Source organism: Megascapheus bottae, chromosome 13 (genome assembly GCF_031878675.1).
Source record: "Megascapheus bottae isolate mThoBot1 chromosome 13, mThoBot2.hap1, whole genome shotgun sequence".
Classification (NCBI taxonomy): domain Eukaryota; kingdom Metazoa; phylum Chordata; class Mammalia; order Rodentia; family Geomyidae; genus Megascapheus; species Megascapheus bottae.
In genome coordinates this window covers 17,651,059-17,939,416 of record NC_143521.1, presented here as the reverse complement: position 1 = coordinate 17,939,416, position 288,358 = coordinate 17,651,059, and the positions used below count along the sequence as shown (strand labels likewise).

The following is a 288,358-nucleotide window of genomic DNA, read 5'->3' as shown; positions in this document are numbered from 1 at the left end:
ATTACCCAGGAAACCTTTGCTGGTTTATCCAACAAGCCAAGCAGAATGACACTACAGAGGGTGGTAGCTGCCTGCCTGCCTGTCTTGTTTGTGTGATTCCAATTCTGTTCTCTACACTTATAGGACAGATTTCAGGAGGCAATAAGGAGGCCAAAGACAGGAGAGCTACTTCACCTAGATAGGGGCAAAACTGGCCTGGCCTGCCTCCCTCCCCCACCCTGTGTCTCATCTTGGTGCAAAGTTGTCTGGAAGATCAGGCCCACTGACTTCTGCATGTTTCCATCTAAAAGCCACCACCTAGCTGAGTGACCCAGTTCCATCTGGCCATTTTATCAGGGTGTGTAAGTACCGCCTATAGATTAGTATTAGTGATCAGTTGATCTTTGAGAATTATAAAGGACCCATGGGTAAATTAATTAGGAAGTCTTTCGATAACACCATCATGTCCGTGTGAATGTTACAAAGAAGAAAAGCACATTGGGAAGCAAAGTAAAAGGAGAACAACAGTCAATTGTCTTAAAATTTACCTACCTTTTTGATACTGGAATTTGGACTTAGTTTTGCACTTAGGACACAAATGTTGTTCCTCTGGAGCCACACCCCACTATCCTTTTTTGCTTTTGTTATATGATTCAGATAGTGCCTGCAGGATATTTTTTGTCCTAGGACCATCTTTGGATAGAGACTCTCCTCTATATACCTCCCATCTACCTAGAAGTCCGGGCGTGAAATATTACATTTGTTTTGTTTATTCATATGAACTGTCAATATTTTGCCCGGGCTTGACTTGAACTGCAATCCACCTGACCTCCACCTCCCAAGTAGCTAAAATTACAGGCATGAGGCATTGTATTTGACTAGTTTTAAAATTTAAATATTGAGTAAGATCACAGCGTTGTTACTCAACTTCAATTAAAATTTAGTTGGTTCTTGGCCAGGAGTTTGGCCTAGTGGTAGAGTGCTTGCCTAGCATGGCACGAAGACCTGGGTTCAATTCCTCAGTGCCACTTACACAATAAAAGCCAGAAGTGGGGCTGTGGCTCAAGTGGTAGAGCTCTAGCCCTGAGAAAGCTCAAGGATAGTGCTCAGGCCCTGAGTTCAAGCCCCAGAACTGGCAAAACAAATGATTTGGTTCTTAGGAGGCTCAGAAAGGAGATCTAAAGGCATGTATCACTTCGTTAATAGTTCATTTTCAGTTTTAACTATTTGATATTAAGGAGAGCCTCAAAGTTATCCGAAGATTTAATGAAACTGTGATATTCATTGGAACAGGATAGCACACGAAAGCCAACTTGCCACCCGGTGCTTGTGGCCCATGACTGTAATTCTAGCTGCTCAAGAGGCTGAGGTTCAGGATTCGAAGCCAGCCCAGGCAGAAGAGCCTGTGAGGATGGGCAAAAAAAAGAGAGCAGAAAACAAACATGCAAAACAGACTTGTCAGCAAAGGCTATTAGATTCAAAAAACCCAATTATATGAAGACTGGTGCAATGTACTAGGGTTAAGACAACAACGGAGACAGAGAAAAAGAAGTCATGTTAGTTTGAGAGTCATTTGTTTATTGGCCAGTATGCAAGATATATTGAGAAGGCAATTGTCAAAAGCGGGGCATATTTGAGGTTTTTTTCCTTTCTTCATGTCTTTGCCTCTAAATTCCAGATCATTTCATGTATATTGATTAGGTACCTTGTCTTCAACTCTTAGGTTAGAAAACTCTACTCAAATGTGGCATCTTTCATGCAACTATAGACACATTAATTCTGGATGGAGTGACTGTAATACAGGAGGAATTTCTTCCATTTAGGACTAAGTGAACTAGTTAACTCTCCAGTGCTACAATAAAATACCAGAGGCAGTTAATTTATTAAGACTCACAGTTCTGGAAGTCCCAGTTCAAGACTGAGTGGCCCTGTCACTTTAGGAGCCTGGTAATGGAGTATGCTGAGGAGCAAACCACTCACCTTATGACCAAAGAAGGAGACAAAGAATCCAGGATCCGACAACCCTCCCAAGGACATGTTCCTAAAAACCTAAAGACCTTCCATTAGGCTTTACCTCCCACCACTTTCTAGAAGCAATACCATGGGAAACAAACCTCTAATGTAGTGGCCATCAGAGACACCCATTCAAACTACAGTAAAGACTGTCTCACTGTTAGACAACACAATAAATAGTCAGTGATATGGTATAGCAAGAACCACTCTAAAGCAGTATATGGATGTATACATATACACACATATATACACATGCTTTTAAATGCACATCTAGTATATGGACTAATGTTATTCTCATTTTACAATGATACTACTAAATCACAGAAGTTGAACAATGCGTGTGCATGTGCAAGATCACATGGCTAACGTGGTAGTGCCATGCTATTCATACTCATCCCATATCAAATTCTGAACCCTTACTACCTGCTGCACAGCCAAACACCTATGCGGGAAAATCACTGATTCTCATTTTGACTAACTCAGAATGAGGCAGGGAGAGTTCAGTTGCTTTTACTGTGGATTATTATTATTATTATTATTATTATTATTATTATTATTATTGCCAAGGAGAATTAAAGGAGAAGGAAAAGTACTTAAGGAGGTATGAAAACCCAAGATAGGTATAGAGATTTTAGGAGAATTCCCAATACCCTTGATGAATTCAAGTCTTACTTTCATGGCAATTGCAATGAGTTGCCATGGAGAAAAGTAATCTGTCAGTCACCTACATGAAATTAATTCTAACTATCAAAGATGAGGAGGTATAATTTTCAAAACATGTACTTTGCAAATGGGAAGTTGCTAAATTTACACGGACTTTAGAAAGTTCTTTTCTCTTTTCAGAAGTAAGAATGCTTTCTGAGTTGTTTAGTCTTAAGCAGACAAGACCAGGCAAGGAGGGAGAATGGAAAGTGGCTGGCATGACAAAGGTCTTTGAATGTTTGAAGGCTTGTCACATGAAAATGAATTACATTCATGCCCCTCTGTTCCTGTGGCTGCAACAAGAATATAAAGATTAAAGGCAGGAGAAACTTGACTCAGCATTTTAAAGGTATGTCCAAAATGCTAATGAGTGACTAGAATTTGATTTCTTTGGGAAGTAATACATTGCCTGGCATTGGAGATATGCATGCTACGTATTGTAATGGAAATTTAAATAATTTTATCTTCCCACTCATCTAAAGATTCCCAAATTCCAACACTAGATGATAATTAATGGCCCTTTTCAGCCCCCAAATGCTAAATACAGCATATCAAACTTTCTTCCTCCCATGTAGTTTTAAAGTGATCAGATGGTCACCAAGAACTCATTTTACTTTAATATGCCATAAAATCAGACATTAAAAATAATTTAAAAGAACTAATTAACTTAAAAAGAAATGGCCGAGAATCCCCATCCTCAAATTGCAACTTATTTAATGCTAGCACTTTCCTTTATGGTCCATAATATTTACAGGCTCACATTCTCATAGAAATACAAAATGCTGAAGTGGATTTATGATGCTTTATTTATTACACATCATCAGGCTCCATTGATCTCATAAATGACACAATATAACTTAACAAGTTGCACATTCTTCTATCAACAAATACAAACTAACGTCAATTACCAAATCATTTAAATGCGAATTACATAAGGTTAAATTTTGACACAGCCCAAAAAATATCTTCAGGCTATCTATAATTTATATATTTACATGCATGCTTGAAAGTATAAAATGGAGATTCGACATAGTGATATAAAGATGGGATTGTTCTTCTGTAAATATTCCCAGAGAAAAGAACTCTCTGGAAGTATTCTTTTCAAGTAGAGGGGATACCTTAGGATCATGAATATAGTCTGATCAGAAATATAGTCTGTTGTTGAATGAAATTTCTAGCAATAATGACAAAGGATATTTATAAATTTTAATAACTTTTAAGTACTCCTTTCTTTGGACAAGCTAGCAAAATGAGAGGCTCAGTAGTGCTTTTATTACTTATTAGCCTTTAAATGTTCATCAACAGAGATTTTAGTTTTCTTGATTTTTTTTCTCAATTTTGAATTTTCACCCTCAAAAGGTGCTGTATTTGTTTGATAGAGAAGGCTGGAATAAGTTTTCAAGTCTCAGCCTCAGCAGGTTTCATTCCAATCCGTCACTAGAGCCCTTAGTGATCACTGTGAAGCCACTTCTACACCACTGAGGACGAGCAGATGTGTCTCTGAGTTTAATATGTAACCTACTGCACTATGTTCTTCTCCACCTAAATACTTATAACTTTATTACTAAAACCATTTGGGCAATCCAAACCTAGAAACTGTCATTGTGTCATATCAGTGATGAGAACGAAACTAGCCTCTTCTTTCAAAGGGACATAGCTTGATAAAAATGCATGGTATTCATAAACTGAATTGTCAAATGGTAACTCCTTTGTACAAATACTTAGACAATAAAAATATATTCTTAAAAAAATTTACTAAGTGGGAAGTAATATAGCAAAGAAACCAAAACATTTATTATAAAAACCTTCCCTCAACCTTCTCAATTTTAACACCTTCCCGAATTAAGGATATATTTGCACTGCTGTCATTAAAAACTATCTCATTTATTAACATCTAAACAGAAAGATAGCTTTGCCAACAACCAATATCTTTCTAGAGTTTACAGAGAAAATAAGAAGTCCTCTGCAATCCATGCCTGTCCCCCTGACCTTACCTCCACCACACACCTGCTGTTTATTTAATTTTAGCCCCCACACCTCTTCAGAAGCCATACCGACCAAGTCTTCTCCCACCGTAGGGCCTTTGAACCTTCAGGACCTTCTTCTAGTGACATCTGCTCCCTTCTCTACAATCTGTCTTCTTTACTCCATTTCTTTCATATCCCAGACAACTCCACTTCCCATGTGCATCGAGTTATTTGAACTGTTGGTACATTCCTGGCCATGGAGTTCAATATAGCTATTAAGCCAATACCAGTACCCTCTTACCTGCCTAGTGAATACCTCTCCATTTTCCTGATGTCACATCAATTGAAGCTTTCTTTCCATTTCTAATTTCTAGTAGAAAGTACTCATCTATTCTTTGTTGCCCCAGCTATCTTTGGAAGAGCTACCTAGCTCAGTAGTAAAATGGCTGTATGGAGTCCATTTATTTCCATGCCCATCTCTGTTACCACTTTGTGGTGGAGGGAGAAAATGGAGGAGGAGGAGGAGAGGAAGGAGGAGGAGGAGGGGGAAGAAGAAGACAGAAGGAGGGACAGGGGAAAAAGAAGAAGGGAATGGGAGAAGGAAAAAAGGAAATAGATTCTTCCACCCGAACTGCCCTTGAAATACTCTGGCTGGCTGTCAATAACCCACACTTCTGCTCATGTTGTTTCCATGAGCCAGCTCCTGAATACTGGTCTGTTTAGATGCCTTTTTCCATCCCTGCCCTTTTAGCATGGATTTAAGAATCCTCCCTCTCAGTGATCATGAACTCTCTTGTTGGTTCAAGCATTTCCCCCTTGTTTTGTTATCTCTTCCTCACACCAGGGTCACACAACATGCTGAATAAGGTTAATCGCTTCACTAATTCGCCGTTTTCCTGATACTCAGCATCACTTTTATCACCTTCTATTCAATGATGAGTTGAATTCATTACCAAGAGTTTCTGCATGAAGGTCAGTTCAACTTCAAATTGTATGCTAAGACAAAAAAGAAAAAGAAAAGGATAATCCCACATTACCACGGTGCTGAAATGTTTCTCAAAAATGTGGTCTGGCTGTACATTCTGTTTATCTCACTTAATATATTGTAACCTATCTTGAATACAACTCTGCTGCCTCTATCCTGACACTTCCAGCAAAGTACATGTCTGCTCTGAGCAGATGCAACCAGGGAAAATATCCACAGTGTTCTAGGGCCATTACAAGGCTATGAGCCCATCCATTAAATAAAACCAATGTCCACTCTCAGAATATTCAGTATGATTGAAGACAGAAAAAAAATCAAAGCTTTTGGTAAATGTAATGGAACAATAGTAATATGAACAAGAATAACAAGGATAGCTGAAATTTGGTAGAGTCTCAGTGTGTGCAGCCAAAGTACTTTGTCTGAACTAATTCAAACTCTGACTTGAACCCAAACTGTCTTGATTTGAGACTCTCAAATCAAATGGAGTGACCCTCAAATCCCATTCCTTATCTATCCCTGGATTCATTTGTCTACCTGGCACTCCACGTTCCTGACTTGTTGGCAGGCACTCTTGGTGAATACACTGATACTCTGTGACAGACACAGTATACCCAGACCCACAGTTTCCATGGTCTAGAGAGTAATATAAAGGACTCCTTCTGAAATTGTCTATGAAGAAAGGTATAGATAAGATAGGGGGGAGGCAGAGCAAAGAAACAGGCATATCATCCATGATGAACATGGCAGAAGACACTATTTGGAAGTCATTTGCCCAGTCACGAATGGGAGGGACTTCAGGAAAGGCTGTCCCTGGAAAGGAAAATATAATTCTCATCACTTTTCTTCAGGCAATTGTTTTTTCCTCCAAAACCATCCTTAAAATTCCTCAAGAAGTCACCCCTTTGTGACACTGATCAAAATACATTATACTCATGAATTTATATGATGGGCAGAAACCTCTTTGTACATCTATTTAAAGAGAAGTTAAAAATTAAAATAAATAATTTATGTTTCTCTAACCTATGTAATGGCTAATCTTATATATCAATCTTATATATCATGTGATCAACTGGATCACATGCTATCTGGACATTTGGTCAAGTATTATTCTGGAATTGTCTGTGAAGTGTTTCTTGATTAGAGAAACATTTGAATCAGAAGGGCTTATGAAAGCAAACTGCCCTCCTCAATGTGGAGCTTGTGGGGGGGTGGAGTGGAGAGCACTGAATCAATGGCTAATCTCAAACAGAACAAAAGACAAGGGAAGAGAGAACTTGCTCCCTCTGTCTGTATTTATTTGCCATTATCTTGAAGTAGTTGTAGAAAGAGGTTTCCATTCATGTACCCATTTTTAAGTACAATTCATCTTGATTACTGTTCGTTTTTGAACTGACACATTGTACTAGAACTTTCTTGCTTTTCGGGCCTTTAGACTCAGACTAAATTATACTACTGGCCTTCCTGATCTCTAGTGTACAGATGCAGATTGGACATTTCTCTGTCTTCCTCATTGCATTAGCAAATTCCTTATGGTCTTCCTTTATTTGTTTCCATTTATATGCTTTTTCTTGTGTAAATGTATATGACCCCCTATAAGTTCTGTTTCCCCTGTGAACTCTAATTAATATCACCTTATTCTCATCACCTTTTCTGCATTTTCTCAGAATAAGTACATCCTTCATTAGTGCATCCCAAATACAGATCCGAGGATATGGCTGTATCTCCATAGCAACAGGGTAAATCCTCACAGGGAGAAATCATACAACTCAGTACTCTCCCCCACTTCATTACATCAAATAACCACTGAATAGGTATGACTGATTGGCAACCTGATCTAGGATTTCCCAGCACTTGACAGGAGCAGAAAGGAGTCTTTTGTTCCTATGGCTATGTGTCCTCTCTGACAGCATGGGAAAGAGCTAGTACCCTGCCAGAGAGGTTTAGAGGCCGGTCAGATTCCACAGACTGAGCCTGGTGAAACCACAGACAGAAGAGTTTCCTATCACAAACAGCCCACTGAGTGTAGCTGATGACTGAATCATACTCTCATTACAAGCACTAATTCTTGAGCCAACTACAAAGAAGTTTTGTCTCCCTCATGAGTCTGATTCCACTTCATTCCTAAATATTTATAGATAAAACCCTTAAAAAAAACCCTTTCATTTAATCATAAAAAAACAGTTAAGAAAGCATTCATTACAGTGAAATCTATCTAATTAGGACTTATGGAAAGCAAATCTTCTGCCCTAGTGGGAATTCTCCATTTCAGAATATAATTGAGACTTGCATCCATCTATTTCACATGTGTGCCTAAGCAAGCATCATTCTAATCACATGAGGATACAATACTATAAGCGTGACAAAATCCTTGTCTCCTAAGACTAAAAAGGAAATAAGAAAACAAAGTTGATCCAATGCATACAATCTTTGCTAAGTGTCACAAAGCAGTTAAAAGCAGCATTGAATAACAGAAGTTGAAATCAGTTTGTCATTTCTGTGTGCGCTCATGTGTTTGGCTATTTTAAGTAGTTCAGGTAAGGCCTCTCCATGATGGTGAAATATGGAATGTAAATTAAGAAATAATCTAAGAAAAGGTGATATCAGGTACTTAGATGGCAAGAAGAAAGGCACCAAACAGGCATAAACTTGTTGTATTTGAGTGACAAGAAAGTTAATATGGAACAGTGAGCTTTAGAGAGAATAGTCACAAGACAAAGGCAAGAAATAGCCAAGGGACGAATCATGTAGTTTTGTAAAGCTTAATAAAGAATTTGAAAGAAATCCATCAGCGGCAGGAAATGATCATCTGTGCTGGCTACAGAATGCTCACGAAAGGACAAAAGTGGACCCCTCATGACATGGTAAAATGATCACATAAACAAGGTGAGTAAATAGAAAGTCTAAACTTTGCATGTTATGATGTAAGGGTTTTAGAATACATTCTACAGGAGAGCCTGACAGGACTTGCTGAAGTTTTGGATGGGTGACGGAGAGAAAAACTTGTTTCTAGAGAAATACAGGAAAATGAAAAAGCTCCAGTTTCAAGGACACTCATTTGAAGGAAATTTTCTAAATTTTTTCTGGCAACCTTGTTCTTAGAATTCTTTAATCCTCTTCTTTAAAAGAGCCTTTGAGATTTCAGTTTTTATCAAACTAAGGCTGTTAGTAGTTCCAGAGTTTCCTTTTGAAAAAAACAAATATAAAGAACAGCACTGACAATGAAGAACATGACTAAATCTACAATCAAGAACACTTCATACCTGTAATTACAAAGCAACTTTATTTTTGTTACTTACTGTCCTTGGTTGCTGTGTTTATATTGTTTTTTTATTTGCCTTACTTTTTTATTAGAGAATTTATTAATGTTGATTTTTACATCATTTTTTAAATGACAAGTTTAACATACAAGTATTCAAGGAGGGAATCTCTATTTACAATCACTGGGACTTAGTATTTAGAACTTCATTACAATTAGGCTAAGGGTTTGTATGTCGTAGAAACATATTAATTTAAGAAATAAAACATTATGTCTTTAGAGTCATAGGTTTTTATGTCTATATAGTTATGTTTATATTTCCATTACCATGTCCATAGCTTTGGGTATGCAGTTATTGAGTCCTCGCTCTTGTACTCTTTGGATTTGCCTTACTTTTGAATAAAATTCCTTCATATCCCTTAAATTACTTTAAATAATTTGAAGTACAATGATTGCCTAAAATTGCAAGGCAAAGCCTCAACTTAAAAACAGGGTATGTGCCAGACGACACTGGCCCATGCCCATATTCCTAGTTACTCAAAAGGCTGCGATTTGAGGAGGTCAGTTCAAGGTCACCTAGAGGAAGGAAAGTCTGAGACTTTCATCTCTAATTAACCTGTTGTGGCTCAAGTAGTGGAGTACTAACATTGAACAAAAAGGAAAAAGACGCTCAGGTGTTAATCTTTAATAAGGGAACCAAAAATGTAGGATGGAAAAAAGACAGCCTCATCAACAAGTGGTGCTGGCAGAGCTGCTTAAGCACCTGCAGAAAACTAAAATGGGATCCTTCTATGTCACCCTGCACCAGAATTAATGGATCAAAGATCTTGAGGTAAAAGCAGATACCCTGAAACTTTACAAGAAGGAATAAAGAATACATTAGATCTCCTTGGCACAGGTCGGAACTTTCTTAATAAAGATCCAGAAACACAACAAATTAAAGAAAGTTTGGACAAATGGGACTGCAGTAAATTGCAGAGCTTCTGTATGGCAAAGGATATAGTTATCAAGTTAAATAGAAAGCCCACAGACTGGGAGAAGATCTTTACTAGCCATACAATAGACAAAGGCCTCATATCTAAAATATATCTATAGCTCAAAAAAATGAATCTCTCCAAAACAAATACTCAAAGAAACAACCACCCCATTAAAAGATGGGCCAAAGACTTAAAGAGAGACTTTTCTGAAGAAGAAATCATGGCCTATAGACACATGAAGAAATTCTCAACATCTCTGGCCATAAAAGAAATGCAAATCAAAACAACTTTGAGATTCTACCTCACTCCAGTTAGAATGGCCAGGATCAAGAAATCTAATAACAACAGATGCTGAAGGGGATGTGGACAGGAGGGATCACTACTACACTGTTGGTGGGAGTGCAAACTCGTTCAACCACTATGGAAAGCAGTGTGGCAGTGCCTCAAAAGACTAAAGATAGAGCTCCCCTATGACCCAGCAATTCCACTACTTGGCATTTACCCAATCATCCAGAAACAAGGACATACTAAATCCACCAGCACAACAATGTTCATTGCAGCACTATTTACCATAGCAAAGATATGGAACCAACCTAGATGTCCGTCAGTTGATGAGTGGATCCACAAGATGTGGTATTTGTACACACTGGAATTCTTTGTTGCTGTCAGAAAGAATGACATCGCCCCATTTGTAAGGAAATGGAAAGACTTGGGAAAAAATCATATTAAGTAAATAAGTCAGACCCAAAGGAACATAGGCACAATGGTTTCCCTCAGTTGTAATAATTAGTACATATCTAAGACTCTTCTAGCAGAGGATTACAATAGCTCAAAACTTAGGTACATAAGGTCATACAGAATGAGACTAAATGAAAGGAACTCTAGGATATGGAAACAAGAGCTTTATCTTGTGTGACCGTTGTTCTTAGTGTACTATATTATTTCTCTTCTCTTTTTCTGCCCTTTGGTTAATTTCATATTGTTACTGTATCTGACTTTGTTACCTGGCATATTGTATATGCATTTATTTGTTTACTTGAAATAGGGAAAGGAAGGGGGGAAACAAGATGATTGGGAGGGGCTGAGGGAAGGAAATGGGGATAAAAACACGAGAAGTGTATCATCAGTATCAATGTGTGAGAAATAATGTAGCTACTACCTGACATGTGTAACTGTAACCCCTCTATACATTATCCCAACAATAAAAAAAAGCTCAGTGTAATACTAAACCCTGAGGAAAAGCTCTATGACCAGTACACACGAGACAGACAGACAGACAGACAGACGGACAGAACAATATTTGGTTCAGGGATGCACAGATACACATGCCTGTAATCCTAGCTACTCAGGAAGCTGAGATCTAAGGAACACAGTTCAACATCATTCCAGGAAGAAAAGTCCATGAGACTCTTAGCTGCAACAAACTACTCAGAAAAAGCTAGACGTGGCATTGTGGCTTAAGTGGTAGAACACTAGGCTTGAGCAGAGCTCAGAGATAGCACTCAGTCACTGAGCTCAAGCTCCAGGACGAGTATACACACACACACACACACACACACACACACACACACACACACACACACACACCCCTTCAGAGACAGTTCCTATGCCCTGAGTTCAAGACTGCAGAGAGAGAGAGAGAGAGAGAGAGAGAGAGAGAGAGAGAGAGAGAGAGAGAGAGAGAGAGAGAGAGAGAGAGAGAGAGATTCTACCTTGCCTTTTTCCAGGGGTGAAGCTCATTTTCTCCCTTCATAGCCAGTTTCGATTTCTGATGTTTCTGGAGTTGTGGATAATGGCATGGAACTAAAGGGAAGAGAATTAAATGGAAAAAGCAAACCACTCCCCTGACTGACATAGCCAGCTTGGACTTTTAGCCTGACAGGTCATTAGAATAGGCTTCTTCTTTCTCCATGTAATGGACATACTCACCAAATATTAAGATATCCATCCATTGCTAAGGCAGGACCCCTGGAGGGAATGTATCTATACTCCAAGTACTCATGAAAATCATCCTAAGCTTCTTTACTTAGGCCAACTAAGAGCTCTTCTAGACCTATGACAAGTCTCATTCACCTTTGTGGACAGTGGACACTGAGAAAGGAAATCTCACAGACATAACCGCCCACAACAGGATGGATACAGGTGAATTCCACACCAGTGTCACGCATCTGGCGCAGGTAAGCTGTTTTTCACTCTGGCTTCTGACAGGATCCCAACCAGTTGCTTAGAACCTTTCAAACTGCAAGCAACTTACAATAATCTCAATGAACTCTCAATGTTCTTCTCTGGGCATTTATCTTTATCTGTGTGTACTACAGTACCAAAACACCATTAGCTTCAGTAATTTATAAACAACAGAATCTCCTATCTCTAAAGGCTAGACAGTCCAAGACTGAGGCACCAACAGATTTCATGTCTGGAAAAGGACTGCTTTCCTATAGATGGTCATCTATGCATTGAAGCTTCACATGGCAAAAGGCCAGTGCATCACTCCCAGGCTCCTTTCATAAGACATCAGCCGTATCCTGAGAGCTCTATACCCATGAACCATTGCTACCGAAGGCTCCATCTCCTAATGCCATTGCTACCAAAGGCTCCATCTCCTAATGCCATTGCTTTGGGGATTAGAAACTCAATACATGAATATTCAACACATAAATGAGCTTATTACAGCACTTCTGGTTTCATTTCCCTTTTGTATATTAATGGGATTCCTACTGCATAAACAATTCTCTTCAATATGCCCTTTACCCCTAAGTTCCCTTTTCGGGAGTTAGAAGTCAGCCACTTCTTAGTAATTATATTTTTCAAATTCAAATCAACATTCTCTCATAACTTAGTTATCTGACACTCCTATTTTAATACTCTCTTATGCAACCATTAGTCAGTAGACTCAGCGTTAATGAATAGCTGGGCTGAGTTTGGTCTTAATGAGTCGATAAAATAACTGCAGTTGCCTGATCTAAACATCACACATTCTGATAATGGCATTTGTACAAAACATTTTATCATGCCTTACTTATATCCATTCCTCTTCCATGTTTATGACCTTCATAAATTCCTGTATTTGGTCATTCTCCACAGTAGATCGTTTGGTGTTCACAGAGATGCCTACACAGTGTCAGTTAGCTCACTCAGTAGACACATTTCTGTTTCACAGAGTTTCTGAATTCCTCCTGCAATCTTTCAGTGCTGTTTCATTTCTCACTAGTCATCACACAAGTCAGGAGAATAGGTAATAAAATTATTTATGTTCTGGGCCAGGTGTGTGTGGCCTAGTGGTAGAGTGCTTGCCTAGCATGCACAAAGCCTGGAGAGGGTCCGTTGGGGGGGGTGATATGTTTGATTCCTCAGCACCACAAAAACAAACCAGAAGTTGTAGTACGGCTCCAGTGGTAGAGCATAGCCTTGAGAATGCTCAAGAACAGTGCCCAGGCACTGAGTTCAAGCCCCAGGACTGGCAGGAAAAGAAAAAGAAAAAGAAAAATTACTGAAGCTGGTAAGTATCAAGCTTCATATTTACAGTGAAGCTCCTGGAAAATGTATCTAAACCGCCTATTCTCAACTGCTGTGGCTTCAGAGGTCTCAGGTGGAGTCCAGGACTCATTGTGATGAGCAACCAGTGATGCAGAAACAGGCCTCTCCATCTCTCATCACACCAAGACTGAAGACCCTCACATAGTTTCCCTTTCCCAGGCAGGAAGTGCAGACATAGGATTATGTTTGAAACTGAAACATCCTGTTATACTGGCCTCAGGTCATCTACCTTAAACAGACCAGTCCTAGTTTTCTCCTCATTCTCATTTTAGAGACACACCACTAGAGTGAAAACATAATGAAGACACCACAGTCTTGTATTTTTGATCTTGTTTCTATTATTGCCCTAGACAATTTCCGAAAGCCTTCCTTTGTGAGTTCTCATTCTTTCCACTCAGGATGCAGACAGATAAGTCAGGGACTAGAGCCATTAAAAAGACTGTATAAAGAGATTCTTTCATGTTTAACTGCCTTAGTTCTACCAAGGCTTTTCTGAAGACCAAAGCGGTTGCCCACACCTCTCTGCTACCTTGTTATTACCAAAAGTCTTTTGAAAGGATATTTGAACTTGTGAGTTATTCTCGTTAATTGATTGAGAGGTTTCCACCTCTTTGGGAAATATAGCTTAGAATGAGGCAGGGGAGAAAAACCAAAGGGGGTCAAGGTTTCACAGAACAGTTATACTCTTAATGAACCAACTGGTCTTTGGCTAAAATATAAAGAGAAATCTTGATTTATCCATTAAGCTTACTTGGTTCACATTTGCCCTTTTAGTATTATAACTCCTGACTCTGAAAATCTGCAGTTTTCCAAGTGAGCTTCCTATAACTGCTGATGTCTAAATTGCTGCCACTTTTATTATTATCCTCTGGGTTAGTCCCTTTACTGTCACTGTGACAAAACACTTAAACAACACCTAAGGGAGGGGATGGAGGGAAGGTGGGAGGCAGGAGCTGGGAATCTGATGTCCTCTTTACATATCTGTTCAGAGTGACCCATCTTCTTCCTACTAGTGAATTATTTCTTAAAGGTTCCAGCACCTTCAAATACTGCCACGGACTAGAAGCCAAACTTAAACATGTGGTTCTAAAGACCATTCAATATCCATTATAACACTCTCAGAACCGAGTGCTTACTGGGTCCTACTATGCCCTCTGCCTTTATTTCTAGAATTTTGCCAGCTTCCATTATGAAGTGAAATTGAGTTAGGAATTCACTACTTCCTGCCCAGCAGGCTCACCATGGTCCATGCAAGGGGCACTGGACTACGCCTGAATTATTCATGAGAAAGTCACACTAACATCCTATTTCAGATGCTGAGGAGCTGTGTGCAATTACCTTTGGATGAGGACAGATGAACAAGAAAGTTCAGATTCCAGTCTCTTGACAGACTTCTTTCTCCCCAGTGCCCCTATGAAGTCTGTGCACCCAGTGGAAAGTGCAAAGTCAATAGTCTCAGATGCTTCTTCAAAGGGAAGACTGAATGTTCATGTTCAAAAAAAATAATAGGTTGAAAGCCCTGTCTCCCCAGTATAATAGTATTTAGAGATCTCACACTGACAAAGGGTCAAATAAAGACATGATAATGAGGCTCTAGTGACAGTATTAGCTCCAGTATAAGAGGAAACACTGAATTGAACTCTCAAGTATCTCTCTCTCTCCTCTTTCTCGCTCTCCTCTCTCTCTCTCTCTCTCTCTCTCTCTCTCTCTCTCTCTCTCTCTCTCTCTCTCTCTCTCTCTCTCTCTCTCTCTCTCTCTCTCTCTCTCTCACATGCACACGTGCAAGCACAATATTTAAGCTGAGAAGAGAGTCTTTCTTAAACATTGACCTTGACGGACCTTGACTAACTCCTGTTCTAACTCCAGAAGTGTAAGAAAATAAGTTTCTGTTGTTTAGACCACCACTTGCCCTCTGGTATTTTGCCATGGCAGACTCAGCAGACTCTAAAATAATAATGACTAATTATATATTAATATACTAATTTTATTGTCATGATAAATAATCCTATATGTCACTAATGATAACACAATCATTAACAATAGAAAAGCAACGTATGGCCACAATAACACAAGGTTCCTGAGCATATCGAAATCTTCCTTTGATTAAAAAATGTGATTTTTCACTAGTGATGCATTGCTTGTGATTGTTTACGCTTGCCCATTCTGTCTTTTTTTCTGAGTTATAATAAAATACCAGTATGGATGAAAAAAATGTGATTTTTAAGTAATAATGTGGGAATATCATTCATTCTCCTATACATAGAAAGCTTTATTTGGAGTATTGGTGGCAGTTTTGTGAACAGCCTGGTTTTAGCAAGTTCAACTTTCCTTTAAGAGCACATGAGCTATGTCTCATCTTTCCACTGGTGCTTAGGTTAACTTTCCTTGTCTGGATTTTCTAAACTCTAAAACTAAAATAATGGTTTTTAATCTGGAAAGCTGAGAAAAGAAGCAGAGATAATCTGGGTAACACAGTAAGTACCGTACTTGGCATATAGTGAGTACAGAATGCCTGATGTCTCTCAACTGGCTGTGAGACTAAGTACTGAACCATAGTACAGAGTCCATGCAGCATTCCCTGTGTCAGAAAGTCCTCAGTACAAAAATGCTTGTAGAATAAATACAGCAATGAATCAATCTATCAATAAAAGGATATGGGAGCTGAAGTCATTGCTCTGGTAAGTAAACTTAAAAGTCTGTTAGCTATATGCCCTAGCCAAGTCCACCAAAAGCATCCATGTAACTGAATCAAATGGACTAATCCCTACTCTCTCTGTGGGCAGTTTAGGAAACGGAGGAGAAGACTGATAGGAGGTGGGCTTTCTTAGGCCACTTTAGAAGAAAGTTTACATAAACAGAGCACTGACTTGAATTGGATGTTATCAGAAAGTGAGTATAAGTCTATGCTTATCTTAATAAATTTTACCTACACTAAGAAACTACTAGCACTGTCATTGGTAAAGAAGAAGTAGCACTCACTCGTGGGGAGAAGGAAGAAGAAAATCCAGAAGGCTCACTGTTTACTCTAGAAAGGACTGTAAGTTTTGGATCTCTGGGTTGCAGAGGAGACACACTAAATATTGAAAATGCAGGTTTACTGGAAGGCTGGAGGAAGACAATGCCTTTGAAAGACAAAGAGGGAAAAAGCAGGATGGGCAGAAACAGGATGAGGCCAGTAGAACTTCAAGATGGCACTGAACATATGACAGGACTCTGCTGTCCCAGAGAGCCATTCAGAATCATTGGCTGGCATTCTATATGGCCTCACTGTCTTCCTAGGAATTCTCCAGAAAGATTTTAGCATCCGTGTAAAAGCTTTGAGTCCTGAGAGTTGTTCAGTGGCAGATCATCATCAGTGAACTGCCTTCCCTGAGAAACCAAATTCTTTCATGATAAAAGATCCAAGTGGCTCATTGCATGGCTCTCAGAGGTGTATTCTCTGAGGAATAAGGACTCTTTCCCAGGAGTGACTGTAGCCACAGTGAAGGTCTCCTCATCTTAATCAATCATCACTTAGATGAAGCAGCTTGTTTAGAAATGTTTTGCTGAAACAAAATGCGTGAAGCTAGATATTTTATATAAAGAAAAGAGGTTTACTTAGCTCATAGTTCAAGATGCTAGGAGTCCAAGATTGAGCAGCCTCATCCATCTGACCTGTGATGAAAGCACCTTGTCTGCATCACAATGTGGCAGAGAAATGGAAAGGGAAATGGCCACTGGCAGAATTGGACAAATGTATGGGGAAGCGTCACTCTTTGAAATACCTCACTCTAGTAAGAATAAAGTGAGTTTATGAGACATGCAAGAATCCCTTCCCCATGACCTAGTTACTCACACTAGGTCCCATCTCTTAAAATTCTCCAACCTCAATACCACCATGCAGGGGACCAAACCTCACAGAGCATAACTTTTGGCAATACATTGAAATCATACCAAAACTTAGCAAGAATATACCACAATAATGAAAAAAGAAATATTTGCAAAAGCTAAATTGAACTGTAGTAACTACTATTAACTAAGAAGATTACCTGTGGAAATGAACAAATACATAGTCACAGCAATATGTCCACTGGTTTATTTCTTTATTTTCTAGGTAAGAAGACCAATCCACAGTGAGATAAATTCACTTGTCTACAAACACAGGATGATAGAACAAGGTAGAAGCTAGGCCATTCTATCCATTCACTGTTGGTTAAGAATCATCAATTCACAATAGAACTATTGTATTTTCATCAAATCACCATTCTGTTTCCAAAGCATGAAATGCTAAGTGCCTGTAACACTGCTAAGTACCGTTAATCATACCAGTACTTAACAACTTGGGATATGTTTTCAAAAAGAGTCATATAGCACCTTGTATTATGGCAGGCATTTTTAATTGCTTTGGATTTTCAATCCATTAAATGTTGCTTCCGCTAAAACAGATCCATATGTGCCAAGTGGGAAGGTTCCTTTGGCTGAATTTCCTAGCTTGCATAAAATAGCCTGCATGTTTATAAAATCAGTAGAAAACTTAATACTCCAAGTGGAATGTTGGTTCTTGCATATCTTAGCATCTGTCTTCATTTTGGGATCATAGCCAGAGGTGTTACATATTTTATATAAAAACCCACAAATTATGCACAAAGGCAATGGTGGAATGCTCTATTTCCTAGAAATACCTAAATGACAGGACAGATTTTAGGAGAGTAGTAATATAGTTTTGTCATATTGCAGAGTATAAAATTATGGTTAGTAAATATTAAGGCTTTGAAATGATTGTGCCCTCAACAATTTCTAAACAGTTTTCTATGTTTATGAGACTCAGGAGTCAGACAAAAGAGGGACCATCTCTTTTTTTATAATTACCATTGTTTTCCTTTTTTTATTTATTTTTTATTGTAATTAGTAAAAGGGGTTACATGATATTTGCCAGATAGAAGGTGCATTAATTCACATACATTGATACCCTTTCACATGTCTTGGTACCCATCTCTTTTAAATAGTATTTCTACTGTTATTCCCTCCTAGCTAAATTCAAAGAATAAGCATGCAATTTTGCACTATTGGGAAAACAATAGACAGACATCTAGATATGTAATAAGGTGCAAGAAACTCACCTAACCAGGGACATCTCAGACTTAAATATCTGACAGCACTGCTGGAATCGGTTGACATCCTGAGGCCATTTCTTAGGTCACTGAAGAAGGGGTGGACAGCTTCTTTCCTCTCTCACGAATGTCTGTACTTCACATCCTTTTGCCATAGCTCTTATCACAATTTTAATTCTCCCTTATTTCAACATTTGTCAGATGTCTGTCTCACCTCAGGTCTATCAGCAGCTTGAAAGCAGGGGCTAAATTTCCCTTGTTTTCAACATTCCAGGGACTGAGGTTCATAGGATATCAATAAATGCAGTTTTCTTTCTTCAGACTCAATATTGGGTCAATCTTTTCCTTCTATTAGTAGACAATCAATAATGGTCCATACCAGGCCTAATTGTAGCTCATCTTATTCAGATTTCCTACTCACAGTTTTCTTGTCCATTCATTCACCTCACTATCCACTACCTAACTTTGTATATAACTACTACCAATTATCATGGGAAATTATCAATATTCTTAAATTCTTTTGTCACACAATGGTTATGTAGATCAATTACTAGAACATTCTTTTGTGTGTATTCATTTCTAATATGTTTATTCAAGTATAACATAACACTGAAAAGCATGCAAATAAATCATAGCTATAAAACTTGACAAATTCTATGTAATATGCAACTAACATAACCAGAAACAGCATTACCAAATACTACCACCAGGCTCCCCCAGTTCTTCTTGAGACACTCTCTTCCCAAGCATGTGCAAAACTGTCTGGAGCTGTAATTAATTTTTCTGGGGATGGTCTTTTAAAATGTACTCACATAGCATGTACTTTCAAGCCTACTCTCTTTCTTTGAACGTGTTTGTGAGATCATCTTTACTCCTGAGCAATCCATGAATTTGATATCTCTCTCTCTCTCTCTCTCTCTATATATATATATATATATATATATATGTGTGTGTGTGTGTGTGTGTGTGTGTGTATATATATACATACACACACACACGCACACACACACACACACACGCACACACACACACACACACACACACACACACACACACACACAACTTATTTCCTAAGAACTTTTTAAGGAGTATTTAAAATTAGTAACAAGTTGTTTTCAAAATTTACTATTACACTTGAGAGCAGCACAAAGACCTAATCTTCTTTTTTCTTTGTCACATGAACATAATAATGTACTTGTAGCTTTGTAAAAGAACATAGATTTGGTGGGTAGGATAAAACCATGTGCTACAAAGTTATGGAGTCTGACAGGAGTCAAATTCCAGATTGTACAAATGCTTTCATCTCTTATATCTTTGTTCCCTAACCTCTAAAGTGGAAACAACACTGGTTTGTAAATGAGATTATGGAGAAAATGTCTGATGTGTGATAGATAGTTCATAAACATCACTGAGGGATTTTTCTCATTGCTGAGGGAATCAATCCTACATAACCAATTTAAATCTTCTATTCTCAAGCATCTTTGATAAGCCTTATCTTCAACACCTCACCCCCACTGCACCCTCGGCAGTCAGGTCTCACAGGTTCTGTTTTGTTTTGTTGTCAGTTGTTGGGTTTGGACTCAGGATCTGAATGCTATTCTTGAGCTCTTTTGCTCAAGACCAACACTTTGCCACTTTGAGCCACAGTACCACTTCTGGCTTCTGAGAGATTAATTGGAGATAGCCGTCTCACTGGGACTTTTCTGACCAGGCTGGCTTCAAATAAGAATTGAGGCAATTTAGCCTCCTGAGTTGCTAGGATTTCAGGAATGAGCCATCAATGCCTGGCAGGTCTCATGGTTTATGTATTTCCTTTCTTTTTTTTAATTTATTTTTTATTTTTTCATATATTTTTATTGTAATTAATAGAAGGTTACATTATATTTGCCAGATAGAAGGTGCATTAATTCACATACATTGATACCCTTTCTCATGTCTTGGTCCCCATTTCCCTCCCCCCTACCCCTCCCCTCATCTTGTATTTCCTTTCTTATAGGGGAAGAAAACAAAGTTCATCTAATTTTAAGAGAAGGCACAAATTGATGCTTACCTGTCTTCACCTTGCTATGTCATTCAAATACCGAATCATCAGACCTTGAACACAGTTGAGCCTGACTTCAGCTAGGCATGTTTCTCTTCTAATGTATAGGTACAAAAGTCCTTTTCCTCTCCATCCCAGAGAGGTGTCTATAGAGGTATCTAAAAACACATTCGCCACCAAATGTGTTCTTACATTGAATACATCATATGCACTTAAGCAGTCTTCTAGTTTATTCTTTATCACCTAATGCTTACTTGTATTTTTTTTAGTTGCTCTGATACATTCAAGTGAGTCTGCGTAGTTAGCTTTGTCTTCCACCTGATTGTAAGCTCATGAAACTAGGGACTCTCTAATTGTCTTGCTCATGGTACACCCTGTATTCAATAAATAGAGAGTGAATGAATCAATTTTTGACCAACTGAATTCTGAATCTGAGGAGCAATTTATTTTAAACCAGGTAATTTTGTAGACTTCATAAGTCAACACACATTTCTCAGTGTCAATCTACTAAATCAGATTTTATATTTTTGCAAAGTATTAGAGATTTCTAAATTATGAAGTTAATGAGTAAACATCAAGTATCACATCTTTTTTCATATATTTTATTGTAATTAATAGAAGGGTTACATTATATTCACCAAAAGTATCACATATTTAAATGGAATTATTCTCTCCTCCCATTCCATTTCTTCATTAAAAAATAAAGTACAATTCTATACACAGAGTAAGAATTCAATAACTTGCTGAATGGACCAATTACATTATTATTAAAATATAAACACTAAAGTTGAGAATATTGTAAAGAATTAATGAAAAAAGCACAGAAAATAAGACAGAAAACTTTGGAGTTCTGACGATTCATTAGATGTCAAGGAAATTTTATTGTTTGGGGAAATGAGATGGATGCAAGAGTTGTGTACTGCCTTGTACTGCCTAGTAAGACATTAACACAAATGCTGTCATGTTTCCATAACATGTACACACACACACACACACACACACACACACACACACACACACAGTGCATATGGTCATGCACAAAATTACTCCATTAACATTTGTATTGTTCATGCACATGGGTACCAAGGAACTGGATTTTTAGGGGTTTTAATTGGTACAACTCGTATTTGAAAGCTTGTGGATGCCAGGTTACAGAGGCCTGGTACAAGGAATTGCAATCCTCTCCAGGGAGTCTCTAAATTCCCACACCCTCTGAGGTATGGAGATCACCATGGCAACGTCTGTGTGTATCGCTGCTCCTATGCAGATAGGCCACAGCTGCTAGACCCTACCAGGGATCCAGCACACCCTGTCTGGCTACAAATTAAGCCACAATTTCATTCCAAGTTTTCTGAGGATCTCTGAGCCTTTGAGCTCATCCCAGGAGAAATAATTAAAGCCACACTGACTCGGGTAGCATATGGGACAGCAATATGTCATGGGCTATTTTATGGTTCAAGAGTAACAGACATTTGAAAAGACAGCAACTGCACCTGGGAGGTGTGGCCTCTCTGAATGCCCCAAAGGAAAATCTACTTGGCAACCAAGTCCAAGACTGAGTGATCCCTGCCCAGGAGGCTGGGCAAAGCCCCATCGTGCCAAGGTATTAACCATATCCTGGGGGAGAAGGGGTTACTAGCCTTTTCGATTGCTGAGAATTAAGTTCTGAAATGAAGGCTATTATGGAGGTATGTGAATAACATCTCTGCAGCTAACCAGTGTTGAAGATGGCTGAACAACATTGGAAAGCAAAGCAGTGCAGGACTCGCATAGACTTTCCAAGGGCTGCCAGTCAATCCCCCAGTCTCATCACTGACCAGATGCAAACATAAAGGCTCTCTCCTTTAAACTCCTATTTAGATAGGTTAAAAATCCAGCCACCACTTCCACTGTACAGAGTCACTACGCAAGCTCACAATAGCACAAGCATGTCACATCTATGGAGGCACCATGCATTTCCTGGACACGACGTGATCACTTACGAGCACCTGGCCCAATACAAAGATCCACTGTATCTCTCAAGGTGTGGACCAGCATCAAGACCCACCCCACTATGTAAACCCACACTGTATATACATCCATGCACACATATGGGGAAGTATGCCTGTACACTCAGTAAGTGGGCACTTTGAATATGCACTATCATGAGCTCTGAGTGTTTCTAGCAGTCACATCTCTTGCCCTTCTTTCCCTCTCTGCTGGGTCCTCACTCCCTATCTCACTTCATATCAACCTGATCCATTCATTTCATCTATGGTGCAGAAGTGTGCAAGCTTCTGGTTCCTCATGTGTGACAGTGGACACGAGCCATCCATTGAGTTGGACAGGTGCCTATGTAGCCAGGACTTCAGCCTCTTGGGTCTAAAAGATGATAGTGAAGCAGTCAAATCTGTTCATTGGGAAAAAAATCAGTTATTCTGAAGTATAGCACCAGGGAGCTCTGTAACATTGACATTCTGTGAACCTATCACAATGGATCCTTATGATGAAAGTCAACCCAGGTATCTTTAGCAATATGTCAGAAGCCTGTATTTCATGGTCTGAGGTATGTGGCTTCAGGCTGAATGTGAGACAATAAGAAGCACTTTAAACAACAGAGTCAGGAAGGCAAGTTGAGACATGTGGGATTCCAGAAAGAGAACCAGGAAGGAATGAGCTATGGAGGAGAATGAATGCTAAATTACTTCTCTAACTTCACCTAGACACAAATGTAGAGCCAGGATTTGAATCCTTGTCCTTGCCACATTGTTATCCTCATGTTCAATCCATCAAGTCCTCCTACTGGTGTTACCTTTGCTCTTGACCAGGCTCTTCTTACCATAATTACAAGGTCTCCTGCTTAATCTCTCCTGAAATCTACCCCTACAAATCACCTAGACCACAGTATTCTTCAAAAAATCTGATCAGGTCATTATTTCTTTATGCCAGTCATGGGGCTTGAACTCAGGGCCTAGGCACTGAGTTGAGCTTTCTTAGGGTTAACCCTTTAACATATGACTCACAGAACCCCTTCTGGCTCTTTCTGTGCTATGTGGTACTGAGGACTTGAACCCAGGGCTTTGTGCATGCTGGGCAAGCACCTTACCACTAGACCATGCTCCAGGCTCTGATGAGGTCATTATTCTCCCCTCCCCAAAAAAACTCCTTCTAAGGCGTTTTTACTCACACTGAATGGCACCGGTGGCTCTCCTTTATTTAAGTCTTCATCTCCTAATTCTCCTCTCCCAACATTCAGCAGATGCCAATGCTGAACATCTAAAATGTCTTCCAACTCCTCCACATTGCCTCGCCTGGCCTTTGCTTAATGCCCCCCCCCAACCTTCCAGCATGATATCCTTCAGAATTTAATGTAAATTTTCCCCCTCAACCCACAGTACTTTTCTGATTTCTCTTAGCCTGGAGGAGTCTTCTGATGTGAGTTCCACAATGTCTTATATCACTCACCGCACTTCAATAATTCTGAATCTTCTTTGGCTACCGGTGGGCTCTTTTCCATTGCTGTATTTTAAGCTTGTAGAACATGTATAGAAACACACTGGCTACTCAAGAAATATTTGTCAAATTTTATACTGTATCAAATATAAACTTCCCAATTGACCAATCTGTTATTTGGCCACCTAAATACAACCCAAATTCTTCCCCTTTCTGTGGGATGCACCTTCAGCTCTAGGTTCATTTTCTCTTCCTTTCCTGTCCATACCTCTTCATTCATATGGTCTCCTTTCCCTGACGTATCTAATGAAGGGAATAGAGAGTCTTTCTTTTCTACCTTTGTCTGGTCTCCCTTTGCCAAGCAACCACTGATGAGCTGGTTTACTTTATTCTTCGCCATATAATAGACCCTTTAAGTTCAAGATAGAGCTGAAGCTCGTGGTACATGGACCAGGTTTCATGACTATTTTGTGGCACCACAGGACAATCACAGTCACCCCTAAGGATCAATATCATTTTCTCTGACAAAGAAGTTCCTTTCAGGCACTAATCTTTCAGTCCTCTTTCTTAAGATAGACATCTGGCTTCAGGTTTGGAAAACAGGGAAAGATGGTCAGACACTCATTTAAATTTTCATCTTCACACCAGAAGTTAGATGTAAGCAATGTCCTTAGGTCCTCCCTGTAATAATTGCTGTAGGAAGTAATCATAATTTCCTTTGGAGGTAACAAGGAACTCAAGAAATCAGTCTCCCTGCCTTAAGCCCCATTGCTTGCCATAAAAATTTTGGCTTAAAAAAAGAGAAGGTATTTTCTCCCAATTCTGGGTGGTAAAAAATCAAGATCACCTGGCAGTAGGTTGTTCAGAGAGAGATGTCTGTGTCTCCTCACAGATAGACTTTAGCTTGTGCACTTTGGATGCTTTGTTCTCTTCTTATAAAGATACCAGTCCTGTTGATTTAAGGCTTACTCATATGATTTCAGTTAACTTTGGTTAGCATATTAAAGTCTCTATCTCTAAATGCAGATGTATTTAGTTATATTCAAACCATGCTTATGCTAGAAGTCTCAACAGAACACAAATCGGTCAGTCATGTGGAGGCCAGAAAATAATATAGCCAATATTATTTTTACCTTTAGTGTAAAATAATAGAGATGCATATGTATATGCATCTATGTACACACATATAGTATATATGCATGTATATATTACATGAGTCTCTTTTACTTAGGAGTGGATGTTTAATTTTGCAAATGACTTTACGAATTATTATGTTTATGATATAATATACTGAATACTATTTGTCCTAAAATTAAAACATTTTAACAATATATTTTAGTCATTAAGTAGTTGTACAAATATAACCTGTCATTTTCTAAATACAATGCATCTTGATCAGTCTCATTATACCTTGCGTCATTGTCCCCCATATCTATCCTGATCCTGTCTCTTCAAGTTTCCTACTTCTCTTTTCATTGCTTATGCTGGGAATTCTCTACTTCCTTATTACAAATTGGTCCAGCATATTTTTAATCAAGATTAAATTGTTATGCCTGTCTACACAGGACCCTTCTTACTTGCAGTCAAGAATTATAAGATACTTTTACGGCCTTCTATCTAAAGTATACTTATTGCTCAACAATTAAACCCCCTAAAAATAAACCCTCAAAGAAACAACAATTCAGTTAATAAATGGGCCAAGACTTAAAGAAAGACTGCTCAGAAAAAGTAAGAATGGGCAATAGACACAAGAAGAAGTGTTCAACATCTCTGGCCATAAAAGAAGTGCAAATCATGCAATAGAGCAAAATCTTGATACATAAGGCCATATAATGTGAAGCTAATTGAAAGGACCTCCAGGATATTGAAACAAAAGCCATAGAATGAATGATTGTTGTCCTTAATGTACTATGTTGTCTCTCATCTCCTTTGCTGTCCCTTGGTTATCTCATGTTGGTATAGTATCTCACTTTGTTATCTGATATATCGAATTTATTTGTATTTGGATATTTGAAATTTGATAGGGAAGGGGGGGAAACCAAGACGGGTGGGGGGTGTGGGGGGGGAGGGAAATGGGTACCAAGACATGTGAAAGGGTATCAATGTATGTGAATTAATGCACCTTCTATCTGGCAAATATCATGTAACCCTTTTACTAATTACAATAAAAAAAATGAAAGAAAAAAAAGAAGTGCAAATCAAAACAAAAATGAGATATTACCTCACCCCAGTGAGAATGGCCATTATTAAAAAAACTAATAATAACAGATGTTGGTGGGGATGTAGCCAAAAAGGAATGTTACTTTATGCTTGGTTGGTATGTAAACTTGTTTAGTCACTCTGGAAAACAGAATGGAGATTCCTCAAAAGACTAAACACAGAGCCTCCCTATGACCCAGCAATTCTACTTCTGGGCATTTATCCAACAGCCCACAAACAAAGCCACAGTAAAGCTACCAGCACAACTACATTCATTGCAGCATTGTTTATGATGGAATCAATCCAGATGCTCTTCGGTGGATGAATGGATCAAGAAAATGTGGTATCTATACACAATGGAATTCTTCTTATCCATCAGAAATAACGATTTTGTAAAAATCATAAAGAAAAGATTTGGGAAGATCATACATATTAATCAAAGTGTATATATATGTATATATACACACACATATATATTCAGCTTTGCTTAAATCTATAATACCTCCCTCTTTTGGTAGTGAGGTTGCCCTACTGCCTTTTATTCTCTGACTGTGAGACTGCAGCTTTGTTGTGATGACAAGGCTCAAGATCACTGATGTGACCTGCTTGTTTCACTCATGGAACTAGCCTCAGACAGAAGTACCAAATACACAGGCCTGACTCCTAATTCAGGACCTTCTCTATCTCAAGGTGACTACTCCAGCCTCTGTCTTTCCAAATGGAAGCAAACTATGATCTTTTACACATTCCAGCATATGCCTAAGCTACGCTTAACATCTTTGTTCAAAAGCTGATGGGAATAACTCAGTAAACCTGAGCCAAGAAATGTGACCACTGTGGGGAGAAATTGTCCCTTTGGAGTTCTATATATATTGTTAAGTCTCTAATCTGTCCGCTGCTGCAATGCTGGTCACCAACACATCAGTGCTTTCCTACTCAGCAGCAACAATATCATGAGAAATAACCACTAACCCTTTGGAACACTTACCTCTGGCCCAGAAACATTTGTTAATTTCAATGCACTCATTTATTTAAACTATTCCAAAGGAGAAAAAAAGATATTTGGAGGTTTTCTTTTATAGGAAGCAGAGAGAGACTGAGCACATTAATAAGGCACATTTCATGACCCAATTCGTTTGTGGTTATTGACGCAGGCTTTTAAAGCTTGTAATTTATGACTCTAGGATGCCACTGTAAATTAAAACAGGGTGGATGTCTAATATAGCTCATAGGAATGACGGTCTGCCCAGGCACCATAAATGCTCACAGGTGGCAAGCAGCCAGCATGACATGTAAGACCTTCTGTATGATAACTTCTTGTGCTCCTTGGCCTGCAGCAGATGGATTTCACAACAGACACCTCCCCCACCCTCGCCAGGGACTGAGTCACTCTCCTCTGCTGTGAGCACCAACATTTCATCAACATCACACACCTGGGACAGAGATGCTGGCTGTACAGGGAGACCACCATGGAAAAGTGTGATTGGCTCACTTATTGAGAGAGAGAGAGAGAGAGAGAGAGAGAGAGAGAGAGAGAGAGAGAGAGAGAGAGAGAGAGAGAGAGAGAGAGAGATCAAAAGTTTATTTCAAACAATAAATGTAGAACTTTCCACTTTAATGCATGAAGCCCAATATTATTCTAATGACATTAAAGTAAGCATTCAAGGTCCCAAATGTAGGATACTTCAAAGATTCTCCAGCCTTATACTTCAGTCAAGTCAAACTACAATCTCTTTTCATTATGGCCATGGTTTCCAGACCTTGTCTTTTACACAAGCTAGTTTCTGATCTAAATCTCCTTTCCTCTATCTCAATATCTCAAACAGTGGTTCTCCATTTCACTCATGCAGACACAGGATAGACTTGGACATGCTCAGCACAGGCAATCAATGGTGGTGCATATCCATCCTCTCGGGTGAAGGAGGCATGTCTCTAAAGGATTCCATGGCATTTGAAAAAAGGACTTGGAGAACTGGTAAGTCATCTCACTGCTTCTTAGCTCTTGCCCACTGATAACCCAGAAAGTTGAAAAGCAATCTGGCACTGAGCCCAACCTTAGCTCCATGGAACCAGCTTGAAGTGTGTGAGAATCACTGCTTTGCCCTATTTCTCCCCAAGACCTCAGTTTTCTTAAACTTCCAGATGTAGCATCAGTAACTACCACTGTGCAGCATCTTCTCTGAAGTTGTGGAGTCAGATATGTTTCCAAACTTAAGAATTATTTTATAGATTCTGTGCATGTGTGAGTGTGTGTATGTGTCTGTGTGTGTTAATACATGCAACACAGTCAGAAGAGCATAGGAAGGTACATCATAAGCAAGCACCCTAACAAACATTCTTACTAAGGGTATAAATAAAGACTATAACTAGGCTTATCTTGGCTAAGGTCAAGTTCTGTTTGCAAATCAGCTAAAGAACTATTTTCTATTTTTAGAGGTTGTAATTGTAAATAATAAATCTCAGACCTGGGTCAGTAAGAGTGGCTCTCTTGCTGAAAGTTCATATGCTGTCACACAATGCAGACACAAATTCCTTTCTGGACTTGCTTAGACTAAACAGAGAATAAGGTAAGAGTTATTGAGACAGCTATGCATAGTCAAGTTGTCCTCAAAGCAGACCACACAATTCTTCTCAACCCTGGCTGCATAAAAACATCAACCAGGAGCAAAGCTACAAGTGTTATATTGCATAGGGAAATGTATATATGGAAGAAAAAAGTAGATTGCTATTCTAGTATTGAACACAAATTAAATTGGTTTTGAAATCTTTATTCTTTGGTTTTGGGATAAGTGAGAAGAGACTTGGGATTGAAGGAGAAAATTATTGAGAAACTAGCACAGTGGTGTAATATTAAAGTAGAATTTGCTACAAAGAAAGAGAGAAATAGAGAGAAATCGAAAGGAAGGAAGGAAGGAAGGAAGGAAGGAAGGAAGGAAGGAAGGAAGGAAGGAAGGACAAAGAAAGGAAAAGAGAAAGAAAGACAGAGAAAGAGAGAAAATGAGTAAAAAAAGGAGGAAGGGAGGAAGGGAGAGAAGGAAGGAAAGGAGAAAGAAAAAAGAAAAAGTGCCAGAGATAGGGAGAAAGAGAGAAAAGAAAAAAAAGGAAGGAAGAGAGGAAAGGATAGAGGGAGGGAGAGGGAGAGGGAAAGGAAAGGAAAGGAAAAGAAAAATAGACAGGGAGAAAGAGAGCAAAGAAAGAAGAAAGGGAGGAAGGGAAGAAGTAGGAAGGAAGGAAGGAAATTCTTGTGTGCTTTTCTTCTAACCTGTGCTTCACAATTAGCTGCTTATTGCCCTGTGTCAGTCCTGTCCTCCAGATCCCACCCCAATACCAGCTGATCATAACTTTCCAAATCTTCTGCCGTAATTGGGCAATCCATCACCGGATTCCATGACATTTGTTCACTTGAACTCTGTCTTTCGTTATGAATTGGACTTACTTCTTCCCTTCCTCCCTTTCTGTCTTTCCTTTCCTTTTGTCCTTTCCCTCTCCCTTCCTCCATCCCTTCCTCCCTCTCTTCCTTCTTCCCTGTGGCTAACAGCCACGGCAATCAGGCCACAGACCTATTTACAGATCTGGAATGTGCAACAGGTAGCAAAGTGCTAATCATTTTATATACATATTTGAGCTCATCTTTATAACATTCCAGTGAGGTAATCAATATCTCTGTCTTACTAATGAAGAGAAGCACTTAGTAACAAGACCTATGTGATTGTATAGCTCACTGGTAAGTACCTTCCTCTGCCTCTCCAGGATGATAGCCCATACAACTTCTAACAGATTGCTGGTCTAAGTGATTTATGGCATTATAGTTATGTAATCTCAGAGGTCCTAGAAGCAGGAGACTATTTTCTGCAGAAGAAAAGCAAGCATCCGTAAGATTGAAATAGGAGCAGCCAGGAGTTTGACCTAGTGGTAGAGTGCTTGCCTGGCATGCATGAAGCCCTGGGTTCAATTCCTCAGTAACACACACACACACACACACACACACACACACACACACACACACACACACACACACATAGAGAGAGAGAAAAAGCTGGAAGTGGTACTGTAGTTCAAGTGGCAGAGAATTAGCCTTGAGCAAAATGCTCAAGGACAGTGCCAGGCCCTGACTGAGTTCAAGCCTAAGGATTGGTGGAAGGAAGGAAGGAAGGAAGGAAGGAAGGAAGGAAGGAAGGAAGGAAGGAAGGAAGGAAGGAAGGAAGGAAGGCAGGCGCAAGAAGAGGAGAAATGATATCAGTGCCACGAGCTACATCTTTATGTCGACTAAATGTAGAGTTTAAAAAAGTGAAAGGATCTCTAGGATATGGAAACAAGATGTTTATCTCATGTGATTGTTATTCTTAATGTACTATGTTATTTCTGTTCTCTTTTGCTGCCCTTTGGTTAATCTCATATTGTTACTGTATCTGACTTTGTTACCTAGTATAGTGTATATACATTTATTTGATTATTGGAAATAGGAAAGGGAAGAGAGGGGAAACAAGATGATTGGGAGGGGTTGGGGGAGGGATATGGGAACAAAAACATGAGGAGGAGTAATGTGTGAGAAGTAATGCACCTACTGTCTGGTGAATGTAACTGTAACCCCTCTATATATTACAATAAAAAATAGGTTATACAAACAACAAAAAGTGAGACTATGCGTGGACAGACCAGCAGCCAACTTCACTGTTTACTCTTCTCTCATGACAAGGAACTGTCTCACACTCTGGATTCTGTTCGGCATTTTAGACTACTCTTGGCTTTGACTATGAAACCTAACATTTCTGGCTCGTTCCTTCTTGTTTATTCCATGAACTTGAACACTTGTCTTCCATCACTAAAAATTCTTCTGAAGAACCACACACAAGGTGTTACATCTTTGCATGCAAGGATCCCAATCTTGGATCTGGTCCTTGCAACATCATGACAGAAACATTGATAAGGAGCAACAGGGAATGCCAAAAGCAAAACAGTGTTCATTTTATATTTTTATTTTTTAAATACTATTGGAAAGTTAATTTTAGACATTCTATTTCCATGTCGGAACACCAGATCTAGCTTCAAATCTGTTTTGTATTTTGCTTCCATTACATCAGTCATCCTGTGAAAATCTTATTCTGCACTGGTGTATTAAAATAAGGATAAAAACGTAAAACTGCAGTTTCCCAATCTTTAGATAATCTTACATTTGGCCATTGGAAAACATCTTGAAAAATCACACTTTTCCATTTTTAACAAGCAAGAAGATATCATTATTCAAAGCCTTTTAGGGATACTGTTTTGTTTTCTTTGTTTTGGTTGGTTGTGAGGCTTGAACTCAGAGTCTGGGCTCTTGAGCTCTTTGCTCAAGGCTAGTGCTCTACCATTTTGAGACACAGCACCACTTCCGGTTTTTGAGTGGTTCCTTGGAGATAAGTCTCACAGGGATTTTTCTGCCTGGGATAGCTTTGAACTGTGATCCTCAGATTTCAGCCTCCTGAATAACCAAGATTATACATGTTAGCTACCAGTGCCCGCTAATTTATTTATTTTAATAAGACTGGATGCTCTTTAGAGATTTTTCAGATAAAAGTATGTAAGATATCTACTTGTTAGATGGAGTATTTAACTTGCTTTACTGTGATCAGATGTCCTGTGTGTTGCAAGGTAGCAATGTAAGTGGCTTGCCAAATTCATTTGAGATGCATTACAGGTACTCACAGGTACATTGAAGATACAGGTACATTGCAGGTACTCACAGCATCCATTTAGCACCCCATTGCATTGATTTCCCTTCATGCAGCTTCTTAGAACTTTTGGCACACTTAAAGCAAGTTATTTCAAAATAGTAGCAGTTAAGAAAATACAGTCAATTTCCTTCTACAGGTATTTCAAATACATTTTAGAAAAAATATATTTCTAAAGCTCTTTGCCTCCTTTCCACCCTAACTGTGCAAATTAGAATGTCCCAGAGAGTGCAGGAACTCTGGGCTAAACAACCTGAGAAATGTTATGCTGAAGTATTCTCCTTAAACATTAAAATGTGTGCATTTGAAAGTCTTGAATAAAAACTTATTGCTCAGAATGCTAAGCACAAAAGGTCATCAGAGATGTTCACTTACCTTCTGGTGTTTAACAGTTTACTGCCTTGTTGCTTGGCTACCAAAGATCAGAAGTCCAGCTACTGGCTAAACCAACTGATAGAGTATAAGGATTTAGATAGCCCTGCCACCTTTCCCACCATAAGTTGCCTCTTTGCTTATCATCCTGTCTAAAGCACATACAATACTGACATTCTCACACATGTGAAATAAGGAATTTCGATACCTGCTACATACCAATTTTCATTCTGAATCAGAAAGCCGTAGTTGTGTGAAAGGCAGAGCAGATATCTCAGACAGATATCTTGAAAGATATATACAGAGATAAATATAGAGAGATTAAGAATATTTTTATCTATGTATACATATAGATCAAAAGATAGCTACACTCTAGTGAGAAGGCAAGAAATTAACAAAGAAACAAAAAAGAACATTTCAGCTTATATTAAATATCATGAAGGTTACAAAGCAGTTAATATCCTCAGCTATAACATTTTTATCATTGTTACAAGTTTTGCTGGTTATTCTGCTAATTACATCAACAAAGGATAGTTTAGGACAAGGGATCAGCTCTGGTGTTATCAATGGATATAGACAGTTTTTCAACACAGAAAACTATAGTAGATACCTGATACATAGACACTATTAGGTTACCATACAAATCTATATTTTTTCAATTTTGATCTTTTACTTATAAGCCCCCTGAGGGAACAGACTCAGTTAAATGTGATATTTTACTTTCAGCTCATAGACTCATATCTGAAATTCTAGCTTAATAAATTAGGTTTAAGATACTCAAGAAATTATTTGTTCTTCATTGATTCCTTGATCTACAACAAAAGGAAAATATTCTTCAAAGTTTTGATGAGTGCTAAGCCTCAAAAGGCTATAACATACATTAAGCTGAAAGGATGACGGGAGCAATTTATTAAAGGTCAAAAAAAATTTTTTTTGCCAGTCCTGGGCTTGAGCACTGTCCTTGAACTTTCTCAAGGCTAGCACTCTACCACTTGAGCCTCAGCACCACTTCCAGCTTTTTGTTAGGTATGTGGGGTACCAAGGAATCGGACCCGGGTCTTCATGCATGCTAGGCAAGCACTCTACCACTAGGCCAAACTCCCAGCCCCCTAAAGGTCAAAATTTTATTCCCAGTTAAAATAAATAAAGCTTAAAGAGAATCTAAATTTGAAAAATATAATTTTCTGTCCTTGTTTTTCTGGAACACTAGCAGTGGTGTATTCTTTCCCCACTGCCCTGTGCTCCCCATGACAACTACACAACCTGACCTCCAAAAGAAGACTATGTAGAAAATGGATATTTGTGTATTCAATCATATATCCCAGGGAGTGTTACTTTGGAAATAGGTTTGACTCAAAGGAAGTATCGCTGACATGTGAAAATAGTCAATGAGTATTTGTTGGATTCCTCCAAACCAACTTCTATAACTAGATTTTAATATAATCTACAACTCATGTTCAGCTGAAGAGTCGTGTCAGCTAATAGTTACACAAATGATTGAACTATTTACATTTATTTAAGAAGTTCATACAGGGGCTGGGAAGGTGGCTTAGTGGTAAAGTGTTTGTCTAGCATACATGAAGCCCTGGGTTTGATTCCTCATCACCATCTAAACAGAAAAAGCCGGAAGTGGTGCTGAGGAAGTGGTACAGCCCTAGCCATGGACAAAAGAAGCTCAGGGACAGTGCCCAGGCCCTGAGTTCAAGCACCGGGACTCACAAAAAAAAAAGGAAAGAAAGAAAGAAAGAGAAAAAAAGAAAGAAAGAAAGAAAGAAAGAAAGAAAGAAAGAAAGAAAAGAAAAGAAAAGAAAAAAGGCCAGCCAGATTTCATTTCTACTTCTTTTAAAATAAGTAACACTATTGATGATGCTGTCACTGAGAATTTAGCAGAATTATCTCAGTGAAAGACTCACGGGGTAACATATCTTCAAGCAGGAACTGGAAATACCTGACTGTCAAGCGAATAGCAACAGTGTTAATATCCATGTGAAAAATCCATAGACTACCCCTGACCAAATAGTTCAATAAAAAAAAACAAGCTAACTACTTCATTCAAAGAATGAAAAGGTGCTGGTTGGTCCATGAGAGAGCTCTGGAAATGATTTCCCCTTTCTTGGAGCTGCAACCTACTATTCCTAGGATAGGGAAGAGTGATAGGTTTACCACATACGTGGAAAAGGGTTGAAATGAGCAAGCATAGCAGGTAAAGCACCATTGCAGGACTACCTTCTTGATATGTCTCCCAAGCACATCTGCTGCCAGGCCAGGACCCATGGACTTCTGCACCCAGATCTTCAAAGAAAACCTATAAGACACTCTTGGACCTTCTCTTTCCAGGCTAATCACTCGCGAAGCAGGCAATGCAGTCTGTTAATATACAGACTGCTCTGCTTTGAGAAACAGAGTGTGTCCAATTATTATAAAATAGAGCTGCTCATTCTGTACGGTGTTCAAGTTGCCTCTTCCACTTTCCTACCAACAGCACTGGGAAGGAAAGCTAAGCCAAAAGAATGCAACAAGGTGATGAGTCTTAAGAGTCATGAAACGAACAATGTGCTTTCTGAGTTGGCCATCAGACCCTTAGTGGTAATCTGAAGGGCATCCTGTGCTTCAGCTTCCTAGATTGTTTCTGATCCTCAGAACAGCAAAGCAATTGTTCATGACCTTTTGCACCAATATTCTACAGGAGAGTGTTTATTTGGCAAAGTGTCGGGAGGGCTATCTTAAAGGATTTGTTACTTTGAGAAAGGTCAGTAGTGATTCGCTATTATTTGGGTCAATGAACATAGGAAGTATCTATGGTGTGAATGCCTTTGAAGGAGAAATATACAGAAAGACCAGGAGGGAAGTTGACTTTTCATTGTTTTGTTCACTTGATAACACACACATTTCCTGCACTGTTCCATGTTGGTGGAACAGACGAATGAACAGTGTTCTGGAACATTCATTTTAGCCATCCCTATTTTTGACATTTGGGAGATTTCCACATTTGCTGTTATAAATAACACTTGAGAAATAGACATAAACCTATCTGCATATGTTTCTTTGATACACATTTAGAAAAGTGGAAGCATTCAGTCCAAATATTTTAAATATTTTTTTGAGATTTTTTTTGGTAACTATGGTTATTCTGACAGCCATTCTGATTTAAAACCAACCAAATAAGAAATAAATGATGAAGCTGTTTAGCGTAGTGCAGGAATTAAACACAAAATGGCCAAAGCTCAGTTTTTATAGAAGGGCAGTGGTTCATGCCACATGACCAGCAGATGTCAGTCTAAAACAGGGCAAATGAGCCAGACCAGCTAGGAAGAAAAGAGAGACACTCACCATAGACTTGATCACTCTAGCCTTTCCTTACACTGGTGGAGAATTGAGGCGTTATCAAATGAACAATAACAAAATAAATGCCATTCATTAGGCCAAGTAGAAAGAGGTTGGAGAACCTGATTGTGTTTCATGGGACCTAGAGTTAAAACCAACTAATTCATTTTGTTCTCCATCTTTCTAAAATCCTCTTCACCTACTGACACCTGAGTTTTTCTCTGAGTAGGTACTGGTTTCCTTGGAAACAGCCAAACATTAGCCAACCTATATTGGTTCAGGAGTTCATGATGAGGCGATGCATCAGTAGGGGGAAAGCAAAATGTTTTAATTAGATGTGCTTGAACTCTAACATTTGACAGCTAAATGAGGACCTACCAAGTAAATAGAATCACTGTGAGGCATTTCTCCTCTTTGGCCCTGGACAGTCAACGTGATTTCTTCTGACTTGAGCATTTCCTTTAGTTATTCTTTGTCTCTGAGGAAAGATACTACATGGTCTGCTGCATTTGCTCACCAAGCTTCGTACCTGCAAGAAAGATTCACTATAGACCCTACCAGAAATGCAGGGACACCTCCATTCAGGGTACAGGTGCAGCTACCCAAGCCAAAGAATGGTTACCAGTGAGAAAAATGCCAGGGCCCCTCACATTATAAGATTGAACTGAGACTTTAGTCTCAACAATCAAACACTTGCTTATGAATATTTGTACTCGTCATGAAAACTGAATGTGTATGATAATATAAACAAATATTGCACCGTCCACTGTTTGGAGATAAGGAGAATCATATCTATAGATTCAAAAACTCTTAAACAGAACAGAAGTAACCAATAAGGGTCACAGAAAAAAGACCAGGCCTACATTTAAAAATTAAATCATAAAAAATGAAATGTGCATGAAATCAAATAATTCAGATGACTTTAAATTCTCCCACATAAGCAATTGGAACGTACAGCTAACAGGAAAAAAAATCAGTGGATTATGTCTACTTAGCCTAGATTCATAGACTCCCTGGGAATTTCCAGTTACGGGAAAGGAGCTCGCAGATCAGAGCATCATGCTTAGTTCAGAGAGCAACGAAATGCTAGACTCCATCTAGAGTGGAGAGAGTATCGAAGTCCTGTCCTTCTGACAATGACGGCTTCATTGAAGAGGTGATTTAGGTTACAATGGGATAGCTCTCTTTGAACACTAAATAATTGTTACATACGAAAGAAGTAGCATCTGTCTATCTATATGTCACAGAATTAGAATCACTGGCAATGGATTTGGAGACAAAGCCATCACTCACTCCCAGCTCTGCAGAGCTGTCTGTACAATGTAATCACTCAGACTACCTTCATTTTTTTCCAAAACATGTCAGCGATGCAATGCTCCAGATCAATAATACAAATTAGTACAACAAGAGACACTATAGTGAAATTACCTCACATGTGTACTTCTGGCTTCCAAAGCCATGCACAATCCTGGATGGAGCCAATAATTCTAATTCCCACAAAGGTCCACTGTGGGGCACTCAAAGATATGTTCAAATGTCACCATGAGATCCAATGAAGGCACTAAAACAATTGCCTAAAATACAATAAGCTCTTAATAGTCTTAGGAAGCTTAAATTATCATTTTGGCAAGAATATTTTAAAGAAGCACTCTTACTCCAGGAATAAAATGACTCATAAAGGTCCATCAGATTGGAGGGAAATGGGGACAAAAACATGAGAAGGGGTATCAATGTGTGAGAAGTAATGCACCTGCTATCTGGCGAATGTAACTGTAACCCCTTTATAAATTACAATAGAAAACATAAACTACCCAGGAATGATAGATATAAGCTATCATATCCAAATAAAAAATTTTAATGAAATTATAAGGAAATAGCTGTAGGAAAAAATTATTCTTGAATGGATATGGATAACAAATGCTAAGAAACTGATATGGTGGCTCATGTCTATAATTCCAGCTTCTTGAGAGGTGGATATGGAGAGATCATGGTTTAAGGTCAAACCTGGGGCTGGGGTAAGCCTGAGATTTTACATGAAAAACAAAAGTACTAGGAACATGGCTTAGGCTTAGCAGATACAAAGTCCTGAGTTCTAAACTAAGTACAAGCCAAAAATAAAAGTGAAAAACTAGTTCCTCAAGTTTTTAATTAAAACCTAGTTCCTCAAGTTTTTAATTTTGGAAGTAGAATGGTAAAAGTTCTGATGAAAATTATTATTTGACAATCTTAAGCAAAAAGGCCATGCTGAAACCATAAAGATTCAGGGTATTTTATTATTTGTTTGTTTCTTTGTTTGTTTTTGCCAGTTCCCTTGACCCACAGCACCACTTCCAGTCTTTTCTGTGTATATGGTACTGAGGAATAAAACCCAAGGCTTCGTGCATTCTAGGCAAGCATTCTACCACTAGGTCACACTCCCAGCCCTTTAGAATCAGGTTTTAAGACTAAGTATGAACAATACAAAACCATCTTTATAATGTAATTTAGGAAACACTGACAAAAACCAACAGAATATTTATTATCTCGATTATAATAATCTCAGACTTTATAAAAAATACTCCTATCCTTCACTTTTCATTTCTCTTTCAAGATAATGCACTTCCCAGTTCTCTGATACGTATTCTCTCTTTCTCTTTCTCTCCCTCTCTCTCTCTCCTCCCCTACCCCAAGGCTCCTCTGTTTCTCATCATACCCTAAAAGTTGCTATCCCACTAGGTTCCATCTTTCGACTTTGGTTCTTCCTCCTCTGGTTGAACAAAAGCAAATAGAAAAAGAAAACCTCTGCTCTTAAGGATTACAATATTTTAATGATATGAGCTTGAAAAATTTCAATCTCCAGACATGTAAGATGACCTATAAGCCCTCCAAAAGCCAACATGTCCCTAAGCCAACAGTGTCCTCCCTCGGGTGTCATCATCAGATCTGCTCTTTCTGCAGTGAAAGGTTGTAAAAGTTAACCATTTTCTCAAATCAGAAACCCACACATGTTCTCCCTCCCCATCACCTTTCTCCAATTTGAGTGATTCCACTCCCTAGATGTACCAAGTTGATCCTTCCCTTCTCACTTGAATATTACTTCCACTTGGCTAGCTTAGGCATCATTGATTTAGCAACTGCAACCTGTTGGTTCTGATTTAAAAAATGTATCACGCTCTATGCTGCCCAATTTCATTGCTTTCAGAGCAGTCAAGACTTCACAAGTCACTTGTAACGAATGTTAAAGAGGGCAAGTGTGAAAGTGTGACTGGGTTGTTAACGCAGCATTACTCTCCTAGATTTCTGACTTGAATGTCAGTTGCTATGTTCTGAAAGCCACTGGCCTCTGAAGAACAGGATGCAAGGCCCCCTGAGCCCTTCTGCCCTAAAGTTTCAGGTGCACAAAGCCCCAATCTGAATCTGAATTGTAACCTCAGAAGAAATCCTGAACTAGGCACACCCCCCCTACACTGCTCTTGCATATCTGACCACAGAAACTATGAGATGAAAACTGTTGTCATTATGTCTAGAACCAATTTTCACAATGAATATATAATGAATAGTACCTAACTAATATATAATCTTACTATACAACTCAGCTCTATTTCTTTCGCTTAGTCCCTCACCAAATCATAACCATCACCAACCCAGCAGCAAGCCCTCAACTGGTCTCCACACATCAAATGTTTCTTCCTCCTTCTAATCTACTAAAGCCTGAGTAATCATTTTCAAGCCAAAATCTGATTCCACCTCCTCCTTATCTAATGCCCAATGGTTTCTTCTTGTTAACCAAGTTTCCTTCGTGGATCCATATGACTTAACATCCTTCTTCACCCTCTCTATTGGCTACTTTCCAATCACACAAGATCTCAGGTGTCTTCTGCTTCACAACTGTTATTAGTTTATTAATGCTGATGTAATAAAATACAACCTCAATATATGAGACAACTAAAATTTATTTGCTTACTGTTCTGAAGGACAGAAGTCCAAATTAAGGTGTTGGTAGACTTTGTCTCTCCTTATACTTGTTGGCTTTCAAATGGCTATGTCCTCCTCACATGATAGTTTCTCTGTGTAGGTACAGGCCTGGTGTCTCTTCATTTCCAGATTTCCTCTTCATATAAAGATATCAGTCAGATTTAGGTAGGGCTCACCCTTGCATCCCAATTTTATTTTATTTTGTGATGGTACTCAAGGTCTGGGAATTGCCCTTTAGCTTTTTCTGCTCAAGGCTGCTGCTCTACCTCTTTTTTTCTTTTTTTGCCAGTCTTGGGCTTGAGCTCAAGGCCTAAGCACTATCCTTGGACTTTCTCAAGGCTAGAACTCTGCCACCTGAGCCTCAGCACCACTTCTGGCTTTTTTCTATGAATGTGGTACTGAGGAATAGAACCCGGGTCTTCATACATGCTAGGCAAGCACTCTACCATTAGGCCAAACTCCCGGTCCCTGCTCTACCTCTTGAGCCAAAACTCCACTTCTGGCATTTTGACAGTTAGAGATAAGAGCCTCGTGGACTTTCTCTGCCTGGACTGGATTCAAACTGTGATTCTCAGATCTCAGCCTCCTGAGTAGCTAGGAGTACAGGTGTGAGCCACTGATGTCACCTCATCTTCATTTTAATCCAGTCACCTCTTTGAAGACCTTATCTGCCATTATGCCATAAGAGGTACTTAGGGACAAAGTTTCAAAAGAATTCCCATTCTCCCCTCTGCTGGAAAAAAAAGGCTTTGCTAATGAGAGCAGGACACTTGGTGAGGGAGAGGGTGTGATTGGGGCAGACTAGGGAGAAACACTAATAGGTAAAAGAATAACACATAAAATGAAAAACACATAAGATGAAACATTTCAACACAAAACAAAACAACCCTGGAATAACTTCTACTGAGAAGGTGCTATAGCACAGAAGCCAGAATGTTAACTATGGGACCTCAGGCCTGTAAGTTTTGCTTTTGCAAAACGCCCCACAGAATACAAAAATGTATACTGTCATGCTCAGGATTCAAGCATTTTCCAGGTTGGCTTTGATGAAATATAGCTGCTCAAAGGAATTAAAGTGAAAGGAAAAACTTTACAGAAAGAGAATCTAAATGTAAATAAGTGCTTTAGAAGTAGTCTCAACTCTTAAATTACTGGCATGGGGGGAAGGGGAAAACTAATCAAATATACCTGTTTTCTCAGACATAAATGGAAAGCAAGTCCTGAGTTATGCATCTTGAGTTACAAACACCACTCAGTTAATAAAAAGAAATGCAAGTCATGATTCCCTCCTGTCACAAATGCACTTTAGTGTTCCAAATTTACTCAACAGTGCTCTTATTTTTGTCACCCTTTGCCAATGTGAAATCATTGATCACAGAAATGATAGCATCTGACATTTGAATACACGTTAACAGTTTCCTGGGTGAATGAATGTAATCTCTTCTTTTTCTCTCTGTCTGTCTCCCTCCCTCCTTCCTATTGTTTCTTCTTCCTCTCCCTGCCTCCAGTGGACTCTTGTCCCCTTCTCAAATAGTCTCCTTCCTATGTTCATATATTTTGTTTAGTTGGAGGTTTTGCAATTGCTCTATTTCAGGTTTAGAAATTCTCCATATGTGGGAAACACAAAAATTGTCTTTCTGAATCTAAGTTATTTTGCTTAACTTGATGACTTCCTGTTCCATCCATTATCTTGCAACTGAAATACCTCTTTCTTCTTTATGGCTGAATAGATCTCCATTCCATAAAAGGACCACATTTTCTTTGTCAGCTCTAGTCTGATTCAGTAATTGACTATTATGAATAGTACCATGATACCAATGGACAGGAATCTCTAGTTTTGCTCAAGGCTAGAGCTCTAGCACTTTTTTTGCCAGTCCTGGGGCTTGAACCGGGGCCTAGGCACTGTCCTTGAGCTTTCTCAAGGCTCTACCACTTGAGCCACAGCACCACTTCTGGCTTTTTCTGTGTATGTGGTACCAAGGAATCAAAAACCCAGGGCTTCAAATATGCTAGGCAAACACTCTACCACTAGACAACACTCCAGACCAGGTATCTCTATTTTTATTGCTATTATATGAGTGATGTACAGAGATTATAGTTATATAAGTCAGGTAAAGAGTACATTTCTTTTCAGAGATACCTTCCCTCAGGTATCTCTATTTATGCTGACTTTGAATTTTCTTAAACCTTATTTAATAAAAGGTTTAAAGATACAGAAGAACATTCAAAAGTAAATAAGTTACATAGGTACATAACAATCACATCAGCAAGATTCACTTTAGTGTATGAATTTTTTATAAAAAGCACACAACAAAGTAAAATCTTCAGTCGGGTCTATCACAACTGTACATAAGAGTAATATTTATATATGTACACTTTTAATATGCAACAGTCTCTTTTTTTAAAAGGGGGGGGTGCCACAGGCAGCAAACACACAAAAAGCACTTTTTTCAGATATATATGCAGGAGTGGCAATAGATTATCACATAGTACTTGCTAAAGTTGTTTAGAGAAGGCACAGATAAACAGAAGGCATATATAAAGTTTTGTTAAATGGCAAAAACCCCACTTCAATACATACCCTAAATATTAAGAAAACTGAAGGAATTGGTAGGTTGAGAGGGATGGGTGAAAATATTGAAAGAGGTAAGATAAATTATGATACAGGGTCAGGAGTTTGGCCTAGTGGTAGAGTGCTTGCCTAGCATCCACAAAGGCCCGGGTTTGATTCCTCAATACCACATACATAGAAAAAGCCAGAAATGGTGTTGTGGCCCAAGTGGTAGAATGCTAGCCTTGAGAAAGTCCAAGGACAGTGCCCAGGCCTTGAGTCCAAGCACCAGGACTTGCAAAAAAGATGTCCTACTGCAGATGAATGGAAACAAAAAATGTGGTACATACATACAATGGAATTCTACATAGCCACCAGACAAGATAAAATAATGGCATTCACTGAGAAGTGGATGAAACTAGAGTGAATCATGTTGAGTGAGACAAGTCAAGACCAAAGAAACAAAAGGTGTATGGTCTCCTTAATATGTGGATATTAGATCCAAAAAGTACAAGAGCGAGGACTCAATATTTGGATACCCAAGGTTATAGACACGGTCTTGGAGATATAAATACAACTACATAGACATAAAAATCTATGATGGGATATATACTCTATAGACATAAAGTTTTATTACACAGATTAATATGTATCTGTGACATACAAAGTCTCAGCTTAATTTTAATTATGTTCTAAAATTTTAATTATGTTCTAAAATCTATGTGCCAGTGATTGCATATAGAGATTCCGTTCTTGAATACATGTTTGTTAAATGCAGCATTTCAAAAGTGATGTAAAAATCAGCGTTAATAAAATCTTAAAAAAAAAACCTAAGGAACAAGAGTGAGCAGACTTGATAAGGAAGGTAATATATCGAATGCTCGGAGCCCCAGGAGAATAAAGAATTTTGCTTACAATTGGCTTAGAAAGACTGGTGACACCTGCTAATGGGACTCAAACACCATCACCAGGCTGTATGGTAAATAAACTATGAGAAATAGAGACCATTCAAGCTCAGAGAAGCTACCGGTGAAAGGTGACCTTGAACTTGGATCTTGCATATATTTGAACTGCTGTCACTTGAATTATTCCAATAATCGATGAAAGCAAATTTCAAAGCTAAATTCATCTGAAAGACTTGCAACTTCAGGAAGGACATTATTGCTATTTACTTCAATATTATTATGGGACAAGGGTATTCAACTACAGGTTTCACTTCAAGTTAAAGTTTTGTTGCAGGTCAAAAAGTTTTTTTGATTATGTGACTTGATGTAAGAGAATAGAATGAGGGAGTAGTTGCTGACATGTTGCTTCATGTATGTGGATTTAGTAAATTGTTTTTTAACACAACCAACTTAAATTACTGGGTTTCTGATTCCAGGACAAAAGAATATCTCCCCCCCATAAAAGGAACTTTGGTTACAATAAACTGTATAAAAAATACCTCAGGAAGTAGGTCAGAGTATTGAGAATAAACATTTCACTATGAACGAAAGACAGTAATTAACTATTTACTACATGTCATTTCACTACTTTACTTCTAATTTTTTTGTTGTTGTTCTTTAAGATGAAAGGGAAGCAAACATTGTACCTTTAAAATGAGGCATAATCCTTTAGTATGCTCTCTGGCCTTTTAAAACTCTATCACACCTGAAACTATACAAGTAATAACATCCCTTTGTATAGAGGAAAACTACTGAATTAGAACTAAGTGACAGAACATTGCATTGCTCTCCCACCCCCACCACCTCATCCTTCTTCCGTTAGAAACAAGTAGGGAAAAGAAAACCTCCAAGCAAAATTATCTGAAAAGTGCTCACTGCTAGAAGAAGCTTCTGTGGATTTGGCAATTTGTCACTCTGACATTTACTCTCCAGTTTGCTATATTTTCTGAACAGCTAGACCCAACGTGACAGATTCTGGCTATTAGTTGAAGAGCTCATAAACCCAGATGTTCATTTAGATTGACTTTTTGAGAATAAAAAAATACAGTGCTGATTAAGTATTGCAAATGATGTGCTTGAAAGGCATACCTGAGGCTACAAGTGCCTCATTTTTCAAATTATTATTAAATGGGAAATTGAGCACCATGTTATAACTGAGTTTGAACAGCTCCTGTGACTCCCCTTGAAGCACATGTCACTGTGATCAGGGATATCGTATTTTTCTGAGACAAAGAAAAATCTGATTGTTCAAAGGCAGCACTTTTTTTTCCAGAAACACGTGATTCCTAAGTGACTAATGCAATTGACATATACAAAGCAGTAAAACTTCCTTAACTCTACTTTATCTGGTTTATCATATCTAATTGTCACTGCAAACCACTTCAAGGTAAGTTGTTATTGCTGTTGTTGTTATCTTTAAGCAATTATATAAAGGTATTTCAATCCAACAAGTTAGATTTGTGAATACAAAACATCTTACTACCAATGGCACCCCTTCTGTCCACATAATTATTTTATCTAAATTTTATTTATTTTTACTGTAAAGGTGATATACAGAGAGGTTGTGATAAGTCAGGTAATGAATACATTTCTTTTTGAACAGTGTCACCTCTTCTCTCATTTTCTCCCAGTGTTTTCCCTCCTAACCCTAACCCTCCTCCCCACAATTTGTATGATTTATTTTCAACATAGTGTCTAGTGGGTTTCACTGCTGAATTAGAGGACCCTTTGTCCCACCATTTCTGTACTTCCCCTCCCCTCCCCAAAGCAGACAACCTCATATACAAGACAAAAAGTACAGAAATCCAAAGAGTGACAAAGGGAGAAAATACAAAACACACACACACACACACACACACACACACACACACGTAAAAGGTAAAATTTTAAAAAAAGGAAAAAAGGAATTTAGCCTAGTGGTAGAGTGCCTGCTTAGCATGCACGAAGACCCAGGTTCGAGCCCTCAGAACCACATGAACAGAAAAAAGCCGGAAGTGGTGCTGTGGCTCAAGTGGTACAAAGCTCAGGGATCAGTGCTCAGGCCCTGAGTTCAAGCCCCAAGGCTGACAAAAAAAAATGAAAGAAACTGACCACTTGTATAGAGAGAAAAAAGAATGTGGACTGCAGGAAAGAATCTTGTTTTCTACATTTTTTTTTTCAATCAACAGCATCACCATCTGAATGGGTAGATGATGTACATACGAAGGATTGTTCTGAATTAAATTCTGCTGCTTTTTTTAAGTCTAAAAATATCTGTGCTACTTAATTCTGAAACCAGAAAGAAGTTTCTTGGAGCATTTTTTATATAATTTCAGCATGTCATCTGGGAAGGATGAATAGAACTCTTAAAAAGAAAAATATTTAGTAAAACCACTGAAGAATCTGAGCTTTGTCTTAGTTCTTTATCTTAGTTCAGTGGATGATCTTGTACAAATTATTTTACGTCTTTCCCACTTGGCTGTTCCATCTGCCAAACAGTATAAAGATGTGAATATGTGATGACTCCATTACTGGAAGCTAGGCTTCCTGGCTTTAATATGAAGACCTGTTTGAGCATGTTTGGCCAAATTCTGTGTCAGTCAGCCTGTTGGCATAGCAGAAAGACACAGATGCTTCTGAAAAAAAAATAAAGGAAGCTTGACTCACGATTATGACAGGGCAACAAAACCTCTGTTAACACAAAGATCTAATGATCTTGTGTTTGACTATTTAGCAGAGTTTTGGATCCTTATTCACCTGCTAACTTCAAATCAAATTTCAATGGATAACAAAGTGGTTAATAAAACATGAAAGATTGGATGCACTAAAACCTCTTAAAATTATGGAGCAGAACAATATTTTTGTGGCCCTTCTAATAAGCTTGGACACAAAAGGAAAGTGATCCTTTCTTCACTTGATCACATTTATATCAGCATTCTAGCACTGAGCATCTTCCAGTGCCATGATACTGAAGGTTTGCAAGGGCACAGTTAGCCAGAGATTGAGATGCCCACAGAACTAGTTATATCAGGTTCGCTAAGGCAATGTCTAGCACATGGCCACAAGGACTTGGCAATCTCTAGCTTGTGCAATGGAGTTCACAAGTTTTTCAGCGATGACTCCAAGGACTTTCATCTATCTCTGAAAGACTTTGACAAAGGTTGGAGGATATGAGTACAATGAGCAGTCTACCACTTGAAGTTTCATTGAACTTTTTCCCTTCTTTTAGTAATAAACTCCTCATATTTCTTCAGGAAGAAGACTTTTGAGCTTTGAAGGTTGGATATAAGCAGCCCTGACTCTAGGAAAGGCACAGTCCCAGGAAAGGCCATTTGATATGTTTTATTCTCTTCTGACCACTGTCTTTATGATGAACTGGAAGTCAGAGCATGATACCAAAGTAAAGGACTTCACAGAAATTGGGGAAAAGAAATAGTATCTTTCTACTGAGAGTGCTAATGATAAGGAAAATGGAAGCCCAGAGCAGCTACAGAATCGGACAGTACAATACCTCCCTAAGAATTTAGTTAGGAGGTAAAAAAAAAAAGGTCCACTGTGAAAGTATGGAAAAACATGGATAGAAGGAAAGTTAGATAGCACATCTTTCTTTCAATATCAATTAGGGTAAAGGCCATCAAGGACTATCCAAGAAAACAAATAAGGTATTTATTGGCTTTTCACTGTTGGTTGATGGTCTAGAAGTTAGAAGGTGTCAGGTTAACCTGTAGCAGTTTTTCTTGGAGAAAGCAAATATTTTAATGTCTGTTCAGTGGGAAACATAATCTTAAAGTTTAAAGTTTATAAACTTCTTAAACAGTAACCCATTTTTATATCCAACTACAAATCTTACTTTAGTATCCCTTTGTTAAATTTGTCTTTATAAGTATGTCAAATAATTTTTGAAAGAGTAATATTGTATTTATTATATTCTCATTAGGGAATGAATTAAATAGTTAAATCTTTGAAATAGGCTCTTATTTGCCTAAGAATCATGATTCTTTTTAATTATACATTAAAGAAACAGAAAAAAAGAAGCAAATGGAGAATAGTCCTGACTGTTTCACTTCAGGACATGGAACCTTCCAGCACTGTGCGACTATATCATCTTCTGTTCAGCAAGACAATGTGGACTGTTTCTATGTCTTACATTTACAGTCATGGTGATAAATAGTAGTAATCTCTTCATCCAGGAAAAGGTACTTTTTTCCAATCTGAACATATTGTCAGATGAACCAATGAAACAGAATTGCACAATGATACAAGGATTTGTGGTCTAAACTTTAGTTAAGTTTAGTTAAGTTCTCCCCAAATCATAAGTGTTCTGCCACACTATTCCTGCCACAATAAAAAATAGTGTGCAATTCTATTTACAATAGAAAACCCAGATGCCCCTCAGTTGATTAGTGGATCAACAAAATGTGGTATTTATGCACATTGGAATTCTATGCTGCTGTCAGAAAAAATTACATCGCCCCATTTGTAAGGAAATGGAAAGACTTAGAAAAAAATCATATTAAGTAAAGTAAGCCAGACTCAAAGGAACATAGGCTCAATGGTTTACCTCATTTGTCATAATCAGTAGAAACCTTGGGCTCTTCTAGCAGAGATTTACAGTAGAGCAAAACCTAGATACATAAGGCCATATAGTATGACACTAAAAGAAAGGACCTCCAGGATATAGAAACAAAAGCCATATAATGAGTGATTGTTGTCCTAAATGTACTATGTTATCTCTTATCTCTTTTGCTGTCCCTTGGTTATCTCATATTGTTACAGTATCTTACCTTGTTATCTGATATATTGAATATATGGGTATTTGGTTATTTGAAATAGGATAGGAAAGGGGAAAAACAAGATGAGGGGCAGAGATAGGAAGAGGGAAATGGGGACCAAGACATGAGAAAGGGTATCAATGTTTGTGAAGTAATGCACCTTCTATAATGTAACCCTTCTATTAATTACAATAAAAGTATATGAAAAATAGTGTGCAATTTTGTAAGTTTATTTAAGAAAACTATCTGTATGTCTATGGGTAAGGGAAGAAAACACCCCATTCAGATGAAATAGCAATGTTCCTTTCTGCCAATGGATTCTTGCTGGATCACATAATTTTTCCATCTCTTCAATTAATTCAAATATAGTAAGTCCTTAACTGGGTGCATTTGGGGAAAATAATGGGGTAAAGAGAAAGTTCATGGACCTTGGTTTAATATGTATTCAAACAGATGGGAAAGATCTAGCCCTACAATCTTCAAAATAGACTTGAACAAATGCCTTAGCAGGTAAGTCCATTTATTTCTTAATCACAACCCACAAATTGGTCAAGATCCATTATACATATGCGAGGTCTTTTTATTTCCTTGATTAATGAAGTATTTTCTTTGTTAGTTCACTGTTTCTGAAGTCAGGATATATCTTGTGGTCAATATGTATATATAACATGAGCAGTGTGATAGAGAATATAAGAAGCTGATAGAGAATAAACGAACCGATGGCTCATGCCTATATTCCTAGCTACTCAGAAGGCTGAAATCTGAGGATGGAGGTACTGTGAAACTCTTATCTCCAATGAACCACCAGAAAATTGGAAGTGGAGCTGCTGCTCAAAATGGTAGAGCAGTAGCCTTGAGCTGAAGGGCTCAGGGACGGCACTGAGGCCCAGAGTTCAAACCCCATGACCTACAAAAAGAAGAAGAAGAAGGAGGAGGAGGAGGAGGAGGAGGAGGAAGAGGAGGAGAAGAGGAAGAGAGGAGGAGGAAGAGGGAGGCAGCATTGCACAAAGAAGAGGAGGAGGAGGAGGAGGAGAAGGAGGAAGAAGAGGAGGAGGAAGAGGAGGTGGCGGCAGCATTGCACAGATCACCTTTTTTTTATAATGAAATCTGAGAGCCTCACTAGGAAGCAGCAACACGTGTATTTCTGAACTCTCAGTGGTTTTGTTAGCAGAGGAGAAGCCAAGCTTGTGACTGAACAAGCTGTCCACTACAAAAGGGCTAGGCAGCCTGGCACCCTCCTTGAACCGCATCACTGATTTTGGCAGCTTTACTGTCATATAAATCCAAATATCACCACCAGCCTAGTGTCTTCAAGCTCAGGGAACAGAACAGGGCAGCAGTAGAGGCTATCCAGACCATGGAATTTTCTTGGAGGCAAATGTATAGATTGACAGCAGCAGATGGCCTGAAATCTACCTGAACAGAACAAATCAGTTTTATTAGACTGAAATTCATTTTAGAGCTATTTGTATTTTTTCAAAAAAATAAAAAAACTAAACATCTTAAGTGTCTTGCCCTATGCCTACCCTGTAACTGGTTTCTCTACCCTCCTAAATTGGGCTTCCCAGAGAAATTGAAAAGCCAAAAGCCAGTCTCTCCACCCTATCTCAGCTTGCTTGATTGCCTCTCTCTGCTACTAAGCCAGGGTCAGAAACATTGTTTCCTCCTGACAAATATCTAACTTGGAGTTCAGAGTGAAAGAATTAAAACCAGCCCTTTTTTCTGTAATGTTACCTTTTGGATCCTCTTCTAAATTTGCCAGCGCCATGGACCTTATGAATTCGAATGAACGGGAACAAACTATCCCTACAGCTTTGAAAGTACATTTGAATGAATTACATAAAAGGCAAATCTTCCATATATCAACAGCATTTTAGATAACAGAGAAAATACTTGGAATTTATTATACCAATATGGATTTTGTTCTCCCATGAAATATATGTTATGGTACCATTCTGGAGAAGAGTTGAAAGAGTATACTGTGCTTTGAAATTAAACATAATGCACAATGACAATAAAATGCATAACGACAATAAAAGAAAAGAAAAGAAACAATGCAGTAAAAAGGAAAATTCTCTAGGTATAAATATAAACATAGGTAGGGTATAAAAGGAAGCCAGTCCAGGGACATGGGACAAACCTGGGACACAGGGAGTCAGGCTTGCATCTTTTGTGATAGCTGCTTCCCCCCAAGAAAGAAAGAGGGCTGTGAAAGTTCATAACTTAACACAAAAAGTGAGACTTAAATAACTCATGATATATTCCACTGAGAATTATGGATGAGGCCAAAGCACATAGGAACAGTAACACCATACTAATTTCTATTAGAGGAAAAATGATAGCATAGTATAATAAAAAGAAAAAAATGAGAAGCCAGCATATTATGTGTCAAAGACAACATGCTCTACCAAATTGCATGGTTTAGTCTCAGGGTCACGGATCAATTTAGGTACAACATCCCTAGAAAGCAGTCACACTAACCTTTCTGATCTGGCTTTCCTTCTTTGCCTAATTCATTGGTCCTCCACAGTTGTCATTTGAGATAGAAGGCAGATAAATCACAGGATTTATTCCCGCTAATGGAAGATAGTGCTATTAGTAATTATCATGACATTACTTTCATTTCTGTTGTCATGACAGGCTCTCCTGTAGCTCCTGTTTCCTCAGGGAAACAAGAAACTGCAAGATTTCTAGATATCTGTGATTTCATAAAAAGGAACAAATAAGAATTTAAAATTCATTATGGAGGCAAAATATACAGCTCCATGGTAGCACATTTGCCAAGCATGCAAGAGCCTTGAGTTATTCCTTAATACTGCAACAAAACAAAAAATAGAGTTCAGGATAAGATTTAGGCACTTGCTTTGAAGGGTTAGCTCTCATTCCTTCTGATCCAACATAAGAAAGAAAGAATTGCCTACCTGAATGATAGAGTAAGAATATTTATAACTCTATTTTGCATTTATTAGGGGGAAATTGAGTTCTTCTTAACCCAAAATCCTGCCATAACTAAATATACTGTTATTATTGTTGTTAGTCATAGTAGTGGCAATAGTTTTATTGGTCAGTAAGTGCTCATAAGGATGATCTTTTGATGGTCATTAACCAAAGAAGGAAGAGCAGTTATGGAAAAAGAAGGAGAGATTATGATTTGTATTGAGTTTGAAGTTCATCCTTTTCTCAATTTGAGGTCTGAAGTTCATGAAGGAGGTGAGAGCTAGAAAAGCCAAAGAGTAAAAAAAATTATCTATACTGAAACTAAGGGAGACTAGCCTTCAAAACGAGTAAAACAAAAAGATAATCTACTGGGACACTTTCATTTTAGAAGCAAATAGCATCAAATATGAAAAAGAATGGTCAGTGAGATGACAATCCCCCAACTCCCAGCCTGTAGAAACCAATAGAGAAGATAACCATTGTTCTATGAAAGCAGGAAATGGAAACCGTGGCACTGTCTTATGTAGCTAACTTCCTACATATACAGGGAAGAAGAGATGAAATTGAGCCACTAGCTGAAACTGAGAGGTCTAGTGTTTGAGGGAGGAAGTTTATAAAGAATATTAGATGGCAAGTCTACAACGTCTGGGCACTGGAGAAAATGCTGTAGAAGTTATGACTTAGCTGCAGGAGGTTAGATGAGAATGGTTCTAAAAGCAGCCTAGGGAAAAGTGTTTTTCAGACAGAGCTAAGCTTATAGACCTACCTAGGAAATGAAGAAGAACACAAGGCACAGAGTATGTGCCTTGGAAGGGAGGAGTCAGAGATGTATGTTAAAAGGATTTAGGATCTGACTGGATGGGTTTCAAGCAGGTCCTGCGAAGCAGGAAACTGGTTATTGGGCAGAGCTGTGGTGTAACATAACAGCTTGGATTGTGCTGCATAGTAAGGGAAGGAAGGGTCTAGAAGAAAGTCTTGGTGATCAAAGCTATCAGAGTAGTTATTTTGAGGTTTATTTCTGAGAAGTAAGTATTTCTTTGAACAAGAAGGTATCTTAGCCAGGCGTGATAGCTCGTATCTATATTTCATTGTCTTATGTTTCTTTTAGGGAAATCAAGAGAAGGAGGCTCAAGTCCATATCTGGATCCGAGCAGAGAAGGAAATAAACTAGCCATGGGAGGTGGGACACAAGTAAAATCAAAGTATTTGAATCAGCAGGCTATGAGCTTGAGACTATAAACCAACAAGATCGAAGGCAATAATAATAAAGCCTCAAAAAAAGTTAACAGGTTCTATCTGGACAATTTTTCTTAAAAGAAGGTCTTAGCTGCAATCTGGATTATATAAATCAACCTCTCCTGGTGACCATGATCATGTATGCCTACAGGGAGAAAACACATCTTAAACAACTCTTAAGTGGCTCATACCTATAATTCTAACTATTGAAAGATACAAATTAGGAGCCTTATAGCTAGTGGACAACATGCGGTTGGGTTAGCATGAGTAGTTAGGTAGAACTCATTTCAACCAATAAACTGAGCGTGGTGGTCCGAGTCCCAATCACAGGTTCTATCAGGACAATTTTTCTTAAAAGCTTAAAGAAAGACAGGCAATGCAATACTCATCAAATATGAAAGCTTAGAGGAGAGAAACTCAAGTTAAAATGATCTATAACATCTAGGAAGTGGGGGAAGGAACCAAAGCCCAGCATCCAGTTCCAACATTAACAATAAAGAAATCCAGGCCTCTATGGAAAACCCACTCTTGAAAATAAAAAGATGCTATCTGGGTGTCAGTGGCTCATGCCTGAAATCTTAGCTATTCAGGAGGCTGAGATCTAAGGATCGCAGTTCAAAGCCAGGCCAGGCATGAAAGTCCATGAGACTCATCTTCAATTAACCACCAGAAAACCAGAAGTGTCTCTGAGACTCAAGCTGAAGAGCTCAGGAACAATGCCCAGGCCCAGATTTCAAGCCCCATGACTGACAATAAATAAATAAATACTCTTCTAGAATTCCTGAATTTACAAAGCCTTCTTGGCATTTTATTCCAGTAGCCAGCCCTTTGCCAAACAAACAAAAAAGCCACATGATCTATTGGTAGATGGTAGATTCAAGAAATAGACGGTATTGTATGTAGAGGTGGAGAATAGAATTACACCTATTCATAAATCATTCCATGTGAATATATAACTTAGTGCCAGCTTTCTTTGCATGGTAGGGAAATGCAAACTAAATTAAGTGGATTTTCTATTGCTAGGAGTTGACATGGCATGAATAATATATGTAAACCTATCATTTTACTACCATATGATTAAACCAGAACAATAATTAGAATATTTAATAAGAAAGTTCAATTTTTTTATTCTGGTCTTCAGGAAAAATGAGTAGTGCTCTTCATTCTATTTTTGTAAAAGGATCTATAAACCTTGACACCAGATGCTTTTTGCAGAATGCCTTTAGAATCTAGGTAAAAAAATTGCTCTTGAATATAAAGCACTAAAACCTTTTTTTCCCTTTCTTTTCTTACAGTAAAAAAAAACTTTCTCCCATCAGTGAAGTCATTTTACAAAGTTAAACCAATCACTTACTTTCTTCCCTTCCATAATTTCCAGGAGACTTAGGATGGATTTTTTTTAGAAACTACTTTTCCCTCATTTTAACAACAACAAAAATATTTCCTTGAGTTACCTTTCATATCTGAGTCTGGCTTTATAATTTCACTAACCTGGGGCTGAGTGGTAGAGTGCTTGCTTTGCAGTCATAAAGTCCTTGGCACCATGTACACAGAAAAAGCTAGAAGTGGTATTGTGGCTCAAGAGGCAGAACACTAGCCTTGAACAAAAGTGCTCAAGGACAGTTCCCAGACTCAGAGTTTAAGCCTCAGGACTGACAAAAATAATAGGAATTATTATTAATTATTATTACTATTTCACAAACCTTTGTGTCCATTGTTATCAATACCCTAAAACAAAGCTGACTCACTAATTAGCAAGTTTGGAAATAAATGGAGCCTCTTTCAAGGAAGACACACTACTTCTTTCCTTTAGCAAGAAAGTCAGACACCATCACTTACATTTAGCAGAGATTCAGCTAGGATGTGAGTGGAAGTTATTAGCACTGAAGCTGAAGGAAGAATAACTAAAAAAGCACTTTATCATATATAACTGGTTTTCAGAACACATTTGACTTTCTCTGGTTTGTCCCTGAGTTTGAAGACAAAGGGTAAAAGCAATACAACTGGCAGTTACTGACCGTGCCTTAACAATTGTGGGACAATTGCTGTAGCAGTTGTGGCTTGATACCTAGGGTATTTACAGAAACAGTAATTCCACTGTTTTGTGGTTGGACTATCATCTGGGAGTTTCTTGGTCTCCACCTTTGCTAATATGTAAATGGTGGGCTTATTCGTTGTTCTGGTATTGTTTCTCCACCTCCTGATGGATTGCATTCAAGACTGTCTCAATCTTTTCATCATGTCATCATATCAGTTTGACAATGTACTTGAGTAACGACCACTGTGACAAAAACAAGGATGTATGGAACCAGACATTCCAGTTGCCCAAACCAAGGCTATCCAGGCCCAGAACAAATAGCACAGAGAAGAAAATAGCTTGTCCATTATGGCGTTGTATTTCCTGTTTACCTTGACAATTTCATTGACAGAAGCAGAGCAAAAATGATCAGTGGTGCCAGAGCCATGACTGACTCGGCAACAAGAAATCCAGCAAAGTTTGTCCATCAATATTCTAAAGCAGAGGTTATGTTATTTAATAATGTCTGACAAAGATCCTGGTAAGTTTCTCATGATCCCTTCTTACTTATATGATTCCCACAGGTAATAATAGTAGTCAGACTACTTAAACAATGAGTCAGACATTTCCCCAGGCATAGTACTGAATAATCAAAGATAGTATTGTTGGGAACTTATACCTTAATCAGAATTTTTGGTCTTGATGATTTATAGAATTATAGTCTCTGTGCACAGACAGGTCTCACGATACTATTTCTAAACTATATAAAAGCTTAAAACAAAGAAGACAGTGTCTGAATTAAACAGGTATCCTGGTTACAATGATAGTGCCGAAACATGAATAACAAAAAGGGAAGAATTCCTTCATTTATAGCATGAAGTTAGAACCAAGATCTTAGAACAGCTGATAAATTAAAATTTAAGAATAACTTAAACTCATACCACTGTGTCATCTTTTTTTCTGGATGAGAAGGACATGACCAAGTCACGAAAATTTGCTTCGGGTCATTTGTCCCCATAGATACACCAGAGGAAACATAGTCAGTGATAGTTCTCTACGATCCCTTTTGATGAAACTACAAATTAACCTGATTCTCATCAGGGAATCCAGTGGTATGTGGGTTGCCCAGAAGTAACTAACACTGAAGGCAGTGATTGCTTTTGTGACATTTACATGACTCCATTAGAAGAAAAGGGAAGAAAAGAGGGAAAAGGATATAATGAGTGAATGAAAATCAGGCGTGTATAGAAAATGAGAAGGATGAGACAAGCAAGAAATGTAAAACAAATCAAAAATTACTAAGGGACTATGGTCCAAGATACTGGGTTGCATTTGTCTGAAGTCATCAACTTATTACAAATGTCTTGGGCCAGAAGTCTGATTTTTAGAGATTCTCTTTTGAAAATCCTCATTTTCCCATCTTTTGTTGGAATACCCTTCCAATCATGAGGGATTCCTGTCTAGTATTTAGTTATAAAGTATTTTATTTGTTGTTGAAAATAACTGCGATGGTTCCGTTCAGATTCAAGAACATTTTTCTAATGTCTTTTTTCAGCAGAAAAAGTCAATTGGTTGAAGGCCAAAAAGAGATTGGTTGGGCAAAAGTTGTGGGAAGATAACATATTGGTTGAATATGTAAATTAACCTGTTGGTGTAAATATAAGTTGCATACAATATTTTACAATGTCTTTGTGAAGTAGGAGGAAGCCTCTTTGGGGAAACAAAATTCTCAAATGTCTAGGTCTTAAGCTATCAGTTCATAGAGGGATCATCTATGTGTCCCCAAAGGAGTAAATGGCTTTAACGACACCTAGAAATACTGTGGTCATGTGATTAATTCATCAGCAGCTCTCATTCCTTCATTATTTCCAGAGTATTTTGAAGTATAACAGCAGTCACTTCTGTAATTTTTAAGTAAGGGACAATGTTTTATTGAATTTTTTCATAATAGTTCCCATAAAGTAGGTAGTTTTGTTACTTGATGTAAAAGCTGGTTTCTCCAAGTTAGAAACAAAATCCAGAAGCTTTATAGCAACTGCAGTGTTAGAATACATTGGACAGAAAATGCTGTCTCAACCCTTCACCTCCCAATAGCATATAATAACCATAATTTATTCCAATCCTAACAAGGATAGGGGTTGGATAAAATCCATTTGATGGGTTCAAAGGGCCCACATTTACAGTTTTCTCAGGGATATGGCATTGTCAGATGGCAATGACCTTCAGCTCTATTTTTTTAATATTTCCTACTTTTGTTGATTTAAGATAAGTGGAAGCAATTTTTTGGTACCAGGATGAGTATGTACCAAGTAACATGGAAAAACTGAACTTGTAACTATGTGAAATCATTTGGTGTTGCCAAGCAGCTGACTTGATTAGAGTGAAGAATAAAACCAGGCCTTCTCTAATCCATCTTTTCCAACCTACGAGCTGTCCAGTGATATTTTATGATGGTCCCTTTGATATTTTCCTCTGGAATTTTAGTTAAGATCATAATCTCATAAACTCATGAATGAGTTTAAGATTGCTCATTTGCAGTGAGACCACAGGAAGACATTCTTAGGAGAGGATCACAAAGGCTCAAATAGCTATATGCATGTGATCCTATAAAACGACAGTTGTCGAAATGAACTCCAAGAAATGGAAACAAGAGGGTTTTATGGTTTTATTTTCTCCTTCTGGCTGTTTTGTTTTCTTAACCTTTTGTCTGTATGTAAGTTTAACTGTTTGGGGGAAGGTAAAGAGGGAGCACAGAAATGGTGGGACAAATGTAGCAGTGGTACTCACTAAACACTACATGGAAAATAAACTTTAAGACATGGAGGGAGAACTCAGCCCTGGGTGAGGAGGAGCGTGAGAGGGAGTGGGGAATGTTGTTCAAAAAAATATATCATTACCTGACATATCAGTGTAACCCATCTATCACCTTTACAATACCAATTTTAGAAAAAGAAAGAAAATGAAAAAAATAATTTGTTCATTTGTTGTAGCATTTCCTTTAGATTTTCCAGCATTTCATTTCCCTTGGGCCTCAACCCTTATAATAACTACCTCTCTTAAGAAGCAGAAGTGCATGTAAAATCCCTTAGCTCCATATCCATCTCTGATGAAGGGTACCAGTGGTGAGAAATGATCTTTGTTCTCAAAGCATCTTAAATTACATACTACTTCAACAACATACCTCCTATCTATACAAGTGTTAGTGTCCCCTCCTCAAAGATCTGTGTGTTAAAGCTTGGCCTCTAGAACAGTAGTAATGAAAGAATTGAAAAGTTAAAACCTAATGATAGGTCTTTAGGTTGTTGTGGCATGACGTTGAAGGGCTAGTACTGGCTCTTCCCCTCTTTTCCTCTCATTTCTTGGCTAGGAGGTTAAAGATGTTTCTCGATGAAGAAACCATGAAGCATTGCTTCCCCACAGACACCAAATCAAAGGGGCCTAGCTGAGTCAGTCACAGAATAACATCTCCAGAACTGTGAGACAAATTCAACCATTTTTTTGCAATTAATTAATTACATATTATAGTTTGGGAACTGATGAAGAAATATTCATACACATTGTTAACTTCCCATGCTTTGGCGAGTTGACAAACACATAAATACAAGAAGTTCTTCCACCTGATCTAAGTTTACTCTAAGGTCTTTCATCTAAAGAAGAACTTCAAGTAATCAAGCATAGCCTGCTTGAGAACCTCAAGTTTGGGTTAGTATTTGGGGATAGGATCTATCCATAGGTATTGGATCATGGCTCTCAGTGGGAGGTTGTAATAAATCAGCGATGTCCAGAAACTTTACAATCTGTGAGTAAACAGTAATGAGTTCACTCCTCTTCTGGCAGAGAGTACTATCTCTGCAGCAGGACTGAGAGTGACATCACAGTGTACTGTAATGGGAGCGGGTGAAAGTAGCATGTTTTGCCTGTGAGGAATGAAGAGAGGAGCTTAGGTCTAGTTCAGCAGAGTCATCAACAAACTTACAGTGGCAGCAGTGGCTTTAACACAAAAAGGCTTTGCAGTCAGGTCAAGACTGATATCACCTTTATAATAAAATGAAATTAATAAAAGATCCAGTACTGGTTTGGATGGTTCCCATGCCTTTGAGTTGAAACCAATAGAATTAATTCATTCTGCTCAGTTATGAACAGAGAGAGGCTTCTAACAGTTAGGAAGACTGTTATGTGTTAAGTTATATGCTTTTCTCAGAAAAAAATAAATATGCCAAAATATTAGCCACCACCATCACAATATTTCAGAATGTGATCAAGTGTGATCAAGTAAATTAAGATGAGTTCCTACTAGAAAAGCTTTGGCTCTAAGGCCAATGTAAGTAATGTGCCTTGTAAAGAAGAGACAAAGTGCTATATGGGTACATAGCAAACATACAACAGAGACAGAGAAAAGCTGATGCATATATAAGCCAAGGACACGGACCATTGGGAAATACTGGAGCCTAGAGTAAAGCAAGAAATGGCTCTTTCCTGCAGTTTTTCTGTTGAGAATGCCCCTAATACCACTTTGGTTTTACACATTTTAACCTTCACAACTTGTGAAATAATACATTCCTCTTGTTTTAAGACTCCCAATACACTTTGTTGTTTTGTACTAGGGAGAGCGTGGGAAACAACTCAGACACCTAGAGAAAGGGTTATTAAACAGATCAGCTCAGGTTTAGATTTCCAGAGGATCCCTTACTAAGGACTCAGTCCATTCATAAAAATTGTCACCATGACAAGCATGGTGGAGCATGCTTGAAATTTGGCTCATGACAGGCTGAGGTAAGATTATTATGAGATTGAAAGCCAGCTTGAGCTACATAAAGAGACCCTATCTCAAAAAAAGGGTGTCACAACCTCAGAAACAGTTACTATCTATTTCCTTCAAGATCTAGTTAAACTTAAAAATCCTTCATTTGTCCTTTTGTGGCATATCTAGTGCTGTGCAGCACTAGAGGATAATGATTAGCTGTTTATTTCAAAATAATTAATGGAGAATATTTGAATGTCATTTATGCAAAGAAATTATAAGTATATGAAGTTATAGATATGCTAATTACCTTGACCTGAACATTACATATTGTAAACATGTATTGAAATATCACACTGTATTCTGTAAATACGTAACATTATTAACTGAGCATGGTGATTCATTTACATAATGCTAACTCTGAGGAAGGTAGAGATCAGGAGGTCTATAGTTCAAGGCCAGAGCATGGTGATTTATATCTGTCATCCCTGTAAACAGGATGTGTAAAGAGAGGGATCTTAATTCAGGCTGGTCTGAACAAAACAAATGGCCCTATATGACAAATAACTAAAGCATAAAGGGCTGGCCGTGTAGGTCAAGTGTGAGAGCATCAACAAGTACAAGGCCCTGAGTTCAATCCCTAGTGCTACCAATAAACAAACAAACAAAAAATCCCCACACAATTGCTGGTGTAGGTATTTTTAAATAAGGAATGTCAGTGGCAAATCACCATTCTGCAAAGGTTATTTTGTACCAGATTCCATTCCAAGCACTTAAAAATGTGAATCTCCTTAATGAGTATTTGCTATGTGCTGGGTCCACTTAAAATGATCACCTCTTTCATCCTCAAATCTTCAAAACAATTTGACAAATGAGATACTATCATGGTCTTTTTTAAAATAAATTACCCATGAAATTCCGGAATGATTAAGCTCTTTTCCTGCAAGCTCAGTCTCTATTTTCACCAGCCTGGTCTTGCCTCCTAGGAGCTCTGACAAGTCCAGGAGAGGGCCAGAGTTGGACTGCTTGATAGCTGGTGAACAAGAGATTTGGCAATAACCTAGGGCTGAATGAAGTCAGACCTGGAGTCTTGTCTCCAAGTTCTAAGGTAAAACCAGGCCATGTGAGCTGCAAGTGGAGAAGCCAAATCAATCATGTCATGGTTTTCGAGCCAAGAAGCTCAGGTGGAGACCAGCTTTCCAGATCCCTGTAGGAGACAAATTGAAGAAATTTGGCCATAGCATCGAGCAAAGGAGTTAAATAAAGAACTAACTCCCACCTGGAAAGTGACCAGCTACCTTTGTTCACACCAGTTCTTCCAGTTCTGGACAAAAAGGAACTAAACTAAGTCGCAAACTTAACAGAGGTCCAGGCAGGGTGCAAAGCCCTTGGCAAGATAGCAGTTTTAGGAAGCAGCATAGCTGACACAGAGAGCTAGGGCTAGGAATGGTCTGAGATGGCTGCCTCTGGGGAAAGCCATGTAAACTTAAGGAGAATTAGTTTCTTCATCCATGAAATAGGTATAAAGCCAAATAGGTATTCCTTTAATCTAATAAAAATAATACTCACACTAACTTGATCCAAGCACTATTCTTGATCCATGCTGCCTCAAAATGGTTGGTGGTTAAACAACTGTTTTGCTGGAGAAAATAAATGCAGTAGGATCTGATAGGAGAATGCTATTAATGAAAACTAATAGACATGAATCATAGATACATTATTATGCATCAATTAAAGTGATAAAGCAGTTATTTTTTTATTGTTATCCACAAGAACCAGAGAGATTATTTAAACAAAAAGCTGGCAACTAGGTAATTCTGATTTAGACTCACAGGTATTTAGTTTCTCCTGATTTTAAGAAAATCTAATCTGGTCTAAAAAATATTATCATCTTAGCTCTCTTTCAAGAAAAACTTTTCTAAATGGCAACTCATTTGTACAATTACTTAAAGATGCTAATAAAAAGAAAAAAATTGAAGTGAGAAATCATTCAACTATTGTGTATTTCTATAAATTTCAAAACTTTAGTATAATTGTGCACAGGTATTTTCCAGATTGTCCTCTTCCCTCTTGGTCCAATCACTGATTTTTATACAGGAGGAAAGAAATGCTCAGGACAGGGTATGGATTTGATTAGAGAGATGGAGTAAGAAAATTAAGGAAAAGAATCTCTCCTGAAATAGCATTTTAATAAGATAAATAGTTCTAGAACAAGGTTGTCCAAAGCTTTAGTTAGTAAGTGAAATCAAAGCTTCATGGGTTTATTCTTAACTGCCTTTTGTTTTTCATTATTTCTATTAGATATACATTATAGTATATATCTCAGAATAGTCTTTGCTTATACTTATTTGTACCCAAAGAAAGATACAACTGCCTTTAGAAGAAGAAAATGGGAGAAGAAAAGAGTAAGGGAATCGAAAGAGGAAGAAGAAAGTAACCAATGTGATCAATTTTGATTGGGTCATTCATTTGGAAAATAATGGGACAAATTATTTAAAATAGATACTGCTGTAGCAGAAATGTATCATCATCACACCAATAAAGGACAGCTGCTGAAAGGCTGTTCATAATTAGCTGCCTTGTTCCTAGCCTTACGAAGCAATAGGACAGCTTACAAAAGAAAGACACAGCTAATCAGACCATCCTCCCTGCTCTCATTAGCTAACATTCCAGATTGCACTGAAACCAATGTCTGACTTGAAAGAGCCATTATGCTAGCCACCTATGAGCATGCTAGTGCCTTAATTTGCTTGTCTATGAAAGAATGCGCTGAATGAAATAATGCATTAGCCATTAGCCATTATCTTCTTTTGGTTGCTGAATACCAAAGGCTTTTACATTTACTGTTGCTATTGCTTTCTTGGCTCCTCACTTCTGCTCCCAGCATTCAGTTCTCAGCCTTGGTCTGGCTCACTTCTACCCAAACCTAATTTCTTTTTGAGTTTTGCGGGTTTTTTGTTTTGTTTTTTATGATATTGCACAAGGTATTTATTGCCTGACAAACTGCTTTAAGAAGTACAATAAAAGTACAATATACCATCCAGTCATTAGGTTAGTACAAAATGATACATATTCATAACATATTCTAAATCTTCCACCTTGAACACTAATTTCTTAAACTTCCTTCCTTCCCCCTTTTTCTCTCCTCTTTCTTTCTTTTTTTCTTTCTTTCTTCCTCTTTCCCAAACCTAATTTCAATGTAAGGGTTACTTTCAGAGAAAGGAAGAAGTTCCTGAGCTTCTCATCCTCATTATCACATTATAATATTCTTTTCCCCATCATCTTCTCCCGATTCATCCAAAGAATCCACCCCTTCCATTTCAAATAGTAAAAAACCCTCCTCATCTTTTCCTCAGGATATGTCTAGCACAATATCTGGAAGATTATAAACACTCAAAATATATATATGTTGAGTGAAGAGATTGATAGAGAAATTGATCAATTTAAATACTGATTAAAGAAGAAAATCATGGAAGTATTCTTTTAAACACATTGTGTAATCTGAGTACCATTTGTTTTAATAATAAAACTCAAAATCTTACTAGCTTAACACACAGGACACAAGTCATTTGTTCTTATTAAGATTTCTTACAGGTGCTCTTACCTAGGGAAGAGGGGTCTCTTCCCTCCACAGAGCATCCAGGGTCCTTTTGTGTTGAGGATAGGAGAATGGAAGGCATCTTACCAGAGCAACCTGGAATAGGCTCAAATTCCTTATGCCAGTCTAGTTGTTACAAACACATTTGCCACTTATAGGAGCCAGGAAAAAATGGCATGGAATAGCACATGTAAAAGGAAGAGTTGAGATTTTTTTTTAGACAGCTTATATAACTAATCACAACACACAATAATGCAGACACATAGGTTAAATCAACCTCCTCAATTCAATTCATCAGTCTGTACGGGGTCTGTTAGTTATACACATTTTTGCTTTGCGTTATGTCTGAAATAATGGCCCTGTAATAAGGATGATTTGAATTATTAAGAGAAGAGTCCACCCACCTCATTTTTAACACCTCATTTCTGATGTCATTATATAGCTTACTAAATAATATATACAAAATTTATTTAAAGCAAAATAACCAAAGTCTTGTCACTGTAACTTTACTAAAGATATTCTCTAGTCATCAAGCTTACCCTTATCTAATATATATATGATATATAAGTAATCTAATATAGATGAATATATACCCACAAATATCCTTAGAATAACACTTAGAAATTTAAATAATTTAAACTAGAGCAGCACCATAGCTCGGTCTTTTCTTGTTAGCATAGAAAAGAAGAAATAATTTAAAGATATCTTATTTATTTCAATGACTCCTTCTACATCTAAAACCAAGGACAACTAACTAATCTCTTCTAATGTTTTATAATAAAATATTACCTAAATAATAGTACATATACACCCAAATGACAAATGAAATTAGCAGGAAAATATTGCATGTAATTATCAAAACAAATACATTGCTGGGAATTGGTGGCTGGCATTGTAATCCTAGCTACATAGGATCCTGAAACCTGAGGATTGAGGATTGGTTGTTTAAAACAAACCAAGGCAGTTTTCTGTTCAAGACACTCTTATCTCCAATTACCACCAAAAAGACAGAAGTGGAACTATTGTTCAAACAGGAGAACAGCAGCATTGAGTGAAAAATTCTAAGGGAGAGAGCCCTGACTTCAAGTCCTGAAGCACGGTTTCCCTTGAATATACTAAGGGATGTGGATGGATATAAGCAGTTCCTATTTTAAAGCAAAAGTTAATTCTCTTTCCACAAGTAGGGGACCATTGATTATTTTTCTTACCCAGAGATCTTTTTCTGAAGATAATAACATTAAAATCTTTACATATTGGGATTGGGCTAATCAGACTGTGGACGCTCATCGATTATCCAGGTGGGCACATCTCCACTGACTTGAAGAAAATGGAGTTATTCAAACAATGTTTACCCTCAGAAGACTCTGCAGTCACTCTCTGCAGTCACTCTCTGTAGTCAGGCTCCTTAGTGGTATCTGTGTTCCATGGAGGATCTCCTGAGCTAAAGACGTGGCATTTAGTGATTGAATCACTCCAAAATGAATCTCCAAAGAAACAATCATCCCATTAAAAGATGGGCCAAAGACTTAAAAAGAGTCTTCTCTGAAGAAGAAATAAGAATACCCTATAGACATACGAAGAAATGCTCGACATCTCTGGCCATAAAAGAAATGCAAATCAAAACAACTCTAAGATTCCACTGCACTCCAGTTAGAATGGCCATGATCAAGAAATCTAATAGCAACAGATGCTGGAGGGGATGTGGCCAGGAGGGATCACTACTACATTGTTGGAGGGAGTGCAAACTTGTTCAACCACTATGGAAAGCAGTATGGTTTTTCCTCAAAAGACTAAACATAGAGCTCCCCTATGACCCAGCAATTCCACTAGTTGGCATTTACCCAATTGTCCAGAAACAAGGACATACTAAATCCACTAGCACAACCATGTTCACTGTAGCACTGTTTACCATAGCAAAGATATGGAAGCAACCCAGATGTCCCTCAGTTGATGAGTGGATCAACACAATGGAATTCTATGCTGCTGTCAGAAAGAACAACATCGCCCCATTTGTAAGGAAATGGAAAGACTTGGAAAAAATCATATTAAGCCAGACTCACAGGAATATAGGCTCAATAGTCTCCCTCGTTTGTGATAATCAGTGGGCTCTCCTAGCAGAGATTTACATAGAGCAAAATCTAGATACATAAGGCCATATAGTATGACACTAAAAGAAAGGACCTCCAGGATATAGAAACAAAAGCCATATAATGAGTGACTGTTATTTTTAATATAATATGTTATCTCTCATCTTTTTTGCTGTCCCTTGGTTATCTCATATTGTTACAGTATTTTACTTTGTTGTCTGATATGTTGTATATATGCTTATTTGGTTATTTGAAATAGGATAGGGAAGAGAGGAAAACAAGATGAGGGGCAGGGGTTGGGGGAAGGAAATGGGACCGAGACATGAGAAAGGGTAACAATGTTTGTGAAGTAATGCACCTTCTAGCTGGTAAATATAATGTAACCCTTCTATTGATTACAATAAAAAATATATGTAAAAATGAACTGTATGGGCTAGGAGTATAGCCTAATGGTAGAATGCTCACCTAGCATGCACAAAGCCCTGGATTCAGTTCCTCAGTACCACATACTCAGAAAAAGCCATAGGTAGCTCTGTGGCTCAAGTGGCAGAGCACTGGCCTTGAGCAAAAAGTGTTCAAGGACTGTGGCCAGGCCCTGAGTTCAGCCCCATGACAGACCAATAAATAAATAATTAGAAGCATTTTCATTATAATACTAAGATGTTACTTAACTTTTTCATATTAGTTTTCACTGATGTTGCAAAAGCTGCTGTAGATAAAGCTTCTGGTTTTATGAAGGCAGTGGAACAAACTATTAATAATCCCTGGATAATTTGCCATGGGGTGTGTCCAATTTAACAAGGGTAAAAAGGAAGTTTCATTTATTAATGTTTATAATTAAGCAGTACAGCTCATTAACTTTATTTAATCTTGATCTGAAACACACATCTTTTTATAGCCTATGTAAATAAATGAAAAATGTGCATAAAATATGTTTGTGTTCAGCATACCAAAATCCAACAGTTATCTGAGGACATGCACTTATGTGATCATATGAAATACAAACAAAAGTAGTCACACATTTCATGAAAAACATATGTTTTACTTTTAAGAATGACTGACAGCCAAGCAATCATTAACTAGTCTTCAGTGTTTGTGAGACTTTCTCCATGAAGTAAGTTTCTCACAGGAAAAAAAATTGATAGTATGAGGTATAAAAGACAAAACTGAGGATTTCAGAAGGAAATTAGAATTGGAGAAACTTTTATCCCTCACCATTAGGTTCATAGCTTCCCAATACTTAAAGATCTTTCCGATGATAAAGATAAAATTATTAACAGATAGGATATTTTAATATTGTATAATGAAATGGGTTAAAATTCAGATAAGCTGCTTAACTCAGTGATTCAGTCTTTTCGACAAGGTACATATATGGATAAAATTTTTATTCAAAGTAATAGGTCAGAATATGAAAATTATATTGGTATACTTTTTGGGGCTCTACATTACAACTAACATTTAGGAAACTGATGCTTGTTGAATAATGTTGCAGTATCAAATAAGAAAAGCCACAATTACCTGAAGGAATGCTTCAGCTATATAAATAAATATTTTGACCAATTCTTAATAAATTTCAGGAGTAAAAGGGGAACGTAGCACTTGTCAGGGACAAGTGACAATGTCCCTGTTGGGACAGTAGGAAATCTTATTGTTCTAAATATTACAAGGATACTTTGTGTGATTTTACTATCATAATTTGTATTACCATCATAAGTCTTTTTTTCTTTTTTTTTTTTTCATTTTGTTAGTTGTGGGTCTTGAACTCTGGGCCTGGGTGTTGTCCCTGAGCTCTTCAGCTCAAGGCTATCACCTTACACGTTGAGCCAGAGCACCACTTCCGGTTTTCTGATGGCTAATTGGATATAAGATTCTCATGGTCTTCAGTGCCCAGGCTGGCTTTGAATCATAATCCTTAGCCTCTTGAGTAGCTAGGATTACAGGCATGAGCCGCCATACCAGGCCATCATAATTATTTCTAACAGAAAAATATTTGTTGAAAATCTGCTTTGGAAAAAATTTCCCACACGTTTAATTCTTATATCAACCCTTTGAAGAAAGATACCATTCCCATTGTGTAGTCAGGAAAGTCTCATTCACAAAGCTACTTACTCCTACTGAACAAACACATCCAGAAGCCAGGCAGGAACCTGAGCCATTGTTTTATGGCTGCACTGCTCATTGTCTTTACGCTCTAACCATTGTCTTACACCTCAACACCTGAAATGGGGCTAGTGGGAATGATAAGTATATCATTTAAATGATTAGGTTAATTCTACTTGTTTCTTTTTCCTGCATAAAAATGTAGTAGGTGCTAGGTGCCAGTTGGTTCATGCATATAATCTTAGCTTCCCTGAAGATTGAGAATGAGAGGGTCAAGGTCAGTCCGGGAAGAAGAAGGGAGTTTGAAAGGAATGAAGAGAGAAAGTGGAGGGGAGAGAACATAGTCATAAAACTTCATGCACACTCTGACAAAATTAAGAAAACTGAAGGAAAGGGGTGGCGCCGAGAAGGAATGAGAGAATGAAAGAGATAATATCGATCAAGATTTGCTGGTTTACAAACTGCTTTGTTGAATGACAACTCCTTTGTACAACTATTCAACGTAATTATTTTTAAGTGACAAACAACTTACAAAGAATGTTTTGTAGGGCTGGGAGTGTTGCCTAGTGGTAGAGTACTTGCCCAGCATGCATGAAGCCCTGGGTTCAACTCCCAGTACCACATACACATAACAAGTTGGAAGTGGTGCTGTGGTGGTTCAAATCATGGAATGTTAGCCTTGAGAATGCCCAAGGACAGAGCCCAGGCCCTGAATGCAAGCCCCAGGACTGGCCAAAAATTAAAAAAAAATTGTGTTCCTCAAATCGCTGGATGCAGTGTCATGCACCTGTCATCTCAACCTACATAAGAGGCTGAAAAACTGAAGCTGTAGGGCAGGCTGAGAAGAAAATCATGAAAGATTCCATCTCAGCAGGAAGAAGAAGGGCATTGTGGCATTTGTCTGTCATACAAACTGTAGTTAAAGAGCCTGAATTTGGGCCGGAGTGTGGCCTAGTGGTAGAATGCTTGCCTATCACGCATGAAGACCCAGATTCGATTCCTCGGTACCACATACAAAGAAAAAGCCAGAAGTGTTGCTGTGGCTCCAGTGGCAGAGCACTAGCCTTGAGAAAGCCCAAGGACAGTGCTCAAGCCCTGAGTTCAAGGCCCAGGACTGGAAAAAAAAAAAAAGCCTGAATTTGACAGATTATAGTTCAGGCATGCATTAGGGGAGGAAGTGAGGCCCAGTGTCAAAAATAATCAGTGGAGGTATGTCCCAGTGGAGCAATGCCTGCCTAGCAAGTATGAGGTCCTGACATTAAACCCCAGTAATGGAGAAAAGTGTGGCAGGGACTGGGAATGTAACTCAGTAGCATAATAAGTGATAAGGATGTATAAGGCCCCGGGCTCAAAGCCCACCATGATCTAATTAATTAAGTAATTTAATAAAAAATATGGTTACAAACCTTTTTATAAATTGGCCTGTATTTTGTGGCTGTTAGATAGCTTGGGCCCAACAGTAGTTACTCAAGTTAATTTTGCACAAGTTCAAACAAGTGACTTCATTATGTGCTTCACCTTCAATAAACCAGTTTCTTCCTTTCTGAAATAGTTAAGGGGCTTTGATCCTTAATTAAAAATTACTGACACATATTTTATTGTCCTCAAAGAGCTCATGTAGTTTCAAATGGTGGTATTTAACTCAGGGAACAATCATGTTTCATCATGCCCTTTTAAAACTGTCCTGTTTACATACTTCTCTCTGAACTCACTCCCAAATATGTACTTTCACATGTTTTTTTATAACCACTTTTAATCTTCTTTTCCATTAATATCAAAAATAAGAGACTGAGAAGAGAAGAGCCAAGTAATAGGGACAAGTAAGACAGGCCTGAAGGAGGTATTTGCGTAGCACCCAGGCCTTAGGATTGTGCATTGCTGCCTCTGGGGAGGAGAGGCAGATGGGAAGGAGGCAGGACCTTGAGACCTTCCCACCATGGTTCATCTGTAGAAAGAGCAGGATTACTAAGGACAGAGAACAAGTCACATGATTACATGGGTCAATAATCACAGTCACGGTAGCAGGATACAACGTCAGTAAGCCAACAGCAGTAGCGTTTCTTTTTACTAATAATGAAAGAAATAACTAATCTCATGCACAATGACTCAAGGGGAAAAAAAAGTAGGAATAGACTTAACTATGGATACAATAGATCCCTACAATGAAATCATAAAACACTAAAGACATAAACTGGAGAAGATACTGGACAATGGAAAGGCTTGCCATCTTAAATCAGCAGCATTAACATTGTGAAAATGGTGGCACAATCAAAGTGATCTAGAGTCAATGCATGCCTCATCAAAATTCCAATCATATTCTATAAAAATAGAAAAGCCAAGTCTAAAATTTATATTGGCACCCAAAAGACACCAACTAGTCAAAGATATCCTGAGCAAAAGCAGGATTGCTGACGATACCATAATATCTGGCTTAAAACCATACTATAGAGCCACAGTAACAAAAACAGCATGACACAAAAGCAGATGTATAGGTGAGTGAACTAGAAGACTCTTAAACCCAACATCTACAATCTGATTTTCGACAAATATATATGTTGAAGAAAAAAATATATGTGTATATGTATTGAGGAAAAGTCAGACTCCTCAGAAAGTAGTGTTGGTGAATTAAATAACTAAATGTTTAAAGAAAGAAAAGAAAAGGAAGAGAAAAGGAAACTAGATCCCTGTCTCTCACCTGTACCCAAATCAATTCAATGGATGGATTAAAAACCTTAATAAATGACCTGAAATTCGAAAACAACCATAATGAAACATTTGAAGATGTAGTCATAATAACAACTTTATGAATAGGATTCTGATATCTCATGAAATAATGCAAGGACTGGCAAATGGGATTGTATTCAATTAAAAAGCTCATGCACAGGAAAGGAATGGCAATTACCAGAATGAGGAAATGGCCTATAAAAGAGGGAAATCATTGCCAGTAGTTTATGTGACAGGAGATTGATATCCAGAGTTTATAATGAGTTTAAAAGGTTAAACATGAAAGAACAAGCAATCCAATTAGTAAAATCAAATGAATTGAAACGACAGTTCTCAAAGGAAGTCAGGCCTACCTATGACCCCGGCAGCACCAGAAGTACTGTGGGTGGACTAAAGCCAGCACTGGACCAAAGTGAGACTACTTATCTGAAAAATAACTAAAGGAAAAATGAATTGGTAGTGTGACTTGAATAGGAGAGTGCCTGCCTCCCAAATCTGAGGCCCAGGGTTCAAAGCTCACAACTGCTAAAACTAAAGGTGCACAAAGGACCAAGAAATATTCAATATTCTGAGCCATGGAAGAAATGCAAATCAAGGAAACAAATAACAAATGTTGTGGAGAATAGGCAGAAGGAAGGGAACCCTAAACATGATTAATGGAAATGGAAATGAGTACAACTACTATGGAAAACGACGTGGAAATTCCCCACCAAACTAGATGTGATTGTGCTATTCTGCTATTGCGCACTTCTCTAAGGAATGTGAGTGAGCATACACTACAGATACCTGCACACTCAGCCCTGTTTACAGTAGTCCCGTCATGAAATCAGTCAACTGAAATGGATTTAAGATTTATCAAATTTGCCTATAAAAGGATACACATTTACAGGTCTGGAGGGTGGAATTTAATGTGACTGAATTTTTCTCCTCACTCCAAATTTATGTGTTGAAGTCTTAGTCACTAATGCAACTGTAGTTGAAAACAGAGACTTTTCTTTTTGTCGGTCATAAGACTTGAACTCTGGATCTGGGCACTGTCCCTAAGCTCTTTGAGCTCTTCAGCTCAAGGCTACTGCCCTACCACTTGAGCCACAGAGCCACTCCCGATTTTCTAGTGGTTAATTGAAGATAAGAGTCTCATGGACTTTAGTGCCTGGGCTTGTGTTGAACCAAGATCCTCAGATCTCAGGCTCCTGAGTTGCTAGGATTACAGGCATGAGCCCCCGTGCCTGGCTGAAAACAGATTTTTAACAGTTGACTAAGGTGAAGTGAGGCCATAAGGCTAGAACCCTAATCCAACAGCTCTGGACTCCTTCTAAGAGGAAGAGATTCCCTAAGGGTATACTCAAAACAAAAAATTCAAACCCTCAGCTTAATTTTAATTATGTTCTAAAACCTAAGTGCCAGTGATTGTAAATAGAAATTCCCTTCTTGAATACTTGTTTGTTAAACATGACATTTGAAATATGATGTGAAAATCAATGTTCATAAATTCTTTAATAAAAAGTTTAAAAAAATTCATAAAGTGAGAAATATTTGGCAGCCAAGATAGGAAAAGACTCACCAGAAGCTGGCCATGCCAGCACTTTCATCTTGGATACTCAGTCTCTGGTACTTTGAACTATCTATCCATTTCTGTTCCTTAAACCACTCCACTGATGGTGTTCTATCCAACCCGAGAAGGCAATTTACATAGAGATACCAAGTCATTAAAGTAATTCAGCAGGTGACCCGGAGCATTCAGGACCCACCTCTAAGCCCTGGCTCACAAATCTCTCACTCAGCTCTCTTGGTCAAGTTACTCTCTTTCTCCTTAGCCAAGATGAAACCAAAAGTTCTGGGATAACACTTCTATATGACCAAATATACCTTAGGTAGCATTGTCGATGGAATACAAGTGAATACAGGATGACAAAAACTAAGCCTGCCAAGGGCAGTTTTTCTTGTTTATGTGTAAAATGTTCAAAGTCCACAACACTAGAAATTCATTTTAACAGTGATCAAAAAGGAGTGAAATTGGCAAAAGGTAGGTTTTTCTTAGATTTTTTTTTAAAATCCCACTAGACTATTACAAAAGAATCAAGAGAATTCCCTGAAGGAACTGGCTCTTTCTACAAAGAATCACTGGAAGGTTACATGTAAATTCTGCCGATCCCATGCATGACATCTTTGGTCTCTTTTTATAGTTTCACTGTCTATCTTTCTTAGTTTATTTATTTGTAAAATTAAGAGTATTAGTACCAAAAGAGGAAAACAATAGTTTCTATTTTTCATAAGGTTTTAGCTGCAGTGAAAGGCAAAGACATAAGGCAAAACAGCAAAGATATGGAACCAACCCAGATGTCCCTCAGTAGATGATTGGATCAAGAAGATGTGGCCCTTATACACAATGGAATTCTATGCTGCCATCAGAAAGAATGACATTGCTCAATTTGAAAGGAAGTGGAAAGACTTGGAAAAAAAATCATATTAAGTGAAGTAAGCCAGACTCAAAGGAACATAGGTTCAGTGGTTTCCCTCATTTGTCATAATTAGTACACATCTAGGACTCTCGTAGCAGAGGATCACAATAACTCAAAAGCTATTCACATATAGGATGAGACTAAATGAAAGGATATGGAAACAAGAGCTCTATCTCATGTGATTATTGTTATTTTTAATTTTATTTTAATGTATAAAGGGGTTACAGTTATATTCACCAGATAGAAGGTGCATTATTTCTCACAAATTGATACCCTGTAGCATGCTTTTGTCCCCATTTCCCTCCCCTAGTCTTTTTCCCCTCCTATTTCAAATAAACAAATAAACATATATATAATATATCTGGTAATGAAGTCAGATGCTGTAACAATATGAGATTAACCAAAGGGTGTGAATTGTTGTTCTTAATGTACTATGTTATTTCTCTTCTCTTTTTTTTTTTGCCCTGGTTAATCTCATATTGTTACCTTGTATATTGTATATACACTTATTTATTTACTTGAAATAGGAAAGGGAAGGGGGAAACAAGATGATTGGGAGGGGGTAGGGACAAAAGGGGTATCAATGTATGAGAAGTAATGCACCTACTACCTGGCGAGTATAATTGTAACCCCTCTATACATTACCCCGACAATAAATAAATAAATAAATAACATAAAAAACCAAAAGTTTATGAAAATGTGTAGTTATACATACGTGGAAGATGTATGCATACATACACTTGACAGAAGGATCTTTAAAGCCAAGTTGAAATGCCATTTTTGAGGTGACATTGAACAAGATGAATCATACTCATAAACTGTCATGTTGAACTGAAACCCCACCTGAAACCCCACTACAACTACTTAAAGATAATAAAAGTATAAGCAAAAAAATAAATAAAAGTATAAGCTGGAGCTGGGAGTTTGGCCTAGGGGTAGAATGCTTGCCTAGCATGCACAAAGACCCAGATTTGATTCCTCGGTACCACATATATAGAAAAAGAGCCAGAAGTAGGGCTGAGGTTCAAGTGGTAAAGCTCTACCCTTGAGAAAGTCCAAGGACAGTGCTCAGTCCCTGAGCTCAAGCCCAGGATTGGCAAAAAAAAAAAAAGTATAAGCAAAAAGTAAAGATAATAACACAAAATAAATGCTATCTTCCAATAAAACAAAGAGACAAAAGTGGTGTTAAGGGAGAAGTCACTTATGAGAAAATTACAGGAAATGTTTGATAAAGCAGTGCAAGGTTTGTTGTACATATTTCATTTGTACCTTCACTGATAAGTGTCCCCAGCAATTTTGAGTTGTTCTTCCCCCTTCTTGCTCCTTTTCTTTTTGTCAGTCATGGGTCTTGAACTCAGGGCCTAGTCATTGTCCCTGAGCTCTTTTGCTCAAGGCTACTGCTCTAGCACTTTGTGCCACAGTGTCACTTCCTTTTTCTGGTGGTTAATTGGAGATAAGAGTCTCAGGGACTTTCCTGCCTGGGCCAGTTTTTTTTGTTGTTGTTGTTGTTTTCTGTTGTTTTGTTTGGGTTTTTTTTGCCAGTCCTGGGCTTGAGCTCGGGCCTGAGCACTGTCCTTGGACTTTCTCAAGGCTAGAATGCTACCACTTGAGCCTCAGCACCACTTCTAGGTTTTTTCTATGTATGTGGTACCAAGGAATGGAACCCGGGTCTCCGTGAATGCTAGGCAAGCACTTTAACCACTAGGCCAAACTCCCGGCTCATGCCTGGGCCAGTTTTAAAGCCCAATCCTCAAATCTCACCCTCCTGAGTAGCCAGGATAACAGGCGTGAGCCACCAGCACCCAGCTCCTTCTCTCTTTTAATACTCAGGAGACCCCCTTACAATGGAAGTTTCCTTTGCACATGTAAATTCTTACAGAAAGGTAATTTCTACTCTGTTCTCAGAGATTCTCTCCTAACTACTGTTTCTCGAAATAATCCTTATGCTAACGAGGTATTTTGGGGAGTGGCATATTTTTACCTACCTCATAGAGTGTAAAGAAAGCTCCAGGAAATCAATATATATGTAATATGTAATTATTAAGCAGTGTACACATGTAATGAATATGCAGATATGGTATTCATAATTATATTACACACATGCTGTATATATATGTCAAATATTTGAAACAGTAAATGTTAGTGGATATTACTTGTAGCATATACAGAATAAATTATTGTATACATTTTGGTGATTGTACATTTAATGCTTGACTCTCAGATAGTAGCTTCCCAAGTAGAAGCTACCTGATGACGAAAAAAAAAATTAGTATGGCACATGTCAAAATTGTTCCCTGTCCTCCATTTTTCTTTTCTCTGGGGCACAGCAGATGGAGCTGTGTTCCTTCATGCCAGGCATGGCCACTGCCTGTTTTCAGCTAATGAAATGCTTTGAAGTACAAACATGTGCAGGTAAACAAAGGCATCACTTCCAGATGTAAAGTTCTAGTGCATCGCTTAATTACCCTTACTGTCTTTTTTTTTTTTTTTTTTGCCAGTCCTGGGCTTGAGCTCAGGGTCTGAGCACTGTCCTTGGACTTTCTCAAGGCTAGAGCTCTACCACTTCAGCCTCAGCACCACTTCTGGCTTTTTTTTCTATGTGTGGTACCGAGGAATCGAACCTGGGTCTTCATGCATGCTAGGCAAGCACTTTAACCACTAGGCCAAACTCCCGGCCCTACCCTTACTGTCTTATCTCACTGAACAAAGAAGCTGATTCAATAAAATAGTACAATACTGAATCCTGGTAGAGAACAGGGCTACTTGGAATCATCGTTTGGATCCATTGGAGACTATGGAGCTAAATTAACTACTGTTGTTTAAGTTCAGAGATTTTGAATGACTTTGTTATAGCAACATAAGCTAGCTTACCTGGGCATTATAATCATTCTATTCCCACAGCCCATCATACGTTTTAGAACAACTCATCAGCTATCCTTTGACTACATTAATGAAGGGATCAGTCAACAATTGTAATCAATATTTTCAGTAATTATTTCAACTTGATTCTGTATATAATCAGAGGCATGAATATTTTAGACTGGTATTTAAGGTTGACCATCTTTGGAGTACCAAACCATCATTTTTGATATCAAAGTGTTGCCCATGTTTTGTACTCCAGAGGGACTCCATTAAAGTGTTGTAACATTTCAATCGAGTAAGTTTTTCTGTGAAGTGATCTTCAAACCCATTCTATCTTCCACAGGGTCACTTACCTAAATCACCCTCTTTAAAGCCAGCAGAGCCTTGATGGATGCTCCTGCAAGCCTCTATCTGTGTGTGGTTCCTGCCTCCATGACAACCAGCATCCAGATGCAGAAAATTTTCATAATCGAGTAGATTACACTGGAAACCAGAAGGACTGGGAGGTCAAAAGCATTGGGGAAACATGTTTAGTAAATTGAATTTGCAGTTTCTCTGGCCAGAGCTTGAGGTAGAGGGAATGGAGTACTTGCTTATGGCATCTTTTAGTTCTCATGCCAATTGGAATCAATAGATTTACAAAAATAAATGGAAAATATGAGCCAGATTTCATCCGGCAGTGGAAGTATAAGTAAGATCTGTAGTAGTGATGGCAAAGTCTGACAGAGACTTCATCTTTGTCACAGATGAGCCAAAGTGATAAGCCTATATAGAAAGAGAAAAGAGCCCCTGCTACCAGAGAGGGGGAAACATTTGAACAACTAACCTACAGTCTAACAAAATGAATGCCAGGAAGGTAGGGTGAAGTCAAAGGGAAGGAGTAGATGAATGAAAAGAGAATAGGTAGGAGAATGCAGTCATAAAAAATGAACTGTATGGGCTAGGAGTATATCCTAATGGCAGAATGCCCACCTACTATGCGCAAAGCCCTGGATTCAGTTCCTCAGTATCCACATACTCAGAAAAAGCCAGAGGTAGGGCTGTGGCTCAAGTGGCAGGAGCACTGACCTTGAGCACAAAGTGTTCAAGGACAGTGGCCAGGCCCTGAGTTCAAGCCCCAGGACTGGCCAATAAATAAATAAATAAATGAACTGTACAACTTTTAGGTGGAGACGGGAGGGGAAAACTGAGAGAGAGTGAGGGAAGGGGAGACACAATTCAAAAAGAAATGTACTATGATTTATGTAAGTGTAATCTCTGTACAAAAATACCTGTAAAATTTTGATATCTATCAATTGATCCGTCTATCGATCTATATAATTCAGTGTGTGTACGTGTGTGTGTGTGTGTGTGTGTGTGTGAAAATGGAACTGGGAAATCTGAGTGGATGCGCAAGATGGGAAGCATGATGGAAGGGGGTAATGTGATAAAGATGCAGTGTATTCATGAACTGATAGGTTGAACTGAAACTCCTTTGCGCAATTACTTTCTTAAAAAGAAAGCCAAGGTGGAGGTTCTGCCCTCCCGAGCTACCAATGACATCAGGTAACTCAAGAATTAGCCTATCTCCTAAATTCCCAGGTCCAAGGCCCATCAGGCTGGTCAGCGCAAATGTGGAGAGGTTCTGGGGTCTGAGTGGGCTGAAGAGAAACAAACTAAGGAAGGTTAAGGTGTAGGGGAGGGGTGGGGAAACCAGTGAAAAGTCACTCTGGATCCGCACTGTGGAGAAGCCATGGGCTCTTATATAAGCTAAGGTGCTTATGCATGCATCTTATTCCCACTTACTAGCTGTGTGACCCTGGAGAAATACTGAAACCTCTCTGTGCTGCCATTTCCTACCTGAAACTGAAGATATAACAATAAGCATCAACATGACACATACAATAGAAATATATAAACATAATGTAATAATAAAAGCCTCAAATGATTGTAGCGAGACGTCTATGACTTTGGTAACACCTAATAGCTCTGTAGCCTAAGCCTCTAGCAGGAATCTCAGGGTTGTTGTGGGTCTTTGTTCTTATGAACTTGATGTACAAACTTACCAGTCATGGTCATGACTTTCACCTTCTCTCTGTATCTTCATTTTTTTCTCACCAAAGAAATGAAATCATTCTTCTTTGTTGTTCTTTCTTTCTTTCTTTTTTGGCACTGGGGATCTGAACCCAGGACGTTTCACTTACTAAGCAAGCGTTTGGCCTCTGAGTTACACCCCAGCTCGAACTCATTTGTATGCGATAGATTTATTAGAGGTAGTCATAATACACCCAGCGACCTGTCAGCCTGGCTCAGCCCTCTCAGGAGCAGTGCTGCCTTACAGATGTATTTCTTCCTCTAAGATCCTGAGTAGGGCAGCAGACATCTGACTCAGGCACCAGGAAGTTCAGTGGAGTTCAATGTGGCTAAGGTTTAATGTACACGAGAAGAATGTCTAGGAACTGGAATAAAAGGCCCTTATAATTGTAAAGAAAGGTCCCACTCTCTTAAATATTGTAGCAGGGGGGAGGGGAGAAGGGAAAGGGAGGAGTGAGGGGAGAAGAGGAGGAAATGAAGAGAGAAAAAAAAGAAGAGGGGGAGAGGAGGAGAGAAGGAGAGGAGGGAGGGAGGAAGGAGAGAGAAGGGGGGGAGGCAAAGGGAGAGGGAGAATGGAAAAAGAGGAAGAGAGGGAGGGGGAAAAGGGAGGAAAGAGGAGGAGAGGGAGGGAAAGGGAGAGGGTGGAGGGGAATGGGAAGGCAGAGGTGGAGGGGTACAGAGGAAGAACAGGAGGGGGGTATGGAAGGGGAGAGGAATGGGAAGACGGAGAAAGGGAGGGGGGAGGGGGAGAGAGGGGGAGAGGAGGGGGGAGAGGGGGAAGAGAGAAGGAGGGGGGGCAGACAGAGACCTAGGGACAGAAATCTGGACACACTCTCCATCCTTAGTTCCGGGCACACAGGAAGCGCGCCCGGCCCGGCATTGGCTGGACCCCCTTGAAGCCGGGGCTCGCGTCCCGAGTGTCCAGCAGAGGCCGCCCTGGGCCGGGGAGGGAAGCCGGGGGTGGCCGAGTCGCCGCGGGGCGCGGGTGGGAGGGGTTTGGCGGCGGCGGGGGCGGCCCCGGGCTCGGGCGGCCGGGATGGAGCAGAAGTGCGCTGGGCGCGGGAGACCGAGCAGCTGACGGCCGCGCCGCCAGCGCCTCCTCTTCCTCCTCCTCCTCACCCGAGCGCCCCCCGCGTCCCGGCCCTCCGCTCCCGCCACCGCCAGGAGCGGCCGTCGGCTCACGGAGCGCACGCTCCGCGCCTGCAAACTCCTCGCTGACCGCGCCGGCCTCGGCCCCGAGCACCAGGGTATCATGGTCTGCCCGAGGCTCTTCGCCCTCTGCATCTTCGCGGCAGGTACTTGGCGCGGCGTGGGTTTCGGGGACCCCAGTGGGGACCCCATCGGAAGCGGGGACGACACGGGGCGCGCAGTCACCACTCGTCTCCGGGGGGTTTGCGCCGCTGTGCGCACTTTGATTTGGGGGGGGAGGAGGTGCGCGCCCTTGAAGGTCCGGAGCCCGGCGCGGGGGGGAAGAGGTGGCCCGGTTACTTCTCGCTGCAACCGGAGCTGGCACAAACTCGGTCCTTGTGGAACAGGTGGCTGGCTAGCTGAGAGCCCGAGAGCCGGGGCTGGGCGCCATCGACTCATCGACTGCGGCCCCCCTCCGCCCCCGCTTCTCCAGCGCTCCGGGCTCCGAGCGCACCTGCCTGGGGAGCTCAGGTCGCGGGGCGCACGGGCACCGGACTTCTTGGCAGTGACTGGACCGGGGATCGGGGGCCGGGGAAGCGGCATCTCGGGTGCTCTGACTGGAGCGGCAGCGGCGCTCTAGGCAGGGTCGGATGGCGTTCCGACTCTGGGTCTTCAGAGTCCATTTCTAGCGCATGTTTGGGGATGATGCGGCAGGATCCCCGGGACAGCGGCCAGGTCGGGGCCACAGTTTGCGATCGCCCTGGGGCAGATCCACCTGGTGGCCCCGAGGCCATGTAACTCGGCCCGAGAGAAACTAGTAACTTGGATAAAGTGCCCCTCCCCCCTGCGCGCGCCCCCCACCCCCCCTTCTCCGCGCCCCTGCAGGGGCTCAGGCTACCGTCTGGTAAGGTGTACCAGGAAGGCAGGGGTCCGGGGACTAAGCTTGGCTTGGGAGGGCTCGGGTCGATGCTGAGTCTGGAGTTGGGTACCCCGTTTATCCAGAAAGTTCAGCCCGACGAGGGACTGATCAGATGGGAATAAAAGAAGAAGTAACCCGAGTGTGCGGACTGGAAGATCCAGAGCCACACAGTGCCAGGCTGCACGATTCGCTTATGTTTCCCTCTCCCCGGGTTCCTTGGCTTTCTCGAATTGTGGCTCTGAATCATTACAAGTCCTTTAAAAAATAAATAAATAAATAAATAAGCAAGCTAGCGGCTTCCGGGACGCCCACAAAGGTCAGTGCCGCCGGTTTAAGGAAAAGTTTCTCTCTTTCCCCTTGCCCCCCGCCCCCTTCCTTGCTGTATGTCTGAGCCAACCATTTCTGCCCTTGTATCTGGAGACTTGTCTGCAGATGGTTAGGACAGCTTCGGAGGTGCAGCCTGGGGCGGGGCTTGGAGCTCTGGGATGCGAAGGTGCCAGGACAGGGAATCTGAGCTGGGATTGCCTCCCAGGTAATTTTAGAGTTCCGGCAGCAAGAGATGTTAATCAAGTGAGCATGCCTCTTTACTCCCTCCTCGCACTCTTGTCGTGGGATGCTGGAAACCACGCGGGAGCAGCGGATGGTTGGTTTTGGTTTGCTAATTTGATTTCATAGCTTGTCTCATTTTTCTTTTCCATGGCCAAAGTGAGGTGACTGGTGGATCAGGGACTGGCCTAGCAGCCCCAGGGCTATCCATACTTCTGTTCCATGCCAGCCTTGCAGTTCTGTGGCTTCAGACCCACCCCCAAGCAAAGTGCTTCTTCCCTGAACCTTGTGTAAGGGTCCTGGACAGAAAAGGAAGTTTATGCCCCTGAAAGAGTCTGTTTAGGTGTCAGTTTGTTGTGAGAGCTGCTAGCAATAAGTTCTCAGAAAAGAATAATAGAAAAATTGGCATAGCTATCTCATGAGATTCCCCAAACTGCAAAGTAAGGTGTTTTCAGGATCTTAAATGTCATTTTTTTTCGAAAAGAAGCAGATGTGTTGGTTAAGAAGCAAAGGATAATGGTTCTTTTAGGCAGTAGGGTATGATTTTATCTACTGTACATTCTGAAGATTTATTGGCAAAGCTTTAGTTAATTTTAAAATTGTGTGTGTTTATGTGTGTGTGAGAGAGAGAGAGACAGAGACAGAGAGAGAGAGAGAGAGAGAGAGAGAGAGAGAGAGAGAGAGAGAGAGAGAGAGAGAGAGAATACACCTATCATTGGGCTTGAAAACCCAGCCTGGGGGATTCTTCCTTGAGCTTTTTTGTTATCATAATCCATATTGACCAAGTTTTCTGTATTCAACACAAAATAGCTACTTCCCACCAAAACTAACACTTGGATTCTTACATTTGAGTTATGTAAATCAAAGAGCTCAGTGCCAGCAAGGCCCATCGTGCAAAAATTAAGAAACTATTCAATTGAGTCTATTAAATGCCTAATTTGAAAAGGTTAATAAGGCACCAGTTTAGATCTAACACGAAAGTCCAAGAAAATGCTCAGAAACAAATAAAAGTCTTACCAGGACTTTATTTCTTCCATCGGGACCTTTGCAAGCTAGTGTGTTTAAAAAACTCCACTCAGCTAAATCTTAAAGGTTACATTCTCCAGAGCCACAAATTTTTGAGTAATTCAGATCAGTTTAGAAAATGACAGATCATTTTGGTCTGATGGTTCTAGAATATCTTTCTCCAGAACCTAGAGACATCCATAATTGTAATACCTCTAATTTAACTTTTGCAGGTGGGCCTGGCTTAAGTGCACTTGGATTTTTTTTGCCAGTCCTGGGCCTTGAACTCAGGGCCTGGGCACTGTCCTTGGGCTTTAAAAAGGCTATAGCTCTACCACTTGAGCTACAGCACCACTTCTGGCTTTTTTCTATATATGTGGTACTGAGGAATTGAACCCAATTCCTCATGCATGCTAGGCAAACACTCTACCCCTAGGCTAAACTCCTGGCGCTGTACTTGCATTTCTTTTTTCCAGTCATGAGTGCTAGGCAAGCACTCTATCACTAGGCCAAACTCCCATCCCCTGTACCTGCATTTTTAAGTAGAAAATACTAAGTGTTGTACAGCTTAAGCTTGTTTTTTTCTTTCTTCTTCTCCTCCTCCTCCTCCTCCTCCTCCTCCTCCTCCTCCTCCTCCTCTTCTTCTTCTTCTTCTTCTTCTTCTTCTTCTTCTTCTTCTTCTCCTTCTCCTTCTCCTTCTCCTTCTCCTTCTCCTTCTCCTTCTCCTTCTCCTCCTCCCCCTCCTCCTCCTACTCCTACTCCTACTCCTTCATCTTCTCCTAGTCATGGGGCTTGAACTCTAGCACTGGGCACTGTTCCTGAGCTCTTTAGCTCAAGGCTACCGACCTACCTCTGGAGCCAAACTCCCACTTCCCATTTTCTTTTCTTTCATATATTTTTATTGTAATTAATAGAAGGGTTACATGATATTTGCCAGACAGAAGGTTCATTAACTCACATACATTGATACCCTTCCACCTGTCTTGGTCCCCATTTTCCTCCTCCCCACCCCTCATCTTGTTTTCCCCCCTTCCCTATCCAATTTCAAATAACCAAATACAAATATATCCAATATATCAGATAACAAAGTGAGATACTGTAACAATTTGAGATAACCAAGGAACAGCAAAAGAGATGAGAGATAACATAGTACCTTAAGGACAACAATCATTCATTATATGGCTTATGTTTCTATATCCTAGAGATCCTTTCATTTAGTGTCATACTATATGGCCTTTTGTATCAAGGTTTTGCTCTATTGCAAATCTCTGCTAGGAAAGCCCAAGGTTTCTACTGATTATGACAAATGAGGGAAACCATTGAGCCTAAGTCCTTTGAGTCTGGCTTACTTCACTTAAGTGATTTTTTCTAAGTCTTTCCATTTCCTAACAAATGGGGCGATGTCGTTCTTTCTGACAGCAGCATAGAATTCCATTGTGTACAAATACCACATCTTGTTGATCCATTCATCAACTGAGGGACATCTAGGTTGGTTCCATATCTTTGCTATGGTAAATAGTGCTGCAATGAACATTGTTGTGCTGGTGGATTTAGTATGTCCTTGTTTCTGGATGATTGGGTAAATGCCAAGTCTACTTCCCATTTTCTAATGATTAATTGGAGATAAGAGTCTCATGTTCTTTTGTTCTTTTGTGCACAAGCTGGCTTTGAACTGTGATCCTTAGATCTCAGCTTCCTGAGTAGCTAGGATTACAGGTGTGAGCCACCGTGCCCAGCTTTAAGCTCATTTTCGGAAGTAGTTATTTTCTCTTATAGTGTACAGTAGCCACTGGTTAGAGTGAACACTGATGACTTTTTGTTTTTGTATTTTATTTTTTATTATCCTTAAGTTGTTTTACAATGGAATTTCAATTCAACTGGTCATTTTGGGAGTATATCACATCTTGATCCATGTCACATCTTTCACCATGCTTCCCTGTTCAGTGATGTTTTTAAAAGTGTGTGTGTGTGTGTTTTTAAGAAAAGAAAAGAAAATAAGACAAATTGGCTTTCTTATTACCTAAATGAAATCTGTGGTCAAGGAAAAGTATCCTGTCAGAGCAGTTATGGCAATGTGCTTCCTTTTATAAGACCCTGCCACTGAGACTGAATGAGTTAGTTTGGCAACCAAATGTTTGCATTGCTTGTAAGACTTCACATAACATAGGTACTTAGGAAAACTCTGTAGAGGACAATGGAAATTCTGAGAAGTGGGTGACAGGTCACTACCTGTCCAAAGGTCTGCTTTGCCCAGTGATTGCTCTTTACTTGGAAATGCAGCTCTAATAGGTTATCTAATAGGTTATCCTAGGGACTACTAAATAAGACTCCTTTGTAGCTGTAGCCAATAGCATTTCTTTTCTAGTTACATCATAAATTAGTCAATAGATGTATATAGATTAAAATAGATGTTAAAATAATATTTTCTGATTTGTGTGTGTGTCATTTCTTTTAACATTGCTTGCAACCTTGAAGCCTTGATGAAATACATCAAGGGAATTACGGAAATACATTAAATGAATTATGCAATTCTCTCTCTGTGTTTTTTTGAGAGGCAGTGGTATATTGTCTACTAATAATACACAATCTTGATTGTCCTTTGGTTAGTGTTACAGATTTAACAAATCAAAATATAGGCTTTGCGGTGAAGTTTGTTTTTGAAATAGTGAATCTCAATATATCTTATATAATATTCAATTCAAATTCCACTGGGTGTCCAACGCTTTCTCTCTGCAAATTGCACATGGGGCTTTCAGCTATAGTGCATCTGTGCAATGGGCATGACACATGATGAGCTTCATTGAACTGAGCCCTGAGGGGCTTTAATTGCCTTCTACCATTTCATTAAAAACAGCCCATTCCAGAGAAAACCTGGAGATTTAAGAGCAGCTTGGATAACAACTATGTGAGTGAGGATTCTGGGGCAGCTTCACTCTAGTGAAATGGTTTTATTCTGATTGCCTATCCATTAACTATGCATTGAAGAACACAGCTAAAATTGTGAAATCTCACACACACCCCCAAAATTGGGGGATTTCTCTGTGGTGTTTCTGACCTGCATTAACAGATCCCTTTGATCCTTCCTCCTTCCCCCCTTTTTAAAGTATACTTCTATTAGTAGCAATGGTGGTGCCTAGAAGCTGGAATTAGAAGCAGTCTGGAATCTAGCTGGCAGCCGATTTAAAAAGAAAGTTATAGAATAGCTTTGGATTTCGATGCTCCTTTTTGTGCCAAGATCTTAAGACGTCTTAAAAATATTAATTATATAAGTTTTATGTAATTTCTGCTGGATTGGTTTATTGGTATCACTTAAAAGCTGGAACTATACAGAGCCTGAAGCAATACATTAGACAGAATCTTAAGGAAGAGGTTAAGAAGAATATTTTAAGCAACTGAACTGTGGTAGAAATTTTCAACCTTTGTATTTTAGGTAAAAACTCAGACTAGCTAACTGTTAAAAGGCAAAGATTTGTGAAACTACCAGGTGTGATATTTAGAAAAACATGCCTATTTGTTATAAAAGATGAGGAGTGGATTTTAAAATTACAATTCAGACTTCCTACAGATTAACTCTCATTCTTTTTCTGTATACAGAGTTAGTATGCTACATATTCTATATTACATTTTGATATCTTTACTCACTTTGTATAGGGAAGAAGTAAAACCTCCTTACTAAGAGCAACTCACTTTTAAGTCCTCGATAGATAGTTACTGGTACTTTTGCCCTGTCAAGAAACATCTTCAGGACTGGGAGGTAGGTCTCGTGGTAGAGTGCTTGCCTAGCATGCACGAATATCTGGGCTCAATTCCACATACATAGAAAAAAGCTAGAAGTGGTGCTGTGGCTCAATTGGTAGGGCTCTAGCCTTGAGAAAACTCAAGGACAGTGTTCAAGCCTTGAGCCTAAGCCCAGACCTGGACAAAAAAAAAAAAAGAAATGTCTTCCAACCAGGAGCTGGTGGCTCACACCTGTAATCCTAACTTCTCAAGAGACTGAGATCATGCAGCTCAGGCAAGAGAAATCTGAGAGACTCGTATCTGTAGTTAACCACCAGGAAACTGAAAGTGCAGCTGGGGCTCAAAAGTGGGAAGCAGAGAACTCAAGGACAGCTCCCAGGCCCTGACTTTAAGCTCCACAACTGACTAAAGAGAGAAAGAGAGAGGGAGAAAGAAATATTTGGAAGAAATATTTTCAGTATCATTGGGAAAAGCTTTTGATTTCTGTATTAGTCCATTCATTCTACTATAAGCAGCCTAATTTCATAAATAAGGTAGCATATAAACTAATATTTATTTCTCGGTGATTGTGGAGGTTGAGGAGTTCAAGATTAAGGTGTTGGCCGGATCTGTATCTGGTGAGGCCTACTCTTTGGATCGTAGGTACTTCTTATTATATCATGGTGTAGAGGAGGCAGGAAAGCTCCTGGAGTCATTATACTTTTATGATGGATGCATCATCATAAGTTGACCACTCATGGCTCAACTTCTAATGTTATCGTCTAAGGTTAGTATTTTAATTGGTAATTTGGGGGAGACTAAAATATTTCAACCACATTATGAATCCACAGACAGATGGCAAGAAAATTTAGATGATGGTGGTGGTGATGATGATGATGATGATGATGATTTTGGTGCTTGTCCTGAAATTTGAACTCAGGGCCTAGGTACTTCCCCTGAGGTGGGGATTTTTACTTGTTTAGTTGGTTGTTGGGTTGGGATTTTTGCTTCTTTTCTTTTCTTTTTTTTTTTTTGTTCAAGACTAGCACTCTATCACTTGAGCCACAGCTCCATTTCCAGCTTTTTTGGTGGTTGATTGGAGGTAAGTGTCTTAAGGACTTTCCTGCCTCGGCTGGCTTTCTTTGAACTGAGAGCCTCAAATCTCAGCCTCCTGAGTGGTGAGGATTACAGGTGTGAGCTACTGATACCTTCCCATTTATCTTATTCTTAAACACTTACATCATAGGACTCTTTGTACTGTAACTGGGATTCTTTGAGAAAAATAGTGACAATTATTGCAAGTATAAAACTGTTGTCTTTGTGTGCTATCAAAAGGTATGATTCGCTATTCACATGTGATTAAGGAAAAATTATGATCCTAGTCATTCTATTGATTATGCAGTTGTCACAATATTAGAAGATTTGAGTGCCTCTCAGGATTACAATTTAAGGGGGTCTCTGCTACTTCTTTCTCAGTTGATCTTAAGACCATCAAGTGGAAAAATTTACTTATTTCTTGGTCCTAGAAAGAGGCAAGTTCTTGGTGGAGATCACACACACTGCCAGTCATGGAAGTTCTTGTTACTGCTAACAGTATCATGGATGTTTCATGTTAAAAATTACAGTATTGGGGTTGGGAGTTTGGCCTAGTGGCCTGTGCTTGCCTAGCATGCACAGAGACCTGGGTTTCAATTCCTCAGTACCACATGCATTTAAAAAAAAGCTCAAGTGGTAGAGTTGTAGCCTTGAGAAAGCCCAAGGACAGTGTTCAGGCCCTGAGTTCAAGCTCTACGACTTGCCAAAAAATTACAGTGTTGATGAGGATGGTATGCAAGAGGAGCTGTGGAATCCCCCGGTCCTTTCTAAGGACAGCTAGTCATATGAGTCTGGGCAGGAGAAAGGATTATCAGCTTTTGAGAATAGACGATCCATCCATTATATCCTAGGAAATTTTGGTAGAATTGAATTGCGATATTCACTTACGTGTGACGAGACGTGGACAGTAGGCAGAACAATTGCTCTGTCAGAATTTCTACATTAGCTACCCAACAATGGCTAGAATATAAAGTGACAGAAAAGCAAGGTTGCGGGAATGAGAGGGGGAATGCAAAGGTCCAACCTACTCTTGCTGCTCCTGCTGGAAATGAACAGTTCTTCTGTGTGTTTGGTTTTGAGAGTGTAAAGAACACTTTAACTATATATGACTGTCTTGCATATCCTATTGCTAAAGGATGCAGACTGAATCTTACAGTGGAACAATACAACAACTCTCAAGACAGCCAATGAACACATCCTGGGCATTGGGAAAGAAGATGAGACTAAGACAATGTCCTGGTACATACATCAAGATCAATTCGGGGGCATTGTTTGGATAAGGAGAGCTGAATGGCCTACGTTTTCCATGCCCAGATTCTTCCTAGACTATATTTTAGAATCCCATTACTTGTAGACTCTTCTTTAAATAAAGTGAAATACATACATAATATTTTTAAGCAGGATGTGATTCATGTTATACTATATGAGAAGCAACACAATATGGAAGAACGGGGGTTTATTTTAAGAGGATGGCATGGAATACCAACTCAGCAATCTTATTTCCTCCTTTATTCACTTGACATTTAAACTTTAATCAGCTCAAACTCAACATATTCAAACCTGAGCCCCTAGACCTCTTCCTCCTGAAGCTTTCTTTGTCTCAATAGCTAGCAATCTCAGCTTCCTACTTGCTCAGGTTAAACACCAAGTGTCATCCTCCGATCTTCTTTCTCTCTCAACACCCCTCAATCAGTCCTTTAAGATCTACCTGCCACCCCCATTTCTCTCATCATGGATGAGCCCGGTCTTCCTCTACTGGAGTACTGCAGACATGCTAGCTCTTATCCTTTACTTTTTGAGGTCTGCTTTAAACAAAACAACACTTGGACCACTGGAAATGGGGGATATCACTGCTCTTTGTAAGCCATGTGATGTCCCAGACACTGAATAAAAAGCTTTGGCCTATGGCAGCAACACACAAAGCCAGATATACACAGTACAGAATGCCTGGATGCTTTTTCACTTCATCATTGAGAGAGAGACAGAGAGAGAGAGAGAGAGAGAGAGAGAGAGAGAGAGAGAGAGAGAGAGAGAGAGAGAGACAGAGACAGAGAGAGAGACAGAGACAGAGAGAGACAGAGACAAAGAGAGAGAGAGATCCATAACCCCATAACCCCCTCTAAGAACACTTCCTCAATGGCAAAGGTTCCCACAAAGCCCTTAAAGTTTCCTACTACCTTCCAACTTTCTTTCTCTGGTCCTAGGGCCTTTGCTCAATGCTAGTGTTCTAACATTTGAGCCACAGCCCTGCTTCCAGTTCTTCTGGTAGTTTAGTAGCAACAAGTTTCTCAAACTTTCCTACCTGGGCTGGCTTTGAACTGTGATCCTCAGATCTCTGTCTCTTGAGTAGCTTGAATTAGATGTGTGAGCACCAGGCTTAGGGACAAATCTTTAACATGGGAGCCTTCGGAATACATTGCGTATCGAAACTATAACCCCTTTGATCAAATGTCACCTCAATAAGACCTACCTTATCCAACAGCTTAAAATTTCATCCTGTTCCACCTTCCATCCCTGTATTCCCAATGCCTCTGCTCTTTCTTTAATGTTTTCCTCCTCCTCCTCCTCCTCCTCCTCCTCCTCCTCCTCCTCCTCCTCCTCCTCCTCCTCCTCCTCCTCCTCCTTCTTCTTCTTCTTCCCCTCCCTCCCTCCCTCCCTCCCTCCCTCCCTCCCTCCCTCCCTCTCTCTCTCTCCTCTCTCTCTCTCTCTCTCTCTCTCTCTCTCTCTCTCTCTCTCTCTCTCTCTCTCTCTCTGACTCCCTCTCTCTTTACTAAGACAGAGCAACTAAAAGAATCAATTTGATCTTTTCTTATTCACTCTAGCCACTTTAGGTGCAGAATACTGTATCATACCTAGTGAGAACTCAAAAATCTATTTATTGAATCGGGTGATTGAACTGGATTTTTTGAGGGCTTGTGAAATGAAGACTGAATTCAAAATTTTCATTAGTCACCCCAAATAAGACAGTAGCAATACTGCTTACTATCCGGTATCTATGTCTAGTATTTCTAAGTAACTTTTTTTAAAACAGTAGTTAGGGCTTTAGTTTTCACTGAAGACTGAAAAAAAGAAAAACCTTTAAGTTTTAAAACTCAACTTTTCTAAAGCTATGCATACTAAACCTTGCCAGAAAACTGGTATTTGAAAGGGATTGAATGGGGTTATGGAGAAGGGAAAGGAAAACAGATGAAAAATAGAATGGGGAGAGAGAAGTCAAGAATTTAATAGATAGCCTACAAAATAAAGAAAACTGAGGAAAGAGGTGGGTAGGCAGGGATTGATGAGAATATTGGAAGGGTGACATTGATCCAGATGCATTGTATTCATAAGTACCTTTGTTAAATGGTAACACTTTTATACAACAACTTAAAGATAATTTTTTTTTTGCCAGTCCTGGGCTTGAGCTCAGGGCCTGAGCACTGTCCTTGGACTTTCTCAAGGCTCGAGCTCTACCACTTGAGCCTCAGCACCACTTCTGGCTTTTTTCTATGTATGTGGTACCAAGGAATTGAACCCGGGTCTTCATGCATGCTAGGCAAGCACTTTAACCACTAGGCCAAACTCCTGGCCCCTTAAAGATAATTTTTTTTAAAGAAGTAAACCTTAACCTTTTTTTAATGTAACGGACATCATTTTAACAAGAACTGAAACTTTTTTAACTTTCTTGCCAATTAAGGAAATGTCATCTTTATCTCAGAGAGGGAGGATAAAGATAACTCTACTATTTGGACATTTCTGAGAATATTTTTGTATAACTAAAAATAGCCTACTGATGAAAAGCGAGTTGAGTCTAAAGGATGCCCAACTGGCGGTTACCCAGTTAAGGTAGAAAAAGTTAAGTGAATTCAGATCACCGCTCCTCAGGATTGAACGTCTAAGTCACTAATGTGTTCAAGAACACATGGCGGGGGTGGGGGATAGTATTCTTGGCCTTAGAGACTTTGCATTCATCCCTCCTGGGTGATTCAGTAATATCAAGTTGTGCATTAGTTTACATCTTAGGTAGAACTGACTACAATTAAATCTGTGTCCTGGGGCAGAAGATTTGTGGATTTGTCATCTATCCTGCAGACTGACAGCTCTTGACATGGCTGGTGTCAAAGTTACCAAGATGCACACCCCTCCACCCCCCCATCCCCTGTTTAATTATGTTCCACATACTCTCCTGCTACTATCCAGTTTCTCAAAATAGGAATGATTAGTAACTTTGTGGATGTCAGAAGGAACATGAGCCTTAAAAAAAAATAGCAAAATACTTGTCTTGCTTGCATCATCCTGAGGAACAACTGAAAGATATGTCAAAGAAGAGGAAAGGTAACACTATATATATATATGTATATATATAATACATATATATACATGTATATAGATATAGGTATATATAGGTATATATCTATATACATGGTCTTGCTTGTTTCATGAGGGATCATTTTGTCTTTTTGTTTCAATCTAGAAGAGTTCAGCCTCTTGTCCACCCATCTTGAAGTCCAGCCACCATGACTGGAAAGGCTGTAACAAAGGCAGTGGCTTTGACCTTGTGACAAAGAGCCTAGGTATGATGTCTAGTGTTGGGAGTGTAGCACCATCCTTCTACTTGTCACACTGGCAGTACCATACCTCACAGGGGAAAAGCAGGGCTTGATAACTCACTGGAAGGAAAAGGAACACACATCTGCGTCACTGAGAAGGGAGCTGGTCATTTATACCAGCTCATATGCAAAATTCATACTAGGTGATGTAAGCAATTGCTTAAAATAATTGGATGGTTATACACTGGCATATAAATAGATTTACACTGTATTAAGCCAACATATTGTCTTTTATATTTCCCACAATACCAAAAAGGCAAGTTACATCATTGTGCAATGTGTTCCTGTAGGAAAAAAAATTCTCTTTGACAAATAAATTTTGGATCCATTTTACTTTTCTTTCTTGTCTCAATCTCTTCTCATCCCCACTGCCTGAATATTTCAATAAGATATTATGAATATTTTAAATCCATCTTGAGCAACAGATAAATGTGGCTACAGAAACTGCTAGATGGTTGTTTCTATCCTCATAATCTTGACTCAGAATTCATGCTGAGGAGCCCCCAAAATAATATCTTAGACAAACAAGTAATGTCAGAAAAGTAACAGGACATTGCTGATGTAGTGGGCAGAGTAGGTTCTGGGAAGGAATTGACGTAAAGTAACATTACACTTTCAAAAACCAGAGGGCTGCATAAATCATTGATCAGGACAACCGTCCAAGATAGTATTGCAAGGGACTCTGAGCTATTAGTATTTCAAACATATTGTTAGGGTCTCTCCTCTCCCTTCATTTCTCTCTCCCCCCTCCCTCTTTAAAAATTCTCTTAGGAATTTGTCATAGTGAGAACAATTTCTTAACATATTTTCTAAGTTTCTCAAAGTGATACTTGTCAACTTAGATATAAAATGAAAAAAAAACCAGCCATGAGAAAAATATATGGTTTATTTTTCCTTTGGCAACGCTAAATTTGTTATTTCATTCTTTCAATAAAATAATCAATAAAATGTGGTTTGGGGAAATGCTGGATCCATTATCAATTCACTAGGGTATTACTAGAGACCAGTGCAAGTAAAGCTGAGGAGACAGTAAGAGCATATAGACCTGATCCAGGCCAACCTTCTGTACTAGATTAAAACTAGATACTTTCTTTATCGCACATCTGGCTGAATTTGTTTTATATACAACCTCATCTGATCCTTCCAACAGGCCTAAGAGGTAGACAGTAATACTCTCACTTTGCACTTCAGGTCATTACCTTTAAGTAAGATGCCATAGATCCTCTAGTTAGGAAGTAACAGAGCTGGATTTTGAACCTATGTCTCTCATCTTCACCCACATGTTGGTCCACTGCCTGAACTGCCAGAGCAGTTGCCAAATGCTTTTATGTTCCCAACCTTGACTCTGTTCTCCAGCCTTATAACTACAGCATAGAGGATGGCAACCCTGAGGTTCACAGTTCTTGACAGTCTTTTCAGACCCTGTTAGGCCCCTGCAAATTATCTCTTTCCCTCTAGAGGAAGAGAAACAGATCCAAATCTACTGAAGACTCTTCTGGGTGTCCACATTTGGGATTCTAAACTGTATTTCCACTAAAAAAAATACTGAAAGTTCCTTGGAAAAGTGGCTAAATCCAGGTAGGGATGGATGAAGAAATGTATAAGATGTCTGGAATACCCTGTTTGACCAGAATGCAAAGACACTGGAGGACTACCAAAGTCCTGTTGCAGGACTACTTAATGAGACTCACGCTGGCCAACAATGACGTGATTTGTGTATTGATGTGTATAATTGTAGTCTTTTGAAAGCCGCTAAATACTTTTCCTTATGAATTCAAAATGACTCCAAAACCAAAAAAATGATATGATACAAATATTATTGAACTTTATTGGAGGATAACTAATAAATCAACACATCATTTCACAATAGCAAACTGGAAAAAATCAAACATTATCTATCAATCTTATCTTGCCATTATTTTCTGAAGTATTTTGGGTGACCAAATATTAGAAGAGAAAATAGTTGATCTCTATGAAGGATTGCAGCTAGTAAGAGAAGAATGTGTCATAGGAAGAGAATTACCTTATCATAGGACTAGATAAGTTTGTGGATTTTGTCACTGATAGTGCCTAACAACTTTTGAAGTGTAACATAGCCAGACACTAGATCTCCTAATGGAAGAATATATCATCTCCTCTGAAATGGTGCAAATTAAAAGGTACCAGCATTCAATTAAACCTCTAAATCTAACAGGAAACAAAGATGACTAAAATATACTGTGGATTTGAGAGAAGAGTTTGAGTTATGGAAGACTATAGGATAAACAACCCGGTTGTCCTATAATATTATCACAAGGAATAAAAGAGCCTGAGAAAAAAAAGTGGGTAAAAGAAGGAGAAATTTATACAGTAAAGAGACTTAAGGAGCATAGTAGCCAATTGCTATTATAGACCATATTTGTATCTTGAATCAAGCCAAAATGAAAAATAAATGATGACATTTGTGAGGCAATCGTGTATTCAAACATTGGCTTTCTATATAGTACTATTAAGGTATTGTTCCTGTTTTAACTATAATAATGAGTATGGCACTTACGTTTTCAACAACCCATTTTATTATGGAGACAGAAACTAGTCCTATTTACAGAAGAGAGATCCTGAGATCTGAGGATTGCAGTTCAAAGGCAACCTGGGCACTAAAATCCATGACACTTTTTTTCATATATTTTTTATTGTAATTAATAGAAGGGTTACATGATATTTGCCAAATAGATGTTGCATTAATTCCCATACATTGATACCCTTTCACATGTCTTGGTCCATGACACTTTTATCTCCAATTAACCACCAGAAAACTGGAAATGGAGCTGTGGCTTGAAGTGGTAGAGTGCTAGCCTTGAGCTGAAGAGCTCCAGGCACAGAATTCAAACCCTAAGGACACCACCACCACCAGCAATAACAACAACAAAAAGAAAGTGTAGCATTCATTGTACGGTTCCACTTTGTAGATCATTTAATTATTCCATTATTAAGGGTTTTTTTTGCCAGACATGGGGTCTGAACTTAGGGCCTGGGCCCTGTCCTTGGACTTTCTAAAGGCTAGAGTCCTACCACTAGAGCACAGCACCACTTCCAGCTTTCTTTTTTTCTATGTATGTGGTACCAAAGAATCGAACCTGGGTCTCTGTGCATGCTAGGCAAGCACTCTTACCACTAGGACAAACTCCTGGCCCTATTTAAGTGTTTTTTAAGTCATACAGAATTCCCTGTTGTTTAGAAGAATCAAGTTCAAATTCCATTGTAGCAAATGACTTAGACCTGAATTAGAGGCAGAACAAGAGAAGTGCTACAGGTGTATGAAGCCAAAAAAGCAAATAGGTCATTCTTGATTTCCCAAGCAAGGAATACATATCATGTACCTTGGGGCCTCTCTGCTTTGGTTCAGGCTATTTCCTCCTTCTAGACTGTCATTCTCATATACATATATACATATATATATATGTACTTGTATGCATCCATATATATGTATATGGAAAATGATATATGTATGTACTGTATGTGTATAGATATACATATATGCATATGTGTGTGCATGTATATGGTGGTTTCAGGGCTTATCAAACTGAACATAAGAAACTGAGGCTGGGGACATGAAACCCAAAGTCTTACAGCTAATTAGTAACTGAACTTGGACTAAAATTTTCATGTAAACTTAACTTCCCTGACTTCAGAAACTCCAAAGCACCTTCAACCTTGTCCTTCTTTCTTAGGAGTTAAGATTTAAAGACTTGACAGTCGGTTAGAGAAGTGGCACATTAACATTGAGTGGCTGAATGTTTTCTCCTACTGCTAAGCCTCAGCATGTCAATGAGCATGGAGTGTGGAGGAAGTGATCTACAAATAAAAGCTTGCTAGAGGAAAATGGCCTGGGATTGTGATACCTGTAGCTTAGGAGTGATGCGGTGAGTAACAACACCATGAATACAAAAGACACCAAGAGGCCCCAGAAGAAGAAGTGAGGGAATAGGTGGAACAATATGAAGATCCACGTGGCATGCTTTCTGTAGCTGTCCATCAACCAGTGAAATCTGGGAGGGAAATACAACAACCTCGCAGACAAGCTTGCTATTCCTAGACAACCACTCTTACCTGCACATCTTTATGGAATAAAATTCTACTGTGGATGAGTAATGGCAATATGATTGTCCTACAGCAGCTTCGCCAACATAGCCACAGGAAGAAGAGAGTCCATGTGTGTTCTTCGGAAATGCATCATGGAGAGTGGGGTGGGGCAGTAGTTATCACAATCCACAATTCAAAATATGTTGTCAAAACAGAGCTAGTTGGGGTCTGTTTCTGATAAAGGTGGGTTCATGATGGGAACATTCCATCGAAATGTAGACAAGGTGTCCGATTAAGGTATTTGTGAGTGGGTAGCTCATTCTCCTATAATCTACTTCTACAATAGAAAAAGTGAGAAATAAGGACATTTCACTTCCCCCTCTGGACTTGCATGTCTCCAGAAATCACTCTTCGTTTTTAAACTCGAGGCTCTAAAATTGTATTCTGGTGTCATTAACCCAGATGGAAGGATTATGGAAGTGTGCCCACCTGGGTAGGAAGAGAAGCCATTCTCCTGTCTTTTCTACTCCCCAGCAGCGGAGATAGCCACAAGTCAGTGTCTTGTTCCTAAACACTACTCTCTGCAAATTGCTGTGAGCTGCTATGTCCCTTGAACCATGCCAATCTGCCAAGTTGGGGGATAAAGATTAGCTATTGTCTGAGTTTCCTAAGGCTGCCATTGTAAATTACCATAAACTTGGATTGTTTAAAACAACAGATGTTTATTCTGTCACAGCTCTGGGAGCAGAAAGACTGGATAGAAGAAAGCTTGGAACAAGCCATGCTTCCTCGGAAGCTCCAGGGAAGACTCCTTTGTCTTTTCCAGCACTGCTTAGCTTGAAGCAGCAAGACTTCAATCTCTGCCTTCCTCTCCTCGTGGCTTCTTCCTCCCCAGTGCTCTCAGAATCCGCATTCCCTCTGCTTTGGAGCAATCCAGTTATCTTCATCAGTGTGACCATGCTTTAGTCACATCTACTAAGTGTATTCATAAGCAAAGTCACGCCATGCAATGTAGGGGTTAGGACTTCAAGATATATTTTAGGGGTCACAATTCAACCTTTAGCAGTGATTTTTTTTTTAACATTTAAACTATGGTTTCAAGGATCTCCAATGACAAAAGCAATTCATTTATAAATCGTTGTTATTTGAGATAGCTGTTGTTAACTTGAAAAACATCCTCTATGCTTTAATTTCTTTCTTTGCCTCTTCATTTGATTGCTTTTGATCATTGAGACTAATGAAATCAGGAGCTGCTCAGTCTGAACTTCGTAGGCAACTTAGAGAAAACATTTCTTTTTTTTCTTTTTTGCCAGTCCTTGGCTTGAGCTCAGGGCCTGAACACTGTGCTTGGACTTTCTCAAGGCTAGAGCACTACTTCCGGCCATTTTCTATGTATATGGTACTGATGAATTGAACCTGGATTTTCGTGCATGCTAGGCAAACACTCTGCCAAACTCCAGGCCCCAAAAAAATTTCTTGAACACATGGAGGTAGACTATCTAAGCCCTGGTCATTAAATCTCAGTAGCTCCCTAAGCATAGGAAAAGAGAGGAGATAATGCCTTCCAAGCTATCAAACTGATTAAGAGCCAACAGTCTAAAGTTAATGATGGTTTTTAACACCCTTCCTCATTGCTCTATACAGGATAATGTACTAAGCAAAGAGCAGCCCTAGTTTTGCCCAGCCTCTAGTCTAGCAAGTATGAGAGGCCAAATAGCTAAAGAACCTTCCAGTCTGAACAAGGCCAGCGCTTGTTCATATGCTATTATGGATGCCTTTGACAAATGTCAAGCACTGTTTCATTTCTTCTCAGCCACAACAGAGCAAAAATAGCTCTTGTTTGGGCTGAGAGTTTGGCCTAGTGGTAGAGTGCTTTCCTAGCATGCACAAAGACCTAGGTTCAATTCCTCAGTACCACATACATAGGAAAAAGCTGGAACTGGTGCTGAGGCTCAAGTGGTAGAGCTCTAGCCTTGAGAAAGCCCAAGGACAGTGCTCAGGCCCTGAGTTCACTGCCCAGAACTGACAAAAAAAAATAGCTCCTGTTTTTCTTTAGTGTAGGTTAGTACAGAGTAGAAACTCTTCTGTTTGTGTAGGGATAGGATCCACTCTCTAAAGCAAATCTATTCTATGTATTATGAGATGTGGGGTCATAGAGGTCAGAAGCATCTTTCATTGAAAAAATATATAAATAGTGACATTTTATGGCAGTGGATTTCGGTTTGCCAATATGAGAAATATATGTGTATTTGCATATGAAATGTGTATTTTCCTACTTTATCTTTTATTTTTGCCAGTCCTGGGGCTTGAACTCAGGGCCTGGGCACTGTCCTTGGGACTTCTCAAGGCTAGTACTCTATCTCTTGAGCTACAGCTCTACTTCCAGCTTTTTCTGTGTACATGGTACTGAGGAATCAAACCCAGGGCTTCGTGCATGTTAGGTAGGCACTCTACCACTAGGCCATACTCCCGGCCCTCCTACTTATCTCTTCACTCAAATAATTGGAAGAACTTTACAAGTAAGAGATCAATAACATTACAGTATTTTTTTTACATATTTTATTGTTATTGTAAAGATGATGTACAGAGGGGTTACAGTCACATAAGTCAGGTAGTGAGTAAATTTCTTTTTATTTATTTTATTATCAGGATGATGTATAGAGGGGTTACAGTTATATTCTTAAGATAGAAAGTTCTTTACTTCTTGAACCTTGTTACTCCTTCCCATGTTTTTTTCCCATTTCTCCTCCCCCTACTCCCTTCCATAAATTTCATTTTAAACCATGTAACCCCTTCCTATAGTATCTTTCTAGGGAGAATTAAACTTATTATTCACACATTTTTCTTCAGTTCTTGAAACTTACTTTCCCTCTCGATAAACAAGTAGGATATTTTATAAATTTAAGAGCCACATCATCTGTAATCATGTTTTTTGATTAATACCTAAAGTGTTTATTAGATAAGCATGAACACGAATTTGGTTCTGACCCTGCCTACTTGGTATTCTTTTAGAATCAGAGCTATCTTTTAAAATCACTATTAAGTTCTTTTCTCTAGAAAAATATAGTTTCACTCTTAGGAAATAAAATTACTTAGTTTGCTTGTATAGGTAAGAGAAATATTCAAAGAAAAGTGAGAGTCTACTATTGAAGTCTTTATTAACTTGTTATTTTGGGGGTTTTTTGCTTTGATTAATTCAATTTTATTGTCAGGGTGATTTAAGTTAGTCTTTAAGGGATATAAAAATAACAAAGCTCTGGTACTACAAACAAAATTCATAGATGAGAACTTGGTTCATGCTGAGATTAAAAAAAAGTTACAGAGCAAGAGAACAGTCTCATTATATTTTTAAATCCCAACGAGAGTAATTGTGTTGCCAAAGCCATGCTGTAAGACAGCTTGGGTCCCAAAGTTGATGCCCAGGGGATTAAAAGGAAAGAGTTTTAGAAGCTTTGAGATTTTTTTCCCCCTAAAACAATTAAGATGAAAGAAGTTAATGAGGAAATCTGAGGTTACCTAAGGGCAAGCAGGTCAGCCAGCTCATGTTTCTGATTTAGTATACATGCTTTTGAAGACCAAACTTTTCCATAGAATATTCTACTTTAGGGTAATTCTTCCAGAATGAAAGAAGTCACCAGAAACATGAAAGATTGAAAAGCCGTCCCAACTTCACAGACATCCTAGAATATCCTGGCCTCTCCAGAGTTACCTAACTAAGGGAGCTGAAAAATCAGCGGGAGCTCCAACCCAACAGGGCCTGATAAGCAAGAAAGGAAAATGTGTCACACCTACTTAAAGCACTGTACCTCTTGGCAAATCAGGCTAACTAATTTTGAGGCACCAGCTCCACTGCAGCAGGCCTGGTCATCTCACCAAAGGTGGCATGGGCTGCAGTTTAAAACCTGGTGTAATACTTGAGACAGTTAGGACTATCAGGGACTATCTCTTCTGGATCTCCAGGTTTCAACACCATCTATAAGTTCTTCAGGAAATTAGTGGGAAGAGAACATTCACTATTCAAGCAAGGACTGCTACCCAAGAAGAACCAAGAGCTTTCTGAGCTAATATATAAAGGGATAGGAGTACTAGAAAAAATTCAAAGGTCTCCTCAGATCAGTCGTGGTTGGGTTGAAGGATTCTGGAAAGGCCCAGAAAACTTGAACTAAAAAGACAAGTTTCATTAGTCATTTGATACTTCACTCTGCTAGTAAGAGTGTTGACATTTATGTTTGTTATTAAGCTACGTCTACCCTGGTCTAACTTTACTAGTAAGAGCAGCATGAATGTATGCCTCTGTTCTTTGCTGAGTAATAAATTCAAGTTTTTTTAAACACATCATATTTGACCTATAATCCTCATGTTTGACTTATAATCCTCAGCAAAAACATACGGCTGCTGTCTTAAAATTACACACACACACACACACACACACACACACAAAGTACAGATCCAACTTTCAATACACACAGTGATTCTACCTGCCTATTTTCCTCTCACTTGTGATGCTGAGCTCATTTTAGCATCACATTAGGAAGACATCTTCCAACTCTGCACCTGCAGGAGAACAGTTTCCGCTGCTTCTGATAACAGAGGAAAGAGACAGGCATGAAATCCCATCTGCAATGGTAATGTAGATCCTCGGCACCCGGGCTCCTAAATGGGTAGATTACACTGTTTATGCATTTCCTTGATTTTATTTCTATAAAAATGCATTAAAAAATATCACACCTAACTAACATGTGGTTTTTCTTTGTGATGAGGAACTTGGCAGAAAACAGGCAATTAACTAAGAGCTATATAAATTCAGGAAACCAGAAGAACAGATCAAAATGCATCTGAGAATTTAAGCATGAGGTATGGTGGATGAAGTTTCCTTCTACAAGCATTAGGCAATTTGCTTTTTAAAAGAACACTGTGCTTTCTTGCCCTAAAGTATCATGTGAGGTACAAATTAAGTTTATACTATGGAAAGTGGGTAAGATATACGAACGTTTGTTTTGATTTAGCAAGGATTTTAAGTGAAATGTTCTAGTAACTGAAATGATTCAGTCACTGAGCCTATTCTATAAAATGTGGCTCACAGATTTTGAAAAACTTATTTAAAATTCTAACAGTTGGGGCAAGCTGGGTGCCACTGGTTCATGCCTATAAACATCAGGAGGATAAGACCTGAAGATCATGGTTCAGAACTAGCTAAGAGAGACAAATCCAAGAGACTCTTATCTCTACCAGCAAAAAGCTGGAGGTAGGCCTGAAGCTTAAGTGGTAAAGTACCATTCTTGAGAGAGAAAAGAAAGGTTAGCACGTATATGAGGTCCTAGTTCAAGCCTCAGTGCCTACACACACACACACACACCCTGATGTTACTGATAAGTTTGACAACACCATTGTCATTTGCTAAATAAAAGAATTAAATGATGATCATTTGTATAGGTTGTTTATAATTTAAATAAAAGTAGATTTTTAGCCTGTGGTCTATCAAAACTTAAGTGACCCATAAAGGAACATGAGAAAAATCCAAGAAATACCAGTATGTATCAGCCATCGTGTGTAAGTACTTACATATACTGTTTTTGCTTGGGAGAAGACCCATAGGTTTTCTCCAGCACTGGGGCTCCCACATCAAATATTTACTTTGTGATTTGACCAGAAATGATTTAACCTTTCACTGAAAATTCATAAGGATTGTCAGGATGTTTCAGTACTACTTCAGGTTTATTTGGGCCATGGCTCTGTTGTACAGCTTGGTCTTGCATGCATTCATTTTGCTCTCAGATTACCCATAAAGGCAAAGATTGACCTTTTGAATTATGGCTGAGGCTGTGAAGGAAATGAGGGAGAGAATAGCTCGGAGATGTGTCATTGGGCCCCAGAGTCACTCATGAGTATTTTCGCTTCTTTGTCCTGTGTGCTTTCTGTTGCAGTTTATTATAAAGAGTCACAAAAGGTTTATTTTGATTCTCAGTGCTCAGTATTTTGGAAAGCACTTACGTTAGCAAAAATCTTTAAAGTTTAGAACTCTTCCCCCACCCCCAAAAAATGGATATAAAAGAAACAAGACCAGTACCAGTATGAATTTCAGTTTTAAAATGAAAAAAAAAATACTTCCCAGAGCCTTGAGTTCATCAAGCTCCTACTCTTTAAATTCTAATAACAAGGGAGGAGGAAAAAAACAAAAGCATACAACAGTTTGTAGTTTCCCCAGAACTTTCAGGTACAACACAACTCTCAATCATGACAAACTTTTAGTAATCAACTCATGCCCCTATGATGGACATGAAAAAAGTGTTGGGACATGGGATTGAGGTGACATTACAAATCAAGGTTCTGGGGCAGAGCTAGGACTCAATGCTCACTTGTTGACTCTTAAGTTTTCACTGGTTCATTGCACCACAGCTGTTTCTGTAGTTTTCTCAGGACTTCAGACCTAGGTTGGGATAGAATACACAAGCTAGGGGCTATGTGGCCCGCTAAGACCATGTTTTATAACCATATGCATTAGCCAGGTGCCAGTGGCTCATGACTAGAATCCTAGCTACTCAGGAGGCTGAGATCTGAGGATCACAAATCGAAGCCAGCCCAGGGAGAAGAGATTATTCTCTGGAAGAATCTCTGTGAGACTCTTCTCACCAATTAACCACTCAAAAATCTGGAAGTGGCACTGAGGCTCAAAGTGGTAGAGTCCTTGAGTAAAAGAGCTCAGGGACAGCACCCTAGCCCAAACATCACACATACAAAAAAAAAAAAGTGCGTTATAGAGGGAACAGTTTGCAGAAGAAATTCCAAAGTAAGTTAAACAGCACATTCCCTAGAGTTATCAAGTTGGAAGAATTTTTCTAAAAGTATCTTTCTCCATGCCAAGCAAAATTTTTCCCATATGAAACAAACAAAGGATAAATCTACCTATAACCAGCAAGAAAACTAAAGAGAATGAATTCTTCAGTTGGATACGCAGTTTGCAAATTTGTGTAAGACTTTTTTTGGTGGCCTTGCATTCTTTTGTTCCAGTAAACACAGGTTGCCTGTTTCAAAACAAGAGTAGCAAGAAAGATTTGGGATGAGAAAGCTGTGTTTTTAGGGGCTTTTTGCAAATTTCATAGAAACGGAAGCATATAGTGATTATTCTCTTATTTTTTGCCAATAGTAAGCTCTTTTCCCCATTCCAAATAGGTTTAAGATAGCATGTTGCTGGCAGAGTTATTTTTTTATGATCAGTCTCTTAGGGAGGCTTATTAAAATGCATTGGGAAATGCATGATTTACGTGTTTTGATTTTGACAGCTAAGAGATTTATATCTGAGCGTAGATACATAATAGAGAGTGGATTACAGCACAAAAGAATCATTCAAGTTCAATCTGATTGAATCTCCACATGGATAAAGGAACAGCTTGAACAAGTCTTGTGACAGGACTGTAAACTTAGGGCCTGGAGGTCCATGTTCTTACTTTTGAATTCCAACTCTTCCATGTAGCAGTACAACATAAAGAAAGATGAGACTAGCACTTATTAATATGATAAAATGCTGGCCATTATTGACCAATCCACAAACATTTCTGTAATTGACTATTCAATGTGTCTGGAAGACTGGTACTATGGATCTCTATTTCCACATAAGAAAATAGATTTAAAGAAGTACAATAGTTTGCCCAACACAGCATTCAAATAAGGTCACCTTTTTGATGAGGGCAAGACTGTAAGTATTACAAGTAGTTGAGAGATGAAAGAGAAGATTGTTAGTTGTACAAGTAATAAAAACAGTAGAGGTCACTCCTAAAGCACTGTCACCCCAAAAGCAATCCATTGGAATAATTTATGTTTATCCATACTGGAAAAGCCTCATTATTGCCTAGAGAGCCATAAGGCATGCAAGCACATTGTTGAGTACATGGTATGATACTTGATTGCATGTTGTACATTCAGAAAGAGTGCCCCAAAATGGGTCGTTGGCCGAGAATTCAGCAGAGGAGTGGGGAGTGGTAAGTAGGATAAAATGAGGGAGGGGGTAACAATGTTTAAAAGTCATGTACTCATTACCTTACTTTTGTACTGTGACCCCTGTTCATCGCCTATAAAATGAATTTTTAAAAGAAGAAAAAATAGCAAAATGTACTGTAGGTTACTCAGAAGTATGATTCTATGCTCTTAGCATGATTTAGCATTTTTGGTTGATGTCTTGTGGTTTTCTCTGAAGAGCCTTATCTAAAACAGCAAAGCACTACATGAAAGAACCTTAACAGTCATTTGAAGAGGAAGCAGTCTCCCACCTCCCACAAATATAGGATCTTTAATTTTGCCTTTCTAAAGAATTACAGTTTTTGAGATCTCCCTCCTGCCTACCATATTTCAATGAATACATTTGTATATACTTGTATACCATCCGACATATTTACTTATAAGTTTATAAGCTAAATCTAGCTTCCATGTGTAAAGAAATGCATGCATCCTTTGTCTCTCTGGTCCTAATTTACTTCATTTAGCATAATTTTGCCCATGTCTTGCTATTTCTTTACAAATGGTCCATTGTTCTTTCTAATGGATGACTAAAATTCCATTGTGCTTAAATACCACATTTACTCGATCCATTCATCCATTGGGGGCATCAGGATTGATTCCATACCTTGGGTGTGTGGTTACTTGAAAGGGGTGGGTGGAACTCAAGAGGAAAAGAATAGACAAAAATGAAGAGGAAAAGGGGGGAGAATGCAGTCAAAAATCCAATGTATATCCTACAAAATTAAGAGGAGTGAGAAAAGAGTTGTGTAGGGAAGAGATGAATGAGAATGTTGAAAGGGATGACATTGATATTAATAAACTGCTTTGTTAAATGTGGACTCTTATGTAAAAATAATAAAATGTTTTTAAAAAGTACCTGCCTAGAGGTTTATAAACCTTTACAGCTAGTAATTCCCATATTTAAACATAGATCTCTTTTTCATTATGTCCTTGTCCTTTCTATTATTCAAGTGTTTCTATAAAGTGAGATCCTTGAGAAAAAACTTTTAGGAAATTAATTTACCCAGAGCATACCTTTTATACAAGATATATCCTATGTCTTTCTTCCTATACCATGCTTTGGCAATAGCCTTATTTTATGTGTTTTGTTAGATTGATCGATTAGTGGTCATTATTGTAGTTTTCTTTTTATTTTTTATCCTCAAGATTTGAGCCTAACTTGGTTTTTTCTAAAAGGCAGGAGCCAAAAGTTGACTTAAAGTAGTGGTACTTATTTTTTTGACTTTGAGGACAGGATCAGCCGGGATTACACTTTGTTCTTATGCTACTTGTTTGGGGGTGAGAGGCTATATTTACAGGGCAGGGAATATAGTGATGTTTTCTGCTCTCTGGAGAGTGTGGGACTAAGTGTCTTTTTCAGGTTTTGTGAGCAGCTTTAATGTCCATTCATTAATCAGCTTTAGTCTGTCGTGTTGGCAAGGAGTGGAAGCAAAACAAGAGCTAAGCTGCATCCTAGCAGGATTATGTTATTTCTAATGGATCTCTGTCATTGTAGGCAGTAGACCAGAGTATGGCCTGGGCCTGGTTTATGTGTCCAGAACTTCAGTATAATTGGTAGTATCTGGTAGTATTTTGTTGCTCATAAGTGGCAAACTCTGCAGAGAATCTTGGGAAGAAATTGTTGATTTGTTCTACTTGGATCATGGGATGTTCTGGAACATTCTGCCTGCAGATCAGGTGATATTTACACATTAGGAATCCCAGGGAAAGAGTGATGACTACAGATCTTGTGATATTCTGGTATGTTCATTCAGCAAACATTGACTCAGCATCTTCCTCCCACTGGGAAGATGCAGAAATTATTAAAGCACAGCTTTCACCTTTAATGTCCTAACAGTTTCACCAAAGAATAGGTTTACAATCAGAAACTATAGAAGGCAGCTGTTTTCACAGGAGTGACTAGAATGTGATAGACACCCAGTAAACAGGGTCAGTTACTTTACCTGGTAGAGAAGTCATTAAGAATTTAGTTTTTAAAGGATAAGTAGAATTGCCAAGCACAAATGAAAGGAAGGAAAGTGGACTAGATAAAGCATAGGGAAATCTCAGCAACCTCAAGGAAGACCAAGGCAGTCTATCTAATTGGGCCATAAGACAGTGAGATCAGAGAGCAGACTTGGACTCAGAGTGGAACATCTGAGGCTTGGGAATGTGAAAATTGATGGACTCAAATCCCCAGCCCTGTCACTTCTTGGATGTGTCTCTGAAAATCTCATGTAAGATCATTGGAACCATATTATTCTCATCTGTAAAAACGAGAAACAGTTCTTATCTCAGAATGCTGTGTGGATGAAGTCAAAGTAGCCCTTAGTACAATTCTAAAATGCAGTCATTGTTAGTGAATGTCACCCCTTAACCATGCATATGGTAGCAGTAAATCAATAATGTTGTACAAGAATATAAACAGTACTTATGTTAGACCTCTCAAAGATTTTTTTAAAGACAAAGTCCAGAATAGGCTGCACAGGAATACTCTCTGTGACATGGAAATCTTTTCTTTCTGTGTTGCGCTGCCCAGTAGCCCTGTGATGTATCTATCTGGCCGAACATTTAGAATGTGGCTAGTCCAGCTAAGGAAACTCAATAACTATCCACTGTATTGGATAGTGGAGGTCTACAGTCATAGATGCATAAGCTATTTCACTTTTAAGAGAATTCAGATTGATTTAATGCTGTCATCTTCCCCTGCCACAACCACTTTTAAAAATTATCTTTAACTACTTTCACAAAGGGGTTGCCATTCAACAAAGCAGTTTATGAATAACATGCATCCTGATCATTGTCTCTCCTTTGAATTTTCTTACCCCTTCCCTCAACTTATCTTTCCCTCCCCTTCATTTTATAGGATGTATGTTGATTTTTTTTGTTACATTTACCCCCAGATCTTTTCTTCAGCTGTCTATCATTCTCCCCATGAAACCTCTCTGTAAGTGTGGAAATGGAGATTCAGGAAGGGAAGTTGACTTTCCTAGGTTCACATAGTTAGTTAATAGTAGACCTGGCTGGAACCCAACAGCTCTTTGGGTTTCTTAAGAAAAATGTTTGTCATCCTCAGGTATGATTGGATTATCCTTTAACTTTTCAAAAATGCCTGTTGCCATCTATCCAACTGATCATGAATGAGGCTACACTAAATCCACAAGCACAACCATGTTCATTCCAGCATTGTTTACCCCTTTGTACATCACCTTTACAATAAAATTTAGAATTAAAAAAGTGCCTGTTGTGCAAGCATCATGAGTTCCAAGGTTCCTCTTGACCAGTTCTCCTGTCCCCACCTGGAACATTTCTTTTCTTCAGGTTCTTAGGTTCCTAATATGATGCCCATACTGTAACCAGGAGACCTTAAGTCATCCATCATTTGTTGATAGATATTTAGTCCCTAGTTTTGGCAAAAGATAATAGGATAACAGTAATAGGTAATAGGTGATAACAGTAACTCAGTTATATAAAAGGCCAACCATGACATTTCTAATTAGTATTCTGTTGCTGTTATTACACTTTTATTGATGATATTGCCTTTCCGGAGCATTATGCTTGTGTCAACAAAAATCTGTATCTTCCTTTCTTATTTACAAAATATGTGTCCACATTCTTCATTTTTAGAAAAATGAAATGGTCATACCATTCATCTAGCAGTCATTGGCTTGAACAGAATGATGGGTAGGCTCTGAGGAAATCGTGAAGATTTCAGGAACCAGTTTCCCCAGCTTGACAATAATTGCACTGGCAGAATTCATCTTCTTTAAATGCCAGTTGTCTATTGGAAAACTTTCTACTTCTCAGGGAAGGATTGAATGACACAAATTGTGGTGAATTTCAGCCAATGTCAGTTCATAGCTATTGAACAGTAGCTACTCAAAAGTACCTTCTAGGATCTTGATTCTGATTACTACGTCTGATCTCAGAGGTACAGACATTTTGTGGGGAGGCTATCCATCATTGTACCCCTCTTTTCATTGTTGCAAGTCTCTCTCACATTGCTCCTGTAGGTTAATGTGCTATAGTTTGGGGGGAGGGAGGCGGTTGTGTGTTTATTTTGTTAATCCTCATACTTTTTTGTTCTTTTCTCTGTTTTTCCCCTTTAAAGTGTGCAAAAGCAGTCATACATGTAAGGAATTTGAAACATCAGAACACATGCCCAGGGAAAAGCACAGACTTGTAAAAGCTTTGAGAACTTGTTTACACTTTGGGGTGATTACCAGTCCAGACACACCCTGTACTAATCAAAAATCCAAAACAAACCCTAGAGAACAGAATCTTTAACTTTCCTGAGTTACGACACTGTTTTATTCAAATATCCAATTCTTGATCAGAAACATAAAATCACAAGACATATAAAGAAACAGAAAAATATAACCTATTCAAAGGTCAATAGAAACTACTCCTGAAGGATACCAGACTGAGTTTCTGCTACACAAAGACTTAAAACAGCGTCTTGATGATGCGCAGAGAACTTAAGGAAGATATGGACAGAGTGAAAGGAAAAAATTCTGAACAAAATGGCAATAATGACTAAAAACGATAAAAGCCCCCAAAGAAACAAACAGTAGTAATTCAGAAGCCTAGCACATATTTGCTGCTCATTCTCTTCCTTCCTGAAGTGTGTGTGTGTGTGTGTGTGTGTGTGTGTGTGTGTGTTTATGTGTTTATTGTCAAGGAGAAGGACCCACAGCTAAGAGAAGTGGAGTTAGGGGTAGTTGGGGAAGATGGATGTGAGTGTGACTGTTAGAAAACGTCACTTCTGAACATTTGGACAAAATGATCTCTTGCCCATTCCATGCCCCAGGAATGAAGAACAAGACAATTCACTTCGACTCTGGCTTCCATTTATTTTGTGTGAATAGATACTGTATTGGAGTAATTTCTTGATAACAGATATGGGTGGAAAATAATTCACCCTGCTTTGTATTAGGTAAATAGAAGTTTTTTCTGAATAGTGCCAATGGTATTCTTCTGTGATAAAAGAAGTACTTAACTCTTACCCAGTGTGCCCTGCACATTGGTTCTCAGTCTTAAACCTGATCTTACCCAATTCTGACTACAAGATCAGATCAGTCTTGCCAAACACTCCTTAGTCTTCATCTCCCAGAATATTGTAGCAGACCCTGTTTTAAACCTGATCTGTATTTCTCCCTTGGACAGTAATTGTTCTTCAGGTTTCCTGCCAATGTCACTCCTTTGGAGAACCTTAATCCAGCCTCCCCACCCTTACAAGAATTGCTAGAGGTCTGGTAGAATGCTTACATAGCATGCCTGCAGCTCTGGGTTCAATTCCTCAGTCCCATATACATAGAAAAAAACCTGGAAGTAGTGCTGTGGCTCAAGTGGTAGAGCGCTCGCCTTGAGAAAGCCCAAGGATAGTGCCCAGGACCTGAATTCAAGCCCCAGGACTGGAACAAAAAGAAAATACACCCCAAAACCACCACCACCACCAACAAAAGAATTAGTATAACTGGACCCCACCCTTAGAAGCAAACCATCTTCACCTGTTAATGTATCACACGCACGCACACACACACTTACTTATTCACATACTCTCACAGATACACACAGAAGCTCAGAAGCATTGAGTCCTTTCTTGCTGTTTTCTTATAGTTTGTAATGGTATTTTATTTTTATGATTATTATTTTTAATATTCATCTCCCCCCTAGACTATTAATTCTATGAAAGTAGCTATTGGGCCTACTTCACTTACTCCTATTTTAGTTTTTACTTCTGTCTCCCAAGGGTTTATTCCAGCCCCAGATACCTAGTGGGGGCTTAATAAATATCTGTTGCAGTTAAATACAAATAAAAGAGAAATATATCAGTGTGAAGAGACTAGTTACTTTAACAGTTTTTATTGTTGAATAAATGAATTTCCTGTCTTCTTGAGAATCCTGTTAGTTTCTCTTTCTCTTGGAGACTGTCTCATGATAGGCGTGACTAAAGACAATTGCAATAAGGTTGGAGGAGGGGTAACTGGAAGATAACTATAGTGAAATTATCAGTGACTCTGATTAATTGTGAGGATGATTGTTAGGTAAGACCAGTTCTGAACAGTTAGGCACTATAAGTTCTTGCCCTTCGCATGGCCCAATAATCAAGAGCAAGATAGTTCATCTCATTTTGGGTGGTCATGTTGCATGAATAGACACAATACTGAAGTCACTTTTAGCTGACAGATGTGGGTGGAAACATTTTTAATAAACCTTACTTTATGTTAATGAGTTACAGGTACTGAAAATTTATTTACTGACCCTATGAGCCTTCTTTGCAGATGGTCTTCAATAGGCTTGTGCCGAACTTAAATGGAGCATATGTATATGCTATGAAGATGTGGAGATGGGGGCTCTGAGATGTAGGTAGACTGGAGCTGGTGGAGCTAGAATCATTCTCTTTGTGCAAGAGAGACTCTAAAGGGGAAGAGTTTAAATTTTAGTTCTGTTGTTTGCAATGCAACTTTTTTCCTTTCCCTCCCTTATCTTGCACCATGAAAACTTTGGATAGTGATGGGATCTGAAGAGTTCAGATAAAGTAATGAGCCAGGGCAGCTGTATTTGCCACATGCAGAGCAATCAAGTCACCACAGACACATGACCTTGAGATGCGAAGGTTCCCTCGCCTTCCATGGTATCCTTTCCAAAAGCCAGGAAATCCAGTTCGTTCATAACAATAAATCCTCCCCGGGGAACATTCGACAAAATAACTGACAGTGTTCTCAAGACTGCAAAAGTTAAAAGAGAAAAACACACACAAAAGATCAAGGAATGGCTGAAATTGTCAGTGAGTAAAGGAGACCAGTGAGGCCTGGCAACTGAATACAATGTGGTACCCATAGTAGGTCCCAGAAGAGAAACAGGGCATTAATGGTAAAATGGATGAATTCCAAAACCATCCTGATTTTTGTTAACAGCAATCTACTACCATCAGTTTCGTAAGTCTGAGAAAGGAATATGGTTAACAATAGGGGACGTGGTAGATGGCAACTCCTTGTAATTATTACAACTTTACTATGAATGCAAAAACATTCCCAAAGAATTGTAATTTAAAGATAATACCTCAAAACTGAAATCATTTGGCTTCTTGTTTAACAAGTATGGGAAGCATGAATAATAAAGTAAAAACAGGGACTTTACACAAAAATAATTTTCAAAAGAAGAGAGGGACTTGGCGTGTGTGTGTGTGTGTATGTGTGTGTGTGCATGTGTGCACATACGCATGCACTCACGGGTCCTGGGGCTTGCACATAGGGCCTGGGCACTGTCCCTGAGCTTTTATGCTCAAAGCTAGTGCTCTGATGCTTGAATCACGGCTCCACTTCTAGCTTTTTGCTGGTTAGAGATAGTGTGTTATGAACTTGGCTGCTCTGGTTGGCTTTGAATCATCCTCCTCAGATCTCAGCTTTCTGAGTAGCTAAGATGACAGGTGGTGCCTGGCTAAGACTTAAGCTTTCCAAGTGGACAGTGTCATTTGTTGTCATCAAAGTTTCTTGACCTTTGGCTTCAGTTATAGCATAGTCATAGTGGTCATTAAGAATGAAACTCTTCTGACTCTTTTGTTAAAATGATGGGGAAGACTTTACTCAGAACTGTTACAATGGATGTCAATATGATCATAATAGGGAAGAGAGAAAAAGAGCAAACTCAAGCCCAGATACATTCCTGATGTTCTAGGAAAGAGTGGTGATTTATGGCCAATAGATAGAGGTAAAGCCTCAGTGGGAAGAAAGATCACTGAGAGGAGACATCAAGAGAAGGGGAGTTCTTAACAGGATTAAAGACAATTTAGCAGAATTTCTTTCTAGGCAGGCCAGGGGCTTAGATGGCAAAGGTTAGGAGGGCAATATGCTTGGTAAGTTACGCAGAATTGGAAGATTTGATTCTTACTGATTTGGCTTGGGAGAATTCTTGCTAAGGCTGGATCAAGCAAGCCAGAAACAGGACAATGCCACACTAGAGAGCTAGCTGAGAAGAAGACACAGAGGAAGATGCTATTATTTAATACCAACTCAACTGGCTTCCCCAGCATATGTCTTACAACTTGCCAACTACACAGATGATTTGGTTGCATCCATATGCTTGGCATGGGGCAGCCTGGGAAAAGATTCTACCTGCTTTGACATCAGGCATCTGGATCTTGGCTTTTCCATTCCGATGGTTGGTTATCATTTTCTTCCCAAATTGATTAGCATGTGGATGTGGAAACAGCAAGTCTGGGGGGTTTAACTTGTGATTTACTGACCACAGCATCCCACCTAGAATCTACCAGGCAGTTTTTACTCAGAGCCAAAAGCTTCGAAACATCTAGATCTTGTCAGTCAAGATATGTCCTTAGGTCTAAGACATTATATATAGTACAAACAAGATTCCATATATCTGCCAATTTAGGTAAAGAATATTAACAACAGGAATATCATTTTTATTCTTTTTTTTAACCTGTGCAGTCCAGCATGTCCATTCCCATTAATGTGTTCAGGAATAGAAGGCTTCTCAGTCTCTGCTTACATTACTCTTGAGGCAGAATGTCATGTTTGGCTGTCATTTGGATAATTCCTGGCTCCGTGTATTCCATGCAAATCCAAGTGATGAAATGAGGGCAGCCAGGCAATTGCAAACAGAACCAGTTTTAGGTTTTGGCTTGTATTCTGACCTAAAATTCTCTCCACAATAGGCTTATTTCTCTACCAGGTTTTGGCAATGACTACCCAGTAGAACTCTGTCTACAGGGAGACAGATTATATCATGTACATCATTAATTCAGAAGGCTTGAAGGATGGCCACCAGCAGTTGACACTGGCACATGGGCTGAGCTGGTAAAAAGTCAAGTTCAAAAAGTTTTTTTTTGTTATTGTTTTGTTTTCGGTTTTCGTTCCAATTTTTTCCAAAGGTTAACATACTCTGACTCTCCCAAGTCCATAAATATTCTAAAAGTACATGAAAGAAGGTCTTAAAATCCAACCAAATACATGCCTGCCTACCTGTAAGGTCTTCTTGTTCTGCTCTTATTTAACTTGTGGGTTTTCCCGGTGGGATATTTTAATATATGGCGAAGGTGGAATAGTGGCTAGAACATTGGGCAAAATATAGCCATTATTAATCAGTAACAGATGGACAAATTGTCAGCCAGTGCCCTAATGCTTTGGTGGGTTTCTGAAGTGGATAAAACAGAAATACTGACTCTGCTGTCTTGGAAGAAGCTGGCAAGAAAACATAGGTGTTTCATTATTTCTGAAATGTTATAAGTTCTCTCCCCTTCTTTCATTCCTTCCCTGAAAGTCTCTTTAATTTTAACACCATCTCTTAGCCAGCTTTCAAAATAAAATGGATGTATGCCTATGACTTCATTTCTTTTCAGCAGTTTATGATATTTAAGGATAAGCCAACCATAATTTATTTATAGAATTTGATCCTGTTTCTATTTCTCTATTTTGTCTCCTGGAAAGTAGAGGAAAAGAGCTCCAAATATATCAGAGAAATTAGACATTGAACTTTACTTTCCCCCAACCACTGCAAATAAAATTAGAACATTTGTCTCAAGATAAAATTAAGAGAAAAGAACATTGTATCATTTGAAAATCAGATTACTAAAACATCAGGTCTAGAAAATTATGTTTGCACAGGTCAGGAAATAAGATATTGATTTATTCTGGCTTTGAGCCTTACCCTTTAGGTGGATGCTGTGTTTCTAGAATAAGACTTCTACCCTTCCTGAATTCTATACCATCTCCCTCAAATAAGATTTGCAAATTTTACCTGCCACACCCTGATGAGTCATCACTGTATGCAAGAGGAAGGAGGAAGAAAAATTATGTTGGCAGGTAAACGACCTTTACGGCCCTAACCTAGCCCTGTTAGCTTTAGATAAGAGGCAGTTTGGATTCAGTGGTAGACTATGGTTTCTTTTTGCCAATAACCATCCTACTCATTCATATGTTCATTCATTCAGGCTTTCATTCATTCCCCAGGGAGGAATGTTTCCTTTTAATCCTGGACCTCAGTTTCTTCATTACTAAAAAGTAATAGCAATAATAATCCATGGAATTATCTTTTCAGATGGAACTGAAATTGGGAAGGTATCACATTTGAATCCTAGAAATGCAGGGTTTGGGTTTCTAGTCATTCTGAGAGTTGTATTTTCTCATGGTCAAGAAAATCCCCAAGGACATTAGAAGATTATGCCAAAGCAGTTTAAAAAAAAAAAAAGCATTCAAGATGTAGTACCAGGGGCCGGGAATTTGACCTAGTGGTAGAGTGCTTGCCAAGCATGCACAAAGACCTGGATTCGACTCCCCTGTACCACCTACATAGAAAAAGCCAGAAGTGGTACTGTGGCTCAAGTGGTAGAACTGTAGCCTTGAGAAAGCCCAAGGACAGTGCTCAGGCCCTGAGCGCAAGCCCAAGACTGGCAAAAAAAAATGTAGTATCAGACTGGACACAACAGAGGTCCGCCCTGGAACCTGGTCTAGCTGCCAGCCACTCCTTCTAGGAACAACTTCCTGGTAATAAGAAGAGGTTGAGGAAGAGCCACCAGGATCCACTGGCTGCTCCCTCTTGCTTCCAGAAGTTTCCAGACTCACAGGTCTTTGGAGCCACTTTTCCTGTGTAAGGTAATCTAAAAGAAGGTTAACAGTTGAAATCGAAACTCCTAGAACTCCTCCTCACCCAGGCCACGGGAGTCTGGCTGCACCCTTTGTTTATTATCTAAGGCATTGGCTCATTCAGACAATCAAGCCAATTGGCAGTCAGATGCCAGGCCAAGGTACTGAGATGGTGATGTCTCCACTCAAGTTACAATGTCAGGGTTGGGAGCTAAAGGTCATTTCTCCTCACAGGAAGAGGCCACACCTTCCCAAACTAATCTTATTAGTGACTGTACATGACAGGAGATAGCAAAGTATCTGGGGGATTCTGAACCTGTGGCCAGATGAGACATAAAAATCATTCTCACTTCTGTCCCCCATTTCAGCAGGTCTAGCTGGACTAAAACATACACTCCATCATCCAGTTGACTGACAGGTAGATTATATGCTTTATAGATTTCACAGAGCAGATATCCAATCTAGAGAGTCTGCCTTCCCCATTGGCAGACATCTACCCCGGCTGCTTCCAACATGCCTGCATGTGTTCAAAGGCAACAATTTAATTTTTCATGTGATCATAAGCAAAACTTAATCAGGAGGGAAATGTTCTAATTCACTTGTATTTTCCATAGCCAGAGATAAAACCCCTTGGAGTGAGAGACCACATGGAGTTGTAGAAGCAAGCCAATACACAAGAATCAGGTCCTAGGCTGAGGCCTGGCTCTGCTCCTAGTTATTAGTACAGTGACTTTGTTGAGTCATTCCTTCTCTATATCTGAAGACTTGTCATCTATGAAATGAAGCTGCATAAAATAATGGATAGTAAGAAATCTAAGAACCAACTACTAAACCTTTAGGGCAAGTTACTTAAGGTAACTCATGAGTTTAATTCCTTTAAAAGTGGTTTTCTTCTTTTTCTTTAAGTGATATTGAGGTTTGGACTCAAGACCTTGCCTTTGCTAGGCTGGTGCTTTACCACTTGAGCTGTGCCTCTAGCCCTGTTCTCTGCTGGTTACATGTCGGATGGGGTCTAGCCTTCTGCACATGTTTAGACTCTGATCGCTTTAGGATTTCCTTTAATTTCTGAGATGAAAGGCATATACCACATGTGCAGTTTTCTTCAATAAAGACAGAGTACTTGTCTGCCCAGGCTGGCATGGAGCCATAGTCCTCACAGTGCCTCCCAAGCAGCTAGGATTAAAGATGTGAGGATCAGCACCAAATTCCTTTTTAATCTTTATTTTGACATGGCCACATATCATAGTTTTAGGAGTTACATTTTGTCTCTCTTCTCCAACTTCTCCTCCCTTTTTTTATTTTGTCAGTCCTGGGACTTGAACTCAGAGCCTGGATGCCATCCCTGAGCTCTATTTCCTCAATGCTAGTGCTCTACCACTTGAGCCACAGCATCACTTCCTGCTTTTAGTAATTAATTGGAGATAAGAGTGTCATGGATTTTCCTGCCATGGTTGGCTTTGAACAACTATGATCCTCAGATCTCAGCCTCCTAAATTGCTAAGATTATAGGCATGAGCCATTGACACCCAGCTTTCCTCCTCCTTTTTAATGTAGGATCTTATACTTCCTAGCAGGTGTTCTATCACTTGAATAATATTTCCAACTCCATCTCTTCTCTTAAAGGTACATAAAATATAAGTGTATTTAATAACAATCAGTGCTTTTTAGATTTAAATTATGGGTTGAGATTGCTTATCTTAAAATGATTCAGGTAGACTAAACATGTCTAGATATCCTTTCTCTATGAAATTCTGAGTTCTCTTTTGCTGATTTGACCACTCTTCTCACCTTCTTCCTGGTGAGGATGAGTTGCTGAGTTAACCTTCAAATGACCTTGCCCTTTACTTAAATCTCCTCTTAGCCTGTTTTATATTCTCCCATCCAGGAAAAAAGCTTAGATTTCTGAGAAGCTCAAGTTCAAGGTGTCAAAGTATATTCCTTCTGCAACTCAGATAAGCCAGATAGTTCTCAACCGTACAAGGTCCAAAGAACATTTTTATAGCCACAAGCATGACTTTTTTTTGTCACAGATACTTTCCTGTTCCCTACATAGTGCCTTGAGGTCACTGGTAGTGAGGGTGGGGCTAGAATTTTACAAAGACAGACAATAATGTGAACAGGTATGTCCTGTCTCTGAGGGTGAACCCCACAGTGACATACTTGAGTTACACTTGATGCTGGCATCATTTCCCAGGGAATGACAGAGACAGGGAGGGAACATGAGCTCTGGTGTCCCTAAGCCACCTGCAAGACCTTCATCTGCTCTGAGGTGTCTTGTTTATCCCTAAACATGCCATGTGTTTAATTTCGTTTAATTTTGCTTATTTTTTACACAGTATAATAAATGCCTGTGGAAACCATATTCGTTCATTCTCACTAGAAATCTCTCTGTATATTCCTTCTAGAACCCATCCCTTAAGCAGTGTGTTGTGGAATTGTGCACTTTCACAGCAATAACTTCAGAAAGAAGCAAAACTCTGAGATCTTTTTGAAATCTTTGCCTTTTTAAGTATCTACAGCTGAGTTGCACTATTCTTAAAATTCCATCTTTGAATGCACTTCTTCATTAGAATCATACAAACTCTGAAATCCTGCCATAAATAGTTTCTCCTGATCCAGAGTTATATTTAAGACTTGTAGTTTACTTTAACACCCTTGTGGAAACTCTGCCAGTAAGTACACACAGTTGTATTCTACTACATTTTTCCTCTGATCTACAAAGACCCTAAGAAAGTAATTTAGGCTCCCCATAGTAGGTAACTTCAAAACCTCTTAATTGTAAAACTTCAATCCTTAGCCATGTCATCTTAAAGAAGTCCCTTTCTCCTCCCAACAGTAAGAAAAATAAAAGCTTTCCATTTGAAGGCAAGGGCTGAAGGACAGCTGGAAGATAAACCAACACAGTGGAGGAAGCATGTTTTTTACCTCTGTCAAACAGTGGTTGAAATCACAGCTCCATCCATTAAGTGCCACATAATCTTTACTTCTCAGAACCCTAACGTTATCCATTTGGGAATAAGAAGACAATTATACCCCCATAGTGTTATCCCAAAGATTAAACAGAATTGTAGACCAAATGTACCTTTTTGAATTCGTTTACATAGTAGGTACTTAAAACATATTCCCTCCCATCTCTCACTATTTTTAGAAGACTTTGTCAGTGCTTTGTGTTGTTGTTGTTATTGCTATTGTTTTTTGATCATCAAATGTGTAAAAATCTGGATGTTTTCATAAACATTATATGCAACACCAACTTCAAACAGACTTGCCATTTAAAGGGATGCTGTGACAGTCCCATCCCCTTTCCCCCAAAATATGAAGTCTTTAAAATTCTTTCAATGAGTAAACAAATCTCATCATGAAATATACTTCTTTTTCTTTCATGAAGGTTTCATCATCTTGGAAATAGCCAATCCCACACATAACAGGATTAGTATAGCATGATGCAGGGGGAGAGCTAGGGATGTTCACTCTGACAGAGGACACTTTTGTGTCTCATTTGTGTCTAAACCCTGGACAGGAATACAAGTAAAACATTCAAATTTCACCCTAAGGATCTGGATAACTTCAGATCTTCTCCTTTTTCCCATCCCACTTGCAATGACACAAGCTTTAAGTGGGCCATGAAAATAAATATACACTTGTCAAGATTAGAAAACCCATCCTGTCTGCATGGTGCAGAGTCTGGCTATCTCTTCTTTCCTGACACCTGAGATGCTGGTCTGGAGATAGACACAATACAACCTGTCCTATACATTATTATGACCTGATGGCTATAATCCCTCAGTTTTCAGGACACTGGGATATTCTGCCCACTTAGGAAAACAAATAAAGTTTATGTGGAGGGAGGTATTCATGGAGATGGAGAGAAAAGGGAGGGAAGGAGACAAAGAGAGGGAGAGAAAGAAAAGAGAATGATGAAGTGTTGACATGGAGGTTGAGAAGTCTCATAAGCTGAAGACTCAAGAAAGACAGTGGTATAATTCAATCCAAGTTTAAAGACTTGAAAACCCAGAAAGCCAATGGCAAAATTCCGTCTAAGGGCTAGAGAAAACAATATGTCCAAGATTAAGCAGGGAGGCTGAAAATAGAGAATTCTTCCTCTTCTTTCTTCTTCAGCCTCTGTTGTTCTATTCAAGATCTCAACAAATTGAGTGAAGCCTACTCACTTTGGAGAGAGTAGTCTACTGACCCCTCTGATTCAAATGCTAATTTCATCTGGAAATGTCAAAAGGAAGATTTAATCTGGGCATCTCAGGGCCCAATCAAGTTGACAGTAGGATTACTCATCAAAGGTATCACCTCCCCATGGCTTAGCCAAGATACTGTGGAGCATGGGCCACTGGGAATTGTTAACTAGCATCAGAGAAAAGACTCATTCGTTTTTGTACTTTCATATTTATTCTGATACAGTGCTGTTCATTCAAACTCAGGAAACCTGAAGACATATAAGGCTTTTATTCTCAATACTAGCCTTGCCTTTTCCCTCACAGCTTATTGACAAAAAAAAAAAATGTAGAGGTAATTGCAACCACAGTAAAAAGTTGAATGTGAAAGTAAACATTATTGTGACATTTCCAAATTTGCCCACCTGAGGGTTCATCTTCTGAGGCGGTGTGGTGGTGTAAATCATATTCCCCCAAATTAATGTGTTGCAATTTTTAATCTGCAGTGTAATGTCTGGAGATATAGGGCCTTTTTATGCAGTGATTAGAATAACACCAGATCCTGAGAACAGGGCCCTCTTAATGAGACCAACTCCCTTATAAGAAAAGACACCAGAGTCTGGTGCTGGTGGCTCTGGCCTGTAATCCTAGCTACTCAGGAAGCTGAGATCTGAGTATTGAGGTTCAAAGTCAGCCGGGGAATGAAAGTTCATGAGACTGTTATCTCTAACCACCAGAAAACTGGAAGTGGCACTATGGCTCAAGGGGTAGAGTGCTAGCCTTGAACTGAAAAGCGCAAGGACCAGAATTCAAGCCCTATGAACAACCAAAAAAAGAAAAAGAAGAAGAAAAAGGAGGAAGAGGAGGAGGAGGGGGAGGGGGAAAGACATCAGAATCTGGAAGTGGAGCTGGTTTAGTATTCTAGTGCTAATTTTGAGCACAAATGCTCAGGGACAATAAGGAAGGAAAAAAAAGACAGCCAAGAACTTGCTATCTCTCTATGAGAGGGAACAACCATAAAACAACTGTCTGTAAGCCAAGAGAAGGATCCTCACAAGAACTTGAATGTATAGTTCCGTGATCATATATTCTCAGACTCCAGAAATGAGAAAAAATCCCTAATTTCTGTGCTATTGTGTTATAACAGTCTGAAATAGAAGCAGAAGTGGACATTGTTTGTCACATCTCCATGTGTCAATGACACTGCCCAGAGCCCCTTGCCCTGAACATTGATGTCATCATTGTGTAGCCATAGAGAACTGATTTGCACATCCCTCTTCTTCCCCTGACCAGAATGTCAGTGCAGCCTGTGCATAGCTGGAACAAGCCGAATGTAGTCCCCGTTTGAAGCAATGAGCTCTGACTATTTTTTAAAAAAAGAATTAAATGAGTTAGACACAAACATATAATGTAAATTAATGTCAGCTTTCCATTTCCTAGATCTGTCAAATTGTGACTTTTCTAGGGAAAAAAATACAAAAAAAGGAAAAAAACAATAAAGCATACAGAGACTATAGCCAGAAATTACATCGTAGTCTCAGTCTCTTTGATGGACTTTGTGAGTTGTATCCATAACGATGGATACAATGGAAGAAATATTCCTTACTAGGCTTTAACATTACCCAGAAACCCTCAAGTAATCTATATCCTAGAGAAGTCTATAAAGGATTTGTATTGAGTTTCCTTTAGGTCTATCAGTCAGATTAACTCAGTCTCTTGGTTAAATTAGTTAGACAAGTAAATGGGTAGTTCAATGACCTCTGTCTAATTATTTTATCAACCCTCACCATGCCTGGGTTATTTTCTATTTTCTTAATGGGCTTTGCATTATCCACTGTAATGCATAGATGCCTATAGAAAATCAGACAGTTCAGCTAATCACACATTCTTCCTGCCACCCAGTGATTAGCAGCCTTCAACCTCATTGCTTTTGTATGTTTTTCAATGAACTCGTCGGCTCCTGAGAAGACAATATGAAGTCCTATAACCACTGATGAATATGAATTTGCTCCAGAGGCAATGACCTTGCATTTCCAGGATAATTTTCAAAAACAGTTGCCATCCGGAACATTTTTTGGAGAAGTTCAGTTCAAGAGGAAAAAACTACTAAAGCAATTTATCCCAAAGATAGGCCTGAATTAAGTTGCCATTATTCCAATACACTTACAGTTTAGCTCTAATTCCTTTTATACTGAAAATCATTATCACCCCTTGAATCAATCAGCTTGCTATTCAGAGAATTTGCCCTCTGACTCTTTAAAATATGCTTGTTAGTTTCATGAATCTCATCCTATTTTTCCATTAACACTGTAACAAGAAAAATAAATCAGTTCCCTATTGCCTTACCTCACTAAAGCATATAAAGAAATTATTCTGGGGACCAGACAGTGTTTGATAGCTACAACTCAGCCTCTTTAATATAAAGAAGAAAAATTAGAGGAATTGACTCCAGGTCAGGACTAGAAAGAACAGTTCTTACAAGGTCAGTCTAGAGCATTCATCTTCTTCACCCCATATTCTGGGAGATCCATTGTAGATCTCAGTATATAACAGGTGGTTGTGGCTTTTGGCTTGGAATTTGGTGTGGAAACAAGATTATGTGGAAAACTACATTTCTTACTCTTTTATGAAAGATTAAAATTTTAAATCCATTTTATAGAAAAATTTTTGTTGGGCATGGTAGCTCATGCCTATTATCAGGAGCCACTCAGGAGGCTGAGATCTGAGGATCGCGGTTCAAAGCCAGCCTGGGCATGAAAGTCTGTGAAATTCTCTCCAATTAACCACCAGAAAACCAGAAGTGGCACTGTGGCTCAAGGGGATGTAGCCTTGAGCTGAAGAGCTCAGGGACAACGCCCAGACCCAGAGTTAAAGTCCCTCAGCCACCACCAACAAAAACCAAATCCTTGAAATACATACATTCTTAACTCAGAAAACAAAGACAGTCATCTAGATGACATGAGGCCACTGTCACAAAGCTTCACTGAAACAATGATCTTGTAAGTGGCTCATACAATACATAGCACTACCAGCCAGGAAATTGAGAAGACTGCACTCTCCTGGAAAGTGTGCTAGCCTGAACCTATACCAACCCTGATACTTTTTCTACAACGTTTGCAACCTCTTCCCTTAGTGTTCCTCTCTTTTCTTGATTCACTTCTCTATACCATCACCTCTCTTTTCTTGTGTGGTCAAAGTGTATTACCACGTTTTGTTATTACAAATGATTCTTGGACATTTGTGAGCACTTAATCTTTAATTCCTCTCTCCTACAGCTCTTTCCCTTCACCTTTCAGTTGAGACCCTTTGTTGCCCTTAAGCAATTCTTATCATGCTGTCCTAGCTGTTTAGGGTCACCTTCATTAGAACCATGAAGAGTTAGCCACTAAGTGAGATTTACTAATATTTCTCATCCCACAAGGAGACTCCTGGGTTCTGTAAAGAGAGCTGTGACCCCAACCCATCAATATCCCAATGTCAGAAGTAGAAGAGGCAATCCAAAATTTCATATGGAATAATAAAAGACCCCGTATAGCAAAAACACTTCTTAGCAGAAAGAACAGCGCTGGAGGAATTTCAATTCCAAACTTTAGACTCTATTACAGAGCTATAAAGTATCAAAACAGCTTGGTACTGGCACAAGAACAGGCCTGAAGACCAATGGAATAGAACTGAAGACCCAGATATTAAACCACAGACCTATGGCCACCTAATCTTTGACAAGGGAGCCAAAAAAATAGAATGGAAGAAAGACAGCCTCTTCAACAAGTGGTGCTGGTAGAACTGGTTAAGCACCTGCAGAAAACTAAAGTTGGGTCCTGCTTTGTCACCCTGCACTAGAATTAACTCCAAATGGATCAAAGACCTAGAGGTAAAAGCCAACACACTGAAAACTTTACAAGAAGGAATAGGAGATACACTAGGCCTCCTTGACACAGTTCGAAACTTTCTTAATAAGGACCAAGAATCACAACAAATCAGAGAAAGGCTGGATAAGTGGGACTACATTAAGCTGCAGAGGTTTTGTATGGCAAAGGACATAGCTAGTAAATTAATTAGGAAGCCTACAGAGTGGGAGAAGATTTTTCACCAACCATACAATGCACAAAGGCCTCATAACTAAAATATATCAACAGCTCAAAAAATTGAATTAATCCAAAACTAATCTCCAAAGTAACAACCATCCCATTAAAAGATGGGCCAAAAACTTAAAGAGAGTCTTCTCTGAAGAAGAAACAAAAATGGCCTATAGACACATGAAGAAATGCTCAACATCTCTGGTCATAAAAGAAATGCAAATCAAAACAACTCTAAGATTCCACCTCACTCCAGTTAGAATGGCCAGGATCAAGAAAATTAATAACAACAGATACTGGAGGGGATGTGGCCAGGAGGGATCACTACTGCACTGTTGGTGGGAGTGCAAACTTGTTCAACCACTATGGAAAGCAGTATGGCAGTTCCTCAAAAGACTAAACGTAGAGCTCCCCTATGACCCAGCAATTCCACTACTCGGCATTTACCCAACCATCCAGAAACAAGGACATACTAAATCCACCAGCACAACAATGTTCATTGCAACACTATTTACCATAGCAAACATATGGAACCAACCCAGATGTCCCTCAGTTGATGAATGGATCAACAAGATGTGGTATTTGTACACAATGGAATTCTATGCTGCTGTCAGAAAAAACGACATCGCCCCATTTGTTAGGAAATGGAAAGACTTAGAAAAAATCATATTAAGTGAAGTAAGCCAGACTCAAAGGAACTTAGGCTCAATGGTTTCCCCCATTTGTCATAATCAGTAGAAACCTTGGGCTCTCCTAGCAGAGATTTGCAATAGAGCAAAACCTTGATACAAAAGGCCATATAGTATGACACTAAATGAAAGGATCTCTAGGATATAGAAACATAAGCCATATAATGAATGATTGTTGTCCTTAAGGTACTATGTTATCTCTCATCTCTTTTGCTGTCCCTTGGTTATCTCATATTGTTACAGTATCTCACTTTGTTATCTGATATATCGGATATATTTGTATTTGGTTATTTGAAATTGGATAGGGAAGGGGGGAAAACAAGGGGAGGGGTGGGGATGAGGGGGAAGGAAATGGGGACCAAGACATGTGAAAGGGTATCAATGTATGTGAATTAATGTACCTTCTATCTGGCAAATATCATGTAACCCTTCTATTAATTACAATAAAAAATATATGAAAAAAAGAGAGCTGTGACTCCATCTGAGTCCACACTGTAGGTGTAAGTAATAGTCTGGAAATTGGAAGAACTCTTTTTATTATACATAAGCAGTAACTTAATGACCGTACACCAAACTTAACCACTTTCTTATGTCTTGGTAAAATTAGAAGCGGATAATGCTTGCATATTGTACTGGAATAAGGACATTAGGCAACAAGCTACCCCAAAGGCACTGTCTATATTATACCTGAAACTAATTCTTGGTATTATGTCAGACACTCTTGCATAAAAAAACTGTCCTGTTTCCAGAGAAATATAATACATTTTCTTTGGTGAGGTGAACTGTATGATATGTATATCAGAAAGTTCTCTATTATCTGAATACTGTACTCACAGGATTTCCTTAGGCCTCAAGATTACCCAAATAAAAGTCGCTGAAGTGTTTGGATTTTGATTTGTATAGCATACATTTGAAAGTTCTTTATGTAGGATATCAGTCTCAAAAGACTTATAGTCAAATATTGCCCATAGCTTATTTATATTCATCCTATTCATTGGATATGGTTTTTGTATTTTTTTAAAGTTTGGTAAGGAAAAAAGAATTCACAATATAATGTATATTGTTCTCAATGTACTATATTATTTCTCATCTCTTTTGTTGTCCCTTAGTTATCTCATATTGTTACAGCATCTTACCTTGTTATCTGATATATTATATGTATATATATGTTTATTTGTTTATTTGAAATAGGATAGGGAAGGGGGAAAACAAGATGATGGGAGGAAAATGGGGACAAAAACATGAGAAAGGGTAGCAATGTTTGAGAAGTAATGTGCCTTCTATCTGGTGAATATAAGTTAATCCTTCTATTAATTACAAAAAATATATTTAAAAAAGAATTCACAAGGAAGAATATGTGATGGAAACTAAAAGTTTAAAATATTTACTTCTGGCCCTTTAGAAAACATTGCCAAATCCTTCACATAGAGGATTGCAAGTGGTGACAGGACTCCATGAAGGACTCAACAGATACTGAGACAATAAGTCTGGCTTCATACTCTGTAGATCTCAAACATAGACAGTGAGATTCAGAGCAATATAGTTTGCAGCACAGAAACAGCAGGAGCATCAGGTGGTTTTGCTAGTGGCTGTCACTCAATCCTTCATGCCCTAGAGGTCCAAGTGGTGGCTATGCAGGCACTGAGAACTCTAGAACCAAGAACTCAGCACCTTCTATAACAAATAGTGAGCAAGCCCAGCTCCTCTCCTGAAGAGCCAGTGTGTGCTCATTGGCTATGTGACTACAGAAATAGCTCCACTTAGTTGGGACATGCAGGCATGGATGCTTAGTCCTTGGCAAACTGCCTTTCCCTACTGATCTGTCCACTTCGGCCTCAGTACCATTCTGTGAGTGTACGCCACTATTATCCCACTTTATAATTGGAGAAACGGGACTCGGAGAAAGGATAGCAACCAACTAACTCACTTAAGGTAAAAAGCAGCTGGCCTACTATAGTGCTGAATTAGTGTAAAGTAATCAGTGCTTTAATCCTGATCTGTCCAATCCCAAGAAGAAACAACGCACAGTTGCTTTTTTTCTTTTCTTCAGCATGAAGCCAAGAACCACAAGACTTAAAGTATATGCTTGAGAAAATTATCCATTGTTTTTCTCTTCTGTTCGTAATAACAACAATGCCAAGAGATGTGTAGGGCCTAAGATACGTCATAACACATTTTAAGACTTGCATGTGCTTAGATGCCAGCAACACCTGCCAAAATCCTTCATGGTAAAAAGAAAATGGATTTGGCTAAGCTTTACCTTTACTGGTTGTTTTGAGAAGTTTGCTTTGCAATATGACAGACGAAACACAGATTTAATTATCTTTATGAAGCTAATATTCAAACTACCTAATTACACTAAAAGCATCAATCATAGATATTACAAACAGCAGCTCACAGTAAAGTATTTCCTCGTGATTTAACCAGAATCAGCAATTAAGTAAACTCCTAAACATCTTCTTCCAAATCCTTTGAAATAATTGATAATTTAATATTTGCAACATTTTCACAAACAAGTAACTGTACACTGTATAGCGTACAATCAAGTGCATGATATTCTGCGTGTGTGTGTGTGTGTGTGTGTGTGTGTGTGTGTGTGTGTGTGTAAAACAGCAGAGGAACAGAGGAGATTGCTGGAAATAGGAATGCGACCCTCAGCAGGAATGGAGCAGGCAGAACAGTTCAGGAGAGGGATTATTTTTTCTTAACAGTTTCATGAACAAAACAAGTCTCTGACAGAGTCAGAAAATCCTGCTAAGGATTATGTTAGCAGTGTTCTCTGTGTTTCAGGGTCTCTTGCTCCTGTCTTACAACTTCAGGGAAACATGATTAACAAGCTAGACTCTACTTCTAGCTGCCAGATTCATGACCCTGCTCTATCACCTCCACAAAACCTTCCCTAAAAAAAAAAAAAGCTCCCTTGACTACAAATGTTGGGTTGGTTGCGTTCTATAAGAGTTAGGTGAAATGATAGCTAACACATGTTAGATGCTCAATAGTACCTGTGCTTTTCTTTCATACTTCTTTCATTCTTTTCCACCTCCAAACCTCCTTCCCTTTCTTTTCAGTACCAAATGCAATTACTTGTAAAAGGAGCTACCATTTCTGACCCATCAGTGATGGATGGTTAGAGGATGGGAACTCAATCTCTGAACATGACAAAGATCACTCTTTCATGAACTGGAGATGTGAATTCTTAGAATTTTCAGTATGTTTATAACACTTCTGAAATAATTATAAATATTAATAGCTGTAAATAAGAGAGGAGTGTTTAGTGTTATTTCTAAAGAGTAATCATATCAAGGAAAAATTAGTAAGTTACTCTGTGTTTTACCTGGTGGTTAATAGGAATATTTGTAAACATTACTTTAAGCTTGAAATAATACATAGGGTCTTCATTTTGTAAATTACAATTAAAACATTTGAGATGCCACTTAAAGCAGGAATGAGCTTGTGGCATGGCTTAGTGGTAGAGCTCTTGCCTACCAATTGTGAAGCCTTGAGTTCAAATCCCAGTACTACCGAGGACAACAGAAAGGAGGGAAGGAAGGAAGGAGGGAGGGAGGAAAGGAAGAAGTATAGGTTATGCCAAAATCAACAGATTAAAATGTAAAATTTGCCATCCAGTTAGCCATGAAATCAAACCTGTCAGATTCTATGGTATTTTTTAATGATGGATCAATAAGGACAAAAAATATTTTCTACTTTGAAAAGGATTAAGTCAAATACAAAGACATATGCCAGCCTCTACTTCTGGGAATATTAAGTGATCCTCGTCCTCCTTTCAGTTGTTCAATAAATACATAAGTCAACAGTCTCATTCTAATCTTGTTTGTGTTATTTCATTACTGCAAATAGTACCCTTCTGTTCCGTTCACCATTTTCTGTGTGTCAGATATGGCCCTCCGATAGATCCAATGAGTAAAATTAAGAGAGACTGACTGGAGCGATAGCTGAGTGTGTACATCCAGTGTAGTTACACAGTGGTGAGAAAATTGGCCACAAGCTTCATTTTTATGTTTACCCTGCCATAGGAGGACACGCACAACTTTAGGTAATGTAGCTCTAGATGCATAAATTTACTTAACTGTGGGAGACATGACTGAATACAGTGGACAGACAGATACAATCATCAGGGAAAGATGGCTGTGGACAAAGTATATGTCTTTACGCTAAGGTGGGAGACACAATCATGTATTTAGTAGACACAGTTTCATGACTATGAGAGAGACCAAGTCCACCATGCCCACATGAACACAGTGGCAGAACCGGTGGTCAGGCATGCAGAACAAGTGAGTTCATTTAATGAATTCTGTAGTATGGGACCTTGCCTGTTATGAGTGCTCACTCGGTTCTTATTCAGTGAACAAACTGGTGCATCAGGTATCAAGGCAGAATATTTGAGAAGTAGAAAAGGCAAACAGAAAAAAGTAATTACTTCATTAAATACCTGTCGGTGCCTTTACTAAGTTCCAAATTGTGTTTTAAGCATAAAGTATATGACGGGTACTTCTGGTGAGAAACTGAGAAAATGATATGGTTTTCCTCTGTGCTCCTGAAAGCTCAAACATTTTAAGTTTAAATGTGTGGAAACGGGCCTGAGAAAATCAACTTTTAATTTAACTGGAGATGGCCAAGTGGAGGTATAGTAGCTACAATGACAAAGAAAGAATGAGCCAAATACACTATGGAATAGACCTCCAGTGCTACAGAATTAGGTTGTAGATAGTAGGGAATGCGTAGCTATTTTTCACTTATTTTCAAATAGTTGCACAAAAGAGTTTCACTCTAGCATGTCCATTTCTATGTGCAATACACGTTGACTGGCATCACAACTTTTTTTGGCATCTCTTTTTATTTTATTTTTTTATTTTTTAAATATTTTTTGTAATTAATAAAAGGGTTACATACTATTTGCCAGATAGAAGGTGCATTACTTCACATACATTGATACCCTTTCACATGTCTTGGTACCCATTACCCTCCCCCCCAACCACCACCCACTCCCCATCTCTATTATTGTCCCTCAGCTCACCTAGGTCCTTTACCAGTTGTCTATGTGAAAGTTTAAGTAAAGAGGAGATAATAAGAATTTTTATATTACTTTATATTACTTATTCTTGCTAACTCTTTGATGTTACAGTCAGAAAAAAAAATACAAAAACGTGTGGAGATCTCTTGCTTCACATGACAAGCCAGTGTCACCCATACTCAGGGGTCTTTCCTTTAGGATTGGTTAACTTGCCAGACTGGCTCACAGAACTCCAGAAAACACATTTGTCCATTTGTTATAAAGGTTAGGGTAAAGTACCCAGATGAGCTGACGGATGGAATAGATTCATAGGGTGTCTATACTTTGCTTGGGCATATTACCTGCCTGTAAACTCCACGTGTTTGCTCATCAGAAGTTCTCCCTGTCTCTTTTGAGCTGTTGTAGGGTTTTCATTTGTTGGGTCTGGTTAGTTAGTTATTGACTATTAGTGATCAACTCAACCGACTGCCTTGGGTGCTGGAGGTTAGGGACTGGGCCTGAAATTCCCAGCCTTCTAATCGTCTCTCTATGGCCAGACCTCCATTCTGATGATGTCCCACTAAAGCTATAAGTCATCTCATTATCATTCAGAAGTTATTCTTATCATTATGGAGATTCCAAAGGTTTTAAGAGCTATATGTCAAGAAATGGGATCCCAACCAGGCTCAAAGGAACATAGGCTCAATGTTTTCCCTCATTTGTAATTAGTACACATCCATGACTCTCCTAGCAGAGGATTATAATAGCTCAAAACCTAGGGACATAAGGCATATAGGATGAGACTAAATGAAAGGATCTCTAGGATATGGAAACAAGAGCTTTATCTTGTGTGATTGTTGTTCTTAATGTACTATGTTATTTCTCTTCTCTTTTTTTACCTTACATTTAATCTCATGTTGATACTGTATCTGACTTTGTTACCTTGTGTATTGTATATACATGTATTTGTTTATTCAGAATAGGAAAGGGAAGGGGAGAAAACAAGATGATTGAGAAATGGTGGGGGTAGGAAAAACAGGGACAAAACAATGAGAAGTATCAAAGTGTGAGAAATAATGCACCTACTACCGGAGGAATGTAACTATAACCCCTCTACACATTATCCTGACAATAAAAAAGAAAGAAATGGGACCCCAAACCCCAGCCACAGGGTTCATAATACCACTGGGGGATTTCAGCTAGCAGTGCTATATAAAATGGAGAAATGATGACAAAAGCAGGACCATCAGGGATGAGGTTCAGTAGCAAAGGAGGATACTAGAACATGGAGAAAAAGATCAATGTGAATAACATTCTAGTGTTAAAATCCACAATATATGGGACAATTTACACACAGAACTATTGAGAATAATAACATTGGTAGGAAAGAGGATGACAATAAGCTTCAGTTTGTACCAGAAACACTGAAGCTATTTCTAATGAAAATCAGATTTGCAGGGGAGATGAATTCTGAATTGGCTGGCCTTGAAGTGAAAACAGAATATAACATATAGAAGTGCGCACTAATCCAATAGGAAGGCCTGGTAGCCACAGCCACAAGTCCTTAAACAGAAGTGACATGTACCTGTGAATTCATAATTTGATTGATATCTTCACCATCAAAACCAGTTTTTCCAGCTTAGAAGTAGGAAGAGCTTTGTTGCCACCAAAGAAAGAAGGTCTAGTGCCAGGTGCAGTGGCTCACGTCTGTAATCTTAGCTACTCCGGAGGCTGAGATCTGAGGATTGCAGTTCAAAGCCAGCCCAGGCACTAAAGTCAGTGAGAATCTTATCTCCAATTAACCACTAGAAAATGGGAAGTGGTGCTGTGACTCAAGGAGTAGGGTAGTAGCCTTGATCTGAAGATCTCAGGGACAGTGCCCATGCTCAGAGTTCAAACCCCATGATAGACAAAATAAATAAATAAAATAAGCAATAGTAATAATAAATAAATAAATAGGACTTAGTGAGTTCATCTAGATAAGGAAAGGACCAAAAGATATAAAAAGAAACCCATATAACTTAATATCTCTCTCCTTCTTCTTCTTCCTCCTCCTCCTCTTCTTTTTCTTCTCCTTTTTGTTCTTCCTCTTCTTTTTCCTCTGCCTCCTCTTCCTTTATCCTCCTTTTTCCTCCTCCTCCTTCTCCTCCGCCTGCTGCTGCTCCTCCCCTTCCCCCCTCCCCCTCCCCCCTCTTCCTCCTCCCCCTCCTCCTCCTCCTCCTCCTCTTCCTCTTCCTCCTCCTCTTCCTCCTCCTCCTCTTCCTCCTCCTCCTCCTCCTCCTCCTCCTCCTCCTCTTCTTCTTCTTCTTCTTTCTCAATATAGCACCATGCTTAGTGTGAAGGAGTTAGATAACCTGAGTTTTTCCCTCCAGGGGCACTTTTTCATGGAAATAATAAGACATTAATAATAAGTTTTGGGCTGGGAGTTTGGCCTAGTGATAGAATGCTTGCCTAGCATACACAAAACCTGGGTTCTATTCCTCGGTACCACATACATAGAGAAAAGCCAGAAATGGTGCTGAGGCTCAAGTGGTAGAGCTCTAGCCTGGAGGAAGCCCAAAGACAGTGCTCAGGCCCTGAGTTCAAGCCCAGGACTGGCAAAAAAATTAAAAATAAAAGTTATGCTATTGTTTACCAAAGCTAATAGATTTCCATTTTTAACATAAGCACTAGAGATCGCATTTAATTTTCTACCTGAAACAACTAAAAAATCAAAACTAAGTAGACAAAAATAATCAATAGTTTTCTCACATTATAAAACAGTAACCTCTAAGAAAGGGAAGCAAAGAGAACACTATACTTGCTTCAGCTTGATGCTAGACAAGAGTTTACAGGTACTTTTTTTATTTTTTTATTTTTGTAAGTTGTGGGGCTTGAACTCGGGGCCTGGGCACTCAAAGATAGCACTCTACCACTTGGAGCCCCAACTCCACTTCCAGTTTTCTGCTGGTTAACTGGAGGTAAGTGTCTCGTGGACTTTAGTTCCCTGGGCTGGCTTTGGACCTTGATTCTCAAATCTCAGCTTCCTGAGTAGCTAGAATTACAGGTGTGAGCCACCAGCACCCAGCTTATAGAAACTTAAACAGATCCAGGTAGTATCCTTGAGTTGAGTGAACAGAGGTGAGCGTTGGTGGAGGCCTAAGTAGCTAGGATTCCCAAGATGGAGCACCAGAGCGTCACACAGCAGTGTAACCTGAAAGGAGTTCCTTTAAGTTTGATCGGAGTACCTATGAGTGGATTCTTGTGTGGAGACTTCCTGGAATTGAGGAGACAATCACCAAAAAGAGGTTGACAGAGTCATTTCTGACACACATTCACAGCTGAAAATAAATTATGTTCCCAGAAGCCAGAGGAAAGGAACTTGTAATACCTAGGGCGTCGTGTTGAATGCTCAGAAGAGTGATGCCTAAGTCGAAAGACCAAAGCTTAAATGCAGCTGAAAGAGCAAAAATGTTTCCAATAGTTTATCTAGATCTCAGGACCAAGTTTAAAGCTATTAGAGTAATGCAAACAATACGTTAATAAGTGAATAAACAAAAAGCATAAGTAAGTACAATTGCCTATCATCTAATTCAAAATTATCAGGCATGAAAATAAGCAATAAAATATGACATAATGAGAAGAAAAAGCAAACTATAGAACCTAATCCAAAAATAATACAGATAATAGAATTAATAGAAAAGTCACACTAGAATAACTATGATAAATGTACTCCATATATTCAAGGCCACACAATACAAAGACATATCATGAGGATTTGAATGTCATATTAAGGATTTAGGGCTCAATTGGGAGGTTATTAGGATTTGCAAAAGTAGAGTGACATTAGGAAAGATTTCTAGAAGTCACACAGAATAGAACTAGGCAGAGGAATGATATGGAAAGGATAATTAGGAAACCATCATGAGGTAAAATGTGATGAGATTATAAATTAAAGGAATGACAGTCCAATTCCTAACATACTTAAAGAATATTCAAGAAGCTACCATGAGTAGACTTAGTAAGATGTGATGAGTTACAAAGTAAAGAAATGGCAATTTAATTCCAACACGTTTAGTACTTTTTATAGCCAAGTAATCTCCATGCTTACCAGTATTAAGTCTCCATTCACAATCTATTTACTGTGAAACATGTATCATTTCTATCTATATTTTATATTTGAGAAAACCAAGGCACTACAAGATTCAGCAATTTGGCCAGGGTCCCAGTCTGGTTCTTGAGTTCTGCATATGCTCTGCGGCCCTCCAGTATTCCCTTGATCTGGGCTCTGTAACAGCTACTGGGACTTCCATTAAAAAAGAAAGCAAGACCACAACAGGTTGTGAGTGTGTTTATGTGTCACCCCCAGCCAAGGCCTTAATCCATGATAGAGTCTTCTCTCTGCATCAGCCTCTATCTGCCTTCCCTGTCACCAAACATGCCACCTTCCAGTCAATTCTGCACTCTTACTAGAGTGATCTTCTAAAACCACACCTCTAATCACATCACTCTCTGCCCAAGTGTTATAATAGGAACTCCTATGATCTGGTCCCTAAGCATTTCAATAACCTTGTCTCTTGTCCTCCCTTATTTTGCATTTAGTTCCAGATTCCATAGGACTTTTATTTCTCAGGCTTCAAATTGGAAACACTGTTCTTCCTACAGTATATCCAGTTTCTGTTTCTATTCTTAAAGAAATAACCTGGTCTCACCTCCCACATTTACTTTGAGAGTTCACTTCCAGAAAATCATTTCTGCACCTGCATCTACCCTTTATCCCCTCCAAAGCACTTAACAAAAGCCTATGTTCTCACTAATTATACTATATTTTAACCTCACACATGATTAAGCCCTGGAAGAGCAGTGACTATTCAGTATTTGATTCCGAATACCTCTGATGGCTCTGAATGATTTTTATTTTCAATTAAAGAACATAAGAGGGCTGGGTTTCACAGAAATATAGGGGAAAAAGTAAGAAGAAATCACTTTCTTCATATTTCTTCAGTGGCTAGTTCCATCATCAGAATAAGAAAGCATTTAAGGAAATTGTTCTAGGTAGTTGGTCAGTTTTGATTGACTTGTTGAAGTTGATAATACAATGTCATCCAAGAAAAAAATGTCCTGTGTACCTCTGTAATGGTGGACCTAAGTTCACTGAAGATGAGGCTGGAACATTCGACTTGCTTGATTAGACTTGGAGATTTAATCACTTTTCTCTTAGAGAATTTTGCTTTGCTCCCCTAGACTGATTATTTCCTTATTGCAGTGAAACAGAAATAAAACTCATTAGCAGATATTCCCCCTTCCCAAGTTATGTGGGCAATCATACATAGAAGGAGAATTATTTTCTTTGCATCTTCCACCAGGTTTGCTGGTGGTTTTCTGTTTTGTTTTTCAGATGTATGTTCTACAGATTCTTGCTAGGTTAGGGAATGGAAGGTTGGGTTTCAGAGATAGAAGACAGAGCTGAAATGTCCTCGATTCTGTTACACAGCCAACAGAAGTGCTATTTCTGGTCTTGCAAAACATAATCTTATCCCTGTATATCATTATTTGATAAGAATATAGTAAAGGGTAGATTTTCTGGGTGAAGATTTGTGAATGTAGTTACAGCCCCAAAGCATCAACCAAGCCAAAGTGTTTGTGCTTCCATCTGTAGAGACCTGTGGAACAGTTAGGAAGTACTTTTAAGATGAAATGTGAACCTAACCAGCAACCCTAAAAGCAACTCTAAACCTTAGTGAAGGTGTGTCAGTAGTCTGGCTAGCAAACAGTGTCTGACAAAGGACATGTATGCATATAACTTATGGTCTAAAACATATCCACTCCTTTCTAGGTAACTTTATGATGCCTAGCTAGGCAGATTTCGTGTGTGTGTGTGTGTGTGTGTGTGTGTGTGTGTGTGTGTGTGTGTGTGTTGAGTAATATTTCACTCCATAGCAAAGGATTTCCCTTAGATTTCATATCTATAGGAAAAGATCCACCTCATAAAACTGACCTGAAGACAAACTAGAAAAGATACATAGGAGTCATATATATACAACTTTGTCTCTTCATACTCATTGACTTTGGTTTAGATGTTGAATGGGGATAAGGGTGATGGAAGAAATAAACTAAGCTCATAGGAGTTGGTCTCATGAGGCTAAATCAGATGTTAGACTTTGAATACTTCCCAAAAGTATTTAGAAATATAGTGCTAGAATAAAGGACACAGTACAAGGCCGGATATTTAGATACAGGAATCACCTTTAAAATGAAACCACATGATAATAGAATTGACTCTGCCACAAATTACACATATATTTGAAATGTCACTGTATAATCCCAACAGTGTCAAAAGCAACATAGAATATATCAAAGAAGCACTTTGTGAGGTTTAATAATGAGCAGAGTTATTTTTGAGCAATTTTTTTTCTAGGCCGCAACACTTAACAAATTTATTTCAACTAACTATAACAAAAGCAAAATTATTCTTGGAGGCCAGTTACCAATCGAGCTAATTTGATAACAGCTCCCATAATCCAGTTCAGTTACTTCATGGCGCCAGATTCTGTTCTTCCACAGTGATGTGTTTAATAGCATTTGCCATCAGTGTAGCATTTTAAGGGCTCCCAAAGATTTTCATCTGAATGTACTATATTCCAATAGCACTGGCAGTGATACTACCCCAGTGGGCAAAGCTGACACTTTCTTCAGCAAAAGTCATACTGCAGATGTTGGAGTTGGCTGGGGATGGGTCACCATGAAATCTGGCTTTCAAATAGAGCATTGAAGATTAATTTTGTGGGGCTGTGGGTACCCAAGAAGCAACTTGACTACTTTAAGCAGAGATGTCAAGGACAAGGAGATGTAAGGACAAGGAGCTGTATCTTTCTAGACTAGTAACTATGTTAAACAACAAGCATATGTATGAGAGTCTAGAAGTTTAGGCAAATTAGAAATCCAAACACTTCTTCCACAGGTGACAAAATCGGAAGGCAATCAGTCATATTAAATGAAGATTTGTCATGGAGTTTGTTCAAATAGCAGTTCACTTTGTCACTTCAAGTATTTGATTAAAATTCATTACCCATCGCATCCCTTACATACAGCATGATTGCACATATTGATTTCAACTCATTTAGACAATTACGTGCAAGATTTTGCAGATAGGATTCACTCCTACAAAATGAATAGGCTACTATATAAGACCTTACTTAGTTTGTTTTCTGCTACTCTAACAGAATGCCACCAAATGGGCCATGTATAAAGAGCAAAGGTTTGATTTGTATAGTTCTGGAGTCTGGGTTGCATCCACCATAGCATAATGTTGTAGAGCCAGAAAAACATACATTCATGCACACACCTAGATACATGTGCAGGCACATGCAAGAAAGAAGAGCACAGAAGAAAAGAGGCTAAACTCATTCTTTTTCAGGAACCCATTCCCACAGTAACAAAGCCATCCTTAAGTCATAATATTAAAGGTCCGAGCTCTAAACACTGTGCATTGAAGATTAACTTTTTAACATATGGACTTTTGAGGACATACATATCATATCACACCTCCACTGGAACCTAACCCTGTCCCAGTTTATCTTTAGGCCTTGTGAGAGCTACAGATGTGTACTTGTTCTTGTAACAATTCAATGATCAAGTTCACATACTTCAATTCTTTTCATTATACTCCTGCTTTCTTTGATGGGCTACCTGGCTGACAGCCTATCAGACTCAGAAGCACTTCATAAAAAGCAAATCGCAAAGCCTTCTGGAATCTCACAGCCTTCTGGAATCTCACAATTTGTTGGGTTGTGTTTACAATGTGATTCTGTCCACAGTTTCCTTCCTTCACCCAATCCTGACTGATGATATCTCTTAGCAGAGAAGCCCAACACAAATGAGGGCCCCGGAGGGGAAAGAGAGGATTAACAGTAAGGCAAACTGATTTTCCTAGAAGAAAATCAGCTCATCCAAGGAACTAGAGACCCACATAGCCAGACTGCTTCATAGCTCCAGACTGAACCTTGACATTTCCAGCCTACAACACACAAACAATGAACAAACCTCATTCTCATTTCTATGTCATTACAGGACAAACTCTTTCAGGTTTAATAACTATAGCCAGGCACTGCTAGATTTCAAATATGTGGTGTAGGAGATAAATTAAGACACAAAACGAAAATGGAAGGGTAGAAATAATAAGGAATGAATATCTTAGCTTTGTATTCTACTTAATCACTTCCTCGTCCTTTTTACCTACTTGTTTATTTCAGTCCTTCCAGCATGTTGGACAAAATAGACAGTCTGTGTGAAGTAAATGGGGTAGAAGGAAAATCATGACTATTGCAGCATCCAAAGGTTAAACAGGGAAAAGTGAAGTGCAGAAGACAGTAAGCACCCCCATACAGAAAGGAGAAAGGAGCTGAACCAATCTCTAATAGAAAGGCTTCATGAACATCATAAGACAAAATTTGTTTCCCTCAGGATGAGGCCCTGAGCATCCCATAAATAGTTATTGAATCAGACCTATACAAACCAAAGTCTAAAAGGATTTTTTATTGGGGATTGGAGGTGGAGGATAGTCTTGGGGCTTAAACTCGGGACCTGGGAACTATCCTCTATCTTTCTCAAGGCAAGCACAATATCACTTGAGCCACAGTACCACTTCTGGCTTTTTTCTGTATATGTGGTACCAAGGAATCAAATCCAGGGCTTTGCGCATGCTAGACAAGCACTCTAGGGATCTAGACCAAACTCCTGGTCCTAAAAGGATTTTTAAAAAGCAAACTACTAAGTAATGTTTACAAGTTTTTAAACAATAGGAGAATGTCATTCTAGTGAGTGTGTTCTGGTTTGCACCTTATAACCCAATAAAGGCAGTCCAGCTCACCTAAAATAACAAGGTATGAGCCTTGCATTCTTGGTAAGGGCTATTTCCTCCATTTCCTCAGCTGCCCAGAGCCATTCAGCTTGATGCATGTCACATCAAAGATTATTTTGAAAACTGCCCCAGAAGTTTCTGGCCTTTCTTTAATAAAATGGAAAAAATACAAATCATATTTAGCTGGGCTTCTTTGCCTTTTTGCTATGTTCTTGGGATATAGGAGGCAGCTTCACTTTCATTAGGCCTCAAGCTAAAGAGTACCTCTGGACACGTCAGGTCCAACTGTAGGTCCTGTTAGAGACCCAAGAAGTCTCCATCCCTGAGGTCATCCAGTTGATGCTAGTGACTGGAAGGTACCTAATAAAAATCATTAAGAGATTAAAGGAGTCAAGCACCAGTGTCTCACCCCTATAATCCTACTTACTCAGGAAGCTGAAATCTGAGGACTGGGGTTCAAAGCCAGGCAGGGAAGGAAAGTCTGTAACACTCTCATTATTTTGAATTAACCAGCAAAAAGCTGGAAGTAGAACTGTGACTTAAGTGGTAGAGTCCCATTCTGAAGAATAAAGAATTCAAACCCTAGTACCAGCAGAGAGAGAGGAAAGAGTAAGAGATATTGAAAGGGTAAGAAGGTGAAAAAGGAAAGAGCATTTAGGTCCTGGTTCTAATTAGACACAATTCACTATAATGCATCCATATTAATTGAGGTCTTACTTTATACCACACTCCCCCTCCCCACCTGCATGTCCGTCATGGGGCTTGAATTCAGGGCCTGGGCACTGTCTGTGAGCCACAGTGCCACTTCCAGTATTTTTTTTTGGTGGTTAATTGGAGATAAGAGTCTCATGGATTTGCCTGCCCAGGCCGATTTTAAACAGCAATCATCAGATCTCATGAGTAGGTAGGGTTATAGGTCAGAGCTACCAGTGCCCAGTGGTCTGCCATTTGGATAGCACGTAAAAGAAACCCTAGTGGACCAGTGCTTCAACGTCTAATGTATATACACTGTTTATTTAACAAGACGTCTAAGTGATACAGTGCTTGCCCTCAGCATTGCCAAAGAAAAAGAAGAAAGAAATCTAGAAATGGAAATCCCATGCCGGGCTCCCTTTCACTTTCATAATTCTTAGTGGATTCACTGTCATCCTTCATGTGATAGCATGTTGCCATGTGCTCGACATCATGTCTGTGTTAACCACAACGAGGAAAGAAAAGAGTATAAACGAAGAGCATCCCCTCTCTAGAAATTTCTTAGTTATGCACAGCCATGCCATTGCCTAGACCAGTGGTACACAGACATCCTTTACCTGCAAAGGAAGCTAGGAAGACAAGATTTCATGTTTGTATCTACTGTAGGAAAATAGACAAGGAAGGGATTGGAAATAGATGTTGGATTGTCCATGTAGTTTCACCTTACATGAATCATTGACTTCATTCTCCATAAAAATCCTTTTGAATGGTGTACTACTGTGTTTGGGGATGTTTGGTTTTTTGTTGGTGGTGGGGCTTGAACTCAAGGCTTGTGCACTGTCCCTGAGCACTTTTGCTCAAGGCTAGCTCTCTACCACTTTGAGCCACAGCTCCTCTTCCAGTTTCGGGGGTGATTGGCTGGAACTGTGAGTCTCACAGACTTTCCTGCTTGAGCTGGCTATGACCCAAGATCCTCATATCTCAGCCTCCTGAGTAGCTAGAATGATAGTCCTGAGCCACCAGCCCCCTCCTAGGGGTACTATTGTTACCCTCAATTTATAGAGAGGGAAATGGTGATGAAGTTCTCATAACTTACAGTTTTAATCACTGCATGCCAGTGACAGCATGTGGTTAAGAGGGCAAGCCATAAAGATAGACTGCTTTGGCCCAGGGGCATAGCCTAGGGATCGAGTGCTCACCTAGCATGCACAAAGTCCTGGGTTAAGATTCCTCGGTACCACATACCGAGAAAAATCCAGAAGGGGTGCTGTGGCTCAAGTGGCAGAGCACTAGCCTTGAACATAAGGTGTCCAAGGACAGTACCCAGACCCTGAGTTTAAAAAAAAAAGACTATTTCATAGAGTGTGAAACTAGGAATTCATTATTTAACTCTGTCAAGCCTTCTTCTGCTCACTGATAAATGGTGATTTGCTACTCATAAATTACCATCAATTTGGCATGCAATAAGAATTAGAAAAATGTTAAATCCAAATTTATGAAGTAGATTTATTCGTAATATCCCTAAACTGAAAATGCCCATATCGTTCATCAATATAAATGATAAATAGATTAAACTCATACATATAATTGAATACAATCCTCCAGAGATGAAATGTACTGAAAAATGATGAGTTAATGATACACAGAAGCACAGGTGAGTTTCATGAGGAATGCAAGAATTCAGAGCTAAAAGAATATACACCACTGGGTGAGGTGGCTCATGTCTGCACTCCTAGCTACTCAGGAGGCTGAGATCTGAGGATCACAGTTCAAAACCAGCCTGGGCACTAAAGTCTGTGAGACTTTTATCTCCAATTAATCACCAGAAAACTGGAAGTAGTGCTGTGGTTCAATGGTAGGATGATAGCCTTGAGCTGAAGAGCTCAGGGACAACGCCCAAGCCCAGAGTTCAAGCCCCACAACCCCCCAAAAAAGAATGCATACCACAGAGTTCAATGTACGTGAATTTCCAATGCAGGCAAGGTGAATCTAGAAGATAAAGATCAGAACAGATATTACTCTGGGAAAGTCATGTTCTGAGAGAACATGACGAAACTTCCCAGCTGATGCAAATATTGACACAGGATGGATGGGTGTCAAAGTTCATTGAGTTGTGTACTTGAGTGGTATACATTTTACTGCATAGAAATAATATTTGTATTTTTAAAAGAAATAGAAACCATGAAATAGATCCATTTAAGTTGACTGGCCTCTATGGTAGAAATAAATGGCATCAGGGAGATAAAGAAGGGTTCTGAAGTCCCAGGTTTCTCTAAAAAAAAACCCTGTATTTCCCAAGTCATTATTTTAGTGTGTGCCCTAGAGACAGTCTTCTTGCTTGCCTGCCTCTAGGTGACAACTGTGGACCATGTCTAAGGCCTGATTATATTTCACGATGGTGTCTCATAGTCAGTTTACCAATGGTTATTTCAGGTGTGTCTTCCCAGGGCATTCCTGAGAACTGTCTTTCCTGACCACTTAAAAAACCATGGGTGATCCAATCAGCTGAGCAGAAGACAATCTGGGGAAAGAAATGCACAGATGCAGTTAGGCTACAAAGACTGGTGCAACTGCTCCAGGGAGCCCACCCACCTGGGCCAACAGAAGCCTGAATAGATCCTCTGAAGAAAGGTTCAAGCTCCATGCAGGGTAATTACATGGGGTTTAAGCTCTGATTATTTCAAGCCCACAGATGTGGATGAGAAATGATATGATTGTGACTTGAGCCTGCAGGAAATGTGGTATGTTACCCCATAACCCAGCAAGAGATACCTCCGTATACACATTTTAAAGTCATATAAACAAAAGACTTCTTTCTTTCAAGCATGTTATACTTTATTTTTCGATTTGAATAACTGAACCTATAAGAGAGGGACAGGGAGCTCAACTCGGCTTTCACACCAGAGGGTGTGGCCTGCCGTCAAGGAGTGAGGGTAAACACAGCCTCAATTTGTGAAAAGCTGGTCATAGTAAACTCACCCAAAGTGAGACCTACATTCACTCCCTCCCTTCTTCCTTCCCCTCTGCCTAGGATTATTGGAAAATCCTGCCCAATTAGTGAGGTATGGGGAAGGGGAGGCTACCTAGAGACATGTCCAAGTCAGGCCCTATCCTAGGTTTACATGAGCCCAAGCCTAGCTTTGGACCTCACTACCTCAGAGGATCCCCAATCTCGTGTCTTCAGGGTCACTACAGGGCGTCCTTGAATTTGGCTTCATATCTGTGGGTAGACCTCAGGCTTGGCGAAAGACACATCTGAATTTTTAACTGTTGCATATTCTAATATGCTATATGTGAGCTTCTATGAGTACTCTTGCCAGGAAGTTTACAAATGTTAGAACTGAGCCAATGGAAGTACCAGAGAACATCATTTTATATCCCCAGAAAAATCCTCTGATAACTCAACCCCGGGGCCTTTCTTCTTCCTTATGATCACCAGCTGTATGTGCCCATACCTTCAACCACAAAGGAACCAGTCTACTGCTTGCTCTCCTGTTTATTATTTATTCTATCATCCAGTTTTGAGAAGCCCCAGTGTGGTACCTTCAGAATTTCAGGCATCTGTCAGCATCCTTGCTTAGTATGGCCTCCCTCTGAGGCCAGCCATACAATGCCTCCCAACCTAGCAACAGTTAGATTGAAAAGGACAGATGTTACTCCACAAGGGAAAAAAGTTATGTTTTTCTCCAGGAAGTACAACATTCTTCACAAGTGTTATTTTCTCATTAGCATTCACAGCACCCACAGGGAACCTGGTGATAGCCTTAATGCTGATTTTTACAGATGAAGAAATTGAGTCATATGCTCCGTCTTCAGTTTCTGATCCAGTGACTGGGAAAATAGAAGCTCTTTCCTCTTTTTGGACCGAATTATATCTCATTTCCATAAACAAAACACTCGGGGGATATGGCTTTTCGACTTCAGAACAATATCATCTTAAATATAAACTGATGGATTTGGAGCATATATGTTCTGTGTAGACATATGATAACTTTCAAATGCCATATGGTCAAATCACATGAAGTAGTCATGGTTGTGCAGCTGTTAGACGAACCTTCTGAAGGATTAGGGACCCTTAGCAGTTCCAACGTCCTTAGCAAGGACAGCATGGGAACCTTTGGTGGGGTGACTTCCGCCAACCTAAAGAACACAAAGGCCTAGCCTCAGTAAAGCACTGTAATATTTTTCTCTCTCAACTCTTAATTGCCTACTAATGTTCATTTTATTTAATGTGGGGATATTAAGACTGGCCTGCATTTAGTTGGGCTAATCGATTGCCAGCATCTAAGAGCTGATTACTCTGTCTATATCATACATAAAAGAATAAATCTCTATAGTATCTAAAAACAAGCAAGCAAAACTAATTTTAGATACCCAACCACAATTTCATATTAACTAATCTTTTTGATGAAATTGGAGAACAAATCCAAGGTGGAATACATTTTAGTTTTGGTTTCATGACCTAGAATGTAAGTCATAAAATTCAATATTCAATAATTTTGTTCTGTGTGCCCATCACGGAGACACATAGGACAGATTGTAGTTCTTACTATCAGGGCTTTGGGCTTGAGGGAAGACAAGCAGAAAGAAATGTTGTCTCACCTCATCACAGTGCACTCTAGCTGGAGTTTTGTGTGAAGCCCTGTGGCCTTGGGGAGGAGAAAGGCTGTAGAGTGTTGGAAGACAGTTCATAGAAGAAGTCAGGCTCTCTATTTCTTAGATGGGTTGTAGTGAATGGGGAGGAAGGATTCTAGGTAGGAAGAACCAGGGCAAGGGTAGGATGGTTCTGGAACGTTTCAGGAATTCACAATTGACAAGGTCCCCCAGACCCTGTGAGGGTGAGCTCAGGAGACTACATAAGAGGTGGAGCACTGTGCCAAGGAGTATGTGATTCATGCTGAGAACATGAACGAGCCCTGATAGGATCAAGGGAAAAGGGAAGGAGTTCAGACAGTCTCATAACATTTTCAAGATCACTCATGTATCCCATGCTTGAGAATTTATTAGAAAATTGAGAACGGATAACCTTGCAAGCATGGTCCAGATATCAAAAACAAGAAGGAGGAGGAGCAGGAGGAGGAGGAGGAGGAGGAGGAGGAGGAGGAAGAGAACAAGAACAAGAAGAAGAACAAGAACCAAAACACCCTTGCATTTCCCAATCCAATCCCATAATGAAAAGGTTAAGCCTGGAGCACGACAATTTCTGATTCAAGCTTCACGCTTCAGTTGTCCCATGTATTAGCCTTGTGACCCTAGGGACATCACGTTTCCAGGGCTTCATCTAATCATCTGTGAAATGGCAGGGCTGTGTGCAGTGACTATTAATACTCAACTGAGCGCACACACCTTTGAGAACCAGGAACGCTTTCCAGAGACCAGGTAGCCCTCCAGGCTGACCCGGCAGCCACAGGGCCAGCTTAACTGTGGTTTAATTAGGTTTTACCAAATTTGCCAAAGTCTTGTTACATGTTTTTCTTAGGGTACTTGACAATTTGGGGGCATGGCCAAGTTGGCAGGGGTGTGGGGGCTGGAGGGAGAAGGAGAGACATGTTCAAGAACAGGTGAGGCATACCAAAAAAGCTGCTTGGGACTTTGACACAGGCCCAGCTTGGTGCTCGTGGAATCTAGGGACAGAGGAAATACTGCCCTGTAGTTCTATTGTGCAGGTAGGTCAGAAGACATAGACAACAGACTCTTCCTGTAACTCCTCCTACCACTGGGTAAATTTGCATGCAGGTCTCAGCCCGTCAGCCCCTAAATCCTTTCTCCTAATAAAGCAGGTAAACAGGGATGGAGACAAATACAAGTGCTTTTAAATATCAAAGAGATAGAAATAGTGATATGGGTCTTCCCCATAACTGAAAATACACATGGAAACAATTTTCTATCCAATTGTGAATCTGCTTTTCTTCAGAGCACCAATCTGTTCACTCATTTTGGAACTTAGAAGCTTGAGTTAGAGCAAATCTCAGGAACCACCGACATTTGTAAACTTACAAGGAGAAACTTCACAGTAAGTGGACCCATCGTACCCTCAGACCTCATGTCTGGGACTCAGTCTTAGAAATTTCCTTCCTATCGGCAGTCCATTTTACATATGTGGGCCTGTTATGGCCCAGATAGAGTATGCCCAATCTAGCAGTGTCACTCTGCTTTGAAACAATGCTCATTCACCACTAAGTAAGAGAAAAATGAGTTTAATCTCTTCATTCTATTACCTGCAATTTTCTGGAGGAAATAATAAAACTAATTCTTTTGTGTATGCAGGAAAAACAGCTTCCCTTGGGAGGGAAGGCATATGAGGGCACTGCATATTTCTAGGTGCTTGTCTCTCACAACCTTCCCAATATTTACTCTGTAATGGTGGATGGTGGGGGAGGTAGAATCTATCCGCCTAATTGAGGATGAGGTGCAGCTTGCCTATAGGGTCAGAGGATGTGAGCTCTGGTTATAACTCTGGTTTGACACAGTGCTTTCTGGGCAGGCACTGTCCAGTGCTTCTTCTCAGATGCGTAAGGTCAATCATATTGTTGTCTTGCTCTGTGTCCGTTCCCCCCATTTGCAAATGAACTCATGCTCATTCATTTCTTAGGCTCTTTCTAGTCCAGTATTTTTTTTTCTGGATAGCCTAAGAAAATACTTGTTAAATTCAGCTTGGTACTGCTGTGATCACAAGTAGTATGCATGAGAAAAGAGAAACCACATCTCCTCAAAATATCTTAGAAATTCTGAATGTCAAAAAGCTTTAGCCTCAAAATGTAAGGATATTTGGAGATGAGGCTTTGGGGAGATGATTAGGCTAGATGAAGCCATGAGAGCCAGACCTGGTAATAGGATTAAGACTCTTATAGCTCTTTCTCTCTCTCCCTCTTCCCCCCCTCCCTTCCTCCTTCTCCCTCTCCCCCCCACCCCCCACTCCCCATCCCTCTGTCTTCAGCTTCACTCAAATTCTCTACTGAAAGGCCATGTTACAACACAGCTAGATGGTAGGTGAGCATCAGATCAGCAGAAAGAAAACTCTCACCATTAACTGAATTGGCAAGTATTTTGATTGTGGATTTGCTAGTGAATTCCTGGTGTCCAAGCCTCCAGCTATGGTTATTTAGTTTCAGCCACAGCACTGACCCAGCCTGCATTCTTCAGGATAGTCTTAATGTCTTAGCTCCAGCTGTCTTCCTGCTGAAAGGAGACCCACCCTCGGGCAGTGTGGAATGTACCATCAAAAAAAGCAATGCAGAGGCTTTTAATGCCTTCTTCAAGTGATGATAACCGATGTTGTCACCCAATTTCATGCATTGTTGATTTGTTTGGGAGTAGAAATTGCCTGAACTGGACTCTAAAGTCCTTTAGATAAATGTTCAATAGGCAGTTATGGGAAATGTCTTCTTTGGAGGAAGGCAGAAATATAAAAATATATTGTAAGAATAAAGCAAGGAAATAGAAGTCTCCAGCAATGAAACCAATCTTTGGAGCATGTCACTTTAAGCATTATAATGATTTCCATAATCCAGCTTTTTATCTCCACTGGAACTAACAATTCAGATGTCAACCTCAACAATGTATATCTTAAATAATATCATGTATAAGTATCTTCTGTAAATTTTCTAAGTGCCTTTTGAAACTGGAATTTGCATATTTTTGTAATCTGTGGTCCCCTTACAGAATTTGATCATCTTTTCTCAAAGCTGCATTGCAAAGTGTTCTACTTTTACAAAACACCTCTTAAATTGTATTATAGGAAGTTGGATATCATTTCAGTCCTGATATGTGAACTCTAGGAACTTCGTGGGCATGGAAGCTAATCAATAAATGATTGATGAATGAATGAATTATCATTTCTGTGGTGGGATTCCTTATTTATCCCAGAGTTCCACAGATTTTTTTTCATCCAGCTATCAGCTGAAGTTTTCTTCACATCTACCTACCTATATGTGACACTATGAACAGAACTTAAATATTACCATGTGTTTTTTTGTTCTAGTAACCTTTAAATCAGCCATGGAGCTTCCAGAATGCAGAGCCAATAAGCTTCACAGGGCACATATGAAGATTCAGTGTTTAATAATACTTATCCCAACTGTTGTGTAGATCCTATTTCAAGGATGTATTGATTTATATTCATCTTGACACTGATGATAGTTCACAGCTGGCAAAAGACCACCATAACAGCATGTAATTTTATGTGGCCTGTGTTGAGAGGCCTGGCCTTAATAGGAAGGAAATCCTCTTGTAGTTCATGGTTCATTTTAAATCTTTCCTTTAGCCATGAAGAAGGGGAAAGGATTAATACATGAGAGGCATTGACTTATACCCTAGTCACTGGCCAATCCTTTATTATTGTTGTTACTTTTTATTTTTAAGTAGTCGTACAAAGGACTTGTCATATAACACAGCTGTTTATGAACACAATGCATTTTGAATCACTGTCACCCGGTTCAACATTCTTACCCATCCCTCCCTTGCTTTTCTTAATGTTGTAAGATACACATTGAACCCAACTCCTTTAAAACAAAGCTAAAACAATTCTTTTGATGAAAACCCAAATGTTAAGCTCAGGATAGACCCTATAACACAACTTTCCATAAGCTCGTAAAACTGTTGAGGAGCAGAATGCTGAAATGTGCAGATTTTATCCTACTTCCTCATCCATATCCATGAATGCCTTCCCTCTGGTCTTTTATCCTTTTTGTGCTGATATCTAACCCCATGTTCTGCTTTCTCCAAACCCTGTATGTGAGTGACTTTTACTTCTGGGCCATTTCAAAGGAAATCTCAAAGTGTACTGGGGACCTAACACGGCACGGGTCATAGACATGCATCATGGTGGAATGACAGAGGAAACTGAGGACACACCTTCCACACCAGACAGACAGCTCTCCCTGCAAAGGCTGCAGCGACTGGAGAAGAGAGTAGATAGATGAAGGAGTCTTCAAGGTCAAAGTTCTTAAACCTAACTGACTGCCTTTCATAAGGACTCACCATTTCTTGTGGTGTAAGAACTGTCCTTAGCTTAGGGAAAACCATAGTGAATAAGGCCCATCTTCTCATTGAGCTTATAATCTAAAAGGAGAGTGATAAGGAATGAGTAAGCAGATATCAATAAACATAGAAGTAGTATATGATCCAGCAACGTTCTTCATTTCTGGGTAAATATCTAAAGGAATTAAAAGCAAGGATACAAATGGACATTTGTTCACTCATGTTTATAGCTATATTATTCATAATAGAAGCAACTCAACTGTCTATCAATGGGTGAGTAATTAAAATGTGATATAAAAATAAAATATACAGCCTGGCACTGGTAGCTCACACCTATAATCCTAGCTACTCAGGAGACAGAGATCTGAGGATCACTGTTTAAACCACCCCTGGCAGCTCCATGTGACTCTTATGTCCAATAATGACTTCCCAAAAGCCAGAAGTGGCACTGTGATTCAAGTGGTAGAGCACTAGCTTGAGCAAAACAAGTTCAAGGACAGTACCCAGGCCCTGAGTTCAAGCCATAAGACAAACTAAAGAAATAAATAAAACATACAATAGATATATTATTCGGCCCTAAAAAGAAGTAAATTCTGACTAGCAGAGATCTGCAATAGAGCAAAATCTTGATACATAAGGCCATATAATGTGAAGCTAATTGAAAGGACCTCCAGGATATTGAAACAAAAGCCATATAATGAATGATTGTTGTCCTTAATGTACTATGTTGTCACTCATCTCCTTTGCTGTCCCTTGGTTATCTCATATTGGTATAGTATCTCACTTTGTTATCTGATATATTGAATTTATTTGTATTTGGATATTTGAAATTTGATAGGGAAGGGGGGAAAACCAATACGGGTGGGGGGTGAGGGGAGGGAGGGAAATGGGTACCAAGACATGTGAAAGGGTATCAATGTATGTGAATTAATGCACCTTCTATCTGGCAAATATCATGTAACCCTTTTACTAATTACAATAAAAAATATGGGAAAAAAAGAAGTAAATTCTGACAAAGTGTAGTATGGGAAAAAGTTGAAAATATTATGCTAAATGAAATAATCATAAAAAGGCTTTATTAATAATATACATTCTACCTATATGGACACTTAAAGCATCAAATTCATAGTGAATACTCTGGTGGTTCACAGGGAAAGGAAGAATGGGGAATGAGGAGTTGTTACATTGGTTTTGGTTTTGTGCTGACCCTGGGGCTTGAACTTATGGCCCGAGTACTGTTCTGAGCTATTTTATTCAAAGCTAGTACTCTACTACTTAAGCCACAGATTCACCTCCAGCTTTTGATTGGTTAATTAGAGATAAGAATCTGATAGACTTTCTTGCTCACGGTAGCTTTGAACCATGGGTTTCAGATCTCTGCTTCCTGAGCAGCTGGAATTATAGGCATGAACCACCAGTGCCCAGCAAGAAGTTGGTTTTGTTTGTTTGTTTGTTTTAATGGGCATTAGGTCTGAGTTTGGGAGAATTAAAAGCTTCTAGAGATGGACGGTGTTGATAGTTCACTATGAATTTGCCAATACCATTGAACTGTATATGTTATAATCATAATTGGTAAGCTTTGTGTGTTTTCCTTTAACTCTTTAGAACCATTTAAAGAGAATGACAAGAGGTTGGAGTCGGAATGGCCTTAATTAGGACTGTCTAGGAAAGCTGCTCTGAGGAAGAGGTGGCTGAGTAGATCAAAGCAATAAGGAGGACATGAGATGACATGGAGAACTATCTGGAGATCGTTCTAAGTATTCCAGAATAGCTTTGAAGTCCTTTGATCAGCATAAGAAAAAAATGACCTTCTTTATCACTTAAAAGTTCTTTCTGACTGTATGTGAAATGTGGGCTGCATGAAAGAAACCTGGAAACCAGAAGGCTAAGATACTATTCTCACGTAGGAAGTATAGTTCCGTGGTAGAGAGCTTTCCTAATATGCACAAGGCTTAGCAGGAGACAGAAGGGAGGGAGGCAGGGAGAGAGGGAGGCAAAGGGAAGGAGGGAGGGATACTACTGTCTATGCTAACTCAATGATGTTGAGCTGCTGAGGAGAAAATGGCTGGATTATGAATATAGTCTCAAAGGAATGATCTGTGTCTCACAAGTTTAATGCACGAAGGCAGAGATGACTAAAAAATTATGTCTTACTTTATATCTGGGCAACCTTGCAAATGGGGGTTCCATCTATTGAGATGGAAATGATCAGATGGAAAAGCTGTTCAGAGGTATGGGAAAAAACGGTATGGGGAGGCAATCAAGAGATGTGTTATGTGGGGCCGGGAGTTTGGCCTAGTGGTAGAGCGCTTGCCTAGCATGCTGGCTCAGGCAGGAAGGTCTATGAGACTCACCCCTTCAGTTACCAACAAGCCAGAAGTAAAGGTGGGGTTCAAGTGGTAGAGCAGTAGCCCTGAGCACAAAAGCTCAGGGACAGCACCCACACCCTGAGTTCAAGCTCCGAGACCAACACACACACACACACACACACACACACACACACACACACACACATCACAGCATTACTGCGGGGGCCTTAAAACATCTCAGACATCCCAAAATTTCCAGTCAGTTCTCTCCAAAAATTTCACTCTACGTATGCTGGGAGCTGGGGACAAGAGTCATTCCATTTGAGTGCTCTTTTCCACTAATCCACTTACTACTGCTACTGAGTCTTCCAGCTGGTTCCTACTGAGCATCACAGAAAAAAGTGGAACAATTTTTAAAAATCATTTTTAAGATGTGAGGGAAGGAAGCAAATGAGAAGTGAATCTGATTGAGGCATACTGCATGTGTGTGTGGCGGTATCACAGTGAGACCCTTTTGTACAAACACATGGGTTTTGTTTTTGTTTTTTGTTTCGTTTCGTTTGTTGGTGGTGGGGCTTGAAATCTGGGCCTGGGCACTGACCCTAGGCTCTTCAGCTCAAACTCAAGGCTAGCATTCTACCACTTCAATCCATAGCACCACTTCTGGTTTGCTGGTGGTTAATTGGAGATAAGAGGCGCAGGGATTTTCATGGCCGACTGGCTTTGAACCATGATCCTCAGCTATCAGCCTGTGGAGTAGCTAGGATTACAGGCATAACCACCAATGCTCTTTAGAACTGACTACTCCATATTGTTTTCCAGAGTGGTTAAACAAGCAGAACTAACTTTTTATGTGACTTTCAAAATTGGGTGTTAACTGCACAATACAAAATACCAAATGGGAACTATCTGAGACCATACTACACAATAGCTTTTAGCTATCGCCTAGCCTCTATTACCCTAATATGTAGTTTTCATAAGTTAATCACTTTTTTCCTGGCTCTTTCACAGGATTAAGGGTACAGAATATGTCAGTGACATCAACCTCCACGTCTGCTTCTCATTCAACAAAAATTACGCCACCCCCTACCATCTGGACTGGCTCTCCACAGAACTCTGCTGTAACCACTGTCTTTCCAGTCTCAGACACTGGCAATGCCTCAGTTGTCCCAGTTATATCCACAGCCTCAACATCTATATTTTCCAAGGATATTTCCACCAATCCTGGAGAAGAAGAAATCACCAGCGACTCTTCAGTATGGGAAAGTACACACACAAATCCCACCACCCCTGGGCTCTTGTCTGCCAGCAGCTCTGTTCATTTGACACCCATGCCTGAAGAACACAGCTCAGGAAGTCCTGCAACTACTGTGCCAGCTGTAGGATCTCAGACCCCACCACTCACATCCCCTCAAGCTTCTGCCTCTACCCCCTCATCCCTATCAACCTCTATGCCTGTGGTACCTTCTGCCTCCATCACCCCCACCCTGAGCACTTCTGTGAGTATTCAGACTACAGCAGCTCCGATGTCATCTGAATTCCCAACGGAGGAACACAGCTCTGGTCACATACCCACTTCCCATGCCACAGACCAGCCGGGGACCAAAGAGAAAACACCCCAAGATTCTGAGTCAGTCAAAGTGATGTGTGAATCTGAAACCACCACTCCCTTTCTGATTATGCAGGACGTGGAACATGCATTAAGTTCAGGTGAGTACATTTGGACTGTACTTTCTTTCGCAGCAAGTCAATCTTGTGGGAGGCTGATCCCACAAGATTGTGGGAGAATATTGTGGGAGAATGATCACATAAGTATGGAAGTTTGAGACCAGTCTGGCCATTACATTGAGTTCCATGTCTCAAAAAGCAAACAAAAAAAGAATTAGGTTACCAATTTTTTTATTGTATTTTATTGTCCGGGTAATGTATAGAGGGTTTAGTTGTATTTGTCAGGTAGTGGGTGCATTGCTTCTAGAATCTTAATACCCCTTCTCATGTTTTGGCCCTCTTTCCTTTCCCCCATCCCCTCCTAATCATCTTGTTTTCCCCTTTCCCTTCTCTATTTCAAATAAATAAATAAACATATATACAATATACCAGGTAACAAAGTCAGATACAGTAACCACATGAGATTAACCATAAGGGGACAAAAAGTGAAAAGAAATATCTTCACATAGTATATCAAGAAAAACAATCACAAAGATAAACCTCTTGTTTCAGGTTACCAATTTTTAAGTTTGAATTGTGGAGTACAGTGTCTGAGGGGGAATTTCCACAAGAAAGCTAACGTTCATTTTAGTCACTTAATAATTTGCATAAGATATACTATTTCTTTAGACAGTTGCCCTGTCTTATTTTATCTCCATATAAAATGGGGGGGGTGTAAAGGATTAACAGTATGGCCTCAGTTCAAGCTTCCTAAGTTTTATTTCTAGTAGTTTTCTAGGTGTTCCCCTTGAAAGGAGAGACACCCCTAAAACAGGATCTTTTTCAGTTGTGTATCAAAGCCAAAGCCAAATCAAGGCAGAGAACTATGGCATTAGTACATTCAATAGCCAGAAAATGGAAACATGAATTTACAAATCAACTTGTGAATAAAAGGGATAAAAGAAAAACATACTCATGACTTTTCTAGAACAGGCAGAGATTCTCTACCCCATCCCCAATTCAGGAAATACCCATTTTTATGTTCCAATGCTTCTTGGTTATTGGTGTGTCCCTTGGAGATTAAATTATAATGAAATCACCATTTCTTTGATGGTTACATTGGTTGGTCACTATCTTGTATCTAATCATTTTTGGCTAGCTTACTTGGAGAAAGCTACCAACAATATTAAGGCAGGGTAGAAGTAAGGTCACCTGTGTATCTGTTTCAGTTCTAATTCCTGACAACAGGCAAGTTATTTCAACTCTCTATGCCCTTCTATTTCTTCATCTATAAAATTGGTATAGAGTAGATTCTACCATAATCTGTTCTAATGAAGTTTAAGTGACATGACATATAAAGCGCTTAGGGAGCCGGGAGTTTGGCCTAGTGGTAGAGTGCTTGCCTAGCATGCACGAAGACCTGGGTTCAATTCCTCGGTACCACATACATAGAAAAAAGCTGGAACTGGTTCTGTGGCTCAAGTGGTAGAGTTCTAGCCTTGAGAAAAGTCTAAGGACAGTGTTCAGACCCTGAGTTAAAGTCCCACAACTGGCAAAAAAAAAAAAGCACTGGTAGAGAATAAGTGTTAATTATTATAATTCTTCGGTTTTTAAAACCATGTTTACCTCTTGGAATTCAGCCAAAGTGAGATAGGGTGGAGAAATCTGACTCATTCATTATTTCATATGGACATAATATTTATTTTTATTCTCCCAGCCATCCTATAAAGTTAGTTTTATTTTCATATTCATTTTTTAAAATTATGGTGGGAAAATATTTAGGGTCTTTCTGAGGCTACTTGGATCTGAAATTGATATATGAATATAAACTTTATGGTTTGGGCTAGGAAAATATTTTCATAGGAACATTTGATCATTTGATTGAGAAACACTAAGGTGAGAACAGCCAGAAGGCAAAGAAAATAGAGATGCAGCCCTTTGCCTAGGTAGACCTATGACCCAGCGTAGATTGAGAATAAAATATTCTAGACAGAATCATGCATGAAATTCTAAGATCAAAGCAACAACTGTCACTGAGGATAAATCTACATCTTTTAATAAATAAACACTATTAATGGAAACCATCAGTAGACAGAGATTAGAAGAAAAAGAACTAAAATTAACACAGAACTAATTATTTGCTTCAGGAAGAATACACAGTCTAGTAAGGTGAAAAGTCCTAAAGAATTATAAATGCTTATTTCAAAAGTGTTTGAATGAAGGTCACAAAAAGAAAGACACAGTAAAACTAGGGTAAATGAACTGGTTTCAAAGGCCTAAGTGAAATATAGGAAAATTAGAGTCTGAAAAGAAAGAAGACAGCAACAGAACTCAAGACAGAGCCCTGTAGAACAATAGATCTCTTGACACTTCCTCCTGAGTTGGTCAGCTTTTGACTTTAAATATTCCGTGTATGCTGATGATTCAGAAAGAGTTCTGCCTCTGTTCTGTTTGCAGATGCCTATTCAGTATGAGCTGTGCTAATGAATGCCCTTAACTAAAGAGCAACATGCATCATAGACATCAAGATGTTTCTGTAACTTTGTGCTGCTCAAAACATCTACAAAGCTCATAATGCATAGAGCCTTGAAAAACAACTAATGATAAGAAAGATGAAACAGGTGTTTTGAAAGTATACCTAGAAAAGTTTTAGGAATAAACAAATGTACATTAATGATACATTTTTAAAAACAAGCTAAAGGGGTAAGCTTTTCTTTGTTCTGCTTTGTTTCATTTATTGCAGTATTGATAGATTGAACTCAGAGCCTCATGCTTTCTAGACTAGCATGGACACTGTGAAGCCACACCTCCAACCCTGCATTTTATTCATTACTTTTAGGATAGGCTCTAACTTAACTTCCCAGTCAGACTCACCTGAACCACTACCTGCCTCCTGCTGGGCTCCTTGTCATTGACAGGATCACAGGTGTGCATCACTGAGTCCAACTTCTCTCTATAGAGATGGAGTCCCATGGACTTTTCTTCCTAAGGTGGCATTTGTAACTAAAATCCTCTCAAATACCTCGGATTGCAGGCTCACACTATTTGCATTCAGATGGTCAATAAAATGCAAGTGTGAAAAGACCCTGTAAAATAATGATAAGCATTCATAATATTATTTTAGAATAACCTTACAAAGTATGGTATCTTAGGGCCAGTTTTATAGCTTTCAGGTCATTGTACATGCCCAAGCATATGCTCTTACAATAAATTGTGCCACCATCTTTACGGACTTTTTTTCCACTCCCATCACCAAATATTGTTGATGTTGGATTGTTAGTAGCTCTCAACATCCTTTACTTCATGTTTCTTCTCAAAGGGAAGGAGTGGGTAGGGGAAAGATGAATGAGAATGTTAAAAGGTATACTATATTCATAGAGTGCTTTGTTAATGGCAATACCTTTGTACAACTACTTAAAGATAATAAAGAAAAAAAGCAAAGCTCTCAATTCCACGGCCACAGCCTTCTAACTAGCCCTGTCCTCTCCTTTCCTAGTCGTCTCCTCCATTTTACTTTTCTCCGCACAGCATCAGCTAGTGATGATTTCACCTAAATCAGGTCATATAGAACCTACTGTCACCAGTACTCCAGTCTCTTCAGAGTGTCCTATTGTTCTGAGAGTGTATAGCCCTGGCTGGCTCTCATGTCCAGGAGTCTGCTGATCTCCCTTTTGACGTAGGGCCTTATAAGGCTCATTTGGACACTTGTGCCTACAACTCTCTGTACCACATCACTCCACTTGGCTAATGCCATTTCAAACTTCAACTATTCTAAATAGTTCTTATGGAGCCCACAGTCCAGCCCTCACCTCCCATATGGCTACAACTCGGATGTATCTTTTTGCCATGATGTATGGTTATACTTTGGGTGTACAACTTTTGTTCAATGTCTTCAATGGTTTTCGGGGATATTTATCTGTTTGAGTTCACAGATGTATTCCTAGCACCTAAAAGTGTCTTCTTCCACATACATAACAAATATTAAGTGATATCCAAACACCAGTGGTTTATAACTGTACTCGAGGGGCTGAAATATGAGAATAGTGGTTTGAAGCCAGCTGGTCAGGAAAGTCCATGAAACTCAATTTCCAGTTAACCAGCAAAACCTAACTAGTGACTAGACCCTAATGGGTGGGTCTAGTAATAGAGCACTAGCTGTGAGTAAAAAAGCCAAATGAGAGCTTAAGAGTTTGGAGCCCTGAGTTCAAGCCTCAGTATCTGCATATACCCCCCCCCACACACACATTCAGTGAATAAATGAATTAATGATTTATTTTCAGTAGAAAATTCAAGTTTTAGATAATAAATATGTGTGATGTTTGTCTCATAAATCTAGAGTTCTGAACTAAGGAAAACAAGGGAATTACCTTTTCCTGTGCACTCAGTGAGTGGTTCTTCTGTCCACCACACCTCTCTTTCCCCCATTCTCATCCCAAATTTTCACTTTCCTATGGACTCTAGGAGTGTCTCAAATAGTGCTAGAAATACTCATTCATAATGTTTTATTTTTTAATATTTTTATTGTAATTAATAGAAGGGTTACATTATATTCACCAGATAGAAGTTGTTTTACTTCACAAACATTGCTACCCCTCTCATGTTTTTGACCCCATTTCCTTTCCCCCACCCCATTCCCTCATCTTGTTTTCCCTCTTCCCTATCCTATTTCAAATAAGCAAATAAACATACATACAATATGTCAGATAATAAGATAAGATACTGTAACTATATGAGATAATCAAGGGACAGCAAAAGAGATGAGAAATAACATAGTACATTAAGGACAACAATCACACATTATATAGCTCTTGTTTCTATATCCTGGAGGTCAGCTTATGTAAAACCCCAAAACGTGTTAAAACCAAATAAGCTCCCAGAAGGAGCCCCAACTGTAAAATTTATTTCTGTTTAAAAAAATATTTGGAACTCTCATCTGTACTTCTTATGTTTTCCTATGGCTTACTTTTACTACCTAAATCTTAATCTCATTTTGAAATATTTCCATTGTACTCTTTGAAGAATATATGTCAAGGTAATAAAATTGGCTGTTTACCATTTATGTTATCATAGAGAAGCAAGACACCTCCTCATGGATTTTAATTGTCCCAGTATCACCTTTCCTTACATTTTGAGAGCTCCTTTCCCCATGGAATAATTTCTCTTTTCTGTTTTAAATGTGACTTTCACCAATCACAGATGATTAAAGGGACTTTTGAAATGCTTCAGTGAGAAAGTGAGATTTAGCTTCTAAGCACAGCTGATGTTATTAATGAGCTTGTGAGCTTACTGGGAAAACTCATTGGAATAAGCCTGATCCTATGTCCATACTGAACTATGAATTTAACTTTCCAAATAAAGAGAGTCTATCCTTTGAGTTAGAACCACTGTCAGGGAAGGATGAAGGATCCAAAATACATCCTGGAGGACTGAGGTTCGGAATTGACTTAGGTGAACACAGAATAGGTATTCAGTTTATACTGTCCTCAGCACATCTTGTTTCTCAGGTCCTTGGAAAGAAAAATATTAGCCAAGAAAAGGTGGTGTTTTATGTAACAGTGACTTGCTTTTTATGATGAGATTCATGACCTTCAAGATTTGGACCAGTGGTTCAAAGTCGAAGGTGAACTTATGCTAAAAACCCATAAATAATTTCAGTAAGTCTACCAAAAACACTGCTAACATGTTTCCATTTGGAGAAATTATGTAGTCATTTCCAAGGCAGGCTGTGGGAAGACAAGAATATGTTCAGTAGAACCCCACACATTGGATCAGACTTCCTGGCTCAGATCTCAGTGGTGCCATTTGTTTAAGTGGGAGAGGCAGGGGAGAGGGGCAGGGGAATAAGTACTTATCACTGAGTACCATATTTTCCTCATATATAACATGAGAGTACAGGTATAGTAGTGTACCTGTGCTACAGGATTCTTTCTTGGTGGGATTAAACAAAACAAGTACATAAAGTACCTCCTACATAATTAGCATTAAATAGATGTTAGTTGCTGTTACTACAGTTGGGTCCTTATCACCAGTATGGATGCCAATAAGAGTGTAAACTTCTCCACACTTAGATTTTCTTCACTTGGAAAATTAGAATGTTTGTGAAAACACTTTAGGGTTCCCAAAGGAGTACTTACTGTGAGTAGTAGGCAATAAAAATCCGCATAATCATCTGCCTACAGCACAATATAAAAAAGGCTAGTCCAATTGTATAGATGAAATCATAACTGTTCACATTTGAACGGCAACACTTTCAGTAAGCCAGGGAAATCTAAAGAAAAGGTGTAAAAACCTAAATTATTCAAGGCTTCTAAGAGAAAAGCCATCTTGGGGAACCTGGGAAACAAAAGCAGCTGGGCCACAGGATTACCCATAGGCCCTACACACCTCCCAAAGTAGACCACTAAGAACCAAAGAAAGGAAGCAATGCTAAAGACATAAATGAGATGGTAGCAACAACAAAACCAAAAATGTTTCTCTCAGTGTTCAGAGAGCTCATTAGCAGAGCATGCCTGGAGGGCAGCACACAGTTTTTGATAACATTTTTTTTTGTTCTCAGGCATCATCCACAAAGAGATAACAGAGGCTAAGTCCCCATACTGGTCCTGATTTTCCTCATTTGCTGGTGTCTTGGTGCAGGGAGTAGTTAGGCCAATCGAATTAGAGCAGTGCTCTCAACTCTGAGCTGGAGCTGCTGTGTAGGGATCTCCTATGCCCACGTGAAAGACAGAACAGTATCCACACACAAAAAAAGAAATAATACTATTTGCTATTCTTGGAAACCTGCTATATTTAGCATTGCAGATGTCAAAGGATAGGCGAGAGGGGCAAAGCTAAAGAGGTAGTTAAGATAATTCCAAGTGACAAAGAGGTCTCATTTGTGCTGGAAAAGATTGTAATTATAGGTGAAGTGAAGAAACAGTAAAGCCATGGTAACCCAGAACAGGTCTAATATGTGTCCCCTGGTCTGCACGGATTGCAAACTTGTGCTCCTTGACACCCTCAAAACATAGCTCATGGGTCCCCAAGAGAAAAAGAAATGCAGGAAGAGGAAACACACAGCTTGTGCAAATACACATCACTTATTACCTCAACCAACATTAGTATTTTTAGCTATATGCTTAATGTAAAACAGTGCTTTCAGATAAAAGGCAACCCTAGTCCCCAAACCAGATCTTGTGGTTACATGAAATAGAAAAGTACAGATATCAATTCTGACTGAAAGTTTGAACTCTTAATTCTGCCTACAAACTAGTTTTTAGATAAGAGTATGAAACAAAATGTTCTACTTGCAATCCTTTTTGACTGACTTTAAGAAAATTTACCACTTCCACTTAGTGTAAAGAAATGACAAAATAGTACTTCAGTGATACAAGAATTTGGGGTGTGATATGGTGTGGAAAAGGAACAATTTCCTAATACAGATTGTGTTAGATTGTGTTACATACACTTTTGTAACATATTTGCATGCAATCCATATGACTTATAATGAAGTCCTTAACTACTAATAAAGTTAAGCATAGCCATATTCCAACAGATCCATTATGGTGTGATTTTATGAATTACTTATTTTGGGCCTAGATAAATGATTTGGTAGCCCTAGCTTTCAAGGATTTCTCATGCAGAGACCAAGCAGAGTATGCTCACATGAAATCATTAGCATGCAAATATATCTTGTCCCTCTATGGCTAGTGTGTATACTATGCATAGTTACCTACAGCTACAAATGTATCACTTACATAGTAGACATACAGCTTACAAGCAAGCCCTTAGGGAAAGAGTGCTCAAGGCAATGGCCTTTATTGGGGATGATTTCTCAATGAAAGATGGGTTTGGCAAGGTTCTTGTAGAAATTGCTGTGGCCCCCTTTCCATAAGTCTTTCAGGGTCCCTGTATCCACACTGTCAAGCTCAAATACCAATCTGGCTTTCAGAAATCTCCATACTTGGCCCTGAGTAATCCTACAGCCTCTTTCATGCCTTTGATTTCCATTTGTCCCTCTTTTGCAGACTGTGATCACATTTTTGTCACTTTTGAAAATTATATGACCTTAGGAAAGTCACCCATTCAGCCCTTGGGTATTTTCATGTCTTAGTACACAAACTCTCTCAACAGCTCTTCCCCATCTGTCTACCCCTCTCAGTAGCCCTAGATATGGATAGCAGCCCATATTTTAGATCAGAGCTCCAGTTGCATCGCCTCTGTCTCCAAGTCCAGTGCTGCTGACCCTTCAAGCCCAGAGATGCAAAATATCTATTCTCCCTGCAGCAGGCTCCTACCCCCAGCCTGCTTTCAGTCCTTCTCATCCTTTAGAGAATAACTTCACTTGCATCTTTTCCTCAGATGACTACAGCTTTGTAGACCTGCTTCCCTTAGTCACAGGTAGAAATATCCAGTGTCTCTATTTCCTGCCTGTGTGTCCATCTGATCATACACTTTCCGGTTTAAGCAATTGGGTGGACTATTCTCTGTACCCTACAGTGCCCTCGGTGAACCGTGGTGCTCACTCATAGAGTCTGTTGAATTGATTTGGGGACAAAAGGAGGAGGCTACAAAAATTACCTTCCCATGGCGTGGAGAAGAGAATGAGAAAGACAAGGAGTAAAATACAAAAAGAATGCAAAATGACCTTCAGTACTGGTGAAATTAGCATCCCCTTAGTATCTAATCCATGTGAGAGAACTGAAGTTGTTTTTATTCATTGTTTCTCTCCATCTCACCATCCTACAAACATTATCACAACCACCCCCACCATAGCAAATGACAGCACATGCCATGATTAGTTAATACACACACACACACACACACACACACACACACACACACACTTCCACATCCACTCAGCTGTCATCAAATGTATTTGAACAAAACACTGTCTACTGAACATGTACAATTTTTTTTCTTTCCATGATTTCCTAAACAATACACTGCAACAACTGTTTACAGACCATTTACATTATATTAGGTAGTATTGGTAACTAATGATGATTTAAAGTAAGCAGGAAATTATATGGGAATCATGCAGGTACTCTGTGTATTATGTAAGGGAATTGAACTTTCTTGGATTTGGTTATCTCTAGAAGGGTTTAGAGCCAACCACACATGAATTTTGGCATCTGACAGTACAATAGTGCACAGGATTTGTGGCAGTCTTCAGCAGTTATTTGAGGCTACAAAAATTGCCTGAAATCAGGAGCTTAAATCTCCTTGGTTTTATGTTCTATGTCTTGTGTCTTCTTGTAATTAGTTCCAGCCTCAATGAACTTGAAGTATTAAACTTCAACCCATCTTTACCAGTGCCTACAGGAGGAAGCAACGAGCATTTAAATTTGCAAACTGCATAAAACCTAGGTGAAATAGGCCTGGGTGAAAATACTAGTTCAATCATTTACCAGGTATAAAACTTTAATCAACTTCTCAACCTTTTGGGACTCCTCATCTATAAAATGGAAGCAAATCCACTGTTCTTATAAAGATGAGGAGCTGTGAAGTTCTTGGCCCACTGCCCTACCTAAGTAATCATGGGCAAAAAAATAAGTGGCTGTAACTGCTCTTAAGCCTGCTTGTTCTTCTCACATGGGCCATTAGGAAAGTGGCAGGAAGGAAACCTGTGAAATCCCAGACTTGGTATAGGCACAAAGCACAAGCACACTTTGATTTCTGGATCTTCAAAGCCATTTGGTTAGGCCGGACATGTCGGTACAATGGAATGTGCTAGCACAGTGGAATATTCTTGTATCTTGGTTTATAAACTATACAGATAAGTTTCCTCCAATTCTCTCTTAATTTCTGCCCATTCCAGAGTGTGACAGCATGAGTCGACTATGCCCAGTCTGTAACTTGCAAATCCTAATGAGGAAGAAAGGAAATGCCAGCAAACTTTCCCATCCTACACTTCCAGCACATAGCCCATGAGAGTCTGCACATTCCTCATTTTTCTTCTCCCTTCCCTGCTTAAAAAAAAAGAATAGAAGAACAAGGGGGAATTCCAGCTTAGTTTAAACAAAATCCAGGGGGAAATAACATTTGTTTTCATAAGCAGGAAATGAAGCCTTGTCATAGAAGTTGGGGTATCACTGGCTTAGCAACCCCTCCCTATGACCAAATCATGAAGTGCTCAGGTGTGGAGCTTCCAAGAGCTCCCTTCAGAGACAGCAGCTGCTGTAGAGGTTAGAGAACTCTCGAGAAATAGGCTTTCCTGGGCTCAGGGCTGAGAAAGGACTCTCGTTCTAGAAGACTATGGTTTTCATGGTCAGCACCCTCTGAGGAGAGCCAGTGAGCCATAAAATATTATAGAGGAAGTCTAAATATGGAAGCACACATTATTATTTTATGTCATAGATCTTGCCCTCAGCTTGACAATACCACCTCTTAGAAGGGTGCCTTTACTTAGGTTCTCTGTATCAGGCAGAAAGAAAGTCACTCAGAATGTACAGCTCTGAGAATCTTAGATGCTACCATCTGTGGACTTAGAAGTAGAGTCTTGAAGAGACCCATGAGAAGATGGGGGTTATCCCTGACCCTGGACAGCTCACTATCTGATAAAAGAGACACAAGTCTTCCTGTCACTTGCTGTTTCCACCTCTACCACAACAAAAAGAACAACACTTTGTGTTGGAGAAGCTGTCTGACTTATTTTAGAAAGAGGTGGTATATAAATAAACTCAGCAAATCACAGAGCTGGAGGAGACCCAACTGCTACAAGGAAGGAACTGGGAAAAAGGTCAAACCTGATTTCCTATATTCAGCTATCCCTAGGGCTGAGAGCAGGGGTGGGGAAGAGAAAGGAGCCTTGTAGGGAAATCAGCTTGCCCCTTCTTTTCAAAAAGGGACAAATTAGATTAAAAGGTCAGTTTAGAAAAAAGGCTCCTAATTGCAATGATTGTATCTTTTTTTAATCCTAAAATGCCCGATCACTGTACCTTGCAGTTAGCATCTTCCTTTCACAAGCTCTTAAAAGCGGTTGTTATGAGACTTCTGTGAACTTTGAGTTGTTCTAATTTCAGCACAGTTTGGAAGGTAAGAAGCTAAGAGCCACCTTTCAAAGTAGAAGAGGGGGAATTAACATGAGAGGCTCTGACTTCACATTTTTCCTGCTGAACCCGATATGCACATTTGCATGATCCATACCATAATTTTATCTTTATGTGGGAAAAGGCAAAAAATGAATTATACTGATAATTACATAATCTGATTCAAAAGGATCCCAGGAGCAAAGAAATGGAGTGTCAGAAGTGTGTTGGTTCTGAAGCGGTCAAACACAGTAAGTCTCCATGGAGACATCAAGCTCTGTCCTTCATCTTCAATAATCTAATGATTTTATTTGACTCATTTTTTTAAAAATTATTTTTGGTGGTGGTGGGGCTTGAATTCAGAGCCCGCGCACTATCCTTCTTCAGCTCAATGTTAATGTTCTCCCACTTGGAGCCACAGTTCCAATTCCAGTTTTCTGGTGGTTAATTGGAGTTGAGTCTCATGGTCTTTCCTGCCCAGGCTGGCTTTGAACCATGATCCTCAGATCTCAGCCTCTTGAGTAGATAGCATTACAGGTGGATAGACAAATATATTCAATGTACATATGTGAAAATGGAAGCAGGCAACTTGTTTTTAACTGATTGCTAATAGCTACTTTTGGATCCAGATTTCAAATTACCAAACAAGAAGAATCATTTTAGTTATAGCTGATTCTTTCAACACAAACAAAAAAAAAACAATGTTACCAATTATATGGGATCTTATTTTGTATTTTTGTATACCAGACTTATTTCCTGTATATAGAAATTTAGCATTGAAACATGAAAGCTGAACATACATCCCAAATAAGAGGTTTTTTTCCCTCCCCAATGCTGTGGTATAATAGAATCATTAAAATTAGCACAACTACCAAAGTGAACCTCTTAAAGTGGACACCACAGATATAGCTGAGTGGTTTTGGTTTATTAAAAAAACAACTGTATTACCTTTTTTATAACCCTTGGAATAAAATATCTTGTCTCCAAATATTACACAAGTGACATAAAAATGAGCCATATCCTATAAAAGAAGAAAAGAGAACATCAAGTGATTTAAAATCCACTACCCTGAGTGCAACAGACAGCAGCAAGTCACTCTTAAAAAGATAATCAAATATTACTGTGGATTGTTCTCTGAATACCAAGCTAGCTGAAAGGTCTTGATGAATACTGAAAGATATATTGGCCATTACTGAACCTTGTTTGGCATTAAAACAAATTTTAGTAGCATAATATTTTGATTCTATTATTTTAAGATCCTGGGCTTTGTGCTGGCTCTGACTTCCATGCAGAACTATCTGTAGTCAATACCTTTGCAAGTATGAGTATGGACTCATACTTGCAATGCCAGCTACTCAAGAGGCTGAGGTCTGAGGATCATGGTTTAAAGCCACTCCAGGCAGGAAAGTCCTTGACACTCCTATCTCCAGTTAACCACCAAAAAACTAGAAATGGATCTGTGGCTCAAGTGGTAGAGTACTAGCGTTGAGCACAAAAGCTCAGAAACAGCATCCAGATCCTGAGTTCAGGCCCTGGAACAAGGAAGCAAGGAAGCAAGGAAGGAAGCAAGGAAGAAGGAAGGAAGCAAGGAAGAAGGAAGGAAAGAAGGAAGGAAGGAAGGAAGGAAGGAAGGAAGGAAGGAAGGAAGGAAGGAAGGAAGGAAGGAAGGGAAGATAAGTAGGTTGGTTGCTGGGATTAGACATTTGAGAGTAATTAAGCTCACTTTATTTTCTTCTTTGGCCCCTTTCTCCTTCACAGGTAGCATTGCGGCCATCACAGTGACAGTTATTGCTGTGGTGCTGTTGGTGTTTGGAGTTGCAGCCTATCTGAAGATCAGGTGAGAGATACCTCACTTTAAAAAGAAAAGAATTCCATCTTGTGGGTCTCTGTGTTAAGAGCTATTTTGTTAAGAGGTCATTTCTTAGTCGGTCATTTCTTAGCCATCTGAAACACTGGCCAGGAAGTGAGCCTAGCCAATGAACTCTACTCCAGACAAGAGCAGTGGCATGGTGTCTGGACTTCAGCAGAACAGAAAGAAATAAGCTGCTATGTGGGGCACGATGATGTGGTGAACAAAATTGAAATCAAAGCCCAGGCATACTGCCCTGAAATCAAATCTTTACCCTAGGGTACTCATTACATCTGGGAGCTGGAATACACGGTGTGGGGGGGTGATTGGTCAGGGTCAGGGTCCCCAAAGGATAATGTTCTGCACATTCATCTGTGGATTTGTACTCAATCTGTAAATCAGGTTTTCAGGTTCTAATCCTAAATGTGAAAATTAAAAGGAAAAGTAGAGCATTTTCTATAAAACTAGGATTTAATTCAAAACAAAACAACAACAACAACTTTTCTTTCCAGGGTACCCTTGGCTCATGGCTGTAATCCTGGCTACCCAGGAGGCTGAGAGCTGAGAATTGTAGTTCAAAACCAGTCAGGGCCAAAAAGTCCAATAAACTCTTTTATCCAATAAAATACCCAGAAAAAAAAGCTAGAAGTAGCACTGTGACTCAAGTGGTAGAGCGCTAGCCTTGAATACAAGTAGGCTCAAGGACAACACCGAGACCCTGGGTTCAAGCCTAGGACCAGAATTAAAAAAAAAAAAAAAAAAACCTTTTCTTCTATGAAGTAGGTAAAATAAATGGTAGATTTTACCCTCTTAGAACCAACTGTGTGAATCCTCTGTGAATCTCCCATTTTTGTTTTCTGTGGCTCAAAGAAATCCAAAAGTCTTCAAGCCATATCATTCCCGTGGAGTGTCCTTCCCGCTGCAAAGTGGCAGATGGCAGCAGCAGTGTTATTTACTGGTCTGAGCAACTTTGGTACCAGGAACAGAAGGATAGGTTTTGCTGTGATAAACACTGCCACTTCTTGACTTCCAACACTTCATCCTCCCAGCAGCCAGAACCTGCTTTCAGGAGCTGCTCTGACCCTGCACTCCTTCCATCAATACTTCACAGTGGCATTAACCTTTCATCTTGGCTCTCGAGGCCATTCCTGGTGTACTGTCCCTTCTGTTTCATCACATCTCTGTTTCCTTCTTAACCCACTAAGCTCCAGTTCTCAGGATTTACAGAACTTACTAGGTTCTATCTTTCCACAGCGCTTAGACTGCTTTGCTGGGAACTCTTTCTCATGCAGTGTGTGGTGACTTCAATCACGCTTCCTCTGAAAGATTTTCCTTCTGGTGCACCAAGGCCTCTCTTATTTGTTTTCTTAGTGCTGTCATTACTTTCATCCTAGCTATTATCTGTATCTACTACTGTGTAAATTAAATAATGCATAAAGGACAGTGCTTGGTAGATTGAATACGTGCAAATTTTATAGAATACACAATACCATGCTAATGTGATACATACAGACACATGCGCTCTGGTCTTTTCTCACCTGCACATCTTCCTCAAGTCATATGCTCACTTTTCCTGTCTCTCCTGCCCTTGTTTCTTGCATGCAAGATCCTGCGCACACATCTTCCCTGGAGCCCCTACTCATCTCCTGTTGTCACTTAGCCCAGCCCAACCACCCCTGAGGACCTATCCTTTTCTCCTTCCCTTTCCTTCTGTCAGTTAAGTATACATTGAATCAATCCAATCATGGTGGCATTGACTATGAGTCTGCTTTTGTGCCACATTTCTACTTAAGGTGCAAAGAACAGAAGAGGTTAGTCTTCAAAGAAAACAAAGGGCCCAAGTGACCTATGTTAAAATGTTGGCCTATTTTAAATCAGATGTTTCCTCCTGATTAGAAGAAGTCTTTGTCCTCATTAGGTCTGCATTTCCTTGAATAATCAGACTTAATTTTACAAATTATATCTTACTGAATGGTACCTTTTTTTCCTCTATTTTAATTACAAGTTTATCACTGTATTTTAATTATAAGTCAAATTGATTTTTATTATCTATTCTTGGAAACTCATGGCCATTTTGTAACAAGATATCTATGGGAAAAAATGTATTCCTGAGGCTCAAAAAAACTTACAGATAAAGCATACAGTCATTTCCAGAATCACCAATTACAAGTTTTGGAAAAGCTGTATCACCAAATACATGATCTCTATTGGAGTACAGAACAAACTAGAACTAGTTCCTTCTCACTACATACCTCTTCAACACTTCACCCCCTAAAAGAATAATGTTTAAAATTACCATCTCAAACCAACCGTGATTCTTGACAGACAATCTACAAACAGTAATTAAGGATTCAGACTCCAAAAACAGAGAAACTTTAGTTTGAATCCCAGCACTAACTCTTTCTAGCAGTGTACTCTGGTCATGTGATGATGTATCACAGATCTTCATTTATCACTCACCTGTGAATTAATTTGAACTATCTGGTAGCAGTCTTGGAAGACTGCTAAATGCCACTTCCCAAGAACACAGCATTACCACCACCATCACCACCACCATCATAATCATATTGGTTAACTGAAATGAATAATAATAATATAATCATAGAGACAGAGAAATAGGGAGATAGATATTTGAGCATTAGCAATGGGCCAGACATTCCTTTAAACATAAGTCCCAACATCTTTTTTTTGCAAGCATGTTATTTCACTTTGTACTAATGAGTGCTTACTAAAATTGTATAAAATGTTGTTTTAAACTATATTTCTCTAGATAAATATATTTAACACCAGATAAATTCAGAGAATGATTAAATGGAATGAATCTTTATTTAGATTCTCCTAAGTGCAACAAAAAAGTATAAATACAAGATATAAAAAGTATAAATACTTGTCTTTTGTGCTACTTACATTTGGCACTGTAAACTTAGAGGTGGATAAAATTATCAGGTCCCTGCTTTAAAAACCCCCTAAGGAAAACCCCTTTCTGCTCCTCCATTTATTATTTTGACAAAATGATAACATATGGAGGTTAATAGTTCTCATGAATCTTAAGGCTGTGCAAAAATACCTTCAAGTATTATTTTACCAGATTCTTGGGAAACCCCCACTTATCATTCATCAAAAGTATTGGTGGCTACATCAACGTGTGGTGTGTATGTGTGTATGTGTGGCTAGGCTTTGCCCTCTGTGGAAAGTTATTCTACTTCTATCATCCTGTATTTCTGAGAACAATAGCAGATATCTATTTGGTGGGCTTTTATTTGGTGGGCTTTTACTTGGTGGGCTTTTACTTTATTTTTTCTGTAGTATCAGATGACTGAAATCACAGCTTATAAGGGAACCATTAGCTTCTAACCACAACCTTGGGGGCTAGAGACCGACCATCCAGCGTCTTGCAATTACAAGAACTCATGAGCAGAAAAGCATTACACCTCTCAAGCATTAATAGTAGCCCAGTACTTTTCACCTTTCTCCCCAAATCTTCATGATTTCCCAGGGCACAAGTAAATTCATTAGCCATTTGTGTTTCACACTGCTGTTCTTCGGAGATCTGTGACCTCTAGTTTTATCACTGTGTCCTCTGTCTGAAGAACTGTATATTTTTACAACCTGAGTCATTAGAGGATGTGGCATATAAAATTGAACTGCCCTAGCCTTCAGTAGCCCTCCTGGTATCAGCCCCATTCCAGCCAGCAGCTGTGGAAAGAACAACATGCTTTGCAGTTCAGGTCAGTATTGTACTGACTTTCCACTGAAATAGGGAGTGTAGAAGTTGGGCACCAGCTACTCAAGAGGCAGAGATCCTTAGATCTCAGCTTGAAGCAGCCTAAGCAGGAAAGGCTCATCTCCAATTGACTACAAAGGAAGGTTCCTATCTCTAACTACAAAGGAAGCCAGAAGTGAACTGTTGCTCAAGCAGTAGAATGGTAGCCTTGAGCATAAAAGCTTAGAGACACCACTAAGGGCCTGAGTTCAATCCCCAAGACCAGCAAACACACACACACACACACACACACACACACACACACACACACACACACTCACACACACACACAATTTTAATGAGTACAGAGCACCAGGCAGATTCTAACATGGTGCCAAGCACATGCACCCGAAGACAAGTGACCCAATGAGTTTATTGGTAAAATGAGAATATAAAAGTAACTATACCTAGCACACGGTTGCCGTAAGGGCAAAGTAGGGGCACATACACAGTCAGTGCCCAAGGTGAGGTGAGGTCCTTGAAGAAGGCTGGTTGTATGAGCTACAGCTGTTATCCAACTACATTTGGTGTTTCATAAAATAGTTGCTTCTGATATAAAATTGTTGAGTGTCCTATCCATGCCTTTCCCTCTCAGTAGGCATCAAGCATTTAGAGGAGAGAAAGAAAAGGAAGATGTCTTCTGGTCACTGTACACTGATCCAGCGTTGACAGTTTTAGCCATGGTGTTCTGAATTCCTGTCAGGTTGCATTCACACTGCACATCCACAAATAGAATGGGTTCTCTGGGCAGTCTGTATGCCAATCTTTTCAAGTTTGTAACTTGAAAAAAAAGCATAAGCCCTATCTGCCTCTTGCAAAGGATATCTTTAATTAGTGTTGATTGAGGAATGAGGTAAGTTACTTCTGTTTTATTTAGGTTGGCTCAAAACTATTCCACTAGGAGATAATCTCCCTACGTAACAGACCTTATCTGGTAGAGCCACAGAAGTGGATGCAGCTATAATTAGGTATGCTGCTAACCCAGACAGACAAAATGGGCTTTTCCTTCCTCCAAAATAACTATTATCTTCATTTATAGACACCACCAAGCCTAGACTTCAAGCTGGTTTATGAGAAGTCACCTGTTTTACTTTATAGCTCACAGTGGTTGCATTCTGATGATTGTGAGGTTTAAAAAGTAGGCTCAGCCAGCTATGACGGCTGTCATGTGGGTGTCTATAGGTCTGGTTCACTTCATTTTTCTGCCTCAGTGGTCCTCAGACTCTGTTGTGCATAATTACTACTAGGCAAGCCTATCGTAGACAGTTTTTGGCTCACCCTCATCCTCACAGGATCAGATTGTGGTATGTCCATGTGGGGTCTGTGCCCCTGCTTTTCTAACCAGCCCATGGGAGAGTGCCAGGGTACTGCTTTGTCTTTGTCTAACACTCCTAGCAGTGACATGGCTGTAGAAGCTCCCAGATAGACTAACCTGGTGTCTTAGGCCTCTATGACTGAATATCTGGACATATTGCTCTTTTGCCCTCTATCAGATGTTTGGTTCCTTGATATCGTTCTCTGTGTCTCTGTCTCTCTCTCCCCAGGCTTGAACTCATAGCCTTTTTGCTCAGCTTGCTTGCTTTCTCATGGCTGGTACCCTGCCACTTGGGCCAGGCCTCCAGTCTGGCATTTTACTGATTAATTGAAAAGGAAAACTTTTCCACTCAGGCTAGCATTGAGCTGATAATCTCCCAAGTCTCAGCCTCCTGAGTAGCTAGGATTACAGGCATGTGCCACTGGTGTCCAGTCTTTGGATTCAGATCCTTTTATATGGCAAATTCCATGCTGTCCAAGTCAAAAAAAAAGAAAAAGACAGCCCTCCCCTGGAAGCCTCCTCCTCCTCCTGGCTGGAATTTCTGCAGTCTTTGCCAGTTTCCATTTCTGAAATCCCATGAAATCCGTAGCAGTGACTGACATGGCAGAGATGCTTTATAAACATGTACTAAACAAGAGAATCATTCTGGATCAGTAAGGTTTGGGATGCATCTGCAATTCTTCTTCTGGATTTGGAGAAATGGGAATCCATGGGTATCTCTGGAATCCCACAGACCTTCACTAGTTATCTCAGGATACCAGACTTGCTTATGAATAGCCAGACCTCTTTTTCACCCCAATAATATGTTGTCTGCTTTAAAACAGATAACTTTAACTTGGCACCAGTGACTCGCACCTATAATCCTAGCTACTCAGGAGGCCGAGATCTAGGAATCATGGTTCCAAGCCATTCTGGGCAGAAAGTTCATGAGACTCTTATCTCCAGTAAACTACCCAGAAAAAGCCGGAAGTGACCATATGGTTCAAGTGGTAGAGCACTAGCCTTAAGCACAAGGAAGCTTAGGGATAACACCCAGGTCTTGAGTTCAAGCCCCAGAACCAGCCTCTCCCCTCCAAAAAGAAGCAGATAACTTTATTTTTTATTGTTTTTTTAAATGTTATTGTTAGGGTGATGTACAGAGGGGTTACGATGATATACATAAGGTAGTGAGTGCATTTCTTCTTGAACATTGTTACCTCTTCCTATGTTTTTCTCCCACTTTCCCTCCTCCCAAATTGTAAAAAAAAAAAAAAAAGAAGGCAGATGACTTTAAAACATAAAAGAAACAAACTCACTGAGCACCAGTGTCTCATGCCTGGTAATCTTATTTAGAGGACATAATTCAAAACCAGCCAAGGAAGAAAAGTCAGAAAGACTTCATCTCCAATATCACCAGCAAAGATCCAAACCGATTGTGTGGCTCAAATGGTAGAACACCAATGAAGCAAGCAAGTCAAATAAAGATGAGGCTCACAGTTTAAACACTGGTACCAGAAGAAAAATAGTAAAATAGCCAAACAAACTTATCTACCAGTGTTTATGTCACAATATGTGTGAAAGTAAGCTTTAGCAAAACAGACTATGGAAAGAGAATTTGTTTAAAATAATGTTTGTGCCCATCATTTGGGGATTTGGAAGGCGGAAGGAAATGCTGGGATGCTGTATTACGACACTCTGACACAGATTTGCTATAGTGACTGTGGGCAAAGGAGTTGAGAGCTCTCATGGTCCCTATTTGCTTAGCTTCAGAATCACAGTATACAATGTTAATTTCTTGTTTTGAACAAATATTTCATAAATATTGAAGATGCTGGCATTAGGAAAAGATGTGTGAAGGATAAGAGAATTCTTGTTAGTTTCTTTTCTGCAGATCTAAGGTAAATACAATATAAAAAGCTTTTACTCTAAATAGTGGACCAGTAGCTGCCATACAGATAAGTCCTTAGGATTGCTGTCCTTGCTCTTCCTTTTGTCTGCAGAGCATACGTCAAGCATCCATAAGACTCATCTCATCTCTTAGATATGCCTGTGTAAGATATCTTCGAGAACTTCCTTACCACTGGCTCAGAATTGTAGTACTCCTTCACACTAAATTCCTCAGCCTCCTTCCTTGTTTGCTTTATTACTTTTTTCTGACACAGTTAACATCCACCATAATAGTATACATTATGTCTCCCCTACATAGAATATGAGCTTTCCCAGAGCAGGGATTTGACTCTGTTTCCTATCTCCCAGGTCCCAGAATAAAATCTTTTCCGATGGTAAACCTTATAATGACTAGTAAAATGAAAGGAGCCAGGCAGGGGCATGGTGATCAGACACAGAGAGCCACAGATAGAAACAGGGACAGTGACAGCTTACATTAAACCCTTTGCTAATGAGAAAGAGGAATCTAATGCTTAATTACTAATGGCTAATGAGCTGCATAATCAACTGTATTTCCCAGCACTAAGCTGAATCTTTTTTTTTTTTTTTGCCAATCCTGGACTTGAGCTCAGGGCCTGAGCACTGTCCTTGGACTTTATCAAGGCTACTTGAGCCTCAGCACCACTTTCAGCTTTTTTCTCTATGTATGTGGTACTGAGGAATTGAACCCAGGTCTTCGTGCATGCTAGGCAAGCACTCTACCACTAGGCCAAACTCCCAGCCCACTAAGCTGAATCTTAATCATTGTTGTCTCCCTCATTCTTAGCTTGTGATAAGTACTAACGAATGAAAGCAAGACTCTATTGAGGTGAAAGAACTTCAGGGAATTGGGTTTTTTTTTATTTGTTTGTTTTTAATGGAGATACAGAAGTCTACAATGGAACTTTGTAGAGGTGAGGGTGTTTCCTCTGTTTTTTAACAGAGAATGTGGGATACCAGATACCTCACCTATTTTTTGCCAGTCCTGGGGCTTGAACTCAGGGCTTGAGCACTGTCCATGGGCTTTCTCAAGGCTGGAACTCTACCACTTGAACCACAGAACCACTCCCAGCCTTTTCTATGTATATGGTACTGAGGAATCAAACCTGGGTCTTCGTGCATGCTAGGCAAGCACTCTACCACTAAGCCAAACTCCCGGCCCTACCTCAATCATTTTTAAGGACAACTATCAAGGACAAGTATCAAGGTCATGGTTATCTTAAAATAGATGCCATTTTGCAGGAATGAGGATGGCTCACAATTAGATGTCACCTTATAGAATGAGAGCCAAGAGCAATGATTATTTTTTTATTAGATTGAGCAGGGGACTGTAGCCCAAGCCTATAATCCTATCTACTTAAGAGGCAGAGATGGAGGAATCATCATGACTCAAGGCCAATCCAGGCATAAAATGCTGATATACTCCATCTCAGCCAGTGTCCGGGCACAGTGGAGTATCTTACCCATCCTGCAGAGGAAGCACAATGTCTTGATGCAGTGGGGTTATTTCTGTCATCCCCAATGATGTGGAGAAAAACAAGCCAGCCTATGCCAAAAACAAGATCTAACCAAGAAAATAATCCAAGCATAAAACACCTGGAGGTATGGCTTACTGGTAGATTGCCTGCCTGGCAAATACAAGGCCCCAAATTCAATCTCCAGTACTGCTAAAAAAATCCCCAAAACTCATTCTTTAAGTTTTCCTTCCTGGTTTCTTCCTGGTTTTGCTTTTGCCTAGGTAAAATATATGATATAATAAAATCACTGACAAAACATCTACTGCCATTGACTAAGAAGATGGTGGGTACTGTGCCAGGTGCTCATTCTCTTTCCTCTTCCTAGCTTTAAAGTCAAAATGACAGCTCTGACCTTTGGCATTCTTTTTGTTTCTGGTCTTGGACTTGAATTCAGGACCTAGCCATTATCCCTCAGCCTCTTTTGTTCAAGGTTCACACTCTACCACTTGAGCCACAGTGTCATTTCTGGCATTTTCTAAGTAGTGTATCAGAGATAAGAGTCTCATGGAATTTTCTGCCCAGGTTGCCTTCGAACCATGATCCTCAGATTACAGCCTCTTGAGGAACTAGGATTATAGGTGCTAGCCACTGTTGGACAGCTTAGCTTTGAGGTTTTTTTTGTTGTTTTTTGGGGTTTTTTGCCAGTCCTGGGCTTGAGCTCAGGGCCTGAGCACTGTCCTTGGACTTTCTCAAGGCTAGAGCTCTACCACTTGAGGCTCAGCACCACTTCCAGCTTTTTTTCTATGTATGTGGTACCGAGGAATCGAACCCAGGTCTTCATGCATGCTAGGCAAGCACTTTAACCACTAGGCCAAACTCCCGGCCCAAGCTTTGGCTTTCTTTTTTTTTTTTTTTTTTTTGCCAGTCCTGGGCTTGAGCTCAGGGCCTGAACACTGTCCTTGGACTTTCTCAAGGCTAGAGCTCTACGACTTGAGCCTCAGCACCACTTCCGGCTTTTTTTTCTATGTATGTGGTACCGAGGAATCGAACCCGGGTCTTCATGCATGCTAGGCAAGCACTTTAACCACTAGGCCAAACTCTCGGCCCGCTTTGGCTTTCTTTAATGAGGGTTTTCCTGCTGTGCTACATTTATATTGAACAACAAACATTATAGAGTATGAAATCTCTGATAATCAAGCTAATTCTGTATACTATATATACTACCAGATGTAAACAGCTATCCTTGAATATTTATATAAAATAACCATAGTATCCAGAACAAATATTGGGTGTTCAGATATGGGGACAGAAGCATGAGAAAAGGAGTATCAATGTGCAAGAAGTAATGCACCTACTACCTGACAAGTATAACTGTAACCCCTCTATACATTATCCCAACAATAAAATTTAAAATTAAAAGAAAGAAAAGAAAGTCATAGATGTTCTCCAAGAGGTTTACTATCTAAGAGGAGCCAAGGCACAGCAAATAGAAACGATAGTTATGTTGGATGGGTGCTGGTCTGTATTAAGAAACTGAATAAACAAGATCTCCTTGGCCTAACAATGACATCATTCATGCAGATTGCTCTTCAGATTAAAATTAAATGAAGCAATCTTGCTGAACATAGTCAGGAGATGATTTTATGACAACTTTACCATTAAATAAATTGACAAAGCTATTTGAATTCTTTTGGTATCTTTCCTGATATTGGGAGCAAGAGGTGTTTCGTTTTGCTTGGTTTGGACTTCTTAGACTCTCCATGCGCCTATTTGAAACCTCCTATTTCCATCCAAAGCATGCCATGATTTCAGTTCTGACCTACAGAGAAAGGTTATCATGCTCCCTTATTCTTCCTTTATCTAGTATGCACAAAATGTGATTGCCTTACTCTTTCTACAGTAGTATCAGATTTAACAAATCTGGCTTGAATTTCAGTGCACTGAATTCCTGCTTAGGCCCATGAATGTATTAAAACAAGCCCTACAGGTCAGTACATTGTCCATTGAGGTTTGTCCTTATCTCTGCATCGTTTTCCTTACCTCTCAACACTTACCCATACTTTATTCCAACTGGAAGGCAAAGAAGAGTGAAAGTAAAACTCAGTTCTTTTAGTTTACTACTATGGTGAGCTCTTATAACAACAGGAACAACAAATAGTCTTGTCTAAAATAACCACAAATAGTAAATATGACAGCCCAAATAATTTTTTTTGCCAGTCCTGGGCTTGAGCTCAGGGCCTGAGCATTGTCCTTGGACTTTTTCAAGGCTAGAACTCTACCACTTGAGCCTCAGCACCATTTCCGGCTTTTTTCTATGTATGTGGTACCGAGGAATCGAACCCAGGTCTTCATGCATGCTAGGCAAGCACGCTACACTAGGCCAAACTCCCGGCCCCAGCCCACATAATTTTTACATGCCAATACTGAGGCTTGAACTCAGGGCCCAGTGCTCTACTACTTGAACTACAACTCCACATCCCGCTTTTTGGCAATTAATTGGGAAATAAGCCTATATGAGGTAACCTCAAGAGGCTGGCTTCAAACCGTTTTCCTCAGCTCTCAGGCTTCTGAGTAGCTAGGATTACAGATGTGAGCAACTGGCACCTGGCAACCCAAATAATTTTTTAAACACTTTAACATCACTTCAATATAATAATAATTTAATAAAATTCAAATAATGGTAATATAAAATATTGGTATTGCTAGCAGGAAAAGGTCTCTATCCATTCACTATTATTTCAAGTATCATTGTACTGTTTGCAGATTTTGTGTGTGCTTTCATAAATTTCATTGCAATGAAAACAGCAAATCTGTGTTGGCCAAAATTTGCTGTACATTTATTGTGTGTCAGGTCTTTTAAATGTATTACCTGGTTTAATTCCCCCTAACAACCCTAATGCATTTTTTCATTCTTCATAGATGAAGAAACAGAGGATTGAAAATATACTCAAGGACATCTATTGACCAAAGTGTCATTGTGTAGGAATAAAGTTATGTGCTAGAAATAAAAATGTTACAGGAAATTAAATTATCTTACAAAGCTGTAACAGGAGTGCCTCATCAATGACAGCTTTTGTTTATTATGTAGATATTTGCCAGGCCTGCAACAGTAAATCAGGCTGATTTTAGGACAGGCTCCAATGTCAGAATGCCCAGGATAAAGGGTTTCATTGGAATTGACCATCATAATCCAAAACTACCTCCAATATAGCTGTAGATTTTAAAATGCAGCTAAGCACCAATGGCTCACACCTGTAATCCTAGCTACTCAGGAGACTGAGATCTAAGGATTGCTGTTTGATGCCAACTCGGGCAGAAAGTTCTATGAGATTCTTACCTTCAATAAATTACTCAAATAAAGCCAGGAGCAGCACTATGGCTCAAGTGGTAGTGTGCTAGCCTTGGGCACAAAGAGCTCAGGTCCTGAGTTCAGGCTCCAAGACAGGAAAAAAATGTAGTGCTTTATCTGAGTTCCTATTTGTGGTCACTCCATACTTAGAGAAATTAATAGGGGCATTTCTTAGGAATAAAAAATATCCTAGAAACACCTTCAAGTTTCTGAATACATACACTAAGTTTGTTTTCAGAATTCAATCCGAATTTTGAAATCTTGGGCTTTGAAATGAGGACAACAAAGGTATGGCTCTTTGTAAGGAGTTGGCTTTACAAACACCTGGTTGCTGAGAATAATCTTCAGATGAAAAAAAATAGCAATTATTTTAGCAGCTGACAGTAGTTGACCAAATGATTTTTGTCCCTCTTGGGTTACACTTTATTTGTTTAGTTTATGTATTTGGAGAAATTAGGGAGCAAAACCATGCTTTTCTGCACTGGATCTAGCATACATGTTGTCCACTGGCCAGATGTCATAAGTCACACACCAGCATGAGCTTCAGAGATATCACGTGCTCATTTTGTAGGGGTTTTTTTATCCTATCCTGTCATTAACTGTAGCCTTAAATTTTTCTCAATAAAGCAGCAGGGCTACCCTCCTTGAGGATTTATAAACCATTGTAATATAATTTTGCCTTTTATGTGAAATAAGGAGCTATTAAAGGTTTTGAGAAGAGTGGCAACAATCTACCTTCACATTCTTATAGAAATAACTGTGTGACAGCTTCCCAGAGTGACCCCCACAAAAAGCCTATTTAAACCATATTCTCAATCAAATAAGGTGCTAAGCAGCCCCTGGACTGAGTTCTAAATGCCGGGCAGTGCTGCCATCCAGGTGATGGGATTTGACTCCCTGCTCAGATGGATGGATGATCTTGCATCGAACACAAGATATCTCTGAGCTTCATTTTCCTTTTTAGAAAAATAAATATAAACCATACCTGACTCCTTTTGGCTTTCTATTTTTTCTCTTTTTATTGTAATTAATAAATGGATACAGTTATATTCTCCAGATAGTAGGTGCATTACTTCACACACATTGATACCCCTTCTCATGTTTTTGTCCCTATTTCCTTCCCCCTACCCCCTCCACTCATCTTGTTCCTCCTGCTTCCCTTTCCTATTTCGAATAAACAAATAATCGTGTATACAATATACCAGATTACAAGGAAACAATATGAGAATGACCAAGGGACAACAAAAGAGATGAGAGATAACATAGTACATTAAGAACAACAATCACTCATTATATGGATTTTGTTTCTATATCCTGGAGGTCCTTTCATTTAGCCTCATCCTATATGGCCTTTTGTATGTAGGATTTGAGCTATTGTAATCCTCTGCTAGGAGAGACCACAGTTTGTACCTATTATTAGAAATGAGGGAAATCACTTAATGATTTTTTCCAAGTCTTTCCATTTCCTTACAAACAAGACTATGTCATTCTTTCTGACAGCAGCATAGAATTCCATTGTGTATGAATAGCACATCTTGTTGATCCACTCATCAACTGAAGGGCATCTGGGTTGGTTCCATACCTTTGCTATGGTAAATAGTGCTGCAATGAACATTGTTGTGCTAGTGGATTTAGTCTGTCCTTGTTTCTGGACATTTGGGTAAATGCCGAGTAGTGGAATTGCTGGGTCATAGGGGAGCTCTACGTTTAGTCTTTTGAGGAACTGCCATACTGCTTTCCATAGTGGTTGAACGAGTTTACACTCCCACCAACAGTGTAGTAGTGATTCCTCCTGGCCACATCCCCTCCAGCAACTGTTGTTATTAGATTTCTTGATCCTGACCATTCTAACTGGAGTGAGGTGGAATCTCAGCGTTGTTTTGATTTGCGTTTCTTTTATGCTTTTGGCTTTATTTTGAAAATCAAGTAAAGACTGAATGTAGAAGTGCTTTGCAAGTAATAGAACACTACTTAAATGCCAAAAAGGCTGATGACAGCAAAGGTAGTTGTGTGGTTGTGTTGACATTACTCCGGGGAAATATTCATTCCTGGACCTAAGCCAGTATGCTGGGAATGCAAGTTTCCTCTTCCCATCCCTTCCTACTAAGGGTTCACTTCTTCCTTAACCCACACTGGAGGTAGAGGAAAGAGAGGAGGATTGAGATGCTCTCATCAGAAAGAGCAGTTAAGATCCCAGGTGAACCAGGGTGTGGGACAGGGAAGACTGGAGTCTTTCCATTCCTGGGTCACCAGTGGGTCTGCTGCCAAGGGTTTATCTTAGGAAAGACATCGTGTCTTTCCTTCTCACTGAGCTGCAGAGCTCCTGTAGTTGTAGTCAGGACTTAAGATATGAGGCTGTCCTCATACAGGAAATTTCCTCAAATAACCACAGCCCTCATCTTCCTTTCCAGGCATTCCTCCTATGGAAGACTTTTAGATGACCATGACTACGGATCCTGGGGAAATTACAACAACCCTCTGTACGATGACTCCTAACAACGGAAGGTGGCCTGTGATAAGGAATAACTGTCCTTTATTTATAAGTGCTTATCCAGTAGAATTAATAACAAGTACCTGATGCTCATTGAATGACAATCTCAAGTCCTGTTTTGTTGGTATGGTTGTTTTTGTTTTTCTCCCTCTCCTCTGGCTGCTACATTGTCCCCTTCCTGTACAAAAGGAGCATTATTTACAGATGAGTGCTGGTGAAATGGGCCAGGTTTGCACTGGCCAAGCCAGTCCACTGTGGTGGGGGCATAAGCACCCACCAAAGGACTCACCTTGAGAAGGACTGAGGATGGAAGACAGACTTGTTTGGTTAGGGGTTAATTTTAGGGGAACTTTCTGTTTGGATTATTTCTTAAACTTCTCTCTAGGAAATTGCATTAAATACCTAGGTGGAAAAAAGGAAGCGGTCCATCCTCAGAGGATTTCTCCCAGCAATGGAGGAAGCAGAGGAGTCTTAGATTCGGCGTTAATCTGTTGATCAGGTGGTATCTAACAAGGTGCCTGCTTTGCTCTACAAGCTGGGTAATGAGTTTTAGCAGCCTGATGAACACAAGATGAAACTAGGTGTTGCCCTAGAGGTTGCTGTGGGATGTCAGCATGCCCCCTACCTGTTCTACCCTCCAGGCCAATCAAAGGTAACTAAGTTCCAGCAGAATTGCAGTTCCTAAAGAGAAGGCAGGGAGAGGAGCCTAAAGATGAGAAAGGAACTGGCTAGTCAAATGAGAGGACAGAACAGGATAGAGGAGGGTCCACATGCATTAAGTACCTCCTTAGGGAAATAAGAATACTCTCAGTGGCTGCCAAAGACATCCACAGCTTAGAACCCATATCACTCTTGTTTTATACCCATGAAACAACTGGTTCACTTCCGGACTACCTGTTAGGTAATGGCTGTAAGCTGTTTTTAAAGAAGAAAAGAAAAGAAGAGGCACTGGTCTATCTGTAATTGCTTAATGATACATTTCCATAGAAAACAGACTGCATGAATAATCCATTTAGTCTCCGGTACACTTTCCTCACTCATTCTCCACTTTAATAAATGAATGCCTCTGGGTATTGAGTCTGAAAATCCTGCACAATAGATTTTGAGAAATAACTGTGCATATTTGAAGGATTTCATTTTATTTCAGTCCTTCTCCACTAAGAATGGTTTTTGCCTCCCCGCTCATGGGTATTTGAAAATGTCTGGTGACATTTTTGTGTGATAAACTAGGAGTGATACCCATGCCAGAGACCCCAAACACTGCTAAACCTCCTGTTGTGCTCAGGGCAGCTCTCTACAAGGAAGTATCCCAATAGGAATGAAATTGAGAAACCCCAGTGTATTGCAGTGTCCCAGTGACAGAACAAAACAAATCACAGATTAGTAATGCTTTTTTAATTTTTAACCGAAACATGATGTGTCACATTTTTATCTCCAAGGTATTTAATTTGCTGGCTGGTAGTGTTTTGGTATTCACAGATATTTCTTTATTCTTTGTGTTTCTAAAGAGTTTTACTTCAAGGCTACCCCTCCCTCTGTTCTCTCCTAATATCTAATATTAGCAACTGGGATTTTATGTCCTGACTTCAGGAAATAGACAACACACTCTGAAATGTGTCATCTCAGCCTACAATGTCATAAAGAACTTGAAACTGCATCAATTTAGATCTCTAAACATGGATCTTGTTGCCATGTGTGTTTTGGAAACCACTCCTGCTGTGCTGTCCTGAACTCTGCAGTTACCCCTTCCCATAATCTGCCATTCACCCCCTGAAAGATTCTGTTCTTAGTCCTTGGTCAAAGAGACCAGGAATCCTGACATACTACAAACCAATCATACAGTAAGAGTTTTTTCCACACTGAAGGTTGTTATTATACAAGAGCACTTGATAGGTTTATTGTTGTGGTTCACTTCCAAATGCTTCTAGCAAAGAGATGGGTCTGGGCCTAGAGCAGATGTATTGAGCTAGGTAACTGCATCACACAAAAGCACAGTGTCTGTTAGCGTGAGATACATGAAGGTACAACTTTATTTTGCCAAACATATTTTTGCCTGCTTTTGAATTAGCCCAAAATATTTTAGCAGGTTCATTATACAAATGAGAGTACACACACACACACACACACACACACACACACACACACACACACGCACACATGCACGTGCACCTGAAACATATGCCAGTAATTGACGCCCTTTACCTCAGGGAGAGTCTGTCCAAGTCTACCCATGGGAAATGGCTGAATTACATATGCCATTGTGATAGAACCAGTCCAGCTGCTATAGAGAGAATATCAGAGCCCGAGGGAGGCCGGCAGCCTCTTCTCAAGATGCTATAAATGAGCATAGAGGAATCCACTTTCTCCAACTTTGTCTTCTTTCCTGCAGCCCCAGTGGTATCCCCAGCACATCTGTTTCTTCTTTATTTGTAAAATAGGGGTGACGGTTTGATATTGAGTTCACCCCATGCTACCTCACAGATTGTGTTGTGAGGGTTTAAGGAAATTGTGTCAAGAGTATTTTCAGTTTCTGGAGACAAGTATTTATCAGCATTTTAAGTATTACATAGATACACTCGTGATGTCTGATTCTTATATATTTGCTGTTATACTGGTGTGTGGTTTTTATTTATTCTATGAAACCATGGTTCTGTCATAGCCACATCAGACTGAGCTTCTCTCCCATTCACCTGACTAACACGGTCTTAACTGTGCCTGGTGATGTAAAGGAGAGTTACCGTCTCCCACTAAAAGGACTGGTAGGCTGGACGCAGGGCTCACAGAAGAACACATCAGAATTTAGAAGGTTAAGGAGACACACAGAATGAAGACCTGAGCACCATTAGCAGTTAAGATCTCTGCTTTCATTGTCCGGAGGTCTTGGATGCACCGTGGAGTTGATTGTGGTTTCATGCCATCTGCTTGCCCTTCATCTTGCTTGCAAGGGTGCATGGTTCAATCCCTTGAATCTGGGGAATGATGCAACTGGGCCGGATACTAATTTGCACGTCAATTCACCTTCTTTGCCTTTAAACTTTTTTCAGGGGCAAATGAATGTACCATTTCAACATTGATCTTAAAAGTGCTAGTTGGTATTGGTAATAGTACTAGCCAAGAGTTTATTGCCCAATTTTCTTTCTAGGGTTAAGTTAGCTGACTGAAGGATGGAAAAAATGTGCAACTTCTTTGATATCTGATATCATTGTATCTACGTTTGTTGAAAAACATATTGAATATCAATTATAATTATGTCAATTAAAGTTGTTGCAAGCTTGTGTCTGGCTGTGGTGATTCATATTTTGGTATGTTTTATTATTCAAGCCATTCAGTGGATAGGCTTAATACTGCTCATATTAAGTAGCTTTGACTTGTCCTTAAAGAAAATTTATCCTACATCAATAAATGATATTTTCCACAAAACAAGAAAGGTTTCTCTGATCTTGAAACAGGACTGAAGACTATTTGCAATGAAAATACCTTTGAAGCAGTAATTTTACTCTGAAGTACTCTGTATGCCTCATATGGCAGAGGTAAAAGTAAACACTTTGATATAATGAGTTAGACATCGATACATAATGAAACGATACTAAAGCTTATTGGAATTAACAGTACACATGGAGCCTGTTTCACTTCCCTTCAAAAAACTGAATTCAGCATATGCATCCTTATTGGATAGTTAAGTAGCAATTTCATCCATCCAAAATATAATTTCAACCCTTTGAAACTAACCAAATATTATTCTAATTTTGAAGCAAACAGCAACAGCAAATCACAGGTGTGTTTCTTTGTGGGAGAGGAATGGACCACCTACAAACTAAAAATTGTTGGTTAGATGATGAATGTAAACTTTAGATCAGGTTTAGAAAATTTCATTACCTAGTCCTCAGTAACAGCATTGAAGATTGACTAAGAAGTATCAAAATGAGACTGGAAAGGAAGCTCTTTCCAATGATTGTTTCACATTCCCACCATGATTCTAGGAACCACTATAGATCCACAAGCAGTGGATCAACTGATCTAGGGGTCAACTAACATTTTATGAAACAATGAACCAAGAGGAACCATCTCTCCTTTCAAGTTTATTGTCTCGGGTAGTTTATCACAGTGACAGAAAACTGACCCCATTATTGCAAATGGAATTAGTCAGAAAATACTTTAAATAGGCAGAGAAAAAAGAGAAGCTTGATAATAATGTGTAGTGCTGACATCTTATAAATTCTTAGGTGCAAATCAATATTTTTATAATACTATAGCATTTGCCTCTCAGATCATAATCTTATCTCAATTATTTAGTATCCTATTTGCAATTTCTGACTCTCTTAAAATTCAAAAGCACTCACCCACAGCTAGCTAATGTTTTGACTCTTGTCAGAAAGCCTTGAATCAAAAATAATGCTTAAAAAGAACTGATCAAGGGTCGGGAGTTTGGCCTAGTGGTAGAGTGCTTGCCCAGCAAGCACGAAGACCCGGGTTTGATTCCTTGGTACCACATACATAGAAAAAAGTGGTGCTGAGGCTCAAGTGGTAGAGCTCTAGCCTTGAGAAAGTCCAAGGACAGTGCTCAGGCCCTGAGCTCAAGCCCAGGACTGGCAAAAAAAAAAACTGATCAAGTTGGAGAAAAGCTGCTTAAGAGGTATAACTGCTTTAGTGTTTGGCACATATAGAAAGAACCATATCCACCAGCCTAAAATATCAGTCATCAGTTTGAGTCAATAAATGTATTGAGGGCTAGGGCTATAGCTCAGAGTATTTGTCTGGCATGCTTGAGAGCCTGCCTAGGTTCAATTCCTAGTATCTCCCTCTCATCAAAGAAGTAAGTTTCTATCTTCACCAAGAACTTGAACATTTGCTATAAAAATAAATTAATCTAATATTCATTAGGGTATGAGTGTGCTAAGGGCGTGTGCATCTCTTTTAGAAATTGTTGCTCTATCTCTAGCTTAAAGATAGGGACACTGTGGTTCTATTATTCAATTCATTCACCTAAGTAGTAAATCTTTCTTTGTAATCCAAAACAAACAATAAATTCAGTGCTTGCTATTTACCATGTGGCAAAAGTAGGACTCAAACTTACTCCTTTGCTCACCAGAGCCCTGGGTCTTTGCCCAGCCAAAGGAACCGTATCTGGTGTAAGCATAACCTGGGACTTAAGACCCCCACGCTTCCTATGTCTGTGGGACTTTCCACCCCCTCAAAGGCCCTCTCAGCTATTTTGGGGAGTCTGGAAGGTGTCTGGCATGCAGTTGAAAGCAAGCACAGTCAGCTCCCCAGCACATGTTCCCCTCCAGGCACTGTTACCTTTCTGCTGACTTCTCTACATGCCAGATTGTGTTCTCGGCCACGAGGAAGCCTGCCTTTTCTCCTGTGAAGGATGCCCACACAGGGCCCTGTGGTCTCATGGAATTTTAGTGAGACTCTCTCAGTGTCCACGTATGTATGCATAGGAATGAAGTTTGCATCTGGACTGGGGTAGTGTCCTTGGAATGTTCACTGTTCTTACTCTGAGAATGTCATCACATTTGACCAACTCACCCTTTCCTTGGGGTAATAAGAATACTTACTACAAGTCGGATACTGCTGTAACCATTTTAGATGTCCTAATATCTCTATGAGGATATGGCTATAAGACAGTTATTTATGATCCCCACAGAAGAAAGATGAGCAAACTAAGGGCCAAACAAGGAGAAAAATTGGTCCTATGTTACAAATTATAGGCCTATAGTCTCTAGAGTCCAAGCTCCAGATAATTTCAGAACAGAATCCTCACTCCATTCCAGGAATTCTTGACAGAAATGCTCTGCCAGACCTCAGGCAAGTTTATACTTGTGTGGGACAACTTGCAGGCAAACTTAAATATCCAATGCAAAAGCAAAGTCCTCGAAAGGAAGGGTTAGATCAATCCGTTTTCTGGGCATCCACAACTGAGCAGCCCTTATGCAAAGATGCAGTAGCTTCTAATCTTTAGACATTAGCAGAGCCCTCAGAACTGATCATCTGCAGATGCTGAGTTGCTTTGAACTACATTCTAGTACTTCTAGTCAAGGTCACTGCCTTTGTGTATTTCCTATTGTTGACAAAATATCACAGACAAGGTGAATTATGAAACTAGGTTTATTTTGGCTCACATTTCTGGAGGAACAAGGTCAAGGGGCCACAGCTGCTGATAGCCATCTTATTGCCAGTATCTTAAGGCACCACAGGACATAATATGGTAAGTGATGGGGAGTTCGTATACACATGTGCATATGATTTCTGGTATATTCTTGGAAAGACACCAGTAATGGCTTTAATTGAATCCCAGTCATCTTCCAAAGATTGTCCATAGATAAAGTTTTCACCATCCATATATCTCACAATGGAGTTTAAAGTTTAGCATGAATTTGGAGAATAAACCAGTGTGGATAGTTTGGGTCTTAAATGTCTCCCAAAGGCCTACATATTAGAGGCTTGGTCCCAATCACTAAGAAGTGATGGAAGATTTAGAGGTGATATTTAGGTATTTAGAAATATGGGCCCGGGGGCCAGGAGCATGGCCTTGTGGTAGAGTGCTTGCCTAGCATGCACAAAGACCCAGGTTCAATTCTTCGATACCACATACACAGAAAAAGCCAAAAGTGGTGCTATTGCTCACGTGGTAGAGTGTTAGCCTTGAAGAAAGCCCAAGGACTGTGCTTACGCCCTGAGTCCAAGCCCCAGGACTGGCAAAAAAGAAAAACACTATATATATATATATATATATATATATATGTATATATATATAGAGAGAGAGAGAGAGACAGAGACAGAGAAAGAGAGACAGAGAGAGAGAGACAGAGAGAGACAGAGAGAGACAGAGAGAGAGAGAGAGAGAGAGAGAGAGAGAGAGAGAGAGAGAGAGAGAGAGAGAGAGAGAGAGAGACGCAGATTTGATTCCTTATTACCATATACGTAGAAAGCCAGAAGTGATGCTGTGGCTCAAGTGGTAGAGCTCTACCCTTGAGAAAGCCCAAGGACAGTACTCGGGCCCTGAGTTCAAGGCCTAGGACTGGAAAAAAATTTTTAAAAATACGTATATATGTTTTTGGGGACATGTTCTTAATAGAGATTGTGAGACCTCAAGCTTCTTTTTCGCTCTCTTGGTTCCCAGCAGTGAGGTGGGAGATTTTTCTCTGCCTTAGGTTCCCACCATTATGTGCTGCCTCACTCCCTTCCCACAGCAATGGAGCCAATTCATCACGAATTGGAGCCTCCACAATCATAAACCAAAATAAACTTTTTTCTCTTTATAAATTGATTATATTGGGTAGCTATTACAATGACAGAAGCCTGCTTAACTCAAAGGGACATCTATATTTAAACCATAGCAGTCAACCATTTCATTTCCACCAGCTACCTTAGCATCAGGCTGATCTGGCCATTGTCACCAGATCCCACAAAGCAATTGTAATGAAAAGGCCCAGAGCATTGTCTCGTTCCCCTACTGACCATTTCTACATGGACAGAATTTACTGCAACAATGCACTGTGAAGCACACTATGAAAAAAGTTTGATCAGTCATCAGTTAGAGCTGTAAGGATATATGAGATTTGTGAGATAAACATCCACCTCCAGTCTCCATGCCTGGGCATTTTGTACTGTTAGAGAAGTCCAGTGAAAAAAATGAAGACACTGCTCTGTGTGGCTGAGAAATATATGTTACATTTTAAATACAGAATTACATTTGACATAGAACTCAGCCTAACACAACCTGTAAAAGAGCAAAGAGGAAAAAAATTGGGGAAGCCACTAATGAGTAGCTACTCAAATTCGACAGTTTTTGGAAAACTGTTCTCTCTTAGGCTGTAAGAAGAGAGAAAGGGGCTCTTGTGAATTTATTAAGAACCATACCTAGACACATACTTGAGAGCAGAATTTTCTAAAGAATGATTGCAAGCTGGGCACTGGTGTTCACACCTATAATCCTAGCTACTCAGGAGGCTGAGATCTGAAGATCACAGTTGAAAGCCAGCTCTGTACAAAAGCCTGTGAGACTCTTATCTCCAATTAACCACCAGAAAATCAGAAGTGGTGCTGTGACTCAAGTGGTAAAGCATTAGCCTTGAGCTGAAGAGCTCAAGGACAGTGTCCAAGCCCCATGGCAGACAAAAATTTAAAAAGATGGTGCTTTTGCTATCTTCGATATGTTGTCTGAGAATCTGTCATAGAAAATCTCCAGCTAACCAGTACCACAAGAAAGTGGATGCCACTTGGACCATTTCTGACTTTTCCTTTGTATTGCAAAGGACATCTTAGTAGATACCTAATGGTATGTTAGGAGACAACATGCTGAGCTAAAAACAATCACAGTCTATCTCTTCCCCCCAGATCAGAACTTCCCAAGAAAAGCACTCAGGGCAACATGTTATTGTTTTACTGTTACCACAACACAAAGATTCCTTGCACAGCTCAGAGTCCAAGGGTCTTCACCTTAAGAAGAAAGACAAACATGGTTTTTCTGTTGGTTTTGGTGGAGGTGGTGGTGGTGGTGGTGTTTGTTTTTGCTTTGGGTTTTTTTTTTTTTTTAGGGGAACAAAGGGACTGAGCAGAAGGGAGGAATGGAGGATGATCAAATGCAGTTGTGCTATTCAGCATACAGGATGTAGAAAAAATAATTTGTGGGCAGGGATGGAAGTTGAAGGGAGGGAACTGGGGAAAACAAAGGAAGGAGTGACATTATTCAAAAAAAATTACTCATTACCTGACTTATGAAATGGTGACCCCTTTTAATAATAACAATAAAATTATTTTCCCCTTATGGTTAATCTCATGTTGTTACTGTATCTGACTTTGTTATCTGGTGTAGTGTATATCTGTTTATTTGTTTATTTTAAATAGGGAAAGGACGGGGAGGGGATGGGAGAACAAGATGATTGGGAGGGATGTGGGAGGGAAAAACATGAGAATGGGTATCAACATGTGAGAAGTAATGTACCTACTACCTGACAAATGTAATTGTAACCTTCTATACATTACTCCGACAATAAAATACAATTTAAGAGAAAGATACACTGCCCCACATGTCACTCTAGGAAAAAATACATGCCCCTGATTCAGATACAATCTGTCTTCAGTAGCAAATTTTAGGGCTAACTATGCTCACTCACTTTATAGTGGACAAAGGGGAATAAGAAAGGACAGAAAACTAGTGGGGAGGGGCAGGAGAGTAGAAGCAAGAAAGGGAATGTACTGACTAAAAATTTGTTTTTAGTGCATCCCTCTCTTGTTCTGCTGGGCACTGTCTTCAGTGCCTCTTGTCTTCAGTCAGCCTCTCGCCTGGTCACAATGGTTATACTGCTCTAGAGTGACTCAAACCTTCCACCAAACACAAGAAAAGCCTGATAATTGGAGAAGGGAAAATGGATCAGAGGCAGCTGCTGATCTGGATAATGTGCCTACAACAACAAGAAAAGAAAAATGCCATAGAAGAAAAGAAGAAGAAAAATAAATAAGCAAGAGGAAAGAACAAATGAAGAGATAGTGTGCAGGGGAAAGAACCACTCACCCAGTCCCTAACATCCCATTCTCCCTTCCCTATTTGTATTATTCTTTCCTCCTCCTCGCCCTCCTTCCAACTCACCTCATCTCCACTTATTAACACCAACAGAGCTGTGGAAAGAGAATATGGAGAATACGCTCAAAACTATTCTCCACCATCAGAGGCTCATTGCATGTGGAGCCATGGGTTCTTCCACAGCCCACCTCTACCTGTGGGCCTCTAAGGAGAACTTAATGCCAGAAATTGATTAAAACAGCTACAATAGACTTATTAGGAGGACTAAGGAAAAGTAGGACATGAGGGTGTCCTTTCCTTTCTTCACTTTTAACCTAGAAGTACCATTTCACACCCTGCTACCACCTCCTACCAAGCAAGCCTCTCCCTCCATCCATAATTTCCTTCCTGTGAGAACATTCCAGGCTGCAGATGATGACTGAGCTGGCCATAACCTGCTCTGGGGCTGATATGCAGTTCATTAAGATGTGTTTAGCCTTTATAGGAAAAATAATTTATGATGACAATTAATCTAAGATCGTAAGACTCAGGGACTGAGGGGCTTTCTCTGTTGGTCACTTCCAAAATGCATAGACAAATCTGTCTCCCATCAGCTCTTTTATGCTACTTCCACCTAAGACACACACACACACACACACACACACACACACACACACACACACATCATTCATTCATTCATTCCTACCCTCACTGACGATAAAGAAACAAGAACTAGGCACAGCAAAACAATAAGCAAAGGAGGACTGCCAAGCTGGAAATTGTGTTAGTTTTATACCTATTTGCTGTTCCTTCTCTATCCTGGAGATAGTAGATATAAGGGAAGAAAAGGAAAAAGAAATTGAAGCTGTGCATAATTAGAGGCAATACATTTGCTTGCAGAGAGCCTAATGTTTACTCTGTTACAGGACCCAGGGATTTTCCTAGGAAATCAATTGAGTAGAAAAGATTATATTGGAAGCAAAATATTTATTTATTCATCCACTTATTCCTCCACCTATTCAACAAACAGTATCCATTTAAACATTCAAGATAACTTTTTTTAGGGTCGTTTTTAATTTGCATTTCCTTTATGATCAAGGATGATGAGCATTTTCTCATATGCTTTTCTGCCATTTTAACCTCTTCTTTTGATAAGTCCCTCTTTAGTTCCCTTGCCCATTTAGTGATTGGTTTGTTGGGTTGGGGGGGGGATTAGTTTCTTGAGTTCCCTGTAGATACTGGATATTAAGCATTTGTCTGATGTATTATTGGTAAATATCTTTTGGCTGTCTTTCATAGCCAACAGGCAAGATAAAATAATGGCATTCGCGGGGAAGTGGATGAATCTAGAGCAAAGGAATCAAAAGGCACTTGGTATCCTTAATATGTGGCTATTAGATCCAAACAGTACAAGAGCAAGGACTCAATATTTGTGTACTCAATACTATGGACATGGTATTGGAAATTTAAACACAACTACAGAGACATAAAAATTTATGACATAGATTAATATGTATCTATGACATACAAACCCTCAGCCTAGTTTTAATTATGTTCTAAAATCTAAGTGCCAATGATTATATATAGAGATTCCCTTCTTGAATACTTGTTTGTTAAACATGTCATTTGAAATATGATGTAAAAATCAATGTTAATAAATTCTTTAATAAAAGAGATAACATTTTTAGACAGGTCCAGGAAAAATCATGAAAAAGACAAAACTTCTCAGATAATACCCATCCTCAAAATGCTTTCCTTCTACTACTGAAATCTTTCAACCTATGATCCTGTAAAGGGTGAGGGGCCCAGGTACAGAACACGCTGGGAGGATGTGAACATTGGATCTGAGAATGGTAGACCATTTATTTCCTTCTTTCTATCCCAAGACTTTCTCTGATTCACCTTTCCATACTTTCTGCCTAATTGACTTTCTGAGCCTAGGCTTTTCTCCAGGCTCTCCCTTTGTAGATCTGTCTTTGCTATCAGTTCTTGATAACATCTAGGAAATTTAATTTACTTCTGACTGTTCTGTTTGAACTGTTAGACATTAGGTTTTCCTAACCCTAGTGACACTTACATCTCTCTCTTTTCTGGTGCTTGTCACACCACAGCCATGTCCCAGCTAGAAGTTACTGTATATTATATCTCTGTCCCTGGAGAGAGAGGGGGAAGAAATAATCATTTCAATCATCTCTCTTTATCTATATCCATATCCTGATGTTACTCCCTAGTAACATTTGTTTAGTGCCTATTATAAGCCCACAGCATATGGATGGTATAAGGTGTGTGTGTGTGGAGGGGCGTGGGTGTGGGTATGTGTGTGGGTGGGTATGTACACGCATATTCCAGTCCTGTGGCTTTAACTCAGGATCTAGGTGCTATCACTTAGCTGTTTTGCTCAAGTCTAAGTGTTCTAGCACTTGAGCCACAGCCCCACTTTTGGCTTTTCATTGGCTAATCGGTGATAAGAGTCTCTTGGACTTTCCTGACCTGGTTGGCTTTGAGCTATAACCCTTACATCTCAGCCTCTGGACTAGCTAGGATTATAAGCATGAGCCTCCTGTACCCAAAGATTTATTTTTTTTAGAGAGAAAGAGAGGAAAAAAGACTCTGAGATTCAGAACCCTTAAGTGACTTTCCTCTGGATACACAGTTCGAATAGAGAGTTTGAGTTTCAATTCTGGACTTTCTTATCCTAAAATTCATACTCTCTCTAACAGAAATCTTTCTCAGACTTCAAGGTACATGCAAGTCACTACAGATTTGCAGATTCTAATTCATGTGTCTGAAGTAGAGCTTGAGGTTCAACATTTATAATAAACTTCTAGGCAGTACTGAGGTTGGACAATCCTGGGAAATAAAAGATGCAGTCATCTACTCATAAACCCAGCTTAACCCAAGGTTCCCAGCAGGACAAGTTACTAGTAGGGTTCTAATACCACCACTTCCTCCAGAACAATTGTGGCAACACATCTTGATCTTTGTCTCCATAGCTATTTCTCATCAGTAGAGTCACTGATTTTCAGGGTCTGGGAGTCAAAATGCTTACAAATGCTATCATGACTGACCTAATCCAGGTTGATTTGCTAGGACAGTTCTGCACACAATGGACTCATCCCGCCTCCCACCTAGAGTTCTCGCAGCACCCACATCAAGGGGCCCTTGAAACTTGATAGTATGAGGATGTGCACATTGCTGTCAGATGTGATCCTTTGAGCTACCTTACTTCAGGTACTTGTTCTTGGTCATTCTACACATCATCTATGCCCTCCAGCTATACTGCTCTGATCTGTCATCCTTGTCAGCCTCTCTACAAACACATCATGTCACACACATGAATTCATAGACTGCAAGACATCAAGAGAAAAGATGATCCAAGATAAGCCTAATCAAAGAAAAGTATGTTCACATATTCCCGAGTGCCTGCAAAGAAGATCGGGGTTCTGCTATTACACAAAGTTGGAAATTTTAGAAAAGTCTAGAAGTCCACTGAAAAAGTCATATTTTGCCTTCTGTAAGGTCTCAAAATGTATTGAGAAGACCAGAGAAAGTGATGATATCTTCAAGCCATTTTGATCTATGTCAGTAATTGAATGAAATCTTTACAAATATTATTATAAATATTAAAGCATACTAAATAGAACAGTTATTTGCACTGAGAATCTGAAGCTAGTGTAGCTCGGTTTGAATCCTGACTGAGTTCATTTCCAGCTGCGTGACCTTGAAAAAAATATTTCACCTCTCAGTGTCTCAGTTGCTTCCATCTACAGAATGAGATCTGTATGGTTCCTTTCTCATGAGGCTATGTATGAAAACTGAATGAATTAATAGCTGTAAATGCTATGGACCAAGGCAGACTATGAAAGCATGTTCTTGCTAAACAACAACAACAAATGGCTATACTGAGCTTTATTATTGTAGAGATGAAGAAATTGAGACTGTGTAAGTTGAACACAGCTACAATGTGGCAGTACTTGTTTGGCAGTGTTACTTCTAAAACTAAGATCTTTTATGCACAATGCTTGAAAAACAACTCTGATCCTTTCTTTTCCTTTCTCTGTGCCTAGAAGGAATAAGAAACTCAGCTATAAATATTGTTGACCCATGACTTACAATAATGTTCCTAGATGACAGCTAAGTGAGTTGAATTTTCTTAAACTAAAATTCTACTCTTGTCACATAATTACAATGCCAAATAGACATGAAAAGGAAAATCTCACACTTGGATATGCACTTTGACAAATATTTAATATGCCAAACCACAAATAAATCTATACTTGAAAACATTTGAGACATAGATCTCAGTTAATTGCTTTGAAAATGTGAGTCTATTGAACTGAAGATGCCGTGTTTTCCTGATAGGTTCTTAGTAGTCAAAATCAGCATATTTCATTCCTCTAGGGACTTAAGCATATTCAATATTTGTATCACATGGGAAAACTTTTCTCTTTTTTCTTATTTTTTTCCAGTCCTGGGACTTGAACTCAAAGCTTGGGCACTGTCCTTGGGCTTTCCCAAGGCTAGTGCTCTATTACTTGAGCCACACACACCATTTCCAGCTTTTTCTGTGTATGTGAAATCGAACCAGGGCTTAGTGCATGCTAGGCAATCACTCTACCTCTAGGCCATGCTCCCAGACAGAGAAAACTTTTCTATTGGTAAACTGATAAGCAAGAATGAATTTCAAACATGGCTTCTCTCAACATAATGTCTTTCTTTTCCAAAACATTTAACATCCATGTTGGACAGAAGAGTAGTTGCCTTTACCTTAGAAAATCTCAGCTTCTGGGAGAAGTCTGGCCTGTCTTTATGTCAGCACTTTCAGATTGTCTTGCAATGTGATCATCTACCATTTCTCCTTCAGAAGGATCAAACCATCCTTAAGTGACCTTTCCACTTTGTCTTGAAGGAAATTCCCAAGCTTTGTGAAAGCTTCTAAAGAAGTAAATAATACTATTGTTAAATATTATGCTTTAGTTCAGCAGCTTATTCTTTAGTCACATGAATCTGTATCATCAGCTTTTTTTCCACCCCTTGAATCAGCATATTTAATTTCCCTGTTATTAATTTGCATTGCCTCCATTCTAAGAGCACATTTCAAATGTAAGGCAACACAGTTACAATTGCAAAATTTTTTCACAACAGTTTAAGTCTTGCTCATGACAAACCTTTGTAAGATCATCTTACTCAAGTTAAACCATCTTGTGTCCAAATATATCATGAACCATGTGTGATGTCCTTAATCAAAGTAGGATTCTAGCCTGTTAACTACATTACATTAATTATACTGACATCAGTTTTGTCAGAGCTAGAAGAAGATTCCAGCTCTCAACTGAGCTATTTTTAGGCAGTAGGTAATTCCATGTCCCAGAGATGAAGTTCTTTGCATAATCAAGCTTTAAAATGTCAGTAGTAGTTTGGAGTGATATTAAAGTACTCCTGGATTTTGAAAGGCTTCCAAATATCCTTAAGTCTATTTAATCTTCCCTAAGAAATAAGCACAAGATAAAGTTTTCATCAGTTTGAAGAGGATCCCACCCAACATGGGGCCTCGAATGCTGGATGCAGCCCTGCATCCAGAGAAAATAGCCCAGTCTGGAAAAGTTGAAATCTCAAGCTTGAAAAGCTTAAACAAAAAGTAGTCATACTGTATGTTTATATCCCTTAACTTTTTTTAAAGAAGACTATTTATATTTAACAGATTTCCAGCCCAATATTCTGCTTAGCTTCATTAATTGGTCCTTCTAGGAATTCAGGATGTTACAGGACAGAGATAATACCTAAACACTCGGAATAAACAAGCAAAACACATGTCAAAATCTTCTGTGTACCATATGAAAGAAGGGAAGGAGGAAAAGAAATAATTGCTGGTTTGGATTACAGAAAACAAACAAAAAGCCAGGTCCAAAAGTATTTATTCTTATAACACTTCATAAAAGCAAAATTATAAATAATGAGCCAACATATAAGAACATTTTCAAACTTACTAGTAAATTTAATATTCTGTATAAAACTGATATACCATTTTTCATGATACATTTAGACCACAAAAATAAATTTCCAACTTTAAAAGAAGAAATGAACTCTAGGATATGAAAACAAGATTGTGATTGTGATTGTTCTTTTTTGTGTGTGGGTGCGTCATATGGCTTGAACTCAGCCTGGACACTGTCCCTGAGCTCTTCAGCTCAAGGCTACCACCCTTGAGCCAAGCCCCACTTCCCGTTTTCTAGAGGTTAATTGGAGATAAGTCTCAGGGTCTTTAGTGCCCAGGCTGCTCTGAACCTTGATCCTCAGATCTCAGCCTCCTGAGTAACTAGGATTACAGGTGTGAGCCACCGCGCTCAGCAGTGATTGTTACTCTTAATGTATTATGTGAAGTTATTTCTTTTCTTTTTTCCCCCTGTGGTTAATATCATGTGATTATAGTATCTGACTTTGTTACCTGGTACATTGTATGTATGTTTATTTGTGTATTTGAAATAGAAAAGGGATGGTGGGAAGTAAGAAGACTGGAGGGGGTGGGGGGAAAAAAGGGGGACAAAGTCATGAGAAAGGGTATCAGTGTTCAAGAAGTAATGTACTCACTAAGTATCTAATGCCAGAAGCATTTTCCAGTGGGATACAAATTGTCAAACATCTGCTAGAGGTCTCAACTCTAAGCAGAGAGCAGGAGGCTTACTGAGAAGGAAGCAAACGTGGCAGAGGGTAAATAAGAACCACAACGCCTTTTCAGTAAAAGGTTCAACTAGTCCTGTGAGGAGCTCTGTGGCTAAGATGACCCTTTGGTATTTTCTCAGATTAGTAAGTATTTGAACCTCCCTCCCCCCGACTCTACACCCCTGCAGGGTCGTAACTTTAGCCAACGCAGCATGTTCATAGTCATAGAAGCTCACAGAACAGGGACTCAACAGTTTGCATGCCTCCTGCTAGAGAAATAAGAGACCACACTTAAAGAGGGATGAAGATGGTGCCCCTGAAATTCACATACACAATTCCATGCATCATTTAGCTCTACTTATTATATGTAGTAGATTACAGAAAAATTTCCTCCAATAATCCAGAAGAATCTTCTGAGTGAATGACAAATCACAAAAACAATCATTACATCCATTGAGGCTAATCTTAAGGCAATAAGGACCATGATCTTGCCTATCCTCTACCACCAGTTTTAGAATATCTTTACCATCATCTAGTTGTGTTTACTATCTAGGTAGTTGGCTACAGACATACTCTCTGAGGATGACTGTGTGCTATTCACTTGTCACCATGAAATGTTAAGGTCATTCTTGCTACACTTGTCTATTTTATCCATGTATTTCCCCATAGCCCTGTAGGCAGGACACTGGCCAGGCTTATCTGCATTCTCTGGTTAAGACCTTCCAAAGCACAAACGTGTTGGTTGATATCATCCAGTTCACCACCATAAAACATTTAAAACTTGCATCACAAAGTTGCTGGGATTCTAGCCAGCATCTGTAGCTTTCCCTTGCTACCCATTAAAAATTATGCATTGAATGTACTAAGTATCCAACATTAGGTTTCTGATCTTTACTATTCCCCCTAAGATTAAAACTTGAGCTACTGGGCGAGATGGCTCACGAATGTAATCCTAGCTACTCGGGAGGCTGAGATCGGAGGATCAAGATTCAAAGCCAGCAGGGGCACTAAAAGGACCTCAGACTCTGAGCTCCAATTAACCTCTAGAAAACGGGAAGTGGTGCTGTGGAACTCAGAGCAGGGCAGTAGGCCTTGAGCTGAAGAGCTCAGGAACAGCACCCAGGCCCAGAGTTCAAGCCTTATGACCCCCCCAAAACCAAAAAACTGGTGACCCATTTGTCCTCCATCTATTCTGTATAAATAAAGTAGTGAACGATTTTGCATTTTACTTGTTGTAAATGTTTTCGGCGCTAATTTTTAAGGTATATTTTCTGTCTATATCATGACTCGTGAAGTTAATCGCTAAGTGAACAAAAATCTCCTGTATCATGTCTTTTCCAAAACTATTTTTATGTTGTCAAAGCAATTTTCCTTCCTATGTAATTTGATGAATGTTAGGAGCTAATTTAAAACTCTGAGGCTCAGTGATTTTAGAGAACACGAAGCACAACAGTTACTATTATACATTGGCCTAGTGGCTGCTCCTTCAAGTTACATTTTATTAATCTTGGACTATATATCACAGAGACATTTCATAAAGTAATTTTACCAATAATTTTCAAACATGATATTTACCATAAACTTTGTGACAATTTTTTCAGATTCTCCTGACTTATGTGATGACACTCATTTTTTGTCATAGGTTACACTACTGTAAGCAAATACTTTCCACTTTTGTCCCTTCCCTGACTTAAGCAATGAAACTTCTTGGCAGCATTTTAGAAAGCATCTATTTGTATTTACTCTGAGAAAGTTTATTCTAAAGGTTTTTTGGAGGTCATTTGTGAAACAAATTGCTAATAGTCTATTTAAAAAAGCCATTTTACCATCCATCCTTGTCATCAGACCTCAAAATTAGGTGGGCTCTATGTTACTCACACAGAAGACTACCTGTCTACCTTCCTTTCAGCAAGAATCATCAGGTGACCAAGTTCTGGTCAATGACATATAAACCAATGTGTATATAAGAGACTAGGGAAGTCTTGAGAGAGAATAAGTATATTCATCTTTACGAGATTGTGATGTCTGGAACTCCAGCAGGCTTTTTACCTGAACTATAAAAATGAGAGCAACAGTAAAATTATCTCATAAGGAGAACAGAGCTTGGAGTTTTAATGGCACCATGGGCCACTAATCAGGCCCAAATCTGTCTGTCCCTGACTTAAGAAAGAGAAATGAGCCAGGCACTAGTGGGCTCACACCTGTAATCCTAGGTACTCACGAGGCTGAGATCCGAGGACCATAGTTCAAAGCAAGCATGGGCAGGAAAGTCCATGAGACTCTTATCTCCACTAACAACTACAAAATCGGAAGTGGCGCTGTGTCTCAAAGTGGTAGAGCACTAGCCTTGAGCTGAAGAGCTCAGCAACAGCTCCCAGACCCAGAGTTCAATCCCAAAGAGAGAGAGAGAGAGAGAGAGAGAGAGAGAGAGAGAGAGAGAGAGAGAGAGAGAGGGAGAGGGAGAGGGAGAGGGAGAGGGAGAGGGAGAGGGAGAGGGAGAGAGAGAGAGAGAGAGAGAGAGAGAGAGAGAGAGAGAGAGAGAGAGAGAGAGAGAGAGAGAGAGAGAGAGAGAGGAGGGAGGGAGGGAGGGCGGGCGGGCGAGAGGGAGAGCGAGAGGGGGGGAGAGAGAGAGAGAAAGAAAGAAAGAAAGAAAGAAAGAAAGAAAGAAAGAAAGAAAGAAAGAAAGAAAGAAAAGAAAGAAAGGGAAGCAAAGAGCAAGGAGGAATGGCTCTCTTATTTAGACACTGTTATCTGGATGTTAATTTTTTTTCAATTGAAAAATGTATAACCTCTTTTTACTGTTATTATAAAAGTGATATACAGAGGGTTTATAATTACATAAGCCAGGTAAAGAGTATGTTTCTTTGGGGACAATTCCATCCCTTCCTTGCTCTTGCCCAGTTTTTCCTTGGCATTCTCATCCCTCTAGTGAGAGGTCAATTTCTTTTTTTTTTCTTTTTTTTGTGCCAGTCCTGGGGCTTGAACTCGGGGCCTGAGCAATGTACTTGAGCTTTCTCAAGGCTAGAACTCTACCACTTGAGCCACAGCACCAATTCCAGCTTTTTCTATGTATGAGGTACCAAGGAATCGAACCTAGGTCTTCATGCATGATAGGCAAGCACTCCACTACTAGGCCAAACTCCAGGCTGCAGTTAATTTCTTATATGCAGCTAGAATCATTCCTATTGCACTCTGAAAAAGGTGTAAAGGCTACAATAGGTTTATGACCCTATTTAACAATATTTTTAATAAACAACACACTATTAGAAAATTGCCTTGTCCAGTTACAATCAAATTTCAGGAATTTATTGTGTTCCAATGCTATCTTTTTTATTGTGTAGTATCTTGCTCATGCTCATGAAAATTCATAGTGAATATTCCTTATAATTAGTCTATATAATGAAATTCTGATCACGTATTTCAAGTAACTAATTTTGTAATTATGGTTATACTTCAATAAATCTTTGTTAAGGCTTTGAATCAATTTGATGAAATTGGCATATGCACCCTTCAAAGCTCAAAATTAACAAACATAAATAATGATAGTGGAAATGTACAATGATAGAGAAGAATTAAAGAGACTTAACTTGCCAGGTTATCGTTGCACAAGAGTATTTAGTAAGCTCAATGGTTTCCCTGATTTGTCATAATCAGTAGAAACCTTGAGCTCTCCTAGCAAAGATTTACAATAGAACAAAACCTAGATACATAAGGCCATACAGTATGACGCTAAATGAAAGGACCTCCAGGATATAGAAACAATAGCCATATAATGAGTGATTGCTGTCCTTAATGTACTATGTTATCTCTCATCTCTTTTGCTGTCCCTTGGTTATCTCATATTGTTACAATATTTCACCTTGTTATCTGATATATTGTATATATGCTTATTTGGTCATTTGAAACAGGATAGGGAAGGGGGGAAAACAAGATGAGGGGAGGGAAATGGGGACCAAGACATGAGAAAAGGTATCAATGTTTGTGAACTAATGCACCTTCTATCTGGTGAATATAATGTAACCCTTCCATTAATTACAATAAAAAATATATGGAAAAAGAGGAAAAACAAGAAAAAGAATGGTAGGTAAGTGGGAATCAAGTTCATAGCTTCTAAACTGCTATTTGCTACAATTTTGGATTCCCAAATACTAATACCTCTGTTTCTCATAGTCATCTTTGTGTATCTCAATGTATCCTGCACACAAAGATAGTTTTGTGCTTGATGTTAAAGTATGTACAGTAGTATATATGGTATATGTGTGTGTGTGTGTGTGTATTTGTGCTCATTGGATTGACTTTCTGTTGCTGAAATATAATAACCTGAGACTTAAAAAAAAAAGAGTATTTAGTACCTTAATCTAGTTTAGTAAGAGGCTGCAAGGAATATGTGAGTGTGGTAACTGTAAGGAAAAAGTTAGTGGAAGGAGAAAGGGAAGTTCAGGAATGTGGAGCTACATGGTTCTGTAAACTGCATGATATGCTAAATAGAATAATATGAATTATAGCATCAAGTACAAATGCAAGCTAAGATAACATCCATGCTTATTTTCCAGTAATGGGTCTGGAGCTCTGGGCCTGGACACTGTCCCCAAACTCCTTTTGCTCAAGGATAGCACTGGATATTCCTATGCATAATTAAAAATTAGAGTCTCTCATGCTTTCCTGCCTGGGCTGGCTTTGAACCAGATCTTTAGATCTTAGCCTCTTGAGTAGCTAGGAGGTGTGAGTCACTAGCACTTGGTTTACATCGCTGAATTTTAAAAATTTTATAAATCTATTACTTCCTGGTAAGAACTGAATGTAAGGGTATAAGGAAAAGAGTTAAGGAAAGATAGAGAAAAACAGAACAGTCATTTTGGTCAAGAAAATAGAAACTTTGCTTACAGGGTTTACCTCCCACAACCCACAGACTCTATTACCTTCAGACTCCAAAAATCACCTTCAAAAAGTTCTGTATGACAAATTCCATATAAGATTTTGTGTACAGGGCTGGGAGTTTGGCCTAGTAGTAGAATGCTTGCCTAGCATGCACGAAGACCTGGATTCGATTCCTGGGTACCACATACACAGAAAGAGCCAGAAGTGGTGCTGTGGCTCAAGTGGTAGAGTGCTAGCCTTGAGGAATGCTCCAGGACTGGCAAAAGAAACAAAAAAGGTTTTGTGAAGAATTTCTGCTACTTGCACGTTTATTTGCCCTAATCCCACCATGGCTGCTTAATTATACTGCATTATTTTGGGGATCTCCATGTTTCCTGCCTAAAATCTGGAAGCTTTCTACAAGCAGAGGTGTGAGGCAAGAATATCTCCACATCTAAAAGAATCTTGTTTCTGATGATTTATTTTGATTTTCTGGGTAGTCTTATACAAAAATCTATCTTCATCGGGCTGAGAGAGTAGCCTTGCGGTAGAGTGCTTGCCTAGCATGCATGAAGACCCATGTTCGAATCCTCGGTACCACAACACAGAAAAAGCCAGAAATAGTGCTGTGACTCAAGTGGTAGAGCTCTAGCCTTGAGAAATGCCCAAGGCCAGTGCTCAGGCCCTGAGTCCAAGCCCCAGGACTGGCAAAAAAGTAAATGTGTCTGCATGTACAACAGCAACTGTGAATGACTTCAAATTAAACCCCATCCAAACACAGTTATGAAGATGAACCATACAATGACCCACACTGTCCTCGGACCCAGCAATACTTTTAGAACATTTTGGCTTGTTAAGAATGCATCCAAATTTCTCTGAAGCCTATAATTAATCTTACATTACAAATACACACACTATAAATGACAAAATAGCTGTTGCTTTTTCCTGTAAAATTGATAGGCTTTCCAGGGAGTTCTATATAAACCAACTAAACAACAGGGATCTTGAATTCTATTGTGCTTACTCCCTATTTCCTTCAGTATCTATACTTGCCATATTTTACTTTGTTAAAACAAGAACTAAGGCTTCTCAGTGTACTCAACCAGAGCTGTTAAAAGCTTGATTAAATATTCAGATCTCCTTAAATTTCCTCCCCTGGAAATAACCATCCTGCTATACTCTCCTCACTGAATGAAACTTTAGCAAGTTGAAAACTGAAGTTTTACTTGTCTACATTTCTGTCCTCTCCTCATTGGCCAAAAAAAATCGCCACGTTTTTCTAGAGTCCAAAATTATCTTAGAAATCTTATCTCCTCCCCTTCCAAGTATACCACAGTTTAAATTCCCAGAGCACAGCACCACAGCAGCTTATTCATCTCCCCTTCCCCATTGCTTAACCAGGAAATGAACACTTGGAATCTACTCTGAAATCTTGAAGTAAGCTGTGCCATGGTTGTGCTCGTAGCCTCAAGAGCGGAAAGCAAAATTTATTAAGAAAAATAAGGCTTAAGGGCTCAAGAATCTTAACATTTAATTTTCAGAAACACATTAGAAAATTGGAGGTGTTTAAGCTCTTGGAAAAAGCAACAAACCAACCCCAGTCCCATGGAAACAAGAGCTTAATTATGAGTGATTGTTGTTCTTAATGTACTTTTTTTTCTCTCTTCTCTTTGTTGCTCTTTGGTTAATCTCATATTGTTACAGTATCTGACTTTGTTACATGATTTATTGTACATACATTTATTTGTTTATTTGAATGGGAAAGAGAAGGGGGAAGATGAGGAGAGGGGGTGAGGGGAGGGAAATGTGGACAAAAACATGAGACGCGGTATCAATGTGTGAGAAGTAATTCACCTTCTATCTGGCGAATATAACTATAACCGCTTTGTACATTAAAAATTGTAAAAAAAAAAGAATTGCTATACTGTCTGTAATTTACCTAAGATTACTTAATAGACTTTAATATTGAGATTATTATTTTAATTTCTATCTACAAATTAATTATGGACTCCTCTGATTAGAGATTCTTCACATTCTATGAAGTGGCTAGCTAGTCTTTGAAAGATTAATTTCTAAAGGCAGCAACCATAATTCCATTGACCCATGGTTCCTGTATATCTGATCAATAGTAGGTTTGTTACTACAATTATGTTATAGATTATTAACCTTTAGACAGCAAGTTGAATAGAATGACTAAAACTAGTGGATCAGCAAATTCATCCTTGTGTAGTTGTAATATATCTTGTCATATATCTTTTGAAACTATGTCCCAAGCTTTGGAATTTCTACTGAATTTATATTTTAATATTTTGATGAGATTTGATGGTGATCAGAAATTTAGTTAAATCCTATTAACAGTATTTTTTATAACTGTTTCAAAGGAACACTTTAAATGAAAGGTTTGTTTGGCTGCTTAAAAAGGCAGAAAAGGTGCGTGCCCAAAGGGGTGTTGGCAAAGGTGCCTGCTCTTATCTCCAATTAAGTATTTGGAAAAGTCCATAATGGATCTGTAGCTCAAGTGGTAATTTTGAACAACAACAAGAAAAATACTCAAGGACAGTATATGAGGGTTCTGCACTTATCTCCACTTAACTATTTGCAAAACCCCAAAATGAATGTGTAGCTCCAGCGGTAGTCTTGAACAACAAGAAGAAAAACTACTCAGGGACACCACCAGGCCCAGTATTGATGTGAGCAGATGTGTGCGCGCAAAGGCGCATGCTCTTATCTCCAATAGGCCAATAATGGATCTGTAGCTCAACTGGTAGTCTTAAACAGCAACAAGAAAAAATACACAGGGACACCACCCAGGCACAGTAGTGACATGCGCAAAAGCACGTGCCCAAAGGAGGATGCGCAAAGGTGCTTACTCTTATCTCCAGTTAAGTATTTGAGAAAGCCAAAAATGGATCTGTAGCTCAAGTGGTAGTGTTGAACAACAAGAAAACATACTGAAGGCAACAACCTGGCCCAGTACTACGCGCAGCGCATTGGTAAAGGGACGTGTCCAAACGCGTGTGCGCAAAGGTGGGAGCTCTTTTCTCCAATTTACAATTTGAAAAAGCCCAAAATGCACCTGTAGCTGAAGTGGAAGTGTTGAACAACAACGAGAAAAAAATACTCAGAGACAGTACTCAGGCCCAGTACTGCACAGTTTGCACAAAAGCACCTGAGAAAAGGTGCGAGCACAAATGCACGTGCTGTTATCTCCAATTAAGTATTTGAAAAAGACAATAATGGATCTGTAACTCACGTGGTAGTCTTGAACAAGAACAAGAAAAAATACTCAGGGACATCACCCAGGCACAGTACTGACATGCACAAAGGCACGTGCGCAAAACGGCATGCTCTTATCTCCAGTTAACTATTTGAAAAAGCCCAAAATGGATCTGTAGCTGAAGTGGTAGTGTTGAACAACAACAAGAAAAAATACTCAGAGACAGTACCCAGGTCCAGTTCTGCGCCGAGTGTTGGTAAAGGTGTGTGGCTGACCTGGCTGACTCTCTATTTTACTTGTACTTGTACTTTTATTTTGGAGCAAATAATCATATCCATGGTTTTAAGATGTTGGTTTTTCACCAGTGGTGAGGTTTGAACTCAGGCCCTTGCATTGCTAGACACGTACTCTGTCATTTAACCATATCTCTAACCTTTGATTGTGCTAAGCCTTTTTTTTTTTTTGCCAGTCCTGGGCCTTGAACTCAGGGCCCGGGCACTGACCTTGGTCTTTCTCAAGATTAGTGCTCTACCACTTGAGCCACAACATCACTTCCAGATTTTTCCAGATTTTTCTGTGCATGTGGTACCAAGGAATCGAATCCAAGGCTTTGTGTATGCTAGGCAAGCATTCTACCACTAGGCCACACTACTGGCCTCATGTGCTAGTTATTTTTTTTTCTTTTTTGACCGTTATGGGACTTAAGTGCTGGTTATTTTTTAAATAAAGTGTTGCTTCTTGCTCAGACATGCATCTGGGCAGTGATCCACCTTTTTATTTTTTTTGTCAGTTATGGGACTTGAACTCTGGGCCTGGGCACTGTCCCTGAGCTCTTCATCTCAAGGCTACTGCTCTACCACTTGATCCACAATGCCATTTCCAGATCCACTTCTTTTCTAGGCTTCCTTTTGTAGCTGAGATGACAGACATACATCATAATGCCCAGCTTCTCCTGTGGAGATGGGTTTTCTGTGGGATTTTCTGCCTAGACCTGCCTCAAACAACAATTCCTTTCATCTCAGTCTTTCAAATAGGTAGGTTTACAAGGGAGAGCCACTGGTGCCTGATTCCTATAAGAGTTCAATAACTGCAGACACATGGCCATACTCACAGACTAAGAAAAAAAAAATCATTTAAGTGGCAGAAGTTTTACAAATACAATCTGAACATTTTGTTATTCCAATTTCAGAAATGAGACTATGAAAATTCAAGAGATTCTGATTAAACAACCTCTCTAAGAAATCTAATTAGTAAATCATAGAGATAATTTTTATATTCTTGTCATACCATCTTGGCACAATTCTTCCTGCTTCCCTGTAGCTGTCTTTCACTGTAGATCTGTAGATCTTCCCACTACATAAAGAAAGTACATTTCCCCATCCCTTCTTTCTAGTTTGGATTAAAGATTTCCTCCAAAAGCCCGTTCATGGGCAGTTTGCTTCCCAGCTGGTGGTAAACTCGTAGGGGGAATCTCGGAAAGGTGAGCACAGTAGGAGAAGTTTTGCTCACTGAGAACACTCCCAGTGAGAGTTCAAGGACATACTCCCAGTATAGCCTTGAATGAGTATTAACACTTCAGCTCCTCTCCGCCCTTCTTAGCTTTCTTGCTGCCATTAGGCAAGCACCTTCTTTGCCTTCTTTCCTCCCTAATATAAGCCTTGCAATAGGATAAAGGGCTATAGAGTGAAATGACCATGAATTGAAACTTTGGAATCCATGAACCAAAATAAACCTTGCTCCTTTTACATTTCTCATAGTTATTGAAACTAACCCACCTTCACTTTTGATCCAACCACATAAGGAGGTCAGTAGAATCGAAGTCAGGTATTGAGGTGCCATGACTCACAGAGGCCTTTCAGGGTTTCCACTTTATTCAGAGGATGTCTGTCATTAACATGAGAAGGACATGGGCAGGATAGCTCCTTGCTCTCAAGAAACAAATGAGAGACATTGTGGGAGAAAAGCCAAGCCTAGCCAGGGGCACAAACCCAGCCTTATCTGCTAAACTGTAACATTATACAGAACTAGATACAGAGCTATACCATTAAATGACTCAGGTTAGCCAGTGTTTTGAGATGATTGGGGATTTTTATTCAGCATTAGATACAAAGTACACAACAAATTGAACTTCATATGATTTGTGTTTCTCTTATTAAGAAGCCTTGTTTCTAAAACCATGAAGAAAAGTAACTCATTACATCAGCAGCAAGTGCTACCTTTGAGAAAGATATTAAAGCTCTTCCTGAGCAGTTAACAGGCATTCACTAGGATATATTTCTGAAGAGGAGCAACATAATTTAATCTACTTAATTTCTTTCCTATTGCCATGGGCCCCACTAAACAAAGTCTCACGTTCTATTCAAAGAAAAGTTTTATTTTCTTTCCAAATCAATAACAATTGAGGGAGCAGGTTCTACTCTTCTGATTTTTGTGTTTTCTAGGTTTGAGGGAGGATACCTTACTTTTTAAAATTTAAGTAGTTATATAATGAGGTTGCAATTCAGTATCTCAGGTTATAAGTACGTTACATGTTGATCACAGTCGTCTATTTCACCATTCCCTTCATCTTTCCTAATTCCACTCATCCCTTCCATTTTAATTTTACTGATTTTTTTATTTAAACTCCTGCTTCAATTACTTATAAATGCATTATCAGGTGGAAGGGGCGTGGCGGGGTGTGCGCATGCGTGTGTGTACACACACGAGCAATGACGCTACTGGGCCTTGTACTTGCTAGGCACGTACTCTTCTATTTGAGTCATGCCCTCAGTCCTATTTACTTCTTAGTCTAGATAGGGTCTTGAGTTTTGCCTATGGCCAGCCACGGAGCATGGTTCTACTTCTGCTTCCCCAAGTACCTGGGATTTCAAATGTGTACCACTATTCAACTCAAACTACCAAATTTTAGATTACTATTGTGCTTTACTTTTCAGGAACTGAGCTTTGTGTTATTTGTATGACATCAAAAGGCACAAGTTCCTCATCTATTCTTGATTTGCTCAGGAAATTGACTTTTTGTCCTAGTTTCCCTAGTCATAATCTTAACTCCCTGTTCAGCCTGGCATCCACTCTATCATGTTACATCCATGTTTCCCAGGCTGAGCTGTATTGCGTACACTGGCTTTCCTCAATGTTCCTTATGCTATTCTCTTTTATTCTAAGTCACTTAATAGTCATATAGCAATTTTCCTTATGTAAGATGTGGTCTATATTATTAATGGGAACTTGTGATTTCTGATACCATTTCTTGAACATAGATGTCACCTTCAAAATGTTAAATAATAATTTTAGTAGCTTTCAGTAGATAGCAATAGCAGATAGATGCAAAGGCATTCATTCAAAATAAAAGCCATGTCATTCACCAGTGAGTCTGCCAATGAATGTCTCCTATGAATAAACCTCTTCTATATTATCCCTAGATCTGTCTATTTGCAAGTTTTTCATAAAAGTGCATTGAAAATTAGGGCAATGTTCCTACTTATAAAACCTATCACAAAATTGTGTACAATTTATCGTCAGATAAATGATGATTTTTGTCTCAATCTAACTTGTTATTGCTATGCAAGGTTTCTCTCTCTCTGTGTGTGTGTGTGTGTGTGTGTGTGTGTGTGTGTGTGTGTGTGTGTAAATAACTCCAAGCACTTGTTTCTCTGGTCCTAATTAATAGTGACTTTCTTTTTTTTGTTTGTTCGTTTTTGTCAGTCGTGGATCTTGAACTCTGGGCCTGAGTGTTGTCCCTGAGCTCTTCAGCTCAAAGCTGAGCCACAGTACCACTTCCAGTTATCTTGTGATTAATTGGAAATAAGAGTCTCATGGACTTTTGTGCCTAGGTTGGCCTTGGACCTCGATTCTCAGATCTCAGCCTCCTAAGTATCTAGGATTGCCACCAATGCCAGGCTTAATAGTGACTTTCTTAAGCGTCCCTTTTCTCCTATATTTTCTTAGTGCCCAGCAATCATAACTATAATAGATGCTCAGTGATGATTTGAATATAAATACGTAAATTCTTATTCTACATTGTTCAGTGTTCAGTAAGAGAAATTCTCTGTGTGTTACTAGTGAATTCAGCAGTGTTTGGGGAAAGTGAGTTATGAGGTGTCCTGGAAATATGTCCTGGCTCTGTCTCTTCCTATCACTTTCTCTGTTTCCTGACTGCCATGAGGTGAGCTGCTTCTGCCTCCTGCTCTTACCATTTCACATCCAAAGTAATAGATCCATCTGTCCTTTGACTGCAAACCCCTAAAACTGTAAGCCAGAATTAATTCCTCCTATTAAGCTATTCTTCTTGGGTTTTTGTCACAGCGACAAAATCCAACTAATTAACACTTTCTAGAGCCCAGCTGTTATGCATACAGATGGAAGAAAATGGTTTAAATCAGTGTTTGCAGCAGTAGGATATGTGAACCACTGACTACAGATAACACATATTCTGTGAACATTTTAAAGAGTGTTTATTTTAATGTAATTGAGGAAAACACTCATTTGTAAATTTTGTATCTCAAAGCTGAAAACTAAATGATGAAAATATGGCATAGATGAGTTATGTTTTACAAATTTTAATATGTATGAAAATACAGAAAAATTAACAAGGACACACACACTATAATACTGAAGAACTCAGGACCAACTGATCTAGGCTTCTCCCAGCCCTGAACACCATAGGAACTTTGTTCCTGAATTTGGAAATAAGCCTTTCTCCCAAAAACAAATAAAGAAGATAAAAGAACCTCTTCTTCATTCTCAACTAGAGGAAAAGATGAATTTTTGAGGAGCTTGTTTCAATTTTACATGAAAACAAAGAAAACAGATTTCTTATGAGTTACTCAAGATCTACCAGGATAGTATTGCTGAACATGAAATTTAGCCTTGCTCCCTTGGGAAAAGCATTGACAATCTTGTTGGACTCAACTGATGACATAGTGATGACTCAAAACATAAAGGAGCATTACTATTTTTTTCTCTTAGTGACTAACACATACACATTCAGATTCAGATAAAAACTACAGCTGCTCCCTCCATCGACTCCAAGTTTGATGAACAGATGGCTGGCTTCCTCTGGGAATGGAAAGATTTAGGGTTGCCTCACAGATAGAAATTGCATAAAGTTAGAACCCCAGGCAGAGCTGAGGTTATAATTACAATTAGGTATAAGAATTGTCTTTCAGACTTAGAAAAAAATCATATTAAGGGAAGTAAGCCAGACTCAAAGGAACTTAGGCTCAATGGTTTCCCTCATTCATCATAACCTGTAGAAACCTTGGGCTCTAATAGCAAAGATTTGCAATAGAGCAAAAACTTGATACATAAGGCCATACAGTATAAAGCTAATTGAATGGACCTCTAGGATATTGAAACAAAAGCTATATAATGAATGATTGCTGTCCTTAAGGTGCTATGTTATCTCTCATTTCTTTTGCTATTCCTTTGTTATCTCATATTGTCACAATATCTCACTTTGTTATCTGATATATTGGAAACATTTGTATTTGGTTACTTGAAATTGGACAGGGAAGGGGGGAAAACCAAGAAGGGGGGTGGGGGGAGGGTAATTGGGACCAAGACATGTGGAAGGGTATCAATGTATGTGAATTAATGCACCTTCTATCTGGCAAATATCATGTAACCCTTTTATTAAATACAATAAAAAATATTTTAAAAAAAAGAATTGTCTTTCATAAAGATTGGATTTTCTGTGTTTCACATCATTCATATCTAGGATTGTTTGCATTTAAGCTATTAATGTTTCAGAGCCTGAGTATCATTCAATTGATATAGATAGGTGGTAGAGAGATAAATGGTAGAGTCGTCCATGATAGATAGATAGATAGATGATAGATAGATAGATAGATAGATAGATAGATAGATAGATAGATAGATGCATTCAAAGAGTTGGTAGCTTTTCTGGGAGAAGTTTCTCCTAAACTTTCCCCTACATTAAAACTTTGACCCATTGGTCCCGTTAAATTTTTTAAAATTTTCCAAAATTTTTACAAAATTTTGAAACACTTCATCTTTCCCTCAGTCCTAGGAATTGAATTGGGCACCATATCCTTCCCTGACTGTAATAAAGATAACTCTCCTGTTACGTGCTCTAATCTCACCATATAAAAGCAAGTACAAGGCAAAAAGAGGTAATAGTTATTTTGTGTGTACAGAGTCTCAGTTTTTCAGGATGATAATCTTTTCTTATCAATACTGTACAGTATGGATACAGTTCCCACTAACTACTACACCATCTCCTTAAAATAATTTCCCCCAAAAAATCTGATCCAAGCTGAGAAGCATTGGATGTTCATTGTGAAGACTCTTCAATAATAATGGAATTAAATCTGTCAAAAGAAGAAAGGGAAAGCATATGGCATACACTCCATGATGCATCTCACTAATACTCTCTGGAGATGTACCCATTAGAGGGAGCATAAGGCAAGAAGACTGGGCAGGAGTAACAGAAATGAGCAGAATAAACAAAGGGATCCTTTACAAGGGAAGTAAAAAGTGATGATAGACTAACAAAGAGTCACTTATTTTGAAGGATGGCTGTGATAGCAAAATTGAGACCTCAGCAGAGTGGGATTAAGATAGGGCTAATGGTTTGCACAAGGTACCTTAACCACAAGTTAATTCACAAGATATGGACACCTCGCCAAGAGGCCCCTTTCAGGACCTCAGCTCTTCTCTGCATCATTTTCAAGTCTTGGTTCTAATTTTTAAAATTCAATGTGCTTTTAGAAATGGAAACAGTACATCTTTATATTTAAAGTGCAAAGGCAATAGTGATACTCACTCAAAAATGAGCTATATACTTGTCCTGGAGACAGGAGGGATAAACGAAGAGAAGGCAAAAAAAAAGGGGGTGGCAAGTGTTCAGACAGCAATGTACACTTTATCTGACTTATGTGATCACAGTCCCACCATACATCACCCTTACAATAACACTGAATAAATTTCCAAATAAAAATACATATAAAGAAGTAAAAATAAAAAGATGTGGGCTTTAGGGTTATATACTAGATTAAAATCCTGGATTTACTTGGAAAGACAAAGAGTGCATGTTTTCTCTCTTATGTAGATGTTTGATCTAAATGATAAATGTGAATGTAAACATTCATGGTTCTATGCTGATAGATACAAACATATTAACTAAAGTATGTTATATGCAGGGGATGATTCCAATCATGTGATTTGTTTAAACAGTGAACTGACAGTTTAACAAAATAAATACTAAGGAGCTGGAGCATAGGTTGTTGGAGAAGGGGATTGTAAGGGGAAGTGGCAGATGGATAGAGAAAAAAAGGGTGGGCCCTAACATTCAATGTACATATGTGAAAGTGGAACCGGGTAAATTGAGAGGACAAGTAGGGTTGGGAGAGATGGAGGAGTGTGATAGAAGGGGTAGCATTAATTATGACACATTGTCCTCACAAACTACTTTTTGAATTGAATCTCCTTTGTGCAATTACTTAACAATAATACATAAATAAATCCTAGATCTGACATTTAGAATTAAAATATCTAAAGAGCTCTGCAGGCAATATGCTTTCAACAACAGTACAAACTGGAGGAAATAAACCGAACAAGGCTGAATAGGTGATGACGTAATGATGATGGAAGATCCAGTAAACTGAACATTATGTGACTTAACTCACTCCAGCTAAACTGATAAACAGTAGATTCCCTTAGAAATGGAAACTCTTGTACCTCTCGCTAGCAAGAGCTAGGTGTGGTATTCTGGTGTCTAAAGCTTATTCTTGCAGTCACTGATTGCAAAGATAAAGGATATTAAGAAAGAATATTGTGTGTGATATGTGCCTTACTGCTTCATCTTCCCAACTTTCAGAAATGCTGCCTGTTAATTCTTAGCGAGGAAATCTTACATCATACCGAGGGTGGGGCTCGTCTGTTAGGTTGCCTTTCCATCTGTGTTGCCTGAGCTTTTGGCACAGAGGAAGAATGACTAGGAAGCAACAGAAACAGATGATAGACACACAGACAGATCTGGAGGAGAATGGGAGACAAAATAGGGTTTTATAATGAAGGGAATTAAATCATTAAATAGAAGCCTGTAAAACAGTGAAGTAACCCAAGACTCCTCCCTACCACCAAAGCCAAACAAGTTAAGAAAACCTGTTTTCATTTTTTAACTTGGAAACTGAGCAAATGAAAGTAAATTCATTTTTAAGGACTCAAGAAACAGCACTGGAGTTTATAAAGTTTGACTTCACTTAATCTCAGCATGTGGCTTGTAAACAAATGCCCAACAATTGTTTCTTCTTCATGCTTAGCTCTTTTCAGTGCTTCCTCCTTAGAGTCTATCACTCTTGACCTGCTTATTTTGGCTTAGTTATTTGACATTTTCAGGAAGGATATATAGGAAAAACACTTTGGAAGCCCACAGATATTGTAGGATGTCATGTGATCATCCTTAAGTATCATTATCTTGGCTCACAATATTTTCTCTCCAAATCTTGTTTTCATTGTTTATTCTTTCCAAAGGAAATATCTGAGAAAGATATTACTTGTTTTTATTAGTATTATTTATATTTTGACTCTCTTGTCCTTAGTGGCTATTTTCTCCCTTGTCCTTCTAATGTATGTAAATTGAGAAAACAAAGCACTTACATCTTTGATACACTGAATTACTAGGCTGTGGAAACTGTTAATATGTAGGAGATAAAGATGTCTTCTCCTCTGGTTCTCTAATTTCACTCAATGGGATCACATCTTGCCAGGCTTTAGTGGCTCACATCCTTAATCCTTGCTACTCAGGAGTTGAGATCTGAGGGTCATAGTTTAAAGCCAGCCAGGCAGGCAAGTCCATGAGACTCTCGTCTTTAACCACCAAAAAAGCCAGAAGTAGAGCTGTTGCTCAAGTGGTAGAGTACCAACCTTGAGCACAAAAGCTCAGGTTTTTGTGTGTTTGCTCAGTCTAGCACACACACAAAAAAGGCTTAACTCTCTAAAGATTCAGTGAACTGTCTCAGTTTCCTAGGGCATCCTGGGTTGTTCTTTTACAGGAGTTTCACAATCTGAATAGATCCAAAAAAAGAAGTATAATTGAAAAAAAAAGCATTATACACTTATTCTTGCAAAAGCAAAGTCCATGGGAATGAGCTATGAATAGCCAGGTATTTCTTTAAACAAACTCTAGAGCTTTTATTCAGTGACTAGGTGGAAAGAGACAAAATACATTCTTTTGGGCAGTTGACAGAATTCTGTTTCCTTGTGCTAAAATATGAGCAAGCTAAATATGCTTTTTGAATACAATTATCTCTCTTTCTCCCTCCTTCCCTCCTTTCTTTCCTCCTTTCATCCAATTCTCTATCTACCCCTTTCATCCTACTGGATCAAAGTTCTAGTGCTCATAGCTTTCACACTATTACTAGAGCCCAGTCAAAAACGTAAGTCCATTGTGAATGAATAGGTATTCTCTTAGTTTCTGACTTCTCCCTCCTTCTGTCTACAGAAAGGCAGAATGTTTTTCAATGCTACTTAGCAGATAGAACCAGCCGTCAGATTCACCAATGGGTAGGTCTACAGTATAGTCTGTTGTATTTCTTTATGTCAATATCAACTCCATATATATTACCCAGAAGGAGTTAACCACTCTGAACAACTTACTTTACCATAAAGTTTAAATGGCAAGTTCCTTTAATCTCCACATCTCCCTTGAGAAGCCGGGAAAATGCTAGGCCATGTTTCACACTGCTGAATGATGACTACAAAAGCAGTACAAGTCTCTCATGAGTGATTTCATAATTGAATATTTTCGGGCCATTCTGTTTTCAGTGGCTTTGCTTTTCCATTTCAGAATCGTGGAGATTCTGAACAAGGAACAAGGAAAGGAGGGTTACAGTATCTAGGCATATCTAGAGGAAGCGCTCTAGTCTGTCAGCACAACTGGGGCACAACTTGGTGCCGCTGTTATTAGTTGGTCTGGAAAGAAGCAGATGGTATGCAAGAAGCCTTTTCCTGTTTCATTTGCTCGCAACAAAAGCCTTAAAGCTCTTGCCTTTGGGCTGATGTCCTCATGACTAAGCTACCCAATCCACTACCCTCTGAGGCTCAGGGTCAAATAAGAGTCACTCCAAAGTTGGACAAATTCTTCCTTGCTTCTCAGGCTGGCCACGAAGTGACTAGCCTCAGGGATACTGGACTGCAAAGGGACCCCTGGTGGGTGACAAGGAAAATGTTACTCAGTTTTATCCAGAGCTTATATGCCTCAATGAACATGGAAATGGGACTATAGTCAGCTCCTTCTGGAGATTATGACCAGCTAGTTTATGGGTGACTTGTGCTGAAGTAAAATAATAACAAATGACTTGGGTGCATTCCCCAGACTGGCCTGCATGTCTCATTCATCATTTATGGCAAGTTTGTCTTTTACAGAACAGAGCAGGCGCTCTCCCTTACAAAGTTTGAAACAGAACCATTATAATGGCAGGCATATACCAGAGCTGATTCCACAGTTTTCTCAGAAATGAGGTTGGATTGAGATGCCATTAAACAGGATTGTAATCCAGTTGCTGATGATAACTAACTCTTAATGAGGAGTGACCGTGCCCCAGGATGGCTAGGTGTTTGTTACATAGCCTGAGGCACATTCGACCCCACACTTTACCATATCCTATAAGTTCTTCTTTTCCTTCATTCATTGCTAACTTGGAATTTTATTTTGTTCTAGTCATGTAATGAGAACATCATAGGCAAAATGAGCTATTTCACCATGGATTTTTGAAGCTACAACTGCACAAAACAAGCTCTAGTGATCTTCAACCATGATGGAGAGAATTTCTGGGATATATATAAATACCGAAATATACATAGTAAAATACATAGTAATATCATGTATTAAATATATATGTTTTAAATCACAAATTGCCTGGGTACATTGGCAATGTATCAATTAGTAACAATGACACTTTGACTAAAAACGAAATGCTGTTTCTCTTCTTGAAAAGATTTTCTTAGCAGAGTGGGTCACCATCTTCCCGATGAGTTTTGGGACCTGTGCTCTTACACTCGGAATGAGAATGAATCTTTGTGTCTGCTCCCACCAATGGCATGTGGTAAAAGTGATGCCACTTGACTTTTGAGGCTTTATAAAAATGATGTATCTTCCAGATCATTCTATTGGGAATCAATCTCTACATTGTAAGGAAATCAAGGTCACATAGAGGGGTCTAGTGGAGGTATCCCAAACAACAGTCCCAGTAAAGATGGAGAGGATCTTTGCCACAGGCTACAGAACAGCCTTGCAGAGCCCTGTCAACTAGCAGAACCAGGAGGGACAATAATAAAACGATCGCTATTGCTTTAAGCCATTAGCTTTGCTGTTATACAGGAATAGGCCATTAGCATACAAGTATAAATTCACTTAACCTTTATGAAAACACAGTGGAATCGATGTTAGTACCTCTTACTTTAAAGATGAGGGAGGGGGAAGCCAGAATATGGAGTAGCTAAGCAATTTCCCCCAAATAAGTGACAAAGCTTGGTTTCAGATGTAAGAAAAATGAGTTTATGCTCCTAAACTCTACCTTATGCTGCTTCTTTTGTTTCTCTTCCTTGAAAATAGATGGTGAAAGCAAGAAAAAGTATAAAACAACTGTGAGGCAGAGAAGGGAATCGATTCTGTTCTTCCCAGTGTGTGACTTCCTTCAATTCAAAAATCAGCTTTATGGAGTGACACTATTCAAAAACAAATGTACTCATTATCTGACTTACATCACTGTAATTCCTCTGTCCAAAAAAAAACAAAGAAGAAGAAGTTTAAAAAAAGTCAACTTTAGCAATCAGTTCCCACCCTCTGTGGAGGAGACTGGACCAGTGCACACTTCTCTGGAAAGCTAGCAAGCATCCTTCCCTCTACCTACAGTGCCAGGAGCCATGCTGGAGGCCACCTTGGAGTGTCATTCACTTTCCTTCACTGTCATCTGTCATCTACTCTCAGTTCCCTGACACATTCCTTACCCTTACCCAATCACAGAACACACTAGAAACTTGATGACCTTTCCAAAGTGTGTGAACAAATGCAGAGACTTTGTTGTGAAAAAAAAAAAAATGTGCAGCCAGAAGATAGGAACTGTGTGAGACAATAGGCAAGCCGGGACCCCAGCTGGGGTACCTGAAGTATCCCTTTGGACTTAAGGCCAAGAAAGAAGAGTGATGTGGTTCCAGCCCGAGAGCACAGTCCAATCAAACTGGTGCTGAGCATAGAATGTGGAAAGTGCTGAGACATCTAGAGTAATCCAACCTGAAATGTCACAGCTGGCTACCCCAATCAATCAGCAGCCCAAATGTTGTGAGACTTCTTATGTGGTGACTTTGAACTACAGAAAGGCTGCAGTTGCCTTTATGACAGCAGGCCTCTTACAGTGAAGAACACTAAGTCGGGAGCAAGTTACAGAAACATCATGCTAAGTATTTGAGAAAAATTCAAAGCCAGTTTGCACTGCAGGGATAGCTAACTAAAATCAGGGCAGGAGAAGCACAAAGCCTGACTGTCCAAAGAGCACTAAATTATTTCTGACCTTTAGAGGTGTACAAATGATTCCCCAGACTATTCACTGCTAAAACCAGTCTAATCCTTCCTCAGCTTCTAAACATTGGAAAGAAACCTATTTGGTGGTTTTGCTATTGTTTGTGGTTTGGTTTGGTTTCGTTTTTTCAGATTTTTTTGCAGGAGGGTTGGGGATGGGAGGATGTGAAGTTTCTCTTTGATGGTGGTGGTGGTGGTGTGTGTGTGTGTCCCAGTACTGGGGCTTGAACTCAAGGCTTGGCACTGTCCCTGAGCTTCTTTTGCTTAAGGTTAGCTCTCTCACTTGAGCCACAGCTCTACTTACAGCTCAGCTTTTTTTTTTTTTAGTAGTATATTGGAAAAAAGGGTTTCACAGACTTTCCTGCTTAGATTGGTTTTGAATTGCGACCTGCAGATCTCAGCCTCTTTTTTTCTTTGCATTTTTTTATTGTAATTAGTAAAAGGGTTACATGGTATTTGCCAGATAGAAGGTGCATTAATTCACATACATTGATACCCTTTCACATGTCTTGGTACCCATTTCCCTCCCCCCCCACACCCCCCACCCGTCTTGGTTTTCCCCCCAGATCTCAGCCTCTTGACTAGAACAGATTATAGATGTACCACTGGCACCCAACTAAACCTATCAGTGCCTAAAAAAAATCAAACAATGAGTATCATTGTTATTGGAAATGCACTTTAAAACTTGGCGGGAGGGGAGTGGAGAGTAGGAAGTGGGAGAAAGTAAAGGAGGGGGGTCACAATGTCTAAAAAGAAATGTACTCATTACCTTATTTTATAACTGACACCCCTGTGCATCACCTTTACAATAAAAAAGAAAAGAAAAGTAAATTGTAATTATGAAATCTCAGACTGACAACTCAAGATTCAAAAGACTGAAAATAAAAATTCACTCTGGTTCCTTCTGGTCTCTTTAAGGCTTTTAGATTTTTCCAGCTTGACCTTAAAAGTCTCTGTGGTCCTGTACAAACTCCATAGGCTTGGTCACTGAAGATTGCTTGTCAGACTTATGCACTCTGCTATTCTATCCTCTCTACTAGGTGTGTTGTGCAAAGTCTTTCTTTTTTCATCTTTTTACCTAATACTTTTGTTCAAACAATTGTTCATTTGCTTTTCTATTGCTGTTTCAAGTGCACAATTCTCTAGGCTATGTATTTCTTTCTTCACCACAGGCCCTTCAAGTCATCTTCTAATGATGGACACACTAGAAGAAGAGGGAAATGGCTTTGCGACATTCCTCTCTCCTAACTGACAGTGCTACAAGTCTACACATTTTTGTACCACTAAACAGGCCTGCAAATAGCTACAGGACATAAATGACATACAGCCCCACTGTAATATAAACTAAATATTAATTTAAGAATTCAAACGCATTCTTCCCCTGGGAACAGTTTGCCTTTCTAATGAATCTGTCTTTAGGGGTTGACACAGGAACCAAATTTCAGGTCATTAAAAACCTGAAGCATGCTCAAAGTGGACAGGTGCTAATTCATATCTGCTGGCTAACCTCCACTCTCAGTAATGACAATTGGTACCACCAAATCCCTTTTGTGACAAAAAGATGAGGTCTGCAGTACTTCTGTTTTGTTTTAATAGCCAAGCTATTATTTCCCTGGGGAGGCTCTTTCACATGAATCTAGTACAGCTGCTCTTCTGTGGATGAGGGGGGCTATGCACCCCCAAAACCACTGTTCAGTGAAAATGTCAACTCTGAAATACATTTACTGCCCTAACCTCCTGAAGACTGTGACCTAGCAGCACATTGTAAGAATACCATTACTGCGAGTGTGACAATATTATGCCACCTAGCACAAGCCTGAGGAAAATATCAAAATTCAGAACTAAAATACATGGATATTTGCAAAATCCTAAGTGGAACCGTCCTCAGTCAGGGACTATCTGTGTCTAGTAGAATTCTCTTACAGTCATACCCCTGTGTGTGGGATAGCGGGGCTTCACTAAAGCCAGTCCTCATCCATCATGAGAAGAAAAGGATGGGTAACATCATAATGCTCTTTGTGCCTTAGAGTCTCTGCTGTCTCTATAATAACCTTTCCCAAGTCTTTTCAAACATGAATTGAGGATTGTTAGAATCATAGTTTCTTTATAATTATGTTCCTTAAATCTGAAAGTAGAAATCACCAAGGTTTCCCAGGATTAGAACTGTTCCATGAGGAGCACATTGGTTGGACAGATTTAAACTATTCAGAATAAGACAGACCAAATGGTTGGGATACATGAAAACTAAAGGAATTCATATAAACCTTTGGATTTTTGTTGAGTTGGAAAACAAAACCTCGAAGGTTAAATATTCTATGATCTGTTTATATAACATAAAATGGCAAAAATAACACAAATGGAAAATAGATTCATGTGATTGGCAAGGCTTAGGGAGTAGGTTGGGCCAGAGGAAAGAGGGTGTGTCTGTCAAAGAGCAACATGAGTTGTCTCAGTGATGGAAATTATTTGTATTCTGTGATATTAAAGTCTATATATTGAGAAAGGATACTGAAGCCAAAAAGTCTGGTGAAAGATTACATTTTGTACAACTGTTCATAAAACAGTCTCGAATTACAAGTTCAAAGGACAAAAGCACTGGCTTGAGACTGGGAGGAAGTGGCTCTAGTTCAGGGTCTGTGAATAATAAGATAAAGTCGTTTCCACCTTATAGTTTCCACTATACCACTTACAGTTTCCACTTACAGTTTTCACCTTATAGTTTCCACTACCTACTCAGGAGACTGAAATATGAGGATTATGGATTGAAACCAGCCTGGGAAGAAAATTCCATGAGACTCATCTCCAATTAACTAGCAAAAAACTGGAAATGGAGTTGTGGCTCAAGTGGTAGAGCAATAGCCTTAAGTGAAAAAGGCAACCAAAATCATGAGCAATTCATTCAAGCCCCAGTACCTTCCAATAAATAAATAAGCCCAAGCTTTCTCACCTTCATCATCTGTGAAAAGGTGTTGAGCAAGCTTATCTCCAAAGTCCCAAGGTCAACAGCTGAGCAACTTCAGAGCTGCCCTCTATCTACCACAAAAGAGCCCTATGAAGAATCAAGCTCCCATAGCATAGGAGGTAATCTGTATAAATAGTCTCTACAAATAACCTTTTAAGTTCAATTTCTATTAAACTAATTTGTAATGACAGGAATCAATCCATAATTTGAAAGAAAAAAAGCTCAAAATGAGCATTATCATATCATTGAAGTTCTGACTAGTAAAGAAAGAAAATTTCCATAAACTACTGTGATTGAATGATATATTTTGTTTATTACAAAGCCAGGAAAGCTAGCCAGCAGTTCTGCCTCTATTTTTTTTTTACCTATTCCATTCAAATCACTCTCTCCTTTAGTCTCTTAATGGTTAACTCTTTTTTGTTCTTAGTATTAACCCTCTGGGGAACCACAATATACAAAACAGGAAGTCCTTTAATATAACTTACAATTTTAGAAGGGAAAAACCCAAGTAACTTATTAAGAAATGGAGTCTTGTCAAAATGTTGTTTAATTTCTATGTCAGCCAACAACCAGTTTTTACTTACCAAATAAACTGAACTGAGTATTTAACATCAGATATATTATCAATGTCAGAACAGCAAGAAACCAATACTTTGTCTAGCAGCATATACTGTATAAAATTACCCACCTTTACTCTTGGCTGAAAATGCAAGTATTTCTCAATGTACATTTGTTGGTTCTAAAAGCAGTGAATATTGTTTAAAAAGAAAGGGAGCACATGCAATGGGCAGCAATAAAATAAGATGTAGGCCCTAGCACCTTCAGTATTTGAGAACAGGACAAGGTGTCAGTCATCACCAAGCTAGAATCCATGTAGATACTACCACAGCAAAATAACGCAAATGTATTACAATGCCTTCACTGAAACTATACATAATATAACTTGGCCTTTTGAAATGACTTAAAATGTTGCATATATATCTCAAAGGACAGGCCTGACCTTATCTGAGTTGAAATGCAAATGATCTTGATAGAGCTAATGATAACTATGGTCTAATGAAAAATGCCACCCTAAAATTTGTTTTAAAAATCCCTACTGCCAACTTATTAATTCTACTTATTTCTTCAATATAAATCTCCAGGCCCAAAACAACCCCCTTAGTCATTTTTTATGTCTAGAGTTGACTGGATGTTTCCTTAATCATTTTGTCTTTTATGCTAATAAAATCTCTCTTTCATTGTTCGTACTAATTTCTCAAGATTCAAAAGCTCCTTATTATTGTATATTAATAATATAATTACTATGTGTCTTCTCAACCTTTTTGTCACATCAAGTTTGTCAACTCTATATTGTTCCTAGTATGCTCGATACTTTATAGTGTATTTATGACAAAATAGATGTGTTTCAAGAAGTGATATTCATCTATTTCTATAAACCTTATTCAGAAAAAACATTTCAACTCTTTTTCATCTTGAGAAGATCCACAGGAGTTTTAAAAACTAATTCTCCTAGGCTCTCTTTGAATTGTCATTCTTAACATACTTTCAAGTACAAATAGTAATAAAACTCTAATCACAGCATTTTCATCACCCATTACTTTTCATAAGACACACACTTTCTGCTACCTCACTTCCTGACACTGACTCTCACTTCCTATACTTCTTTAGCATAGGGAAACAGTAGATAAAGGTGTGGGTTCACAGTACAGTGTCTATTCAACAAGTGTGAGGCCCTGAGTTCAAACTCCTGTACCATCAAAGTAATTTTTTAATGCATGTGTGTCATTTACTTGTATTCGCTTAGGAGGTGAGTGTGGCTTCACAAAGATCATTATTAGATCACAGATATGGTTTCCTAAACAATCAGCATTGGCTCATGCCTATATCATAGCTACCTGAGAGGCTGAGAACATGAGCATCTCCGATTGAGGAGAAGGCTGTGCAGAATGGTTCACAAGACCTTCTCAACCAAGACCTAAGTTTCATAGCGGAGAGCTGGGCTCGGTGGTGTGCACTTGTTATTCTGACTATGAGGATGAGTCTCGGATTGCAGCCTAGGGACATACATGTCTGGGCAGGAAGTGAGACCCTATCTCAAAAATAGAGCAAAAACAGGGCCAGAGGTATGGGTCAATGATTAGAAACCCAGTAAACATGAGACTCTGAGTTCAAACAAAACCCCCCTCCAAGCATTGCCAGTTTTTAAAAGAAAACAGAGGGGAAAAAAAAAACAAAAGCAAGCTAGAAACATAAGGTTCCTAAGCAATTATTCAGTTGGAAACACCAAGTAGAAAATGTAGCTGTAGGGCTTTAGCCATATATTAAGGATCACAGAACTTTATTCCTTTTTTATTAAACAGAGAAATGATTTTTTCTAAAAATCTCTTTTTAAATTTGATTGGATTTTATGATTATGAATGACTTCTTTTTTCTCATGAAGATCTAGCTAATCATGTAGTCCTTGAAACATTCCCACACCCACTGCCAAGTGTACATTCAGGTCCATTTAAATGGGAAGGAGATGTTGGCTGATACAGTATATCTTAAATCAGAATTACCTTAAGGAACTTCTTATAATTCAAATCCCTGACCGAATTCGACTTTCTTATTACACTGTTTTCAGAAGGGGTGGTAAATGCCAAGCACTTCCAAAAGTTAGTTGCAGGTGAATGCTATGGATTTTCTTTCCATGGATTTTCTGAAATCAAATCCCAGTCTGAATCTTAATATATATACACCCTAGCATTTCAAAGCAAACATCCAATAGTTGTATTAGGAGTATAACAAAACCCAAAGGAGCATAGTTCTAAGTTCTTCTAGGTGCGCCAGCAGAACTACCTTTGAATAATTCAAAAAAGTAAAAACAGCCACATTCTAGCACCAAGGCTGAGCTATCAAGTCCAGGGCACCTGTGATCCTAGCCATGTGGGGGCTGAGAATGGAAGATCCCATCCAAGGCTATCCTGGATAGAAAGTTTAAGAAGACCCTTTGTAAATCCATAATTGGGTACAGGGGCACACTCCTCTCATTCCAACAACACAGGAGGCTGAAAGTGGGAGCATGTTGAGTTCAGGCCAGCCCATGTAGAAAGTCAAGAGATGCTATCTCCACAAAGGAGAGCTGGATATGTGTCATGAGCCTATGATCCCAGCAACATGGGAAACCTACAATGAATAGGTTACAGCTTAAGTACTTAAGCACGCAGGAAATGAGACCCTACCCTGAAATATAACCAATTAAAAACAGGGCTGGAGGCATGGTTCAGCAGTACTGAATTAGACTAGCCAGCATGAGACCCTGAGTTCCAGTATCACCAAGCAAAAAACAAATAAGTAAAAGATTAGGCTATCTACACAGTCAGGAAATCACAAGGTACCCATATCATCAGTTGAACACAGACTATTGAGGAATCAACTTCTGGGTCTCACCCTTGAGAACACAAACTAGTAAGAGCTATACATGAACAGCCTAACAGGACACCAAAACCCACATATAATAAAGATCAGTGATTCAAAGAAGAAATACCCAAGTCTAACATTCACTGGTAAAATTATCAAACCTTCTGCGCTAAATATAAAACTGAATTTTTCTTTTGACTAAATAGTAGCTAACCAAGTCAAAAGGAACATTTCTAATTAAGACAATTTATACCAGTCATGCATACTGGTAAGCAAGGATGAAGAGGAGGAGGCAGGAGGACCGTGAGTTCGAGACCAGCCTGTTCTATACTTTAGCTATGAGTGATGACACATACAGGGAACCCTAGATACGTAAAAGGTTCATTACCCAAGATCATTTGGGACAAAAAGCATGAAAGCCTATCTGAAAAACATCTAAAAGCAAAAAGAGCTGAGGTTATGGTTCAAGTGGTAGAATATCTGCCTAGGAAGTATAAGGCCCTGGGTTTAAATCAAGAAAGAAAAGACAACTGACAACAACAAAGGTATAGACTAAATCTAACACACACATTGAACTCACATCACATATTCTTTCCTTTTCCTTTCTTTTTGAATTCATTTTTTCAATTATGTGTTACTATCTTTAAGTAGTTGTACAAAGAGGTTACCATTCAACATGTCAGTGTGTGGTATACTACAGCTTGATCAATATCACCAGTTCCATCATTCTTCCTTCTGTCCCAACCCTACTCATTCCCTCAATTTACCCAGGTTTCATGGAATACACACAGAATATTTATTAAATATTTTTTCAATGTTCCCTACCTGCTCATGTGTTAAGAACTAGGTGTCCAGCTATTGGTACTATTTTACAGTGGTAGAAACTTTGGAAGATGGAAAACAGGTAACTGAAGGAAATAAGTAGATCCTTGGGAGGGAAGAATCTAGTCCTTGGTCCCTTCCTCTCTCTCTCTTTTCCTGCTTCCTGTCCATCCTAACAATCTCCTCCTCCACCACATGCTTCTGTTGTCATGCTGCTCTGCCTCACAACAGGCCCAGAAGCATAGAACAAAGTGGCCGTGGACTGGACCATCTGTAAGCCCTTCCCTTAGGAGGCCCCGTCAGGCATGTTGTCACAACAAAGTTGAAACTGACTTACGTACACAGCTAGCCTAGAGCATTATTGTCAGGTTTAATTCAAGGTATATAGCCAAGATTCCTAGCACAATGGTTTGCACATATTATGACTTAACTTCTTATAAAATATTCTGTATTCTCAGCTCCAGGGACACAAAGCATGGATAATAATTGACTTTTCTACATTCCTTGACACTGCAAGGCTCACCACTGAGTGAACTGATTTATCTCACTTGTGGTCTGAGCAGGGAAGATTAGAACAGAGCTATCATCTTCCATGTTCTAGAAAGAATGTCTATAAATGCTAGAGTTACAGATTCTCCCTCCCTTCTTTTTTTCATTCCTTCCTTCCTCCCTCCTCCCTCTCTGATTCTCTCTCTTTCTCTTCATATATTTTAGAAATCATACTAAATAGTTGCATTTATCTTACACTTAATTAAAATTTAGAGGTATTTCTTGATGTGTTATTACAAAGTCAGATTCTATACTTTTTTAAATTGGGTATAATGCTGTGTATTTTATCTGGATGGGTAGAACCTAACAAGATTTTTTTTTATTCTTACTCTGTCATGCAATCTATCTATTCTCCTCCAAACCTGATGTCATTTGACTAGCATATCCATAATATTTTCAAGGCTTTCATCTTATTAAATATTGAAAGCATCAGGACGTCCTAACAAGTAGAAGTCATCAGTCTGTGAGGAGTTGTCAGACCAGTGACTTCTCTTCCACTGTTGTTTTTCCCTTCAATTAGTATTTTCACTTTTTTTCTACAAACATATCAGAAAAAAGTAGGTGTCAAGTTCTTTGACACAAACTATGGCACGTATATTATTATTTGCTCTGTTCAGGGGGTCAACTTATACAAAAGTATTAATAATAAAATTAGTATGATATGCTTTATTTTTTATTGAAACTATATTGAGTCCTATGTTTTTCATTGTTGTTCATAAATAAAAATAGATTTTAGCTAAAATGGCAAAAAAAAAACCAACCACAAAATTTGAGAGTGCCTAAAGTCCCGATTCAACAACAATTCCAAATTCTAGACATAAATGTCATAAATGCCCTGATCTGGTGAGTCAGGGAAGTGCACTATGGATTTACAAGTAAGGATGTAGTAGTGCACTTGTGATATAATTTTGTATTGTTCTTGATTTGGATTTTGAAAAATCTAGTCCTTAATGTATTAGACTTTAGAATTTATCTGGCCTACACTTATAAAACAATCATTCTTCCTCCTTTAGACACAATGACATACAATGAATTCCCAGTATGTCAGAGTCTTCTACTATCCTACTTTTTCAAGATTGGTGAAGCATCTCAGTGTTATAATTTGTGAGTTTTTCTTAGTGCCATGCAATGTAATTTATCTGGGTGAGGAAATCTTAGTCATTTTCACTTATAGCAAGTCAAGTATTCTGTTATATTGTTTTCAATATTTAGGGCTTCTGGTTACCTGTTTTTGTATATTTTTGTGACCATTTTAAATTAAATGATTGGTCTCTTAGCTTTCCAAAAATATCCACAATATTTCCATCTTACATACCTTCTTTATATGACCTGATGGACCAACTACCTGGACAGATCTCAAGATTTCCTTAACTAATACAGTATGACAGAACTCATGCTATGTGATTTCCAGATAGCCTACAGAAATAGCACACACTCCCACTTCATTCTCTGGAGATCTCATTCTCAAAATCCAGTGGCCATATTGTGAGGAAGCCCTAACTACGCCATGAGATGAGATATGAGAAGTGGTTATAACATATAGGTATTACAGTCGACATCCTAATAAGTAGAGAAGTTACCATTAGTAAAGAAACATGTAAGTGATTTTCTGGCAAAGCAGTAGAACTTCAGTCTTCAGGTCTGCCTGAGGTCTTAGATATCGTGAGACACAGAAAAATCATCCTCGCTGTGGCCTCATGGAATTCAAGAAGTACAGAATCCCTGATCACAATCCAACAGCTGCTTCATGCCACTGTTTATCAAGGTGGTCTGTGTTACAGAGATGGTGGCTGTGATATAGAAATAGTCTCTTTGACAAATGAATCGCTGCAAAATAGGAACCCTTGTTTCATTGGTCACTCTCATGTACCTATGTTGAAAAAATCTGCAATGCTTATGAAAATTTAGACTGCATACTACACATACACACACACACACACACACACACACACACACACACACACACACACACCCCCCAATCCTAGAGTAACTAGGACTCTTCCATAGGAGTCCTAAAGGAGTGATGAAATCTTGAGAGACTGATATCTTTGTGTTGAATATATAAAGTGCCCACTATAGCCAGACAAAAAGGGGGGAAAGAATTTTTTCAACTTGAAGTAGATGATGGATGAAAGAAGGTTTTTGTCCAAGATCACAAAAGAAAAGTCACAGTTTTTGTTCTTCTGACCTTGAAATCCTGGACTGGCTCTTGGTCATTCATTAGTTGTATGGAAGGGAACTGTCCAGCATCTCTGTTTCCTGAATGAAGACTACTCAACTCAGCAGAAGGAAATTCTGACTCAACTTCCAATATGTGTATTTAGAGTTGAACTTCTCCTTTGGAAAAAAAAATCAAGTCTCTTAGTCATCTGAATCCCATAGTGCATCATAGTTTACTCATCTATCAGGTATGAAAGCACACTAATGCCTAGAAGGAAAAAACAATGATTCACAATGCAGCCAGTCCACTCACCTTATTTATGAACTACAACTTCTATTCTCCCTTAAACACAAAGATATTGTAAAGTGTATCCTTTCCGGAAAGGAGAAGTTACATTCTCAACTTCTCTTGCTTCCTTCATAGGTTCAAAGAAAAACCTGAATATAAAGTACATTAAACCGCAAAACTCTGCTAAAGTGACTATTGATGTGTCCGGACTTCTGTATAAGATAAAAATATTACCTCATTGACAAACATCCTTCAGCATAAACAATTTCATAAGTATTAATTTTACTGTTTCTGGGAAAGTAGTAAATTTCACTTTCTATGTTAAAATAACTGAAACTGAATGACTGGAAAGTCATTTTGATAGTACAGGAAACTAGCTATTCTCGTATTCATGTGTGCAAAAGCAGGATCTGGATGAATCTTCACACATGATGACTATGTCAGATTTGTAACTTTTAATAAAACTTATTTTTATTCTGCTTCAAGCATATTTTTAATAAAAAATATTAAGGAACTAAGGTACCTGCACATACAGTCATTCAGATAACAAAACATGAGAGTAAATGTCACAGAATATTCTAAAATTGCACCATGACACAAGCAAAACTCACTCCACATGTTGAAAGATTATGGAATGTTTGCACTGGTGTATTTTTGGTACCTTTACTTTTATTGAGACATTTTGTAACCGATAGTCCTTTAATAATAAATTGTAAAGATCAAACTAAATTTTGCATATTCTAGCTAAATATATCTCTATTCTTTTTTATTATGCAATCCATTTGGTCTTATGTCAGTACATAGCTCATATTTGTTCATATAAAGAACCAAATATTTTATATTTTGACCTTTTCTTGTAAAACAATGCTATTTTGATTTTTTTTTCTCCCTTTGGATTCCATGTATTCAACTAAGGCTGATCCAGCAGTAACCATGGTGACAGAAAGCACAGTTCAAATCTTATTAAGATCATATCATTCTTTCCCACAGTGCAGAACTCACATTCTAACACTAATCTAGTATCTAAAAATACATCACAGGACAGTTCGTGTTTCCATTTATGGGAAAATATATGACTAGATTCCTTAACTAACTTTCCCCTTACATGAAAGGAATCCCTGGTGGGTAAACTAAGAAATCTCAGTTTTGGATAAATGAGACGACACAGGAAAAAGGAGGACCTTATTGCCAGATTAATTTCTGAGGCCAAGAGCTACTCCCACAAACAACAGAACAGCCAAATCAGACTTTGTAATCAGAAAGGTATTTAATGATAATGAAATACTGTGGGGCTGGAGGTATGGCTCAGTTGGTAGAGAGCCGAACAGTGAGAAAAGTGTCAGGTACAGAGTTCAAGCCCTGGTCTCAGAACAACAACCACAAAAAAGAAATACTGTGTTTGATGCCACCTCTGCTATATCTGCCTCCACAGAGGCAAAGCAGTCACTAAAGCAATTCTCCACGTGGAACTTCCTCACAAACACATCAGCTATTGTTCAGCCATTTGGCTGTGTCCCTCATTGGCTGATACCCAGGGAATGCCAGTGACCTCATTTACCCCACAGAGTAACTGTTTCACAAGCTGAATGTGTACATGGCCATGGCTCTGTCTGTAGCTAGGTACCCTAGTCATGTGTTAGAGACAAGCACAAGATTTCCTCTCAGACCCACTTTAAAGTTTATAATGGGAGGCTTTGTTTTTATTTGATCTGGAGGATTTATGTGTGGCAAATCCTAAATACCAGAAATGGCAATACTGTAGACTTAAAATTCTGTTAAGAAGAGAAACTTTATGTTCTGTGTTCTTCACAATAAAATAATATATTCAGGTTAAAAATAATGGCAAATAGAGACAGGATAAAAATCCTAACTTACTTGGGGAAAAACCACCCATATGATTAAACATGCAGTTTTCTTATATAAACTAACTTGACTGGCTAGTTTTAAGGCAGGCATTTGCAAGTTTGTTGTTGCATGTACAAATCTTAACTAAATCTTGTATTTTTTTAGCTCAATTCCTTAGATATCCCAAATTCCTATCCTGGTTCTTCCCACGCTTGTGTTCTGAGAGTAAACTAAAGCTATTTCTCTCTCAACTTCATTGGACATAGAGATGTTTATCTTTATGCCCTTCCTGAGGCCTTACTTTCACTCTTAGACCATTTAACTCTAGGTAATAACACTTACCTTGCTTTCCATTCCCAACTCCTTACAGTGTTTAAAAGTTTTCAAAAGGTTCTACCTACCACACATGCAGATTCACAAAAGGCAGGTGGAATAGATTATCCAGCAACATAATGTATAGATTTTATAAAAGAACATGCATGCACATGTTTGTGCACATGCACACATGTGCCCACACACACACACACACACATGAACACACACACACACAATTTTGCTAGAGAAGAGTTTGGCAAGTCAGGGCACTTCTGCTGAGAATAAAATAGGCCCATAGGTCTAGAGTTATCAAAATGGAAGACTGGAGATTCCCTTGCCCTATTCCAAAAGGAGACATGGTGAAAGGGAAAATGAAGCTACTAGGAGTAAGAAACATGTAACATGTGTAACATGTGATGGCCATAGAACAGATTTAAGATAAAGATAGCAAGCTGGTTTAAGCCCAAGATGATGTAATTGTAATGCACCATCCTGCAAATGTTTGATTCCCTAAGATGTTTCACAGACCAGAAAATAGTGTGAGGAGTTATCCAGAGTATCATGTGATGATGATCACCAGAAACAGGAATTGCACATCCCCAATTTCCACATCTACATACAAGCAAACTTTGGAAAGTGGTAGATACAGCAGAAAATCTACGCAAGTCATGGATTCAGGGACCCATTTGGGAAATCATCATACAGTCTGAGATCATTCTATGTAACTTTCTGGGAGGAATACTAATATATAAAAGTTGCTGAGTTTTAATCAAAAGTTGTGTCTGAGCGTGGTGCAGTCGCTCATGCCTGTAATCCTAGCTACTCAGGAGGCTGAGATCTGAAGATCAAGGTTCAAAGTCAACCAGGGCACAAAAGGACCAGAGACTCTTATCTCCAATTGACCACCAGAAAACAAACAGGAAGTAGGCCTTGCCTCCAGGGTAAGGCAGTAGCCTTGAACTGAAGAGCTCAAGGACAGCCCCCTTGCTGTGTTCAAGCCCCATGAACCAAAAAAAAAAAAAGTTGTGTCTGCACTTGTACGTAGCTTGGAAATTTAGCCTGCTTTCATGATCAAGATATGAACAGTGGTGATATCTCAGAAAACCAAGCAGATAATCAACACAATCTGACCCCAGAACTATCATGTGTGCACAGCAGAATTATGCAGTACCCATGCCCTAAGTTTAAGCCCTAGGATTGACACCAAAAAAGAAAATAAATAAAATGAATTCTATGTATTTATTTATACATATTTATAATCATTTGTTATTTGTTATAGTGAATGGTAGGAGTTCTGGTATTGGTTGGGATGGCTGTGATGGTGACTTTGACAGATTGTGGAGCTACCCATAGTCTATGTAAGTCTTAAAATCTGGGTCTGTAAATGTCATCTCCCTGGGAAATCTCCCATGGTGATAGGCCAGCCATATCTCCCTTCATTTTCCTACTTTTATGTCAGTAGTAATAGCTCTTTTGGAGGCCTGTAATAAATATCACCTATCATATTCATCAATCCCTTTTCCTTTTGCCCTAAAGAAAAGGTAAGCCATGCTAGCCTGAGAGCTGTGGGCAGCCATTCCATGGACGGCAATGCACTGGTCTCTCTCATGATGCAGTGTCCACAGTTGTCTCTCCCTCTCCTACCCAGGTCATAACAAAAGGGAATGGTCCCAGGATGCAGGTGTTTGCAGCCTCACTTGAGTAAAAATGGAGTGTTTCATTTGGTTCAACTCCTGTGAGTAAGCTGTCTCCACTTCTGAGGCTCTACTCACAATTTCACTGGATACCTGGAAGGTTCTTATCTAAAATATATAAGAAAAGCATTGCAAGTTTTTGTGTTCCATTTTGTTTTACCTTTGTGAGTAAGCTGTCTCTGCTTCTGAAAAAAATGAAAAGGCTATCCTAAAAGAGATGCAAGAACAAACCTATGAGAGAGAAGTAAGAGGAGGAGAGAGAAAGGAAGGAGAGGAGATGGCATAGGAGTAAGAGAGGAAAGTAAGAAAAGAAGAGAGGAAATGAGAAGAAGATGGGAAGGAGAAGGAAGAAAGGAGAGATGATGGCGGAGGGGAAGGAAGGCGAGGCAAGGACAAAGGAAAGTCATCAAATGAGAACTAGGTCCTGCACAATTTCACATTTGAGAAATCTGATCAACACCCACACTAAAGATGATAGAATTGCCACATGACATTGCCAGGAACCCAAGATAGACTGAAAGGTGACATTCAAACTAAACATTCACTGTTTGGATTATCTCAGGCAGATGGATTGGGGTTGATTACACTGCCTTGGACAAAGAAGGGTAATAAAATCTGATAGGAAGATGAAAGCCTGACAACCCATAGTCATAAGAGAACAACTTCTTTCCTGGGACCCTGTGCATTTTAAAGGAGCATTTACTTGAGTGACTTTTTCCCCCAGCTCTCTCCCAGGCAACTCTGATAGGAAAAAAAGAAAAGGACTTGAAATGCAGCAGGAAGATGCCTGACTTTGGTGAGTTTTTAATCAGGTTTTCTAGACACTGCCAGGAAACAGTGATTATGTAATATGCATAAGACTGTCCTAGAAGAAATAAACTTTGGCTCCTGGTCTGAGTATTCCCTGTCAGACCATTAGATCATTAACTCTTCATTTTTTTTTCTTGATGGTGGTACTGATTTGAATTCAGAGCCTCCTGTTTGCTCAAATTAGCTGGTGTTATACTACTCAAGCTAGGTCTCCAGTCCTTTTTTTTTTTTATTGTTTTGGAAATGAGGGTTTTGTGGACTTTTCATCCTAATTGGCTTCAAACTGTGATCCTCTGGATCTCAGCCTCCAAAGTAACAAGGATTATAAACAGGATCCATCAGTGCAGCTTTAGTCTCATTAATTCTGACTCTCAACTTCTTTTTTTCTTTTTGTTCTTTCTTTCTTTCTTTTTTTCTTTCTTTGTTTTTGTCGGTCTTGGGGCTTGAACTCTGGGCCTGGGTGGGATTCCTGAGGTCTTCAGCTCAAGGCTAGTGTGGCTACTTTGAGTCACAATGCCTCTTTCAGTTTTCTGATGGTTAATTGAAGGCAAGAGTCTTGGGGCCTTTCATGCACAGGCTGACTTTGAACCAGGATCCTTAGATCTCAGCCTTCTGAGTAGCTAGGATTACAGGAAGGAGCCATTGGCATTTGGCTCTGATTCTCAATTTCTGCTTGAAGGCAGAAGGCAGGATAAAACATATAAACAGAAAAATGATTGATAACGGCATTTGAATCAAAGTAATATGGATAGCAAGCTGTAGAGGCTGCAATTAGGTATGAAAGAATGTATCAAATATCTCCTGTTTTTCAAATTTGTTTGGAAAGTAATATAAGAAATCCTGTCCTTTAGAAATAACATTATACTTTTCTCAAACTCCTATCAAGATCAATTCTCAGAAAAGCCTACTCTCTTCATTCCAGTGTTGATTTGATCAAGAAAGCAGTTTTAATCAATGATGTCCTTGGTTTTATGTTAAGATTGAATGTTACGGAGCTTAGACTGAATACTCTCAAGGAAATAAAACATTTAAACTTTCTTTTTATTGTAGGGGTAATGTATAAAGGGGTTACAGTTACATTCACCAGATATTAGGTGCATTACTTCTCACACATTGATAACCCTTCTCATGTTTTTGTCCCCATTTCTTTCCCCGGCCCCCTCCCAATCATCTTATTTTCCCCCTTCCCTTCCTATTTCAAATAAACAAACAAATGTATATACATACCAGGTAACAAAGTCAGATACAGTAAGAATATGCGATTAACCAAAGGGCAAAAAAAAAGAAAAGAGAACATAGTATACTAAGAACAACAATCACACAAGATAAAGCTCTTATTTCCATATCCTAGAGATCTTTTCATTAGTCTCATCCTATATGGCCTTAAGTACCTACATTTTGAGCTATTGTAATCCTCCGCTAGGAGAGACCAAGGTTTGTACCTATTATTACAAATGAGGGAAACCATTGAGCCTATGTTTCTTTGGGTCTGACTTACTTCACTTAATATGATTTTTTCCAAGTCTTTCTATTTCCTTACAAATGGGGAGATGTCATTCTTTCTGATGGCTGCATAAAATTGTGTATAAATACCATATCTTGTTGATCCAAACATCTACTGAGAGGCATCTGGGTTGGTTCCATATCTTTGCTATGTTAAACTTTCATCTTTAAGCTTAAGTGAGGAGTCAGTGCTTTCAGTAATTGTTAACATAACCCAGCATCAGGGACATTAATTAGAGCTGGTTGGAAACAAGCAGCTTATTGCTCAGCTATTGTGACTTCCAAAATTAGTGATTTTTTAAGACCATTAAGAGCAAATGAAGCTAGAGGGTTGGTTGGGATATTTTTCTGTAACATGGGAAGAGAGAGGGCTTTATGGCAAAGTGATCATGATTCTGCCCTATCTGAGGTGATTCTTCAGGTTTACCAAGAACATCATATAATAGTAATAGTTCTCCCTTTGTTTTTGTTATTTTGGATAGCCACCTCAAATCTGGCTAGTTTTTAATCTGATCTAATCTGAAGGAGTTCCTAAAGCATACTCATAACTGGTAATATATTAAAGTCCCAGAATTTTTTGCCTTCTTTTTTCCTTGTGGTTACTCCCTTCTTGTCACAGAGGTAAATAAATTTCCTTTTGGGGGAACTGTTTAGAGGCAACCAGATGAGAGGACCCACACACACACACTTTCAGGCAGGAATAGTGCAGGAAGTCATGGAGAACAAGGATGCTGCTTCCTCTGTTCAGCTCGAGTGGAATGTGAAAGATGCATGTGTAGTATGGGTGCTTCATTGTTGTGGTGAGAGAAAATCAAAGCAAGCTTTTATCTGGTCATTTAGAGATACCAAAGTTTTGGACAGAGAAGAAGCATTAAACTCTTTTTGGATTCCAGGTGCTTTTCCTAATCCTGAATTTTTTTATTGTAATGTATAGAGGGGTTACAGTTTTATTCGCCAAATAGTAGGTACATTACTTCTCACACATTGGTTGATACTCCTTCTCATGTTTTTGTCTCCATTTCTGTCCCCCTACACCCTCCTAATCATCTTGTTTCCCCCACTTCCCTTTCCTATTTCAAATAAACAAACACATATACAATATACAAGGTAACAAAGTCAGATACTGTAACAAGATGAGATTAATCAAAGGGCAACAAAAGAGAATAGAAATAACATAGTACATTAAGAACAACAATCTTGGGGATGGGAGTTTGGCCTAGTGGTAGAGTGCTTGCCTGCCTAGCATGCACAAAGACCTGGGTTCTATTCCTCAGTACTACATACATAGAAAAAAATGCCAGAAGTGGTACTGTAGCTGAAGTGGTGCTGTAGCTGAAGTGGTGGAGCTCTATCCATGAGAAAGCCCAAGGACAGTGCTCAGACCCTGAGTCCAAGCCCAGGGCTAGCAAAAATTAAAAAATAAAAAAAATAAAAACACCACCAACAACAATCACACAAGGTAAGATAAAGCTCTTGTTTCCATATCCTGGAGATCCTTTCATTTAGCCTCATCCTATATGGACTTATGTATCTAGATTTTGAGCTATTGTAATCCTTTGCTAGAAGAGTCCTAGATATGTACTAATTATTACAAATGAGGGAAACTATTGAGCCTATGTTCCTTTGGGTCTGGCCTATTCTTTCTGAAGGCAGCATAGAATTCCATTGTGTATAAGTACCACATCTTGTTGATCCACTCATCTACTGAGGGGCATCTGGGTTGGTTCCATAACTTTGCTATGGTAAATAGTGCTGCAATGCACATCGTTGTGCTAGTGGCTTTAGTATGTCTTTGTTTCTGGATGTCTGGGGTAAATGCCAAGGAGTGGAATTGCTGGGTCATAAGGGTTAGTCTTTTGAGGAACAGTCATACTGCTTTTTAGTCCTGGAATGTTTTTAACAACATACTTGAAGGGCTTAAAAAGTAAATGCCATTTTTTTCATTGAAAAAGGAAAGGAAAGCCCCTAAAAGTATCACCTTGCTGTTCTCTTGTCACTTGGTGTAGTTATAATCCTTGGAGAAATTTCATTCATTCTCCTGATGATGATTCTCCTACAGCAAAGTTCTTGCACATTCCACTAAAGCTACCATCTCTCTTTCATATAGTCTTATGGCTGAAATGTCCTTTAACAAATTGTCCAAGTCATAGGTATGATTAGTTTTCACAGACCAAAAAAACCCACAAAAACCAATCATCGTGTGTCTTGATAACACTTGGTGCCCAGATATCCAGCCTGCTTAAAAGCAGACATTACTCAGAAGAGAGGGTGGGCAGCAGAGCATCCACACAGACGTGCTCCAAATGCAAGCCACACTGACCAAACTGGAGGGCTGTGGATGCCAAAGGGGGTGCAAGCCAGATTCTGGAAGGCTCTTAACATCAGGGTAGTGCTTCACTACCCTGGCACTTCACTCTGCTCACAGCAGAGCGACAGTAACAGCATTGCATAAAGTGGAAAGATGGCATAGTGTCATCCAGGAAGGATATTGAAATGGTTATGAGACACATCGGAGTCACAAAAAGCCCATGGCAAGGAAGCCAATGATGAGGTCATCTACTAATCCAGCCATAGTTTTTAAGAGCATATAAATGTTTCACTGTTTAGAATCAAGTGCACACAGAATTGCACAGGGTTTTTTGTTTTGTTTTTGAAGAGGGGCCTGTTGAGAGAGGAAATGAAGGAAACAGGAACTTTTTCGAATAGCTCCACCCAGAAGATGCACCTTTTCTAATTCAAGCATGAGTAGCATGTACATGTATCTGTACATGTATTAATATATGGAGAACAAGAGAGAGAGACAAAAGGAGGTAGGGGAGGGAAGGAAGGAAGCAGAAGGAGTAAGGAGAGAGAGAGAAAGAGAGATTCAGATGAAAGAGCTAGTAGCCAAATGGTGACAACTTAAATCAAAGAAATATTATAATTGGCATTAACACCTGTTCCACAGCAATATGGTAAAGACATAAGTAAGAATATGAAAATATTAGATAACACTGGATCATTCATGATTTAACAAAACTCATATAAGTTTTTAAAAAGAGGATGGATTCATATAAATATTAAAATATTCTTGCTGGTATTATTACACATATACAGAAAAATCTGGAAGAGGCAATGTGGTTCAAGTGGTAGAGCATTAGCCATGAGAAAGCTCAAGGACAGTGCCTAGGCCCTGAATTCAAGCCCAGGACTGGCAAAATAATAATAATAATAATAATAATATATAATATATATAATCCCTAACATATAGAGTCTGTAGCTCTAAAATGATATATCTGACCATCAAATCAAGAAAATGGACATTCAAGCCAGGCTCAGTGGCTCACACCTGTAATCCTAGCTACTCAGGTGGCTGAGATCTGAGGATCAAGGTTCAAAGCCAGCCTGGGCACTAATGAGAATCTTATCTCCAATTAACCACCAGAAAATGGGAAGTGGTGCTATGGCTCCAGGAGTAGGATGGTAGCCTTGAGGTGAAGAGCTCAGGGACAGGGCCCAAGCCCAGAGTTCAAGCCCCACAACCAAAAAGAAAACAGAAAACAGAAATTCATTCCCTCTTTGGTAATTCACAAAACGCCAGGGAATATCAAAGAGAGTGTATAGAATTAGGAAGCAACAGCAAGCCTTCTGTGCTTTCTTGTTGTCTGAAGGCCTCCATCTTTTCATTTATCACTTCTTTTTACAGCAGAAGAAATACATATGCAAAAGTGTGCCCACATATATCCAATGTCCCTTTGTGACACTATTTTCAGATGTGACCTTTGCAAAACAGCTCACTTGACCAACATTAAATCAGAATGGAATTTGAAGTATGCAACCTCTTTTTTTTAATTCACTACAAACTAACTCTTCAATATTTATGACCATTCATGGAAAATGCATGATGGCTCTACTGGGAGAATAACATTCCCATAAGCAGAGTTGCTAGAAATATAATCTAAAAATCCAAGTCAATAATATTCCCAATTCTAACAGGACAATGTTGTAAATGAAACCTAAGTTAATAGATGCAGGAAAGGAATAATTTCCATGGATTCAAATTAGAATAAGGAATCAAGAAGGAGAAATGGAAGCTGTAGTTAGTTATAGATAGCAGTTATGGCTTATCATATGAATAACAAACAAAATTAAAAAGCTAAATTTTCCTTCTTGCTTACTCTTTAGGATTTTAATTATCTGAAGTATTAAGCATTATTGAAGGTTTAATCATTCTCAGAAGAAACACAAAGCATTGATAGTGTTTAAAGATTTTTAGGCTCAGCTATTAGGTCTCATCTGCAAGTTAATGATTCAAGCAAGTTAGTTGAGATCTCTGACCTACCAAGTTTCTTATATAAAAATGGGACTTATGGAATTTAACCTATTCTATAAAAATGACAGATTTGGTCATGCACTGGTACGTAGCTCAAGCCTGTAATCTTAGCTACACAGGACACTGAGATCTGAGAATTGTAGTCCAAAGCCAGCCTAGGAAGGAAATTTTATGAGATTCTTATCTCAAACAAAGCTCTAAAATAAGCAAAGGTGGAGCATTGGCTCAAGTGATAGGATATTGCCCATGAACAAAAAAAAAGCTCAGGTACAGCTCCAGGCCCTGAGATTAAGGCCCAGGACTCCCACACATGTGCACACATGCAAGTGTACACACACACACACACACACACACACACAAATAAAAATTGTCAGATTTGGGGCCGGGAGTTTGGCCTAGTGGTAGAGTGCTTGTCTAGCATGCACAAAGACCCGGGTTAGATTCCAAGGACAGTGCTCAGGCCCTGAGCCCAAGCCCAGGACTGGCAAAAAAAAAAAATTGTCAGATTTGCTTATATAATTGGTGTTCAATTAGTCCATGTTTTCTTCCTCCTTTTCTTCTTAATCTTGGAGAGTGTCAACGTGTTTTAAAATGTAAACATACTGGACATTGCTACAGGAATTACTAGTAAATTTGCTAGATAATTGTTCTCTTTTAAGGTGGCAGTCTCTGTGCTAACAAATGAAATGTAAAGAAAAGTGGTACATGCATCAGTATAGTACATGAAGTAAGATGGCAGACTCTGGGCTAAGCCACTGAGTTGGAATCCTGATTCTGTTACTTTGTGGCAAGAAATATTATAATCTGGGAAAGCTCTGCTTAATTGCTCTGTGTTTTAGTTTTCTTAGTTACAAACAGGGTTGTGAGACTTAAATAAGTTAATCCATAAGAAGAATTCAAAATAGTACTTTATGCATGGCCCACCACTCAATTGACTGAAGGCCATCAAGACATAAAACTTCCAGCCTAGAAGGCAGGCAATAGAAAAAAATATCCTTTTGGTTTTTAGGCTTTCAGAACCAAATTACCCTATGGCTTGTTCCTACAGAAACAGCTATCTGAGCAATGTACATGCAAGTCATCTGAGAACACAAATATCAAGCAATAGTTGTAGTCACTTTATTAAAGTTCCCAACTCACATCTGGAAAATTCTTCCCCTAAAAGTAAAGGAGTTTGCTTGATCTTACTTCAATATTCACAACACATGTGGTCTTTTTTTTTTAATTACCAACTTCTTTTAATGTAAAATGAGCTTCCTTCTAATATGGTCTGCAGGAAGTAAATACATCGTAGTGAAGGATAATCATGCTTGAGTATAAATGGATCTCCCTGCTGGAGTCAATCCTGGGTAGCTATTAACAAGACTCCATGATAGCTAAATTTTAAAGAAAGCTAATGTTCAAAGTAATCATTCAGAACTTCTCCAAACGAACACACCAGAAATATTCCCTTTGCATTTCTTTCAGCTCCCATTCCAGGAAGGCAGAGAATACTGCAACAAACATGGAATGCTAGTGAGATCATACATCATGACTTTCTGTCTGCTGCAGCCCCAAAGATGGACTGTGGAATTCCACCTTCACAAAAATAAAAATATAGGAGGTTAGCTAGGCTAGCCCTCAGCAAAATCCATACAATCTCGTCCCTGAGTTGTGGCAAACACTGAAGAGCCTTTGGTCTCTTACCTGTGCTTCTAGGTGTGTCTCTATTACCTTCTTCACATCCTAACTCTCTGCTGTGGGAGGTGGGAAATTTGTAAGTGTGTGCCACTTATTTTTATTTATTTTTTTATTTTTTTTGCCAGGCCTGGTGCTTGAACAGAAGGCCTGAGCATTGTCCTTGGGCTTTCTCAAGGCTAGAGCTCAACCACTTGAGTCATAGCACCACTTCTGTTTTTCGTTTTGTTTTGTTTTGTTTTGTTTCTATGAATGTGGTACCGAGGAATTGTGCATGCTAGGCAAGCACTCTGCCACTATACCAAACTCTCAACCCAGTGTATGCCATTTATAAAGCTATCAACACCCACTTCCAAATCCACTGTTCTATGCTTTACTCTACCATGCTTGTTGGGACGTTGAGAACTAACTGTTCTTTTTGCACACTGTTCTCTGGTGGAGTCCACTGGTCTTGGGCACTAGAGGGAGACTGGAAGGTTGGAGGATGGGGACAGTCATTTCTCTGAGTTGCCTTACTGTTTGGGTCAGTGTCCATCAGCAATGGCTTACACTCAGGCAGAGGCAAGTGTCCCAGGCTCCAAATTCATTTGGGGGACCCTCAATACATCTTACCTTTGCCCTGTCAGAGGTACTTGTACCCACACCATTTAATAATGCTCTCCCTAGAGTTCTGCATGAAGTTCCATCGGCACTCTGTACCCCAACATTCTCTTTCTGTTTATACAGTAAAAGGGATATGATTACATATATCCTGAAATTACTATCTTAGCAATATTCTACTTCCCTCTCTGTTTTGTAGTTTTTCCAGTTTTCATATGTCAAATTCTCTCTATCTTAGGTTAAATTTTCTCTAGCAAAATATCTAACAAGGTTCCTATTTTCTTTGCTCCACTATATCTGTTTTAAAAGCTTTTTCAAATAGAGGCAACAAAGTAAAGTGAAATGTATTCCTGGGAGTTTATCACTGAGTTGAATACTATCAGGAACAAGATGAGATGAGATAATATCCTTGATCTCATGAACTCCTGGTGGGACTGCATACTGATGACTCACACCTGTAATCAATTATAGATACTCAGGAAGCTGAGACCTGAGGATCACAGTTTGAAACCAGCCTGGCAGGAAAGTCCATGAGACCCTTATTGCCAATGAACCAGAAAAAAAAGCCAGAATTGGAGGTGTGGCTCAAGTGGTAGAGCACCAGCCTTTAGCAAAACAGCTGAGGGCTAATGCCTAGGCCCTGAATTCCATCCCCAGTACTGACAGGAAGGAAGGAAGAAAGGAAGGAAGGAAGGAAGGAAGGAAGGAAGGAAGGAAGGAAGGAAGGAAGGGAGGGAGGGAGGGAGGGAGGGAGGGAGGGAGGGAGGGAGGAAGGAAGGAAGGAAGGAAGGAAGGAAGGAAGGAAGGAAGGAATAGAGGGAGGGAAAGGAAAGGAAGGGAAGGGGGAAGGGAAGAAAAACGAAAGGATTTTTGGATGGATAAGAAAAAAGCAATGCCCAAAAAGTTAAAAGAGAAACATGAAACATAAGATGATTTGGTATAAACCATAAATGCACTCAGAAATGATAAATAAAAGAGTCATTGTGGATCAAAGTAACTAAGGAATACTTCATAGTAAAGTGGAAAGTAGATTTGGAAAGAGCAGATGTAGAAAGAAATTAGGAAAGACCCAGATAGATTTTCATTCAAGAGAGCAGCTTGAACAAAGACATGGATGTGGAAAAATCAGGCTTTGGTTTGAACATATGCATATCCATCAATACTAGCTAATGTGTTTGTGATTGTGCAGATTCTCCTAGGTCTGCCACTAAGCCAAATCCATACTCTGGGTGAATTTATAAATAGTCAAACCAACTGGAATTCCACCTGCTATTTAAAAGGAACCTCCATGAATATCAAACTCAAGTGCCATTCAACTGTAGTAACTTAGAACCATGGCACATGCATTTTTACTAACAGCTGGGGATTTGATATTTAGGATCAATGTCCTTTTGATTGACTGGAAGGTTTGTCCAAGAAGTCTCCATAAAACTCTCCATGGAAGGACTCAAGTGCAAATACTAAAGGCAACTGTTATGTGGGAGAACCCTTTGGAGACCATAGTCACGTCTTCTATTGGAATCAAATCTTTATAAAAGAAAACACACATCAATAACACCAAAACTAAGCAATTTCTGACTCTGTTTTACAGAACTTTAGGTTTCTAAATATGCTTCCAAACGCCCCTTGACATGTTACATAAGGAAATAAGTAGATTATGCAGCAACCATCGCTGAGAACTTTCATAAATCAGCAAATTCAAGTAGGGACAGAGTTCTCTAAATTACAAGCTAGAAGATGATCATAGAATTAGATCCTGACCTTTCCCATGAAAGCAACCATCCTCTTGGCCACCCCCACTCTTCTCCAATTTACAGTAATGGAATCCACATGCAAGAAGTCACCTTGTGTTTGTGAACCAAACCCTACACTTTCCTTTCTATTACAAAAGCCATTTGTTCTTCTGAACCATCCCATCAGGATCACATTACACACTGAAGTATTCAAAAAGGGGCCCAAGCTCAGTCCTCCTGCTGAAAACTTAAGCTGTCAGTTGTTAGGCAGAAAAATCAATCAGAAATGCATTTGGAACAATAGTGTGCTGCCTGGAATTACACCGAACTGGAGAAAATAAAAATAAAACCAACCCAGGGGCAGAAGAGATACCTTTACCAATTTAGACAAGGTGGATTGATTGATTTAGACACATTTGCCTAACAGAAATATTCTGGTGCCAAGTCTCAGGTTTACATACAATCATAACAAAATATTTTCTAAAAAGGACCCAGAAGATACTCTATTCTTCTACATAAGCCAGTAACTTAAAAAATTGTTATAGATTGCTTTCCCTAACTCACATTCCTTCCCTTAGGTCTTGCAGTAGCTACAGAGACTTTGCTACAGTTAGAGTGATTTATCATCTTTTGAAAATGTTCATGGAAAATACAAGCATAGCTAGAATTGCCCAAAACACATGATAACCCCATGCTGAGCACAAGAGAGGCAGGCAAAGTTTCTTCTCTCCTCAGTCTTTAAATCCTGCCCACTCCCTCCATATTCTTCCCAAAGTGAGGACAGAATTGGTTAGAATTGAATGCTAAGTTTTCACCAAGATGGTGCCAAAAGCAAAGAAGGGGCTGTGAAAAGCTCTGTGACATTGATGTGGCTAAGGTCAATACCGTGATGAGACCTGATGGAGAGAAAAAAGCATATGTTCCACTGCCTCTTGATTATGATGCTTGAGATGTTGCCACCAAAATTGGAATAATCTAAACTGCATCCAGCTGGCTTATTATAAATATACATCTTTTCCCATTAAAAAAAAATAGGGCCAGGAGTTTAGCCTAGTGGTAGAGTGCTTGCCTAGCATGCACAAAGACCTGGGTTCAATTCCTCGGTACCACATACATAGAAAAAAGACAGAAATGGTGCTATGGCTCAAGTGATAGAGCTCTAGCCTTGAGAAAGCCCAATGACAATGCTCAGGCCCTGAGTTCAAGGCCCAGGACTGGCAAAATTAAATAAATAATTAAATAAGAATTGAGTTCCAACGAAGTTAACCCTTGATCTAGGAAGAGTAAAAATATTAAAAAAAATAGATAGCAAGGCACTGATGACTCATGCTTATAATCCTAGTTACTCAGGAGCTGAGATCTGAGGCACAAAGCCAGTCTAGGTGTGAAAGTCCATGAGACTCCTATCTCCACTGAAGTACAAAAAATGCTGAAAGTGGAGCTGTAGCTCAAGTGGTAGCCTTGAGCACAAAAACTCAGAGACAGTGCCTAGAGTTCAAGTCTCAGGACTGGCAAAATGATAATAATAAATAATAATAATAACAATGATAGCTAACATTTTTTAACACAGCTATGTACCAAACACTGTGCTACATGCGTAATAGGCTCCTATAACCCTCTGCACAAGACAAGGGCCCGGTTCCAATGAGCAACTGAGGCTTAGAGAAGATTCAATCTTTACTCAAGGTCACATGTTTGACAAAAACATAACCTTGAAATTCTAGGAAAAAAATTGAACTTAAAGTCTGGGCTTAGCCTTGGCTAGCTTTGGAGAAGGATGCTGTAGGCTGACGAGTGTAGATTACCTTAGGACTATGTGAGGCCTTTCAATGGGAGCTTATCTTAGTTTTTATAACTGACCTAATAATCTTGTGACTATCCAGTAATATGTACGCCTAAATGGAGCAGACTCCAAATCCTCCATCAATCCACAGGCAGAGTACACTACCACACTGGAAACCTGTACAAGACAGAACTGTCCCATTTCCCTGTAGCCCACCTGCTTGATCAATGTATCATCTGGTTTGCTCCGTGACTGACTGTAAAAGTTCATGTATCCTCCTTCAGGTCAAACATGGCAATTCAGGGTAACTTGAATGTGTGTTTGAGGCTCATAGGCACTCATGTTTAGCTCTGAATAAACCATTTTCTAGTTTTCTTTAAAACAGCATCATTATTGGACATCCATGGAAGGAACCAGAAATCAAGGCTACACTGAAAGATCCCAGAGCTCTGCCCCCACTGCTAACATCCCACGCATTAACTAGAGGTTCAAGCACAGGGGAAACCCTGTCCTAAATCATGAGCTTGTCTTAATCCCAAATCCGTCACCTTCGAAATGTTTCTGTGCAGGTAGTCTCAAGAACACCAGAGACAACCGCTACAAACATTAAATCATTCCAAAACTAATCTTCAAAGAAACAAACATCCCATTAAAAGATGGGCCAAAGACTTAAAGAGAGTCTTCTCTGAAGAAGAAATTAGAATGGCCTATAGACACATGAAGAAATGCTCGACATGTCTGGCCATAAAAAAAAATGCAAATCAAAACAACTCTGAGATACCACCTCACTACAGTTAGAATGGCCAGGATCAAGAAATCTAATAACAACAGATGCTGGAGGGGATGTGGCCAGGAGGGATCACTACTACACTGTTGGTGGGAGTGCAAACTCGTTCAACCACTATGGAAAGCAGTATGGCAGTTCCTCAAAAGACTAAACATAGAGCTCCCCTATGACCCAGCAATTCCATTACTTGGCATTTACCCAATCATCCAGAAACAAGGACATACTAAATCCACCAGCACAACAATGTTCATTGAAGCATTATTTACCATAGCGAAGATATGGAATCAACCCAGATGCCCTTCAGTGGATGATTGAATCAACAAGATGTGGTATTTATACAAAATGGAATTCTATGCTGCCATCAGAAAGAATGACATTGCCCCATTTGTAAGGAAATGGAAAGTCTTGGGAAAAATCATATTAAGTGAAGTAAGCCAGACCCAAGGAACATAGGCTCAACGGTTTCCTTCATCTGTAATAATTAGTTCAAACCTTGGACTCTCCTAGCAGAGGATTACAAAAGCTCAAAACCTAGATACATAGGCCATATAGGATGAGGCTAAATGAAAGGATCTCCAGGATATGGAAACAAGAGCTATATAATGAGTGAATGTTGTTCTTAATATACTATGTTATTTCTCACCTCTTTTGTTGTTTCTTTGTTAATCTCATATTGTTACAGTATCTTACGTTGTAATCTGGTATCTTGTATATATGTTTATTTGAAATAGGAAAAGAAAGGGGGGAAACAAGATGACTGGAGGGAGTGGGGGAGGGAAATGGGGACAAAAACATGAGAAGGGATATCAATATGTGTGAAGTAATACACCTTCTATATGGTGAATGTAACTGTAACCCTTCTATACATTACAATAAAAAAGAACACCAGAGAACTTAACTCTGTCACACCTGGCTGCCTACTAAGTGGGCATGGTATTATCTCTGCACTTGTAATCTAAGTATGAAGAACAGTAAATCTTGTCAACCACCTTCACTGGATGCTAAGAAAGGCTGAAGCCAGACTGGGCTAATGTTTGGACCTCATCACACAGTCAATAAATAGGCAGCACTCCCTGCAGAATCAGCCATCTTTCTCCACTCTGTCTCTTCATGGTGGCAGGCTTTTGTCTGCTTCTCTGGAATTCATCAAACACAGGTGTGTTTATCTGGGCAATCGTTTCCTTACCACTAAGCTAATGTGACTTCCTGAGGGGACTGCTGTAAGTGCTGTAATTACAATACTCAAAGACTTTTGAACTTGTATTCCTCTTTAAAAAGATGACTGGGCAGGGTTGGGAATTTAATTCAGTGGAAGAACACTTACCTGGCTAAGTATAAGGCCCTGAATTTGGTCCTTAGCTCTGAAATATGTTTGTGTGTGAGAGGGGCTATGGATGTGATATGGGAAGAGGAGGTATCTCCATTTAACAGGTGCACAAAGGAAGCACAGAAAAGTTGCAAAAATAAAAGTTTTTAGCACTTGCCCAACTGCTCTGTTAAGGTAAGTCATATTATTATTACAGAAATAAATGAAGTTTTTGTTGCACTGTTTGTGATCCTCTCTTTTTTCTTCTTCTTTCTTCTTTTTCTTTTTCTATTCTACTTTATTGTAGGGATTACATTTACATTCATCAGGTAATGCGTACATTACTTCTTAAACATTGCTATCCCTTCCCATGTTTTTCTCCCACTTTCCCTCTCCCCACCCCTCTTAATCATCTTGTTTTTCCCCTTCCCTATTTCAAATAAACAAATTAACATACATATAATATACCAGGCACTTAATAAGTATAGCCTTTATGATTTGTGAGGTATACCCCTAGTAGTAGGCTCACCTGGCCAAATTATTATCCACAATGCAGGGAGAAAAATCTTCTCAGGTATCTACCCCAGTGCTCAATAAAATGTAAATTTGGGGGACCATCCACAGTGACTCATGCCTAGAGTTCCAGCTATTCAGGAGGAGTAGATCCTATCTGAACAAACAAAGCAGTCACAGTAGTTTATGGCTTCAGCTACATGAGAGGGACCTAAGAAAGAGGATTATAATCCAAGATAGCCTTAGGTGAAAATCCAAGAAATCCTATGGAAAAAGTAACTACAAGCAAAAAGGGATTGAGAGCATTGCTCAAAACTCAGTGCTCATCTAACATGCTTTGAGTTCAAATACATTACTATAAAATAATAAAAGTTAAAAATAGTTGGCACTGGTGACTCATGCCTACAATCCACGAGTCTGAAGATCATAGCTCAAGGCCATCTCAGGCAGGAATGTCTGTAAAATTCTTATCTCCAATTAACTACCAAAAAAACAAGCAGAAAGTGAGGGTGTAGCATTAAAGCTCAAGGATAGTGCCCAGGCCTTAAGTTCAAGCACCAACCAGTACCAGCAAAAAATAAAAATCAATCAATCAATTAATTAATTAATTTTAAATGTTTCCGATATGGTTTGTGAGAACGAATACATTCCTGGACCCATGTGAATGTCTGAGGCTATGTTGTGACCATTTCTAATTTATGCACACACATATATACACACATACACATTATTAGGTAATTTTCTTGCACAATATGCTTGTCAGTAATCTCTGACCACTCACAGAAGCTTCTGCAGGTGTCTGGGACACTCTTCTACCAGCTACTTCCTCTCTAATCCTTGCCCTGTAAATTCTAGCCTGGTTCCTCAAACTCTGTTTCAGTTTCCTTGATTGAAGGGCCTTGCCAAGCACTGGCTGGGATCCTCTCTGTGATACTTTTAATAATCATCTTTCATATTGCCCTTAATAGACACTGAAATTTTTGTACCAGACACAATCAGCAGAATCAATAGTTAGAATAACATTGTACCATTGTCCTGCACCCCTTCCCCCCGTGTCTCCAGAATGACATAATGAGAAGCAGGTAGGAAGAATCATTTTCTATGAGGGACAGGCTCATCGTACAGGTAAAAGACACAGAAAACAACAGCAACAACAACAATAATAATCTGTGCTCTTGCACAAGAGAAAGAAGCAAAAGCCTTTTCTTTCAAAATTTCAAACTGCCTCTTTGGATATCAACAAATCTCTTCAGAGAAGAGACAATGCCAGTGTTTCTAGTTCTGCAACTGAGAGATGCCTCTAAACCTATGCTTCATCCTCTCTTGAGATAGAAGCCTGTAGTTGGTATTCCCACTATCTATCTAGTTGTGAATTGACTTATAAATTTGTTCTCAGATTCCAAAGCTTAGTAAAAATTGTTCAAGAAACCCCAACTGTGAAGTAACAAAAATGACTGCTCCCCAATCCCACTTCTTCCCTGGACCATGACCTGGAAACACTCTCAAATGAGGAGGTCAAACAACTGTGGGTTTCTGCCTCTCAGAATAACCATCCTTTCATCCTTTGTAATCTTACTTTGCGGGGTGGGGGGTGGGGGGGCCGAAAACTGTGACTTCCTATCTTTCTTTAGTTCTATTGGTGATTCCAGGCATGAGTGGAAATCTAGTTTCTGTGATTCTATCTTGAGAGGAAGCCCAAAACTTTGAGCTGTTTTGTATCTCTTTGCCTTTTTCTGGTCCTTCTCTCTAGTTAATAAACCCGATGCCAGCAGAACCACTGCTCAGTTCAGGCGCTAATCTGTGTCTGAGGTTTCCCACATCCCCACTCACACCTAGGTGTCTACAGAAGAAGTTTCTAGTTCCTGCCAACCGAGCATCCTGCTCTCCACCTCTTATGTAACCTTGGCCTGGCTAAGCTTTCACTCTTCCTGACTGCATCCCGGCTCTCTGAGAACTGCTGGCCACCTCCCCTGCTACAGGTATTGATGGTCATTCCATTCTTGTTGGTGATTGGTCGGGGATGCGCACCTATCCCATGTTTGGCCTATCAGAGGGGAGAAATTGGGGGCTGGGTTTTTAATAAAAGTTCCTTCCTTCCAATGAAGCCATGCAGAAATAAATTATTTGTCTTCCTCTCCCGAGTATCTTCATGTATTTAGATGTCATCCCTCCCTATCAGCAACTGAGAATGAAGCCAACACTTTGTAAAATCGAAAGAGCCTGGGTCCTCCATATCAGTAAGCAGCAGAAACTCAGTTCCCTGTTGTGTGCAATTGTTAGAGACAACCTTTGGGGTTTGGGCCGAAACATCCCCAACAGAGGAATCCATTCGTTAATGGCATCTGGCACATGAATCTTTTCCATCTGTAGCGGGGCTCACATCTGTGTCAAGAGCCCAGAGAGCACCAGGGCAGCTTCATTCTCTAAAATCAGCCTGAAATAAAACAGGCATGGAAGTTGCACTGAATGATTGGTTTTCATCTCCCCAGAAAGCTAGAAAGTTTCTATGAGGTTGGTTTGGGAAGAGGAGCTAATTGCTTGTTTGTTTTGCAGTATTCAGATTTGAAGTTAAGGCCTCATGCTTGTTGGACAGGTATTGTACCTTAGGAGCTAGACCTTCAGGCCTTTTGCATTGGTCATTTTTGAGATGAGATCTTTTTTCCTCTCAGAACTACTATCCTCTTACACTTGCTGCTATGACTTAACATGGTAAACATTCTTCTCTTCACCCCGTTTTTTAATGGTTAGAACTGACATTTAGGGTTTGTGAAGAAATGCACCTTCTATCTGGTGAATATAATGTAACCCTTCTATTAATTACAATAAAAAGTATATGGAAGAAAAAAAAGAACTGGAGTTTAGGCCGGCCTAGAACTGTGATCCTCAGTTCTTAGCCTTCTGAACAGCTAAGATTACAAGCCTTCCCCCTCAGGCCTGGCTTTCACGGCTACATTAATGATAGCTGATATTCATATAAAAGCTAACTATGTAGATGCTACATGATGCATCTCATGTAATCACCCCAATCATTTTTGGCAGTAGATACTATTACCATATTGAAAAAGTCCAGTCATGTAGGGTGCTGTGGCTCACGCCTGTAATCCTAATTACTCAGGAGGCTGAGATCTGAGGATCAAGATTCCAAGCCAGCCAGGATACAACAGGGCCTGAGACTCTTAGCTCCAATTAACCACTAGAAAATGGGAAGTAGGGCTTGCCGCAGGGAGCATGGCAGTAGCCTTGAGCTGAAGAGCTCAGGGACAGCACCCAGGCCCAGAGTTCAAGCCCTCTAACCCCCCCCCCCAAAAAAAAAAAGTCCAGTCATGCATCCATAGAGTCTCGCGCTAGGGAATTGTAGAACTGACTCAACCCTTAGTTTTGTCTCTTAACCACTAGGGGTTTTTCCTGGGGGAATGAGCTTATGTAACTCATCTTATCCACAAATGGCTCCCTCTAGATTTTTTTTCTATGTGCATAAAATACAGGTGATTCAAACCAAATTGAATTGAGTTGAATTCAATTCAATGCAATTTTACAAAGTAGAAAGAGGGGTCTTCTGCCACTCACATGCTTGCCAAGGATCCTGTCACAGTCCAACTATAATTTCTTCATAAAAAATAAATTGATACTTCAGAAATATAACCTATTCATTCTGAGTAGAGATTCTCAGGCCTCTGCTAATGAGACTGACTCACTAAATTCCAAAATCCTTCAAATAATTCATATCATGTTCAAATGATCCATTTATTCCCTCTTCTACCTCGTCACAAAACTCATAAGTATTTCATCAACTAGCACATTCGTTTCCTTTTGCAAAGCCAGGCAAGATGTCTAGGCACCCAATAAATATTAATTAGTGAATATGATAAGGGTTAATTTGATAACTTTCTTCTTCCTAATTGCTTCTGAAAACTCTTGATATCATTTCTCATTTGGATTGAAAGCTTTAGGAAAACACATTGCAAATCTATATATTGTTCCTCACATTGGCCAGATACTGTTATCTCCCTTTGTTCAAAGGACTTTGCAGTCATGACTTGTATATTCAGACTAGTAGGAACCAATATAATTGCTTCTGCAAATCCTAATACATTAAACTGCAGAAGAGAAAGTACCAGAATAACATTCTATTCTGGGCCATCTTCCTTGCCTCCTTTTCCTTCAGAACAGGGTTGTGTAAACCGATTTCCAAAGGTAAAGTTAGCTTTTTGCTCAAAACTAGTACGCTTCCATTTGAGCCACAACTCTACTTCCAGCTTTCTGGTGATTAATTGGAGATAAAAGTCTCACAGACTTTCTCTTGCCTACACTGGTTCAAGCTTTGAATATCAGATATCAGCCTCCTGAGAAGCTAGGATTACAGATGTGAGCTACCAACACTCTACTTTCCAGTTGCACCAGTCCCTTCTCCTCAAATACTTTGTCTTCTAAGATATTATGGATATTTTGTCATCACTGCCTGCTAGTTTGTTTATGTGTTTGTTTCCTTTTCTTGGTAGTGTACTGGGTTTGAATTCAGGGCCTTATACTTAATCCTCTGTCACTTGTACCATGCTCCAAGTTCTGCTTTGTCATTGTGTTTACATAAAGAAGATAACAACAGAGAGCAGAAGATTTGCAGAACATGGACTCACCTTTTAACTGAGAAAGGACATAACACCTGGCACCAGGTCAGGTTGATAACTTTGGGCTATGAGGAGAGATGAGAAGTTCCAGGAAGTGGTATCTTTTGGTTCTTGAAGGAAATTCAGCTAGAATTTTTTTGTTTTCCATTCACTTTTTTGTATTTTATTTCCCATATATTTTTATTCTAATTAATAGAAGGGTTACATTATATTCACCAGATGGAGGGTGCAGTACTTCACATACATTGATACCCTTAGTCATATCTTGGTTCCCATTTCCCTTCCCCCACCCCCACCTCTCATCTTGTTTTCCCCCCTTCCCTATCCGATTTCAAATAACCAAGTATGCATATATACAATATATCAGATAACAAGGTGAAATACAGTAACCATATGAGATAACCAAGGGACAGCAAAAGAGATGAGAGATAACATAGTCCATTAAGGACAACAATCAATCATTATATGGCTTTTGTTTCTATATCCTGGAAGTCAATTCCTTTAGAGTCATACTATATGGCCTTATGTATCTAGGTTTTGTTCTATTGTAAATCTTTGCCAGGAGAGCCCAAGATTTCTACAATTCAGGAAAACCACTGAGCCTATGTTCCTTTGAGTCTGGCTTATTTCACTTAATATGATTTTTTTCTAAGTCTTTCCATTTCCTTACAAATGGGGTTATGTCGTTCTTTCTGATGGCAGCGTAGAATTCCATTGTTGATCCACTCATCAACTGAGGGGCATCTGGGCTGGTTCCATATCTTTGCTATGGTAAATAGTTCACCTAGAATTTCTTCAAGGATTTAATGGACTGACCAAAGCAAATCACCACTTCCAAAGGGACTCAAGTGAAGGAAATGTATGAGATTAGCACTGAAAGTCTGCATTTAATTTGGAATGATAAATTTCTGATCTTAAAGAGAACTAATTCCTTTGATATGTAAGATAGTGAAGCACTATCTGCATCTAAGCCATGTATGCTCCTCTGCTTTCTTCCATGTGGGCAGGAATTTGCAGATATTGGAGAAGAGCCTAAAAACTTAAATTCTCATTTATAGCAATCTTGGATCAGGTGATGTAGTACCTAAATAGGCCTTCTGATTCATAGTTTTCCATTTGCAAAAGGAGGATCATTGTTCACTAATGATGACGTGCACAGCCCTTTGTAAACTCTGAAAGGTTACATACAGACAAGGAACCATTCATCAGATGACCCAGGCAGATTTCCAAAGCACTCTAAGTTGATGTCAAAAAGTGGAAAACTATGTGTTGGTGAGCCACAGTAAAGCTGCTGAGCTAAGGAAGAAGAGATATGCTGTAAACAAGGCATGTGCTGTGACCCTTAAAAGATAGTAAGAAGAACCTATAACGACTGAGACACACCCTCTTCATGGCTTTGGAGAACAAAAGCAGCATTCACCAATTAAATTAAGGCAAAATAATTTTGATCAAAACTACAAAGGAAATAAATTGCTTCAATAATTCCAGTGATATCTCACATCCAAGAAATGTTTACAACTTCAGTATGGCAGTTCCTCAAAAGGCTAAACATAGATCTCCCCTATAACCCAGCAGTTCCACTACTTGGCATTTATTTACCAGTCGTCCAGAAACAAGGACATATTAAATCCACTAGAACAATGATGTTTGCTATTTACCATAGCAAAGATATGGAACCAACTCAGATGCCCCTCAGTTGATGAGTGGATCAACAAGATGTGGTATTTATACACAATGGAATTCTGTGCTGCTGTCAGAAAGAACAACATTGCCCCATTTGTAAGGAAATGGAAAGACTTAGAAAAAATCATATTAAGTGAAGTAAGCCAGACTCAAAGGAACATAGGCCCAATAGTCTCCCTCATTTGTCATAATCAGTAGAAACCTTGGGCTCTCCTAGCAGAGATTTACAATGAAAACAAAACGTAGATTCAGAAAGCCATATAGAATGATGCTAAATGAAAGGACCTCCAGGATATAGAAACAAAAGCCAGATAACGAGTGATTGTTGTCCTTAACGTACTATGTTATCTCTCATTTCTTTTGCTCTCCCTTGGTTATCTCATATTGTTACAGTATTTCACCTTGTTATCTGATATATTGTATATATTTGTATTTGGTTATTTGAAATAGGATAGGGAAGGGGGGAAAACAAGATGAGGGATGGGGGTGGGAGGAGGGAAATGGGGACCAAGACATGTGAAAGGGTATCAATGTTTGTGAAGTAATGCACCTTCTATCTGGTGAATATAATGTAACCTTTCTATTAATTACAATAAAAAATATATGAAAAAAAGAAAGAAAAGCTTATATGCACCAATGCCTCAGGCCTGTAATCCTAGGCTACTCAGCAGACTGACTGAGCTTTAAGGATCACAGTTCAAAGTCAGTCCTGACAGGAAAGCTCCTGAAACTCTTATCTCCAATTATCCACTAAAACGCCAGAAGTAGAGCTATGGCTCAAGTGGTAGAGTACTAGGTTTGTGCAAAAAAGTGCAGGAAGTGTGCCAAGGCCCTGAGTTCAAGGCCTGGGAGTGGCTCAAAAACAAAACAAAACAAAAACAGTGAAAGAAATGTTTGCAATGGCCAACTAGCATGCTAAATGCTTTATCTAACTGACTCTCTTCTCCTGTGAAGTATTTGCCAGTGCCAGGATTAGCATCCTTTACTCAGAAGCTTATGAAATCTAAGAAATTTGCCCAAGATTATAGAGAATACTAACTGAGAGTTGAATTCATACTTCCAACCTGGTCTGTCTTTGTTCTTTCTTTTCTTTTGTTTTCTTTCATTTCCTTCCCTCCCTCTTTCCCCCCTCTCTCTCCTTCCCTCCCTCTCCCTCCCTCTCTCTCTCTCCCCCTTCCTTCCTCCTCTTCTTTTTTCATCTTTATTTCTCTCTTCCTTCCATCCTTCCATCCTTTCTTCTTTCTTTATTTATCCCTTTCTTCCTTCCTTCCTTTCTTTCTCTCCTTCTTTCTTTCCTCCTACTCTTTCATGTGTGCCCACACACATGTGCTAACACTGGGCCTTTCACTCTTGTTTAGCTTTGTCATTCAGGGTTGGTATTCTATTCCCCTTGACCCAACCCCATCCCTTTCCAGTACGTGCTGCCTGATGTTTTATTTTGCTGAATTTTAACTTTAGCTTTCCAAGGAATTACACTGCTTGAGATCTCCCTTAAATTTACAATATAACTCATTTGCATACACTTGCATGCTACCTGTCATATTTAGTTATCTAGCTTCTACATACAACTAATTATCTTTTGAGGACAAATCTCAAGCACCCATCCTAGTTGTAAAAAGGCCTAGAGGAGCCTATCTAGTGTTTGGTCCAGGACAAAATCTTTGTCGTATTTGATTCTGAGATCATATCAACCCAGAAATATTTTCAGCTTGCAATTAATTTCCACCCAAAGGTGTAGCTTATATGGATTCAGTGCATGTGTCCAGAGCACCCACTGCCCTTGGCTGTTCTGCAGTTCAGTTTCTGGCCAGTGTAGGTCTAGATCTGTCTCTTTCATTCACTGGGAGCTACTATAACAAAATACCACAGACTGGTATCTCAGTCCATTTTCTGTTGCTAAAAAAGAACACGAGAATGAGGGAAGGGATGATATTGTCCAAAAAGAAATGTATTTTTTACTTGACCTATAGAACTGGTAACCCCACTGTATATCACCTTTATAATAACCATAAAATATTTTTTGCCAGCCTGGGCTTGGGCTCAGGGAATGAGAAACTGTCCTTGGGTTTTCTCAAGGCTAGAGCTCTACACTTAAGCCACAGCACCACTTCCAGCTTTTTTCTATGTATGTGGTACCAAGGAATCAAACCTGGATTTTCATGCATGCTAGGCAAGCATTCTACCACTAAGCCAAACTCCCGGAAGCCATAAAACATTCTTTTCTTGCAAAACATATTACTTTATTATTTTTATGGATGAATAATATTCCATTTCCTGTGTGTCTGGATGGATATTTATCTATTTATCCATAATGATAGATATCAGTATGGTGTATTGTTTCTTCAGATAGATGCTCACAAAACTATTTTTTAACTTTTTCCCATATATATTTTTATTATAATTAATAGAAGGGTTACATTATATTCATCAGATAGGAAGTGCATTACTTCACATACATTGATACCCTTTCTAATGACATGGTCCTCACTCATCTTGATTTCCCCCTTCCCTATCCAATTTCAAATAACCAAATATGCATATATACGATATATCAGATAACAAGGTGAAATACTGTAACAATATGAGATAACCAAGAGACAGGGAAAGAGATGAGAGATAACATAGTACATTAAGGACAACAATCACTCATTATATGGCTTTTGTTTCCTTATCCTGGAGGTCCTTACATTTAGTGTCATACTATTTGGCCTTATGTCTCTAGATTTTGTTCTATTGTAAATCTCTGCTAGGAGAGCCCAAGGTTTCTACTGATTATGACAAATGAGGGAGACTATTGGGCCTATGTTCCTTTGAGTCTGGCTTACTTCACTTAATATGATTTTTTCTAAGTCTTTCCATTTCCTCACAAATGAGGCAATGTCATTCTTTCTGACAGCAGCATAGAATTCCATTGTGTATAAATAACACATCTTGTTGATCAACTCATCAACTGAGGGACATCTGGGTTGGTTCCATATCTTTGCTATGGTAAATAGTGCTGCAATGAACATCGTTGTGGGTAAATGCCAAGAAGTGGAATTTCTGGGTCATAGGAGAGTTCTATGTTTAGTGTTTTGAGGAACTGCCATACTGCTTTCCATAGTGGTTGAACGAGTTTGCACTCCCACCAACAGTGTAGTAGTGATCCCTCCTGGCCACATCTCCTCCAGCATCTGTTGTTATTAGTTTTCTTGATCCTGGCCATTTTAACTGGAATGAGGTGGAATCTTAAAGTTGTTTTGATTTGCATTTCTTTTATGACCAGAGATATAGAGCATTTCTTCATGTGTCTATAGGCCATTTCATAAAACATTTTTAAAAAGAAAAAAATTCCACCCAAAGATTTTTTTCAGAGATACAGTTTACATCCCAATAAAAGAAACAACTTGGGGGCGGGGGGAGAAACAACTGGAAACTGAATTATAAGCAGTCCTGTTTCTCAACAACCTTTGGCAATTTCTCCAAATTAAGCTTCAGCTTCTGCCTCATAGCCATGTAGTGAGGAGCATAGAAAATATCTATATATTTTCTATAAACCTATGTTAGCCATTTGTATTCATTTGTATGTTTATACTTGTATTTTCTTAACTTGCCTTTCTGCTTCTGTATATCTGCTTGCTAAAACCCTGAGAAATGCAACTGCAGTCCTTGGGCTAATCTACAACCACCCATTTGTCCTTGGTTCCCAGACTGAGCTACACTGTAGTAAGGAGTATACACATTCCAAGCCGGGAGCTAGAGATGGTAGCCATCTGGTACCTACAAGGTCGGACTTGTAAGGGCCAGCAAACTAGCACAGATGTCAACCAATCACAAGCCCATCACCATGGAGATCCCCCTAGACTCATATCTGGCATTAAACCATCCTTCTAAAATGACAGCCAGCTAGACTGACCAATGATTAGTCACGACCGCTTTCCTGCTTTGTATTGCACCAATCACTTAATGGAATTATAGTATAAATTTCCTGCGTGGCATATTGATTTGTTGCTATTACTTGCTGGGGCCTTCCCCCTACCAAAAAATGTATAAAAGGGGCTGTAATCTTGTGCTCGGGGCCTCTGGTCTGCACTCGACTATCAGTGCGCAGAGACCCGTGCTGGAGCTTGTCAATAAACGACTCATTGCAATTTGCATTGACCTTTGGTCTCTGACTATGGGGGGGGGGCTTCAAGTTTCTGGGCACAATAGTAGTCCTCTCTCTGTCCTTTCACATCTCTTCCTCCCCCCTCAAATTTGTGTACATTCTCTGCTGTATCTTTTGTTTCTTTGGTTTCTCCCACCTTGTACTCTCAGGATCACACCTTGCCCCAAGTGATTAATCAAATCAAGTATATCAAGTATTTTTCTAACAAATGAGAGTTCCCTCCTTATGCAAAATTTCTGTGTAAATGATTAAGATGAGGACATTTTTCCCTTAAAAAATGAATGACAGGATGCATACAAGAGCCTTGTCTTTGTTATTGTTGTTCATAATATACTGTGTGAATTTCCCCTTATGGATTATCTCATGTTGTTACTGTATCTGACTTTGGTACTTGGTATATTGTATATACACTTGTTTATTCATTTATTTGAAATAGGGAAGGGAAGGGAAAAACAAGATGAGTGGGGGGGAGGGAAAGTGGAAGAAAAACATGGGAAGGGATAACAATGTTCAAGAAGTAAAGTACCTACTACCTGATGAATGTAATGTAACCCCTCTATACACCACCTTGACAATATTTTTTTAAATGAATGACAGGCTCTGTCTGGGGGTGAATGACAGAGTCAAAGTAGCAAGAATGGAAGGAGATGGTATAATGAGGTAGTATAGTCAAAGTTACCTGTAAACCTGTATAAATGTAGAATAATGAAGCCAGGCAATGTGGCTCACACCTGTAATCCTAGCTACTCAGGAGGCTGAGATCTGAGGATCTCAGTTCAAAGCCAGCTGGAGCACTAAAGACTGTGAGACTCTTATCCCCAATTAATCTCTAGAAAAGGAGAAGTGGGGCTGTGGCTCTAGGGTATGCAATAGCCTTGAACTAAAGAGCTCAGTGTCAATGCCCAGGTCCAGAGTTCAAGCCCCGTGACCCCACCCCCCAAAAAAGTAGAACAATGAAATTGAAATCTGTTGAAATTGTTCTACAGAGGGAAGCAAGGTACAGATGAAGGAAACTGATAAAGAGGGTGAATTTGATCTGGATGCATTGTAGCATGTAGGAAAATATCACATTGTAACCCCTTTGTGCAACAAATATGTGCAACAAATAAGAGGGAGACTATAGTTTTTAAAGACTGAGTAATATAGACTATTAATATCTATGCATGGTACTTTGTAAAGTTAAGTACTATTTTATAGATCTTTTAACCACGTATACATGCATCCACTGGGTTGTGCTTATAAATGTATTTCTTGTTGTATTTAGCACTCTTGTAAAAAGTTTGAAAGCCAATGATATAAGGAGCAAGATAAGCTTCGTGAGTAGAACAAACAGCAATGGCAAAATCTCTAAGCTAGGAATAAATAATTCATAACCATTTTTGTTTTCAATTTAACTTAATTTGTCAAAGAAGTTCAATGGCAAAGATTAAGAAGTAAATGATACCATTTACTATTGCATTGGGTTGCTATGTCTATATGATAAATTCTTCCAAAAAAAAAAAGAAGAGAACATGTTCACCTTGGTATACGTGCATTTCATTAATGTGTGTTCCTGCAAGATAAACAGACAGGAGAGGCAATAGGATCACAGTGGATTTTGACTATTTGAACTCTCTTGTACTAATAAACCATTGAAGACTAATTAAGAGTGGAAATCATAAACCTAGAACTCATTAATTGTCTCATTTTCATAGCTTATCTTTATATATTATAAAAATCAGTAGAGCAAGAGGACTACTCCATCCCTGGAGGGAAAAATCTGTTTTAGGAGAGAAAACAGCCTGCTGACATGACAATGTCTGATTTGTTTTGGAGTTTTTTTGTTTTTTGTTTTTTAAAGCTAGCTCCTTTACCCATATATTATAATAGCTGCTCCAGCCTGAGACATCTAACCAGATCTAATTTGTTCCAGATATCAAGACTGTCCGTTTTAGCAGACATAGGCTGAGCTGCCATCTTCCTAAGTCTGGTCTATGTACATACTCTTTCTCTGCCATATTTTTTCTGTCATCTTAAAAAAAAAAAGATTGTCCATATTAGAACTGGGTGATGTGACTTACAGTTGTGATTCCAGCTACTGAGGAGATAAGCATCATTGGGAAGTTCAAGATTAGAAACTAGTCCAGACAAAAAGTTAGCCCGTCTTAACAAATCCTATCTTAACAAAGAAGCTGGGCGTGATGGCACACATTTGTTATCCTAGCTGTGCAGGGACATTAGAAGGAGAGAAGAGTCTCAAGCTAGCCCAGGCAAAAGGCAAAACCCTAGGTAAAAATTAATATAAAACATAAGTGAAGTAAGCCAGACTCAAAGGAACATAGGCTCAATGGTTTCCCTCATTTGTCATAATTAGTATAAACCTTGGACTCTCCTAGCAGAGGATTACAATAGGGCAAAACCTAGATACATAAGGCCATATAGGATGAGGCTAAATGAAAGGACCTCCAGGATATGAAAACAAAAGCCATGTAATGTGTGATTGTTGTTCTTAATGTACTATGTTATTTCTCATCTCTTTTGTTGTCCCTTGGTTATTCTCATATTGTTATAGTATCTTACATTGTTATCTGGTATATTGTATACATGTTTATTTGAAATAGGATAGGGAAGGGGGGAAAACAAGATGAGGGGAGGGGGTGGTAGGAGGGAAATGGAGACAAAAACATTAGAAAGGGTATCAATGTTTATGAAGTAATGAACCTTCTACCTAGTGAATAGAATGTAATCCTATTAATTACAATAAAAATGAGCAAAAAAATTAATATAAAACAAACCAGAAAGGAGATGTGGCTCAAATGACATAACACTTGTCTATCCAGTGCAAAGCACTATGTTCAAATTCCAGTACTGCGGGGGGAAAAAAAGTCTGATTTATCAGCAGCCTTGCTGCATTGTAGACATTTTTTTTCAGTTTGTTAATAAGTCCACAGAATTATAATTTAATCGAAATCCTATTGGAAAATCAATTCTGTCACATTTCTTCCTTACTCACAGCCACCACTTTTCATGTTCTCCACAAACATTTAGGGAGAGATTGCCACTGGCAACTTGACAGAAAAGGAAGCAAGGTGCTTGACCTAGCCCTCGAGCAAGGCTTCCTCTGTTCTATTTTCCAATGCTTTACAAAGTTGCTAGTAGAAAATGAACACTGAACCTAGGTTGCAGGATCAGGCCCATTGTTCTAGACATCTACATCCTAACTTTGTCACCTCATGGGTGGCATCCTTTGTCCCATTTTATAAGCTACGAAGCTTATAAAATGAGAGAGGTTAAGTAACCTGCTCACAGTACTAGTAAATGGCTAAATGACAGCACCCACATTTAAACCAAGTTTGAAATTTGTTCATTCCCAAATGCTGATGGAGAAAATTGTGCAAGCAAAGTGTCGTGGTGTGTATATCCTGATTCGGTCTTCCTCTGTTGCTTGTACATAGCCTTAGCCACATCACTCTACCTTTGCTCTACGTGTTGCTCTAGCAGCAACATGACTTGACTTGTGCTTTGATTGTGATAGAAAGAGCTCAAGTGGTGTGCATAGGACTGTGATGACAGCCTTTCTTAATGATTAATGGGATAAATAGCAGCTGTGTTATCCAGTGTAGTCACAGTTTACTTCCAAGCTAGTTATTTGATAATTTGTGAAGCCAACACTTGTATATATGATCTAATAGGTTTAGGGATGCTAAGCTCCAAGCCCAAAGCTAGAGTTCTTCCTTCCTTTCCATCCATTCGGCATCTGCATCAGGAAGTAAAGTAGCAGGGCCAAAGTTTACACTTCTGCTCTTTCCCTGTCTGCTTCTCTCCCAGTCTCATTCCTATCTTGTGTATCTCTTTCTCTGTCTCTCTCTCACACCACACACACACACACACACACACACACACACACACACACACACATTGTTTCACTTCAGTAATCTGAATTTGTTCTGAGGCACACGTAAACAGACGTCTGTGGCCTCATTAAAGTGGGCCTGAGGTGCAGAGGTTTTCACCAAGCTCCTCCAGCTCCTTCAGGCTCCTGTTAGTATAACCTAGAAGATTTTACACTGGGAGCTTTAATTCTAGCAGGAATTAAATTTTTCTGTGCCTTATTCACTTTTTACAGAGTCATTGTTCTCAAATATTCAACTTGATTTAATTGGCACTTAGACCCTACCTGCTCTCACTTTGACATTGGTAGTTAGGTCATATGCAACCCACCCCATTTCGAAACGGAAATTTTTTTTAATTTCTTTTTTTAATTTTTAATTATTTTTTATGCTTTTATAATTTCTTTTTAAAATATATTTTTATTATCATTAATAGAAGGGTTACATTATGTTCACCAGATAGAAGGTGCATTACCCTTTCTCATGTCTTGGTCCCCATTTCCCTCCCCCACCCCCTCCCCTCATCTTGTTTTCCCCACTTCCCTATCCTATTTCAAATAACCAAATAAATGTATAATACAATTTAGCAGATAACAAGGTAAGATACTGTAACAATATAAGATAACCAAGGGAGAGCAAAAGAGGTGAAAAACAATATAGCACATTAAGAACAACAATCACACATGAAATGGAAACTTTTTATTAAACTTCTTATTTAAAAATGTTATAAACTTTCTCCATGTCAGACTACTTGGGACCATCCAGTCTGTTGTGTATTTGAGGAATTTTTAGCCCATTCTCATCTGTTATTTTTGAAAACTATGTTGTAGAGCTGCAAAGATGCCCACACAACTCACTTTCTATAGTCTTTATATTAATTACAGGCTAGAGGCTGTGTGGGCTTCTAGGAGGGAACATGTCACAACTCATACATTATTTAGCAGCTTGCATTGCTAAATACAGCAAAGCTAAACAGTAGATGTCTCTCCACAGTGAATCTCCAGTCATCTGAGAGCTCATGCCCTGATAAAGGGGAGCACTGATAGAAAAGTGCTGGAGGCTTGGACAAAGCATGGTCAGAAGCTCTTACAGACTCCCAGTTATCTTCTTTCCTACTTGCAACTCCACCTCTTATACCTGGGCAACTCCTGGCTATCTGTCCACATTAAGTCCACAACCATGTTTTGAAAATCTCACCATTTAGTTTGGCTCAGCGAAGAATTAAAGTCTATTGTGTCCTAGGAAGGTTTAAACACATGGAATCAGTAAGATTCAATCCCTGCTCTTGGGAGTTATACAGAAGTGGAACAATTATAAGTAGGAAAATATTTAAAACAACACAGCTCGCTTCATCTGATAAACGCTGACCAACTGAGAAGAATGCTGGCGTCGGCATATGATATCATGTGGTAGCAACGGTGGCACATGATTCTAGGAGATGCTCAGTGGGTACTGAGTTCAAGTCACAGCACAGTAAAGGCTGTTTGAAGAGGAGGACTCTGGAAGAATAAGGCAAATAATGAACAGAATTTCCATATTTAATACCTATTGTATACAAGTTCTGTGTTAGGAACAGCCCAAGAATTACTTTGATACTCATAACATCTCTTTTAAACAAATAAGGAAGCCTTTAAAAGATACATGAATTACTCAAGGTCTGATAGGGCTTTTAAATAAGAGCTCAAACATTTCATAATCCAACCCCAGGGCTCTACTTTTATCTACTGTTCATAGTTGCTTCTTCTAAAAATGAGAGCTACCAGATTTATGGCTAGAAACACATTGAGAAAGCTATTGAGCAAGAAAGAAAGAGAGAAAGAAATAGAGAAAGAAAGAAAGAAAGAGAGAGAGAGAGAGAGAGAGGAAGGAAGGAAGGAAGGAAGGAAGGAAGGAAGGAAGGAAGGAAGGAAGGAAGGAAAGAAAGAAAGAAAGAAAGAAAGAAAGAAAGAAGGAAAGAAAGAAAGAAGTTGAGTTCCTTATTATTTTCTTGCTGTAAGGGTAACTGAAAATACTTTCGAAAGAATTGATTGGTGAAGTGCTTATTAGAAGTTGACCCCAGGACAATGGAAGTGAAGGTAAATATCACATGAAACACAGCTAACAGTCACCTTTCTTAAGAACCTTGGCTGAATGAAGGACAGGCAGAAATAGCCATCAGGCAAATATTATTCAGTGTGCCTCTAAAGGTCAGTAGTGAACACAAAAAGCCTTGTTAAACTGCTATCTTTAAAAATACCTGTTAAAAATATTAAAATAACACTGCCTTCTATCTGCTTCTATCTGAATCATAGAAATGTTTGCTGCGATTGGGAGGGAGGAGTTGAACGTTTTTATTAGTATGTGTTATTATACAAAGAGATTTCACTAAGATATTTCCACATGTGCATAAATACATACAATGCATAAATGCATACAATCAAATTTACCCCCTCTATTTCTCTTTCATAGTTTCTTGTCCTATTCTTTTTTAAATAATTTTAATGGCTTTTATTATTGTACTTTCATACATGCACATGATTTACATTCACCATATTCAGCCCCCAATCATCTTTTTTTTTCACAGTTCCCCCTTCAAAAGTACCCTGTTACGTTCATGTCACTTTTCCAGTTACTTTTCTTTTCCAGTCCTAGGGCTTGAACTCAGGGCCTGAGCATTATCCGTAGGCTCTACCACTTAAGGCACAGCACCACTTCTGGATTTTTCTGTGTATGTGGTACCAAGGAATCGAACCCAGGGCTTCATGCATGCTAGGCAAGCACTCTACCACTAGGCCACAATCCTGGCCCCTTCTGGTTATTTTTATTGGCTATAGATTCCACACATGAGAGGAAATATACCATATTTTGTCTTTCTGAGTCTGGATTATTTTATTTAACATGATGAGCTCCAATCCCATCCAAATATTTCATTCTTCTCTCTCTCTCTCTCTCTCTCTCTCTCTCTCTCTCTCTCTCTCTCTCTCTCTATGTATATATATTATATATGTGTGTGTACATATATAAATACATGTATATGCATATGAACATAAGCTGATTTAACAATTTGACTATTTATGAGTAGTATTGCAATTACAAATATCTGTACACATGTGTGTTCTTTTTTTTTTTTTTTTGCCAGTCCTGGGCTTGAGCTCAGGGCCTGAGCACTGTCCTTGGACTTTTTCAAGGCTAGAGCTCTACCGCTTGAGCCTCAGCACCACTTCCGGCTTTTTTCTATGTATGTGGTACCGAGGAATTGAACCTGGGTCTTCATGCATGCTAGGCAAGCACTTAAACCACTAGGCCAAACTCCCGGCCCCCTTTTTTTTTTTTGCCAGTCCTGGGCTTGAGCTCAGGGCCTGAGCACTGTCCTTGGACTTTCTCAAGGCTAGAGCTCTACCACTTGAGCCTCAGCACCACTTCTGGCTTTTTTCTATGTATGTGGTACCGAGGAATCGAACCCGGGTCTTCATGCATGCTAGGCAAGCACTTTAACCACTAGGCCAAACTCCCGGCCCCACATGTGTGTTCTTTGATGAGTCTCTGTACTGGCATCTATAGTGGCAGCACTAATTTACATATCCACCAACAACCCTTTCTAGTACTCATTGCTATTTTTTTTACCAGTCCTGGGCGTGAGCTCAGGGCATGAGCACTGTCCTCAGACTTTCTCAAGGTTAGAGCTCTACTACTTGAGCCTCAGCACCACTTCCAGCTTTTTTCTATGTATGTGGTACCGAGGAATCAAACTCAGGTCTTGGTGCATGCTAGGCAAGCACTCTACCACTAGGCCAAACTCCTGGCTTCGTCATTGCTATTTTTTTAATGTCTACCATTCATTGTGGTAGGCATTTCCTTTATGGTTAAGTATCTTGATCTTACTGATTTTGTTGGCCATTTGTACTTCTACTATTTTAGGGATGTTGAATGCATGTGCCAATTTAATAACCAGAGTATTAATTCTTTGGGTCTTTAATTTTTTAGTACCTTATGTACTCTGGATAATTAATTGCTTATCTGATGAACAGCTGGCAAGATCTCTCTCATTTTATAGACTGTCCCTTCCATCTGGTAATTGCTCTATTTGATGTGCAGGATCTTTTTAATTTGAAGCAATCTCACTTGTCAATTACTGCTATTATTCCATGAGCTATTGATATCCTACTGGAAGAATCCTTACCTGTGCCTGTATCATCAAGATTTAACCTATGTTTTCCTCTATTAGTTTCAAAGTTATAGATCTTACATTAAGGTCTTTAATTCATTTTAGTGGACTTTTGTACAGTGTCATAGGTAGAAGTCAAATTCAGTCTTCAGCATGCAGTTTTCCCAGCACCATTTGAAGAGGTTTTCTTTCTCCAACATATATTTTTGGCATCTTTGTGGAAAAGCTATGGTTGTGTGAGCTTATTTCTGGGCCTTCTATTTTATCCCATTGTTCTACATGTTTATTTTTGTTTAGCTAAAACTCACCGCTTTTTTCTCTTAGGCTAGTTGTGAATTGTGATCTTCCTAATCTCTGCTTCCCTCCAAAGTAGATTTGACCTCAGGTGAGAGCCACTGTGTCTGCCCTGATAATATTTTTCTGAGTGCTCAGATTAGTCTGAGTTTTCCTCAGGATGGGAGTTAACTTGATGGTGAATAAGAGAACTAAGGAGTCCAATCAGGGTTAAGAAAAATGGAGACACTGGCACTGAGGAAGAAGGAAGCAAGGAGAAGAGTTTTCAGGCAGAAGGAATAGCGAAGGCCTTGAAATGGGAATGGGCCAAGCTGATTTGTGACTAGAAGGTAATGGAGTAGACAAAAGTGTCTAACTCAGAGAGATTAATTAAATAAGGATAATGAAGACATGTTTATTTTTGTTGTTGTTGTTGTTGTTAAGCTTTGTGGTGTTGGAGAGAACTTGATGCATTGATGTGAGATCACGTTTTTTAGTATACAAAGACACAAAATGAATGCAGATGTTGGTAGAGCAAACCCAGAAGCAGTTAAATAAACACATCTAGTGCCCCATTGTTGGCTTACAAGTATCTTTTTTCTCCAAAAGGACTCATAACTCCCTGGAAAACAGCTCATTCCAGAGCTAAGGCCCAGGAAAATCTGAAACACCTTACTGTTTGAGTGGCTAGGGAGCATTCAGGAGTAACACAAAATCCAGCTTGAAGAGGATCCCGCTGACCAAAAGAGGCAGCTACTGGTGACAGGTAATGAGTGCCAAGATTGTAGTCCACTGAATAACAGGAATTCATGAGCCCACACTGATACAAATTAGCAGGGAAATAGATAAACTGTAAATTTGATTAGAATAGGATATATTCCTTAAGTTCAAAGTACTCCCCCCAAAATACTAATCATGAAGAAGAAGATAACACAAGGGTGCAGAGCCAGGCAAACACACTTTAATCAAATCCTCTGGATGAACATCATTAGCAAATCAAAATCAGAGACAAATTGAAATTGTGGGGCACTTGACAGCATGCAATACAAAGAGCACAATGTCATTTCTGTATCATTCCAGCCAAAGATGTGTGACTTGAAACCAAGCAAGTGAGAACATCAGATAAAGCAAATTAAAGGTATTGTTTTAAAAAAACAAACAAAACACAAAGGTGGCCCGAAAGACTAAGAAACCCTTTCCTAACTGATGGATTGAATTATGGAAACATATGAGAGTGAATGTAATCCATGATTCTTCATTGGAAAGGGGTCTGTAGCTTTGATGGCAGTAATATATCAATGCTTGCTTTTTCATCTGTTGTATTTTGGGTATATAATTGAATTCCTTTCTTGCAGGAAATGAACGTGAAGGTAGGTATTCGGGAAGAATTGGCATATTGGCAACTTATTTCAAATAGTTCAGAGAGACAAAGAAAGTTCTTTGTGCTACCTTGAAATTACTCTAAAAATATATTCAAATTAAAGATTTGAAATAATGCTTTATATTTAAAAATTGTCTTCTTGCACATAAGATGAGGCTAAATGAAAGGATCTCTAGGGTATGGAAACAAGAGCTTGTGTGATTGTTGTTATTTCTCTTTTTTTGCCCTTTTGTTAGTCTCATATTGTTACTGACATTATTACCTGGTATATTGTATATACATTTATTTGTTTATTTGAAATAGAAAAGGGAAGGTGGGGAAACAAGATGATTTGGAGGGGTGGAGGGAGAGAAATGGGGACAAAAAACATGAGAAGGCGTATTAAATGTGTGAGAAGTAATGCACCTACTACCTGGCAAATGTAACTGTAACCCCACTATAAATTATCCAAACAACAAAAAATTAAAGAAAAAATGTCTTATTGAATGGATTATGTAGAGAAAGAGGAGCTAGGACATCAGAACTGATGCATTTTGTAGATCAGGTAAGGGAGTGTGTGGCAATTTTTTCACCCAGAATTGTAGTAATAGAATAGAAATGGAAGGAAGCAGAGAGATTTTAAATGTTTTAAATATTCCTAGGAGAAAAAGAAAATGGTAGGTAATGAACACAGCCATCACAATAAAAAATTTCCTTATGCTCTCTTCTATGATATAACCAGCTACTCTACTTCTGTGCAAAATTGGTTCAGGTAATTGTTGATCCTTGTTGAACTGATTTTTTTTCTTTTGTCAGCCATGGGGTTTGAACTCAGGGCCTGAGTACTCTACTCGAGCTTTTTTGGGTTCAAGGCTAGCTCTCTACCACTTTGAGCCACTGTCCCACTTTGGGTTATTTTTCCAGTCCTGGGCCTTGAACTCAGGGCCTGAGGGCTGTCCTCGGGCTTTCTAAAGTCTAGAGCTCTACCACTTGAACCACAGCACTATTTCTGGCTCTTTTTCTATGTATGTGGTACTGAAGAATTGAACCTGGGTCTTCATACATGCTAGACAAGCACTCTACCACTAGGTCAAACTCCCGGCCCCTCCACTTTGGGTTTTTAGAGGGTTACTTAGAAGTAAGAGCCTTATGGGCTTTCCTGCTCATGCTAGCTTAGAAGCAAAATTCTCAGATGTTAGCATCCAAGTTTCGCTGTTTGAGGCGCTGTTCAGTAAACATTATTTCAAAGCATCTGTATTTCTTCCCCAACAAAAATGCCTAATCTGAATTTTTTTTTGCCAGTCCTGGGCTTGAGCTCAGGGCCTGAGCACTGTCCTTGGGCTTTCTCAAGTCTAGAACTCTACCACTTGAGCCACAGCACCACTTCTGGATTTTTTTTCTATGTATATGGTACTGAAGAATCAAACCTGGGTCTCCGTGCATGCTAGGCAAGCACTCTACCACTAGGCTAAACTCCCGGCCCCTAATCTGTATTTTTAAGGGAAAAAAATAAAAATAAAAAATATATTCAAAGTCAGCCCCATGGCTGGTCCTCAGATTTACAAATATGGTAAAGTCCAACAAAGCATCCATATAAAAGAGATTAAAAAATCTTTGCCCAACTTTTCCTCTCTGATCTCCGAAACCATCTTCTAATAACAGCCTTGGCCATAGTGCAGATATTGCGACCCAATGACTTGCATTCCTTGTCTATTTAGCAATATTAATAGCCCAACAAATTAGCATTTGTTAGAAACTCCTTGAAGCTCCCAGGAATACTGGTCTAATTAGTATTGGCTAGAATGCAGGGTTTTGGGTTTCTTAGCAAGTATCTTAGATAATTCTGTAGCAGAATATTAGTAGATCACCCTACAATGAGAGGAACAAAGGATAGGAGCCAGTGGAATGAGAGGAAGTGGTTTTGCCCTGTCAGCTCTCTTTAGAGATTTAGATTTTAAGCTAAGAGTAATGGAGAATAATTGAGATTTTTAACTAGAGCAGTGAGAGACTATATTTACACCTACACATAGGACAGATCGTGATGTGAGATTATTGAGACTGCATTAAAGAGGTCAAAGACAGGGAGGAAGGGAGAGGAAACAGGAAGCTGTTACAAACGTTCTGTCTAGGGCATGATGGCAGTTTGGACCATGATAGTGATGGTAGAGGGAAAAATTGTTAAGAAAATATTAGTATACTTGGAGAGAAAGCATACAATGAAATGGAAACATATTTTTTAAAGGGATTGTCCATAAACAAGAAATGATCAAAACTTTGGAAAGAGTGATCTGGGGTTTAAAGACAATTCTTTGCTCAGCAGGCCTCTGGTCCTCTTTCCTTGCCTTTCTCCTTTAGGGAGACATATTGTTTACATTAATAAAGGGAATTTATTGCCTCAGATCATAAAGGGTACAGCTCAGCCCAGACTCTGGAAACCACCATGTTAACAACAGCCGTATTTTTTAACGCAGGACTTTAGGAAGCAGTTTTATGATGCTCTCTCATGAAAGTCCTTCCCAACCAGCCTGAAACTCCCTCTGTTGCACCTTGTTTATGGGCTCAGGTGCTCTGCATTTCATTACAGCATCATCACTCAGCTGGCTATAAAGTTTCCAAATGAACTTTGTCCTGAGTCCCACACTAAATGTATTCAGAGAAACCTTAGTGTGGAAGCCACATTTTACTTAGACAGGATCTCATGAGTAATGTAACTCCAGGTATATAGACACAGGATATAATTATTCTGCCCAATAGAATTTCAAACATAGTAGAAGTCATCTCCCTGAGGATGGTAAAAAGGTTAACAATGCAGGTCTCACCGAAGCTTGCTCCTGATTAAGCCAATTATATTTTAACCCCCATGTGTTTGTGTGATTTGATTATCTTTTCAAGCAACATCAATCATAGTCCAGTAACAAGTGTAATAATTGCCACTGTATCTAGTTAAAAGAAGGAAATTGCTGGAGGATAAAGAAATGATACCCTACCAGAAAAGCTTGGGGAATTACTAAAATTACTTATTAAACAGGGAGAAGAGGAGAACTTGAATACAAAGAAGGACACACTAAAGCAATATTTCTCAACATTGACCTTATATAAAAATTACGTAAGGGCTTTTTTTTAGCTAAAAGAAAAGAGCAATTTACCCAATTGTCCAGAAACAAGGGCATACTAAAGCCACTAGCACAACAATGTTCATTGCAGCACTATTTACCATAGCAAAGATATGGAACCAACCCTGGTACCCCTCAGTAAACGACTGGATCCACAAGATGTGGTATTTATACACAATGGAATGCCTTCAGAAAGAATGACATTGCCCCATTTGTAAGGAAATGGAAAGACTTGGGAAAAATCATATTAAGTGAAGTAAGCCAGATCCAAAGGAACATAGGCTCAATCATTTCCCTCATTCGCAATAATTAGTACAAACCTTGAACTTTCCTAGCAGACGACTACAATGGCTCAAAACCTAGATACATAGGTCATATAGGATGAGGCTAAATGAAAGGATCTCCAGGATACGGAAACAAGAGCGCTATACTTTGTGGTTGTTGTTCTTAATGCACTATGTTATTTCTCATCTCGTTTGTTGTCCCTTGGTTATCTCATATTGTTACAGTATTTCACCTTGTTATCTGGTATATTGTATATATGTTTATTTGTTTATTTGAAATAGGAAAGAGAAGGGGGGAAAACACAATGAGGGGAGGGGGTGGGGAGAGGAAAATCGGGACAGAAATATGAGAAGGGGTATCAATGTATGTAAAGTAATGTACCTTCTATCTGGCGAATATAACTGTAACCTTTCTATTAATTACAATTAAAAAAAGAAAAAAAGAAACTGGCACAAATTCTGCCAGCATTTCTACTGTGCAACACAGAATCGCAGCTGTCCATAGAGGGTTGATGTGGGCTTTTCAGCATCCAAGCTTCTCAGTTTGAGATCCTGTTCTGCAAAATTTAGTTCAGAGTGTTTGTCTGTATCTCTTCCGCAATGAAAATGCCTAACCTGAAGGTTTAAGGAAAAAAATTTAAAAGCTCACTAAATGAAATTTTTTGTTTTTTTTTTCAGAATGAATATAGCTCATACTCATGTTTAGAAATTAATTCAATTTTTCTTGGTTATTCTCATCTGTTAAAAGTATGAACCAGAGCATGTCATTTTCCTCTGGAGCACTCCTTACTTTTTCAGGGCCTGGATAGACAAATAAGTGAAAGCATTGATTGCTTATTTAGATGTTTAAGTTGAAGATTGAGCTGAAAATCTGTCAGATAAAATCTATATCATTCTTCTCTATTGACAAACACATATATACAAAACTCAAAAGAAGGGCTCAAGTGGAAGGATACCTGCTGGCAAGAAAAAGGCTCTGAGTTCAAATTCCAGTAACACCAAAAAAAATGCTATGAGGATGAAATGTTGGCAAAATATCAGCGATGACTGAAATTCAGTTCTATCTTCCTATTTTATTGATGGACCAGCAAGGTTTATATAAGTAATACAAGACAAAGCTATACACAGATCTTAAATTATAATCTCTTTAGAGAATGGAATTTATTCTTCTTGCCTTCATTTCAAAAAAATTTATTGTTCTCTACATAGCCAACAGACAAGATAAAATAATGGCATTCGCAGGGAAATGGATGAACCTAGAGCAAGTCATGTTGAGTGAGACAAGTCAAGACCTAAGGAACAAAAGGCGCATGGTATCCCTAATATGTGGCTATTAAATCCAAAGAGTACAATAGCGAGGACTCAATAACTGCATACCCAAAGCTATGGACATGGTAATGGAAATATAAACATAACTATATAGACATAAAAACTTATGTCTCTATAGACATAATGTTTCATTTCATAAATTAATATGTTTCTATGACATACAAACCCTTAGCCTAATTTTGATTAAGTTCTAAATACTAAGTCCCAGTGATTGTAAATAGAGATTCCCTCCTTGAACACTTGTTTGTTAAACTTGCCATTTAAAATATGATGTAAAAATCAACATTAATAAATTCTTTAAAAAAATCTACTGAAAATAGAAAAAATTTATTCTTCTTATCAAGACATATATAATTTGTGTTCTAGAAACAGTAATATCAAACTAGACCCTTATAATGTGTTATTCTTCCTGTTTTGAGAGGCCTTTTCTCTTTATTGATTCCTATGTGTAAAAACTCTCCTGTTGAGCTACTAGAATTATCAGTAAACTTCTGGAATAAAATTTAAATTTCTTAAAATGCTCAGATTTTGTATATTTATGATCAATGTTTTAGGAGACTGCATATGATAACTACAGTTTTGAGGCAAAATAAGAATGGGTCTAAGCAAAAGGCCACACTCCAATAAAGACTCCATTTCTGGCCTTTGAAGTGGTGGCATCTCATGACTAGATCTACCATACAACAGAGGGAAGCATTGTAAAAACATTTTAATTTCATCATATACATTGTTATCATATATATATTTACAATGGATAAAACTGGAAGTATGACTCCTGTGTGTACGTAAGGGCCGGGGCGGGGTGGGGGGGGGAGGGAGGGTCAAGCACACTGAAACCCTGACTCCAGATCAAGGCTCCTGTTGTTTGGTCTAAAGACAAAACTGCTTCCTTTCTTGGAATCTTTCAATGACTTTGCTTACCATTAAACCTAAACACCTTACTAAGAATACATGGTTTTATATAGTCTAGCTTCCACTGAGCCCCCATCCCATCACCAGTGGGGTTTTTTTTAACAATAGTTTATCCATCTGTTCCTCAAACTCCACAGTCTCCTTTCCCCTCTGGAAATGTGTACATGGTCCTCCTTCTCACTAACATAGCAGCTTCCAGCTCTTCATGGCTTTCTCCATACCATTAGTACGGTCGGGCATGCCTCCAAATAGCTCAGCCCTCCACTTTTCTCCTTTGCAGAAAGGAAGTTTTAGTACTTTCCCACAGCCTTGCTGTGTGAACTAAATGAGTTAAGATAAATAAATAAAACCCTGAGGTCAGGCTGAGCATAGAAAACATTCAATAAATCATAAGTTAAGAAATCAAAAGCCATCCTCAAAGAGACATTCCCTGACTACCCAACTTAATATAGTTCTTATAAGCATTTCCAATCTATTTTGGGCTTTCATGACATTTATCACTCCCTAGAATTGCCTCATATTTATAGCTTCATTATCCATTTTTTTTCCCTCTAGTTCACAAGTTTTCTGACAAACCAGTTATTCCTGACACCTAGCTTCAATAACTATTTGGTGAATAAATTAAGTCTTTACTTAAAGCCTATCAATTTTAAGCTAAATCGGTAACTTGAGAAGACTAAATATGCACTCCTTTTTCTGGCCTTTCTCAAATTGTATTCATTTGTGATCGGTCAACAAGCATAGCTGTGAGTTACTGAGGAATGCTAAAAAAAAAAATGCAGGTGGTATTGGCAGTACAGGGCCATGGTTTTGAAGACTGCTGATTGCTCACAATGACAGAGACTTTGAACAGCCCCTGGGGAAGTAGGAGTCTTTAAAAATAGTCAGTTAACTTAGTCTATGTTGACTAAAACTGTCTGATTAATTTATGTTGTTGGTTGCTATTAAGAAGAAAATAGATCAATAAATGACCAACTTGTGCCTTGTATGGTAGAGAGAGGCATCGTGGTAGAGAACTACATCACAGAAGAAAACAAGGAATATGGCCCTAATAGATCAACAAATCTGTGAATGAATACAAACCATTCCAGACTGGCTACTTGAAAACATGCCTTCTAAGACAGGTGCCAGTGGCTCACACCTGAACTCTTAGCCACTCAGGAGGCTGAGATCTGAGGATCATGGTTAGAAGCCAGCCTGGGCAGGAAAGTCCATGAAACCCTTATCTCCAATAAATAAAGCTGGAAGTAGCACTGTGTCTCAAATGGTAGAGTGCTAGCCTTAAGGGGGAAAAAAAAAAGCTCAAGCCCAGGCCCCAAGTGCCAGCCCCCCAAAAAAAGTCTTCTAAGCTAAGAAAATGTAGTATATTGCCCAACTGGTTTATGGCTTAACAGAATGAATAACAAAAGGCTGGTATCTTTCTTTTTCATGTGTGTGTGTGTGTGTGTGTGTGTGTGTGTGTGTGTGTGTGTGTGTGTGTGTGTATGTACTGGGACTTGAACTAAGGGCCTGAGTGTTGTCCCTTAGCTTTTTCACTCAAGAATGGCACGCTGCTACCTGAGCCACAGCTCCACTTCCAGCTTTTGCAGTAATGGTTGTTGTTTGGAGGTAAGAGTCACTTGGACTTCCCTCCCCAGACTAGCTTTAGACATGATCCTCCTATCTCAGCCTCCTAAGTACCAGGGATCATAGTGTTAACACCTGGCTGGGTGCGCATGTTTGTTGTTGTCAATGACAGCTTTCTTCACTCAATAAGTGAACAAAACATTTACCTAACACATTCCTGTATATTATAAGATTGACCTGAATAGTTCCAGTTTGACCTTTCAAATCAAATATCCAAACCATCTCTAACTCACCTGGTTCTGGACTTAGGACACTGCCCTGTTCTGACCACATGTGATCAGGCCATTCTTGGGGACTTCATTTGGCTGTCCATTCCCACTTCATTCTAAGATTTTTCAATGTATAAAATAAGCATCACCTTTCCAAAGTTCCCCTGTACATCAGGGGAACTTTCCCTCAGGTAAGCACTCTCACCTCTGCAGAAAACTTTGGAGAAGCCCTCATTTCCTTGAAAACCAGCCTCTGCTACAGAGCTTTTAATACTTCAATAGCAACAGCAGTAAATCTACTGGAAGCACCTTAGAACAAATGAGCATCTTTCAACTTAACAAATCTGACTGCTTTGATCTTGGTGATTTATTATTCTCCCTGAAGGCAAGCTGGAGATCTTTCCTTTTAAAAGCTTTGTTCTCTAATTTTTTGCTTCCCAAAACTTTTTTCAAAAGGGAGTACATCGTTTAAAAAGAACTCTATTTGTAATGCATACTATGGCAAGTAGTTAAAGATTTTTACTACTACAGACAAACCAACCTAGGGGCTCCAGTGTCATCAGCCACCCAAGGGTTGAGAGACTCGGCACCTTAAGATTACTGGAATGCATTTGTGTGAGGCAGCAAAGACACCAGTGTTTGATATAAACACTGTGAAATGTGTCACTAGGTCCTGGACACTGGCCATGGAATTATACCACTAGGATCACAGCCTCTTCACCTTCAGTCATTAAATGTCATGGCAGCCATCACTGATGTTACTCTTGGGACTGATTGCATGTTCCTTCTCTATCAGCGCTGACAGAGCTACCTACCCTGTTGTTTCCCCAAGTTATTGGGTTCTCTAGAAACCATCCTATCTTTTTAATCTAATGTTCTAAATTGTTTCACATTATTCTAAATTCAAAGCAGCACATTAAGGATACAGGAATATAATACCCTCTCTTTCCCTGTCTGCTCCAAGGAGCCTTCAAATTTCTAGGCAATTGCTCATCCCCAAAACTCATCTGCAGAGAACAAAATATTTTTGTCATAACTTGATTATTAATAGTTGCATCCATTTATGGGTTACAAAGTGTTATCATGATTTATGAGCATGGTATGGAGTAGTTCAATGTAGCCACTTGCTATATCTCATGCTTCAGTTAACTTGTGCGGTGAGTAAAGCTTTTGAAGTGCATTCTCTTCACAATGGACAATAGTCTATTATTAACTGTATTCATGATATTCTTTTTTCCCTTGCACCATTCTCTGCTTGCCTCTCTGCCTCTTCCCAGCCTCTATATTAATCTATAAATTTCTTTCCGTTTTACATATACTATGGCACACACCACCATTGCTTATTGCATTGCTTATTTCACCAAAACTGACAGAATTTGTTGCTTTTGTGGGGCTAACATTCTACTGTGAATATACTCTCCATTGAGGGGCATAGCCACTGATTCCATAACTTGACTATTGCGAAGGACATGGGAAAGTAGGCATCTCTTCAAAACACTGATTTCAAACCTTTTGTGTAAATACTTAGAAATAGAGTTCTGGGTCAGAAATCAATATTACCACTTCCCTTTCTTACTCTATACATATAAATGCAAATATATTTGTACAGGCATAAGTTTGGATAATGTGTATGTATGTGCGTTATTTTGTATTGTGGATTTTTACACTTAAAAATGTTATGGTGCTTGAGTAAATACCTAAGAGGTTTTTTCCCTCATATTTTTTGTAGTGGCATAGATGCCCATTGTGTGGAGGTACTACAGTTTATTTGGACAAATATCTATTGCTATTTACTTGGCTAGTTTTCTGTATTTGCTGCTATGAACAGAAATACATGTCATTTTTAATATAAGTAGGAATATCTTTAGAAGAAATCCCCAGAAACAAGATTACAAAGCCAAAGAATAAGGCATTTGTAATATTGTTAAATATTTGTAATTTTGATCATTACAATATTTGTAATTCTGTAATTATAAAATTTGTAATTTTGATAAATGTTGCCAATTTGCCCTCCAGAGAACAATCTCATTTTTCATACCTACCAGAAATTCAGGACACTTATTTCCCCCTCAGCCTTGCCAACAAGAGTTTGCCACCCAACCTTTGGATTTTTGCCAATCTGGTATATTATGGTGTTGTTTTCATTTTCATTTATCTTATAAAGAAGGCTTATCTCCTTTTTTCCATTTGTTTAAGGTCAACTGTAGTCTGTGATAATAAATCTTCCTGCTGGAATTCATACAGTTGGTTTCTATCACTATAGATTGTTGCACTGATTCAAAGCCATCTCTCCTGGAATCCATAGTCTTTCCCTACACTTGTTTCCATAATGGTCCTCAGAGTTGCAAAGTAAAAGAGCAGGGGTTTACCTTAAGCTCACATTTTTCTAAAGAGAGGGGAGAAAGAAATAAAAAGTAATCATAGAGCTCCAGCATCAGCTCTAGTCTCCGAGATTGCTGGTTAAGTGCTTAAGCTGAAAGAAATGATACAGCAGTTGGCTGGTATACCATGTTTTAAGGCTCCAACTCCAGTTCATATTTCACTGACTTCAAAATATCTGTAGATATTATAAACTACTAAAGGAGCTAAAAGAATATGTATATTTTTGTATCTTTCCCTCTTCATGTTCTTTTCTCTCTGCCTTCCATTTTTTCTTCTCATCTTCCTGTTCCCAAGGAAATTGATCATCACAGTTAAGGACACATGTGAAATTGATCTCGTCAACACAATTTTATTCTCTTCTCCTGTAGCATCCCTTGCTTTTCCCAGTGAATTTGAAAAACCCAAGCAAAATCTTACCATTTACCCTAACTTCTGCATGTATGTAGATTCCTCCCACTCAGAGTCCCAACATGGAAAAAAGATCAGAACTGAGAGGAATAGATGTCAAACACAGGGCTAGAGTGGACTCTCTTGGTAAGATGGCAGAACACAGGACAAACCAAGCAGAGATCATCACCAAGAGACTGAAACCAACAGACTCAGCCTTCAGCAGACAACAACACACATTGCTGATTACTTCCAGGAGGCTGCAGAGTATCTGCCCAGTTGTGGAAGAATCCCAGGATTCAGCAGAAAAGAAGAGAATATGGGAACAAGGGACAAGAAATAGGTGTTAATCTAGTGGTTGGGGCCAAGTCCTACGGCCATGTAAATACACAACTGAAGACTGAGGAGTCCAGGGACGTTTGTTCTCTGGCCCAAGAGAAATTTATAGGAAGGAAGGAAATGCTACAGAGAACCACACAGAAAAGAAACTTGGCCTGCACTTCGATGTGCTCAAGTTAATAAGTATTGTAAAACACATCAGTAAAATTTTAGTCATTAAAAATATCACCAGGGGAGCCAGGACCAGTGACTCATGCCTATAGTCCTTGCTGTTCAGGAGGCTGAGATGTGAGTATTGCAGTCCAAAGCCATGGAGGACAAGAAAGTCTTTAAGACCCTTATTTCCCATTAACCATCAAAAGGCTCGAAGTGTAGCTGTGGCTAAAGTGGTAGAACAAAAGGCTAAGGGATAGTGCCCAGGCTCTGAATTAAAGCCTCCTACCTGGCACAAAAATTAATGATAAGAATAATATCACCCAAAGCTACACAAGTAGCCTCATTCTATCACAACAGAGCCCATAGTGACTGAAGCTCACCAGCCAGGCGAGGAGGATCAAGTGATGTCTGTTGTGCAGCAGAAATGTGAGGTGCACACTGTGTGGCTACATGGATGGAACATTAAGTGAAATCATCCAGCCACACAAATACAAGTATCACAAGTTTGCACTCATTTGTGGAAACTAGCAGAAAGCAAAACAAAGAAAACAAGGTCATGGAAGTAAGAGACGGGACTACCATGGAAATGAGAAGGGAAAGGAAAGAGGAAGGAGAATAAGAGTCATGAAGGAAGTGGAATATAAGCAAAGTATATTAGCAGCACATGTGGCAATATCACAACAACATCCTCCACAGTATACATGGTAACGAAAAACTGTGTGTGTGGGGGGGAACTGTAGTAGAAGAGGCAAATATCATATACAAGCAGCGGGATCATGGTGAAACCCTGTACTATGTACAACATGACACATGCCAATCAAAAAGAATGCATATTCTCGTTATTTTTTAGATTTTTATTATTATTGTATTTTATTGTCAGGGTGATGTATAGAGGGGTTACAGTTACATTCGTCAGGTAGAGCCATATTATTACTTGAACAACGATACCCCTTCCCATGTTTTTTTCCTAATTTTCCTCCCCCATCCCTCCCAATCATATTGTTTTTTTTCCCTTTCCTTCCCTATCAAGTTATTTTTATGTGTTTATTTTCACATTCATGAATCACTCTGAAGAGAACTGGGTCAAGACATTCTTAAGAGACTATGCTTGGAGAATCCTAAATGGAACTGTTATCTCAGTCTGTGTGGGACTTGGGAGCCCAAGAACTGAGGCAAAAGCTCAGATTATGAATGAGCTGAACGGGACTCTAGCCAAGCCCATGTAAACACATTATGCCATCAGAATCTTCCTCCAAACAAAGATACTAGCAGATCTACAAAGAAAAAAAATGTGTGAGAAAATTTAAGCCCAAGAATTTGGAAAGGTCAGCTTTAAGAGATTAGAAAAAGCTGACATCACTATTGAGAAATACACAAACTATCTCTTTTCCCATTTATTCAGCACTGTTGTCTGCCTACACTACACACTGCTGTTCTCCCTCATTCAGGCCTGTCCAGATTCCCTGTGATGATACATTAACACACACACACACACACACACACACACACACACACACACACAAATGATACTTTATTGGCTCACATCCAGGCCTGTGTAACTTTTGTGTTGGATAGCTTATTGTATAAAATTACAATTATAACAACCATCATGGGAAAAAACAAGCAATAATGTGTAATGTATTCTGGACACTAGAGAAAAATTTAAAAATCACTACAAAGTAAAGAAAAAGTGGGAGAAAAACATGGGAAGGGGTAACAATGTTCAAGAAATAATGTACCCACTACCTGATGAATGTAACTGTAATCTCTCTGTACATCACCCTAACAGTAAAACAAAATTTAAAAAAATAAAGTAATGATAAATGTATGAGAAAATAAAACAATCATCAAGGGAAGTACTCAGTTTACTTCTCTTCATTATTTTTTCAACTGGCTTTCATCGTTTATGTAAAACTACAATTCAGATAGTCTTTTCCAAGGCAGAGGCAACACAGAAGGCATCACAACTTCATTCTTTAAACCTCTTTGACTCAGAACCAGTAAAACCAGGAATATAAATTTCAATGTGATATACCCATTTGCACTAAAATGATTCAGCTTTGTGAGTGTGCTCTTTAGTTCTCTTACTGCCTTTCTCTCCTACATGTTTCGTGTGACTCCTCCCCACCCACCCCTAAGAATGAAACTTGTCTTTTTAATACACCCACAGACACACACACACACACACACACACACACACACACACACACACACACACACACCTTGAACACTAAGTCACCAGAGTGGCCACCCTCGTATCTCACTCAAACTACAATTTCAGTAGCTGAGGCTATCAGTAACTTAGTTAAGCTTACTGAGTTTTGTTTGTTTATTTATCCATGCATTTATTTGCAAACCAGCCATAACAGCAAGTGTCTACAGACATTAACTAATTCATTCACTACACTTTCCCCTTTGGGGCACTGACAATGTAATAGAATACTGTCCAGATACTTGGGGACAATGGGAATTACAGGAATATGTGGACAGAACACTAGGGTTGTATCTTGAAAATTCATCAATACCATCTGGCTTCAGATATCTTACATTGGGTAATATCTAACTATCATTTTGTAATTTTTCAAATTTACAGAGAAAAAGTAAGCAAACAGAATAAGAAGCGTCCATGTTCTGTACCTCTGGTCCTCAGTCACACTGGATTTACCTCTCACTCTTGGTGTTTGTGGTAGGGGGACGTATGTCATTTAAGAATTCATTACAGCTATCATGACATGTCAACTCTATATATTTCAGCACCTGTCTCTCAATAGTAAAAGTATTTTGTATAAACACAATACCATGATCATACTCAAAGTATTTAACTTTGATAAAGTCCCATCAAATAACAATATACAGTGAAACATTTCAGAATCACATAATGAAGTCCTTAGAACTATGATTATTTTTCAACCCAAGATCTGATTGAAGCTGACACATCTTTCTATTTGCCTTTTCCTTAAAACACAACTCCATTCACTCCTCTCTCCTTCCCTGTTTGATCTGCCATCACATTGACGCTTCTGAAGAGTGTGTCATCTTCTAAAATATTTCATACCTGGATTTTTCTGCTCATTTGCCTGAACTTTTTTTCTTTTTAAATTATATTTAGTTGTCCAAAGGATTTTCCATTTAACAAAGCAGCTAATGAATACAATGCATCTTTTCAGCATTCTCACCCAACTCTCCTATCCCCCTTTATCTCATTTGCTTGTGCTTTGACTCAAGCTGAGCTTTTGGTTCAAAATGTAAGTGATGTTGAGACCTGGCCAATAATCCCTTTAGGAGACTGATCTATCTCTTTTTTTAATGATACTAAATTTGATTGTTTGGTTAACAAGAAATCCAACAAATTTCTTCAATGTAAAGACACCCTTTCCCTCAGTAATACATAAAATAATAAATGACACTTTGAAGCTGCGTGTGGTGTCTCACACCTGTATTCCTAGCTACTCCAGAGGCTGAGATCTAAAGATCACAGTTCTAAGCCAGCCTAGGCATGAAAGAACATGAGACGCTTATCTCCAATTAACCAAAAGAAAACCAAAAGTGGTGCTGTGGCTCAAGTAGGGTGGTAGCCAAAGAGCTCAGGGACAGTGCCTAAGCCCAGAGTCCAAGCTCCACAAGTGACCAAAAAATAATAATAATAGCAAATGATACTTTGAGATGAAGTAATTTTTTTCCCTGACAACTTTATATCCACTAGTTACTTTGTGCTTCCATTAATGATTCTCTACTACATGAACTATTACATAACGTGTTAGTGTGGGAAAAACATTTTCAAATGGATTCATGCCTTTTCAACATATATTAATTTTGATTCTTTGGGGGAAAAAAAGAACTTCACTGGGCTGAGCACAGTAGCTCATGTCTATAATTCTAGCTGTTAGGAAAGCAGAGATGAAGAGGATCAGCATGATTCCAAGACAGTCTCAGGCAAAAATATGCCTGAGACCCCATCTCAGCTAATGAAAAAGTCATGTGTGCCAGTCATGTCAGCTCTTCTGCACCATTAGCACGACGATCGTAGTCCAGGCTGGCCCAGGTAGAAAGCAAGACCCTATCTCAAAAAAGGACTAGATGGGGCCAGGAGGTTGGCCTAGTGGTAGAGTGCTTGCTTGCCTAGCATGCATGAAGATCCGGGTTCAATTCCTTGGTACCACATATATAGAAAAAGAAGCCGGAAGTGGTGCTGAGGCTCAAGTGGTAGAGCTCTAGCCTTGAGAAAGTCCAAGGACAGTGCTCAGGCCCTGAGCTCAAGCCCAGGACTGGCAAAATAAAAGGAATAGAGATATGGCTCATGTGCTGTAGTGCCTGCCCAGAAATTTCAAACCCCACTACCATACATGTACTTACACATGCACACGTGCACACACACACACACACACACACACAGTTGTTACAGAACTTCATGATTCTTTTAAGATTTAATATGTCCTAATTCATGACCATCATTATTCATGTTGCTGTTCGTATGTTTTAATGTGGTCAAGGGAACCCACCTAAGGTTAGTAAGCTCTGTAATTTTACTACATCATTATAGATGACAACACTTGCCGGTAAGAAGCAATACTGTATAAAATAATGAATTTTCAGATGCATTTGTTTGCTAAAAAAATTTGTCATATAACCCAAGTACTCCTTTTACATTCTACTTTCTAGAATTATCCTCATTATTCAAACAACTCCATTTCAGGTCCCATCCCATAAACATGCAAGGGAGTCAACAGTATCATCAATTGTTTTGAAGGATTGGGACAGTGAGGGAAGATTATCCACGATCTTCAATAGCCGGCTCAAATTTCATCACCTTAGAACAAGGCCCGTTGCTATCCCTGCCATATTTTGCCAAGCATGGATTCAACTGTTATGCCCTGAAATGGGGTCCCCAAAGAAAACCACCAAGATAGAGGCATCCGAAATGCAAAAGCAAGGTTTATTGCAGGTTACAAACCAGGCAGGGAACTCGTCCACGCTAACCCAACGCAGTGAGGTGGGAGGAGGAGTTGTTAATCAGGGTTTACACAGTCTTTTTTTTTATTATTATTGTAATTAGTAAAAGGGTTACATGATATTTGCCAGATAGAAGGTGCATTAATTCACATACATTGATACCCTTTCACATGTCTTGGTACCCATTACCCTCCCTCACACACCCCCCACTCGTCTTGGTTTTCCCCCTTCCCTATAAAATTTCAAATAACCAAATACAAATAAATTCAATATATCAGATAACAAAGTGAGATACTGTAACAATATGAGATAACCAAGAGACAGCAAAGGAGATGAGAGACAACATAGTACATTAAGGACAACAATCATTCATTATATGGCTTTTGTTTCAATATCCTGGAGGTCCTTTCAATTAGCTTCATACTATATGGCCTTATGTATCAAGATTTTGCTCTATTGCAAATCTCTGCTAGTAGAGCCCAAGGTTTCTACTGATTATGACGAATGAGGGAAACCATTGAGCCTAAGTTCCTTTGAGTCTGGCTTACTTCACTTAATATGATTTTTTCTAAGTCTTTCCATTTCCTTACAAATGGGGCAATGTCATTCTTTCTGACAGCAGCATAGAATTCTATTGCGTACAAATACCACAACTTGTTGATCCACTCATCAACTGAGGGACATCTGGGTTGGTTCCATATCTTTGCTATGGTGAATAGTGCTGCAATGAACATTGTTGTGCTAGTGGATTTAGTATGTCCTTGTTTCTGGATGGTTGGGTAAATGCCAAGTAGTGGAATTGCTGGGTCATAGAGGAGCTCTATGTTTAGCCTTTTGAGGCACTGCCACACTGCTTTCCATAGTGGTTGAACGAGTTTGCACTCCCAAAAACAGTGTAGTAGTGATCCCTCCTGGCCACATCCCCTCCAGCAGGATCAGGAATATACAGTCTTTTTAAAGGCAAAAATCATCAGGTGGTTGAGTGAGATAAGATTGGGATTAGGGAGCTTCCCAGGCTGGTGGAAACTGACTGGGGGGGGAGGTGTTCTCACGCCAGCTGGGTCCCATTCAACTGTCAGAGAGTAGTTTTATGGTCTGGGAAACGAATGCTTCTAATTTTGACACAAAATAGGTTAGTTCCTGGAGCTTATGGACACCTGCACGAACAATGGCTGACTAGGGTTTAGAAGTTCGTGCTTGTGCAGCCTCTGGGTTTTCTGAAGGGGGTGGGTCTGGGGGTAGTTATCTCAGCGTCAACACCCTGTTTAATTCTGAAGGTTTTGCTGAAAACATAGTTCTCACACAAGACAGGAGGTCACATAACAATCCAGACGATGTATCTTGCTCTAGGAAGGGAGTACTCATTCTCTACCACTGCACCTTCTAGCATCATCTCCACCTCTGAAGCTGGCATCAGGCACCAGGCAAATGGAGTGACCCAAGCCATCTGAGGGTTGGGTTTCCCAGCCGCAACATTGTTCTCTTTTTGCCTCTACTTATGCCTACATATCCTGTGAAGCACCTGCCTGCCTTCTAAACTACATCACCCCAAATCACCTTCAGTAGTGGCCCCCCCAACATTCTCTCCCCATTCTCTCCCTCCCTCCTAACTAACCCCACACACCCCATTCTCTTGGCTCATCCTAGCCTCATCCTAGCCTCTGTGTGTGTGTGTGTGTGTGTGTGTGTGTGTGTGTGTGTGTGTGTGTCCTCTTAGCACTTTCACCTTGGCCATCTGCACCTTCAGGCCACCTCTAGTATCCTTCTGTCCTTCTCTTTCTACGGAAATATTGCCCATCCTTTGCATGACCTACAGTTACACCCTGACTGCTAGAACTTTCCATTGTGACCAACCTAAATCATCTGGTTCTGCAAGATATGTAAATCCATGTACTCACAACGGCGAGCAGTCATGAGTCAGAGCATCTCACCTCCCAGAAGCAGAGGCCTGGGGAAGATGAAACAAATAATGAACATATACATAGAGGTGAGCTTCGTACTTCAAAGACACAGGCAACAGCTGCCCTCCACTCTCTTCTCCCCGCCCCCCCACCCCCTCCCACCACCACACTTAGGACACTCACTTTCTCCTCTTCTGTTACTCCTGCCCAGTAAGATTCATTTGGCTTCTGACCTTTAGAATTCTAGGACAACATTTTTTTTTGTCTCAGGCCACTGTGGCAATTTATTATAGCAGTAGTAGGAAAGGCAAGTGACCTTCTTTCTCAATTGAGTTTTGAACAAACTAAGAAAGAAGCAAACAAAAAGATTCAAGACAAGATAGCACCTCTTTGCTAACAAAGCTGAGAGGAAAAAGTATGAGTCAGATGCATGATAAAGGGCTTCTGACTTAAATTTTAAAAAAGGCTTCTGAAACCAAACCCTAGATCTGACAGACTTCACTGCCAGCCACAAGCAGGACTGATTCTACTAATAATCCCTGTGGTGCTTAACCCTGTGCGCCATTGTAGTAGGAGGTTCCGAAGGTGAACCAGACTTTCTCTGGGCAAAGAAGAAGAGAGAAATAAGCAGAGCTTGGCATCTCAGGTTCCTATTCCAAATTCTCTTGTGGGATAGGAGAGGTAAGGAAGTGGAAACAAGAAAGAGAGAAAAGAAATGATTGATTGGCTTCATAATTAAACACTGCTCCTTTTACTCACACCTTATTACTTTCTAGTCTATACACCCATTCTGAGAAGTATTTATAAGGATTTAAAGCACTATTGTGCCTAAATTCAAAAACCTGGCTTGATCATACTGTAGCAAGTTGCATACCCTGTCTGTTTCACTTTTGAAAAGGTGGGGATATTACATGGATGTTTCCAGTAACCTTAGTCACTACACAGTGGAGGGTGAGAGATGGGGGATGGGAGAGGAGGGTATCTCACAGCCAGGAAGCAAAAAGGCCACTTTAGAGCAGGGCTCCAAGTTATATATGCTAAACACATATATAACTAGACCTTGGGGTCAAATACAGCTTTGTTTTAATCTTACCTTAGCTCCAGTTTCTCTCCTCAATCTATTCCCACTTTTTATCCAATTACTACAGCAGATCTTTACATAGTGAATTTTCTTGGTTGTCAAAGCAATCTACATTCATTATTGAAAAAATGGAAAAATGCTAATAAACACATTCTAGAAAATATAAATCACACCACTGTGAGACAAATACTATTAATGTTAATGCTTGCTGCGTGTTTCTTCAGATCCTGTTGTATTAATGTGCATTCATACATTTTTATAAGATATTTTTCTTATACTGTTTTTTTTTCTGTTGCATGGCATATGAGATAGCTAGAGAAATGACTATGTCTCTTTTTTTTAAGTTGAATTGTTTTGGAAAGCAATTTGAATAATTGAAAAAGTAGCCAATGCCATGTGCTAGACCCAGAATGAGGAAAAGAAATAGTAAGAAAGGGGCTTGGAACACTGTCAGTTTAAAGTTAATTCATCAATTTTATGAATCAATATATGAGAAAGCTACACAGTGTTTGGCTGAAGCATAACATTTGGTAAAATTAATTCCTCGTGCAGCATTTGAAACAAGAACACCATTAGCTTTCCATGCATAGCTAGGTTCACATTGACTATTTCAGGAATAATTGTTCTTTTGCAACTCTGTTAGGAAGAATGCTGTAGCATTAGAAGGATTTGGGGTATTAACCATTCAGGCAAACAGCACCTTCATCTCTCCGAACTTAAGTAACATATATAAGTTCTTTCTAAAGTCATTTCTTGAATAGTAAGAGAATACTTTTAAGTTAATCAGCATCACAGAAATGTTTACTCCTTGTACTGTGGAATGTACCTGCCTACATGACACCTTGAGAGCTTGATGGAGTAACTGAGCAGCAGGCTCCCTGACCGTCTCCCTTCAAAGCCGTCATTTGAGCATTAGGATATTTTGATGTGTTTCAAATTCTAGATCTACCATTTGTTAGATACTTTCTACAAGCCTCCATTTTTTTTACTTCTGGAGTAAAAATAATGTTATGTTCTTTAGGTGTTAGTGGTGAGGATTCAACTACTTTTAATTATTTGTTTAATGTCTAGGATATATGTCTCTCTCAATAAATAGTAGCAAAGACCAAAGCAGCCATGGTAATAGTGATGTGAATGATAACAGATGCCACAAAATCTTGCACTAAGTAGCATTCACAGTATGTCTTCCTCTTATTTAAGCATCTCATACAAACATGCTGAAATGTAAGCATGTACATTCAGCTTAATTATGAGCTGCTAAAATCAAGGAAAACAAATGTACATAAACTACAGCTGGAAAAGGATGTAGAGGCAAGTGAACAAGCTTATGTTCAATAGTGCCACTTACTGATTAAATGGGATTCTCAAGCCTAGGATATTTTCTTTTTCTCCATATATTTTTATTAATAGAAGACTTACATTATAGTCACCAGATAGAAGGTGCATTACTTCACATATATTGATACCCTTTCTCATGTCTTGGTCCTCATTTCCCTCCCCCCACCTCCACCCCTCATCCTGTTTTCCCCCTTTCCTATCCTATTTCAAATAAAAAAAATATACAATATATCAGATAACAAGGTAAAATACTGTAACCATATGAGATGACAAAGGGACAGCAAAAACAGATGAAAGATAACATAGTACATTAAGAACAACAATCATTCATTATATGGCTTTTGTTTCTATATCCTGGAGGTCCTTTCATCTAGTGTCATTCCATATGGCCTTAAGTATCTAGGTTTTGTTCTATTGTAAATCTCTGCTAGGAGAGCCCAAGGTTTCTACTGATTATGACAAATGAAGGAAACCATTGAGCCTATGTTCCTTTGAGTCTGGCTTACTTCACTTAATATGATTTTTTTCTAAGTCTTTCCATTTCCTTACAAATGAGGAGATGTCAGTCTTTCTGACAGCAGCATAAAATTCCATTGTGTGTAAATACCACATCTTGTTGATCCACTCATCAACTGAGGGGCATCTGGGTTGGTTCCATATCTTTGCTATGGTAAATAATGCTGCAATGAACATTGCTGTGCTAGTGGATTTAGTATGTCCTTGTTTCTGGACATTTGGGTAAATGCCAAGTACTGGAATTTCTGGGTCATAAGGGAGCTCTATGTTTAGTCTTTTGGGGAACCTCCACACTGCTTTCCATAGTGGTTGAATGAGTTTGCACTCCACCAACAGTGTAGTAGTGATCCCTCCTGGCCACATCCCTGCCAGGATCTGTTGTTGTTAGATTTCTTGATCATAGCCATTCTAACTGGAGTGAGGTGTTTTGATTTGCATTTCTTTTATAGCCAGAGATGTCAAGCATTTCTTCATGTGTCTATAGGCCATTCTTATTTCTTCTTCAGAGAAGACTCCCTTTAAGTCTTTGGCCCATCTTTTAATGGGATGGTTGTTTCTTTGGAGATTAGTTTTGGATTAATTCAATTTTTTGAGCTGTTGATATATTTTAGATATGAGGCCTTTGTCTGTTGTATGGTTAGTGAAGATCTTCTCCCACTCTGTAGGCTTTCTAGTTAATTTGCTAGCTTTGTCCTTTGCCATACAGAAGCTCTGCAGTTTAATGCAGTCCCACTTATCCAGACTTTCTTTGATTTGTTGTGTTTCTGGATCCTTATTAAGAAAGTTTCGACCTGTGCCAAGGAGACCTAGTGTATCTCCTATTTCTTCTTGTAAAGTTTCCAGTGTATCTGATTTTACCTCCAGGTCTTTGATCCATTTGGAGTTAATCCTGATACAGGGTAACAAAGAAGTATCCAACTTCAGTTTCCTGCAGGTGTCTAGCATATTTTCTATATCCATCCTCTACCTTGGCATAGTGACTTATCTGAAGAATGTTTAACATACAGATGACTGACTCTCTTTTGCTAGCTATCTTCTCGGAATTCTTACTAAGAGTTACCAATGGAAGACTAAGTTATGTTCATCTACAAAAGAAATCTTTGCAGCATAGAGATAGGCAAATAGAAAGGGTGGAAGTAATGCAAGGAGACTGGAGTTTGGAAAACACTACATACTAATCTACTAAAGCACACATGAAACAAAGAACTAATGAGTATTTAGTGAACATTTGGATTAGTCACAGATATACTGTGCTAAGCACACATGACTTCTTTAACAAAAATGCTCAGAAGCAAGTGGCTGCCAGGAGCTGGTGGCTCATGCTTGTAATCCTCCCTACTCAGGAGGGTGAGATCTAAGAATTGTGGTTCAAAGCCACCAGGCAAAAAAAAGTCCATAAAATTCTTATATCCAATTAACCAGAAGAAAAGCCAGCAGTGGAACTGCGGCTCAAGTGGTTATAAAGCCAACCCAGAGTGAAGAAGCCAGGTATAAAAGTACAAGGCCTTGAGTTCAAGGCCCAGAAGCCATACACAGAAAGAGGAGGAGGAAAAGGAGGAGAAGAGGAGGAAGAAGAAGAAGAACGAGGGAAAAAGGAAGAGAAGGAGGAGGAAGAACTGACTTCTAGCTGTTCACAACAAAACTTATAAGGTAGTAGTTTTTAGTGTGAAAGAAATTAGAAACGCTCTCTACTACAGGCATTGCTTGACTTCTCCTAGAAGGCTTTCTCCACTAGTATTCCTCCCATCCCTTCTCAACACCATCATCACCAAAAAGAAATAGAAGAATAGAAAAGAAAAGCAGCAATATTTTTCGATGTTCTACATTGTTTTTATTCTATTGATTTGGGGACTGTTTTGTTTTTTTTTTGCCATCATGGGACTTAGTCTCTGAGCCTGGGCACTGTCCTTGAGATCTTCAGCTCAAGGCTACCCCTTACCCTTTAAGCCACAGCCCCATTTCCAGTTTTCTAGTAGTTCATTGGAGATAAGAGTCTCTCGGTCTTAATGTAACAATATCTATAAAGTGTGGTTAGAAAATGAGATATAAAACTGGAATGTTAACAAGGTACTAACATTAATTTTGAAGTCAAAATAAGATATATTTAAATGTTTCAGATGGAAGACCAGATGTTTAAGATGCAATCTAGAAAAGCTGAAACTTATTAAGTGCTGGAACTGACAGAGCTACTCAGGAGGAGAAAGGAAGGAATGTCCTTGGATGGCATGAAGTATTTCTTTAAGGTGGATGGTAATGTTACACATCTTGTTAGGGATTTGGAATATGTATGAATATGTATATGTATATACATATAGCTGATAGACCCAAACCTTTATGATTTGTACAATTCACTTTTTAAATCTGTAAACATATTTTATACGCTAGCTAATTATATAAATGATGGGGGGGGGGGGAAATGTCTCTTGGTCTTTTGTGCCCAGGGGGCTTGGAACCTTGATCCTCAGATCTCAGCCTCCTGAGTAGCTAGGATTACAGGCATGAGCCACCACACCTGGCTATTCTATTGTTTTAGCTCATTTTTTTGTGGAAAATGTAAAACAATGACGACTTTCCTTAATTTCAAATGACATCGAGTGTTTAATAATAAAAGAAGGTACAATCTCAGGTAGCTTCCAATTCATGAAAGGAAAGAGGTGATAGCTGATTGTCTATATGTAACATCTCTTCACTTTAGCATTTCCCTAAGATAGTCACAATGACCACAGATTATGTGCAATGAGGTTGTTTATGCACCCAAGTCCTGACGTATACCTGTGTTCATGCACATTGATGAAGTTGTTCCACCAGAAGAGGATGGGAAAATATTTATCCTCGATGATCTGAAATATACAGCACCATGTTAGATGACAATAATCACAAATGAGGTTGAGAAACAATCAATCACCTTGGCTCACACTCTCCATCCTGAAAAAAAGACTTTGCATTCACACTTTTTCAGAGCTTAGTGATGGTTTGCATTTACTTAAGGTTTTGGGGGTTTTGAAAAAGGGCTACAACTTCTCAACTCATTGGGTACAGGAAAGATCTTATATAGGAATGAATTTTGACCCTTGGATAGTCTTGCCTGGAATTATCATGCTAGGCAATATTGAATTTGGGGTAAAATTTCTGCCTGGGAGTTAAATACAGTGATTTAAAATGTTCTCAAATCAAAGTTGAATCAGAATTTTTGCAATGACTTGGTGTGATAAGTAAATAAACTTACCTGCCTAGACACATGCTCAGATGCCTTGCACACAATCACTCAACGTGTTAGTAGAGACCAGTCACCTCCACCTAGCATAGCTAACTGTCAAAAGCAAGTAAACAAGGAGAGGGAAAGAGTGGGAGAGAAAGAGAAAGGGAGGGAGCAAAGAGGGATTTGCAAATGAAACCTTAAACATCAAAAGTAGATGAAATTCCTTTGCAACACAAAACACAAATTAAATTTTGGTAAATCACTTCCTAATTCCCCATAGTTTGTTATTTCAGAAGTTCTTTATCTGGTTTCTGATTGGTTTTCAATGTCCCAAAGCTCAGATGGCATTAACTGCTAATTATTTGTGAATGTTCTCTGCGTGAGAATTCTGGCTGTGCTGCATACTGTGAACCTTACAAGTTGTCTAGCACTTTTCCATAAGGCAGTGTTGTGATGCCTTCCTGGAGAAAGCATGTGCCTGCAAGTTACCTGCAAGCTAGTTCGGCACCTCACCCAGAGTCCTGTTCAAGAACTATGAACTGTAGCAGAAGGAGAGAAAGTGAGAGAAAAACATGGAAAGGGGTAACAATGTTCAAGAAGTAATGTATTCATTTCCTTACAAGTATAACTGTAACCCCTTTATATATCAGCTTGACAATAAATGTTTGAAAAATATATATATAGGAACTATCCAGATTTCAGCTCAGGCTACTATTAAAATCTTGGTACTTTGTATCCTTCTTTTTCCTGTTCCCATCCCATAAGTAGCAGCCCAGTGGTGCAACCCAGTCACCAATATTCTGAGTGCTCTTTCCTCATTATTATCATCATAATAGAAACAGAGAGAGTTAAAAGCACTTAAGCCTCTTGTGGGAAAACACAGTATTTATTTTGTTCCCTGCTCTATACTATAGACCTAGCACAGTCCTTAGCATAGGAAAAGGACTCAATGAAGAATTGTATGAGCTAATAAAACAAAGTCTGTCCACTCTATATATTCCAGGATAAATTAACAACAAATAGAAACAGCTATAAATCAGGGAGTGGGGGGAAAACAAAACCATGTATCAGCCAGATTAGGCAAAAGACATTGGCACTGAAAATCCATTGATTACTTATTGGAAAGAGAGAGAAGTTTGCCTCTAGTGGCAGTTGAAAGCATTCACCCCAATCACATGTTTCCCATCTCACATCTATGTTTCAGTGGTCAAAGGTACGGAGCCTCTCATAAATCAAGTGGAGATGGGAAGAAGTATACATTGCCCATTATGAAATTTAAGCCTGTGAGAGGAAAGTTGACCACTGGATTTCCCATGTTCATATCTCACAAGTTGAGAATTCCAGCCAGAGGACAGAAAATAACATTCATTACCATACTTTCATTGACTAGGTGAATAACTTTCCAACTAGTTTTGCTAGGTCATCAAAATGTGTCTTTGCGGGGTCGGGAGCCTGGCCTAGTAGTGATAGAGTGCTTGCCTAGCATGCATGAGGACCCGGGTTCAATTCCTTGGTACCACATACACAGAAAAGCAGGAAACGGTGCTGTGGCTCATGTGGCACTAGCCTTGAGAAAGTCCAAAGACAATGCCCAGGCTCTGAGTACAAGCCCCAGGACTGACAAAAAAAAAAAAGTCTTTGCCTTCCAGTACTTAAATTGTTATTATTAGAACTCACATCATCTGAATCAAGATTAGAAAAGTCAGTTTTGAATGATTTAGCATATCCTTTCTGGGAATCTATAACCCAGCACACTTTGTTCGAAGCCGACTCCTGTACTGATCTGCTATGTGACCTTATGGAAGTGGCTTAAATCTCAGAATCCTTGGGGCATTTACTTCCTAGGTTGTTTGGAGTTGCTATGGTTTTATTTCATTTGCAGTTATAAACTAGAAACCATCCTGACCTCATAGAATAGTAGTAAGGATCAAGAGAGCAAATGTAAGAAAAATATCTGACCTATGATTGGTGCTCTGTTTGTTAGCAAGATTGGATGTTTATTTTCTCACCAGCAGAAGAGGGGAAAGAGAACTACATGCATCTTGAATGTTAGTACCTTCAAGATGGATGTTGCTAACATTTAAAATGTCTTTATTTTTCTGATCATGTTTATTTCCATTACACAATGCATCCTTGAGTCTTGTTTCTTATTTACAAAGTACCACCATCCTTATACATGGATAATATGGGGGAGTGGGGAAGATGGCCATTATTTCCCCCACAGTGCTCACCAGTGAAATTGTAATGCCTACTTCATAGCCTTCACATAGGCTCCTGACACCACTCTGCTCACAGCTGGTTGTCCTTTCTGTGTACTCTTTAGTAAATTACAGCTCTATATCTATTTGGGGGTCCGAGGTGTTGATAAGCTTTCATACTTACTAGGCAGGTATTCTACCTGTTGGCCATGTCTCAAGCTTTTTTTTTAGCTATAGTTATTTCTGAGCTAGGACCTAACTTTGTGCCAGAGCTGGTCTGCACTGAGATCCTACTATTTTAACTTCCTGTATAGCTTAGGTGCCTACCATCATATCTAGCCTTTTCTGTTGAGAGAGTCCTGTGAATATTTTGCCCAGACTGGTCTCAAAATCATGATCCTTCTCTTTCAGCCTGACTAGCAAAAATGACAAGCATGAACTACTATGCTCAGCTATAGGTAGCATACCATCTTAACATGTACCAGGCCATCTGGCAATGGTATATGCAATAGCAGATCACTACTACAACCAAAACAATAGTCTGAGATGGGCACAGTGGTACTGTATTCCCTGCATTCAAGAGGCTGAAGAATTAGGATCATGAGTTTGAGACCATCCTTGGCTACAATGCTGTATCAAAAGGGAAAAACTACTGCTATATACATTCAATAG

The 288,358-nt window shown here is 39.1% G+C and overlaps 1 protein-coding gene across 1 annotated transcript; it reads left to right on the top strand.

The window, feature by feature from the left end:
- The first annotated feature begins 77,671 nt into the window (after positions 1-77,671).
- On the top strand, positions 77,672-176,421 carry Parm1 (prostate androgen-regulated mucin-like protein 1). The gene is made up of 4 exons (XM_090343436.1): positions 77,672-77,917; positions 148,053-148,751; positions 161,456-161,534; positions 175,747-176,421. The coding sequence occupies exons 1-4, from the start codon at positions 77,875-77,877 to the stop codon at positions 175,829-175,831; spliced, it is 906 nt and encodes a 301-aa protein (XP_090199562.1). The 5' UTR covers positions 77,672-77,874; the 3' UTR covers positions 175,832-176,421.
- The last annotated feature ends 111,937 nt before the right edge of the window (positions 176,422-288,358 follow it).

Coding starts and splice junctions, on each gene's coding strand:
- Parm1 (XM_090343436.1), top strand. CDS start 77,875: ATGGTCTGCCCGAGGCTCTTCGCCCTCTGCATCTTCGCGGCAG. Junction 148,752..161,455: donor GGAACATGCATTAAGTTCAG/GTGAGTACATTT, acceptor TCTCCTTCACAG/GTAGCATTGCGGCCATCACA. Junction 161,535..175,746: donor GCAGCCTATCTGAAGATCAG/GTGAGAGATACC, acceptor CTTCCTTTCCAG/GCATTCCTCCTATGGAAGAC.